This window comes from Melanerpes formicivorus, unplaced genomic scaffold (assembly GCF_026170545.1).
Source record: "Melanerpes formicivorus ecotype bairdi unplaced genomic scaffold, bMelFor1.0.p_v2 SCAF_17, whole genome shotgun sequence".
In the NCBI taxonomy this organism is placed as follows: domain Eukaryota; kingdom Metazoa; phylum Chordata; class Aves; order Piciformes; family Picidae; genus Melanerpes; species Melanerpes formicivorus.
The window spans coordinates 1,836,026-2,065,738 of record NW_027142369.1 but is presented as its reverse complement, the minus strand read 5'-3'; the positions used below and the strand labels follow the sequence as shown (position 1 = coordinate 2,065,738).

At 38.8% G+C, this 229,713-nt stretch overlaps 3 protein-coding genes and 1 long non-coding RNA gene across 6 annotated transcripts; 3 read left to right on the top strand and 1 right to left on the bottom strand.

Annotated features, from left to right (window-relative positions):
• Nucleotides 1–11,032: 11,032 nt before the first annotated feature.
• GTF2A1 (general transcription factor IIA subunit 1) lies at nt 11,033–35,079 on the top strand. Its single transcript, XM_068148712.1, has 9 exons — nt 11,033–11,340; nt 20,051–20,152; nt 21,123–21,327; nt 23,169–23,233; nt 24,502–24,577; nt 25,703–25,836; nt 26,692–27,009; nt 28,092–28,181; nt 30,536–35,079. The coding sequence occupies exons 1-9, from the start codon at nt 11,311–11,313 to the stop codon at nt 30,641–30,643; spliced, it is 1,128 nt and encodes a 375-aa protein (XP_068004813.1). The 5' UTR covers nt 11,033–11,310; the 3' UTR covers nt 30,644–35,079.
• Nucleotides 35,080–43,600: 8,521 nt separating this feature from the next.
• On the bottom strand, nt 43,601–94,465 carry TSHR (thyroid stimulating hormone receptor). Its single transcript, XM_068148708.1, has 10 exons — nt 94,296–94,465; nt 77,691–77,762; nt 72,390–72,464; nt 69,380–69,454; nt 68,117–68,191; nt 64,603–64,680; nt 63,429–63,497; nt 58,415–58,492; nt 46,756–46,944; nt 43,601–45,251 (listed from the first exon to the last, which is right to left on the bottom strand). The coding sequence occupies exons 1-10, from the start codon at nt 94,463–94,465 to the stop codon at nt 43,841–43,843; spliced, it is 2,292 nt and encodes a 763-aa protein (XP_068004809.1). The 3' UTR covers nt 43,601–43,840.
• LOC137446287 (uncharacterized) lies at nt 75,238–89,739 on the top strand. The gene is made up of 3 exons (XR_010988611.1): nt 75,238–75,371; nt 78,925–79,008; nt 89,562–89,739. It is a non-coding gene; the product is annotated as an uncharacterized lncRNA (long non-coding RNA).
• Nucleotides 94,466–98,314: 3,849 nt separating the features above from the next.
• On the top strand, nt 98,315–213,572 carry CEP128 (centrosomal protein 128). Of its 3 annotated transcripts, XM_068148715.1 has the most exons (24): nt 98,315–98,386; nt 100,072–100,232; nt 101,585–101,671; nt 103,994–104,117; nt 105,136–105,257; nt 106,875–106,966; nt 107,706–107,778; nt 112,825–112,941; nt 123,681–123,767; nt 125,556–125,630; nt 128,313–128,445; nt 131,295–131,455; nt 138,551–138,901; nt 141,793–142,443; nt 146,908–147,072; nt 149,573–149,749; nt 151,022–151,081; nt 153,410–153,602; nt 180,787–180,836; nt 188,024–188,047; nt 200,744–200,821; nt 203,664–203,777; nt 207,315–207,423; nt 211,595–213,572. In XM_068148715.1, the coding sequence occupies exons 2-24, from the start codon at nt 100,086–100,088 to the stop codon at nt 211,699–211,701; spliced, it is 3,297 nt and encodes a 1,098-aa protein (XP_068004816.1). In that variant the 5' UTR covers nt 98,315–98,386; nt 100,072–100,085; the 3' UTR covers nt 211,702–213,572. The 3 variants fall into 3 exon arrangements, with proteins under 3 accessions (XP_068004816.1, XP_068004817.1, XP_068004819.1); XM_068148716.1 differs by lacking the exons at nt 200,744–200,821; nt 203,664–203,777; nt 207,315–207,423; nt 211,595–213,572 and adding an exon at nt 190,843–191,301; XM_068148718.1 differs by lacking the exons at nt 180,787–180,836; nt 188,024–188,047; nt 207,315–207,423; nt 211,595–213,572 and having other exon boundaries at nt 203,664–203,725.
• The last annotated feature ends 16,141 nt before the right edge of the window (nt 213,573–229,713 follow it).

Here is a 229,713-nt window from a genome sequence, read left to right as displayed (position 1 = left end):
GTTACAGAAAAAGCTGGAAGTTTGAAACTAAAAGTTTCTTGGCAATAGTGCAAGTCCTTCAAGACAAGCCAAAATAACACCCTACAAGAGATGGTGGAGTAAGAGTGCCAGTGCAATGTGTACCCAAACAAAAGACATCAATAGACTGAGAGAGCAGAATTTGGAGAGAAAAAGCCACCACAGGTTTCTTTCAGTGATTCTAGTTGCCATGATTGCCCTTGTCATCTAATCCAGCTATGTTGTAAATTTATGAGTAGGGCAAAAGGCCAGCTGAGGTAAAACAAAAGAGAGAGAAGCAGCCCATTGTTTCAGCAGAGAAGTCTGAAACATTATGCTCAGAAAAACTCCTTTCCTTTTGGTCACTTATAAGCCCAACAGTAACTGCCCTATATAAAAAAGTAGTTGGAGTAGTATTATAAACAGCTATGAAAGGTGTCTTTCTCAACCCCACCTCCCTGTGATCAAATGGCTTAAATTGCACTGCATCAGTCAGTGGGCTGTTGTTTGTTTGTTTGTTTGTTTGTTTGTTTTCCCAAGCTGTTACAGATATCATTTGCCCAGGAGGAAGAAAAGTCCCTGGCAGTCAGGAAGTGACAGCTAGTGTGAGAGAAACAACCAGAGAAATGCAGGTGGCAAAGCAGGATATGGTAAAGATACAATTTCAACAGGGAAAAATGTGTGGTGATACCTCATGATGTCCTGAGACAAGACAGAAACTATGCAGAAAATGTGACTTGGGGGCTTCCAGTCTACAAACACTGTCCTTGGGCGGGGAGAAGAATATTATGAAAGATTGGAAGGTTTGTGAACAAACAGAATTGGATTTGAGGCTGAACATCATTGTCAAAACAAGCTCTCAAATTGCACAGAACCAGAGAACCTAAAAGAGAGTTTTTACCTGGACTACCAACCCACCAACTACCAACTGCATCAAGCTGGCTCAGTGAAATGCAAGTCTCAGTGATTTTCAGGACTATGAACCCCATGCTCATTTGTGACACTGAAAATCAGTCGGATCTCAAAGATAGAAGATCTGACTACTTCCACTGATGGCATGTTTAGCTCAGACAAAGGCTAAGAGACAGTGATGTTGACTGCTCTTTTCACCCACGTAGTCCTTACCTGGATGCACAGTCACACACAGAATCACTTTAAATATCTCCAACAGAAAATGCTGTAAGAGGATAACTTTTGACTACTGTCTAGTTAAAAACAAAAGCATATGTGTGTTGCACAGGCATGCATAGGCCTAGACAATTAAGCATTGTATGATGGAAAGAACAGTGACTTGACCCTTCTTTAGAAGACAGACACCCCCCCACAACTCCCAGGCACACCAGTGGGCTACGTCTGAGTCTATACTGAAGCCTGGCAAGAGTACTACTATATGCCCTTGAAATAAATCCCTTGCAGCATGGGGACAGTTTTTTCTTCCAGTCACCCACAAGAAAATCAGTTTCAATCTGCCCTGCAGTAATTTCTTACCTAATTTTTAGGTTTAAGAAAAAAAGATGTACTAGATGTACTAATTTTTAGCTCACATTAATAATTTAAGATTTACTGTGTATTAGGAACCTGCTTTTAGAGAAGCTACAACCAAGAGTTACTGCTCTCAATGAGCGTGCTACTGGACGATTTTAGAACAGAGAGGGAATTTTTGAAAACATACTTCTCTGACTTGTTTTCTGCTGGGGTTACTATACGGGCATAGGAGTTCTGCCTCCCTCTTGTGGCTATATCTTTTACTTCCGACTTGGAAAAGAAACATTCACAGGGCGGCTAGAGTCACGGTGCAGCCTCCACAAGTTTACTAGAAAAGCCCCGTTATGCTGGGAGTGCCCCCACATAAAAAAACCACCTTAGGGAGAGATTCTTTTTCACGTTCATGTGGGAACAACTGAACGTGACTGATAAAATCAGTGGTAAGTCATACTGGTTACATTTTGTAATCAATGTTGAATGCTAAAGTCAGCCAAATCTACAAGCTCCACCCCAGAGTTTCTAAGGTACAGTCCAGGTGATGTGATATATTTCAAGCAGTGCTGAAAAGTCTAGGGAATTGACTTTGGAGTCAACTGCTCTGATAGCATGAACCTACAAATAATCATGGCTCTATATTTCAGGGTATCACTTTGTCCTTTATTCATCTTCCATTTAAAAATCACATCGTCCTTTTCAAACATTAAGAAATTAAGCTATTTGAAGAGCTAACTGAAATAAAGGACTGTACCTCTCAGATGATACGGAGGCCAAGACAGCACTAAATTGCTGCCTTGGAATGACAGAGTCCCAGCTGGATGTACATTTAATGTCCTTCCATTGCTTCCCAAGCCCAGAAGAACATCTTCTCCCTTCAAGGTCCTTAGAAGACGTACATCATTTGCAGCATGATTTACCTTGAGTATCTCTGCCCTGTGCCCTTGCACTCTTCTTTCTTTAGCCATTTACATTGATATCAATATAGTCCATTGCCTGCAGCAATATTTTGAAAGACATGTGAATTGTGTCCTGAAAGCCATAGCTGCAAACTGGGCAGAAGTGACATAGAAATTTATACCACAGGTCTACAGTAACGGAAAGGGAATAAACTGCACAGCCGAAACACTCCTGCTGGTCTTCTTGTTTTGTTAGGTCTAAAATAAAGTGACCCCAGTTCTGCACCACTGTTACTTGGTTGTATCCTCCAGCTTCACCTCCACATCCTCCTTTGGCAGCAGGGCAAGGGATTTGCTTTGACCACTCATATGTTTATGTAACTATCTGGATGATGTGGATAAAGATATTATCACTTTGGCTTTGAAGGTACTCTCATCTGCTTCACCTTAAACGATACCCATCAGTACCTCCTTGGCAGCAGGCCAGTGAAAACATTCATGGAAGCTGAGCACAGCCTCACGCAGTCCCTGACAGGGGTTGGCTGCAGCAACAGCCAGAGCTACTTGGGAAAAATCATCTCTGGTGTTTACAGACCACATCTAATAAAGGTGGTGTTAAGCCCTCACCCTATAACCATTAATACTGCATCTGCATCTGTCCACACGGGTCAGACTGTGGATCAGTTCTTCCAGCACAAACACAGCTGTGTGAAAACTCTATAAACTGAAAGTGCTGTTTTCTGCTTGCCATATGCTCGCTCCAGACCGTAAAACAGGGTGAAATTGCAGGTACAGCAGGTGTGATGGGATTCCTCCCTAGAAATGTTTTCTTCCAACAGAGATGCAGATATGCTGACTACTAATCTGCCTGGAGTCAGCTTATGGGAGAACGGGAGGGCTGATGACCACAGGTAGTGGAAGATGACGCTTAAGACAGAAAAATAATCTCCACTAATGCAGCAAGGCAGGGAATAAGAATAAGCAGCTGAGGGAATATGCACAGGTGTGGCGGTTTCAGGCTATGCCTTTAAAATTTAGTTACAGATTTTGAGCAGAAAAGTAGAAAAATACAAATAAATCACTATTGAGCGTAAAAAGGAAAACTAAAGATAATTCTAATTCAGGTCATACTGCAAAATTAGGAAGATTTGTAGTGGAAGATGATACTTAAGACAGAAAAATAATCTTTCCCCTAAAGCAGCAAGGCAGGGCATAGGAATAAGCAGCTGAGGGAAAATGTGAGTTCTGGTGTGTAAGCACAGCTTCACATTTTTTAAAGTTTGCAGATGTCAAAATCTTGGGATGCCCAAGACTCCCAGGTTACACACATTTAGCATAAAGACTCAAGAAGGGAGAGCTCTGGAAACAGGTCACAGCTTAGAAATGGCAATAAATGCCTAGGATTCTATAACTCCATTATAGGATGAGTTGAGTTGGCTCATTCCTGCTGTTTTCTTTTCTCTCCAAGTCAGGGTCGCAAACTGTCCATCAGTCCTCACAGTAGCACAGCCTTGCCAGTTAGATAACTAGCCTCAGCATGGTAACTGTGCAGTAACTGCTCACAAGCCATAGGCTGGCCACAACTGAGTTCATGTTCACTGTTCCTCACTGGGAAGGCTGAACACAGCCAAAACTGAACTCAAGTTGTTTCCTGCAAATTCTACCCAATCCTGTGGGAAAAAAAAAACAAAAACAACAGCCCTGCCACTCATATGGGAAAACAAAACAAAACAAACCCACAACAAACAACCCCAAAATTCATCCTGTCTGCCTCATGCACTTCATGCTGAGTCCTAGAGAGGATGGATGATCACCTTTCAATAACTTATGAAGTGTAGGGCACATTCATGTTTTTCCCATGAAAGATGTAGCTTCTTTGACCTTAGAGCAGCACTAAAGCAGTGGTTCTCATCAAGTCAGAAGTCTGCAAGGTTTCCAAGGCCACTTGCTTGGATGCAGAACAGACATACTAAGGGAATCTGAAAAGGAGCAAACCTGCCTTGCACAAAAGCACTCTCAGTTTATGGACACATGAACGTGTATCCACAGGACAAACTGGTGGGTAAAATACACCACAGCACATTCCTTCTTGGTGGTGACTGCCTGTGTGCAGCCTCCCACCCTGGTAGCTGTGTGAGGGAAGCCAAGGCTGCACAAACAGGCACACATTCCCAACGGCATCACAGGCACACAAACCAGCACCATGCCAGAGCTACAGGCTGCCTATTTGTGTACTGGTGCACTTTATCCAAAGTCAACATGTGGAGCCCAAGGTATGAACGGCTAGCAAAAGTACACTATAGATCACTGCACAGCTTTCTCCATGAATATTTCACTCTCCAATGCCTGTATAAATCAGGAATAACTCTGCTGAAGTGAATTCAGTTTTACTGTGAACGTCTGCACATCATAGCCACTGGCTAGAATATATGGCAGTAATGAATGAAAACATTTATCAGCACACTAGGAAAAGCTCCAGATCCATAATGTAGGACATTGCATATAGAGAGAATCTAACTGGTATTTTAAGTACAGATTTTTTGTTACCTGACTTCTTTGTTGCTTCAGAGCCTGCAATATTATGGCTGTTGTCAGAACCTGATCACAGTTGAACACAGTTGATTCATAACAGTTGCAGTCCAGGCGATTCATGTTCCTATTTAAAAAACACTTAAGCAAGGGAGTACTGACCAAATGTGTAACTTGAAAGTATTCCTGTAGCTCACTTCCTTGAAGAGAAGCTCTAGCCTTCAGAATTTTAGCTTCAGATTTTTTTAAGCTATTTAAGAATCAGTATTCTGTATTCAAATTACGATTGACTCAGCCCGTAAAGACCTAAGCATCAGGCCAAAGGTGTACACATATGCAAAAAATAAAGGGTGGTCTTTACCCTAAGACCAGTAATCTTCCTCCTACAGGCACTATGGCTTGCCCACAGCAAGCAGGGTGTGCATTTTAGTAATTGCCAATTCTTCTTCAATAAAAGGAAGCCTGGAGACTTTTCTACATGACAAAGCATTTGGCAACAATGTTGTTTTGAAGCATTTCCTCTTCTGGTCACTTATTTCTACTCCTGTCAGCTCTTTCAATGGCATTAACACGTCTTTTGTGGGGCTGCCCTATGAACCAGATCAGAAAACTGATCCAGGTTAAAAATTATCCAGCACAGGGGAGACAAAAAAAAAATAAATAATAAAAAACCCAGGCAGCACAGCAAGGATCTGGCACAGCCTCAAAAGCAGAGCATGGTGCTACAAGGACACAGCGAACACACAGTGGTATGGGAAGAAAGCCTGAATGCCTGAAATCCTCATTATCGCTGAGTGCTTGGGGATCGTGGGAACATTGGGGGCAGTGTCTCAGTTAAGTTTTGTGTTTATGAACTAAGTGCAGTTTTGTCAACGAGGGAGGAGAAAAACTCTGATCCACCTATCTATGACAGCAGAAACCTCTGTGGAGGTGTAAATAAGGCTGCAGCACTGAGCAACAGCCTAGAAAAGAGTCTGTTGCCTCCTGCAGTTGTAACTGATTGTCCACTAGAAACAGCTGTAATAGACCATGATGCAGCTGTGTGAAGTGATTTTTTTTTAAGAGATGGGCTGAGAGAGACTAAGGGCAGTAAATTCCTGAAGTGGAGAAGGCACAAGTGTTCCTAGAAAAGGTATACTTTTGAAAAACCTGGCATGGAGTTTGTGTATAAAAGGGATGGAGCTGTGGGTCTGCTAGAGGAGAAATAGTGTTGTGGAAGCCTTAGAAGAAAGTCTTTTGAGGGGTGTACAGGCCTCTGAGTTTTGTGGTGAGGTTCCTTCATTTTGAAGGCCCCAGTGGTCTTTTGCAGATACATGCGGACAGAAGGGGCTGCAGTAACAAAACTAGAGTAGCTGACCATCTGCTCATGTGGTCTTCTATGAAGATGCAGTTTATATATCTTACTTGGAGGAGGGAAGATAGTTTTAATTTTGGTAGCTATGTGGCTTAAATGTGTAACTATGCACTTAGTTTTATTGTCCTGTTTAGACATGCCCTGATGAGAAAGGTGTATATATAAGTTGTTTGAAACAACTCTACGTACTCTAACAGTAAATAGTCTATATTAAAGGAAAAGTCTTTGCACTTTCTATCTTGAGTGAGCAAAGCAAGCATGAGACTGTAGAAGTCTAATCATGAAATAAAAGCTTAATGTGCAGCAAGCCTCTCTGAAGGCCTTGTCTAATCTGGCACTTCAGACTGAGAATTTGCTGGAATATTAATGTCTGTCCCCTGAACAGGTACTAGAGACAAACTTTATTGCTCTAGGATGTCAAGGTTTGTTTCTCTGTGGGCTGTAAGGAGGGCAGTTGAATTGTGCATGTTAGACCCTTAAAGCAGGTGTTAGTGTGCTTTGGTAAAGTGTATTGCTGTGCTTCAGATTGTAGATGAGAGAGCAAATCCACCTAGAAAAACAGAAATGCCTTGGAATAAGGACCATGCAAGTTATTTCATTCTATTTCTACCTTGCTTAAAATTTCTTTTGGGGATATTTGCTGCTGAAGGCAAGAGGAGTATGTTTTATGGACTTCTGTTTCCAGCTACTAGATCATGGTGAGCAAGCTCTTAGCAGGAAATGATAGCTGTTAGCCATTGGAATGTGCTGCTCAGGGAGGTGGTGGAGTCACCATCCCTGGAGGTGTTCAAGAGGGGATTGGATTGGATGTGGCACTTGGTGCCATGGTTTAGTCATGAGGTCTGTGGTGACAGGTTGGACTTGATGATCTTTGAGGTCTCTTCCAACCTTAGTGATACTGTGAAAATCTCTTCCATGTGCACCTCTCTCTCTAAATACATACAATACCTTTTATTTAGAGAATGTTTCTACAATACCTGACAATTGTCTGAAGTGAATATCATATAAGCTTCATTATATGTCAGCGTCTCTGACTCCTGAGGGCTGGCTGCATCCAGAAAGCTTTAGTATGATGTGTCTGTTGTTAATTTCTGCCTCTGTCCAAACTTTGGGATTGCAGCTTGGGCCACTTACTATTTTTATTTATTATTTTTTTTTAAGCTCTGTAGGGATATTTGGGGGAAAAAAATCAAACCCACATTATCTCAAATATTATTTGAGGTATTTAATCTTTGGTACAGTGAGCAGAAGCAGTGAGAGTGAGTGAAATTCACAATATGTAAGCTAACTTCAAGCAGCTTTTTCCTCTGTTAACACTTTCCAGATTGACTTGGGTCTGTGTACGTTTCTGTTTCATCCTTTTAACACACACTGTTGCAATTCAAAGTTAAATGTGTATCTCCCCATTCTTCTAGAAAACTGTCCTGTTAGAGATTGGGTTAGAAAATTTACTTTCTTGACTTGACAGTAATACTATGTTGCCACAGCATTCTGAGAAGTGTTCAGTGGTTTAGCTTGCTTTTAAGGGAAGAGTGTAATACACTGGGTGAAAACTGTGTGCTGTCTTTATGTTCACAGTGGGAGACTTTGCCAGCACAACTACAATAGCAGATTGGTACTGTGGACAAGACTCATGATGACAAATCTGAAAGGTGTGCCAAAGGTAATCCTAATTCTCTTATCTATGTTAGCTCCTGTAATGCAGTTACAACCTATTTTGGTTTTCCTTGCTTATCCACCACCTTGTCAGGAGGTGGTGGGGTGAGGAGTGGTCGGTGGGACCCAGTTGACAGGATCACACTTAACAAGGTTTTCTCTTGTTTCAAGGACTAAGAAATTATAAACCACTGTGTCAGCAACACCTCATACTGTTACCATTTTCACATTTTCTAAACACCCTCTGTTTAAAAAAAAAAAAAAGGGGAGGGGGGGAAGGGGGGGAAAAACCCACACTAAAACCCACCAAAACACAGAAACATATAAAACCTGAAGATAACAACTTAAATCTGTTTTAACACAGCACCAAGATTTTTGTAGTTCTTGTTTTCAGCTGAACTGCAAGCCAGTTGCTTTCACCGGCAGTCATAGGTACTTAGCACCTTTGAGTTTCTAGATTCAGGTGTGTTCCATCTCTCCCCTCATTAGCAAATACTTGTACATCACCCTTTGCAGAATATTTTCTTGAAAGATGTGCTATGAAGAACAATGCATTAATACTTGCCAAGAGCTTTAGAACTGAAATGCAATCTACCCAAAAATCATACAGAAAAAAATTTATTTCTTCCTTCCCCCCCCCCCCCCCCCCCCCAACGCCATACTCACAAGTGCAAAAGTCTCTCTCTCTAAAAGATGCATTTTTCTGATGGACCACAAAGGATTTGAACTAAAAGCATCACCACATCCTGGAACTTTTATATTAACTTAGAAAGCAGCAGTAATTCACTTGCTCTGCTGAGGAGAACAGTTAACGCTGTTATGCAGCTTATGTCTGCTGATGTTATCCAGATTATCAGTGTTGTTACTGCCCTAAACATAAATATGGACATTATTCCAGTCTAATAAAATCCAAAATGAAGTAGAATCACATCAACACAGCAAGTAGCTGTGATGCTGGGCAAAACCAAAGTGAACAGACTTCAGCAAGTGGCTAACTCACTTGCTCTCCTCAAGCAGCAGCTGAATTAGATGGGTCATTAGTCTGATTCAATGGGGCATTTCTCATCAGGGTTTGATCTTGCACACAACAATATTCCTTAGAGATACTCAGGGTGTTTGCAGTGCTGCACTGCAACTTGATACTGATGCCTCAGGGCTATGCACACAGGTCTTACCTTTTGGGAAGACAGTCTGCTGAACTACAGAAAAGAGAATGACATCAGACTGAGCCATTACTCCTATCAGCCCCACCTTTGGTTGTGTTTTTTCGTGGTGTGGTGGTGGGGTTTTTTTTTTTTTGGGTTGTGGGTTTTTTTTTCCCCTTTATTTTTTTCGTGGTTTTTTTGTTTGTTGGTTTTGTTTGATTTGTTTTGGTTGGTTGAGTGGGTTTTGCTTTAATTATTCAGCAAGCCACTCTCTCTGGAAAACAGCAAGGTGGTTTCCAGGGAAGGAAACTGTAGCTATCCAGTTCAGCCGTTTCACTTCGTAGTGAAGTATAAGCTCTCTACAAGGGGTTGCTACTTCTTATCGGAGGCACTGGAAGTCAATCAGTCCCCAGAGCTTATTCATCAGACCATGAATGATTCCAGCTTCTGAGCAGGCAGTCTTTAGTTCCATTGGCCAAGATACACATGTGGAAAATTCCCCTGAAAAGGTGCAGTTTAACAGTTGAGAACAGTGAAACTTTGTAATTGATGCTATTTTTCATCTGGGGTTCCAGTAGTATGCTCAGTGGCTTCATCAGATGGCCCACTGTAAACCAGTTATGTCCCTATGCAAAAACTGCACTCCAGAAATGTGTTCATTACTGAAAAAATTAAGTACTTAAGAGGAATGGGGTGGGAAGGTCTTCTGCACCCACTAAGGAACCTTTTCCCACCAAACTTACTAGTCAGGAGTTCCTGGGCTTTTCACTTGGCCTAGTTAAAAGGCAGAACATCAGGATATGGTAACATAACAAACATACTCTGCACTACAGTATTTTTTGGTAGAGATTTATCCTGGTATGCCTTGTATATGCCGAGTCAAAATTCAATGTTATTTTTCACTGATGCTTGAGTAGGACTTACATAGGCGACTTACCGACAGAGATCCAAGGGATGAGCAGTTTCTTAGTTATGCTAAGTGAAGGTGGAGTGGTTAATTTTGATGAAAAATACTCGTGGTTGAGATTTTCCTGTATTATGTACCTCTCCAAGTTTGCCATAAGAAAGGATAAAGATTGGAAGGCAATAAAGCAGGGAAAACTTAAATTAAGCCAGGTGGCATGACTCTTAACAACTTTTTGCACAGCTGGGAGATCCTATCACCAAAAATAGTGAGGAACTTCTACAAGCTGCAATTTCACATATTGCTGAGTATCTGTATGCCATAGCGAGACCCTGATGTAAGACAGCAGTATTTATTAGATTTTGCTGCCTCCATCTCTTTTCCTGATCAGCTTTGGACTCAGTTACCACTCTAGGTGGTAGCACAGAGCCCACACTTGTTCTGGGGCCTGTGGTTTACAGCAGCGACCCTTTGGCCCATGAGGCCTTTGTTAAACCACCCATAAGGGAAGGTACCAGTGTTCACTGGGTTTGGCAGGGCCCAAGAGACCCCCTTCTTGTAGACCACGAAGAACCATTTCTGCCGCCTGAAGCTCATGGGAGTTTTCGATTGGCATGGAATAAACAGCTCCCAGAGGCTGAGTTGAGGCGCGCTAACGTCTGCCGAGCTTGGCGCTGATCGTGACCAGCAACACGGCGGTGTGGTCCCAGCTGCCTCCACAGTATCGGCTACTGCGGCCGCCAGCGATCGCGCGTTCCATTCTCGTCCAGCTGCCCGATCCCGCCCAACACGGGCTTGGGGACAGCCTGGCGCCGGCGGGCCTAGGAGGCCCCCCACATCTATCTCCCTCGCAGATACCCGCCTCGAGGGCGCCGTGACGTCAGGCGCCGCCGTCCAGGGATATGCAGAAACTTCCGCCTCGATAGGCCGGGTTGTGTGGGATTCAGTCGCCCGACCTTGCGCAGCTACTTCCGCCTCAGTAGATGTCATGGCGGTGGGGCGGGTGCTTCACGTGACAGCATCCGGCCTGGTGAGGTCTCGCGCGCAACTCTCGCGGTGCCTCGCAGCTCCCCCCCGCCCGTGTCCCCCTCTCGCCCTGGCCGCTCGCGCAGCTGCTCGGCTCTTGCTATATAAAGGGGCGAAGCGGGCAGAGCGGGCGGCTGGCGGCGGCGGCTGCAGCCCCAGGGCCGGCGAACGAGGCCGGGCCAGGCCGCGGGGCTGCCCGTGAGCCGGGGCGGGACGCGCGGGCTCTGGGGGGACGCAGCCGGGCAGGTTTATTGTTTTAGGGGCGACTTCCCCCCCCTCTCTTCCCCCCCGTGGTTGGGGGCGTCCCGGGGGGCTCGGGACATGGCGAGCTCGACTAACACAAACCCCGTGGTAAGGACCGGGTCGGGGGGCGAGGGGGGCCCCGGGGGCAGCGCGGGCGGAGGGGGCCGGCGGGGCCCGCCGCCCCCTCCCCCGCACTCCCTTTCCCTCCCGCCGCCCGCCTTGAGCGGTCCCGGCCCCCTCCCCCTGGCGGGAAGGAGAGGCGCGGGGCGCAGGGCAGCCTCACCCCCACGGCGGGGAGCCAACTTGCGGCGCCCGGCGCCGACCGCCTCGGCGGCGGGAAGAGAGCGGAGCCGGGGGCGGCGGGGGAGCGGGGCGGTGGGAGAGGGGGCGCGGGGCGGCGGCCAGAGGAGCTCCGCGGGGTGGCTGGGGCCGCGCCGCCGCCGGCGGGCTAGGTGTCCGGTGGGAAGGGGAGGGCTGGCGGGGAGGGGGTGCTGCCGCCCGGGGAAGGGGCGAGAGCCGGAGCGAGCTCAGGGGGAGTGCGGGCACTGCCGCCTGCCCCGCCGCCGTCCCGGGGCGAGGGGAAGCAGCGCCCGAGTTTTGGTTTTGTGGTGTCGGTGGTGGCGAAGCCCGGCCGGGCTCCGGTGAAGCCATTTTACGTTGCTTTATAAGAAGGAGACGATGGTTGAAAAGCACTTATCCCTGCCCAGCCACATCGGCTACGCCAGGCGAAAGCCCTCAACTTCTCTCCGGATAGCAAGGCAGTGTTTATTTTAAAAACAAAGGGAGAAAACGAAAAGAAAAAAAAAAAAAAGAACTCAAACCCCCACAAAAAAAAAAGAGAAAAAAGACAAACCATCCCTTTACCCCCGTTCCCTTCTCGTGCTTTCTGCACCTTGGCGGGTGGCTCGCTGCTGCAGTTGTACTCACAGAGGTTTGCAACAAGCAGTCACACAAACCTGCGCAGCCATCGAGCCCCCCCCGGCCGCCGATCTCCTCTCAGCTCCTTTCCCCCTTACGCGCCCCCCGGCCGCGACCCCCACCCCGAAGCGCTGGAGGAGACAAACCCGGCGTCCCGGCGGCGGGCTCGGCCCCCTTGTTTGTGGCTCTGAGATCCATCATGGCTTCCCTCTGCCTTTCTGCCTCCCTGCTCCTTGTGTTCCTCCTCCCTGTGGCTGCCCTGTTTATATAGAGCTATTGCCGCTCTCTAATATAGACTCTGCTAGGATGGGAAGGTGCTTTCCAGCCCCACGTCACCGCCTCTCCATTTAAACACCACATCAGCCTTTAAATAGGGAGCGAGCCGCGGAGCGCGGGCTGGGAGGTGCATGCGTCCGCGGCGGAGGCTGGGAGACCGTCGGCTTTTCTTTCGGATCCTGACCGCGCTTTCGTCCGGTTCCTTTTTTGTTTGGTTCCCTTTCCGTCCGCGCTGTTTGTCCCCGCCGCCACCGGCCTGCGGAGCGGTGGTGCTTTCTGCCGGTGGGGGTGTCTCCTAGCCGATGCAATTGGATTTTCCCTTGCACTTACGCATTGCACAAATAGTTTTTATCCTCTTCTGCATTTCAAACGGTTTCATTTTTTTTTTCTCTCTCTTTTGTGCCTAGCTGCAGCTAGCGCACAGTTTCGTGCATTTGTAAGCTCTTTGATGTAGCTTTCCTGCTGGATAGGGAAAATAAGAGTTTAAACGGTTCTTACTCAGTACATCAATCAAGGAGTGATGTGGTGCTTACTTTATGGCACTTTGCCATGATTTGACTACAGATGTTGCCCTAGAAGTAATGTTAAAGTTTTATCTATGGGTCATGGGCCACAGGTAGTATTCAGTGATTTTTTTTTGTGTGTTTCTGGTGACTGAAGTGTAAAATTATTTTACTGCAGTAAAAGGTAGAGGCAGAACAAAGGTTTTAGACTTCTCACTAATATTTGGTGGAATTATAATATTTTGCATTCTACAGAGCACTACAGGAAAAAAATGCGAAACATCCCAGTTTTCCTTTCCAAATCTGGAATTTTACAGATTTGTCTGTAAGTGAAGGTTATGCAAAGTAACATGGCTTTGATATTTTGTCAGGTTTTGTATTAGAAATAGAAAATTCTAGGAAAGTCATCATCCATTACATGCTGGGCAGTCACTCCATAATGTGTGCCTGTGGGATGTGTGTGATCAGAATCTGTTAGTTCTCTGGTTGTAAACTTGTGGCTTTATTTTCTGATTGCAAGAGTAGGATCTGTTCCTGTATAGTAAATTAGAGGCTTTGCCTAATTTTTTTTTTTTTTAACCAAGTTAGTACCAAATAGCAAAATACATATATAAATCTGTAGAGTACTTGTAGATATCTTTTATTCAACAGTTTACTAACCCTTACTTTCTCTCGATTGTATTTCTGTACTGGCCTAACTTCTGTAAAGTTCTCTTGGAAGGTGTCTGGGTTTGAATATTACATTTGGAACAACAAAAGCCATCTTAAAATGAGCTTGCTTTAAGGAAGTATACTGTAGGCTTACTTTTGGTTAAGTAGTAAAACCTTGCAATAATACATGGTCAGCTTTGTCAAATTCACGTCTCACTCAACAGCAAGGATTGTGATGCTTACCCTAGGGTTACTCAACATGAACAGGAACATTTTGAAATACTGCAACCAGATGATAACTTTAGACTTTGAGCCTAATATGTACAACAGCATCGTGTCAGCATGTGTTCAAATTTGAATTGCTAGAAATCTGTTCTTCCTAATAAAGGAAAAATGAAAGATGTTAACAGTTATATGCAGCATAAGATTTTGTAGGTGACAAAGGTAATCTATTGCAAAAGTCCACCAAATTATTAAAAAAGGGCAGGTTCAAATGCATACAATGTACATTATGTGTGTTACTTCTTTTTATGCACATCTTTGATGTAACTGTGACTGAAACTAGTTACCTTTACTCTAGCTGTCATATAGCCAGCTGTCATACAGCCAGCTTCCAGCTGTAACTCCACAGATAGGAGACAGCTTAGTGACATTTTGGGGATGTGGTGGCGAGAGAAGATTTAGTTCTCCCTCCCCCACAAAGAAGGAAAACCACAGCTAGCTCAGTCAGAGAAGCAAAGGATATGCTATATTTACAAGCAGGATGAAATGCAAATCTATGTATGCACAATATATACAGTATTTACAATATATACAGAAATAAACAGCAAAGAAAGTAATACAGAACAAAACTCCCTCCTCTGGACAGAGGAGGGTTCCCCCACTGTACCCCCCTTCTCCCCCTACCTCCCTTTTTTCCCAAAAAGGGCTATATATAGAGAAAAGGTAATTAATAAGGATGAAATTTTGTTTGGCTTCAAAAGCGCATGCAGGGATTAGTTTTCTTATCTCAAGGTCAGCTCCGGCTAGTTGCTCAGAAGCAAACAGGCTGGAAAGGCAGAGCAGACTGGAACAGAGACAAATTCCAACTGAACTAAAACTTAAAGTTGCATTCTACCAATAGAGTTTAGACCTATCTTTGTTTTCAAAATATTCAGCCAGAGTGTTCCAGCAACTGTCCCTTTCTTAAAGGCACAACCTAAAACGGTCACAGGATGACTGCAGAAGCAACAGAGAGATGCAGTGTTTGTACCCTTGAAACTGAAGGAATGTAGGAATTGTAAGCCCTCAAAGGCGTGGGGCATTTCTTAAAATAGCATCCTGGTTGCTTCTCAGATTTAGAGTTTGTACACATGTGTAGCAGTTGAGTTTCTTTACAAGATGTACAGAGAAAGTGAAATTATAAATGTTTCCTTATGTTCCCACAGGGGAAGTACTAGATTCCAAATCTTCTCTGTGTTTGTGGTTGTATCTAATAAACCAGGAATTTTAATTGTTGTCTTTATAGTAAGTGTTTGGAATAGTGTTTATTGAAGAGTGATTTGAGTGTTTTGCTCTTAAAAGCATTAAAGTTTACAGCAATGTACTCCTTATGAGTGAGGCACTTTAATATAAACCAGATGAAAGCACGGTTATTTTAACAGCAATCTTTAAAATTGCCATTTTGTTCTCATTGCTTTCTTTGAATGCAGAAATTTATTGGAAAGTTTAACTCACCTGCTGTCCTATCTTTAGATCTGGTCAGTAATAGTATTCTCATGTTTATTTTTTTGAGTAAATGGTGTATGAAAATAACTTTGTCATTCAATTCTAGCCTTAGATGGTTTGTATGAGCAGCATGAGCATCATATAAATAATGCTTAAAGCCAACACTGAGTGTATATCTAAAACAATAACAGCATGTTTCCTATTAAAGACCAAGGCTTAAGGCTGTTTTGTAATTTTACTGGATTTGTCTTAGTTGAGGTAGGGAAAGAGCATTCTGTGATATTCTTAGAAATTCCGCTGTGGAAGGCTCTTCAGGGTGTTGCTGCCTGCTCTGTGGAAGGCATTGCATCCACTTGGGCTGAATGTGCAGTATCATTGTACATAAGAGAATATTTTCAACTGGACAGGATTTTTTCTAACTGTAGGTAAGATCAGACATGCTGTTGCATTGTAAATGTGCAGACACTTTGTTCTTTCTAATCCTACAGCCATGAATGTGTCATGCATTAAGATAGTATGTGATTAGAACAGTGTCCAAAATTTGTGGGCTATCTTTTTACATCTGGCTTATGCAGAGAGATGTATACACCTACAGAGTGCTTGTGGGTTTGTTAAGCTGCATTGCTCTAGGCTGTGGTGCTGTTGTCTTAGAGGGGGCTTCCTGCTTACTTCTGCCATTGGCAGCTGTGCAGAAGGACAGTATGTCAAATGTCAGCGTGAGTATCTATGCTTTTAACTTGCCTTTCTGTTTTCTTGATGAATCAAAAATCAGATCCTGGTGAAAATTAATTTGTTTTTTCCCCTTGCTGCACAGAGGAAAAAAGGAAACATTCCCAAGCAGACTCTTCAGCTGTAGAGCCAGTTGCATCTAAATGTTGGGTTTTTTTCCCTAGGGCTTTATAGACTGAAGAGGCTTTGTGAATAGACCTTACAAAAATGTTTGACTGTGGAGACAGGATACAGCAACTACTGAGGGACAGTATTAGGGACAGTTTGTGTAAAATCTGCTTTATTAGAAAAATGGGCCTAATAGATGATCTAAGAGGGGGATTTAAGGCAAAACCCTCATGTTTCTATCCTGGAGGAATTTTGATTGTAACTTTAGACGTACAGGTAGTTCTCTTGACTACGTAAAATGACTGACACGCTTGGTGTTAAGCACCTTTATTTGCAGAATGTGGTTTTGGCTTTCAGAAACATGCTTCTAAATACAGGAAGAAACAATACACATTATGTGCTAGTTGTATTGTATAAGCTTTATACAATTTGCTTAATTATAGAAATAATAGGACTTAATGGTATTAAGTAGAACATCTTTTACCATCTGCTGTGAATTGTATCTAAGTGGAAAAATAATCCTATTACTGATGCTTGGTATTTCTTAGTCATTATGAGGATTTAAAATTAGTGCTCAAGAGTAGTCTGGCTTTCAAAGTCTGTTTCAAATGTTTCTATAACCACAATTAATATTTGGATACATGAGCATGCAGTGTTGTTTTCAAAGAGCAAACCTGCAAGTTGGTTTGGATGTAGGTGCTGTAAATGTAGTTTTCAAGGATGGCAAATGTATCTCGCTACATGAGGCCAGAAATTATGTTTTTTTTGAGAGTCAAGTAACAAAAGGATTAATTCTGACATTTCAGCTACTTTATTTGCAGCAGCATGTTTTAAATGTGAAAAGTAAAATGTAAAAATGCACCCAAAATACCCAGGGGTGCTGATAGCATGTCATGTATCATAGTATCAGTCAGGGTTGGAAGGGACCACAAGGATCATCTAGTTCCAACCCCCCTGCCATGGGCAGGGACACCCCACACTACATCAGCCTGGCCAGAGCCTCATCCAGCCTGGTCGTAAACACCTCCAGGGATGGGACCTCGACCACCTCCCTGGACAACCCATTCCAGGGCTTCACCACTCTCATGGTGAAGCACTTCCTCCTCACCTCCAGCCTGAATCTCTCCACCTCCAGCTTCATTCCATTATTTTTTGCCATAATATTGACACGTAGTAGTCAATAACACAGAATGGTTTGCTGGGCATTGTTGGCACTTCTTTGCTTTTATTTTCTTCTTATTTCTTTCCCTTTTTGTTGTTTGGGGGTTTCTGTAAGAAAAATTGCTTGAGTATGCCCCAGTGTGAAGTTTGTTTTGAACACTGAGGACAATGTACTAAGCAATCATCAAACTGCTTAGTTGTTAGTCCCAGGCTTCCAAGTAGATTTTGTAATATCAATTAATTTCTTTAGTTTTTTTGTTTTGTTGGTGGTGATGTTTAGGTTTTTGGTGGGGTTTTTTGGTCATTGCTACACGGCTTTTATTTGTTTTGATTTGGGGTTCTGTTTGTTTGGGTTTTGTTGTTTGGGGTTTGGGTTTCTTTTACATTTAAAAGCAAAGATACTCAATTTCCTTTTGTGGTTGGTTTTTGAACTTCTGCTCTAGTAAATCATGTGCTGCTGTTCCCCCTTTGTTATTCCCTAGCATAACAATTCTGTAATGTGTGCAATATAATCTTTAGCATATCTGTAACAGATTTAACATTAAGCAACTGCTTATGCATATAATAAATGCACGTGCAGTATATTTATATAGTTCCACCATTCCTGCACTGACTGTGTGTGCTTGATCCAGGTTTTCTGTGTGTGTATTGAAGACACAGCCCTCCTGGTGTGCCAAAAACACACTGCATGAGTCCAGAACAATTATTTTGTAGATATACAACATATCTGATGTGTGTGGCATTTAGGATTTACTGCCTAAGGGTTTACAGGATGGGGTAGAGGAAGATGTCAGCTTACAGAAAGTTTAGAAATGGTCTACCTCCATCCCAAGGAACAGACCTGGTCACTGAAGTATTCAGGCTTCACAGTCTACATCCTGATCAGTCCTAATTTGGAGCTCATCGTGCTACCTTGCAATTAGATAGCACAGATAATTAAATCCAACCAAAATAGTATTGAGGTTCACATGTATGTGGAGAGGTCCAAGCTTTACTGTTTAAAAGGTTCAGCAGTACAATTACCCTGCCATCCTATGAATTGAATCTTGTGCTTTGACTAAGCTAAGTATTTACATTATCTTTTTAAAATTGTACCTGCATTTTAAAATTCACAAAATGGTTGACATTGAAAGGATCTTCTGAAGGTTGTTTTGCAACTCACCTGCACGAGCAGGGCCACCCAGAGCCAGTTGCCCAGGACTGTGTCCCGATGGCTTTTGATGGAGACACACAACTTTTTCCAACCTGAAGTCAATTGACAGTTTAGGCATTAAAGCAATATAATAGAATAACAGTGGGTTTGTAGTATTTCCCCCTCAAAATTTTCTAATGTAAAACCAGAAGCACTAATTGAAGGCAGATGTCTGTCTAGCCTAATATCCTGTCTCCAGTAGTTTCTGTAAACATGTGTAAGGAAGAACAGGGATTCGCAGGAACGCTTACAGTGAATTTTTTGGCCCTCATAATTTTTCAGCTTGAGATCATTCTGAACCATATTTGATGCTTGTTAATCTAGCACAAAGTAACAGGCTTCTTTTCTACTTCCAGACTTTTAACTTTCTTTGACATGAACATTGGTTTCCAAGCCACTTTCCATTATTTACCTGAAGTCCTGGCTGACTGGGGAGGTCCCAATGGACTAGAGGGTAGCAAATATAACACCTACCTACACGAAAGGAAGAAAGGAAGGATCCAGTAAACTGTAGACCTGTCAGTCAGACCTCAGTACCAAGGAAGGTCATGAAGCAGGTCATCTCAAGAGCTATTACACGACACATGGAGAACAGCCAGGGGATCAGGCCCAGTCAGCATGGGTTTATGAAGGGCAGGTCCTGCCTGACCAACCTGATCTCCTTCTGTCACGAGGTGACTGGACTATTGGATGAGGGAAAGGCTGTGGATTTTGTCTACCTAGACTTTTGAAAAGCCTTTGATGCGGTTTCTCACAGAATTCTTCTGGACAAACTGTCTGCTTGTGGCTTGGGTGAGCACACGCTCTGCTGGATAAAGCACTGGCCAGGGAAGCAGGCCCAAAGAGTGGTAGTTGGTGGAGTTAAATCCAGCTGGTGGCCAGTCACAAGTGGTGTTCCTTAGGGCTCAGTGTTGGGACCACTTCTTTGATAACCTTGATGAAGACATAGAGTGTGTCATCAGAAAGTTCACAGATTACACCAAGTTAGGTGGTAGTGCATGAGGGTAGGGAGGCTCTACAGAGGAACTTTGGTAGATTGGATCAATGGGCCTGTGTTAACAGGTTGAGCTTCAACAAGGCCAACCTGATCTCTTTCTATGATCAGGTGACCCACCTGGTGGATGTGGGCAAGGCTGTGGATGTAGTCTACTGGGACTTCAGCAAGGCCTTTGATACCCTCCCCCATAGCAAACTTCTGACCAAGCTGTCAGCTCGTGGCTTGGACAGCAGCACTCTGCACTGGGTTAGGAACTGGCTGGAGGGCCGAGCCCAGAGTGGTGGTGAATGGTGCCACATCCAGCCAGCAGCCAGTCACTATCTCGCCAAGCCGCTCTCCATCATTTTTCAACAGTCCTGTCTCACTCCTCATGGCTTGAAAATTCTTGTACCATAGTTAGGTCACAAAAGATAGCAAACACTCCCCTTTCCACCTCATTTGAGCTGTCTTTGCTGGTTTATACCTCCCTGGATGTTTTAGTCACTTGGAAATACGCAGTGTGTTCTGTAATGCACTTTTCAGAGGTTTTTTTTGGGAGGAACTATTAGGTTAAAATGTTAATTTTTTTTTTTACAGCCTAAGTTGTACAGGTCTGTAATTGAAGATGTCATCAATGATGTCAGAGAAGTTTTTCTGGATGAAGGAGTGGATGAACAAGTTCTTCTGGAACTCAAAACAGTAAGTTGCGACTGAAAAGTTTTGGGTTTAGTAGACCAATACAGCAGCTGGGTTTTTTGATCTGCTTACTGTTGTACACAGGAAAAAATGCTGAATTTTTAGTTAGCCAAGCATTGTATTAATCTGTGTTTCTGTAGACCCATATAATGTCAACTGCATTTGCTGTATGGAGAGATCTGCTCACGTTCTTTACTTTCTCTAATCTGGCATGTCAATCTTGACATAAACTAAGAGCAGGTGTCCAAATTCATAGTGTTATTTTGGTCACTGAAACTGTCTTTAAAAACAAGACAGTTATTTTAGAAGCAGATAGTTCTTAAGGCTTTTTCTGCAAAAAAATAAAATGCTTTCTCTGCCTCATTTTTGTCTCTCTGAAGAAAAGAAGTTCCATCATCAGATGAATTGTCAGATTTTTGCGTGTATCATGTGTGGTTTGCAGAGGGATTGATTTTTGCACCAATGCAAAGTTGCACTGTGTGCATTGCCTTTTTCTTGAAGTCCTTGAATTCAGAACTGCTTTACATACAGTGGGTTTGAACTGTTACCAAGATTCCAAAAGAAAGATGGGTTGTCGACCTGAGCTGTAATGGGTCTCCTGTGGCTTTATTCAAAATCTTCTGGAACAAAAGAAGCCCTTCAAAAGGAAGGAGGAAAGGCAGGGAAAACCAAAATAAACAAACAAATAAAAAGAAAAAACAACCTGAAAGAAAGCAGGAAAAGTGGGTGCCTGCTTATCTCAACTCATGCATAAGGACTTCCTCAGAAACCAGGACATTTCACACTCTCAGTATTTTTTAAGTGTTGTTAAAGGGGTGTTCAGTCTGTGTTTTCCTAAGGTTTTTTTGGGTGAAGTACACCATACAAGATAATCGGTGAAAACAAATTCAATTTTGGAGTACTGTCTTTATATTGTTACAAATCTTACTGAGTAAAATTTATACACAGATTTCTTTTTCCTTTTCCAAACTAGCTGTGGGAGAACAAGCTGATGCAGTCCAAGGCTGTAGATGGTTTCCATTCAGAAGAGCAGCAGCTTTTGTTGCAGGTGCAACAGCAGCAGCAGCAGCAACAGCAGCAGCATCATCACCACCACCATCACACACAACCTCAGCCGCAGCAGACTGTGCAGCAACAGTCTCAGCCACAACAGGTCCTTATCCCAGCATCTCAGCAAGGTGAGACATGCTGTCTAATATCTCTGTCAAAAGAACCCAAGTGAGACCAAGTCTTTAGCGTGTTCTAGATCTAGAGTAGGATGTTTATCTGAGGGATATCTTTGTGTCTATGTTAAACTGTGTCCGTACTTGCCTGTATTTAATGGGTCAAGAGAGCTGTTTTGATGGAAAGTGCCACGGTATTGTGTTAGTTGCCTTCTTCAGAAGATTTTGGAGCAACTGAATTCTTCCCAGGTCTTCTACTCTGTAACTTATGTTTCAGAATGGATGACCTTTTCAGATTTTGTTAAAAATTCATGGCTCTGTAATTTCAAGCCAATATGCAGTCACGAGGTAGTAATGTCACTAGGAGCAAATGAAAAAACCAAACCTGTTCTTTAGCATATGTGGATTCTAGGATATGAAAAATACTTCTATAACTATATACAGGAGATGTTTTTTTATGTTACAGTAACTTTCAAGCAAAAAGCATAATGGCTGGGTACTTTTGTGGTCTTCAAAGATGGCACATTCTGTAGTTGTAGATGTCCAAAGTATATTTTGGCTGTCTATAACAGTATTGTTTCTTGTAATTATTGCCTTGTGTATTCTCCATTAATAATTTAAAGGAAGCATTTTCACCAGTTACAATTTTATTTGAAAACTAAGATAAATACTGCTGGACTTTCTTGCATGTACGCCATGTAAACAAATCTGCCACCTGTTAAATGCTCAAGTTGAGTTTTCGGTGTGCTGTTAAGATTATGGCATGTTTATCTCTGGTAGTCAGCCACAGAGCAGTCTTTTAATCTGATTTTTCTGGATCAGAACCTATGTTGTCATAGGCACAAAAGATAGCTGTGAGTTGATTATTTATTTTTTTTCCCCCCCTTCACTTTCCACAAGAAAACCCCAAAACACTCCCCAAAATCCAACTGCCATATATTCAAAACAAAAGAAATAGTATGATAAGAATCTGTTGGTTGTTTTGTTTTGCTGTTTGTTTTTTCTTATATTACTTGGTATTTTGGCTGAACATAAATCAACTTCAACCATTGTGATAAAATTCAGTTTGAGATTATGACCCCTAAATACAAGCAGCTTCAAGTGATCTGGGTGTCTCAGCTTAAGTGACTGTCAGCAGAGCCTGAAAAGTCTACTCACCAAAGGCTGTAGTGACTTCTTTGCTGAACAGCTATAACACTGCTGACTGGGTTTCCCTCTGCCAATATGAGTTCCATGTCTTCCCTTTTGTGTCTTACAGTAGAATAATATCCTGTGTATAGTAATACACTAAAACTGATGTATTGTTGCTCCTTTTAGCACAGCAAAACTATTGTTTTGTTCAAGTGGTTGATCATACTTCATCTACTCATGCTGCTGTGCTAGAAAGTGAAGATCTAACATGCTAACGGTTATACTAACTAGACTGAACTCAAGCCAACTGCTTCATCCTGTTAACATACTCTTCATCTTGCAAGAATCTTTGCCTAAGTCTGCCTTGAGTTAACCACTGTCACTTGATATCCGAGAATTTGGATACAGAACACCAAATGTGTCAACATTTTATTAATACCTTTACTTTCAGAAAGGTATTAAAAATCTTGCTTTACCTGGGGTCAGAATAAGTAACTGAAGCCCTTGAAATAAGATATGTAAAGCGAAAAATGCCACACTGCCTCTCAGAGCTGCTGTTGTATGTTGTTTTGAGAGTAGAACTTAATAAGAATAAAGACTGCTCAGTAGCTTGCTAAAAAGCTCAGTTGATGTTTAGGTGATGCTTTTTCTAAGTTATTCTGTCCTGTATGCTATTTTGAGCAGACTGCATGGTTTTCATGAAATGGTATTTTTTTTGTTTCTAGCACCTCAGCAGCAGGTTATTGTGCCAGATTCCAAGCTGATACCGCACATGAATGCATCAGGCATGGTAAGAAAAGCAGAAGTTTATACGTGCATCACTGTCATTGTGGAGGTTGCTTTGATTAAATAGTAAACACAGTTCTAGTGTTAATCATCAGATGCTTAAAAGTAGTTGAGGGGACACTGGTAAAGCTGTCTGCCGTCTTTGAGTTGTGGTGCTGTGTTGACGATCTATGAACAGAAATTCAGGACTTCAGTTTTGATAACAAATGCAGGACTTACCTTGATCCTCTCCATTAAATGTGTTTAACCCAAACTTTTTAAGCAGAAAGAGTACTGCTGGTATGAAGCCGCATGTTGATGTGCTCATCATATACCATCACAACACTATTAACTGATGCAAACATGCTGTATTTGCTAAATGGAGGGACAAACATTAACTACTCTGAAACTTGAATGTACAAGAAGAGACATTATTTAGCAATTAATGCTGATCTGTTCTGGTCACATTAATGTGATTCACTATTTTTGTAATGGCATTTAAAACTGAGTTTGGTCATTTAGCCTTTTCTTGCTGTTTTTATCCCAAGAGATTACTTTTGGATAGCTTAGTTTGCTTTTAAATGCACTGGCTTGCTTAAAAAAGGCAAAAAAAAAAGCTTGCCAAGCGCTGAGAACAACAGCTAATACAAATTAAATACGTGCATTAAATCCAGAATTTGTTACATTCTTACCACTTCTATGGTAGGAAGCACATGAAACAAATTTCATGATCAGTCAAAGCTCCAGCAGCTTGCTTAACCTTTGCTTCTGACTTTACTATAGAAAAGAACCTGAACTTCATTACTCAAATAGCAAGATTTACCCAAAGGCCAAGGGCACATTGACATCTACCTTTTTCTTACAGTTCAATGCAGTTTGTTACTTCCCAAGTCCAGCAGTTGAACTTCTTGCCGAGTTAGACCTTGTTGATAAGTATTGCAAAACTGAGTATGCCAATGCTTATCAAGCTCTGCTAGTGTCAAACATGTAGACGGATTGTATGGAATCATAGAATCATTCAGGTTGGAAAAGACCCCTGGGATCAAGTCCAACCATTGACCCTGCTCTACAAAATTCACCCCTGTACCAAATCCCCAAGCACCACCTCTAAATGATCTTTAAACACATTCAATTTTTATATGCAGTTGATTAATACCTGCATTTCCAGTAGCTGCAGAAACGTGTGTGCAAACATTGTAAATGGCAATGAAAAGTTACATATTTTCAGGCAGTATGTTCTGAGATGAAACCCTGTCAATAATGTCTGGTTAAAAAGTTTTTCTTGTATCTCAGAGTGCTGCAGCCACTGCAGCTACGTTGGCTCTCCCTGCTGGAGTTACTCCTGTTCAGCAGATACTTACAAATTCAGGTAAGTGTCTTAGCATTGAGATCGAACAGTGGTGTGGAGAGTGCCTGGGGGGCAGAAATTCTGGAGTTTGGTTTCTGCATTGTTAAAAAGCAGAACTTCAGAATTCTGCCTTACGAGGTAGGGCAATCTCTTCACTAGTCTTAACAAACCTTGTGGTTCTGACCTAACAATGGTGTCACAGGTTAGATTTCTTGCAAGTTTTTCTAACTTTCTAGAGAGGTACATGAAGCAAGAAGATAGATGTTTTTCTTGCCTATTTCTGAACTCAGTAATGTGTGTTCTGAGCACAGATAATAAACTGGTAATAAAAGAGCAAGATCACTTCATCTGTGACTTCAGAATGAGAAGGATGTTAAGGTTTCTCCTACCTGCTGAGCACATGCAGTGGAATTTTTAATTTTGCTGGCAGTGTTGATTTTATTTTAGATTTGTCATTTTCAAATACTGCCATGCTGTGTGTGAGAGTATAATTAAATCTCACTTTTATGACCAGCATACCTGACGCTTGGTGTACTTTTGTATTATGTTGATGTTATAAGCTTGATTCTAGGTCTGTGCCACCTGGAGAGTAAAAGAAGATCTGAGAACACTCACTTTCTAGAATCAGTTGCTGGGTTTGCCAGATTAACTCATCTGGTCTGTTCTGAATCACCTGGGACTTAACTTTCCCATTTTAGACATTTGAATGTTTAGTGGATATAGAACTGAAATAAAATTTAAATCTGTAGCTGTTAGAAAAAATCTTTCCAACATCAAATACCTTATTTTGGTATATGTTCATTTGTCTTTCTGTCTGTAAAAATCTATCTGTTGAAACATAATATATGTTCATAACTAGGAGCTAATGTTTAAAATACTGCCACGTTAAAGGATTGGACTTTGGCTTGCATACGTAAATTTGGTTTTGGGTTGTGTGCCTCACAACTGTATCTAGATGGTAAACATCCCTGTTATTTTTTTCTGATGCAGCTGCTCTAGCATGGTGTCTTTTTGGTGGTAAAAGTGAAGCATAAAGACCCTTCTTCAATAGTCAGTGGTGTTCTTCCAGGAAAAACGTTTCTAAACTAAGGTAATTTGAAAAGTGAATTTCTACGTTTGGCTAACTTGATATTTATTTTATTACAGGCCAGATCCTCCAAGTAGTTAGAACTGCAAATGGCGCTCAGTATATCATTCAGCCGCAGCAGCCAGTTGTTCTACAGCAGCAGGTCATACCACAAATGCAGCCTGGTGGAGTACAAGCACCTGTTATACAGCAGGTAAAGAAAAAGTTGTGAAAACAAACAAAAGTCTTGAAAACAAACAAACAAAAGCCAACAACATAGTAATTTCTGAAGAGATTTATAATTTTTTGAGCCAATTGGAAAAGAACACAGAGGAAAAAGTACTTAAGAAGTGTGGGGTTTTAAGACTGAAAATGTTAACATGTTTTAAATGTAATTTTTATTCTTTCCAAATTCTGACTGACTGCAGTTAAAGATTTCTTCCATGTGTCCCCTGATGACATTTTTGTGCATAATCCTAGCGTTTGTGCTTTTAACAGTGTCTTTATTGGTTAAAATGTTTCTATGTGACATAGCATATAGAAGAAAATACCTAAACCAAACACACCTACCCTCCTTAGTTACTTTAGTAGTGAATGCAGTTTAACAAGGGGTTTTGTTCAGCTGCAGGATCAACTGTGTGTCCAGACTCTGTTGGCATTGAATGTAGCATTTCATCATAGTTCTGCAGTTTAAAACTCTCTACAAATGGTTACTCATGCTTAAAGTTAAGTGTTTTATAGAGAAGGCTTAAGAGTAATCTTTTTACTTGAATTTAAACATTCCTCTGCTGTGCTTGAAACTCAGATGTGGCAATAGTGCTAGCACTTTGGAACGGAAAGAGTAGTTTTTCTTAGATTCAGCAATGCAAAATGCAGAAAATAAACATTGAGGAGTGAGAGAAGGTGTTTTATTGAAGATTAAATTGTGTAGCTGGTATTGGTGGAATGTTTGTAACTCTTGCTTCTCTAATTAGTGCAAGTCAGATTGATATGTTTTAATTGTTTTCTGTAAGTGATGTGGTAGCTTATTATGTTAGCAGCCACAGTACTTGCAATGGTATTCCAATAGGTTTTGGCTCCTATCCCTGGAGGGATTTCCCAGCAGACAGGAGTGATTATTCAGCCTCAGCAGATCCTGTTTACAGGAAATAAAACACAAGTCATACCTACAACAGTGGCTGCCCCTACACCAGCACAAGCACAGATTCCTGCAGCTGGTCAGCAGCAACCACAACAGCAGGCACAACCACAAGCACCCCTTGTTCTCCAAGTTGATGGAGCAGGAGATACATCATCTGAAGAAGAGGAAGATGAGGAGGAAGACTATGATGATGATGAAGAGGAAGACAAAGAAAAAGATGGGGGCGAAGATGGCCAAGTCGAAGAGGTAAAATGAACATCATTTCAGACAACTGAAGCATGTTATGTTGTTTTTTTCCCCACAATATTTGAAAGAAAATTAATATGCTTCAATAACGCTATATTCTGATAATTTTGAGACTAAAAATTGTGCTTCAGGTTCCTTGTTTCCTATATTGAACTTACGGAAATTGTGTTTTAGTAAAGCATCTTGAAATGCAGCTGTGGAAAGTGGGGGACACAGCAAAAATGATTAGTTGTCATGAATGCCCCTTTAAAAATGTCAGCAATAATATCAATGATATTATGGAGAGGCCAGTCATGAACCTACGAAACCTTCATAAGCAAAGAGAAATAGTGAACTTGACTTGGGACTGAGTGCATACCAAAGCAAGGAAGATTGGCAAAAAGGACAGCATTTGTTCAGTTCACTGAGGCAATCTACAAAAAACTGCAGAAAAGTTGTTTTGTATTTACTCTATTCAGGATTGGTTTAGCTTCTAAGATACTTATTTATATGAAATTAAAAAAAGAAAAGGAGCAAAAAAAAAGTGCTGGAACAGTGTGTTAGCCAAGAGAGTTAAAAAAAGGTAATTTTTAAGGGTCTGGAGAAGTTATTTTTTTTATATGTCTATGCAAGATCATCTTTACAGCATCTGTTTCCCCTCCTGTTAAAACCTTGATGTATAAAAACTGTTTCTGTTTGTGGTACATCAAACATGAATCAACATGAATAGCACATAGGGTGTGACTAACATCACCTTTCTGATGCTTAGATGCTTTAGAAAATTGAAAATCTGTATAACAATAGGTTTTTTTATAAATATAGATTGCACCAAAGGAAGCTCTTTACCATGAGGGTAGCGGAACACTGGAGCAGGTTGCCCAGGGAGGTAGCTGGGGCCTCATCCTTGGAGATATTCGAGGTCAGGCTCAACAGGTCCCTGAGCAACCTGATCTAATGGAGGATGTCCCTGCTCACTGCAGGGGAGTTAGACTAGATGACCTCTGGAGGTCCCTCCCAACCCAAATCATTCTGTGATTAAAGAAGCAGGAATGGTTGCAGTGAGCTTACAGAACAGTGTAACTTTTTGTGTGTTTTTCTTTCAGGAACCTCTTAACAGTGAAGACGATGTGAGTGATGAGGAAGGACAAGAACTGTTCGATACAGAAAATGTTGTTGTGTGCCAGTATGATAAGGTAATTGCTACAGAACAAAATCTAATGATTGTTCTTGCCTAGTCATAATTTTTAAATGTGATCTTTGTGATTGTTAAGTCCAGGTAGGGCTGTAAAGATTATCATGTGAATCGTAACACAGGAATTAGCTACCGTTTGCTTATAGAAAAGGTTTCTGTGACACATTTGTACTAAACTTGGATGTGAGTAAAACTCTTTCTCTTCATCATGTCTTTTTGTGACCTTTACTGAAAGGTCAGTCCTCTGGGCTCAGGATAAGTGAACTATTGTGAGTAAGTCCATATGGTTGGTGTGGCCATGACTGGAAGAAGTAATCATTATAATTTAGGCTTGTGGAAAGTGTCCTTTATCACTGAAAAATACCTCTGCTTGATGATAAAGAAGTTATTAGAGGGAGGAGAAGAGCTCTCCATAACACAGGTGAACCCTCAATTACTAAGTGGTGTAGCAAGGTTCTGCAATAGTTCATGCATAGTTTTTACCCCACAGAACATAGAGCTGATGTACTCATGGAAAAGTCTTAGAACACTGGAATCTCATTCCTGACTTGTAATTGTTAACTGAAACCTAAAACAGCCTCAGTGCTGCACGTTGATGTTTACTCAGCTGGTGCAGGATAACGAAGTCTTCCAGCACTAAACTATTTCTTGTCTGTGCATCTTCTCTGATGTGCTTCACCACAGTTGTCAACCTGCTTCCTGTAGTCAGGTAGTATTTTTTGGGAATGGGCATGAAATATTTTCTGAAGAGAGTATGAGTGAAAGTTGGTTTATGCTTAGTCTTATTCTGTGTCAACAAGAAAATGCCCATTATAACCTGAAAGTCCATTATGCTATAGGCTCTTGTAATATGGACCACCTAGGGAGCAAGAATAGAATGAATATTGTCTTTTTATTTATTTTCTTGTCATAGTATTTCTTGGGTTGTTGCAAATACCTGAACTGTTCTTCCATCTGAATCTTACACGTTTCTTTTAAACAAAGCCTTGAAAGGGCTGGTATTTTAACTGGGAAGACTGGCCTCACACCATCGCCCCCCAATACTGGAGAGGTTACTTTTGATTGCTTGACACTTTACAGTGAGAGTTGGAGTGTAAATCACATACAGTGACTAAGCATTGAGGAAAATTTGTAGAGTGTTAAGAATAGTATATACATTCTATATCAACCTTTGTACATTCTATATCAACATTTGGTACCATAGTTTTTTTAAGACTGAAAAATCTTCTAAATAGTCTGTTTGCCTTTTAACCAAAGTTTAACTTACAGAAACCTGGAGGCAAACTGCAGTATTAGAAGTAGAAAGTTGCTTGCTCTATATCTATGTTTACATGCAGAATGGAGTTTAGACAAGAGGTACAACTAACAAAACTTAATGATTGACCCTTTCAGGGATGGTTTAAAATGGTAGTCTTCCTGTTAACAGAGGTTGAAATGGGGATTTCTGTCTTTCAAGTGGAATCACAGAATCATCGAAACATTCAGGTTGGAAAAGACCCTCAGGATCACCAGGCCCAACCCAGAAGCCTACTTGTCAAGGTTCACCCCTAAACCATATCCCCAAGCATCACATCCAAACAACCTCTGAACACATCCAGGGTTGGTGACTCAACCACCTCCCTATGCAGTCCATTCCCATGCCTGACCACTCTTTCTGTGAAAAACTTTTTCCTAATGTACAATCTAAGTCTACCCAGTCACAGCTTAAGGCCATTCCCTCTTGTTCTGTCACTTACTACTTGTGAGAACAGATCAGCACTTGCTTGCTTTGTGGCTGGCGTAATCAAAGATGTTTTAATCAAATTACGTCTGATACATTTAATCAGATAGAGTAGAATAGAATTGAATTAACCAGGTTGGAAAAGACCTTTGAGATCATCACGTCTGACTTACCATCCAACACTATCTAATCAACTAAACCACAGCACCAAGTGCCCCATCCAGTCTCTTGCTAAACACCTCCAGTGATGGTGACTCCACCACCTCCCTGGGCAGCACATTCCAATGGCCAATCACTCTGGGAAGAACTTCTTCCTAACATTTCTTCTTCTTTTCTAACAACCTCTGAAAATGTGCTGTGCACTTTGGATTTTAGAATATTGCTGTGCTTGCATGATTTTGTGATAGTTGCTGTTCCTCCTTTAAAAGATGAAAATAGAAAGTACTGCTATATACATCATTTGGTTTTCATAACTAAATGCAGAATTGATTATCAAGATATTTATAATAATCTGGTAATGTATGTCTAATAGTTATTTTGGTTTTTTTCCTTGCCCTTACAATTTACTTATGCATTGCTACACATTTCTGTTGCAGAGTAATATTAGTTCAACTTTTTTTCCCCTCTGTTTTTAGATTCATAGAAGTAAAAACAAATGGAAATTTCATCTCAAAGATGGCATCATGAATCTTAACGGAAGAGATTATGTATTTTCCAAAGCCATTGGGGATGCTGAATGGTGAAGTTTTAAAAGACAAAACAAAAAAAAACTCCCTGTACAAGGAAAAAAAATAAAATCAAAAGCAGGAAAGGTTGAGACTTGGATGTATACTCCAATCAAAATGTGTATCTGCACATCAGAAATAAACAGTAAACAAACGTATTGGAACAAAGATAAAATGTGGCAACAAGACACTACTTCAGATGAGCAAGCCATGGACTGTAGCAGCTATAGCATTGTCTGGGAGCTGGTTTTGTGTGTTAGGAATACCTTAATTATCAATTAAACATACAGGTACCTACAGCTGGTATTTAGCATGTAAGGCTTTGTTCCCCCTCTCCCCTTCTTCCCTTAAGATTTAAAAAAAAAAGAACTTCTTCCACTGATTGAAGGAACTCTTCCCTTTGATAGATTATTAATCTGAAAATGCTTATTGTGTGTACAAATCTTTGCTTTGAACACTTCCTTTTGGTAGTGAGGATGGTCAGAATGTTACTTAAACTGCGTGCAGGCTTTGTACAGAAGGGTCAGAATTAAGGTGTTAAAATTTTAAATAACTTGTATAAGGAAAATATTTTTAATTCTCATTATGTTCTTTAATTATTATATCTCTTTGTTGTTTTCAGTTCAGTTGCCCATAAACAGGTTTGTTGTTCCTAGCAGTTACAAAATGGTAAAATGATCATTTATATTTCCCAGTTATTTTAATTTCATGTAAGTGATGGATACTTTTTATTTAGGGCTGTGTTTTTTAAAATTCTAAGCACCTGTAGCTCCCTCCCATACAAGTCAGACTGCTTACCTTGTTAATTATATTCTTGCTGTTTGGTGGTAGCTCCGCATCACTGAACTGAACTGATTAATACAGTTTCTATTGATGTTTTGTTTAAATTTAAAAACACAAAAAAGGCTTTGGAGACATTTTTGACTCAAATGTGTGTGGGTAATGATAGAATGGATGCATTCCTTCTCTGGCTTACTACGTATGTAGTCCAGACAGCAACAAATAATTCAACAGACCACAAGAATGACTACATTTTACTATAGAAAATGACTGAAGACTCTAACATTCTGAGTGCAACTCTTAATCAAAGATCTGCTTTACTAAAAAATGTAACCATTTAACTTACTTGCAGCAGTTAACATCTCTAAAGTTTCCAAGTGGCACGTAAATTCCAGAAGAGAGCTGCACAGCTTTGAGATCACAAATTTTGTTAGCGTATCTTGAGACTGTCTTGATAACAGCAAATCGTGCAGTTGGATGCACTAAACCTTGGGCAGTCACTTTTTCACTTGCCTTTTCCAGAGGGTATTTTTGTGGTGGATTTTTGTTTGGGGTTTTTAATTTTTTTGTGAAAAGCAATGGGGTTGGAAACAGTTACTTTTGAATGAGGAGAAGGAATGGACATGATACTGCAGAAACTGAGGAAGGAATGTTCATGTGGCTCACCATTTCAAAAAAATTGCTGTCTTTCATTGGGTGCTTGGAAATATGTGATGAAGATAATTTTAACTAAATTGGGAAGGACTGTCAGAAGCAGACATCTGAACCATCACTTCTGACCTTTTTTTTGTTTTGTTTTGTTTTGCTTTAGAATTAAACATTATTTAACATCACAAGTATATTTTATCAGTGTATAACGACTGTTCTGACTTTTTGTTCTCTGATTTTACTTGCCTCCAAGTGCGTTCTCAGTAGTGCATAGAAAACTCAGAACACATTGTAAAGAGGGCTTTTTTTCTGTGATTTTTCCATACCTGTGCTCCTTGATACAGACTAAAACTGCCTGCAGGCTGTGTCTCGAGCCATATGCTTGTTAGTAACTCATCTACATGTATAAGCTTTATAAAAAAAGTTAATTGATGTGTCTTTCTTAAGTAATGGAATCATCATTTAGAGTGCATTTTTGACTTGGGGCTTCAAACCAATTGGTGTTTGCTTTCCTCTGAACAAAGCAGATGTTTTACTTCAAATTTTTTACCACTGTTGACACGTTTATGTACAATTGCAATGAAATCAGTAATGTACCAACTAGTTCCTTCCCTCATCTTTTCCATATCGGTTACCAATCAATCTTAAGAAGTGGACTTCAGAAAAGTTCTCGTGACACTGCACAGCCAAAACCAATAAAAGGGAGGGGGGAAGTCCCTTTAGCTGTTGATTCCTGTTTATACTCCTGGAACCCAGATTACTTTTACAACACTTTTTCATACATCTTAGTGATTTATGTTTTTCTTTTCTTTCACCCTCATACATATACTAGAAATGCATAGCCTTTTTATTTATTTTGAAGAGATAGCAGAACTTACAAGGTAACTTAAGCTTAGCCTATTCTGAAGGATGTTAGATGCTTTCTGAACGTGCACAGTCTCTTGCAAGCTAATTGTATGGTATGCTTTTCAGGTAAGAAGTTTTGTCTTCAAGTATAAACACCTATGAAGTTTTCAGAAAGCCAGTCAAATATGAACACACCAAACTGTGCTCTTATTGCTACATCAAGTGTTCCTTTTTTTAAATCAAAAAGCATGTTTTAATTTCATTTTATTGTAGCAGCTTGCTGTAAGAATGTAGTTTGCTTAATTTTATTATTGTACTTGAATTTTTAATCATGGTTTTAACAATGTAACTGAACAGACCATTTCATGCGGTTCCAAAGAAACCATTCCTTTCAGAGGGCAAGGGATTCCCATATTCATAGTTCATACATTAATTTTTTTATTCCCCTTGGAAGCAGGTTTATTTTTTGCTTGAGGGTAGTTTGTTTTGGATTGGTTTTTTTTCCCCATTTAATTAGTTCAGTATTATGGAAACAAATGATTTCAAGAGGGCTTATGTTAAAATTTGCACAGATATCGGAGCACCTTTTTGTGATGGAAAAAATGGGGAAAGATAACTTCTTCATTATAACCACAAAGGCTGAGGGAAACTTGTAGAGCAACTGGGCAAAATTAGGAGTCCTGTGCCTTTTCAGTTTGCAGCATACATGTTTTGCCAGGATGATAATACTTTTTTTTTTGTTTAATATTATTATTTTTTATTCCTGAGAGAGTAATTTTCCTGCAATGCTTCGATCAGAAAAGCAACTTTTTGTGTCTAATTCTGTTGATTTTTAGTGTGTGCAATCATTTTAAAACCTCTTAAGTCGAAAACAAATTGAAATATGTTTTCTGTTAGGGAGATAGAGAATTTAGTCAAATGAGGAACTTTATATTGGGCTATTTAAATAAGACACGTTTTTATTCCCCCTCAGTTGCTGGTTAGCAACAGATTTCTTTGAGACTTCATACTCCTTGTTTTACTGCATTGTATTCACAAGTTGCATTTGAACATCATTCAGTTTCCTAAACATGATTTCAAGTGATAATTGTGGTCCGAGGTTGTTTCCAAGAGTATGATGCATGATTCTGAAGCACAGTTTCTAGAAAAGAGCAAAGGACATGTGTCATGTAACAGATCTTTTTAATAAATGTTATCTCTATTTCTCCTGCACAATTAGGAGTGTTAAAGTTAATTTTATTGAGTCTGTGAAAGTGATTCTACCACTTGACAGTTAGCAGTAATTATGTCACCACTTAACACTACCAGAGTAGAATTTCTTGATTCCGGTGAAGGAGAAACCTTGTTATCTAAAGTTCATTTTGATCCAATCTCTTCAGTTTGTAAAAGCTTCTTTAAAAGGAGCAATAAATTCTCCCCCAAATTTATCCCAAAGAAAAGCAATAAGATGTCCAGGAAGTGAACAATGGTTTTAGGATAATGCACACTGGATTGATACCATGCTGTCTTGCACAGCATCGTGGGTTTTACTGTGTGCCACCCCATCCACGTGCCCCCAGCTGAAACTCAAGTTCCTTTCAGGAGTTGAGATTCATGACTAGAGGAGATGAACTAACCTGCGTATTGTCATGTATTGGTGTCTGGCATTTGAAGTCTTGTTTTCCCATTGCTGTGATTGGTTGGGAAATGTGTAAAAACCAGTCTGTTGGTTTCCCTGTTGTCTACTTTTTCTTCAAGCAGTTCATAGAGTGTACCTCTTAATTATTATTTGGTGGATTAGACATGGTGGAACAAAAGGAGCTTTGTTTTTCTACCAGGAAAAATTACTTTGAGTTAGCTATATGTACAGCCATCCAACGAGACATATTCCAGAGTGCATAGGGTACCAATAGATTACGGAGTGGGGGAATATCCTTTTTTGCTGTTCTGAGCTACTATTGTCAACTGCTGTTGTACATATACTGTTATGTGTAAGGGGGTAAATATATTTATTATGTTTGTAAAATTCATTCTGTACAATTGCAGATCAAGGTTGCTCCTCTGTGATATACAGGATATTATGTTTCAAAGGCCATGCTTGGAATACGATTAGAGAACTTAGTATTTTGATGTACTAAGACCTATTTTAAGTTTAATATTTTGCCTTTGCAAAAACTTTAATTAAAGATGTTATTTAAAAATGTTTGCCATTTCATTTACTACCTTGCATGCACGTTGGTTTAATATATGAGGCTTAATAACTCCTGGTAATGATACCAGTGAAGATTGTGAATTTGTTTTCATCACACACAGGTAACTTCACTGTTGCCTTGTTCAGTTTGGATTGCAGACTTTCCTCTTCACGTCACACAAAACAATTCACATTTTAATCTGAAGGCCAGACTTCCATACTGATTTAAGATTTTTTTTTTCCTAATGGTAGCTTGAAGCATAGGTCTTGAAATAAGATTGGAGACTGTGATGTGCTGTCTGGATGTTAGTCCTGCAAATGGAAATCCAATAGAATATCAAGAAGTAAAATACAGAGTTCTTGGATGATAGCTGGCTGATCATAAAGGTTTCATTTTCACCAGTGAAATTGATTTGACAGAATTGCTTCCTGGTGTAAGCAGGTGATGTCTTTCTAGTTCCTGGCTAAAAGCAGTATCTTGGGATATGTTTCATTTTCAAATCTAAATTTTGAACTTGAGATTCTAGACAAAGTTAGAAAGAACATAAGCTATAGGCTATACTCCATATATGGAGGGGGTTTTATTTTGGAATGTGGTGGTTTTGAAGTAATCTTATAGGGGTGTAGCAAACAGATCTTAAGGAGTGATGTGGTTTCTCCCTATTACGTTTCTTGTCCTCCAGCAAGGGTCAAGACTTGGTCAAGTCTGAAAAAAGGCAGTTCTGATTTAGAGGGGTAATGGAGTCTCCTCTGGAGATACTCGTGACCCACCTGGTTGCCTTCCAGTGAAACCTGCTCTAGGCAAACCTGCTTTAGTAAGTGGGTTGGACTAGTTGATCTCTAGAGATCCTTTCCAACCCCTATCATTCTGGGATTTAGTGCCTTTCCTATAAAACTTGCCTTACTTGCCATCTTGAAAAGGATTTGGAGATAATTCTTCATAAATAACTATCAGAAACTAAAATGTTTTACCAAAACAGATCATTGCATTTTGAACTTGTAGTAACAAAAAAAAAAACCCAGCTTACAAAAATTACCTGTTTCTCTGGCCAAAATATTTTCAAAAGGACCCTTCAAAGAGGAGGAAAAAGTAGAACACTGACAAATTAGTAACAAATCAAACCAACCAAAAGGAGCGAGCTGAATTTCATCCCTCTAAGGAAAGAATAGAACATTAAAATTGTGGAAGCTAATTCTGGTCTCCTAGCTGTGCATGTATTTCAAGGACAGTATTTTGGCAAAATCAACTTTACTTAAAAACCTGCTATTTTTCTATCAGTTTGATTTCTGTTGGGCTTCATTATTTCAATAAGGATCTTGGAATCTCTGTCAGCTTTGGAGATGATGTTTTTTGGTTTGGGTTTGGTGGTGTTTCCTTTTCTAACCCAGACTTCTGTTTTTAAAATGCTCTGTTAAAGACTTGCTGCTTGTTTTCAGACCGGATTCTATCACTGGTGGGCTTTCTTCAAACTATTTATTTTCATTGCTTTATGGGATTATGCCAAAACTAATCATTCGTCATTGGAACGGGTTGCCCAGGGAGGTGGTTGAGTCATTGACCCTGGAGGCGTTCAAGGGGAGATTGGACGTGGCACTTGGTGCCATGGTCTAGTCATGGGGTCTGTGTTGATAGGTTGGACTCAATGATCCTCGAGGTCCTTTCCAACCTAAGTGATACTGTAATCCTTTCAGGTATGTGTGTGTGTGTGTATGTATATGTAATGACATCTACAGTACAGTAAAATGAACTGCAGATGAACTACTTTTGACCTTCAGCTTTGTGCATATATAATGTTACAAAAATCATTTTCATGACTGATTTTTCTTTAGAGAGAGAACTTCCCAATTTACTTTTCTGCATAGTGTAAATGTTCGTGTCTTTGCACGAGCTGCAAGAGGGTCATCTGAAATCATAATACGCAGAGTGAATAAATAATTGAAAACAACACTTTGCATTGCAAATGATACTGAGTTAACCGTTTGCTTCCGTAAGTCAAAATCCCCTCTCTGAAGATGGATATTGGTGGATTATTATTTTAGAATAATATAGTGATAACTGTTTTTAAAAACACATAGCTAGGTGTATTTGGTTTACGCTTTCTGGTTTTTGTTTTCATTTTTAGTTCAGTTTTGTAAGTGGAAACAGTGCTGAAGTGGTAAACATCAAGTGCTTAATTCAGATGTTTCAATAACATCCAAAACAAAGACTGTAACTAAAATTTTAAAATCATTAAAAAAATACTAATGTTGTAACACAAAAAACATGTTACATGTGGACATGTGATTCAGTCAAGGTAGAAATGTTTTTCTGTTGCTAGAGGTACCAAATGAATCAGAACTGCACTGCAGACAAGCCCTCTAGATGTCTGGAACAGATGATGCGTTTGAGTCTCGACAGAGTTAGGATGCTGCTTTACACGTGACAGAACTGGAAGGATGGAATGCCAAGGTAAAGAAAAACCCCAGGTACTTGGTGGTGGAGCAAATTATTTGAACTAGCACTATAAGGAAAACAGTTGTTTTTCTGACAGACCACCTGGCTAAATTTTTCCAGGGGCTTTTTCCCATTTTCCTAGGAATCCTGCAGCAAGGTCCCTGCAGACGGGGTTCCACCAATGTCCAAGGATTTCATAAAGAGCTTTTTGCTCAGAGGAACAACTGGCTGACTATAGGAGGGCTGTCTGGATTCAACAGGTATTGTGTTCTGGGAAGTACAGCATTTCTAAAAAGGACATAGCACAGAAAATGATGAAAAATGTGGAAATTCTGCTTGTGGACTTTGTTCTGTCCCAAGCTGCTTTTGTTTTTTCCTTACCCAGAAATGAATTACAGGATACAGAATTAACCAGGTCGGAAAAGACCGTCAAGATAATCAAGTCCAACCTATCACCCAACACCATCTAATCAACTAAACCATGCCACTAAGTGCATCATCCAGTATGATTTTAAACACTTCCAGTGATGGTTGTAGGATGGAAGCTCTTTCCTTCTGAGCTTCCCTTGTTCAAGTTTTCAACAGTGTTAGTGCTGGGGATAATATTTCTGACATAGTGTGAACTGAATTTGTCCGATTGCCATAAGTAGCTTTAATCTTAAAATCTTAAAGCAGCCTGTAGAAAAATTCTGTGTAGAGAGTTGACAAATGGCTCAATATGTGCAATGATAGCAATGCTAAAAATGGATTAGGAAAAGATCAAGTATGCTCACGTCATCGACATTTCTGCATACATCACTTAAGTCGGTTTTGGGAAAGGGCAGAGGGAAAGTAGAGCAGTTCTTTAGCAGATAAAGTTGCTGTTAATGTTTATTTGGACTATCTGTTGGATTGTGTTTTCTGTCCTAAATTATAGTCATCTCCTTAAACAGCTTTGTAATTTCTCCCTGAGTCTGCTGTGTATATGTTGCCATGTAACTCAAATAATTTTAGATAGCATGTGGGAAATGTGAAGTACTTCATCAAACAGAGCTTGGGGTGTCTTTGGGTGCCTTTCTAGTAGAGAAAGGAGGCATGAGGAGAATCTGGAAAGAGGAAAATGAGGGTACATGGACGATAAGAACAACATTTAGAAAGTAGCCAGCCTGTTTTAAAGATACGGAGTGCTAACATGCTTGGTAGCTAAAAGAGAAGCGTGTGTAAGGAATTCAAAAAGCAGCTTTTAAATGTATTTATTTTCCCCCTGGACTTGTTGTGGGTAGGTGCATCTGTCAGGGTGTCAGCTGCCCCTCCTAATTGTTTTTTTACCAAAATCTGCTTCTTGCTGCTTTATAAAGACATAGTATTGTTGGGTTTAATGTGAAATCAGTAGCTGGTTAAAACAGAACTGATCTGTTGTTTCCACGGATTCCTCTAGGCAGCAGCAGTAATCCACGTTGCGTTTGGACACTTCGGTCGCTAAGGTCAAACTGAAACCAGTGCTGTCCATGCAGCTCAAACGCAGCCTTCATGCTGCTTGGTATTTCAGTGCTGTTGTGTGTATGCCAGTCAGCGACAAGCTGTGGAGAAGACAGACATTCAGACAGTACTTCAGAATTTGCAGTGAGTTTTTTTTTGTTAAAGCTCATGTTACTGTTTGGATTTGATGTGTTGCAGCTTTACCTTCGCAAAAGACAGGGAGTGCTGTCATTTTTCTTTACTTTTCAAAGAAAAGCTGCTGTCATCTCAGATGAAGCTACTCATCTCTAAGACAGGCAGCCTTGATTTGATAGTCAAGCTGGCTCTCAGTAATTGCAACAGGGAGGCTCATCCTGGCAGCAAGATAGGTCTGAGATGTATGCAAGTAACCATCCAGCACTTCAATCACTTTGTAATGACTGTTTAGTGAGCTCTTAGATGTGCTGTGAAATTGATACTCACAACAGGCTTCATTCCTTGAAAGAAAGAGGAGTCTCATCATCATGACTACATAGTGAGTAGCTGAGAACTTGTCCTCTAATTGTCTAATTAAGTAATTGACAAATCTTGGTGAGCTTCAACTGAACTGTGCAGATGTGCGACAGTAGGGGTATCATTTCAGATGACTGCACATGCAAGGCTTGGCATTGCATATAATCAGGATAGCACAGAAAGTTCCTACCCCAAAAGCGGTGTAAGGTTCAAGTTGATTTATATTAATCCTGCATAAATTAAGATCTTGGAAGGACTAAATTCAGGATGACACCAATGGGGTCAGAGTGCTGTGCCACAGCTAAATGAGACTTGTCCATGTTTTGGAATAGTTACCTAGTATTTTCAGGGAAATGACCTCATAGAGCCTCCGTTTCTTCCCTTTCACATCATGGTTTCTAGTTGCAGAAAAATGTCTGGTCAGGTGGAAGTGGGTAAATGAATCAAAAGTATTTCAGCTTTATGCAGATGCATTATAGAACCTGTGTGAATTCTAAGTTGATGATGCTGTCAGAATCTCTTGCTGTGCATCACTAAGACCTTTTAATCATTTTCTGTTCCAGGGCATGATTGATGGCCCTTCAACACCTTGTTCCTTAGCCCAGAGAGCCTACATCAAAGTGTAGTATAACGTTACATGTTTTCAGATTCTAACCAATGAGGAGAGGAATGCATAATGAAAGGCATGATATCCAACTAATTTTGTGCCTCACCCTGTCCAATTTTAACTGCAACCTAGAAACCATTTGATTACTGAGTGGCTTTAAATGAGGATGCCTAACATGTTAGAAAAGCAGCTGTTACACATCAGCCTGCCTGAACAGCCTGGAAAGCAGGGCTTAATTGATTCCAACCCATAAGCATAGGACGTCCGCTCAAATCAAGCTTCACTTGTTGAGGAGCTTTTTTTTGGTACAGATTTCCCAAAGACTATACTATGAGCATTAATATTTAAGTTGTCTGGCAAGAGAGGAAACATAAGTGCATTTTGTTTATGTTAATAAACCAAAATGCTCTGACAGTGCTTTTTTTGTGAAGCATGCAATCCTTAGTCACTGTGGCTGTCACACCCACGGTAGGTTTAGAAAGAACAAAACATTTTGTTCCATTGCTGTGTGTTACTACTCAAGTATTCTAGGGAATATACATACTGAATGCCAGAAAAAATACTTCTTGCTGGGAGAGATTTAAAAGATCAAATATTGTGTAAGAGCTATGTGCAAACCCAAAAATGGCTGAAAGGTTTGATCAGAGCAGAAATGTGAGAGATGATCTACGGGATACAGTTACAAGAAAACGCTTGGTAAATTTGAAGTCTGTTGCCTGAAATTTTCCAATAGCTTTAAAAATGCTTTTTTATCAAGTTAAGCACGAGAAGGAATATGCACGACATAAACCAGAAATACCAAACTTTATTCATAAAGGCAATATCACAGAAGCCTTTGAATAGACAAAAAAATTCAATAATGTGTCAATCTGTCCTCTATTACTAACAGCCAACAGCTGTATCAATTAAAAAGCATACTGCAATCAGTCCAACATACCACATCTTTCCAAGGTCCTACTACTTCCCATAGCACACATACTGTGGTTTGTTTAAAGGTAAAAAGAGGTTTGAAAAGAGTGATCCATGTTACTTTTAGAAGTACCTTTAAAATAAATGTTGATTTAGTCTTTCCTCTCTAAAAAAGAACATGACTCAAGTTTGGATATTCTTTTCTGCTGGTACACTAGTATCTATGAAGTCTGTAGCATAATGTATAGTTTGTCCATTAGACCTTGATTGTCTTAGCTGCTCAACATCTTAATTGCTTATGAAATACTAAATAAAAGCACTCAGAAACTTTTTCTCCCATTATTAATCCAGTATCAGAAGAGTGACAGAGCCTGGAGGAGTGGGTTGCATCTCAGCATGACACCTATTGCATGGAACTCTCAGACACGGCCAGGGCGTTCCAAGTGTAGCTGTTGCAAGAGCAGGAACCTTTGCTGATCTGCACACTGAAGAAGCTACCTTTATGTTTCTGATTAACAATGGGTGAGTCCAGATCACAGAAGAAGTTGTTATAAATTATTATTTGTATCTTTTTCATTGGCTTTCTTTTCCAAGTTTGCTGAGAAGCAACCAAAAATGAAAGCATACCCCTTCCCCAAAATCGGCTGCTAAATTAATCTATAATTCAATATTGGATGTTTTTTTATGTGATTTACAGTGACAGAATCTGTTTTTGTTTTTCTGAGAGTGTCTGACAGGGTTGGTGCATCTAGGCCTTTGTTTTGGCTCCCTGAAGCAGACTTTGTTTATAATTGGGAGTATGGAATCAAACTGAGTTTGAATTGAAGTATGTGCATGGCAGTTGTAGTTATGCAATTTCCAGCTGTAGCAGCTAGCACTTTGAAGAGCTCTACCATTGCCTTTTTTTTTTTTTTTCCTTTTCTTTTTTGACACTATTAACACACATTATAAAAAAATCTAGCTATTGTCTGTTCAATGTACTTACAGTTCCTCAAAGGCTATAAAAACCGTACAGGTATTACAAAATGGACTTTAAACTACCTACCCGAAGGCAAAGCTTCAACCAATATTCTCATGGTAAGCCTTTTAAATAGATGTGTGAAATGATCAGTGGCAATCTTAGTAGCAGTCTGACAGAGCTAGTCTCTACAGTTGGCTGAGAACAGGTCTGCTACTGCTTCACTAACCAGACACTTAGGCCGTACAAACTGGTGTGCAGAGCAGATCCTACCTTGTGTCCTGATGTCTGCAGGAGATGTAGAGAGCTAGGCCCTGGTTCATTTGTTTGTCTGTCCCCATCTAGCAGCAGGTGTACTAGAATGCTTTAGTGCTTCTCTGAAGTAAAAGAAAGAGTTTTTCCTTGAGTCTAAGCTTGAATTTCCTTAAGCACAGTGCAGAGAATATGTATTTAAGCTACAGAAAGGCTGTGGCCAACCAGAACTTAACTGTGTGGTTTATGTAGTTGTACTGCAGACATTACATAAGTCAGAAAACAGATCTCACTACAAGGCGGAGAGGCATTCTTAAAGCATATTGGATGAACTAATGGTTAGCATTTTGTTTGGTAACTGAAGTGCATGAAGTAACCTAAAGGCACGATCTGCTCCCTTTGTCTAAGTGTACATCTAAGGCACCTTACCAGCAACTGCTGGAAGGCAAGCCCTATCCCTGTAAGAGAGGGCCAAGTGAGAATAACAGTGGTAGTGAGAAAGCAGTAGGTGTTCAACATAATAAATGTGCTCAAATTAAACAGTACTGGAGCCAGGTAAGAATGGATAATTAGGAGAAAATTTAGTACAATCATAAGTTTCAGCCATCAAAAATCCAAACATCACTAATTTGACTGGCTAGACTGGCCTTGAAAACAAATCCAAACTAAACTATCTCCTAAGTAAGTTTAGCAAAGAGGGAGAGAATGTTAGTAAGGGAATTTTTGCAGGACACATGCCCTAGCGTTTCTCGCCTGTTATGAACAGCCATGGGATCAATACTATTTAACTTTTACCACAATACAGACAATATGAAGAGGCTTTTCCCCTACCCCCCACCTAACTAAACCAAGAACTGCAAACAGAAGTCTCCCTTTGTTTTAGCTTAGGATGGCAGAAACAGAAGGAATCTCTTCCATTTTAGGCCCTGGTGGAAGTTTTAGAGATTTGCTGTTAGAAAAGCAATTGAACCTCTCGATACATAGGCAGCTGGCATTTGAAAACTTCAACCTATAATGATTTTTTTAAGATCTAATTTTAATTATAAAACTTTATGTCCTCTTTGTGGTCATACCCCCATGTTTTGTGTTTGGCCTCCTGCTTCCTTAAGTTTTTTAGATGAGGGTATATTTTATATTTAATGAAGCTGGAGGTGGGGAGATTCAGGCTGGATGTGAGGAGGAGGTTCTTCACCATGAGAGTGGTGAGACCCTGGAATGGGTTGTCCAGGGAGGTGGTCGAGGCCCCATCCCTGGAGGTGTTTAAGAGCAGGCTGGATGAGGCTCTGGCCAGCCTGATCTAGTGTGGGGTGTCCCTGTCCATGGCAGGGGTGTTGGAACTAGATGATCCTTGTGGTCCCTTCCAACCCTGAATGATACTATGATATATATATATATATATATATATTAATTTTCTTGTTTAGATAGGGCATTCACATCTACTTCCATTATTATCATCACGACAGTAGCTTTTTGCCTGCACTGATAGGGGTGTGAGACAAAGGTTCAAATGAGTGGCAGGTCTAAAAGACGACCACTCTGAAGGTACTTTCAGAGATCACAAAGGATAAGCTAGGGAGAAATCATATTCTCCATATCCTGTCTCCTCACTTGATTCACTGTTTGTAGATCCACTTCTTGACCAGATGGTGTGTGTGACACTTTTATAACTCAGTTTGCTTGCGTTCTTCCACAAGTATTTGGTTCTGTGTTGCTGTAGCAGGAAGGTAATCGTTGGCTGGCTCTTGAATGCTTGTAAGAATCTGACCTATTCCGCGACTGATTCTCTGTCCATAAGAGCTGCTGCTGTTTTTAGCTGAGATTGTCTGACCTCTGTAGACTTGAGCCTGATGCTTACATATGCCAAACTTGCTTAGCAAGATAAACACATCTCTTCGGAAAGCTTTGGTGAAAATAGCATAAAGAAAGGGGTTTGCACAAGAATTGAGTGGGTAGAAGAGTACCAGCAAAATCTTGGAATTGGTGACAGTTATCAGTGGCTTGTTCATAATGGCAGATAAAGCATGGAAAGAAATAGGAGCCATGCACAGGAAGTCAGTGAAAATCAACACAGCCATCCGCTTAGCAATTTTGGTGTCTTTGTCCCCTGACTTATACTGAGGGTTCCGCACAGTGAGGTAGATTTTGATGTAGCAAGCACAAATGATGACAAAAGCAACAATGTTACATATTAAAACAAAGACAACATAGGCTTCAGCTACCAGTGTTTCAGTGTCCATAGGCAAGCAGATGCTGACTTTGCCATAGCTGCTGATGCCAACGAGTGGCAAAAGAGCAAGAAGGAAGCATGAAAGCCACCCTCCCAGCATGATCACCGAGGCATGCCGGAGGCGAATCTTTCGATCTGGGCGCATAGCGAAAGTGATGGCGTACCAGCGCTCCAGGGTGATCACAGTCAGAGTGTACACAGAAAGCTCACTAGCAAAGACAGTGAAAAAGCCAGCTGTGTTGCAACCAGGCCCGGTCTGCCACTCTATTGCGTGGTTATAGTACTCTGACCTGGTGTAGAGATCCACTGAAGCGATGAGGAGGAGGTACAGCCCCATGCAAAAATCAGCAAAGGCCAAGTTACACATCAGAAAGCGTGGCACAGTCAGTTTATAATGGCTGGTGAGAAGGATGAAAAGGACAAAAATGTTACCTAGGATGGCCAGCAGGTTCACAAACCACACCACAATCCTCAGAAATTGATACCCCATTATGTCCTCACAGGGATTAAACTCATCAGGCTCTGGAGTGCATATTACATCTTCATTGCCTCCACAGACAGAATAGTCATAATGACTGTCAAAGGTCTGGACGTCTTCCACTTGAGGGTTCTTGAGCTCTTGGCCAAACCCAAGATTTCCTTCTTCATGCTCTTCCAAAAAGAAGTAGTAATGGGAATTTTCTTGACTATCTGTGAACTTGTCATCTTTGTCATACCTAGTGTCAGTCTGGTCTGTGTATTCTTCTGCATAATCTTTGTAAAATGGACCTCTGAGAGCTCGGACTGATCTTCTCTTACGAAAGCTGTAACTGCCGCTCTCGTTGCATGTCAGGTACTCCAGGATTCTGAAAGAGTAGAGGAAGAAATCACCCCTGGCATTTGTAGTCTGCCTGGAGTACAGTGAATAACAAAAGGGAACCCTTCAGTTCACCATGAAGGAAAACACAGCTATGAAAATGTAATCAGGTAAATTTCTGTTAACAGAACTTGTAGTGAGCAATAAGCCTGAGTGTTTCTGGGCTTTTGTTTAAAAAAACCAACCACCACCACAACAACAAAAAATAACAACTATATTTTCCATGTCTCTGATGCTGTCAGCTATCCCCATTAGTAATTTGGCTTTTGGGGGCATCCATAATCCCTCTTCCTTCATGGGATCTACATTTGTAGTAGCTAATAAGAGTTTGACCTACTGCTTATATATTCTTAGATAATACACACAGTATTACTTTTTGGTTTTGCTCACAAATCAATTCCTCCCAGAACTTCCAGCATTTTAATTTCTGTGCTGTGTAGTTGCTGTAGGTGCTTTGCAGCTAACTAGCAGTGTAATGGTTGGGAATACTGAACATCATTGTGTGATTCACTTTTTGTAGCTGTAAACTGCTCATATTTTCACTAGGAAAAAAAAATATTGCAATTTGGCATAAATTTTATCACTGTGATGCACTGTCACATAGCTTGTGGTATTCCTCATTTCCAGGTGAGCAGAATTCAAAATGGCATGCAATTTGAGATTATATACAGTTCAGGCTGATAAGGAGGAGAAAGTTCTTCACAGAGAGAGTTGTTAGCCATTGGAATGGGCTGGCCACGGAGGTGGTGGAGTCACCATCCCTGGAGGTGTTCAAAAGGGGATTGGATGTGGCACTTAGTGCCATGGTCTAGTAGTCATGAGGTGTTGGGTGACAGGTTGGACTTGAGGATCTTTGAGGTCTTTTCCAACCTTATTGATTCTATGATTCTAATATACAATGCAGTCCGAGCACAAATTCTGCAATACTGAAGTCAGGGGCTGTCTTCCTAAGTCAGGCAATGGCCTGGATAAGAATTGTCTAAACATTATTAAATTTGGGAGAAATGAGCAATGGATTTGCATTCTGCAGTAAAATTCTGCGAATCACAGTAAGTCATCCTCCTTTCCTGCCCTGCCACCCTCTCCCCACCACAGGTGAGTAGGTGCATTGCACCAAGACATCTTTAAATCATTTGTTTTCTTTCCAAAAGCTCTCCACACATGTTCTGATGGGGGGCTGGAAATCCTGGCAAAACAGAATGTGAAATAATTTGCCTATAAAGCTATTACAGAATAATTCTAAGGTTGGTTTTTTTTTCAGTTAGAAAACAGGAGATGTGAGGCCATAACCCTGCTGTTGTAAAAGGCCCTGCAAATTGTTACATCAGAATTTCTGTCTTCTGTTAGTTGCAATTCTAATTTCCGTTTCAAAGAATACCTAGAGGGGAAAAAAAAAAGTCACAAAAGTACCAATAGATGTAATTTTACATGAATAAAAGAACATTGTCTTCACTTAAATACTTGAAAATTGATTTCAGGTTAGTGAAACTCACTCGCTGCTTTTCTTCCAGCTCTTGAAAGCACAGCAGTGACTTGGATATGATAGGTCAGCTCGCATTAGCTGAAGAAATATCTTTGCAGCTGGTAATTTCTTTAAAGTCCATGTATTTTTGGCCATTAATTCTTTAAGGCTTTCCAGTCCTTTGGCTGGAAGGTTAGCAATTGCTGTTCTGGAGACATCTCTGGGTAAAAGAACAAAAAGACAAGTGTCAAAATATTCAGTGACTGAATCAGAATTTCTTCAGATTCTCACAGTAGTTAGGGAATTTCATCCAATGCTGCAGCAAAAGTAAAATCCAGAGGAGGTGGGGATTTCATATCACAGAATGGTAGGTTGGAAGGGACCTTTGGAGATCTAGTACAAGATCCCTGGTAAAATAGGCTTGCCTAGATCAGGTTGCACGGAATGACATTCAGGAAGGTCTCCAGAGGAGACTCCACAGCCTCACTCCACAGTGCTCTATTGCACTCAAGAGTAAAGATGTTTTTCCTTAAGTTCAAGTGAAACCTCATGTCTTCTACTTTGCATCCATTTCCCCTTCTCCTATTACTGGGCAACATTGAAAGGAACTCAGCCCCATTCTCATGATCTCTATCCTTTAGGTATTTATATCCATTTATAAGATCCACAGGTCTCTCAGCCTCTCCTCATAAGAGAGATGCTCCAGGCCTCTAATCATCTTTGTGGCCCTCTGCTGAACTCTCTCCAGTGGTTCCCGGTGCCTCTTGAACTGGGTAACCCAGAACTGGATACAACACTCCAAATGCAAATGCAACCTCACCAGAGCAGAGTAGAGGAAGAGGAGAACCTCCCTCAACCTGCTGGACAAATTCTTCTTAATGCACTCCAGAACACCGTTGGCCTTCCTGGCCACAAGGGCACATTGCTGTCTTATGGTGAGCTTGTCCGTCAGGTCCTTTACCACAGAGCAGCTTATCACTTTGCTACAGTATGAATTCTTCCTGTGATTTTCTCTGTCTTTTAAATCTTGTCTTTGATTGTCTCATAGTGCACAATATGAATAAGAAATAGCAAGGCTTTTAAAGTTACAACTTTAAAGCCAACCAGGTGCAAACCCAAAGTTTAAAACATTCTTTCAAGAGGTCACATTTGCTACCCTAGAGCTATTTTGACCTCTTTAGACTCATAATTACTAAAACAACGTTCTTTATAAACTGAAATTAAAATCTTCTCCATCCTGAAACTCTCAGAAAATGTACTATTATGTTTGCTGCACCTCAGCAGGTACATTGCACAATTTGTGGGGCAGGTGGATTTCCTTTAGAACTAGCAGGTGAATGTCATCTGGTCCTGCTTGTGCTTTCCACTATTTGTTTTCTTTGTCCCAAAGTCTCCCCTACTGACACTTGAAGTCAAGATGTTTTCTCAGACTTGTACTCTGTAAAGAAGCAAACCTGTAAAAAAAAAATGGTCTAGTGTAGGAGCATTGTTGGAGCACTTTCAGCACAAACACCCTAATAATATATAATAAATAATTCCACTTTGTTCTATGCATTGTTTCCCTAGAGTATTGTTCTTATCCCTCCAAAAGGCTCACCTCCTCACTGGTGTCTTGCGCCTAAAAGAAGATTATTGCTAATTTCAGGATCGAAACAAATTGTTCTAAAACAATTGCTCTGCCTTTCTTTTTTTTTTAAATTTACTTATATTCCTTTTTAAATTGCATTAGAAATTGCCTCCTCTTTCTGTATGAGAGCTTTTCTACTTCTAATAGCTTTTTTTGCTGTGATACATATTTGAATATGTCACAACTAGTTGATGGCATCCACACCAACTTCTTGTTTTGTTTTTCTGGAGTCCTTTTTGGCTGTTACATGTTTCTACCAAGACCTGAATTGTCTCTTAGAAGAGTCTGAATACTGCCTGCTATCATTTTATCTTTTAAAGGATCACAGAATAGTTGAGCTTCTAAATCATCCAGTTTGACCTCCCTTCTCCATGTCACCTGGAGCCAGGTTGCCTAGAGCTGTGTCCTATTGACTTCTCAGCATCTCCAGTACTGGAAACTTATCAGTGTCTCCATAACTGGAGACTCCATAGCCTTACTAAGCAATGTGATTCAGCATTCAACCACCCTCCACAGTAAAGAAGTTTCCTCTTTTGCTGAAAGGGACTCTCCTGTGTTTCAGTTTGAGCCTTTTGCCCTGTGTCCTGTCTCTGGACACCACTGAGGAGACCCTGGCTCCATTTTCTTGATTCCCTGCCTGCCTTCCTTCAAGTATTTATACAAACTGATAAGATTCTCATTACTCTTCTCCAGACCAAACATTTCCAACTGTCTCAGGCCACCCTGCTACGACAAATGCTCCAGTCCCTTACTCAACTTAGCGGCCATCTCCTTTTTTCTTTTCATGAATTTCCTCAGTTTATAGAGCTCTTCCTCTGAAGCAAAACATCTTGGTAAACTAGATCTTACCAAGACAGGGCTGGCCTTTCAGCAACCCCCATGGGTCTCCACCAAGTCCTCATGCAGGTGGCAGCTACCTGCAGGAAGGGAATATGGTTAAAGACTGTATAAGGGGAGATGTAAGACTTTTTGAAAGGGAAATGACACCTCAGAAACTCTTGATAGTTCTTTGAAGATGTTCTGGCACAAGCATTTGGAGGAGGAGGATCCTGTTTGTACAATTAACTTGGATTTCTAAAAAGCCTCAGCAAAATCAGGTATCAATGGCTGCAGAAGTAAGTAACATGTAATGTGGCAAGAATGTCTCTTCTGGATTAATTGAAACAATGAAAGGGTGGGTGAAAAGCCTGGAAACAGGCTTTCACACTAGAGGAAGAATGGAAAATGAACTGGTATCTTAATATATACATCACTGCAGAAGTGGCCCATAGATACTAGGCAGTGCTGGTGCTGCTGAAATGTTCATAAACAATGTGGAAAGAGAATAAAGGCAGCTTCAGGAAAGCTTGTTTCTCCCATAAAATAATATAGGGTAGTGAAAGCTAGAGGTGATTGTCTAAATAAACAGAAGGATACTGCAATACCAAGTGTCTGAGCAGTAAAATAACTGACATAATTCAATGTTGACTATACATGGCTGATAATGGGGTTTAGTTTACCTAGGACTTTGGGAATATCATTGCAAATGTCAGCTCGGTGCTGGTTAGTAAAGTTAAAAGCAAATAGAATGCTAAGAACTTTCAGTAAATGCATTGAGAATAGAAAACCTTCACTTTGTAAATCTAATTTGACTGCATCTTAAATATTAGGTGCAGTTCCAGAAGCACCATATGCAGTTTACAGTAAGAGCACAGAAAGCTACAGCAGTGATGACTGAAAGTATCAGATTGCTTTTACTTAGGGTAATGAGGAGCCAGATAAGGGGTTTTCTATCGGGAAGAGCTAGGACTGGGAGCAGCAAAAGACAATAGATGTCATGCATATTGGAAAGAAAGTGATGTGGAATAATTATTCACTCTTGTGATATGAGTTTTTGGGCACCCGAGGATGTAAGGCAAGAAACTTAAAAATGGTGTAACTTTTTCACAACATTGCATCTTCAAGGGTGAAAGGCTGTGCAGGCCAAATAATAAGGTAACAAGAAGGACAGTATCTCTTTTTGGTTTAGTGTCATTCACATTTCCATCAGAACTGACTGGATCAGGAGGAGCATCTTGAGGGGCAAAGGCTTGTGCTTTGCAGAAAGGAGCCTCTCTGGGATCGGGTGGTTGCAGAGGAGGGAGCTGCAGCCCAGGGAGAATTGCAAACAGAAGGCAGAAATCGACTCAGGGCTCAGGTGGTGGAAACAATTTCCCAGTGAGCAGAGAGGAACCTCCAAAGTCTGTGGTTCTCAGTGTGTTATCAAGTGACGTTAAGAAGTCTGAAAGAAAGACCTGTTCAGTGAAAAGAATGGGCTTGGAAGAATTAGTTATAAGAGTGCATAGTTCTCATTTTCTCTTACCAAATCCTTTGAAGCCTTTGGTGCATGGGTATATGAGTGTGTATTTAAGCAATCAGGCATTGCAGCCTTGATTTTCAAAATTTATGTGTTTTTTTTAAAAAGGGAAGTTTGGGAGAAAATACAGACACAGATGTCTTGACATTTTAGCTGGTTTAGGATTAATCCTGTTGCTAACGATAGATGCTTGGTCACATCCCATATTAAGTACAATAGCTCAGAAGTTTGGAAGTTTCCCAGATCCCCAGTTTGGGAAGTCCCTAAACTACCGGTAAGGTGTCTGTTACCAAGAGGTCTTGTGACCTCTCCATACTGTTGCAAATGGAAAAGTTTCCTGGAATTCTGGTGATAATTTGTCTTCCAGTGGAAGATAACTTCTCAGTTATCCTACCTAGGCCCACATTTTGCTAGAGACAAAGACTGTGTCAACTGACCATAGGAAAGCCCGGGACTAACAGGGAGTTTTTTTACCTAACCACTCCAGTCTTGATGATTAACTGTTCAGATTCAGTTTATTTCAAGCAGATTAATAGCTGTCTTCAAACTAGAAAACAGAGGACTGAAAAGGTTTCAAATAATAACTGATCTTCAGAGCAGTGTGAATCCAAGTAGTGGATTCATGCATACAGAAAATACATTTTCCTGAAGGATTTTTGGTTCTATGTAATTATATGATCAGTCTTGATTTTGGGCTGCTCAGAAAAATGGGAACTGGATGCAGTTATGTCAGCCTCCTAAACATCTACTAATATGGATTTACACTGCACAGGAGAGTGTCTTTCTGCTACTACTGATCTATAGCTTAACGAAACACAGAAAATAGGCAAGAAATCAGATAGAATTTTCAAGAGGATCTGTCTCAAATCAAAGTGTCTATAAAAGATATTAGACAGGAAACTGATAAAATCAATGATAAGAAGGTCTGGATGGTTTTTCCAAAACATTTTGAAGCAACTCAAGGCGATGGTTGAATTAGTAAATGGGGTGTATAAGCTTCAAATTAATCCCTTGCAGGAAGGCAGGAGATGAGCCACCAAATAACATGATACACATGGAGGAAGTCAGTTTGTAAAGAGATTTTGTGAAAACAGGTTCTGGCTTTCAAAATTCTCTGGGTGTTTTGATTAAGATCTGCTCAGAGTCTACAAGACTTCCACAAGTTCTTTGACAAATGCCCACACAGGATGATATGGAAACCAGGTAGCCATACTATTTGCAGGAAACATCAAATATACAGGATTCTAGTAACTTGCTAGCAAAATTCACTGCTACCTAGATCCAGACCAGACTTTATTATGTAATTAGTCACTGTCTAGAGCTTGCTCAGGTACTGGATGTGGTCCCTCAGGACCTCAGCAACCAAAGTGCATTCAACCAATCTTAACATTGCAGCTTGTTAACTGTTTTGGGTTTTCCTCACGTATTTTCTTATAGATCTTCTGTGGCATTACTAGGCTGTTGTTTACCTTATGTGAAATTTACATGTTAGATTGAATGTTGCAGAGACAGCAGAGAGCTTCAGATGAACGTGGGAATAAAACACAGTTTGTGATTAAAGAGGTGTTGCTGTCTGAACCAGCTGTATATACTAGTATTAAACAGATATTTAGCTGCTCAGATTTTTTTGCTTTGGTTTTGTTTTGTTTTTTTCCCCTCAGGTTATAATTTTTTGGTCTAATTCTTTAAGTCAGAAGTTCAGAACTAGCTATATGGGATAGTAGCTTCTGTCAGTAATCTTTTTCACAGCTGGAAACATGAAATTGCAGTATGAAATCAAGTAACAAGAAGAATTTAAAAGACAGATAATTGAGAAGATGAGACTGAATGTATCATGGTACTGTTGGGAACTGAAACCTAATCATGTATAGATTTCTAAGTACTGCAATACTGCAACACTTTAAAAAGCATTAAATATATAACTTGTGGGCTTTAGAGTACATATATTATTTCTATCTACTGCAAGATTATCTAAATCTATGAAGTTGTAGTGTTTGGTTACCAGCATGTTGCTTGAAGACTTGCTTGCACCCAGTAACAGAACAGAACCTCCTAAGGTAAGACTCAGTCCTAAATTAGGAAATGATGTTTTGAAGAGCACTTCTGTTTCCTAGAGATAATTAGTCACATGTATTTTGTGTGATAATTGGTGATGTTTTGAATTTGGACTGTATGTTTTGCAAAAGCATATTATATAATGAGCCTGATTGTGGTTTTTGTTGAACTTGTGCTCTAGGTATCAGGTCTTGTTGGTGCATTCAGTACATTAGGTCAACTGAGTTGTTGAATCCTAGCCAAGGCTTCATTTTCAGGTGAAGAGCAGTGTATTGTCATTATGCTCTCTTCAGTGATTCAGAGGATGTGGCTATGGCTTGGATTGGTGCTGAAAACAGCATGGATAACAAAGGAATATTTTCATTGTTGCTCTTTCACAGAAAGAATAGTCAGGCATGAGAATGGGCTGCCCAGGGAGGTGATGGAGTCACCAGCCCTGGATGTGTTTAAAGGTAGTTTGGATGAGGTGCTTGGGGATATGGTTTGGGGTGAACCTTGTAGAGCAGGGTTATCAGTTGGGCATGGTGATCCTGAGGGTCTTTTCCAACCTGAATGTTTCTGTGTTTCTATGATCCTGTGTTGCTTACACAAAGTCAAGGCCTTTTCTGATTCTCACACCAGCCCACCAGCAAATAGGCTGGGTGTATGTAATAAGCTGGTAGTGGATACAGCTAGGACAGTTGACCCCAGCTGGCCAAAGGGATATTCCAGACCATACGTTTGTGAACAGAGAAGGACTTGTGGGTAATGTAATGGCTGGGGGCACAGAAATCATAAAATGATTGTGTTAATGATTGTTGGTGTGTGGTCACAGAACTGCCACCTTGGGCTTCCAGTAGGGAAACTTTGGCCTATTTTGGAGACCAGTCAACAGAGTCCCTTGGAAGGCAGTCCTGAAGGGCCAAGGAGTCCAGAAAGGCTGAACATCCTTCAAGAAGGAAGACTTAAATAAATCTGGATTCAGCTGATAACAAGTAAAGCTTCTACAAATATATTAGCAACAAAAAGATGACTAAGGGGAATCTTTAACCTTTTATTAGATGCAGGGGAAGCATAGTGGTCAAGGATGAAGAAAAGGCTGAGGTACTCAATAGCTTCTTTACATTTGTCTTTAGTAGTAAGACCAGTTGTTCACTGGATACCTAGCCTTCTGAGCTGGAAGATAGGGAGCAGAATTAAGCCCCCATAATCTAAGAGGAGATGACTAGCAACTCACTGCACCACTTAGACACATAAGTCTATAGAACTGGATGGCATACACCCAAGGGTACTGAGGGAGCTGGCAGAAGTGCTCACCAAGCCACTTTCAATTGTTTATCAGCAGTCCTGACTAACCAGAGTGGTCCCAGCTGACTGGAGACTGATAAAATGTGATGCCCATCTACAAGAAGGGCTGGAAGGAGGATCTGGGAAACTACAGGTCTGTCAGTCTGACCTTGGTGCCAGGAAGCTCATGAAGCAGATCATCCTGAGTGTCATTATGCAGCATGTCCAAGGCAACCAGTCTGCAATCAAGCCCAGTCTGCATGACAGTTCCCGAAATACAGGCACTGCTCAACAAACCTGATTTCCTTCTATGACAAAGTCACCTACTTAGTGGATGAGGGAAAGGCTGTGGATGTTGTTTACCTGGAAGTTAGTAAAGCATTTGAAACTGTCTTCCTCCTGGAGAAACTGACTGCTCATGGGCTAGATGTGTGGACACTGCACTGGGTAAAAAACTGGCGAATGGCCAGGCCCAAAGGATGGTGGTGAATGGAGTTAAATCCATTTTTCAGCCAGTCTCTGGTAGTGCTCCCAAGCACTCAGTATCTGGGCCAGTTCTCTTTGATACCTTCATCAGTAATCTAGATGAAGGGATTGAGGGCACACTCAGTAACTTTGCAGATGACGCTAAACTGGGAGGGAGTGTTGATCTGTTCGAGGGTAGAAAAGCTCTATAGGGGGTCCTGGACAGCCTGGATCAGTGGGCTGAGGCCAATTCTGTGAGGTACAACAACCCCATGTGATGCTACAGGCTTGGAGCTGAGTGGCTGGGAAGCTGCACAGCAGAGGAAAACCTGGGGGTGAACACAAGCCAGCAGTGTGCCCAGGCCAACAGCATCTTGGCTTCTATCAGGAATAGCATCACTAGCAGGACTAGGGAAGTGATTGGGCCCCTATACTTAGCACTTAAATACTGTGTTCAGTTTTGGGGCCTTCACAATAAGAGAGATATTGAAGTGCTGCAGCATGTCCAGGGAAGGGCAGTAAAGCTGGTGAAGGGTCTGGAGGACTGATCTTCTGAGGAGCAGCTGCAGAACTGTGGTTGTTTATTCTGGAGAAAAGGAAGCTGAGGGGAGATCTTACCACTCTCTACAACTCCCTGAAAGGTTATGGCAATGTGAGATTGGTCTCTTCTCTCTAGCAACAAATGATAGAGCAAGAGGGAATGGCCTCAAGTTGTACCAGGGGAGGTTTAGATTAGATATTAGAAGAAACTTCTTTACTGAAGTGTGAAGATGCTGGAATAGGATTCCCTAGGTGGTTGAATCCCCATCCTTGGAGGTGTTTAAAAGATATGTAGATGTGATGTTAAGGGACATGGTTTAGCACCAGACTTGGTAGTTACATAATGGTTGATGATCTTAGAGTTTTTTTCCAACCAAACCAATTCTATGATCCTCTATTACATCATGGTCACCAGTAAAACCTGGGTGGAATTTTGCCAGGGCTTTAACCAGTGAGGGACTGGCTGGCCATCAGTCAGTTGCTGGTGAGCAATCATTTTTGTTACATCACTTGTTTTTAATTTGGTTTGGTTTGGGATTTACACACACACATTTCCTCCCCCTCCCTCCATTGTGGTGGTGGTTTGTTTTTTTTTTTTTGTTTGGCTTTGGTTTTGTTTTGGTTTTATCTGTTTGGGATTTTTTGGTTGGTTGGTTTGGTGTTTTGCTTTTTGTTTTTTTGTTGCTTGTTGGTTGGTTGGTTTGGTTTGTCTGTTGGTGTTTTTTTCCCCCCTACTTTTTAAAAACAAATTGAACTGTCTTTATCTCAAGCCATGAGTTTTCTCACTGTTAGCTTTTTAGTTCTCTCTCCTATCCCACTGGGTGTCAGACTTAAACCACATCTTCCTGAAGTCTTTATCTTTGGGCTAGCAAAGCAAAGGATTGTGACGTGAGTACTCTGACTTTTTAATCACTGTTGATTAACTGTTGCTTACATGCCATTTTATACCTTCTGTCATTGAGAAGCTACAATACCACATCTCTATTTAATTATAAATATTACTAGGACTATTGTTAGTCATGAGGTATAACATTGAACTGGGAGATGAATAACTGGCTGCTTAACCTGCAAATGTAAAACACATCCTGAGTTTGAGGGTCAATGACATCTGGGCTAGCAGAAAAACTCTGGAAAAAATTTAAGTAATTTGAGAAACCTAACTTGAAAACAGAGTGAGAAAGAAGATCTTTAGTTACACATCTGTGTCCTAGGAATTCCTCACTTGCCCCTAAACCAAGAGGTTTGGTGTGGCTTATATACCTCAATGCTAGCCATTGCAGAGTGAACTTACCTGGCAACATTATTGTAGCATATGATTACTCCACAGCCCTTTGCAGCATGTAATAACTTCTTCACCTGTCTATTGCAACAACAGTACTGGTGCTTTAAATGCCCACAGTAATCCCAAGAATCAAATTCTGTGCTGCTGCAAGCTCTTACCTCCCTTAGGTTTAAAATCCTGAGTTTTGTCTTCTGCCATCCCTAGGAAGGAGGTTTTCAACCCATCATGCCACTTGCACACTCAGTGGAAAGATGTGCAGTGACTCCCAACATAATAGCAAAGTGTATCTTCATCTTGCTTTGAGACTGCATATTTATTGTGACAAAGTAGTATCAGATGGAAATAAGGTGTCCAGGCAAAGTTGCATCTTAAGGGCCAGGAACAAAATGAGAAAGGGCTTCTCTAGTGCCACGTGCAATGTTAAGAAAAAGGCTTCATTAGCCAAATACTAATCAAAAAGGCTTTCTCAGCACCAATACAGCCTCTCAGGCAGCTCTTTGACAATAACCAGTTCAGGAGTGGGTGGCGTGAGCCCTCCTGAAAGCAGAAGCAGTGGAAATGAAAATACTCCAATTAGCAGGGAGGAACAGGGGCACCAACCACCACAAGGGATCCCAGAACAGCCCCTTAGTGATCTTTTCCAAGTTTCCCTCCTGATCTCTTGCCTTCTACTTCTAGGACACCCTCTTTCACTGCCTAGATGGCCAGTTCTCTTTCTTCTGGTGGACTAGGGCCTTCTTTTTGCCCAGAGTGTTTGATTTCTAAGACATGGTCAGAAAATACTACCTTTTCACTGCTGTCTCAGGATCTGGCCACTCATGGTACAATTAAGGTCTGTCCCTCAGGTGATTTAGAGATAAGAAGGAAAAAAAAAACAAAGGCATATTAGTCCTTGACAGTATCTTGAGTGCCACAGTGCAGTATATTACTGCTTTTATGTATTCTTCTTATGCATGCTGTGCTTCTGTCTCCCCAGAGACTCTCCAGAACTGGTCTCAAACCCTCTTCCCAAGGACACTCCTAACAGCTCCAGGGGACATTGTGGTAGAGAGGTATGTGGAAGAACAATGTGGCCCTGAAAGGTGAGTCCTCAGCCAGATGTTCCTCTGCACCCCACAAGACAAAGTAATTTAGATGACCAAAGCAGAAGACAAGCTACTGTTCTCAGGCAGGACTTGCTATGCATCTGACTTGAGATACAGGTGAAGGACACAAGAGATTTGATGACCTTGCCATCACATATCTGTTGCAGCTTTGCACAGCAGGGACACAACTCTTCACTGCTTAAAGTGCTTGTGACCAATACAGATTCTACTGTAGGGTGCTGTGTTCCTAGTAGCCAGTCTGATTTTCTGGAGTTGGAAAGAACTGGGAGAAAAATTGTCTTCTGCACCTTTTTGTTGTTATACCAAGCTACCAGGATTTCTCCTGTGAACAACACACCATTATTCTGACGTAAATATGCTGTTTTCCAGGAAAGCAGAAAGTAAAACTGATTTGTACATGGAATGAGCACAGCGAGCACCATTGTTTTTGCAGTGGAGGAAGGGATCCTACTTTCAGAACTTGACTTCTCCCTGTGATCAGTCCTATGCACTACATTACATGCTGAATGATTTGACTAAGGGATTATGGTTCTCTTCGTTGTTCTTAAACTTCTTAAAGATTTTTGTTTCATTCTGTGTTATCATTTCTAATTTTAGAGAAGAGGTTTTTTTTTTTTTTAGGACTATAAAACCAGACTTGAAGCCAAATTAGATGAGAAAGAAGACAACACCAGAAGTAACTTTATTCTGTCTAAAATTATTTTTTGATCTCTGTTTCAATTTCCTTTACATGAATGCTTCTAGAGTCCTTAGTTTGCAGTAGAATTGTGCTACAATTGCACAGTCATAAGACAGACTGTAATACAGAATCTTCCAGAAGCAAAATTGGCAGGAAGAGAATTTATAAGATGTGTTTCTTAAATCAGTTCTCTAAAGCACAGCTTTTGTTGCCAATATTCTTTTTGCAAGCATTTAGTTACCATCCCTGCTGCTAAAAATCATGTCTGGAAAGATAGTGCATCCTAAAATAGTATTATTTTTAAAGCTTTCTCTACTTCATTTTCTCCTACTCACAGTAGAGTTGGTCCACTGTGCACTCCAAGAAATGCATCATCATTGATAACTTCCAGGAACTTGTTCTTGTGTAGATAGCTGCAGAAACAAACACAACAGAGTGATTTGGAAATAGTTATCCATAGGTTAAAGATCTTCAGTTTACCTTCCTAAACAGATTTACAGAAGGGCCATCCTGCCCCAGCAACGTATTGAAGCATAATAACAAGTTACTTAATTTTCTGTGTAGCCAAGAAAGACAGACATATTTGCCACTTCGAAAAGAAATTAAATTCCTCAACAAATGGCAATTAAAAAAAAAAAAAGCAGAATTAATTTTCCTTTCTTTTTATTTGTCATACACTTAAAGTCAGAGGCATGTACACTGTACCCTCAGGTAATTGTGAGTGAGTATGAGGTGAGGCTGATTTGTTTGCTTTGATTACAGTGAGGTGTAAGGAATTACATGATACTTACAGAAACACATCATAAACAAACATGAAAAGAATTCCCTCATCATTTTGAGTTAGATAATAGAAGTTTTAAATGCTTTAAAATGTCCATAGCCAAGTGGAGGCTCCCATATACGAGTTAATGGTTAAGAATGAAGTTTTGTTATATGAAGAGCAAGAGGAGGAGAGAGAAGGACAAATCTGAAGGAAAAAATAATACAAAACATGTTAAAAAAAAATAGAAGTCAATTCTAAAGTCATGAGCTAATAGACTTTTGGGGTTTTGTGGAAGGAGAACTAATTTGCTTCAGCAATTCCACAACTGCAGTGGTAGGAAGAGAAAGAATAAGTAAAAAAACCCTGCATGATCAGCAGACCAACAGGCATCCTATTGCCCAAGTGAAGCCAGGTGACATTGCTTAGAATCTGAATGAAATTATCTTAAAAAGAAGAATTTAATAAAATTTCACAGTGCAGTTGGCACAGAAATTATAAGATGCCCAGAGCAGGCCTGTTACAGGAATTAAATTGAAAAGAAAAATAAAATTAAATTGAAAGGAAAAAGAATTTGATACTACTGATGCAGGCAGAGAGGAGTGTTTGATGCTATAACCAGTACATACATTTAAAGACAGCTTGTGATGTATCTGGGAAGGCAGAAAAAAACAACAGAAAGATCATCACAACAGATTTCAGAGAGTCTCCACAAAGCTTCTGGGACCAGTGCCAATTGTGGCTGTTAGTGGCAAAGATGCAGTGGTCAAATCTTTGCTAATTGTAAGGTCTGTAAGAAAAACACAATTTAAGATTGCTGTGGAGATAATTGAACTGACTCAGAAGAGTGCAGAAGGCCACTATCTTTGTGCCAGAAGAGCCTTTCAAATTCATGTAGCTGAACTGGAGTTTAGTCATTAAAATGATACCGTAGGACCAGTTGTTTCTTGGTGTGGGAAAAAAAAAAATCAAGTAAATGTTCCATATCATGCAGTAGATATAAACTTATATTGATCACCACAGTGAGAAATGAATGTGCTTTGGCTGGGTTACACAACACACTTTTAGGGAGCCAAACCAGAGTAACACTTCCGGCATGTTACTCATTGGATGTTACCCATGTCTAGGGCCTAATTTCCTACAGAGGAAAACAGCTTACTTGATCTTCTTAGCTATTGTTTGAAATAAGCTTTCATTCTTTAGAAAGACAAAGCATTCCAGTATCACCTGGCATTTGTATTTTCCGGGAACTGACAGTTTAGTCACTTCTGTTGTGAGCTTTGTGAGCTTTAGTTCCTCGTGATTTTGTCTGCAACTCTAATACAAGAATTAAAAACAGAACAAGAGCTATGAATTTCCAAGATTTCAACATCTAGGTTGTGGTTTTGAAGGACACAGAAACCTGCCTGACCTGGTAAAACCTGTTTGCTTTAGTAGCTAGGCATTATTATACAGCCAGGTAATTGCTTGTCCAGTTTTGAAGTTTCCCCCTGATATCTGGACACCATAGTGAGTGATAAAGCTGAAATACAATAGTTTACATATGTGATAAAAACCTTCAAACTTACAAATAGAAACAGCCAGCTGGGGACTTTCTGGAAGTCCATAACCATGTATTACCAAGGAGGGACTGAAGTGTTAGCTGCCAGGTTTCACTTACGTGAGTCCAAACCATCAGAATGTGCAATTTCCTGGTGCTAATTGATTTTAGTTGGTTAAGCCTTTTTGATAGGTAACTCTTTAAATTGAAAGAATAAGACTTTGGTAAACACTGATTTGACAAAGAAACTTTATGTATAGCGAGTATAGATCCTTCTGACAATGCTTTTGAATCTGTTGTGACTGACAGCTAAATGGTATAGAATGTAATTTAAATACACTGCAGAAAAGAAAATCACAACAGTGGTACCCATGTGTCTAAGCAAAGGTTGGAAGCCTTAGAAGTCAGATGGATGAAGTAGAATACCTGTCCTCAGTGGAGATGCTAGACTAATAGTAGCTTTGGAAAGTTGGTGGAGGGCAATGAGATACACATGACCCTTTGACCTCCTTGAATTACATAGGTCTTTTAATATAGCAAGAGAGGTGGAAAGGCACGCTTCATGGTAGACAGTTGCCTCTCAGATCTCAGAAATGTCTTGGGATTTATAGATGGGACATGGAATCTTTGAATGATTTGTCAAAGATGAGTTACTGGTTTTGACTGTTTTCCCTTTTTACTTGTGTTTCTCTTTGAGGTTGTGGTGGGTTAACGCTCTGCTTTGTTTTTTGTTCCCAGAATGGGTGTTAACCCACCACAGAGGTCATAATTCAAAACCCATTCCAATTTATTTTCCTCCCTCTTTTTCCCTTAATTTGATTTTGCTCCTAGCTTTGTCAAGTCCAAAGGACCTTAGATCAGATCCAGAGGAAAACAGGTACTTTACTGTACAATGGCAGATAAAAAGGAGTTCAAATTAGAAATGTCAGAATACAGAAAATAAAATATTTACCTTTTGCATTAACTTAATGCTGCTTCTAGAAACAACAAATCCAAGGTTGCATTTAATTAGCAAAATTATACCTTATCTTGGCGTATGGTAACCAAACTACTTTGGAAAATTAGTTTAGACATTTCAGTGCAGTTTATCAAACAGATAAAGGCTTTACTGCTGATGCACAGCTCCCTAGTTTGCCTTGTAAATCTGGAGCAGTGCTTTGCTCCACGTAAATCTCATGTGGTTTAATTAGGAGAAAACTGTTTGTTATAATAAACCATTATTACTGCTGGTAGATAAAGCTCTGAAGGTAAGCCTTGTTTTAGTTCTGTTGTTGTTTTGTGTTGTGTTGTGTTTTTAATTTGCTTAACTTGTGCATCATAGCTGGTCTCTAGAAAGATTCATGTAGAATTATAGAATCAGAGAATATCTCAGGTTGGCTAACTATTCTGTGCTTGATACATCCCAAGACATGGGTGGTCATTTTCACTGCAGGGGCACACTGTTGACTCATATTCAATTTGCTATCAAAGCAAACTCCGGATCTCTTTCCAACAGGCTGCTCTCCAGCCTCCTGTCCCCCAGTTTGTATGTATAAGCAGGATTATCCTGTCCCAGGTAGAGAATCCAACCCTTGCACTTCATAAATTTCATATGGTTGGTGAATTTTCTGCTCTTGAGTCTGTCAGGATCTCTTTTTAAGACCTTCTACTCTCAAGACCTTGAAGAATACAGAAATACCTTTAAAGAATACTAATAGCAGACTTCCTAAATGTAAGGAAGCAGTATCTGCAGAAACAAGTATGTGTTTTCTGCTTCTCTGCTTCCACCCAGTTCAATAAAGCAGATGTGTAAGACTCCAGGTATTCTAAAACTACATTTTCACTAGATTATTTAATAATAGGGAAAATTCCAGAGGACAGAAAGCAATAGCACTTGTACTATGAGGAAGCAAACCCGAAACTTCCTACAAAATCCATCTACAATCTCTGTTTCATCAAGTTGTAAGAAACAGAAGAGTCAACACAGTTTATATATCGACTGACTGAGGCTTGAAGTATTCTGTATAAGGTATAGAGGGATTTGATCAGGACACTGGATTAATTTTGCCATATTTTACATCTTGCAAATGCTATGGACACTAGAACAAACACTGTGCAACCATGAAAAAACTTCCTTTCTCATATAAAAGTTCAAAGTAACTGAACTAATGTGAGTAAAATAAGACCTATCCTAGATCTTTAGTTTAACTCAGACTTTTCAAAATTTAATAAGCCTACCTAGTTGTTAAGGGGGAAAAAGGCAGTTTGGAAAGATTAAGACCATGTGAAGAATGCCCTTATAGAATTCTTAGAGAATTTAAGCCAAATTTAAAGTAAATAACTGAAAATAATCATATTCTCATGATTCTGTGATTAATTTGAGAGTTCGGGATGGAGAAATCTCTTTAGTCATGAGATTGCCAGCCTGACCCTTAAGTCAAGCCTTTGAGGACCAGAATAATCTCTGACAATGGGAATGGAGCCTCTGGAATTGAGATTTCTTCTGTGTTAATGATTGAAGCAGATGTTTTTAGCATGGTGCAATAAGGATATTTTCTAAGTATTTGTTTTCCAGAAAGTATAGTAAGAAGGTGAAGGGAAAGCTGAAATGGTTGCTTCATGCTTTTGAGGTGCCTGTCTCTGAGAATTGCTTCTAACATCTTACACCACTATCTTTTTTTTGCAGACAAAATTTCTCTCAAAGGGCTGCTGCCATTATTAGTGACACACTTACTAAAACAGTCTTGTAAGTAAACCAGCATCATTATTTTCTAAATTGCTTTAGAAATCGTGCCAACCAAAAGATTGTTGTAGCTTTACACCAGAACAAAATTCACACCAGAATTACCTGCCCTTATTTTATTTCTGAGCTATAAATACACATAGCAAATGAAACCACACTGCAAAAGACATTAAGGGCTGATATTTATACAGCTGTCTGAAATTAATATCCTTTCTTTGGTCCTTAAAAATAATTACAGTAAAATATGTATTTGAGAGCCTCCAACAAGTGCAGAATTAATTTTGTTTTATCTTTTTGTCTGAAAGAGGAGAACGATCTGCTACTTACATAGCATCCAGATTTGTCCCATTAAAAGCATGGCTTTGGATGCTGGTAAAACCATTATTGTAGAGTTTGCTGCAAAGAAACAAAATAACAATAGTAATTAAATATTAGTTTGGTTTGGTTTTGTTTTGTGGGGTTTGCTTTGGGGTTTGGTTTTTTTTGATACTTGAATACCTAATATTTATAATTTGTCTTGGCAACACTATGCTTATGAATGGGGAATAGGTTAATTCTAATTTCTGGAAGAACCAGCAATTGTAGTACAAGATCAGACAAATGCCCAGCAGCATTTTTGAGTGCAGCAGAATCAAGAATACCACATGTTGCAGGTTTGCCATCTTTTACTTCTTTTTACAGCAAAAATAGGACTGTACTAAAACACTTAACTATAACAACAAGGGAACAAAAGACTGATTAAGGGAGGGTGAAGAATCTAATACCTAGGCAAATGAGTGTGAGTTTACTATCAGGGCTGTCTGAATTTTTAGAATTAGATTATTTTTTCCACCTAGAGCAAAAGCTGGAGTTTAAAAAATTTCCTTAGAATTTATTCTCTTGCATTCTAGTGCTCTTTCCTCTAAACCAGGTTGTAACTCTTCATGGTCAGTTTCTGTATTGTAGTGCTCTTTCCCCTAAACCAGGCTATAACTCTTCACAGTCATTTTCACTTCCCTCAGCCCTTTCTTGTGATTCACACTGAGCATAATTGTATAAGCAAACTTTATTTAGCAATTTTCCTGCAACAATGAATCTCCTGATATTTGCCACCTATTAGTTCGCAATGTATTTGCCACATAGGTTGCAAAACATTTAGATACACTTCTAGCCATGATGTAGTTTTACAGAACTCTGCAAATGTTTCCCTTTGATTTTCTCCAGTATAACCATTCACTGGCTTAGGATCATACAAAGGCAAAAGCAAAACAAACCAACCAAACAAAAGCCCACCAAAACCCAAACATTGGTCAAGCCAGTTTAAAAAAAAAACCAGCAGGCTTAATTCAAATCACATTTCAAGTACAGAATTAATGTGAATTACACTATGGATACTAGCTATGGTGTTTTTCTGTTATAAACTACTAGACAGTAGGATAAGGATTTTAGTGTTTTGGGGTTTGTTTTTGTTTTAAACATGTTATCCTGTGTTTGAAAGGGTTAATTGCCAGGAAGAACTTACAGAGTTAGAGATTCATTACAAAGCCCACGGAAAGCGTTTGCAGGCACTGAAGTCATGAAAGGATTATCTGCAATTTCACTGAAAAAAAGGAGACAAAGTAGCACAATCAAATATCTGCCCAAAAGAGCTTCTCCTGAACAGTTTTATTATTAATTGTTCTCTGCCTTGATAATAAATAAAAGGGTTAAACAACTTGTTGAGTTAAAGCTAAGGGTGGAAGGTGCATGTCGAGTGATTAAGAGCTGAGCATTTTCCAGCATCCAGGAAGTGACCTTGTGAAGTAGATGAGTTCTTACAGCCCTGGAAAGGTGTGCCATCCTGTATGATGATGGTAGTGGTTAACAGCATATAAGAGGTCCCTTGTCTCATAAGCCAGAGAATTAGGAAAGTAGTGCTGCAATGTCAAATGAGCAAGGCCAAGTGACTTTAGAGCCGAGATCCTCCTCTCTAGCTAAACTCAGATTAGGCAACAGGTGGTACATTATTCAGGATAAGGCATTTCACTTCACAGAACTGCATCCAGCACAGGTGAAAAAAACTTATTGTATGATCTAACCTAATGATTCCTCTCAATTCTTGCCCAGGAGTGTTTCATTACCTGTCATTTCTTAAATACTTCCTTAGTCCTACTCTTCAGTCTTAATGAATACTGTGAATCTTCAGACCGGAAAATTTATAGAGAGATTTACTGTGATTAAACTGGAGGAGAAGAAAAGGCTGGTCTAAACAAAGGCCAAATTATCTGATTGTCTTTTGCGTTTTTCCTGAATCATATTAGAGCCTAGAAACCAAAATATTATGCATTTTTTTCTTTTCTTCAGTTTGTGAACCGGAAGTGGTCTAGTAGGGACAGACCACAATGTCTATGAGCCAAGTCCTAACAATTGCCCATGTGACAATTTGCTGTGGTATATATCTACTAACACTGAACTATACTGCAAGCATTTTCATTCCAAGTAGTTTTCACCAACAGGTGGGTTCCACCACGAGTTATTTTGGTTTAGTATTTTTCAGATTCGTTCACTTTTCTAAACAAATGGTTGATTTGTTAGTTGCTTACTCTCAGAGGCCAATAGTGATAACAATGGATATTTTTTTTCCCCAGCTATATATTGTTAATCCTTTAGAAAGTTATTCTTCAAGAGCACTTTTTTGTTGTTGATCAAAGAAACAGACTATCTTTCATTGACTAACAATGTTCAGAAGTGCCTCCCTTGAAAGTGCAGCTCTACTTTCTAAATTCTTCAGCATATGAAACCCGTATTTATTTTCTGTTAGTGACCTTTATAACAAAATTTGGAGGAAGAAGTAAAATAAGTTGCTGTCTGCCACTTTGAAAGTCACTGAGTTGGTTGTAAGCAAATACACAGATGGTTGTATAAACTGCTTCTGTTTTATCTAGCCTATTCAATTCTTGTTTCTCTCTACTTAGTAATGTAGCATTTAATTTATAAAGTAGTCAAGTTTAATTTAAGCTAAAACCCTTGAGATCTTTGAAGAAGTCCCTAATAACTCTTAAGATGTAGGTGTATCCTGCTTAGAGCTCTGGCTGACGCAGATTTCAATCTTGGAGACTTACAGCCAAGGCAAACATAGCAGCTCCAGGTTATGGAACATAAATTAGCACAAGGCTTACCTGTAGCCTCAGTAGATCCTTGGGAGGAAAGAACTCATTGCTTACTACAGGTCTAGACTGTTTAGCAAAACAAACGGCATTTCTTCAGTACTCTGAGGTTTGCCTTGCCAATAGCAGACGATTAATGCAGTGACTACCTACTATTTTTGACTAAGAATGCCCCTTAGCATTAAAACTATGCCTGGGATTGACCATCACTCATGCCTTTGCAAGTCATTTTCTAGTATAAACCTTCTCATTTTTAATAGCTTTTTATGTAGTCCACCCAGCAGCCAAGCCTCTTCCAGCTGAACACTGCATACAGGAACACTGAACACTGAATACAGGATTGTTAACGCTTCTCTGTGATTAAGCAGTGGCTGAGATACTTTTGCCTTGTGTCAGCCTGCAAATGTGTCTCAGTGACTTTTCCTCCATATCTTGATTACAATGCAGAATCCTAACTTAAATTGCAGCTTAAGAGACAAAGATGGATGTCATCTTTACTTTCTGAATACCAAGAAACACCTGCATTTTATGCAGCAGAACACTTTGTTTCTGCAATACCTTTAAGGGTAATAGTGGGAGATGCACCACTACCACCATACAGCCACTGCCATTTGACTTCCCATTCTCTCCAAGAAATGGTTCTGAAAGTTTTTTCAAGGCATCAGAATACAAAATAAAATAAAATACAAAATAGGAGGGAAAGGAGTGTCTCAGTTAAAGTCAGATATAGAAAAGGAAGAAAGTCTTAATGCTACGTAAAAGTGCCTTATGTGAACAAAACCAGCTAAATGAATAGGCCTTGCTAGTGGGAAATCCTTTTCTAGCTGAGGACTTTAGTTAATGAGAGATTGCTCCACCTGGGAAGTCTAGCTTAGTAGTAGGGAGTTGTCAGCCCTGGTGCTGTAGTCCTTCAGTAGTACTTCATCTTTTTACTTGAAATGGGACTCTATTGGTAAGACTGGGTAAGGGTATGAGACAAAGTCTGTGTTCATAGAAGCTTATTCTGTCAATCTAAAAGAGCATGCATCTCATTCAAGTACTATTAAAAAAGGGTGACTGACAGAAAGGAGATATATGATCTTCTTTCTGAAAGACACACTGTGCCAGCCTGCGCTGACCTCCCTACTAGAGTTGTTGTGAAACCAAGGTGCTCCCGGTCTGGCGACTTAAGAGCTCAGCTGCTCAGCTTTGGCAATTTTATTTTCAAGCTTCCCCCTCCCCCCCATTTTTTTAATTAAAACATTAATTGTACAAAGCAACATATTTTGAGTAAAGTAAGCCTTCATCAGAATCTTCCTAAAAAATGTGAGCTCAACACTGAACTTTCAAAGGTGCCATATAAAAACTTAGTGCTCTTAAGGTTATCCAGTTGTTCTGCTCTTGAGTCTTCTGTCAGGGTGGAGTCAAGAGAAAGACAGCAAATAGTCAATGGAGATTATAATTCAACAATATAGGAGCTCAGTGAAGAGCAGTATCAGAAAATGTGCAACAGGAGCTCACCACTCAAGCACAGATTTGTTACAGGAATGTTGACAGGATGACTTCATGTTAGCAGGCTCAATGTCAGATCAGGTCCTACTGTGTGTCCCACTGTTCTGACATCTGACTAATTTGATCCATGATGCAAACAAAATAAAAGCAAAAGGTCTGTAGAAATTATGTATTACATACTTTGGACAATTCAAGAGAAATGTATTTGTGTGTCCATGTCTTTCATGCAGGTCAAATGTATAGTGCTAGGTGATCTGGCATTTTCCAGATTTCATACTAATGATCCTTGAAATACAGCTTGAAGAAAACTGTGTTGCCTGACTTATTTGATATTCTCCAAAGCAGGTTTTTCTTGGGATCTGAGGATGGCAATATTCTAACTAGCTGTGAGATACTTACAGTAAAAAGTTCACATCAGATGAGTGGATTTTGGTGAGGTCTGGAAATGTTTTGAGTCCAGTATTAGAAATACCACTGAAAGAGAGAAGAAATGAAAAGAATGACATGCACTGGGTCACTGAACAACAACAAACTTTGTATTTAAAGCTTTCAACTGTGCAGGATGGTTATTTCATCCTCTCTATTGTCAATCAATTAATTTATAATCAACTATCCAAAATACAAGCAGGCAATAACAATTTTTTAAAATCAAAATAGCATATTAATGATAAATCATACAATCTGAAAAATAGGAAGACAGAACAGACAATCAGACAATCAGATCTGCAGAGGGAAGTGAGGTGGATAGGGGAAAAAAAACCACCTGTGGATTCACTCGTGAGATTAAGCTGCTTTGGAAAATAGTAGGGACCCCCAAATCCTCTGTCTTGAGGCTGAGCTGTTCAAATAGCCCTAGAAAGGGAAGCTATCTTCAAATGTAAGTACAGTTAATTGCCCTTATTTCTGAACTATAGAGTGCAAATAAATTGAATAATTATAGTTCTCTGTTTTTAAAACTGTTCTGAAATGAAATAGTTTTGACTGGTTTCTCTTTATACCTTTCAGAGCGCTAGGAAAAATCTTCCCTTCTCACTGCTACTCCTTCTCCCAAACACACACAGAGCCTTTTCTGGTGTCTTCCAAACAAAATCAGGGAACTTATTCTCTTTCTCAGCTCTGTATACTGTTATAATTTTAGAATGTCATAATTGGTTATCTTATGCTGTTCTTTAGAAACTTCGTGGGATCACAGAGAAATTCTTCTGGATTTCTTTCTGCCATAGCCGTCATATGAAATCAGGTGTCTGTAGATGGGCTTGTCACCCATGGCTAACAGGTATGCTTTAAAATCCTCTACAAAATATAAAAGCTGTGTGTATTTTTGTTGTGTCCTGTCTTCCTACTGTTCTGTACACAAATAGAATCAGGCAGCACTTATCATAAGAACAAAGCTCAACATGGAATTTTGCCAAGGAAATATTAATACATTCAAGAAGGGTGGCAAAATTACTGATGAATTTGTGGACATGTTTCCCTTTCTTGCAAAAGTAGTCAAAGTTCCAATCCCCTAACCTTGTTGGCTTTTGGTCATTAAAATAAAGCAACAAGGGAAAACGTTTCAATCTGTTCCCAAAAGAAATACAAAGAGACAAAACTGCTATAATCTGAGGAGTCACCTCTAGGGGTTTAAGTGTTAACTTGTTACAAGTGCTAAATACTTACAGGTATTTCAAAAGTGGAAGGTTCTTAAAGGCCTCAGGATCTATGTAATCCAAGTTTCTAAGATTCCGAATTTCACTGTAAAAAGGGGAAGAACATTACCACATTAATAATTAATATGTAAATATTTATCATAACAGAAATCAGGAGTGCTAGAATGAAATTTCAGGAACATAATTCCTGCAATGATGTTTTGTACGGGCCAGCACTAACTCAAGACTACTGTGCACTCTGAGCAGTCTTACAGTGATGATCTGCATAGATGCTGTCCTGGAGATTAGCTACTTTAAGTGAGGAGGGAAGAAGCATCTGAAATTTTATTATGGATCTTTTATCTGAATGTTCCTAAAATCAAAAGTAACAGCCTGTGGTAATGGCTATTTCTTTGAATGTGGTGAGAATTCTGTGTCCACAAAGTTGAGTGAAAAGAAGTTGTTCAGCAAAATTTCTAGTACTGATATATAATTACCCTACTAACTTACAACCATCTATTTAGCTTAGCATTTTATATCCTCTTTTTTTTTTTTTTCTTTTCATGGTTACTTCCTTCATGTCTTTTTGGTTTTATTTTGTTGGATTTCTGTGGTAGTTTTTTGGTGTGTATTTGGTTTTGGTTTTTTTTTCATATTTCTGTTACAGAACTCATCAATGGTTCAAAAACATGGCTCGGGTCACTTAAATTAACTCCACTCTGAGACTTGAAATGGACAAACCATTTACTATATAGCCATGTCCAGCTGTATAGGTAGAGAATAGTGTATCTTTTTTTGCATTAAACTGATGCAAAATACAACACAGCCTTCATTCCTCACATTTTCTGTACACATTTACATCTTTAAATATTTCTACCCAGATGACAGCTTGATTGTTAAATTTCACTTCTGGCATTCAGAAGTTCTGACATGTTTAAAATCATCCTTCCCCCCCATAGCTGAGACATTATTCTGCTTTCTTAGACTTACTTTGCCTATAGCACCCATGGTTTCTCTCACATGTATGTATATTTCCATGTTTTGTTCTCCCCTTAGGGCCAGATTATGCATGCTATTTCACCTGAATGCAACTGCTAAGCCTTTGCACCACTATCACCAGAAAAGTGTCTTGGACTCCTGATAATCAATCCACTACCTCCAGACTGCAGCTTTTAACAACATTTTTCTGCACAGCACTTGTCCCAGCACCCTAAAATTCAGTGCAGATGTATAGTAGGCCTAAATGTCTGCAGTCTCCCAACTGAGTGGCTTCTTAGATTTTTTTGATCAAATCACCTCTTCTGTGGCACTGTATCCCAAGACCTAGCTCCACAAGATGTCTAAGAAGTGCAGCCCTGGCCTGTAAACTGGTAGAGCTGCTTAGGCCCTTAGCTCCAACTCACTGCAGCTCACTTCAGAGCTGGAGAGCAGTCCCTCATGAGCTATCCACATATGAAGGCAAATCATTTGAACCATAACCTTTGGCCCCGTTCCCAAATGCAGATAAAGCTTTTCATGTGGTTGTGTAAGAGGAGAGAGCTTTTGGAGTGAGGAGAAAGAAGTAGGGAGAGATTAGAGGAAAATGAGCAGAGACACAGAGAAATGGGAAAGAAAGTGAATATTAATTACAAGCAAAATGACATCTGGCCCATTAAAATGCAGCAGGTGATCAGTATCCTTAGTTTCCAGAAGTTGCTTGGCACTTGACAGGCATAGGTTCATAAAAATATGACTTATGCTTAAAGAGACCTGAGGCCTGGAAGGAACAGCAACTCAGGACAGAAACACATGAACTGAGTAAGTACCAAGAAAATGGAACACTGAAGATCAAAGCTGAAGCACACTAACAGACTTGGCAGACAAGGATGATGGTAAGCACAGGATGTCTACTCACATGACACTTGTCTCAAGCTAAACCAGTTAGTTCCTCCCTCCCACAAACACTAGATTTTCTCCTAAGAAGTTCATATGTTTAAAAGCAAATGTTTTTAAAATTAACCTGTGTGGATAATTTTAAATTAGGGTAAAAGATTATTTACATAAAACTGCACTGTATGAAAAGTCCATGAAAAACAACCTGTGAAAATAAAACTCTCTGAAAAGACTTATTTTCAAATCTGTTTGGGTAACATCAACCTCCCTTAAAATAGCCTATGATAGCCTTTGCCCAATATTATTTTAGCAATAATACTTGGAAAATACTATGCAAATGGAGAACATTAGACAAATGCATAGGACAAGTTATACATTTATCCTTGAGTAATCTTGTTCTTTGCAAACTAAGTCAAATCCAACAATGATAAGAGTTGACAAGTCAGAGGAGTTGTTGAAGCCATTCAGAAAAAGGTCTAATTTATAAGTCACTTTCTTCTACAGCTCTGTGCAACTGCCTAATTTGTCAGGTGCCTATATATTCTCTAATTCACAGTCTCAAGCTGCACCAGGGGAGGCTTGGGCTGGATGTTCGGAAGAAGTTCTTCATAGAAAGAGTGATTGGCCATTGGAATGGATGGCCCAGGGAGGTGGTGGAGTCACCATCTCTGGGAGTGTTTAAAAAGAGACTGGATGAAGGACTTAGTGCCATGGTTTAGTTGATTAGATGGTGTTGGGTAATAGGTTGGACTTGATGATCTCAAAGGTCTTTTCCAACCCGGTTAATTCTGTTAATTCTGTGAATTTCTGTAATTAAATATTACATGTGCCTTATTTCCAAACAGATTTTAAAAACCTGGTAAGCACTTCTGAGTGGTAGAGGTAGCCCTTTGTGGGCTGGGGCTTGGGGTTTGCCTATAGCTTGTAGTGATAGGATGAGAGGGAACAGCTTTAAGATTGAGGAGTGTGGATTTAGACTGGATATTAGGAAAAAAATCATTACAGTGAGGGTAGACCCTGCAATAGGTTGTTCCTGGAGGAAGGAAATAAGAAAGGGATTATTTAGCCACAAAAGAAACAAGAATGACAACTTAAATATCAACATGTATGTTATATTCACACCTTGGCAAATTTCTCATTGTACTAATTCATTCAGTTGCAGTACTTACATATGAGTGACTTTATTTAAACTGCTGAAGGAATGGGCCTCCAGACGCTGAAGTGTTTCGTCTATGGAGATGTAGCTAAACACCAGCAAACAGAAAAAGAAACAAGACTCAGAGCTTTGCAAGCCATGGCTAGTGCCCATCATGTCACTTCCATTTTCCTCTCATACTTTTCTCACTGAACTGCCAAAACACTGGCAAACACACAGACACTGTGTGAGGGAGGAACTTTTAAGAGGGTTTTGACTGCTACCTTAGATGTACACTATACTACAGAGTACAGTTAAACAACAACAAAAAAACCCACAACAGAGCTATTAAGCAGCAAAATGAAACATCTACATTTCACATCTCAGAATCGTATTTCTTTCCTTTTCCTCACTTAAGATCCCCTTGGAATTCCCTAAGGAGATATACCCTTCAGATAAATTGGACTATTTATCTACATTAAACAATTAGGAAGGAAAGAAATAAAGAAGGTCCTTGAACCATCATTACAACATCTGTTGCAGATCATCAGGGAAAAGGAGGTGCTCTAACATGAATTTATCTAGCCATAGAGTGAATGTTGTAAAGGATTTATAAACATAGCCCAGAAGCAATACCACATAGCAAGCTTAAGAAATGCTTATTTACACCCATTTTAGACTGAGATGCATTTGTACAGCCAGTGATCTACTGAACAAGATGAGAAAATAGCTCTGTAGAGTCTCTTCACTATTATTAGTGAAATGATAATACTAGAACTACCGTTAAAGGCTTTGAGGTGTCAGCAAAGTTGCAATACAACTAACTTGTGCAGAGCAATTGAACTGCTACTATTTTGGGTTAAAATATCTGAGTCTGTCTGGTGGGGGTTGGTCTCTTCTCCCAGGCAGCCAGCACCAGAACAAGAGGACACAGTCTCAAGCTCCACCAGGGGAGCTTTAGGTTGGATGTTAGGAAGAAGTTCTTCATAGAAAGAGTGCTTGGCCATTGGAATGGGCTGCCCAGGGAGGTGGTGGAGTTACCATCACTGGAGGTGTTTAGGAAGAGACTGGCGCTTGGTGCCATGGTTTAGTTGATTAGATAGTGCTGGATGATAGGTTGGACTCAATGATCTCAAAGGTCTTTTCCAACCTGGTTAATTCTATTATATACTATTCAAAATAGTTCTTGGTTTTAAATTTTATTAATGCTGAATATAATTTTTCAGAAGTATTCCTGTATTTTATTTACATTTCAATCATACTTTATAGAATATTTTGAATCTGTAGATAGTTAAAAATAATTTTAATGGTTTGTATACCGTTTATATTAAGTATTATGATGATAATATTATGATAGTGCTATTAAAATATAAGTACTATATTTTTATTATCTTGATCAAAGTTACTAACACATACCCTGGGCAACTTGATTACTATTTAAAATGCACAAAATTCAAGTGACATCAATTTTAGATGTGAAAATCAAAAATAAAATGTAATAATAAAGGGACTACATAATATGTCTTTCTTCTTTTTTAATCAGTAGACCTGCAAAGACCTAGATCATTCTTAACTTAAAAATATCCAATAAGTAATTTACATACATTTGAATTAGGTTGTATTCCTTAAAACAGATTTTTAACATTATTCCTATTTTTTTCCTCTGACAGTATTAAGAGTCATAGTAATAAATAGCAGATTAAAATAAGATTGTTTAACCAAGGAGAGCTTTGCAATACAACCAATTATGAACCAGATTATTTTTTTGGTGGAAATTTTAAAGAACAAAATCCTTATTTCTTTTAATGGATGCTTAAGCACATTTAAAATGTTTTAAGAAGTTGGAAAGAATATTTTGTGGTCAGTCTAATAACCAGCAAATGACTAATGCCACTAACTGGTCCAAGGAATTTATATCCTCTCCAGACTGAAGCCAAAAACATTACCTGAATGAACTTTAACTCATCTAACATGAGATTTACTTTTTATTGGCCACTTTGGAGATGTAGTCTACAGTGTTTGAAAAGGTACCAGAAAAGTAAATAGTAGAGATTGCATGAACAATAGATTTTCTTTCTACAGTAGTATTGCTTTTACAAAGTTATTTGTCTCTACCTTTGACTTCAAAAATACTGAATGTTCAACCTGCCCTAAATGGGTAGGAAATCAGGTAAAAGCCTTTTACAAAGATTTAATGTATTTACAGCTTTAAGTATGTAAACCAGAAATTTCTCTTGCATCTGAATACCTTTCAAAACATTTATTTTTGTTCCCCAGTGCACTGATGCATTTCTGACAGGAATTAGCTTTACACTTGAGCATTTCACTATAATGCCTTTTGTTTCATTCCTGTGGCAAAGCAGCAAAAACAATCTCTACTTCTGGCTATCAAGAGCACATAGACATTCATTCATTTAAGATAAACAGGAGCTTTAGAATTTTTGTTTAAACAAGGTTCATAAAGAGGACAACTACATTTTCTGTTCAGTACATAGGGACAAGAAGTTTGTTTGTGTAAATTATATAGTAGAAACCATAGAACAAAATGAAGTGCTATATTTGGAACAATAAACACAGTCTCTATCACACTTCAGAACATTTTCTAGATGAGTTTACAAAGCAAGGAATGGTAATTTCCATTGCTGATGGAAATCATGTGCTAGGAGAGGCAAATGAGACATGTAGCAGATTAGAGGCCAAGATACACAAACAAGAGCTGTAGTTAAAATTCACTACTGGTTCCTTAAAATTTGCATCAAGAAAGCAAAGATTTCATTATTTGTAGTAGTAGTAAAGCTATAAGCCAGGAGGGCATTGATACTATTCATATTTAAACCTCTCTCTATTCTTCGTAGGTGTGGTGGTTTGAGCCGTAACTGGAATTTAAGAGCTCAGATGGGGGCCAGGCTGAGAATCCTTCCCCTGCTCCCCCCTCCTCTTTCCCAATGGAGAGGAAAAGAAAGGAATGGAGCAAATCCACCAATAAATAATTTGGATTCAGCTTGGAAGTAGAGAGGTAAAGAATTTTCTTTAAACAGTATGTATTATGTATGTATGTGTACATATATTTATGTGTGTGTAACAATAACAGGCAAGATTCACAAGGGTAAGGAACAAGGATGAATGGGGAAAACAAAAAAGAAATATGAAATACAAAACCAGCCCTTTGTAAAGGCATGGGGTGCAGCAGGGAGGACCACGTGGCAGAGAAGCAGGGGAACCAGCAGCAGTCCTCATCCAGGCAAAGCCAGGGCCCAAAGAGAGCTAATGGCTGCAGTATCCTCCTTTTTATAGCTTTGCTGGGCAGGGAGGGGGAGTGGACCAGACTAATTCAGTTTCCCAGGGGGAAAACACCCTCCAGGGAGGGCAAAAGCTCTCACAAGCCCTCCTGCCCTGCTTCCAGGATAGGTATAGCCCATCGTAATAGGCTTTTTTAAAAATTAGAGAGAGAAATGTGATAATCCAGAAAGTATTGTACAACAGGAGAGTGCAATGCTGCCACATCATGATTTTAGGTAGGTTACTGCCATATTCAATTCTATCCAGGCTATTTTCCTACACGTGTGGAGCAGAGGGAAGTTAAAGCTCCATATTTAGCTACTCAACTGGAGAAAGATACTGACAGTTGTCTTCTCAGGTACTACATAAACATGGGGAGACACTAGGTGGCAAAGTGCCAGCCTATGAGGGTGCTAAGTGGTCTACAGACAGATAGTGTGAATACCCCTTGGCCTTTAAGCCTCTGTAAGTTTTTTGGAGGCTAAACATCTTTAGAGAAAGGTTCAATGAGTTCTTCAAATAAACACCTGTGCTTTTACAAATTCATATATACTACAATTTGAGGGTTCTAAAACCTGAAAAGCATCTAGGCAACAGATTGTGTCACTGAAAGCTGAAGAAGAGTTAACAACCTTCTACATTTAATGAACTGCTTTGAACGTTTATCAGGTTTACATATGATACTGTATATCATATGAGGGATGCCTCCCCCAAATATACCCCCCAATACACCATCTATCTGATTAAACGGAGATTGTAAATGAGGCTACAGATATTCAAGAACCATTACTTATTTAGAAAGTCATTACTTCAATGCATCTGGATGAAACCATAAAATGAGGCAGACCTCCATATTTCCCCAAAGATTTGTTTCATGATTTTTTAAATAGTAGTCCATCTCAGCCATTCAGCCAAAGCTCAGATGGAGTTGAGACCTGCAAAGAATGCCAAAGGCAACAAGAAGAACTCCTATTGCTGCATTAGTAATAAAAGGCTAAACAAGAAAAATGTGGGACTCTTCTGGAATGAGATGGTTTATTTAGTTAAAAATGGACACAGATAAAGCTGAGAACCAGACTGCATAAAGCCTTGAGCAGTGTGGCTGGACCTTAAAGTAGGCCAAGCTTTAAGCAGGTGGTGGACTGGAGGTTTCCTGAGGTCCCCTTCTAAATTTCATGACTCTCCGATTCTAGGGAGTGAACTGGGAGATGGCAAAAGAATAGAATAGAATAGAATAGAATAGACCAGACCAGACCGGAAAAGACCTTCAAGATCATTGCATCCAACCTATTATCCAACACTACCTAATCAACTAAACCATGCAACCAAGCATCCTATCAAGTCTGCTCATAAACACCTCCAATGATGGTGACTCCACCACCTCCCCAGGCAGCACATTCCAACAGGCAGTCATTAGAGAAAAAAAAGTGGGGCAACTTAATTTCAAAACTGCTAACGTCAAGGAGCAGTGCAGTGCAAGGGTAGCTTGCTACTTCCAATGGGACAAACACTGACATGAGGCACCTAGGTAGAGGACAGCTGTGCATCTGTATCCATGTGTTAACATACAAAGGAAGTGACACATCAGAAATCTCTCTCACATCACACAAACACTAATGTTTTGGTGAAAGTCTATCCCTAGCCTAGAAATGCCACAGGATCTCCAATGAAATGAGTTTGAAATCATACTAGGAACTGGAAAAAACCATAATCCAGCCAGGACCAACAATAGAATATGTTCATTTGTTATGGTTGAAACCATTTCTCATGTTTTGCAAACTGCATAAGAAAAAAAAGGAAAAAGGTTTTATAGCCTTACATATCATCTCTACTTCAATCAAGGTATGATACTGTCTAAAAATGCCTTCCTGAGTCAGCTAAAATTATAAACCTGCAGTTCTAAAATGTAAGTTGTGAGGTAGCAAAGGTGCAAAAATATTTTAATTTCTGAAGATTTTTTTACACAACGACAGAATTTTGGAGAAGAAAAGTGATTATTTTTTTTTTTTTTTTTCCACAAAAGAGCTAGAAGAATAATATCAGAAACAGAACTTACATACTAGAGATGTTGGGGAGATTGGAAAAAGCATCACTTGGAATTGTTCTTAGATGAGTCTCCATAAACCTCCTACAGAAATAAAAGTTTGGCAGTTAATCTCCTTTTGTGAATACAACTTAAGTTTAGAAAGTCCAATACAATTCCAGTTCTGCTCCAATATTTCTATTTCATTCCCTTCTGACAATGTTTCCATATTTGCCTCATTTCTATTCCAGTTTCCTTATGTGATTTGCTTTACTTGGTGTGCTAAAATACAACATTCTGAATTGTCTCTCCTAGCAACTCTGAAGGAATTTAAAACTTTGCAGAAAAGAAAACAAACCATTGCTTTGGTCCCTGTTTGACAAGTGTGAGTCTGTGGATAATTAATGACTGGGGACCACCAGGCAGCAGCGGTGTGTAGAAGGCTGTAGGATAGACTGTAATTCCTTGGAGTGGAAAGAAGACATGCTGAGAAAATTCTGAACCAGAACAGTCTATGATGGATGAAAAATGAAAGTAATTTAAACAGACTAACTTTATTGTAGCCCTGTCTGACTGCATATAAAGATTACAAGCTCACCAACTGTGTTAATGTGCTCCTCAGGCAATGGGTGGAAGTTGAGGCATTGGAAGGTTCATGTTAACATGAGGAAAAATTTTTTCACTGAGAGTGATGGAACACTGGAATAGGCTTCCCGGGGGGGGTGTGGAGCCTCCCTCTCTGGAGATATTAAAAACCTGCCTGGATGCATTCCTGTGTGATCTGTTATAGGTGATCCTGCTCTGGCAGGGGGGTTGGACTAGATGATTTTTGAGGTCACTTCCAATCCCTAACATTCTGTGATTCTGTGATAAATGCCCCAAGAAACTGTTTTGGGGGTGTCTTGTGCTATTCTTGTTACACCACCCCACCAGCTAGCAGGCTGTGAGTGTACAAGGAGTTGAAACGAGACACAGCCAGGGCCACCTGACCACAACTGACCAAAGGGATGTTCCAGACCTTATGTCATGCTTAGTATATAAAATGGGGGAATGAGGAAGTGGGGGATGTTCAGACTGATGAAATTTGACTTCCCAAGTAACCATTACACATATTGGAGCACTCCTTTCTTAGAGATGGCTGAACACCTGCTTGTTGATGGTAACTGAATTATTCCTTGTTTTGCTTTGCTTGCCTGTGTGGCTTTTATTTTACTTATCAAACTGTCTTTATCTCAGCCTATGAGTTTTCTCATTTTTACTCTTCCAGGTCTCTCTCATCCTAATGCATGGGGGCCTGAGTGAGTAGCTGTGTGGTGCATAGCTGCCAGTTGAGGTCAAATGACGGCACAAGGTAAAAATAAGATAAATAATTTCACAGAAATATTACACTAATAAATCAAGATTAGAATAATAGGAGGAAAGCTTTTCTTTTATATATAAAGCACTACCAACTCTTTATACAGATTATAGTTCTTGACTCTCCAGGTAACAACCCTCTTTTGACATTAAGCAAGCCATAGCTGCATCTCAGAAGCTTCTGCTTACTTATGTTTGTCTATTTTATTCCTATAACTATCTTGAATGAAAGCAAAAAAAAACCCCAGAGGAATATGTAAAAGAGGCATACAGAGAGGTATACATCCACTTCCATCACACCTACTCATCTGATAAATAGCACTGACAGTATACGGTTTGCAGCCAAAACACTATTAGAGTGAGAGTTTATAGATGTAGATGTAATCTAAAGACAAAATATTTCTATTGTTCTGTGGCTTCCTTGGTAAATCACTTGAAAGCTTTCTTTCTCATTGCTAATGAATCCTGATGCACTGCTGGCATCCTTAAAGTAGCTAGAAGGAATATGTAATTTATGATCGAATACTTAACATTAAAAAGCACTGATCTTTGAAAAATACTTTTACAGCTACATTTAGCCTCTCAAGAGTTTGTGGTGTGTTGTGAGGTTCTTTGGGGTTGATCTGTTTCCCAGGCATGAGACTATTCATCAAGAAAGGATACCAGCAGAAAGGCATTCTTCCTGACAGTCATCTGTGAGAAATTGGCAGGAGGGAGCACTTTGAACAACACTGACCATGACTACTTCTCCCCTTCATTCTCTGGTACCTTATACCAAGCACCAATCAAGCTAAACAGCCATGTTTATCACCTGAGTTCACCAAGTAGAAAAAAAATAGTGCAGACCAGAGTGGTAAATGAAGACAAACATTTAGCTGTAGAGTAAGAGATGGGAGCAACTGCATGAGGACTCTGATGGTAGATTTAACTGGGACAGTCAAACCTTGTTTCTCTGCTAGATATTGGCAGAAATGGCTGGATAGTTTGGGTGTTCACTTAGCTTTCCCTCACATACAGCCAAGCATATTAATATGAAATTAGATCAACAGTGACTTACATTGGTAGACTGGCCAGGGACCTGGGTGATGAAAAAATGAAACACATTCCTTCCAGCCTTTTCTGAGATGGGTCAGTACCCTAGGAAATGGCAAAAATACTGGATTCTGAAGTGACTGGGCAGATTCATTGAATAAAAACATATCTGGGCACACAAAACAAAAATTCTCAGGTTCAGAAAGTGCATGAACTACAAACAGTTACTGGGAGAGTATTCCAGGACAGTGTCACAGCATTTTTGTCTTATTCATATACTTTTCATGGGGCATACTTTACTGGTCACAGCTGCAGGCAGGAGACTGAGAGTTTTGGCATGATCCTTCACAGGCACTCCTCTGTACTGACATTTGCAAGCAACTGGGCACATAAGCCTTGCAAGGTTCAGTGCCAAAGAACATTATCCCCACACATTCTTAATCAATCCTATGAAATGTACAGGTGCTAGGTGTTAAATATTTCAAAACAAACACACTGTAATGATTACTTGTAAGAGTCTTCCTTGTATTTCCTTTTTGGCTTTTGACCATCTTAGCAGCAGCAGCCTTGAACAGTTTTGACACCAAGTCAAATAGAGTGATCCTTTTATTTGCTGTGTTCCTTCCCCTCCTCTAATTTCATCTATACTTTCTTTTCATTAAGGCTCATATCATATAGAAATATTATTTCATATGATCTGTAAATGTTATGTCTTGGCAAAATATAACATAACTGCATGTTAGGAAGAAGTTCTTCACCATGAGGGTGATGAGACACTGGAACAGGTTGGCCAGGGAGGTGGTAGAAGCCCCATCCCTGGAGGTTTTAAAGGCCAGGCTGGTTGTGGCTCTGAGCAACCTTACCTAGTGTGAGGTGTCCCTGCCCATGGCAGGGGGGTTGGAACTAGATGATCCTTGAGGTCCCTCCCAACCCTAACAATTCTATGATTCTGTGATTCAGTGAGATAGCACAAACTATAGTGATCAGGCCCAGGGCTCAGTCAAACATACTGACCAGCCCCATTTCACAAGTAGCTGGACCCCTTTTATGGTTCTTTCTGTTTATTCCTCCTACGTTCTCCATGATTCCATTCCCTGCGCAATGTATTAACACCAATCTCCCGTCCCAATACCCAGGATCCCCACATCTGCATCCTTATCAGTTGTAAAGTGCAGATTGGTGCTTCTTTGAAGCCATGCCTGCAATTCATGATAGCCCACTAGTTAGCATGACTGGCCAGGCTTCTTTCTTGTCATTAGTCATTCTTCTTGTTATTATTTCTCTGTGCTGTCTGTATCTCTGTATGTTTTGCTTATCGCCTCCCTTTGAGAAGGTCCTTGATCAGGTCTTCTCAGGGAAGCAGACATCCTCTTTCCACATACCCCGACAGGTAACTCTGACAGGTATCCTGACAGACTGCTTTGCCTAATATAACAACACTGAATGTTTTCTTAATGCTTCTAAACTTCACAAGCTTGAATTCCTCAACAAAAATCAACCCCTGTTTTTTTTTTTAACCAATGAACCCCTTCCACGAGTAAATACGTGTTGTACTGTAAAATTGCCTAACTACAAATATTAAACTGTTCACTTACAGTATTTATTCCAATGCCTAACAGATTAATTCGACATTCATGCTACATTAGATTTCCTAAATCTCCTCTGGGAAGAAAGATGTATGAAGTATGTAGCACTTAAAGTCCCATTTGTTAAATACACTAGATTTTGCCCAGAGTCTCATACTTTTACACTTGATTATTACAGTGCACAAGAGCCTACTGAACAACATTGTCACATGCAAGTTTAGAAAACTATCCTCTTTTAAATTATTGACACATTAACTTATAATTTTTTCACTATGACTAAACCAAACTATCCAAATCTTAACACTATTGTGTTTTTAAAATATTATTATTATTATGAAATAAATGCACCATAGTCTTTCAGTGGTGCAAAATGAGCTATAAAAGGCATAGAGAAATGCACGTGGAGCTTTCCAGAAGATGATTACCACCTAGTGTCTAATGCCAGTATTACCAACGTGGTAGGAGAGGGAAAGATTCACATAGCAAAGTGACCCTAAGAGTAGCAAACCACTTCTGAATTTACTAGATGAACTACATAGCTACTTTCCTGTAATTAACTGTTAGTCCAAAAGAATAACATAAAATACATGTCAAAACTGGCTCAGCCCTGAGAAATTAAAGAAATACTAGAGCCTTTCAAAATAAAAATGTGCAGGTCAGCATTTGGGACAATTCTGTACTGAAAGTAAGCTCTTGGCACTAGCATATCCTTTTCCTATGTACTGAGGTGCACATGGACAATGTCAAACTGACAGGCAAGAATTCAGGTTGGCTACTTGCCGATACATAGCAAGAAAACACCAATCCATACTTGGGAGCTTATTCTTGCTCAATTTGTGATCACCCACTGCATCTTGCTGGATTCTGAGGAGACACTGGCTTCCATTTAGCAGCAAAACATAGGCTGCTAACATTATTTAACAGATTTCAGAAAGCATGCCATTTAAATGTTCTTTTGTAGATGCTAAGAAGAGTTTCACTGAAATGAGAATACTGCACATTGTCACAAAAGACAATGATGATATGGCATTAGAAAATAATTATCTCTTCCTTGTATGTGGAGATTACTAATGTAGATCAATCTGATAGCAAAAACTGTTTTACACTATTTCAGGACAGCATTTTTACGTTGCTTGACAGACTGATTCTTTAAGTGTTACAGTCCACTGAATCTTGAATTGCTACTGCAGTCAGTTTTCATTACATTGTTTTCTTTTGACATTGAATTTCCAACTCACTACACTTCAGAAGCACGCAACCACCTTCCCCTGAATTGAGAAACTACTACTACTATAACTGTAAAAGAAAAAGTTTAAATATCACAAAATATTACTGTAACTACTAGGCAATTGTTTACAGAGTAAACAAAGAGCTGATAATGTGTTTTCTGTTGGTATCAGCTAAGAAAGCAGCTCACAAATCTGACTCATACAGAATGTTAATGTAGATATATTAAATAAGAAAATATATTTTCCCTAACATGGTTTTACAGAACCTCAAAATAGCCTTTAAAAGGTGATTATTTTTTGTAAAACTGGAACATTTCAGGTAGTGGGTTAAAAACAAAATAAAATAAAATGTCTTCCTTCATCACCAGCTGAATAATTTCACAAGTAGCATAGACGGACTACCAAATTCTGGTATGTGAAGGGGTGGATAGCATGCAGTACAATCCCAGTGCCTCAAAACCTTCAAACATGCTTTTGTATCCTGCTGGGCTTAGCCATTACACATCCTCAGGCTCACAGGAAACACGTTTAAAAGCCCCCAAAAAGCCTAGCAAGTGAAGCTACTAGTAAGTATCTGTTAAAAGGTAGCCAAAATTTTAGAGAGATGATCATCTTGTTTTATTCAATAATTAAAAATGGTCCCATCTGGAAAAAAAAAAAAACAAAACAAGAAGCCCATTTTATGTGAACACCTTCTGTGTAAGGCTTTGTAATAGAGACAGTGCTCTAATACCTTACCCAAGTCAATCCAGTGTTTTGCAAAACCCAGTGCTACTGACTCAAGTAGAAGCAATGATAGCACTATGATAAGTAAATTCATTACAATTTAAACCTCAACATAGATAATGAGCTGCTGACACATTCTAAAATAAGACTAATTCTCTCGGGCTCTCAAGAAAATAAATGTGATCTGCCTGGATCTAAAGAAAACATTACAGAGTCATTTCACTGAAGTATTTGAAACTTGTTTTGCGATAAAAAGTATGAAGTATACAATAATTATCTTCAGCATGTCCCTATTTAATGAAAAAACCAACATTTTAAATGTCAGTCTTGCAGAAGAAAGTTTGAGCTGTTTTGTCTCACAGATAAGGAGAGAATTAAATATAGGGATTGAAGAACCAGCAAAGGTAACTGAACCGAAACTTGACACTAGAATCTAGTATGTTACCCATATCACTCGGTGAAGAGACAATACAATATAACTCTTCAGGCTACCTTTCAGCCACAGGTAGTAAGATAAATCACAAATAAACTGTCTTTTCTCTCTCCTCATGCCTCTTACTCCTCTGTTGTCTTTGTTTTATACCTTTGACTGGATTCCTAGATTTCTCTGTTTAATGTCTTTAGCATTGCAATATTCTGTTTTTTTTTGTAGAAATAGTGCAGATTTCTCTTCTGGCTTTGCCTTTTAGCCCTGTCATCTAAAAGACAGTCCCATTGGTGAAAAAAATATCTCATGGCTTTCCCCTCTCTTCCCCCCTCCTTTTTTCTTCTTCTGACAATTACTCGTAGAAATAATAATTTCCTAAAATCACGGACATACTTTCAGTATGATCAGTTCTAAAAGTCTTCCCAGTCTCAGCTCACATCTAAATGGTCTTTAAGGATCACAATGATTTATTCTGGTTAGCTCTTCATGGCAGATCTACCTGTCAGTATGCGGTCCTTCTGATGGCTACCCTTCCAAATGGCTCCTACTGCACTGCAGGAGAACGTACTCCACATAGGACAGAGAAGAGCTGTGTTTCTGAAACATTAAGCTAAAAGTATATAAATGGCAGAAAGAAAGTCCAAATGTGACTGTGAAATTTCAGAAAACAGCAGTCAGAAGAGGTTTACTTGTTAAAGGGAGAGGGAGTAAGAACAGGCTGTAATTACTGGCTACTGTTGTTCCTAATCAGAGCACTTCTAAGTGCCTGTAATTGCTGCCGGCTGCTCAGCAGAGGTCAGGAAGGCAAACTGAATGCTAGGAATTACTAAGATAGAAACACAGTAAAAATTAAAGAAATTTTTTCTGCCCCTGGTCATACCTGTAACATGTGAAATGGGATGCTCAAAGGTACAGAATGACTTGCATACAAAAAATAACTACATAGCAGCCACCAGTGTGTATTTCCACAGATCATCTTTCTGGCCTTAATAGAAGATGTGCATGATGTTTGCCTTTTTTCAGACATCATCAAGATTCCTCTAATCACCATGACCTTCAAAGATGAGAGAGTGGCCTCATAATGACACTGACCGGCTTCCTCATCACTTTTTTAGGTGCATCCCTTCTGGTCCCATAGATTTCTTAATAAGTAGCATACTTCAGTACTTTATCTTCTACTACAGGTGACATTCCGCTTCCTCAAGCTGTGCTTCTAGGTTAAGAGACCTAGGAGGAGATGAAAAAGCATGTGCAAAGAAGCAATGAAAGCATTGATGCCTTTTCCATGTCTTTTGTCCCTAGGTTACTTGCCCTCCTGAGCAGGGGGCTCTCAGTTGTCTTGGTTTCCCTTTTGCTGATCATGCATTCACAGAAGTCCTTCTTGTTGCCCTTCACATCCCTTGCTAGTCTCAGCTCCAGCAGAACTTTGACTCTCCTAGTTCAGTCTCTCTATGTAGAACTACTAATACCCTGTGCCCTGGATATCTGCTTTTGGTCAGTGTTCAGGACAGGACCTTTGGTGACATGGAGATTTCTTTACAACCCAATACAATAATTGTTAAGTTGTCATGCACCAGGACATTCCAAAGAGTTAGTACATACACTTATCCCCTGGAACTAATGAAGTAAAGCTGCTTTCAACTCGGACCCATTAGTCATAAAGGAAATGCCCACCAAAATATTTTAAAGGACTTCTTGTTTAGAAATGCAGTTTTTTCCTTACTTATTTCATTAGAGAGTTTCCACAAATAGTAATGTAAACTAGGACTATATGAAACAGAATTTTCCAGCAGAACCTCTCTTGAGTGGTGAAATTCTTCTCCCTTCTTCCCCAAGGACTGATCAGGTTGGGAAAAGAGGAAGTCTTGTCACAACAGGAGACTAAACAAAGGTTTAAAAAATTGAAAGTCTAGATCTTAGCACAGGTATTAGAAAATTAATTGTGTTTCTTCTTGGTGGGTAAATTCAGTGACAAAGAAAACAATTATTTAAAGACTTCTTAAATTATATCCATTACAGTGTTCTGTCGTATCTTAACATAACTGCATGCATTCAGCTGATGCTGAGACAGTCTTGATGGCAGTTTTGAAATTTGTGTAGCCCAGAATAAAAGGCATGCTCCTGATATAATTCCAAATGTGAGTATCTATACTAATTGCAAACTCATCATTCTGTTAGGGAGAAAAACCCTTAACCCTTCCCACCAAAATGATGTCTTCTTTTTCTACCTAGCCTTTCTTTCTTTCCTTTTGCATACGTTTAGAGCATTTTTGCAACTTTTTTTTCCCCATTCATTTTCTTGATTTATGCATGAGCCAGACATATGGATTAAAAAGCTGTTGAAGTACAGAGACCATTCTCCCAGACTGTGAAAATGTTTCAGTAGGCCTGATTTGCACTACAGGCCACTTGAGCCATATCCATTTAAATAAATGATTGTATTTTCATTTGGGATTAAGGCTTGAATTTGATTGGAACCTGACTAACTGAGCAGCGATCATAGAACTGCAAGTTTAGTTAGTAATTTTCTTTACACTTCAAATGTACATTTCCTGCTGTTGCATTTGAAAAGATAACAACGGGGTTTGTGAGATGAAGAAAGCTTGAGATCATATATGAAAGAAAGGAAACAAGCTTTAAAAAAATTCAGATGCCTTTATAAGCAGGCAGAGATACTTTAAAATCCCAAAAGATCTCTTGAAACCACGTTTATTGGCTTTGTACTTATGACAAACACTAAAAGCAGATGAAGAAATACAAAGAAATGTTCATCACAATACTGTTAAGACTCACCAAATTACTTTTAGAAAGAATACTACACATGAAATTACTTTAAAACTGCTTTAGATTATACTGAAACCATTCACAAACAGTAATTGTGGTTTCATGTTTGCTGAGATTAAATGGTTTTAATTCATAAATTACAATAGTGGCAGAGCTGTACCTTAGGAAAAAAACCCTACAACCTTATTCCAGAGATGTGCATATATTATACATATAAACATACACCTCTCTGCCTTACCAATGTCCATTCTTGTTTACAGCACTCTTCAGTCCTACATTACTTTTGGAGACAAAAGCCATTTATGTCCTATCCTTGTACAAAGCCCACAGTTATAGGGGTTTGGTCCACAACAGATGGTGATATAGACAATGAATGAAATATGAATAATCATAGAATGACTTGGGTTGGAAGGGACCTCTAAAGGTCATCTAGTCCAACCTGCCTTGCAGTAAGCAGGGACATCCTCAATAGCAGAAAGTACTGGGAAAGGAATAGCATAGCACAGCATAGCATAGAATTAACCAGGATGGAAGAGACCTTTGAGATCATCAAGTCCAGCCTATCATCCAACATTATCTAATCAACTAAACCAAGGCACCAAGCACCCCATCAAGTCTCTTCCTAAACACCTCCAGTGATGGTGACTCCACCACCTCCCTGGGCAGCCCATTCCAATGGCAAATCACTCTTTCAGTGAAGAACTTATAATATACTGTTCTCACTTTACAAATTTAGGGTTTGTCTGTACCTTGAATGGTTTGTAGGGCACAGGTATTGTCACTTGCAGCAGAATATTTACCTTGAAATGGAAGAAAATCAAAGAAAGCAATAAGGATGATTAAAGGTAGGGAATGGTTTCACAGACGGTACTAAGTAGCCTGGGACCCTTCACCTCTGGCTGAGGAATGGATGAATAGAAACACAACAGAGGTCTACACAGCAGGAAGTGCAGAGAGAACATGGGATAGACTGTTTACTCCTTCTCTAAAATCAGGGACAAAATGTCATATATATAAGAAACTAGAGGAAGACAGGTTCAGGAAGTAAGAAGAAAAAATAAAAGGTCAAAAAACCAGCACACAAACCCACCAAACCCAAAAGGGAAGTTACTTCACTCAAGAGGAAGTAGACCTGTGAAATTCCTTGTCAGAAGATGTTGTGTATACAAGAAACTGATATAAGGTCTAGGCAAAAATGGATGTGCAACTGCAAGAGAGATCCACTGAGAATTAAAAATGATGGGGGAAAAAACATATTAATGAACAGGCTCAGGAAATTCTAAACCAAATTCTAAACCAAAACTAATTATGAACAAAATTCTAAACCAAATTCTAATCAAAACAAATTCTAAACCAAAACTAAAACCAAGCAAGCAAACAAACAAAACCACCAAGGGTGAACATTCTTCAAGAAGGAAGACTTAACAGTGCAGAAACAGGCCAGCCCCATGTGTCAAAAGATGAGTTGGCATGGAAGAAAGCTGGCCTGGATGAATACAGAGATTGGGATGCAACTCAGAGAAAAATTGAGAATTTATGGTCTTTGTAAGAAGGGACAGGCCATTCAGGAGGACTACAGAGTTATTGTGATGCTAGGCAGGAAGAAAATTAGAAGGGCCAACACCCAACTGGAAATAAATCTGGCTTCAGTTTTTAAAGACCAGTTGTTTGCTAGATAACCAGCCCTCCGAGCTGGAAGAGAGATATGGGGAGCAGAATGAAGTCCCATAGTCCAAGAGGAGATGGTTAGCAAATGGCTGCACCACTTAGACATACACGAGTCTGGATGGCATACAACCAAGGGTACTGAGGGAGCTGGCAAAAGTGCTCACCAAGCCACTTTCAATTGTTTATCAGCAGTCCTGGCTAATTGGCAAGGTCCTAGCTGACTGGAACTGGCAAGTGTCACACCCATCTACAAGCTTGGGGAAGAATGGCTGGAAAGCTGTTTGGGAGAAAGGGACCTGGTAGTGTTGATTGACAGATAGCTGAATACAAGCCAGCAGTGGGCACTTTTCTTATGTGCGGTTTAGAAGATCAAAATTGCAAACCCGAGCTTCTTGGAGTCAATGCAGAGAGTGGCAATTCACTCCCGAGTAGAAATCCAAAGTGCATAAATTCGCTACTTATATACCCTTACCTACTTTGCACCACACAGCAGTAGCCACAAACACAGACAAAAAGCAAGGATGACTGAGCATTTGAAGAAATTGTTTACAATATCATTATTTTTAGTATTAGTTTTAAACCAGTATATGATCTTTCCATACCCCCACCCTAACTAACCATACTTGTTGGGAGGTTTTATGGCTTTTGTCATCCCTAATATACATTAAATGTTCCCATGGGCCCTCTTGGCCTTACAATCTATGCCTCTCAAACCTATGAAGAAGGGAAAACAAATCAAGCAGCTAGCATTTAATTATAACATATTTTACCATGTGACTGTTCACAAACAGCGAGTTATAGAGTTAAATCATTGTTAGAAAGCAAACATTCTTTTAGCTGCAATTAAAAGACACTAGATTAGAAGACACTCACAATCCAAATATTTTTTTGCAATGTAATTAAGATGACGTCTTACTGAAATCTTATGAGGCCAGCTTCTAAAGATGTGAGCGAGAAGCTGCATTATAAACCTTTATGAAGCAAAAGCAGTAAACTGCAGGTTTTAGTCTCTCTGCAAATTATCTGTGTAATTCCTGCTCACTCTAAGGGCAATTAGACCCACTGAAAAAGAACAGTAAGATTTCTGTCTTTTCAGTTGCCAGTAGTAGCTGGTGGCAGGCTGTTGAAGAGATACTGTAGGATATTGAAATGGTATGTCTTGATGGCAGCTCACTTATCAAGATGACAGCATACCTACAGGCAGCTTACTGCGACACCTAGACTAAAAGAAACTAAAGACAGCCTAAACAAGGAGCAGCCTACGCCAAGAGTGCTTGCTGCAACAGTTCCAGGTAAAAGCCCTTTGATATGTTCTCTGTATTCTGAAAACTGAGATTTTGTTACCAACTTTTTTTTCTCCTTGCTTATACCTGTAGTCAATCAATAAGCCAGCTTTCTCTTCAGTGTCTAACAGCTAATTTATCTCAAGTCTTTCCTAAGGTCATTGCTGACTTTTTATGAAAATGTGAGTTAAAAAATCAGTGTCTTCACATATTTCTGACTCTTTCAAAGAACTAGCACATATATTTGCGAGGCAAGCTTCCCCTTTATGAAAACCAGATTGACTTCTTCCTATTTTTCAGTTTTCCAAGGAAGATGGACCTACTAGGATTTAGTTCCCAATGTATTCCTTAAAGCACTTTAAAAAAAAAAAAAAAAGAATTATGCTGCACTTGTGACCTTCCATTCCTCTGTCACTGTGGCTGAGTTAAATGGCAAGTTACATACTACAGTAGGTAATGAAGCAATGTTAGATTTTAATGTCTTTGGAACTCTTACATAAGTATTTTCTGGCTCAGGAAATTTAATTCTATTCAATTTTTCAGTTTGTTTCAAATGAGCTCCAGTTTGATAGAAGTTCTTCAGACTTACCTTCTTTTGTGTTTTAAAGAACACACTGAGTTTTTATGATATTACAAGTTTATCTTCAAGATATTTTTATAGTGTATTACTTAAATTTTTCCCCTTTGGCCATGACTTCTGTTTTCTGAGGGATGCTGGAATAGCTTCCTTCAGTTGTTTGTTTAGCCATGTCACTGTTTTTCCTCCTCTTTTAGACTCTTGGTACTTCATCATTATAATAGGGATAATAATTATGTGCTTATGTTTCAAGGTTATTTATGAAGATGTATTTATGAGGTTCTATATTTAATTCTGAAGTAATGAAGTCCATAAAATTACTTGAAGTCAAAATATCTCTGAATTTCAGACAATTCCTAATTTTAAGATTTTGGGGAAACTATTTTAAATCAGCTTAATTAATTTTCAATATAAAGTAGAGACATGTCTTGCAGATTTACTTGCAGCTTCTGTGAACTCAGAATGCTCTAAACTACTCCTTAGGCATATAAAAAATGTGGTGTTCCCCAGGGGTCAGTACTGGGTCCAGTCTTTTTTCAATATATTCCTCACTGACCAGGATGAAGAGGAGTAGCCTCGTGCATCAGTACAGATTAGGCATTAACCTATGGAAAAGCAGCACTGCAGAGAATTACTTGGGAGTCCTGGTGGACAAATTCACCATGAGCCAGTAGTGTGGTCTTGTGGACAATAAGGCAAATAGTATCTTGGGATATATTAAGAAAAACATGGCCAGCAAGTCATAGAAATTTTATTTCCCCTCTCCTCCACCCTAGTGAGGCCTCATCTGGAATATTCTGTCCAGTTCTGGCTCCTCCTTTCAAGAGGGACAAGGCACTAAAGAAGAGAGTACAGAGCAGGGTTAGACTAATCATACAATGACAATGAGGAGAGTGGAGCATCTCTCTTATGAGGAGAGGCTGAGAGACCTGGGGCTCTTTAGCCTGGAGAAGAAAATACTGAGAGGAATTCTACAAATATCTAAAGGACTGGTGTCAAGAGGATGGGGACAGACTCTTTTGAGTGGTGCCCAGCAACAGGGCAAGGGTCAATATGCACAAACTGGAATATAGGAAGTTTTATCTGAACATAAGGAAAAATGTCTTTACTATGAGGGTGACAGAGCACTGGACCATGCTGCCCAGAGAGGTTGTGGAGTCTCTTCCTCTGGAGATAACATAAATCAGTCTGAATGTGGTTCTGGGCAACCTGCTCTGTGATCAAGGTGATGAAATTATTTATGCTTAATTTCATATTTTTTAATACTGTATATCAATACCACTTCAAACTGCATTCCTTCCATACTAACATACATATGAATATATAATTCTTAACTTCAGGAAACAAGACAACATTTGCCTATAACACACAAAACCTTTTTCTTTGTTTGTTTTGTTTATTCCATAGAAAAAGAAAAAAAAATAACTTGTGCTGAAACAAAACTAAAAAAAGGATCTCCAGGAAAAATATCTGTGCATTCAAGTATTCTGGATAAGCAGGTGCACTAACACACTTTTGTGGCTGAAATTCATGACACTTTTCCACTAAATGAGTACGGAAGCAAAACTTTTTTGCAACTTCTTATAAACATGGCTTGTTTAAAAAAGGCCTACACCACTCTCCTAAAGCAGGGTAGAGAAATGAGAACAGTGTAGAGAAATGAGAACAGTCCCATCTGAGTAATAAAAATGAAAGTTTAATTAAGAGTTTCAAAACCCTGCGCACTGAAAAGAGCTCACCATCTCCTAAAGCTGGCAAAGTGTTTCCAGATTTACCAGTCTCTTAGCTTTACAAAGCCTGCAAAACTGAATAGCCATGTGAGAAAATTTTTAAAATCAGCAATCCTGAGGTTCAGGTGTAAGGAGCAAGAGGCAGAGTGGCAAAGTTTTTGGATTTGGGGAAAATTGAAGTGCATTTCAACATATCATGTGCAGATATGCACAGCTATGTACTTCAATGAAGTGTTCCTTTATTCTTAATGATATTAACAGACAGTATGAAATCAAAAGTTACTAAAACTATTTTGGAATCTTTTGTCTTGAATTCAGTACTGTGACCATTTGCAAGGCAGAAGGATGCAAAACATGAGAGAAGCAGGGGCGCACACCTCACAATCTCCCAGGAAACCTCTTTGTGTTATTTTATTCTCCATGTGCAAGTCAGCTTGAAGCATATGAAAGCTTTCTGTATGAAAGACAGCTTCAAGTAACTCTTATGACTCTCATTTCACATATAGAGGGAAAGAAGATTAAGTCACTTGCCAAGAGCAAAGAATTAAACACAGTCCACCAGACTTCAAGGAAAATATATGCACCTTATCCAGGCAGAAAACTGCAAAACTAAAGTGAAAAAACTCTTTTTTTTCCCCCCTTTGGTGAGAAAAGCTGTTGAGAAGTTTGCAGTGGTCACCTCAGTTGGTACACCCAAGATAAACAAAAATATTTATTAATTGGTTTTGTTAACTATTTTCAGGGGGGGTTTTGGTCTTTTCAAAACAGTGACTTATGATCTTTGAGCTCCCATTGTAACAGGTCTTAATGCACTAGAACTCCATCAGCCGAAGTGCTTTATTGATGAAGCTGTATGTAGAGAGGTACTCCTCGACTGTCATACTACCATTTTTCAAGGCAAGTATACAATTCCATTGTGTGATCTCACTATTTCTATTAACTATTTTAAGTACCTGTACAAAGGCAGATTTCTCCTATAAACTGAAACGGCTTTATTTTCTACCTTATCATGGTAGATTTCAAAGAACGTGCTACATGTTACATAAAGTAACATTACTGCAATTTCAAACTAAATAAACTGTATACACAAGAGTGCAACAGCCAAAACATGTAATTTAAAATCTTATCTATGGAAATACTGCAGTCATGCATAAGTAATGGAAAAAAACATCAATATGTTTTTTTCTCCATCATTTTAGGTGAGTGATCAATTTGCTAAGCCTTTACTTCAGGTGTTAAAAAAATCTTGAGAAGTTCATTCAAATAACTTCATGACTCATGTTTTCAAATAAAGTTTGAAGAATCATTATCAAGACATACATCAATCAACCTCCTACCATTTTATCTTGCAGTTAAATCAACTGAGTTGAAATGTGTTTATTTTATCAGAAAGTATCTACTTACAAGTTAACTTTCCTTTGGAGACTAGAAACATTTTGTGTTTTATGGAAAAAAGTAAAAGCCAGGAGTGATTGAGCTGCTTGTAGCAGTTTCAGTTTCCCTAGAGTATTTATCTGATTTATCTCCAGGGGGCTGACAGATATGACATAAGACCCTCTTCTGGACTAGTAGCAGGAATGCAGAGAAATTATTCTATTGAGCCTGTAATGGTACTAAACACTTAAATTTAGGTGCTTGAATTGCTTTATCACTTTGGCAAGATTCAAATTTGCTGTTCTGTCCCATACTCCACATTGTGTTTATCTGAAGTACTTCGTCTCTTAGACGGTTTATTGGGATTCTCAGTTCCCATGGATTCTTTTTTGTCGGGCTTTGGCAAAGAAGCTGAAAGTGCACAGAAGCTTTCATGGAACTGCTTGTAAGGTGGCACGTCCAATTTCTATTATTTTTTTAAATGACAAAGCTGTGTTTGATCTCTGCTCCCTTCCTCTCACTCCCTAGGCACATACCACACAGAATTCAGCCTTCCACCTACTTTGTCCACAAACAGCCCAGTGACTTTCTCTTATACTACCCAGAACTTTTAAGGCACAACGGATAATCATCTCTTCGTATCTCTATAAACCTTTCTACAATGTTTGAGAGTCGCTTTTCCTCCGTCTCCCTGACCCACACAGAGCCCGCACATTGCCGCTCTCGCTCTGCTGTACTGCCCAGATAAAACACAGCACTCCCCTCTCCTTACAATTTCCCTCCTTCATCTCACAGGGCATTAGCTCAGAGCATCTCCTGCTTGCAAAATGAATGCTCACAGCCGGCTAGTGAGTCCCTGTACTCACAGGGTCTGGGTGTCCTCCGGAAGGCTGGGAATGAAGTGAATGCCTCGGCAAGTGATTTTGTAGTCATCCCAGTCGGAACACTCGCAGAAGGCTGAAGGGCACCTCTCTGTGCCCTGACTGCATAGCACCAGCACCAGCAGCAGATGTAAGGCTACCGAGAGGCACAGCATCTTGTTACCTCTCCCGCTCTGCCCCTCGCTTCTCCTAGAAGAAGGATGGAGACCCGAGCTGAAGGGGCAGGCGACGCTGCCCTGCCGGGAGAAGTTGCTCGGGAAAGGCGGCACCTTGGCTGAACAACACCGCCTCCTTCTTAAGCGGGGCCAGAAGAGGTGTCAGCGAGGTCTCCTTCTCTTTCGGGCGGGGTCCGTCTCCTCGCCCCGGTCCCGCTCCCACCCACCCGTCGGGCCATACCTCCCTGCCGCCCCCCGCCCCATACGGACTGTGCCCCTTCTGTTCCTCGGCACTCCTCCCCCGGGGGACCCCTGGCCCGTCCCCCCGACAGCCACCGTGCCCTGGTACTCACCGAGAGGGGCAATGAGGCAGCGCCGAGCCCAGACCTCGCCACCCGACCAGCACCGGGGCCACCTGCCGAGAGGGACCGGGATTGCGGGAACGCGATGTCCTTGCCCAGCCCAGCCGAGCCGCGGCGGGCGAGAGCCTTTGGGTACGGAGTTGGACTCCGGCTCCGGTGCGGGCAGCGGGACGAGCCCGACGAGCCCTTCCTTGTCAAAGGCGGCGGCGCGACTAGTTATGCCGAAGATTGCTTCTAGCATCTCTGCAGAAGTGAGAAAGGAGGGAGCTGTCTAAGTGTAATACTAACTCACCTGTAAAAGCAGTGAAGTTAAAACAGCTCTTTACACCGACAAAAAGTTCACTAACTACAAAACAGTTATATATTAAATGTAAAACAGTTAAAAAATACTGAAAATTCCAAACTGTGATTTTGAAAATCATGTAAGGCAGCTAAATGAAGTGTAGATTTTCCACATTATCAGAGAAGAAAAAAAAACTTTCACCAAAGGAAAAAAGGGAGAAAAAAAATCTAACCTTGAGTGGAACGAGGTGGAACTATTACCACTTGAAGTAGCAACCTACTCTGGTCACTGTTAGCTGACAGAGGTTCACAGTGGGCATGGCACAGACGTTCCCACACTGAAGCTTAATAAATCTGGTTAATACTTATTTAATTGAGTTTCTAAAAACAAACATTTAAAAGTAGTGAGAGAAAAAAAAAATACTTTATTAATTCAGGGAAGCAGTAAACAGAGTTCTTTAATACTTTGCCTTAATATTTTTAATTTTTTTTTTTTTTAACTAAATGCATATGTTTTCTGCTGCATATAGATTTTGTGCCTGTGTTGCTACACAAGAAAAATGTCAACAAAAATATTTGTAACCTTAGGAGAAGGAAGCTTGAAAAAGTAATCTACTTACAATAAAAAAAAACCAGACCATGATTTTTCTTGGACCAAAAGTTCCCCTCCAGTCAAATCAGAGTTGTCCAAAAGTTATGAGTACAGATATTATTTTGAAATAACCCTTTAAAAGTAATTTAAGTCAGTTCATTAGTATGTGTTTCCTAAATAGAATTAATGCCCTTAAAATATCTTTTTAAGGTGATGAAGTAATACTGTGCTTATGAAGAAATACAATACAAATCCTGGTCTTGCAGACATATGTTAGTGCTTAGATCTTGTGCAAGTGAGGAATTCTATTAGATGTGTTTATCCTGTTTAGGATATTGTTAGAGTTATCACAGTGAGGGAATGAGCTGACAGCACCTACCATAGAGTGCCACAGACAACCTCATAGTACATTGCATGGAATTCCCTTGGGAATGCTGGATGTCCTGTGATCCACTCAGTCATGTCCTTCTGGCACACTGCTCATAACTCACCATGCAGCCCTAAAAGCCACCACCCACCACCACTTCTTGGTGTCCATACCAATCTGATTAAAAATGAAGCCACAGGCAGATCACTGTTACAAAATTGAGACAGCACTACATCTGCCTAAAGGGATTTCCCAGGATATCAAAATTTTTTGCTGGTTTTCTAGTTATTACTGCCAAAGTATCCAGCTTATCCTGGGAACACTGTATGCTATATTAGCAATGGGACATTAAAATCTCAGTTTCTTTTGGTTTTGGCAAAGAAATACTTTAGTTAACACAGAGGCATGCCATAGACATTTAGCAAAACAAATATGTCACCAAAGGAATCTTTGTCTTTTAGACCAAGTCTCTTAGATATCATCATTCTATTCTACACCTGATTTCCAGGGAGTGTGTACAAGCCATAGTTCTTTCATGCAGGAAGTAACATTGCCTGATTTGAAAATGTCAGCTACAAGAGGTCACAAATCAAAAATACGTCTGGGCTGATACTGAAGTAGTGAATATTCTGAGATGATTTCAAAGTAAATAAGAACTGCTTAATATGTGGTTTCTGGGCTTAAACCTGAATGAGAGAAGCAAGGGACTCCTATTATTCAAGATATGACAACACTGAAGGAAACAGGACAGAACATGCAACTTCAACCTGGGAAGAGCTCCAGGTGAACTGCATCCTAGGCTTCAAGACGTGGCTTGCATGATCTAAGCTAGAAACATAAGCTGTAAAAGTTGAGGGAACAAAAGGACTGCTGCTAACGACATGGTGTTTCCATGGGCACTGGCTTCACTCTGAAAAGATATGCTTTAAGCAAGATGTTATTTACACTGTAGTTTCTAGAATTTATGAATTTGCTGTCTAGAAGTCTGCAATCACACCCAGTTATTTCACTCTGTCAGGACTCTTCCCTGGCCAAGCTACCCACCCCTGCACCACACAACCACTACGACAGCTCTGGGGCTCCAGATCTTTGGTAACAAATAATTTATCCCACAGTGCTTCTGCTTCTTGTGTTGTACATACAGCTATTCATAAAAGAACTAATATTCTGAGCCCAGTAAATGATGAAGCTTTAAGCCGTAAGTTGTAGAAAGTACCCAGGTTTACACACTCTCTATAAATAGCATTTCCTGATGTCACTGTTGAATACAGTGTGCTGGGTCAAAAGGACCAGCAAGGCATTTTTTAATGTTCCTGTCCAGACGTCGTGACTGCCTACTGCCTGGGCTGTTGGTGGATGCTGCTGATGTGGGGACCCTGGCCCACTCCTGAAGTACATTGTAATTATATGGCATGGAAGCATGCCTGCTGCGTTAGAAACCTGTGGACGAGTAAATGAAATGGTTCTGTGACAGACAGTATGGATTGCCATCCCTTCTTTATTAACTGTGCTCAAAGGTCAATGGTCACTTGCTGGAGTGGATCCTGGTGGCAGTACAGAGATGCCTGTATTAAAAAAAGGTGACCTGTTGTGTTTACCTTGGGCTTTAGTGCACACCTGCAGGTGATTTCCTGACAAATACCCCAGTGATTTTAGGACTATTCCAAGTTCTGACTAAGTTTCAGAGGCCCAGGCAATGCTTCTTGTGATTGGTCACAGCACTCTTTATTGCTTTTCAAGGCCAGTCAGTGCAGAAATCTGTGATACCTGGTTGTTTTTATTGCACATAAGGGTAACAGATACAACACTTGTGAACAGGGAAATGCTTTGCCTGGCTTAAAGAAGCAAGTTAAGAGAAAGCAATGGAGATGTTCCACTCGTAAAAAAACGACTCTGTGAAATAGCACACACTCCTGTACCCAGAGGATCGTAAGTGGAATATACACACCCACTTTGCCAGGGCAACAGCTTTTGTTTCTGCTCTTCACGTGAGCAGTAATGTTTGTAAACACCACTGTGTATTTTGTAAAGGTTTACCTTCTAACAACTTTCATAAACACTACTCCTCCCCGCGCAACCCACGCCCACCGCCCGCGGCCTCCAAAACACCAACGGCTTCCCCGCAGGGTGGGGCTTACTCTTCCGCTACCGCTGCGGCGGGCGCCTGGGAGTTGGAGTCCGACTCCTTTCCCGTCCCACGGCGGGCCGCTGCTTGTGGACTGTCGGTCCCACAGAGCCTTGCGGGGGGGCCTGGCGTCCGGAAGGCGGCTCTGGCAGCCGGCGACAGGGCGGCTAGTTCAAGTTGCCATAGCGGCGAGGTGAGGAGGTGTGCGGGGCTGCTGGGCGTGCCCGGGGAAGGGGTCGACTTCGCTTCGGAGAGGTGGGGCGTTCTCCCTCAGATGCTGGGCGGTGAGGGTTTATGGTGGGGGAAAGGCAAGACCCGAGGGCTGCGACCAGTGCCGTGCGGAAGGGGGCTCCGGCTGCTGCTCGGGGTTGGCTGGGCGCAGAGCGCCCGGGTCAGACGGGCGCTGAAGTGAGCGGTGCCGGCGATGAGGCGGCCGAGAGGTGCGATGGCGGCGGCGGGGTTACTGACGAGCCACTGGGAGCCGGGGCAGCCCATGGGCCTGGCGGGGGCCCGGCCGTCGGCGTGCCTAGCGCCGTTCTTGCCTTGCAGTCCCCGGGACAAAAGAGCCAGGAGGCTCTCAGAGTTTGTGAAGGTCGATATGGGAAGAAGATTTGCCGAAGGCGTTAGCAGGTCTTATATCAACAGCGTGAAGAAACCGTTTTCTGTATTGTGATGCTGAAAAATGCATGTTGACAATAAACTATTCTACTGGTGCCTGCAAGCGTGACATTAAAATAGCACCATGCTGCATCACTTTGCTGGCTTTTTGAACATTTGTGACTTAGAAACACTGAAGAAAGGGTCATGCTCAGCCTTAACTGCGTGGCTTCGAACATGCCTTTATCACTAAGTTAGTTACCTAGTGATAGGTTAGTCTGCGTGCAGCTAAACAAATAGAACACTGAAGTTATCAGGTTGTGTATGCTGAGTCCCTTTTTTGGGTACTTGAACTGGAGAACTTGGTGTTGAAACTGCTGTGCTTCATGTTTGCTTTACCCTGTGCGTGTCTTAACAAGAGTGTTCTCAGTGAAATTGAAATGCCCTGTTTTCTACAAGGAAGGAAAATAATTGAGTATGGGTGTTTTTACTCAGTGCAAGAAAGGTTGCAGTCTGGGTAGACTGAAAACCAATGAAAGACAGTTTTCTCACTCTAAAGAGGTTGTATGATCATGTGCTGAAATCAGTCAAGGTTTTTGTAAAAGGTGATAATAGGCTATTTTTGTTTCAATAAATAACTGTGCATACAGAATGTTCTGTGCAAACTTCTACTTTATATTTTTTACAATCTAAAGTGGAACTTCTGCACTTCCTTTCAAAATCCGGATGTTGCTGTATAAGTAACAAAACTTCTTCAACTTAAAAGTACTTACAGTTCCTCATACATTGCTCATGATAACAAAGAAGAATGTTGCTTTTTTCTTCAGACAAAAAAGAAAATGCTTGACACAGTAGGATAGTATGTTTACCTTGGTTACTAGCCTTTCTGTAGTGCTTTGGACAGCTGAAATTAAAACCATCAGTATTTTCTGCTGTAAATCTTCATTTTCCTTTTGTTTTCTGCAGTGTCCTAACTTTTCAGTAGTTGAGACACTTTTTTGAGCCATATTTTCAACAGATAAGTCAACTGCTGTTTGTTGTTACTTTGTACCAATGTCTCATTCCTGACATCACAAGTTTGCATACTTTGCTGACTAGAGGTACATGCAGGACCTTATTTGGAAGCCCACTCTTAAAAGAGTTTGAAAAGTTTTAAAGAATTCAATTCCCATTCTGTAGTCTGAGTCTGTGAAGTTGATTTGAGGATAGTGTGCAAGTCTGAGACTATTCAGTTGCTATGAGGACTTAACATTCATTGCTTTTTCTGGTCTCCCTGCCTAGGTTCCAAGATACTAATGGCAGATACATCCAGTGATTCAGACAACTACCTTAGGGGTCGAATAGAAAGGCGACCACCTTTGAGAGCATCCCGCAACAGAACTCGGAACTATGGTGCTGAAGAAGTTACAGAGAAGATCCAAACCTTAGCAAGCACTTTACAGGTTGTTTACACAATATGGTTTTAAAGTGTTTGTGGTCTGCATTTCTGTAACTAGGGTAAAAATGTTAATCTTTGAAGTTGTGGAAAATACTCTGCTGGTGGGAAATGCAGCTTTCTGTGCAAACCAAGATTTTGGAAAGTTGATGATATTACCTCTGAGCTACAAATTATGTGGTGTGTTAGCTTTTATGTAGCCATTATTTCAGACTGTTCCAGAATGTTGTTAGAAGCAATGGTGTTTCTATGAACTATTTGTAAAATGAAGTATTTATAAAATTAGCAAACTTTAGAAGGCCAGATAAACTTTTTCAGGCTCTCAGAAGAGGCATTAAGTTTTGTAGCAGAATGTTCCCGCCCCGTCTTTGTTGTCTTGTGTAAAATTTCCCAATTGCACATATAGTAAATAATATGTAGTCAGTCAATTCCCTCATGAGAGAGCTTGCTACAAATCACATATTTTTGAGATGTGGAACAGCACAGTGAGAAGCAGTATTTGTAAACGTGTAAGAGATCCAGGAGAAAATGTTCATCTAATTCCTACTTTTTTTAGTAGAGCAGGGAAGGAATTGTCTGAATCTGTTTTGCAAGTGGTAGGAGCTTTTTAACTGTCTTGACACCTTTTATTGCATGAGAAGTCATTCCCATTCTTGTGGGTGGGCTTATGTGTTATCACTTGTGTTTGGTGTCAATATTAGTTTTTGTTCTATTTATTATGTGAAAAGAGAAAAATCTCTATAGAATGCTGAATTTAAATTTCAATACTTCTTAGCTGGGCAGTAGTTGCCAAGCAAGAAAAGAGACAAGTTAATAAGAAGGTAATGTGTGTTTTTAAAAGGAAGTTCTATTTCTAACTAACTAGCTGCTTTTCTGAAATCCTGATTTTTAAGCTAATTGCTTTTAGCAGACTGCTTTTCATCAGATCTACCATCTGATCCAGCTCTTCAGCAGAGACCATACCTAATATAAAAATGTATTTCGCATTTAACTTAATTCCATTTTACAGACAGGTAATGTTAAGGTCTTCAGATTAAAAAAGTTTTTCTCTGGAACTGCTGAAACCAAGCTTTTTATTTGAAGCTGAGGCCTTACTGTTGTAGTGTAAATGAAAGCATGTTTCTGTGCTTTGTTTTGGTTTGGTTTTGGTGTTTTGTTTTGGTTTTTTAAATCTTCCCTATAGCTGTGCTGCACATCTTCAGATTCTGTTTACTTAAATAGGATTTTGATTGCTTAGACCCTTTAAAAACCAATTTGTGTTATCAGTTTACTCTTATAAACCAAGAACTATAAAGACAACAGTAATGTTTGATTAGAGGAGATTTTTGTTTTAACTTCTTCCTCAAACTTTCTTTTAAGGATACCAACAGAAATCTAAGACATGTTGACCACTTACTGGGACAATACAGAGAACACAACAAGGAACAAACTGAAGAAATAGCAACTGTGAGCAACTTTCAGTTCATCTGTTTAAATCTTTTTCTGCTAATAGCATTTGTAGCTGAAAACTCGCTAGTAATAGAGTGTGTCAAGAGTTAAGTAGATAGAAACTTTCCATATTTGTGCAATCTAAATCAAACTACAGTAGTATGTTAAGGGGAAGTTTGGGCTCGAGGTGAGGAGAAAGTTCTTCACCGAGAGAGTCATTAGTCATTGGAATGGGCTGCCCGGAGAGGTGGTGGAGTCACCGTCCCTCGAGGTATTCAAGAGGAGATTGGATGTGGCACTTGGTGCCATGGTCTAGTCATGGGTCTGCGGTGACAGGTTGGACTCGATGATCCTCAAGGTTTCTTCCAACCTTGGCGATACTGTGATGCTGTGATAATGAACATCTGGCAAGTTTTGTAGCTTCGTTACTTTTCTGTTTTTTAAGACCAAAAACGTTGCGTTATGATGCTGTGCAAAGTGCAAGGTGCTTAGCTGAAAGAAACAGTATAACCTAATGCACCTTTTGCATGAATAAATGATGAATAACTACAGCAGGGACTGAAGTTGTGATCATACAGCAGGGACTGAAATTGTGATCATACTGGCATAGGGTTTTTTCTGCTATTCTATAAACAACTCTGAGTCTGTTGAACTATATACTCCAAATTACAAGGCTGAAATTCTTACAAATGTCAAACTTTTGAAAGTTTGGAAACAGCAGAGATTTTGTTTCAGTGTGGTTTTCTTTTGTTTGTTTGTTTCTTAATGGCACTGATGTTTATCCCTTTAAATTAATTTTTCAAAAGAAGTAAGAAATAGGAAAGGACCAAAATGTAAAGGTCCTGGTTTGATGGGGTTTAAATAGCTTGTAGATGAGCTGCCAAGGAATGGAATTGAAATTGTTGACTATTTAGGTAATTCTAATCAAAATTGGTTTTAATATCTGTGTTCTACTCTCAGTAGCTTTCCTTCACCTTTTTAAGGTGTTTTTTAGGAGAACGCAAACATAACGATGTGGATAATGTAAACTGTAAATCAAAATTTTTGATCAACTTTTTTGGCCATTATTCCTTTCTGATAAAAGAGACTGAAGCATAAGATTGTTAATTCTGGACACTGTCACAGCTCCTTTTTAGAAAAATTAAAATAATTTTAAAACCTAGCTGTTTGGATTGATGTAGAAAGGATGAAAATGAGTGCTGTAAATTAAAACATGTAAGCTGAGCACCTGTAACTTCAGTCAGAGATTTTAATTGCCCTATTGAAGATGCAAGATAAGTCTTTGACAGAGTCAAGTTAGATTTGAAAATTGAGTTACTGCTGTTCCTTCTTTGATCCTCGGGCATTTTCATGATTTTATATATTAAGGTTTTGCTTTTAGAATACTGAGTGCTCTTTTGTTACATACATGAATTGTTGTAAATTTTTCCCCTGAGCGAACGCGCTCTTTTAAAGAAAGCATGAAAACCTGCAGATTTTTGTTTGACAGTTTCTTGGTGATAACAAAGTTCTTGAAATAATATCATATAATGAAAGCATAATACTTAAAAAACCCAAACAAACAACTGAACAAACATTGTAAGATTCAGAAAAGATTGAAAGTAGTGTTTTATGCTTTCTGAAAACAGTGCCGCCCAGAGAGAGATGCAACACAGTGTGTGTAATTCTGCACCGATAAAGCAGCAATTTAACCATTGTGTACGAGCTTCTCTTAGGGAGAGTAAAGTGAACCTTTAGAAATTGATGTTTTATGGGTAGTGAAAAGAGGTGTGACAAAAGCAAGTGGGTAAGAACCAAAGTTAGTGAATGCAATCTTAGAAAAATGGTACGTGGGTTTGAAAAATGAATATAGTTAGTTCTGAACTCTTATGTGGGGAATGGCTACCTTTTTCTGGCAGTCTAACTGCTACAAGTAGAGCTCGATGCAGAGCTGCTTACTGAAATTGGTAGCTGTGTGTCAAACTGATTCCAGGTAGAGCTGCTAGAAAAATTCCAATTAATTTTTTTTCTTTAAAAGTTATTCTCTGGATTTTTCAGTGCTGTTTTTGAGCATTGCTGGCAAATAGCCCTTTTTATCCCCAGCTTGTAGTAGACATACTTTTGAGTTTTCCTGCACTGCTGTTTTGAGAAACTTGATATTTGAAGCTGCCAATATTGGAAACATGTTTTGCTACAGTTATGGGAATACGACATAAGAGATGTGGCACAAAAGCTGTTATTAATTATTTGCTATACTTGGCTTAAAAATAGTTTTGATTCTCTTAATGACTTTCTGAAAAAATAATGTTTTATATGCATGGGGTTTTCTTAATCAACCTGTGCTCATGTCTCCCACTGCAGTTAAAAGAAACACTGGAACAATCTATAGGTCAGTTAAGGAGCCAGCGATTAACTCGAAACTCGGGAATGAGAAGTGCTTCTCTCTCAAGCTTATATCCTAGCGATCTGGATGGAGAAGTATCAGGTAAAATATTTAAGGTGCTTGATTATGATTAAATTATGTCCTATAGCTTGGTGCCATGGTTTAAATCATGAGGTCTGTGGTGACGGGTTGGGCTTGATGATCTTTGAGATCTCTTCCAACCTTGGTGATTCTGTGATAATAGTTTTGTGGAAAGGGGAAATTAGGAATGAAAATATGTAAAGATAGTGGCATGAAAAGTCATCAATGATTACTTAAAAAAAATTAACTTTAGAAATTAGAGAGACCTACATTAAGTTTTGCAGTTATTTATGTAACAGAAAGCTACAAGAATTTACCACAAGTCTTTTATGCGTTTATCCTGAGGGATCGAAATGAAACACTGATTCTTTCAGTAGAGAAAACTCCTTGTCCATTGCATGAGTTGTAGGTACATAAAAGCTAAAGCTAATTCCAAAAGATATTGAAGCTTCTGAATCTTGCTTCACAGCAAAAATTAATTTTAACATTTTAAATGCATAAGACTATGGATGTGGGGATGAAATTATGTAAGCCTCTGAAAAGGGAAAACTGAGCCAATATATGACCTACAAAAAAGAAACTTTTTTTATTGTACATCTCTGAAAATTTATTATGTTTTTAGGAAAAAAGTCTATGAATTCCTCCCAGAAGTGTCATTTAATGTATTTTTAGTAGAATGCTCTAAAATTTTGTTTTTCTAGCATAAAAGCTGTGAAGTACTGTAATTTGAAGCTATAATAGATCCAGGTGGGATAGAAGCTGGCACTTGGGCAAATAAAATTTGAGGAAAAACCTGCCTGTTGCTTGGAGGAACAAAGTAAACCTCTTTCTTACTTACTATATATGCGTATTCCAGAAATGTTTACACTGAATAACCCTGAGAACTACTTCAGTAATTGTTTTGTCTGTGGTGTGACCTGTAGGGATATTGGCAAGATGAAACACAGTGGGTTTTTTTGTGAGGCAAAATGAAGATTTTTCCCATACAAAGTTTTTTTTCTTCCTACTTATTTTTCTTTTTATCTCTAATCTCATACAGGGAACCGCCACTTCCTGCCTACTTCTCCTCTCAGGGATTATGGAGACTCACAGGGCAATAAACATCGAAGGTCTAGATCTGCAAGTGTTCGGTTTGTCAGTGAGGGAGATAATTTGGACCAGGTACAGAGTGCTAATGGGAGTTGCTTCTCCAAAGAAGCAGTTTGTGATCACTAGACTCTTCACTCTTACGTCAGATGAGGTTATTTTGATGATGCGTCTAAGAAAATTTGGGCTATGAAGTGTGCGTTCAGTGTTATGTGCTGTTCTTCACTAGGCAGTCACCTGTTTTACCTGTCTGTCGTGAAGTTTCATGCCCTGAATAAAGAGGCATGATGGTAGGGGTGTCAAAAAGAATGTATGAAAATAATCTCTGTACTTTTTAGGTCATATATGAGGAAGAAAAATGAATTCTGAATATGTGATTGTCATTCAGCTGCATAGCCATTGTGGCTATAAAGGGAATTTCTCTGCTTTAGGTCATGCTACAGCATCTTAGTGCTTTTCCAGTTTACTTGAGTGTAGCCTGGATTGATTTTGAGGCTGCTAGTTCTCCATATTAATTCTATGACCTCTGAATGGGGTAATTTGACAGGCAGATGATGTTAGGAGGAAAGGATGTGTATGGCACTGCTGATTTTTATATGTCTCAACTTACATCTATTTGCAGAGTCTTTAGGAGAAAAAAAAGGATAAGATTATAGGCTCCCTGTCCTACAGATTGAGGGGAAAATTCAGTACCTGTTTTTTGCTCTTTCAGAGTGGCTAGATCTGCTTGAGTGAATCCCTCTGTGCAGACTAACTTGTTCAGGAGAAATGTATTCTGACTAATATTAGAGCTTCTGATTGTAAAGTGTTCATGTTGATTTTATTAAATAATCAATCTCAACTTCCAAATAATTAATTTTAAATTCAACCACAATACATTCTCTCAGTTGACTTTTTGGGAAGTCTGAGTGCTACAGACTTCCACACTCCTTCTATTTAGCCCTGTTTCATTGTCCTTTCAGGCACTGGAGCAGACTGCCCACAGAGGTGGCTGAATCTCCATCCCTGAACGTGTTTAAAAGCCAAGTAGATCTGGTGCTTGGGGACATGGTGTAGTGACAGACTTGGTGGAGTGGGCAAAATGGCTGGGCTTGATGATCTTGGAGGTCCTTTCCAGCCTGGATGATTCTATGATTCTCTCAAAGTCCCTTGAGTCAAGTTGAAATGTCAGCTTAGTTGCTCTAGGGGAGGCAGTAGTGCCTGTGTCTGAATCATACAGTGCACTGGGTTGGAAGGGACCTCCAGAGGTCATCTAGTCCAACGCCTGTGCAGTAATCAGGGACATCCCCAAATAGATAAGGTTGTTCAGAGCCCCATCGAGCCTGACCTTGAATGTCTCCATGCATGTGGCATCCACCACTTTCCTGGGCAGCCTGTTCCAGTTCCTGACAACCCTTTCTGTGAATATTTTTTTCCTAATGTCCTAACTAGATCTACCCCTCTCTGGTTTAAAACCATTGCCCCTTGTGGGCAGTGCTACATGCCTTTGTAAGTAGTCCCTCCCCAGCTTTCTTGCAGGCACACTTCACGTTCTGGAAGGCCACTATTAGGTCTCCCTAGAGCCTTCTTTTCTCCAGGCTGAATAATCCCAGCTCTCTCAGCCTTTGTAAGTTATTTTTGTCTACTTAGTTTTAAAAACCTGTGTTTGTATATGTATATGGATTTTCTCAATCTGTGTACTTTAACTTACAGCTGCATTCTTTACATCAGTCTCTTCGAGATCTCAGTAGTGAACAAGTTCGCCTAGGAGATGACATCAGTCGGGAGCTTTCAAGAAGAAATCGGTATAAACAGATGATAACTCTGTGTGAAGACTAGTATGGAAAATAATTGTTATGCTTTAATTTTTAAACTCCTTTGCCTTTTTTATATATTAAAAAAAATATAATTCTGGGGAGAGTAGGGGATTGCACAACATGTAGCTATGAAAACAGTGTTATGAACTGCTTGCTCCATGTCCTCTTGTGTATAAATGTAAATAACACTGAGCAATTCACATTTGTGCAGTACATATGGCTTTTCTTCCTGGTTTTTAATGTGTAGATAAAATAACAAGGGCTTGGGAGTTCTTATTATAACATCTTTGCTCTTTGTGTTTTTGGGGTATTGGAGCCTCTTGAGGGCAAGCTTTTATACAGACCATAATGTTCTTTTAAAATACGTACTTGGCTCAACATACGGTGCTTTGTCTAACAGCAATAGCAATAATTAGTCTGCTAATTCTTAGTAGGAACTAGTACTGTTCAAAAGGACTGTGTAGACATGTTCATAATTTTGTACTTGTTGACCTGGTACCTAGCCTTTCAAACTGGATGCGATACTATCTTCACTTGAAAATGGAAATGCTTTTTATCATGAGTTTTCCATTTGAGGCTGGTCTCTAATAATGGTAGGATTTTAGAGGCTATAGGGCAAGCAGAATTAGCATAAAAATTCAGGAGATTGTTGCTGCTTTAAGTATCAACTGTGATAATTTTCTTTTTGAACTGTAGAAGATTGTTTTACCTATATTTTTCCATGAAGGACTGATGCTGAATTAAGAAAGACTCTAGAAGAACTGTCTGAAAAACTCACTGAATCCCAAAGACAAGAAATGGTGAGTGTGGCTAACACAAAAAGATGATTTATGTTAGTAATTTAAGCATGATGTGAGTTTCCAGTTTAATGTGACTGTTTACATCAGTACTGCATATCAGTATGCATATCTGAACATGATCTTATTTAGGCTACTGTAAATTGTTTTAATTAAATCAGCAACATAAGTTTTATGTTTCATAAATAGACACTTGTAAAATAATTTTCAACAAGTAAAAATATATCTATCTAGTGAATTTTTCTGTTTCAAAATATAATAATACTGTTTCTTCTTTGTCCTGCTCTGTCCTTTTCAATCCTTTATCATCTGTGCAGCATAATGGGAGGAGTCTCTTTGGGCTGCACTCTTCTCTGACCTCTTTGTGACAAGTGAAACAAAAGGAGGCAGAACAGATATGATGTTTTCTTTTGCCTTTCCTATGCTGAAAGAAGACTAAGTTCATCCTGTGTCACTTAAATTTGAAAGAGATCTGCTGTTGAGAGGGAAGTAAGTGTATTGCTTTAGGAACAGAAGTTGAAAGTCCTGTAGGCACTTCTGGATGCTTAAGACCTGAATTATGCTTAATGTAGGTATCAATAGGGTATCAGCAGCAATGCTGACTCTTCAGAGCAAGTATGTGTCCTTATTTTCCCATAGGTTATTCATCATGGATTGGTACTAAATGCTCTGTCAAGTGCTTTAGTGGTGTGTTTGTCACTGATAACAATATTGTTGTCACAGACCACCGCTGGCACCAGTTGGCTTAATGATTATACTTGTGTGAGTTGTTGACTCTAGATGTGAAATGGGTCTCACATGCAGTTAATGTGGGGATGATTCCTCAGAGAACCAGGATTATTGTCAGATAAGGAACTGTCCAGAAGATGTGACTCAGGGATTTTTGGCATGGCACAGATGACTCGTAAAAGTGTTTATCCCACATTTAGGAATGACATCGAGACACATGAACGTGTCCAGGGAAGGGCAGCAAGGCTGGTGAGAGGCCTTGAGCACAAGCCCTGTAAGGAGAGGCTGAGGGAGCAGGGATTGTTTAGCCTGGAGAAGAGGAGGCTCAGGGGTGACCTCATTGCTCTCTACAACTACCTGAAAGGTGGTTGTAGCCAGGAAGGGGTTGGTCTCTTCTCTCTAGCAACCAGCACCAGAACAAGGGGACACAGTCTCAAGCTGCTCCAGGGGAAGTTTAGGCTGGAGGTGAGGAGAAAGCTCTTCACGGAGAGGGTCATTAGTCATTGGAATGTGTTGCCCAGGGAGGTGGTGGAGTCACTATCCCTGGAGGTGTTCAAGAGGGGATTGGACGTGGCACTTGGTGCCATGGTCTAGTCATGAGGTCTGTGGTGACAGGTTGGACTTGATGATCTTTGAGGTCTCTTCCAACATTGGTGATCCTGTGGTCACTTGTCATGAGACAAAAAAAAAAAAACCTGTTGAAGATGTTTGAAGATTTTTGTGATTTTAATAGTTTTTTTTTTTTTTTTCTTCTGAGTCTGCATAGGTGATAAAATAGCTCACAGCAGGAAAGGCAACAAAAATTTCTAGAAATAGATTTCAGTCATCAGGGCTTGTATGTCAGAAGTAACAGTGGAAAGCTGAAGGACAGGAGAGGAGTTCAAGGAACAGGAGGCTGGTTTTTTGCCGCCATCTTGACCAGGGAGGCTGTTGACAGCTTCCAACACAGAAATACATTGGAAGGCTGATTCAGCTGTGGAGGGACCTGTGTGGAGAATTTGGCTATTCTGTAGCATAAATGACAAAGGATTTGCTAAATGTGGTGATGAGCAACCTGATTTGTCATGGTATGATGATGATAATTTTTTTCAGAATGGTAGAAGGTAATTTTACTGCATTCCAGGAGGACTTATTCCTAAGCACTCTTAGGCCATGAATGTAACATAGAAACTTTTGGAGAGAATGCAGAGGAAGCCAGAGGTGATGGTGCTTGGTTCTTTTGTGGTGCTGTAAGGTGCAACATAATAAAGCTGAACTGCGTGCTCTCTGTCTTCTTTTCCCAGTCTCATTCCTTATCACTTGAATGTTTTTGGGCTTGTGTCACTCTACAAAAACTTCTGTTTTATCCTTGTTACCTAAATCCTTGTACAAAAACTTTCATGTTTTCCCTGTATTATACTTCCTTACCACAATGCCCCTCCAAAGTCCCATGAAACTTTTTCATCATTCTGACTTCACAGCTTGCTTTATTTTCTTATAATTCCAACCTATTAGTTGTTTTAGATTGCTAAATATTCTAATACTTAATTTCAGACTAAATTCATGTACAGCCAAAACAAAGGAGTAAAGGCTGAGTTCTCCCTGTTTCCCTAAATGAGATATTTATGAGATCACCTGTGTCTAGGATCTTACTTTCTTAAATCTCCTCACAAATATGAATATATTTGACATCTTTGTACTGTTGAAAGTTTGAGTCTGTTGGCCAAATTCAGCTGAGTTTTGGGGAGGCTAAGGAATGAGAAGCACAAATGAAATGTCATAATCTCCTAACTAATTATCTTTATGAAGCAGCATAAGAGTAGTGTTTATGAGGCTGCCTTTATTTAATCCTCTTTTTCAGGATTAATAATAATGTAATGTTTCATAGTAAACACTTTGCCTGTGTTTCCTTCTGAAGATAGATATTCTTTTATCCTAAACCAACTAGGTAATAGTCATTCTGTATGCCAAGCTCTACTGTACCCCCTTGTCCCCCCCCCAAAAAATCAACAAAAATTTGATGGGGGAAAAAGTGATTTCAATCTATTTGCTCACAGTCTAAGGCTTGTTCTTTGTTTACTGTGCCTTTTGTTATTTCATATGATTTGGAATAGTTTGTGAGGTTGAAAATTTGTTATTTATGAAATGACTGATTACATGCATCAACAAAGACATCAAGAGTGATGATGAATCCTTTGTAAATGCATCACTATTTCTCAGGGATATGAAGGAGAAGATGGGAAACTACTGACAGTGTGCCAAGGAAGTTGATTCTTATTTAATACCTTTTTTGATGCTGATGTGCGTCAACAACTTAGGCTGGGTGTTAGTGACCAGCAATGGGAATGTGAAGTTTCAGCTTACAGTATGAGGGAGGAAGGCATGCATGTAAAATGTTTTGAAATAATCTGGTACATATCAGCTAAGAAACTTAGCTGTCTGAAGTGTTCTTAAAATCACTAACAAATGACAGTGTCATTCTTTGTTCCTGCTACATAGTATCATTGTTTCTGTTATCTGGAGTTGTTAGAAATAGCATTAAGTAGCAGTTGCCAAAACAAATACAAATGTTGTGATGCAGTCCTGAATTTTTATACATAACTTTCTAGTAATTAGCTATTCTGGATTGTAACTGCAGAGCTTTCATAAATCACATGAAGGAGTGTGGTTTGACACAGTATGCTTTTTGAGGGTCTCCTGATGGTTTTAGAGAAATAGAAAATTCCAGATTGTAAGCTGACTATTGATCTGGCTGTGCAAACTGATGCATTCTGTTATAAAGAAAAAGATCGTTTCATTCTTTAAACCTGATATACTTGTGAAGCCTTATATGTCCTTATTTATGTTTTTGTTGCTATACTGCTGTTGCTCATATTAAAGTTTCTGTCTGTGCATATGCCTAGTGCTGGTAGAAGTGTACTTAAGGGTGAAAGTACAGATGAGAACTTGTTCCACTCCACTTGTTCCCCTCCACTTTTAACAGTACAGATAGTTTGCTGCCCACGAGAGGGTGCTGTCTGCTAGCAGCTTGAAATGCAAAAATAAAAGCAGCTTTGGCATTGTAGTTTAATGCTGAATTATTGTGTCTATAATCCAAATTGCTTTGAAAGATAACTAGCGTTATTTGGATTAGTTTGTACATGGATTCACAAAATATTGAGAAAGTCTTAAAGTACTGTAATTATTTAGTGCTATTACAGTCATTCTCATCTACTTAGCTCTCGTGAAGTTTTCCAGATTTCAGAGTATGAACGAGGCATGCCTTGGTCTGGTTTACAGACTGGAAAAATTGAAGGAAATGACTATATATTTGCTATAGGTGTGGCTCAGGTGGTAGCACATAAACCTTTCAATGGGAAGGTTGTGAGTTCTAGCCTGCAGTGAGCAGGAGTATTCACACTGGGCAGCAGGGTCCTCCCTCCCTAGTCATGAGGTCTGTGGTGACAGGTTGGACTCGATGATCCTCGAGGTCTCTTCCAACCTGAGTGATACTGATACTGAAAAGACTCTGGAGAGATTAATTTGGCCTGTGGCAGAGAAGCTAAGATTTTTGTATTGCAGCTTCAGCTTAGGCTACACCAAGCTTGATAAGGAGATATTTAGCATTTGAGTAGAATGACCACTTTAGGTATATCTATGTTTTTCTCTAAAGCAGGATATTGCTAGCACATTAGCAGGTCAGGTACCCACTTGAGTACTTCTGGAATACTCATTGCTGTAGATCCAGTTATTTTCTATACCATTCTAAATCTTATTTAATAAAATAAAAGTTGTGCCCCTTGCTACAAGAAGGACATTGAGTTGCTGGAGTGTTTGCCGAGAAGGGCAGCAAAGCTGCTGAAGGGTCCAGAGAACAAGACTTTTGAGGAGCAGCTGAGGGAACTGTGGTTGCTCAATCTGGAGAAGAATAGGCTGAGGGGAGGAGACCTGAGAAGTTGCAATAAGGGGTAGGTGTTGACCTCTTCTGCCTAGTAACAAGTGATAGAATGAGATGAAATGGCCTCAAGTTGCACCAGGGGAGGTTTAGATCAGATATTACAAAAACTTCTTTATGGGAGGAGTGGTCAGACATTGGAATAGGTTGCTGAGGGAGGCGGTGGAGTCCCCATCCTTAGACATATTCAAAAAATGTGTAGACATAGCACTTTGCAATGTGGTTTAATGGCCATGGTGGTGTTACTTTGACAGCTGGATCTCTGATGGTCTTAGAGGTCTTTTCCAACTGAAACAATTCTGTGATTCTTTCTGCCCCATACTCTATTTACCTTTTTGCGTCATGGTTATCTCAATATGTGGTAAAAGACGCACTGATTTCCTGCAAGGTGTTCCTTCTTTTTGAAGGTATCAGAACGGGTAGAGAGAAGATTAAAGGAAATAGAACAAGAGATGCGTGCCGAAAGACAGCTTGTAGAAAGGCGCCAGGACCAGCTGGGACATATGTCTCTTCAGTTACAAGAGGTAAGCAAAGAAAAACTTCTTTATTCTAGATTAAGTTAGGCATGTGCTGCATTTGTGAGCCTGTACTTGTCAAACTGGTAAAAGTGCTTATACCTTTGGCACATTCTTTTAACTATCACTCCAGAATATCTTGTTTTGGTGACCAGTTGACAACTGCAGTTCTTGTGATACTGTCTTGTCTGTGTTTAGACCTTTCTGCTAATGGGCACAAATGTTCTTTAAAAGAACCCACTCCCTTTGCCCTCCCTCAGACTTCAAACAAACAAAAGCAAGTCATTAGCTAGCTTGTCTTAATTAAAACACTTCTTTCCTGAAATGTAAACTTTGCTTGCAGTGAGCAGTTTGTTATGAATTTATTTCAACAAGCAATCAAATGTAGTGAAGTGCCCACACATCTTTTCATTGCTTTGCTAACAGTTTCATTCAACAGTGCCTGACAAAGTATCAAATATTGTTAAGGAGAGAAATACAGATGTAAATTAAAATTGGAGACAGCTAGTAGCTTTTTTTTATGGTTGTTTTAGGAAATGTATGAAAAATGCTCCTTTTGTTTCTGATTTTACCTGTTATTTAGAAAACCTATGTCTTAACATAATGTAGCTTCCTATTTCACTTCCTTTAAGATAAGGTTTGTAATGTTACCTCTAATGTCATCTAACTATACAATAGAATACTACAGTTGAGTACAAGTGTGCTGTTCTTTGTTTTTTCACTTTTAATGTTAAAGCAGTTGTTTTATGCTTTGCAGTGATATTGAGGATCCTTAATTTAGATTAATTAAGGCTAAAGACTCTTCAGAGAGTTCATAGTTGAGAAGATAAGATGCTCTTTTGATATAGACAAAAAGTAGTGTTGATCAAAAAGCTTGTAATGCTTCTGGTGGTATTTCAGAAAGAGTTACTGTTTCATTTTTCCCCCTATTGATGTTGTGGTAGGTGAAAAGAGCTAGAGTGTTTTATTGAAGTTTTGATTACTCTTTTATATACCTGTGTCCATTGCTCGATTCTTCGGTTGTGCCTTCAGTATGGTAAAGGAATGTTTAATCAAATAATTTGGTGCCATTGGATGGTGTTATCTGTGGATGAGAAGAACAGTTTTTCATTCTTTTGAAAGGATAGTGACTTACAGCTGTAAAGATACATTGACACAGCCATGGTTTCCTTAGAAGGAAAACCTGAATTCAGTTGAATGAAGTCAAACGCATTTTGAAGACTTTCATGTGATTGGCAAGGGGATCATGAGCCCTCAAGCTGGACACCTTTTTTCCTAGTAATTCATCTTTTGAAGTTAGCACAAAATGAATATGAAATACTAAGTACATCCCCAACGTTCCATTCTCCTAAGCCCCCCAGCTGTTGACGTTTCAATCCTTTCTCCTGCAACTTCAATTCTGTTCCATCTATATTTTTGTAGATTATTTTTCTTGATTAGCCACTTTTTCTTTCTTTTTTTTTTTTTTTTTTTTTTTTTTTTTTTTTTTTTTTTTTTGGTGTCACTACTGCTCAAAACTTTGAAATATTGTCCTTGTTCTTGGCTAACAGGAAAGCTCAACCCCTATTGGTCTGCTTAGTAAACTTTTACTGTTAGGAATGTTCCCAAGCTGAAATTCAGAGCCAGTGCTGACTGGAACAGGCTTATTCCACATGCTATACATTCATAGCTGCTTCTACTTTGAGGAGAATCACATTTCTTATGATTATCTTAACTCTCAAGCAAGGGCTCATATCTCCAAATCATCCTTCTGGGTAGCTTATCTCAGTCATGACTTGTCACTGTGTTTCAAAATTCTAATAAGACATAGATTACCACTCTTGCAATTAATTAAGGATTTGTCAGGAGCTTCTAACCTTTAACATGTGAAATAGAACCTGGTGGTGCCAGATGAAGACTACAGAAGGAAGCTTCTTTTAATAGACATTAGGCAATTTTTCTTTGACAGATCACAGAAGAATATGGAGACATTATCACCCTTGAAACACTGATTTTCATTAAAATGCCAGTAGCAACAAACAGTACAATCTCATCCTAGTACTTCTCTCACAGCTATCTTAATAGCTTTGAGAATATCTTTGTGATGGAATTTCAGCTTCCTACGTACCAGTAGTGTTTAAACTCCAATATGGCTGAGGGCCTTAGATCTCAGACCCTTATTCCAAGCTTCATTCCAACTGTCCCATTTTCCTTTCCCACTGAATTTTCATGTCAGTTTGTCCTTCTCTAGGTATGAAATGGTGTGATTTCTGGGTGGTGTTTGTAGTTCTCAGGAATAGTTCAGCAATTCTTGACCAATTCCTGAGCTGCTTTGGCTCTCACATTAGCAAATTGGACCACCTTGTACTCTGTTTTGAGAAAACATTTGTTTTTGAGAGCACAAATTATCTGCATCCTGTACACACTGACTCTCTGTGTACTGTTCTCTTTAGAGGCTGCTGTGTGGAAAAACTCTGAAGAAAATTACCTTATGGAATATGAATTATAGAAGAAACAGGAATATGAGGATATCTAACGAGGCAAAAAGTTTAGAATGGATCTAATCTCACATTAAAAACAAACAGGAAAAAATGCCAACACAAAACAGTTTGAGAATTGGGTACAGCAGATTGGAGTTTTTGAGCTTAATTTTTCAAGATTTGTTTTCCAATTTTTTTGTGTATGGTGTTACAGATGGATAGATTCAGTATGACAAACACAGTAGAATAGAAAATGGAGTGGCTGATTCTGGAGGTTATCTCCAGGCACTTGGAAGAGAAGGTTATCAAGAGTAGTCAGCATGGATTTACCAAGAGGAAACCGTGCTTGACTAATCTGATAGCCTTCTATCATAACTGAATGGGTAGATGGAAGGAGACCAGTGGATGTGGTCTTCCTTGACCTTAGCAAGGTTTTTGACACTGTCTCACATAACATCTTTGTGAGTAAACTCAAGAGGTGTGGGGTAGAAGAGCAGACAGTGAGATGGATTAGGTACTGGTTACAGCCTAGAGTCCAAAGAGTAGTGATCAATGGTGCCAAGTCCAGCTGGAGACTTGTAACTAGTGGAGTCCCCCAGGGGATCGGTGCTGGGTCCAGTCCTGTTCGGCATCTTTATCAATGATATTGATGAGGTGACAAAGTGTCTTCTCAGCCAGTTTGCTGACCATATGAGACTGGGAGGCTTGGCTGATACACCTGAAGGCTGTGCAGCCATTCAGTTAGACTTGGACAGACTGGGGAGCTGGGCAGAGGAACCTAATGAGGTTCAACAAGGATAAGTGCAGAGTCTTGCACTTGGGAAGGAATAATAAACTGCACCAGTACAGGTTAGGAGGTGATCTGCTAGAGAGCAGCCCTGTGGAGAAGGACCTGGGAGTCCTCATGGATAACAAGTTAACCTTGTGCCCTTGTGGCCAAGAAGGCCAGTGGTATCCTGGGGTGCATTAAGAAGAGTGTGTCTAGCAAATTGAGGAAGGTTCTTCTCCCCCTCTCTCTGCCCTAGTGAAGCCCCACCTAGAATATTGCATCTAGTTCTGGGCTTCCCACTTCAAGTGGGACAGGGCTCTACTTGAGAGAGTCCAACAGAGGGCTACAAGGATGATTAAGGGACTGAAGCATGTGCCTTATGTGGAAAGGCTGAGACACCTGGGGCTTTTTAGTCTGGAGAGGAGAAGACTGAGAGGGAATCTAATAAATGCATATAAATATGAGAGCTGAGTGTCAAGAAGGAAGGGACAGCCTCTTCTCACTTGTGCCCTGTGATAGGACAAGGGGCAACTACAGTACAGGAAGTTCCACCTCAACATGAGGAAGAACTTCACTGTAAGGGTCATGGAGCAATGGAACAGGCTCCCCAGATTGCTTGTGGAGTCTCCTTCTCTGGAGACTTTCAAGACCTGTCTGGATGTGTTCCTGTGTGACATATGCTAGATTCTATGGCTCTGCTCTGGCAGGGGGGTTGGACTTAATCTCCAGAGGTCTCTTCCAACCCCTGACATCCTGTGATCTTGTGACAAATAATGTAATATATGGTTATGAAATATTTAAAATTTATGAACCTGAATAGTTAAAAAAGGTCAATTTCAACCTTTTGGTTGATTTTTCAGTGTGAGGAGTAGTAGTAGTAGACTCGTTCATTACTTGCCTCAATATAATTCTATTTTGCTAGGGTACTTCTTATCTTTCTGTGCTATAAGTAAAATTGCCTGTCTTTAAAGATCTCAGAGCAAAGTTGTTTAAAAAAAAAAATCAATATTTTTACACCATTTTTTATGATTTCTTTTTTCTTATCTCCTGTATTTTAAGCAAGCAGTTTCAGCAAAGCCTACAACATAATTTTTTTTTTGTTAGTATTTACTTTTTAGGAGAGTGCAGTGCCCACAACTGACCACTACTTGTCAGTATTTTACTGTCTTAAGAGCACATTCTTTCTAAATCTCAATTATTAATAATTTTTGTTTCAGGGTCTAACTGAACCTAGTAATACATTTGTTTGAATCATTCTCTTGTCTGTCTTGTCTTTCTATCAGTCATGTGCATGATGTGCAGACTTCTTATTTGGATTGCACTATTACTATACATTATTAACCAAGATAATGTACACTGCATTAAGAAGGCCTGACATATAAAAGTTTGCATCTTTAACATCTAAATTTACATTACTATTTTGAATCTCTGGTCTGCATGTGCTCTGTGTGTGTGGATAAAACTTATTTTCTCTACTTTTTAATGCATCTTCTAATCTGTATTGGTGTGTTTAAAGAGCAATTACTACAAATTAGAAAATGGCAATTATCAAACAAATTTGTGCAACTCATACATCTGCTTCACTTTCTTTTGTATTCCTGATAAGTGGCTTTTGAAGAGGAAGGTCAGCATATTTGTTTCTAGTGCTACTGATATATATATAGGTTGCTTTGACAAACTACATGTCTAAACTAAATCTAGTTTGACGAGGATCACCAGAGGGCTGGAGCACCTCTCCTGTGAGGACAGACTGAAGGAGTTGGGGCTGTTCAGTCTGCAGAAGAGAAGGCTCTGAGGTGACCTTATTGTGGCCTTCCAGTATCTGAAGGGGGCCTACAAGGAGGCTGGGGAAGGACTTCTTAGGATCTCCGGTAGTGATAGGACTAGGGGGAATGGAATGAGGCTGGAGGTGGGGAGATTCAGGCTAAATGTGAGGAAGAAGTTCTTCAACGTGAGAGTGGTGAAACCCTGGAATGGGTTGTCCAGGGAGGTGGTTGAGGCCCCATCCCTGGAGGTGTTTAAGACCAGGCTGGATGAGGCTCTGGCCAGCCTGATCTAGTGTGGGGTGTCCCTGCCCATGACAGGGGTGTTGGAACTGGATGATCTTTCTGGTCCCTTCCAACCCTGACTGATTCTATGATATTTTTTTTTTTTTTCAGTGCTTTATTTTCAACATTAAGACACCATCACCTTGTACCTTTGCATTTATGCATCCATTTTTCTAAAACAAAATCAAGTAAAGTTCTTAAAAATGGGCTTTAAACAGTTCTAATATGTGTTGGATGCCCTGGATTGCTTTATTAATTCCTGTGCTTGGCTGCCTAGATTTTGGTGAAATGAGTCTGAGTGTTTGTGCTTTGCATGCTTCAGGTGAGCAGAATCATTTGCTTAGATCATTTTGAACTTGGTTACTTTTTGGTAAGGCAAAGATTGTAGTCATGTGTTAAGCTAATAACTTGGATAACTAGGAAATTATGTTTTCTTTGTGCAACTGGATACTTAGAGGGCCAATGGCATCCTGGCCTGCATCAGGAACAGTGTGGCCAGCAGGAGCAGGGAGGTCATTCTGCCCCTGTACACTGCACTGGTTAGGCCACACCTCGAGTACTGTGTCCAGTTCTGGGCCCCTCAGTTTAGGAAGGATGTTAACTTGCTGGAACGAGTCCAGAGAAGGGCAACAAAGTTGGTGAGGGGTTTGGAACACAAGCCCTGTGAGGAAAGACTGAGGGAGTTGGGATTGCTCAGCCTGGAGAAGAGGAGACTCAGGGGTGACCTTATCATTCTCTACAACTACCTGAAGGGAGGTTGTAGACAGGCGGATGATGGTCTCTTCTCCCAGGCAGTCAGTACCAGAACAAGAGGACACAGTCTCAGGCTGCACCAGGGGAGGTTCAGGTTGGATGTTAGGAAGAAGTTCTATACAGAAAGAGTGATTGCCCATTGGAATGGGCTTCCCAAGGAGGTGGTGGAGTCACCGTCATTGGAGGTGTTCGGGAGGAGACTTGATGGGGTGCTTGGTGCCATGGGTTAGTTGTTTAGGTGGGTTGGATTGGTTGATGGGTTGGACATGATGATCTTGAAGGTCTCTTCCAACCTGGTTTATTCTATTCTAAATAAAGGTTTATTCTAAATAAAGGTTTATACTTAGATTCTGTTTTCTTCCCATTGCACATACTGTGAAGTGCAGGAGGCTGGGGGACTTTCAACAGAGTGGGGTAGACTGATGGCCAAAAGCATTATTGAAAAATCTCATTTTGCACGTCTTTATCTCTGATCTTTTTAGACAAATACAGACTTGATCTGTGCTCTGAGCCATTTGGATGTTTTAATGCACAGTTGATGCTTGCTCCTTGGCTCCGTGCTATGCCACCTGTGGCTAATGGTTTCTGTTTTGATGGTGGTTTGAATCATACTCTGTCCTGAAACATAAGCACGTCTCATACATATCTGCCACTGAAATATCCAGACAGTCTGTGTTTGAATGCCTGGCTGTTATGTTTAGGTAGCATACTCAGACCTGTGCTAACTGCTAATGTAGCTAGTTAGAAAGAATTTTTGTTCAGATTAGAATCATAGAATGGTAGGGGTTGGAAGGGACCTCTGGAGATTGTCCAGTCCAAACTCTTTGCCAAAGCAGGATCACCTAGGTCAGGTATCCAGATGGGTTTTGAAAGTCTGTAGAGGAGACTCCACAACCTCTCTGGGCAGCCTGTTCCAGTGCTCTGTAACCCTCAGAGTAAAGAAATTTTTCCTCATGCTGAGGTGGAACTTCCTGTGTTTGTATCCATTGCCCCTTGTGCTGTCACAGGGAACCACTGAAAAGAGACTGGCCCCTTCTTGACACCCACCCCTCATATTTTTGTAAACATTAGTAAGATCTTTTCTCAGTCTTCTCCTGACTAGGATGTGGTACATTTTTCTTTATTTTAAACTCTAGCATGAAGCTGGTCTGCTTGTGTATTTCTTCTAGTATGAATATAATTCAGTGATCAGTCTCACATTGAAAGAGCAAATTTCAGTTTGTGGTCAGTGCATTACTTTCAAATAATCTGGTTTTATTTAAAACCCAAAAGCAAACAAACCCCAAACCCTAAGAAAAGTTAATAGGCTTGAATTGCAGTAAAAGTCATGATTTGCCATTGGAAGATTTTCATAAATTGGAAAGATTGAGAACTGTTGTTACAGAGGCCTCTGCATAGTTTTCCCCTTATATAAGAAAAAAAAAATCTGCCTAGCAGAGAACTTCTATCTGAATTTTTGGATTTTAATATACTGGATGTGGATGAGATGTGTTGAGCTGGACTCCTCCATGCCTGCCCCCTTCAAGGCCTCATCAACCTCCTTGTCTGCCTCCTCCTGGCCATTCTGGATGTTAATACTTTCAAGAGGAAGCTCTTGATGGGAGAATCCTAATGTCTGTAGGTCTGTTTCCATCCTTTCGTGCTACAGCATTGCCAGGCAGAGCTCTCCAGGGCAGCTGCTTTAGAGCCATTTAGGAGGAGCATGTGTGGGAACCATTGTCTGCAGCATCCCTAGGTCCCATTTTTGACATTTGACTTCCTCAGTGCTTTCTTTGGAGACAGCAAATTAAATCAAAGAACTTTATCTGGATCTTTTTATGTTTGGGTTTGTTGAACCCATCAATCCAGCCTGTCCAGGTCCCTCTGAAGAGCCTTCCTACCCTGCAGCAGATCAACAATCTCACTTAACCTGGTGTCACCTTCAAACTTAATGGGAGTGCTCTCAATCTCCTTGTTGAGATCATTGATAAAGATATTAAGTATGACTGGCTGTAGCGCTGAGCCTTGGGGAGTACCACTTGTAACTGTCTGCAAAGTGGATTTAATTCCATTCGCTGCCACTCTGTGGGCCTGGCCATCCAGCCAGTGTTTGATCCATCTGAGTGTATACCCATCCAGGCTTGGGACAGACATTTTTTTCATGAGAATGCTGTGAGGAGCAGTGTCCAAGTTTTTAGTGAAGTCCAGATAAACCACATCCACAAATATACATTTATATTATGAGTGATAGCAAGAGCTTATAATTTGAAGGTATTGCTAAATATCATTTGGTGCTCCTGATTAGTTTAAACAGAATAATAATTTCTGTGGCAGCTTCTGGGAATTAGGATGTACCACTTATGCAGAAAGTTCCTTTTTGCCTTCAGTAGGGAAATCTTTGAAAATTTTCCTAGCATTTTTAATTCCAGTCTACCTTTAACATTTTCCTTATGATGCTGATATCTCTAGCAGAATCTACACATGAAAGCATACATTTTTGGTGCAAAAATATACATTTAGTGCTAAAAATGAGGTTGGCATACAGTTGACTGTATATAATAGAGCTTCTAATTTTGCTAGTAAAAATTAGAAGCATGATTTCAATTAATACTCATCCTATTATCCCTAGTAGACTGTTCTGAACTGGTATTTCTAGTCCTTAAAAAAACCCCACAACCAAGCAAACCATTTGTGCAACAATGACATTAATTGAACTGATAATGGTCTTTGATTATATTTCTTTCTTTGTTCATGCAGCTTTTTTTGGAGCTGTCCTTAGAGCCTTTTGGAGTAAAATGGGAGTGTGTCAGATCTATATGTAGTGTTGACTGGAATGATAAATTTGAATCTGTTCTGAGTGCTTAGAGAAGCATCTTAAAGTCTTAGAGTATCTGATTATGAATCAGTGTCTCGGTCTGGAGAGGGAAAGAGACTCAATTCTTTTTGAATATTCCTGTGATGTGAAATTAGAGGCACAAACAAGGCCAAAACATCACCAGCTAGACTATTTATTACATAAATAAAGTGGACATTAGAAGGGGAGAGGGAGAAAATAGAGAGGGAGCGAGAGAAGAGGAAAGAAATTATATTACCACACCCCCCCCCAGACAGTTTGAGTCTGTGGAGGAAAGGTGCTGCAGGAGATGCTGAGTTTGTAGACAAACGGCGCTGAGGCTTTGGCTGGAGAAGAGATGTGGTCCTCTGGGCAGCCTCTTCAGTTCCATGAGTTGCAGCAGGCGGAACTTAGGACACAGAGAAAGGGTTCAGTCTGCTTCTTCCAGGCTCCACGGCCTCTTTTGTCTGGAGCAGCATTGTCCTGGGCTTTTCCTTCTCAGTGGCATGGTCCTTCTCCTGTGTTTTCCTTCATCTCCGTTTTTCTCCTGCGCTTTTCTTCCTTTAATCATCCAGTCTGGGAGACACAATCCCCCACATTTTTCTTCTTCAAACCAGTAGTTACTCAAGTCTTTTATACAGTTTTTAGTCCTTAGGTATGTGTCCAAGTATTGTCCCTCAGGAATTCAGGGGCCAGGAAATCATCTTTAGGTCTTGCCCTGAAGGCTTGGGTCCTTGGTCCATTGTTGTAGACCAGCTGCAGTCCAGTGTTATCATGATGCAATCGCAAGGTGATTTGCATCCATGATTGGTAGACAGGATTCCTACATGATCTTTGCACCTTCCTTCCAGTGGCTCTGCTCAACACATATCAGCTATTGTCTGGGCAAGCAGCAAGTGATTTTATCTTTATTGAGTCACACCAGGAGAGCCAACTTTTAGTCTCTCACAATCAGTAAGACTAAAAGCATAATTCTTGATGTGGCATCATATTTTCAATGGAATAGTTGTAAGAAATATGTTCTACAATCTCAGATTTTAGTATAAACTGTTGAAGCAAGAGAGTTAGACCAAACTATACTGAAACCCTTATGTTTCCTGTACTAAAGATGTAAGACTGTGGTAAGTATATAAATCCACTTATTTTCTTCACAAAGCTACATTTAAAAGCAAAACTTCAAAGTTGAATGCCTGGCTTCACTGAGGTTGATAAATATCTTGCCTTCTGTTTTCATACAATGAAATTCTTCACCATGAGAATGGCGAAACACTGGAACAGGTTACTCTGAGAAGTTGTGGAGGCTCCAACCCTGTAAATGTTCAAAGCCAGGTTGGATGGGGCCTTGAGCAACCTGCCCTAGTAGGTGGTGTCCTTCCCCATTGCAGGGGCATTGGAACTAGATGATCTCAAAGCAATGCACATCCGTGTCAGTAACAATTCTGTGCTAATACTGTGATTCTAAACATCTGCCCAGATTCTGATAAAAATAACTTTCCCTTTTTTGGATTCCTACACAACCTTATGCTGGTGTTTTCCTTACTGCAGTGTATTGTATTTCATATCACGGATATTTTACATTAGAGATTATATTGTTTTTCAACTGATATATTAACATCTTGTCTCTGGAGCCTGTTAGACCTTCTTTTCAAAGTGTTTGGGGTCAATCTTGAGTGCCTGGAGTTGTATACATTGGAAGGGTGTTAGTGCTAGTTTTGACTTTGTTCTTGGCCCTGTTCTTTGTTCCTTTCATAACAACGCACGTTCGCTGCACATGGAAATATTAAGCATAGACAGAAAGCATTTGTCTAGATCTTCTTTATTAAATACACCATCTGATTCTTTCATTTGCAGATAAGACTCCTGTAATTTTTACAATGACGTTCACAATTTTTTTCCCCCCTCTAAAGGCTTTAAGGAAGCAAGATGCTAAAGCAGGTGAAACAGAAGAACTCATGAAAAATAAACTTGTGAAATATCAAAGTGAAAAGAACCAAGTAAGACTAAATTATCTCCTTTCTCGTTTGGTGTTAAATAAGTGTGTAATGTCATATGATACAGTGTATGCTTCCTTTTTCAGAGATAGAAGCAGGGTAAAACTTTCTTTAAGACAAGAGTGGGTTGTATTTTCTTTTATTATTTTTTTTTTTCATCAGAGGTCATGTAAAGGAAAGACAAAAGTTCTGCATAGATATGTTCAAAGCTCTTTACTTCTGACAACTCTTCCATCCTGCTAGGTGGGCAGGTTTGCAAATTGAGAATTATCCTTGATTTCTTTCTCTGATTTGTCTCTGAATTTATTCATAGTTTACTGTTGCTTATGTGCAGTAGCTCAAAGATGCAGCTTTTCTTCATCCCTGCAACTAATGCATGCTAGCTATTTTACACTGTGGTTATTATTAGTTACTCTTAGGAACTATTAGTTGCCATAATGCTTTCTTCCTGTTCATAGAAAAGTTTTCATATATTTCTGTTCTGAGAGGATGCTAAAGCCATGTTAGATTTTTTTCTAGATTTTTTCCTGTTACGTTGTTTAGCATTTTTGTCAGTACTTTCAAAGTTGCTTTATGCTAAACCATTTAGTGTTTTATGTTACTTTTCCCTCTCCAGTCCATTAACGCTCATCCTGTTTACTTTGCCCACTTGCCAGCATCTCAACATCCTCTTTGAGATAGCTATCTCTACAATAACAATTTCTGCTGTTAAAACCTGTATTTATTTCCATGAGGATCAGTGATCTTTGAACTATTTATGGTCGACATCATAAAATACTACTTACCATTTGTTTGTTTTTTTTTTTTCTTCTTTTTAAATGATCATCGGTTTGACTATTTCTGATTAAACATTTTTTGATTCCCTTAATGTTATATATCTAGGAAAAAATGTAGTCGTATGGAATGCTGGGCATTTCAGTTTTCAGTTGTCTTGTTCCCTGAGCAATTCTAATATGTTTTCTTGCACAACATGGAAAAACTCAGAGAATTTAGCTATTACTGGTTCTACCAATGTTTGTCCTCTCTAACAAGTTTAGGAATAAACTGTGTAGCAAAGGTGATTTCAGGTGTTCAGTCATTGTTAATTTTATTTTGATTTTGAAATAGTATCAAATCCAGGAACAATGTTTTTGATGCTTTAAAGAAGAGTTTTCCTTCTTGTAACTTACTAAAAATTTGGTTTTGTGCTGTTTTGTCTTGGATAATAAATACCACTTCGCATCTTCCCTGAAAAAGTTGTAGACAGGTGGATGTTGGTCTCTTCTCCCAGGCAGCCAGTACCAGAACAAGAGGACACAGTCTCAGGCTGCACCAGGGGAGGTTTAGGTTGGATGTTAGGAAGAAGCTCTATACAGAGAGAGTGATTGCCCTTTGGAATGGGCTGCCTGGGGAGGTGGTGGAGTCACCCTCATTGGAGGTGTTCAGGAGGAGACTTGATGGGGTGCTTGGTGCCATGGTTTAGTTGTTTAGGTGGGTTGGATTGGTTGATGGGTTGGACACGATGATCTTGATGGTCTCTTCCAACCTGGCTGTTTATTATTATTATATAGAGTATTCTACAAAAATTGTAGAATGTAAGTTAAATTCTTATTTAATTAAATATGGCAGGGATTTAATACAAATCAGTTTGCTTAAAAATTTTGGACAAATAAGAATATTGTGAATATTATACCTCCTTTTCAATAGATACTTTTATCTATTAAGTTGTGCCAGAATTACATGGTTAAAATATACTTTTGTACCATGATGCATACGTTGCTTTTCTTTCTTCATCGTCTTCTGTAATGAAAGCTTGAGAAGGAATTGGAGCAGTCCCAGAAAAAGCTGAATGAGTCTGAAAGCAGTAGAGAAGCTCTTTTGCATCAGGTAACTGCTTTGGTGTGATGAAAATCCTGAAGTTTTCATATCAGGTCTTTTTGCTTAATCTTCCTATCTAATAGCCTGATAATATTGTTTTCTAAGGGGAAAATGAGATACAGAATGACAAGTTTGAGTCTGAAATATGTGAACTGATCTGTCTTCATACTTTCCAAAATTTCATGTATTTAAAAGTATCATAACTATTACCACTACTTTAATTATATATGAACATAAAGTACATAAACACGTTACTTTTAAGTACCCTTTATAGTATGCTTTAGAACAACTTCTAGATTAGTAATTATATAGTGACCTTGAGGTGTTCTATTGTGTAACAATAATATATAAAAAACAAATATCTGAAAAACTTTAAGCAATACTTAAATCTACAAGCTGCAGCATCTTGCATCAGAGCTTTTGAAATGTGTCTTTTCTCAGAAATATTTCTAATCTGTCTTTCAGAGGAGCTGGGGAAAAAAAGACTGAAATATATATTTTTATATATATATATATATATATATATATATATATATATATATATATATATATATATATATATATATATATATATATATATATATATATAACTAAATGCCTAATAGCAGCTTTCCGGTACCTGAAGGGGGCCTTCAAGGAATGCTGGGGAGGGACTCTTTACCAAGGCCTCTAGAGATAGGATGAGGTACAATGGTTTTAAATTAAAGAGGAGTAGATTTAGTTTGGAGGAACAAATTCTTTACTGTGAGGGTGGTGGAACACTGGAACAGGTTGCCCAGGGAGGTAATTGAGGCACCATCCCTGGAGATATTCATGGTCAGGCTTGACAAGGTTCTGGGCAATGTGATAGTCAGGGACATCCCTGCTTACTACAGGGGCCTCGGACTAGATGATCTGTGAGAGTCCCTACCAACCCACACCATTCTATGATTCTATACAGGGATGGAGCAGTGGGCATACTTACCTGTTAGCATTTTTTTGTGTGTGTGTATTTGCCAGAAGTTTGAGTAAGTTGTGTTAGTGTTTTGAATCTAACATTGTGCATGAAATAAAGTGCTATACAACACAGAGGTAATGAGTTAGAGCTATTTTCCTTCAATTAGTGAGTGTCATAGTTTCTTTATTGTGCAAAAGTCATCATTGAGTACCAGACTGTACATGATTCTGTACATGCCTTCGACACTGTCCCACACGACATCCTGGTCTCCAAACTGGTGACACATGGGTTTGATGGGTGGACCACTAGATGGATAAGGAACTGGCTTGATGGCCACACCCAAAGAGTGGCTGTCAATGGCTCCATGTCCCAGTGGAGGCCAGTGACAAGCGGAGTCCCTCAGGGATCAGTCCTGGGACCTGTCTTATTCAACATCTTTGTGGGGGACATGGACAGTGGCATTGAGTGCACCCTCAGCAAGTTTGCTGATGACACCAAGCTGTGTGGTGCAGCAGACATTCTGGAGGGAAGGGAGGCCATCCAGAGGGACCTTGACAGGCTGGAGAGGTGGGCACAAGCCAACCTCATGAAGTTCAAGAAGAGCAAGTGCAGGGTCCTGCATCTGGGTCGAGGCAATCCCAGGCACAAATCCAGGCTGGGCAGTGACTGGCTGGAAAGTAGCCCTGAGGAGAGAGACTTGGGGGTGCTGGTGGACAAAAAGCTCAACATGAGCTCTCAATGTGCACTTGCAGCCCGCAAAGCCAATCAGATCCTGGGCTGCATCAGGAGAAGTGTGGCCAGCAGGTCGAGGGAGGTGATCTTCCCCCTCTACTCAGCTCTGGTGAGACCCCACCTGGAGTACTGTGTCCAGTTCTGGAGCCCCTATTGCAAGAGGGATATGGAAGTGCTGGAACGTGTCCAGAGAAGGGCCACAAGGATGATCAGAGGGCTGGAGCACCTCTCCTATGAGGACAGACTGAAGGAGTTGGGGCTGTTCAGTCTGCAGAAGAGAAGGCTCTGAGGTGACCTAATTGTGGCCTTCCAGTATCTGAAGGGGGCCTACAGGAAGGCTGGGGAGGGACTTCTTAGGATCTCCGGTAGTGGTAGGACTAGGGGGAATGGAATGAAGCTGGAGGTGGGGAGATTCAGGCTGGATGTGAGGAGGAGAGTGGTGAAACCCTGGAATGGGTTGTCCAGGGAGGTGGTCGAGGCCCCGTCCCTGGGGGTGTTTAAGAGCAGGCTGGATGAGGCTCTGGCCAGCCTGATCTAGTGTGGGGTCCCCCTGCCCATGACAGGGGTGTTGGAACTGGATGATCCTTGTGGTCCCTTCCAACCCTGATTGATACTATGATAGGAAAAATGTAAAAAAACCCCTTATGTTTCTTAAGTACATTGCACTTTTAATGAGCAGCATTTAAATAAAATATATTGGTTATTATATTTATATAGATATTTTCACACTATATAAAGACAGTTTCAACATATAAAATGGTAGCATTTTGTTTCATCCAGAGAAATTAAAGCTTATCTGCAGTCAACATAACAAACTAAAATGTTTCCTTTAGTTTTTGAATAATTACTTTATGGCCTATAATTAGGAAGTAATTTATCTTCTTGTTTACCATCTGCAGCGTTCTTGAGATTTATTTATAAATATTTCTTGTGTATAGTCTTTATTGTTGAATAAAAGATTGCTATTTACTCTTGCATTCTGTTTCTCATTAAGCATTTGATACTTGTACGTGCATTTTCAGATTGAAGATCTTCGTTCCCAACTTTTGAGAGTAGAAGAAGACCGTGCAGAGTTGCAACATCAAATTTCACATGTTGCTGCACGCCGCCATAGCTACCAGGATGTACAAGATGATGACAGGAGAATTAGAACAGGTAAAATTGTGATTTTATTTCTTTTTTTCCACTAGAGGCCTGCAAATTAGTTATTTAGCCTGGATGTTAACTCTGTCTTTGAGTTTGTCTAATTCTTCTACTATTTCAACTAAACCAGCCATTTAACTCCCTTGCTTTAAGTTCGTAAGTTCTGACACCTGAATTATAACTAATAAATACCAACGCAAGTTAAATTTTAGGACAAAATATCCACATTTGCATGGTGAAAACAAATTAATATTGTTGGAGACAATTTCAGTGAAATGGATAGTGGGTTTGAGAAGAAAAACATTTGCACTATTATTTTAAAATAACTTTTCTGAAAGAAATTTTACGTTTCAGTCTTTTTGCAGTTTAAATTTAATATTTAATATTTAAATTTGCAGTTTAAATGGCTCCATGTCCCAGTGGAGGCCAGTGACAAGCGGAGTCCCTCAGGGATCAGTCCTGGGACCTGTCTTATTCAACATCTTTGTGGGGGACATGGACAGTGGCATTGAGTGCACCCTCCGCAAGTTTGCTGATGACACCAAGCTGTGTGGTGCAGCAGACACGCTGGAGGGAAGGGAGGCCATCCAGAGGGACCTTGACAGGCTGGAGAGGTGGGCACAGGCCAACCTCATGAAGTTCAATAAGAGCAAGTGCAGGGTCCTGCATCTGGGTCGAGGCAATCCCAGGCACAAATACAGGCTGGACAGTGACTGGCTGGAAAGTAGCCCTGAAGAGAGAGACTTGGGGGTGCTGGTGGACAAAAAGCTCAACATGAGCTCTCAGTGTGCACTTGCAGCCCGCAAAGCCAATCAGATACTGGGCTGCATCAGGAGAAGTGTGGCTAGCAGGTCGAGGGAGGTGATCCTCCCCCTCTACTCAGCCCTGGTGAGACCCCACCTGGAGTACTGTGTCCAGTTCTGGAGCCCTTATTACAAGAGGGATGTGGAGGTGCTGGAACGTGTCCAGAGAAGGGCCACAAGGATGATCAGAGGGCTGGAGCACCTCTCCTATGAGGACAGACTGAAGGAGTTGGGGCTGTTCAGTCTGCAGAAGAGAAGGCTCCCAGGTGACCTAATTGTCACCTTCCAGTATCTGAAAGGGGCCTACAGGAAGGCTGGGGAAGGACTTCTCAGGATCTCAGGTAGTGATAGGACTAGGGGGAATGGAATGAAGCTGGAGGTGGGGAGATTCAGGCTGGATGTTAGGAGGAGGTTCTTCACCATGAGAGTGGTGAAACCCTGGAATGGGTTGTCCAGGGAGGTGGTCGAGGCCCCATCCCTGGGGGTGTTTAAGAGCAGGCTGGACGAGGCTCTGTCCAGCCTGATCTAGTGTGGGGTGTCCCTGCCCATGGCAGGGGGGTTGGAACTAGATGATCCTCGTGGTCCCTTCCAACCCTGAATGAAACTATGAAACTATGAAATTCTGCCATCTCAAAGATTGTAGCCAAAGTTAATAAAGCGGCTGATTTTCTGGTAGATTTTCAAAGGGGTCATAATGTGTTCCAGAGAGTTTAAGAAAACTTTCTACTATCACAAATCACAGAACATTCAGGTTGGAAAAGGCCCTTGTGATCACCAAGTCCAACCCATAACCCTACTCTACAAGGTTCACCCCTAAACCATATCCCCAAGTACAACATCCAAACACCTCCAGGATGGTGCAGTTAGCCCTTCTGTGTGCATTATGTTAGAATTTTAGAGATAGAAGAGTAATATTTAGAATAAAAATATTTGAAACAACTTCAAGATGTAATGGCATAAAAAAATTGCTATTTTATCCAGGCCTTTGCATTTTTAGTTAGGTCTCTTCTGTATTTAAACTTTTGAAACATAATCAGAAATGCAGTGGAGAAAGTCTTTGTCTTTCTCCTTGTTAACACTGAAATGTGTGCCTCAAGATAATAGCAGAATAGTGACTCCAAGTTCAGTGTCTCTGAGTGTTGAATTAGTTTGGTTAATGATTTATTTTTATATTTTTTTGTACTTCAGCTATTGAATTATCTGGCTTATTACAATAGAACTCTGACTACCTGTTTTGCAAATTGCCTACAGAGCACTGGAAAACGGCTTTGTTTTGTACATGTCTTAGCTTCAAAAATACACAAAATATCATTTAACAGTGTTTTATTTTTTCCCAGTCATATTAATGTATCTGTTTAAAAGTGTATTTAAACGATATTCCTTTGATTTTAATGAAAGCTGTTTATTTTTCCATTTCTTTTATAATTATAAAGCAGAACTGTTGTGAAAATATGAAGGGAAAAAAAAACCTAGTGGTGATATTATCTATTCAGTTGTCATTCTTGTTATTGTGTTATTGCTGTTTCTTCAAAGATACATGGGAAGAATACAAATGAAGATTTTCATTGCCTCTAGAAGTTGTTTATGACTAAAGACTTTTGAAATTTTGCTTGGGAAATTTACAGCTTACTCTAAAGAACTTCTGTTGTAGTTGTAGGATTCAGACATAAACCTTACAGATAGTATGGCTTCCAAATCAGGACGTATTACTCTGGTCTTATAAAATCTAGACCTTGACATTTGAGGCTGAGTTCTAGTAACACCAGAATTTCCCCAACATTTCTTCTGTCCTATAATATTTTATTGGGTTTTGTTGTTCAGCTGTTTGGTTTTTTGAGGTGGGAGAAAAGGGGGAATAAGAAGAGAAAACCCCTATAAAATGACTGCTGAAACACAAATACTGTCACCTTCAGTAAAAGGTATAGTCATTTTTCATTGAGAGTTTTAGAATAGTCACAAGTAGAGAATAAAAGTGCTGAAAGAGAAATGAGAAAAAAGTAATTTACCATAAGTCTCTGTTTTTACTGGACCTGTTCTGTTCTCACTATTTTTTTTTAGTAGCTGAAAGATATGAGAGAGAGAAGCAAGAACTGGAGAAGCATATTTTGGAGCTTAAAGCAAAACTTAGTCATAATGCTGTAATGTCAGAAGTAGAAGAATTAAAGAGATGTATAGAGCAAAAGGACAGGGAGAAAGCACAACTCATTATGCATATACAGGTAAGTTGTATTTGTTTATATTTTTTCATAATTTCACATAACTTTAAGATAGATGATATGGCAGAGTAAAATTTTCCTTTTTGATTCTCTCTTCCATTGTGCTTCAGAAATAAAGTTTAAACAAGCTGGGATACCTTGTTCTATGAGAAAGTAGAGTAATAAAAGCAGATCATAACTGCTCTTTCTTTGCAATTAGGTGCAATATCATAATGATTATAAAATAGGTATTACTATTCTTATTTATGGTAAGTACATACTATTTGAAGTGTTCCTCTTGGAAAGTAAGAACAGCAGTCTCTGACACTGGAGTTGTAGTTAGAAGACTTTTGCCTCGAACATGAAATGAGATATAAGGAGGAAGTAGCCTTTTTAAGATAGGAGATTTCTGTATTTTTGGATCTTGTCTAGTTTTTCATTGGTAAGGGGATCCCTGAACAGTAACTATTTTCTGTTATCTTTCATGACTGTCAAGTGGAATGAGGACATTTTCAAATTCCTGTGTGGGATTTCAGTAGTCAAGTACCTAATATTTGTTGAATTGTACTGGGGTAATCCAAGGCATTTGTATTTTTTGTATTTATTTTTCTAATTAATATTTCTTTGTAGTGATCTTGTATCACTTTAGAAATGCAAAAGCAGATTTTTTAAATTTTTTAAATTTTTTTTGTTTTTTCATATCAATTTACAGGACTATGCTCTTCAGTTTGCTTTCTTCCCTTATCAAATTCTGTACTGATCTAAATCAAACTAAGAGAACAAATTACTTTTGGAAAGAATTGAAGTCTCAAAATAAGTTCCTTCATGCTTTATGAAAGCTTATCATTGAACAGGTTTAAAAGACCTAGAGTTCAATAAGAGCAAGTGCAGGGTCCTGCATCTGGGTCGAGGCAATCCCAGGCACAAATCCAGGCTGGGCAGTGACTGGCTGGAAAGCAGCCCTGAGGAGAGAGACTTGGGGGTGCTGGTGGACAAAAAGCTCAACATGAGCTCTCAATGTGCACTTGCAGCCTGCAAAGCCAATCAGATCCTGGGCTGCATCAGGAGAAGTGTGGCTAGCAGGTCGAGGGAGGTGATCCTCCCCCTCTACTCAGCCCTGGTGAGACCCCACCTGGAGTACTGTGTCCAGTTCTGGAGCCCCTATTACAAGAGGGGTGTGGAGGTGCTGGAACGTGTCCAGAGAAGGGCCACAAGGATGATCAGAGGGCTGGAGCACCTCTCCTATGAGGACAGACTGAAGGAGTTGGGGCTGTTCAGTCTGCAGAAGAGAAGGCTCCGAGGTGACCTACTTGTGGCCTTCCAGTATCTGAAGGGGGCCTACAGGAAGGCTGGGGAAGGGCTTCTCAGGATCTCAGGTAGTGATAGGACTAGGGGGAATGGAATGAAGCTGGAGGTGGGGAGATTCAGGCTGGATGTGAGGAGGAGGTTCTTCACCATGAGAGTGGTGAAACCCTGGAATGGGTTGTCCAGGGAGGTGGTCGAGGCCCCGTCCCTGGAGGTGTTTAAGACCAGGCTGGATGAGGCTCTGGCCAGCCTGATGTAGTGTGGGGTGTCCCTGGCCATGGCAGGGGGGTTGGAACTAGATGATCCTTGTGGTCTCTTCCAACCCTGAATGATACTATGCTACTATGATAAGTAAGCAGAACTGATTTCCTGATGCCCCTCAGAATCTGTGTTCTAGCTGAACAATACAGCTCCAGACTAAGTTGTTGTTTTTTTTTTCTCTGTGGGAGTCTGAGAAATTCTAATCACTTTGATGGCAGGAGTTAAAGGGATAAAAATGCATATAAACCCGACTTTTAAAAACTTTTTCATGTAGAACATGCTTTTTGAGGATCAGAATGATCTTCTAATACTAATTTCCTCCTCTGAAAATACTGATGGAAGAGTGCTCAGCTGGGGGTCATTGTCATTGATCTGTGGTAGATACCTTTGATTTCCCCGATTACCTCAACAGAAAATACTTTGTACGTCTTATCTGCTTCCCACTGCCATTTTCCTACAGAGGCTGTAACAGGAAAATAGCTGGTGTATTTTTCTTTTAATGGGACATCAAGGAATGCAAGGATGTGAATTTCTAAACTTTTATACTAACAATGCATTTTGTCAAGCTTGCTCTAACAGCTGCTTGTATCAGATAGTCTGATTCCTGGTTGGAATTGACCAGTCGTGTTTAACTTGAGTGTAAATTGTCTTTGGTTAGTAGGGAGGATGTAACTGCATTTGCCTCTGGTGTACATGTGATATTAGAAATTTCTTTTGATTTATTTAAATGTCATTGTTTTCATCAATTTGAGTTGTGTATATTTAGCCACTGACAGTTGCCATAAATACACAATATGATGTCAAATGGAGAGGATGAAAAAGATTATAATCACATTCTTAAACTCATGTGTAGAATTTATTTCCATCTTAAATTAACTACTAAATTTCATAGAGAAAATTTTGGTTTCAGATGCTGTAGCTTACCTGAGGATGCTTCTATAAGATCTTGCAAATCTATACATCTGTCTTAATGGTATTTTTCTGCATGGAACAGTATAGAAATGCAGCTGTTATTGCTGACTATTAGGGCTAAGAAATAAACCAAGTACACAAATTATAAAGATGCAATACCCTAGTTTTTCCATAGACATTTTTAGTCTATTATGTTTGGGAAATTATTTGATTTACTAATCATTTCTTATTCTAATTAGTCAAAGTAGTCTTTAAGTATTGTCCAGTAGAATGTAGCAGCAGGCAGTTTGTTTAAAGTATTTCAAATTTTTTGAGGGCAAATTAGTGATTTGTTTCTTTAAGGTAAGAATTTTTTTGTAATGTAAGTTTTTCATTCTTGTGAAAAGTGATGAATATGTTATTGTCATAAAAAATTAATTTCATGGATTTTTCATCCGCTAAAGATGAAACTGTTAGCCAGTTATTTTAATCATATAAGCCAATGAATATATCTGAAAATCAGTAAGTAGCAATTTTCTAAATGTAAAGAAATATTCCTTTCAAATACAAGAAATGTTATCCTTTACAGGCAAACCCATATTGCCAGGTCAGTGGAGTTCAAATGCTGAAATAATGCTACAGATACATTTAAAATGGACAGATACTGTTCACTTTGAAAAGTAGATTCTCTATCTAAGATCTCTGAGTAGATTTTCTGTCTAAATCATATATCAGCCTGGGGCCGGGGGAAAAAGGGTTTAGCTGTATCTTACACTTACATAAAACATTGCCTGTCAGAAGAAGTTCAAGGTTGGTAAAATATGGAGAAGGCATCAGTTTAAGAAACTGATTTTGAACAGTGTAACTTTTACTGAATGAATAGACTTACTGACTGAATGTATGCATCTTTCATTATTCAATTCACAGAATTTATGCTTGAATGAAAAATTCAAACCTTCTGCATTAATAGTTCGTGATGGTTAAGTAAAATGTGATTGGCAAAACAGGCAGATCAGATTGTGATGAATAAATTAATATTTGAGTTTTACATTCAGGAGAAATAATTTGGTCCATGATTTGGATGGCATTGTTGAAAACAGTATCAATAACGAGCAGTGTATTTACATAGCAATAGGATCTGGTGACTGTGTTCCTGAGATACAGGGCAGAGAAAAGGAGGGAGAAAAATACCTATAAATTCACTTTAAGTGACTAATGTAATTAGTGTGGTGTGGTAAAATGTGGCTTCCTGTATTCTTTTCAGTTTTGAAAATATGCTAAAATTAAAAAATGTGAAGCTATATGTCTAGATTAGTTATCAGTCATTTTTAATTGTAAAGATTGTTTAGGAAGAAATAAGACCCTTAATGGGAAGGTCGTGAGTTCAAGCCTGCAGTGGACAGTAGTGTCCTCCCTACTCTAGTCATGAGGTCTGTGGTGACAGGTTGGACTCGATGATCTTTGAGGTCTCTTCCAACCCTAGTGAGACTGAATACTAAATTTAAAGCTTAAGGTTATAAGATCATCATTATGTTATTAGAATAAACTTTATTAGAATAAACCAAACCAGGTTGGAAGAGACCTTCAAGATCATCGTGTCCAACCCATCAACCAATCCAACCCACCCAAACAGCTAACCCATGGCACCAAGCACCCCATCAAGTCTCCTTCTGAACACCCTCAACGACGGCGACTCCACCACCTCCCCAGGCAACCCATTCCAATGGGCAATCACTCTTTCTGTATAGAACTTCTTCCTAACATCCAACCTGAACCTCCCCTGGTGCAGCCTGAGACTGTGTCCTCTTGTTCTGGTACTGAACTGTTATGAAACTGCAAGGTCATACTTTCACAGTGCACCACTGCCAAGTATGATGTCCTTCCAATGACAAGAGTAATTTGCACAATTATTTCTTACTGTCAAAACAATCTAAATTCTCATAACATCAAAATTAGGCATTAAAAATACGTAGTAGTGTAACTTACATAATGGAGACTTATCTGTTGTATCTGCTACTATCTGCTCAGAGTGCAGTTCCACCAAATGGACATTTCAGACCCCTATTATAATATAAAAACAAAGTTGGTTGCCCCATTGTTTCTCTGTCCTCTTGCTTCACAAGGAATGCTGCATGAAATGTTGATATGCTGTACTACAGTTTTCCAGCTGACTTCAACTGTTTTGGGTCGGTGCTTGCTTAACTTTGTGGAGCAAAGTGCAAACTATTAGCAAAGATTATCTTATTTTCACAAATAGTGAAAGTAAAGCATATAAATGTGAATTTAAACTGGTACATTCATGTCATAATTAATTTTTCCTCCTCATGCAAGTAGCTTGTGTGGATAAGTTAGTTGTGCTTCAAGGTAAACTTCTAAAACAAATGTTTCCTTTTTTTTATTTTACTGTAAAAGAATACATTGTCAATTACGATTTGCTTCTACACAGTGTAATGAATGTTTACATTTGATTGAACATTGCTTTCTGTGTTTAAGTTTAAACTCATATTTCATGAAGAAGTCTGTGGGAACTGTAGTTACATTAATGAAGTGTTTTCTCTGCAGGAATTATACATGCAGAGTTGAACGTGACATCAGTTTAGGCTGACATCTCTATCGTGTCTTCAGAAAGACATGAAATGGGAAGGGATATTAACATGTGATCACAGGACTGAGAGAAATTGTAACCCAGTTTAGAAAATCTGTGGAAAGATAAAATGTGGTATATGACTGTATTTTATTGGGCAGTTTTAGCTTCTGCTACATTCATAATTTAAATTCATACCTTTAAAGAAGTACTATAATCTCTGTTTTCTTTTGAAATTTCATTTGAAATTTTGATTAAAATTTTGCTTGTGAGGTTTTTGGTTTTGGGTTTTTTTTTATTGTCTTTTATGAATCAAGGCATTTAACAAGGTTAGGCCTGGCTGTTTTGCCTGATAAGCTTGAAAATCTGTGGCTAAATGACAGTGGAGCAGAACATATGTAGAGTTTTTCTCATATAAAGAACTGTAAAGCTAGAAAGACTTTCCCGTGTTAATTTTGCCACCTTTGTACAATTTACCCTCAACTATTCTGTAATGCGTTTACCTGTTGTTTTAGTATCTATATCTCAGTTGTGTCTAGAGCAGGGATATTCATCCTACAGGTGAGTAACTAACATCCAGCATATAATCCTGCTGTTTTGCACCATAGGTACAAGTATCAAGCTGGACTGATGGTTCCTGTCTTGGCGTCGGTCTTATATCCATATTTTCTGGCAGTTCCATGATCTGTTGCATGCAAGAGCACACATTCAGTCTTCTTACCCGGACAGCAAATCTTATCCTGAATAGACTGGTACCATTTATTGCTTCCCAGGGCATAACAGCCTGGTTTGGAGGGGATAAGAAAAAACAAAACCCAACAACCAACAAACCCAGAAAGATGAACAACTGCTACAAGAATAACAACAGCAACAAAACCAAAGAAAAGCTCCAAACCAACCCAAACACCCGAAATCCCACACCTGACAAGCCCAAAACAAACCCAAGCCACCCTCACCCCAAACCATCTGGAAGGACTTTTGTCTAAATAATCATTTTATGTACATCTGTAAAGTTGCTTATTCTTTCCTAGGCAAAGTATATTTCCGATGTCCCTTCGGAATCATTCTGTATATTTCAGACTGCATTGCCAATTTGTTTCAGTTGTTCTGAAATGTAATCTTCTCAAGTATTTCCATTCCTTAAAGCCTGATAATATCTTGGAGACTACAGAGCAGGCCTATTAAATTTGTCTGTCATTGATGAAGATACTGAATGTATGAAAGCAGGCTTGAAATACGGAATACTAATGTGAAATTATGTGACTATCTTAATAAAATTCAGGTTTTCTAATGAAGCTTCTGTGACTGATTTCTAAGTATGCCCTTGCACAAGGTATATAGAGAATGTTTCCTGATTTTGAGACTGTCCTATGAAATATAATCAGATGCAAGATAGGCAGAGCTTGTTACTTTTATATGTGTGGTTTCAATTTCATTCAGTGTTGAAAGGCCAGCTAATGTTGGCTGTAACACTCATGCTACATTTTCAAGCATTTTGCCCTTTGTTCTAGAAGCATCTACCAAACTGCTGTATTCTGTGTTCATCAGTGCTTTCTAAAACACCCTTATTTGCCCTGTTGCTTCCATAAAAGCAACCAGCAGAAAACTGGGTAACAGCAAACATATATAGTATAGATTACATTTGTTGTGGTAGATTACATTTGGTGATTCTACTCTTTCCTTGTCAATTTTCTTTTTCCTCTCATCTGTTTATATTAATCTTCTTACATCTTACTCTTTGCTTTATTCCTTATTTCTAGTGTAGTATGTAGCATATGAAGATCATGATCAATGATTCATTCTCAAACTTAAAATATAAAAAATAATAAGACCAAACAGAAAAGGAACAAATGCAGAAAGTAAAATATGTGCTGGCATAAATATGTATATCCAGAGTTGAACTTCTTTACCGTTGCAGAGGGGGAGATTCTCAGAGCTAACAGGGCTTTCTCTGGTAGTCAAAGAGAACTTTTATGCTACACACAATTTTGATAGAAGTGTGATTTAACATCACTGTTGTTTGATAAGGTTTTCTATGTCTTTCTTGCTAGAGTTTTCATATTTTGCTTTGATTCCAGGTGTTAACATCTGACCTGGAAAACAAGGAGAAGCAGCAGCAAAAAATGCTGGACCAACTAAAGGAAATACAGAGTTGCTACAAGGCTTGTGAGGATGGACGTAGGCAAACTGAGCTCCAGTCTGCTGAGTTAGCTCAACAGGTTGAAGAGAGTACCAAGGAAGCAGAAAGATGCCTCACTGAATTGAAGCATTCAGAAGCACTCAGGCTGGAGACGGAGAGAAAAAGAGAAGATTTGAAAGTGAAAGCGCAGGAAACCATCCGCCAGTGGAAGCTGAAATGTAAGAAACTGGATCATGAGGTAGAAAAACAAAATGAAACTATCAAACAACTGATGGACAAGAACAGCCAGGTAATGTTGCCTGGAATGCTTTTGTTTTAGAAATGAAGATAAGGAGTTTCTTTATGCAAACTTCTTTATGCAAACCTCTTTCTGCTTCAAGTTCTGGACCAAATATTCTGGTGAACTACAAAACAGCTAAAAGGTGACCATATTTTTTAGCTCTTGTGGAGTTCCACATTCTCTTCTTATTCTATATTTCTTCTCTCCTCTCAAAGCTTTCTTCTTGTAAGGAAAAAAGTTTCTATATGAATGCCACTTTTAACTTATCTTTTCAGCTAACAGCTTATTTTCAATTAATTTTCAAGGAAATAATGTGATAGGGCTTTTTGTGAAAAAATTCAAATTATGTTAAGTAACAACCTGTGTTCGAGTTACACCTGAACAATAACAACCTCATAGGTAAGCTAAGGAAGTGTGGCTAGATGAATGGACAGTGAGGTGGATTGAGAACTGACTGAATGATAGAGTTCAGAGGGCTGTGATCAACAGTGCGGTGTCTAGATGGAGGCTTGTGGTATTCCCCAGGGGTCAGTACTTCATCAATGACCTGGATGAAGGGATGGAGTATACTCTCAGCAAGTTTGATGATACAAAACCAGGAGGCGTGGCTGACACTCCAGAAATCTGTGCTGCCATTCAGCAAGGCCTGGATAGACAGGAGAGTTGGGCAGAGGGGAACCTTGTGAAATTCAAAAAGGGCGTTTGAGAGAAAACTTCGTAAAAATAAATGGCTCTCTGTTGGCTTTGCTTTCTGTCATAGGACTTCAAAGAGTTGATACAATCGAATTTTGAAATTTGCCATTCACAGCTTGCAATTTTATGAGCTATTCCAAATATTTGCAGACATGGGTGGGCTGCAGAAAGACTGTTTAATTGTTTGGGAGTTATTAGGATAATTTAAAGTCTGGCCTATGTGCTCATCCTTGATATTGGTTGACAGTGGAATTTCTAAAATCCTGTGTTTTCTGAAATGTATTTTCTGCTAAGTATGGAATGTAGAAAGCATAGGTATGTATTTTTTTTCCCCCTAAAGAAACCCTGCTGATAATTACCCTACATCCTTGATTTATTATTTTTGTGTTTTGGTTTGCATTTCTTATTTTTCATGTAATTGCAAATTGTTTTATTATTTTTAAACTGCACACACTGTTAACAATTACTGCCTTTTTGGTTATTTCAAGCAATTTTGTTGTATCTGAGAAGTGTGTACTACGAGTGCAATTAGTGGAGATAGGCAGCAAAATTCAGTATAAAATGCATCTTTGCCTGTTTAAAGAATACAGTTGTGTGATACATTGAGAAAACCTCGAGTTGTCCCTCTTTATCATTCCTTTTTTGGCCTGTAGAAATTGTGTGAGACTTGCGATAGATGTGTTGTAAATTCCTTCTTAACTGAATTTCTTAACACTCTGTTTAAATTATAACTTGAGATAAGTAAGAATTGGGAATGGCATGTGTAATGTGAGTTTAATGAAGTGTAGCATTTATTAACACACATGTATAGAATGGAATAAACCAGATTGGAAGAGACCTTCAAGATCATCGCATCCAACCTATCAACTAATCCAACCCACCTAATCAACTAAACCATGGCACCAAGCACCCTATCAGGTCTCCTCCTGAACACCTCCAATGATGGTGACTCCACCACCTCCCCGGGCAGCACATTCCAATGGGCAATCACTCTCTGTGTAGAACTTCCTAACATCCAGCCTAAACCTCCCCTGGTGCAGCTTGAGACTGTGTCCTCTTGTTCTGGTGCTGGCTGCCTGGGAGAAGAGACCATCTCCCTTAAGGTAGTTGTAGAGAGCAATAAGGTCACCCCTGAGTCTTCTCTTCTCCAGGCTAAGCACCCCCAGCTCCCTCAGCCTCTCCTCATAGGGCTTGTGTTCCAAACCCCTCACGAACTTCATTGCCCTTCTCTGGACTCGTTCCAGCAAGTCAACATCCTTCCTAAACTGAGGGGCCCAGAACTGGACACAGTACTCAAGGTGTGGCCTAACCAGTGCAGGGTACAGGGGAAGAATGACCTCCCTGCTCCTGCTGGCCACACTGTTCTTGATGCAGGCCAGGATGCCATTGGCCCTCTTGGCTGCCTGGGCACACTGCAGGCTCATGTTCAGCCTACCATTGACCAGTACCCCTAGGTCCCTCTCTGCTTAGCTGCTCTCCAGCCAAAGAGGGACCTGAGGGTACTGGTCAATGGTACTTGCAGTGCAAATTTTTCTTGTCATTTAGCACATTTTTCTAGGATTTTTTTTTTTAAACATCAATATTGGGGAAAAAAAGAAAAAGCCAACTCAACTCTTCTGCTCCTTAAGAAAACAGTGGCGTTTTTACTAAATGTGGATGATTTTTACTTTGAAGATGAAGTCTACATTACTTGCCTGTGATGCATGGGTGAACCAGGGCTCTAACTGCTATTCATTCATCTGGTGTGTACAGCTGCAAAAAGAATTTAGGTTGATATATTTCATCTGTAATATTATAAAAAATAAGAAAAGCAAGTCAACTTATTAATTGGATTTATAGGTAAGGGGTGTGTGTGTGTGTGACCATTAGTCCTCTCTGTTTTCAGCTGCCTTACTATGTTGTCTCTTTTCCTCCATCTGGCTATTTGGAGGAACCAGCAAATAAACCCAATTACAGTCTGCAAAGAGCGTGAAAAAAGCAAAGGATTAGGAGGCTAAGTCATTTAAGGGCAAGTATACATTTGAGATCTGAGATCACAGATATTTAAAGAAGCTCTGAATAGATTCGAACTGAGTTCATAACAAGCAAAATTGTCTTATCACAGAACACAGTGTGCTCATTGACATTCCTAGTGCCTAAGGACATGCTTCCAACAATTTTCTTCAATTAATTTAATTTGCACTGGTTTTCATTTTCTTCTTTTCTAGGCTCTCAAAGAAAAGGATGACCTCAGAAGTCAACTTCTTTCTGCTATACACCAGATAGAAAACCTTCGGAAAGAGCTGAATGATGTACTTACAAAGAGAACCCAGCAGGAAGAACTCCTTCGCTGCAAAGAGGTAAAACTGGATGAAATGAAGTCTCGCCAGGCATCTCTTGAAGAAGAGATCAAAGAAGTTCAAGGGACAGTAAACAAATTGGAGAATGAGTTGAAAAAGCAAGTCTTTCTACAAAATCAGTTGCAAACTGAAAAGGAACACTTGGAGACAGAACTTGCAACTAGTAACTTGGTTCATAAAAAGGACCAAGAAAGACTCTTAGAAATGCAAGCAGATGTAAAAAACTTAAGCTCTGTACGTGTGGAACTAACAAACAGAATAGCAGAAGAGGAGAAAGTCAAAAAAGAATTGCATAAGAGTCTCTCAGATCTCCAGAAACAGCAGGAATCCAAGCATGAAGAGATGACTACAGCTAACAGGCAGCTAAAGATGGAAAGAGAAGTTCACCAACAGGAGTTGGCAGATCTTAGATCAGAGTTACAAAATACCAAGATCAGACATGAACAGAATGTTGAAGAGCTCATGAAACTCCTTAAACAAGAAAAGGATGATGCAGAGGCTCAGATTAGTATGCTAAAGGTACTTATTCTGAAGAATTCCTATGTCAAACTTTTTTTTCCCATCCCTATCGGGTGGTGAAGGTAATAAAGCATTAAAACATTTAATGCACATTTTATTGCAGGTCATCATAAAATATTAAAGTTAAGGGTAAAATAATGTAACAATAACAGTTTTAAGGTCAAAAGATGTTCTTAATTGAAAAGTAGTGAGTTAGGTATGTCTGTGATTAGAAGACAGAAAGATTTGTGAAGCTGTAATGTTTTAATATGATTTAATCCCCTCTTCAGCTGTGATTTTTATGGTTATTGTCATGGCCCTGTTAAAGAATTAAATAGGCAGTATTTCAGGGATCATGCATTTTTGTAAATGTTTACATTACATGATGGGGAAATCTGGAAATACTTTCAGAATGTGAATAGTGATCATGTATAACACTTGCTACAGTTAATTTTGATATCTCTTTCACAGTTTATTAGAATTTCTAATTGCTGTACAATTTCTCAGAGAAGTGATGACTTTCATATAGTAAATGATGAAATATGGCATTTTGTTCCTGAAGAAATAAGCTAATGTCTTTGCATAGTTTGCTTCTGATTCAAGGCTATTGGAAAGAAAAGAATTTTAGTTGCTTTAAGCGGTCTGAATAAAACTGAAATGTGAAGTTGGTGGTCTAAACTGCAGTTTACTGTCAACACTAGTATAAGCTATGCATTGCATATTTGTTGAAGCAATTTTGATTACATGATTAAATAGAATCATAGAATCAATAAGGTTGGAAAAGATCTCAAAGGTCATCAAGTCCAACCTGTCACCCAAGACCTCATGACTACTAAACCATGGCTTCAATGACATGTCCAATCCCTTTTTGAACATCTCCAGGGATGGTGACTCCACCACCTCCCTGGGCATCCCATTCTGATGGTTAACAACTCTCTCTGTGAAGAACTTTCTCCTCACCTCGAGCCTAAACTTCCCCTAGCAGAGTTGGAGACTGTGTCCTCTTGTTCTGGTGCTGATTGCCTGGGAGAAGAGACCAACCCCCACCTGGCTACAACCTCCCTTCAGACAGATGCCTAAGTGTCATTTGTATGCCCCAATAATAATAGTAATTTGTATATTCATATTAACAGAAGCAGTAGTTTTCCAAATAGGTTATAAATTACCAGCCTGTTTCGCGTGCACTTCTGAAGCACTCTAAATATGCTTCCCACCTCTGGCCCACCAAATGAAAAATTTGCTCATGTTGAAATTCTACCAATTAAAAAAGCTATAAAATCTGTAATCAAAGTTATTCATGATTTGCTTCATCATAAATAACATAAACACATTTATTTCCTTTCTTTTCTCACAAAGACGCAACTAGGTGAAAATGTGTATTTTCCATGTTTTTTTTGCAGTTATGAATTAACATTTACTTAGAAAAGCCTGGCTAGATTTTTTTAATATCATAGAATTGTTAAGGATGGAAGGGACTTCAAGGATCATTTAGTTCCAACCCTGACTGACAGTAATTCCTAAACACTTGGTGATGCAGAAAGCATATAATGAAGATATCGTGAAAAAGTTGCTGATGAAATCATCATTAAAATAAAACCATTTTGACAGCAGTGCTTAACATTAAGCTTAGACTTAATTTATGATGAGTCTAGCATTATTTAAAGGAGCTGTCCAAATATATCTGTTTTTCTTTGACATTGAAAATAAAACTACATTTAGTATCAAGTGAAGAGAAGGAAAGTGTATTCTGGATGGTAGTAATCACAACATGAGCTGATTGTGACTGTGTTCTTCTACAGAAAGATCAATCTTAGAGTAGGGGCCTTCATACTGGTATTGCTTATTATACCTAAATGGAATATTTTAAAAATTCACTTCCCTCTTTCATTTATGACTTTCCCAGAATACTTAATTTACATACCTGGGTTTTCTTACAGTTTTCTTTGAAACAGAGCATAGGACTTGGGAGATTAATTATGTAAGGTATTTGGTTAGGGAGCTTCCTTTGGAAATACTCAAAATGAAAATGTGTAACATTTAAGTGCAGCAGAATAGATAATCACATCCATCTGTAGGAAGATCTGGTGAGAACATGTCATTGTGCAGGTGATTGGGCTACTTTTTGTCTGAACTCATCATTCCATTGCAATTGGGTTTCACTTTTATGGACATACTTTTTTTCCAAATTAAGGTAAACTTAGCATGCATTGTATAAAATTGTATTTAAATATTGTGGATTTAGGGAAATTTGACAGAAAGGGTGGGGCTTTGCCTATTATCCTTTTTCTTCAGACTGGTAAGGTTTTTTCTTCACAATAGCCAATTGTCTTTCACTGTTACAACAATAATCTTGACCTAGTTTATGCCTCAGCTTCATCCAACCATTGTGACTTCTTTTGGGAAAGAATTTACATAACCCCATCCAAAGGTTGTTAAAGTCTTAAAAATAAAGGTCAGATGGGAGAGACTTGAGGATTAAAGGGAAATTTAACAGATTTATTAATACCTAAACTCTTAAACTTAATTAGGAGGAATTCTGAGTTACTTTCAGGAAATCAAGTGTGTCCTGTGTTTGTAGTACCAACTGCTGCAGAGGTTGCAAAAAGAAGTGACCTAATCCTTACCTTACCGTTCTTTCCTCACTTGCCTCATCCGTATGATACTTTCTGCTTCACTCTTGTTTGGCTTTCTGTAGTGCTGCACTGGGTTGAAAAGTTGAGGTAGTTAAGGATTTCTTTGAATAGTTGGGGACGTGCCATAGGAATATTGTATATTGTAAGAGAACTGAAGAACGTAGAATTTTGTATGAGATGTTTGCGTTGAGAAAGATCTTATTGTCGCAGTATTGAGATTCTGGTGCTTCAGATTTTATTTCTATTTCTACTAGAACTTCCTGAAGGATTCATAAAAAATGTCTCTATAATGTCTTCCCACCCCCCCAATTATTTAAAGTAATAGATAACAAAGCATAAGAATGAAAGTGGTTTGCATAGTGGTTCCAAATCTACTGTGTTTTCAGAAGCTCTGAATCTGTCCCCTGATTTTACTGTGTGCTCTCATTTGCATTAAAAACATACTTGTTCTCTGAAAATAATGAAATACATTGACCTCATGCCTGACAGCACTTTCAGGTATCAATCTTAAATATGTGATTGCATAGATATGTATTTATACATATAAAATTGTGCATGTGTCTATGTATATGTTTGTGTATATATATATATCTTTCTACATTTCTTTTTACATTGTTTTCCTATATGTACACCAAGTAGGTGAAGTTCTCTTTTTCCCCTGAAGATTATCAGATGTGGGAAATGGGTTCAATACACATCAATTATAGCCAAATTTGCTTGGTCCATACTGAAAATTAATAAAAATTAACTTTCTTCGTTGTGTCTCAGAGGTAACATAAGTGAGGAATTAGGTTCTTGGATTGGCTCCATCTGCACAGACATTATAATTCAATTAACTGTAGTAGTAATTGGAAAGTTGTTTTTATAAGCATATTCACAGAAGATGCTTTAGGCATTGCAGGCTTTTCTCTGTGTCCGTAAGTCTTTGTGGACTTAGGACACCAAAATTCTTTCTCGGAATTGTCCTTCAGAGGAGCTTTTGTACTCTGTTAGCTCTGGTGTTGAAATTAACTCGTAAAACTTCTCTTCTTCCCCGTAAAAGTTATATTTATAGTGTAGTTCGGAGAATAGAGTTTTTGCTTTTCCTCAGGAAGGAATTAACTTTGTAGGTTGATTTTTGTCTGTAACTGCATCCACAATTCATTGAATATGAAGCTGATTTTAAGTCGTATGTGTGTCCTTTTTGTTTTGGCTTGGGTTTTGTTTTTTGATTGGGTGTTGTTTTATTTGTTTGGATGGATTTTGGGTTTTGTTTTGTTTGATTTATTTTTTTCTAAATGTTCTAGAGAATTTCTAATATCTGTCCATTTCAGTTGCTTATCTTTCCCACCTGAAAGCAATATACTTTAAGTCACCTGTTTAGGGCTCTCAAGGTCCAGAAATGTTTTCTTCATTTTTCTCTGCAGTGTTCCCATGAATCCCATTAAACCCACACAATTCTAGAAATTAAAAATATCAAATCTTTCTTGCAGATACACTTCCTTGCAGATATACATTTAGTATTTGGCCTTGAAATGAAGTGATAGTTCTAGATTTTCTGATTCCAAATTATTTCAGTAATGGAAAAGTTGCATAAATGCTGCTCTTCCTAGGATGATGTAAGCTGATGTGTGTAGCAGATTTGAAATGCAGACTTCTATTTACTGTTTTAGAAACACTTATACTTCTACATCACTGTAATACATGTTTTGCATGATCAAATAAGTGATGGCACTTAATATAACTTAAATGTAAAACTTAAGTGGAATTGTATTTCCATAGTAGTGTTCCATGAACCCAAAGCTCCACACTCTGGGAATGTTTAAGGTAACTATATGGTGACTTTGAAATTGTTGTTTTCCATTACCATCAGGTTGAACTCATAGAAGAGAAGAACAAAGTCAAGGCTCAAGGTAGACAACTGGAGAAGATAAAAATTGAGTGTGATAAACTGACAGAAGAATTAACCCAACATGAAGAAGAAAACATGAAACTCAGACGGAAGTGTGAGTTTGCAAAGCAAGAGCTTGAGAAAAAGGTAACATAGTTGTAACAATGATTGTTTAGTCTCTCTGCTCACAAATACCTAAAGTAAATGATGAATTACAGAAATAGATTATAAACTTAAAAAAAGCCCCAAACATTAAAGAATATACACAGACATACTGCAGTACACAGTTTCTATATAAATCAAAGAAGGCAGAAATTCTTTGGCTGAGTCATGAGCTGTATCCTTCCAAAGATTTGGTAATGCTATTTAGAAGAAACAGAAGTCCTGTTGCCTGCTCTGTTTCTAGTACAGGTGACTAACAAATGTTTAACCAAACATTTCTAGTTTTCTTCATACTTTCTTAAAGTTGCAGTGAACAATTTAGATCTAATTTGAAGTAAATAAGTAACAAGCACAGCAGTAGACATTGTAACTAACTCAAATTATTTTCTACTTGACTATTTAAAGCAAGGGTAGTTTTTGAAGGCATTCACATCCAGTTCTTGTACTGGCATATTCCTAGAGAGTTGTCAGCTGTTCTTTGCAAAGATCTAGGGATAGATATAGAGTTGCTGATGAATTTTCTTGTGTAACTTCTCTTTCTGCTTTCCTGAGTTGTACCTTTTTCCTGTGATTGGTTCCCCAGCATTGTTTGTCATGTCTTTCTTACCATGAAGGTATTTTACATTGTACTGGCTTTATGTTTTTATTTTCTCTTCCTGCACCACTGTGGTAGATATGCTTTCTCCAAATGAAAATTGAAAATGTGGTGTTTTTTTTCTAGATTGGGATTTTAGCATTATGATATCTGTTATTAAGGAAATGTATTTTTAGGAGTGTACATAATCCTCTGAAGTCAGTTGTAAACCAGCTTCAACCTTGCTTAATAATGCAAACATACAGCTCTTAGATAATCTTTTATCTCTAAACTGAAAAACAGGGAAGCCTTTAAGCACAGTCCTGTGATCTCAGCTTTTGAAGGCAAATGCAGAGGGAGAGTTCCACTTGATTGTGTCGATTGTTAACCTAATTGAATATTTACTATTGTGGTTTTATTATGGATGTTAAGATGGAGGAAATGATGGTATTGCCTCTTTAGAAATCTGATGCTAGCTGTCATATGTTGCATTGCAGAAGCCTAGTGTGTTCAAGAATTACCTCTTTTCATGTTCAACACTTTTTATACTTGTAGTATAGTTCTGTCCTTAGAGCAAATGCCAAGTCAAAGAAGCACAAGCACTATAGATAGCTTGGAATTTAGTTTCTTTTTTAAATGTGTCATTAGTGATATAATTTCTCTTGTAGGCTTTAAATGTATAATGTTTAGGAGTATTGTCACACTGAGAAACAAAGCAGATTAAAAAAAAAAAACAAAGGAAAATATATTGAGTTATATATTCTCTTTCAGACATGGTCTTTGGGAGTGAACTTTGACTTATGATGGACTGTATTCAGTGATTAATCATAGAATGGTTTGAATTGGAAAGGACCTTTAAAGGTCATCCAGTCCAATGTCGCTGCAATGAGCAGGAATATCTTTTAACTGGATCATGTTGCTCAGTGTTGTGTCTAATCTAACCCTGAATGTTTCCAGTGATGGAGCTTCTACTACCTCTCTGGGCAACCTGTGCCAGTGTTTTACTACTCTCATTGTAAAAAGTGCCCTACTTGTCAAGTTTAAACCTACTCTCCTTTACTTTAAAACCGTTATGCCTTTTCCTATCACAACAGGCCCTGGTAAAAAGATTGTCTTTATCTTTCTTAAGTTCTTCCTGGAGCCTTTCTTTGTCCAGGCTGAACAACTCCAACTCACTCACCCTGTGCTCGTGGGAGAGGTGTTCCATCCCTCTGATCCTTGTGGCCTTCCTCTGGACTTGTTCCTACAGGTCCATGCCTGTCTTGTGCTGAGGGCTCCAGAGTTGAACACAGTACTCCAAGCTGGGTCTCATTAGAGTGGAGTAGATAGGGAGAATCCTGCCTACTTGGCCATGCTTCTTTTGATGCAGTTAACAATACAGTTGGCTTTCTGGGCTGTGAGTGTGTGCTGCTGGCTCACATCCAGCTTTTCATCCCCCAGTACCCCTAAGTCTTTCTCTGCAGGCTTGCTCTCAATTTCTTCATTCCCCAGTTGAGATAGCATACAACACTGACACTGGAAGCATATATAATGCAATCTTACTACCTTCAGAATAACTGGTCTAGATCAGAACTGATATTTCATTTCCTGTATGGGTAGTGCAGAAATATTAGAACCTGTGCACATTAAAAATTCTTCTGATTCCTTGAGTTTGAAATTGCTGCTGTCCAATTCAGGTATTTTTGTGTTAAATAAATCAGCTATGGCTTTTTCACATTTGAAACACATTTGGCAGGAAAATAAGGAGCATCAAGAGAAACTTGCATATGAGTAGAAAGTGTTATTTGGCATGGGAAGGAACTGAACTCAGGGCATGAGTATAGTGTGATAAGATTGGAAGATATATTGCTAATGATGTAGATTATTAACTCAATGCTTTTTCTTTGTTTTCTTTTTCCTCTTTCACTGCAGGATAAACAAATCAGCAATGAAGAAGATCATTTGAGGAGGATGGATGAGGCCAGACTGAGGTTTAAGGATCAGCTGCATCACTTAGAAATGGAGCAGGAATCCATTCTTTCCATGATAGGGAGTGAAATTGATGCTGCTTGTGAAATTTTTTCTCGGGACTCCGTGGAGAAATTCAAAGTAATTCTAGGTTTTAAGTATGCTGTGTATCTGGTTATTTTCTTTATGAGTATTTGTAGTGGTATTTGTATACATTATTGTCACCTATCACTTAGCTGGTGTAGATAATTTATGCCCAACAGGATTATGGATGTTTATTAAACTGGTACAGATGTATGTTAATGGGCGTTAGAACTGGATACTATGAATATCTGCTCATGTGTTAATCATTACTGCATTTTTTTGGTGAGAAATAGTTTTCCCTTCTTTTTTTTTTTCCACATGTATGAAAGAACTTTACATCAGCCACAATTTTAAGGTGGTTTTTCCTAGGCTACCTCCTTAGTGGTGGGAAATCCCCAAGTAAGACCTAAAAGGCTATTAAATTTGGGAAAAAGTGAAAGAAAGATGTTATTAAAAGTTAATTTGGATGTTTTGCTTTGTTAAGTAGATGAGTAAATGCTGGAAGTGGAAAGACTTCATAACCTTGTTCTGTGAAGCTGGTCCTTGTATGCAGAAAACTCAGACTCAGAGTTTCAAGAAAATTTTAACTTGCTGTGACTTTTTGTTGGTTGGTTGGTTGGGTTTTTTTGTTCTCCCACATCCCTTGTCTTCCATTAGCTTTTCTTTTTCCTGAGCATTCACATTTCTTATGCCTATCAAATATTCAAAGCAAGTGAGTTGTGTTTCCCATTAAAAAACTAAGACAATCTTTGTGAAACACAATTTAAAGATTTTGGGGGGTGGTTGTCTTTTACTTCTTGAAGATGTTTGTCATGTTGGACCTATCAATATATCTGTCACTGCACTGTTAGCCTTCTTAACAGTTCAGTGACTTACAACAGCTCTACTTCTGATTTATGGGCAGCCACTGTTCTGCAGAATGAAGAGGAAAAATGAGTTGAATGACTTTGAAGCTGGCTTTCTCTTACAAAAGTAATATTTAAATAGTCTGATTGTATTATTTCTGAAACAGGACATGCAGTATCAAGCTGAAAATATGTACCTTGATTCAGATATGTTCTGCCTATGCTCAAAATGCATCGGATTCAGAATGCAACTTACTATCGTTGCAACATAAGCTGTGCCTTTAAACAAAATTTGTGAGTTTGCGTAATTTGCTTCTAAGCAAATTTATGGTTAAATAGTTCTATTAAACCACTTGCAAATATGTTTTCCAAGTTAGCAAAGAGTATTTATTTGATAAATTTCCAGTAAGGAGGAAAGACTTTCTCCTCTCTGTGCCTCATTCTGACTTTGATACCTATTTATTTCTCTTCTACTATTCATTAGGCAATATCATTTTCACCTATGGTGCTGAATGATCCTCATCGCTGGATAGCAGAAACCAAGGTAATAATCAAACCTCCTGGAATATTAATGAATAAGTTAATACCAAACATTTATAGTTAGAATAGAATAGAATAAACCAGGTTGGATGAGACCTTCAAGATCATTGCGTCCAACCTATTATCCAACCCACCTAATCAACTAAACCAAGAACCCTATCAAGTCTCCTCTTGCACACCTCCAATGATGGTGACTCCGTTCAAGAGAATGTGTGTTTGAAAAGGAGAAAAGGGAAACATAGAAAACCATTCCTTTGGCAACAATTCTGATATTCCCAGACTTTTATTTCAACTGATGGCATGGTTTTCTAAATTTTGCTATCAGCAAGAAGCTGTATCTATAGCAAAATAAATAGCAATCCTGTCTTTATAAAAGATACATTGAGGTAGCTGCAGTGATAGTCTTTAGCTATGGTCCAGTTATTCTCAGACAAGAGAAATGTGAGAATGTAGTCAGTAGGTTAAGTTTCTCTTACAAGGTTATAACAAGGCAGGAACTTACTTTAAATAAAGCTGTTATAGATTAAGCCTAAAGGCTGTTAAATTGGATTCTTTGAATTATTTTCCTTTCCCCTTCATTTGAAGCTTTTGAATCCTATAATGTGGGTGCATACATAGAATCATAGAGTGGTCAACCCCTTCTTCCGTGGGAAGGGACATCTTTAGCACAATTATTCAGAGAGATGACCCTTAGAATCTTTGCCTTTCATTTCGCACTTTTCCTTCAGCTCTTGCAACTTGCACACAGGCACTGTTCTTAGCCAAGAGCTTTTAAAAAGGTGTAACTTTCTACACTTTGTCATGATCTACTTTGATTTGGAGAAGACATGGTTTTGTGATTGATTGTTTGTTTGGTTTGGTTTGGTTTTTACCTTCATGTAGAAAGGTCAAAGCCACAGCAGAAGTGACTTAAGGAAAAATTGCAACTGTTTGCATGATGTGTGGTTTGTGTAAGACTTGTTAAAAAAGGAAAGGCTGCTGTTATGGATAAGACCATTAGAATCAAACAAGAAATGTTATGTAGGAATTATGTCTTCATTTTAAAAAGTGACACTACTAGGTTATTAAAAATACCTTTCACTTGCATTATTTGCATACATTTCTCACTTAAGTTTCTTTAGTTACTAGAGAGGAGTCCAGAATGAATGACTACTTAAAATCCTTCTTCTTTTTCTTTGTTTTTGAATAGGTGGTGTGAAAGTATTCTCTTCCACCACTTCTAGGTTTATTATATTAACCTTGACCTGCCATACCTATGAGATCCTTTTTTATTTTTTCATCAGGAACCTTAAATATTAACTTTTGTTGACCAGAATGGTCAAATGCTTTAACTTCTATCAACATAGACTAGAAAGTGAAAGGTATTCTGAAAGGAAGGGTGTCTCTTGGTGTTTAGATACAGACTAATTCAATGAGAATTTCCAAATCTACCCTAGCAAATTCAGGCTCCTTATTAGTATTATAGTATCATTCAGGGTTGGAAGGGACCACAAGGATCATCTAGTTCCAACCCCCCTGCCATGGGCAGGGACACCCCACACTAGATCAGGCTAGACAGAGCCTCATCCAGCCTGGTCTTAAACACCCCCAGGGACGGGGCCTCGACCACCTCCCTGGACAACACATTCCAGGGTTTCACCACTCTCATGGTGAAGAACCTCCTCCTCACATCTAGCCTGAATCTCCCCACCTCCAGCTTCATTCCATTCCCCCTAGTCCTGTCACTACCTGAGATCCTAAGAAGTCCTTCCCCAGCCTTCCTGTAGGCCCCTTTCAGATACTGGAAGGCCACAATTAGGTCACCTCGGAGCCTTCTCTTCTGCAGACTGAACAGCCCCAACTCCTTCACTCTGTCCTCATAGGAGAGGTGCTCCAGCCCTCTGATCATCCTTGTGGCCCTTCTCTGGACACGCTCCAGCACCTCCACATCCCTCTTGTAATAGGGGCTCCAGAACTGGGCACAGTACTCCAGGTGGGGATTAAAAAAAAGAAAAAAATAACAACACAAACCAAAACCAAAACATAAGCAAACGAACAAAAAACAACCAACCAAAAAAACCCCAACAAACCACCAAAAATACCCTCCCTTAAAAAAAATCTATATATTACTTCTTCACATGCAGTTATCAGTGTAAATCTATATGTCTTTTGAGACTCTTTGAAGGTCAACCTATATTCTCTTAGTATATCCCAGTTTATTATTTGTTGTTCAGTAGTAGGTACAAATGAGTAATCTGTGACTCTAAAGGTAATTTAATCACATTTATGTCCTATTATTTGCATTAGAATTCTTTACTTTTTGTTGTTGTCACCCCCTTTTTTTAAAATGTAGACTAAACTTCAGTGGCTGTGTGAGGAGGTGAAGGAGAGAGAAAATAAGGAAAAAAGCCTGCGATGTAAGTTACTGCAGAGCCGCGAACAGCTCAAGCACTTTACACAGATGAAGGAGGCTGAACATCAGTCTCTCTCTAAACAGATAAAAAAGCAAGAAAAACTTTTGGAAGAAGTTCACAGAGAAAAAAGAGGTATGTGGCTGGTTCCTCTTTTGTTAATAAAAGGTAGAAAGAATTTTAACATTCTACTACCTAATTCCTGTGGTACTTTCAGATGTGTTTTATCAAATAGTTATTACAAATTCTGATGTGGAAAGGTACTGTTGATAAGTAAGTAAAAAAAGGAAATTCTTTGTTTTTCCTTGCTGACAAAAATGCAAATGAAGTCAACTGCTTTTCACCCCAGTCCAATGGCTGAATAATACATGAGGATGCAATACATAATGGATATAGAAGTTATTTTTCAACTGTACCATCAGACATTCCATAACTTGGGGAAAGAGGAATTATACAGGTGTCTGAGGTATCACTGGCAACGCTTCTTTTATCTGTTAAACAAAAAACCCCAAGCAATGAGTCCCCAAGGAGCCCACAGCAATCCCAAGTACTGTGCAGTTACTCTCTTTTGCATAAATTTTATGTACAAAGAACTTTGGCACATTTTTCTTCTCATCCCTTCTATTGCATTGCAAAATAAAGTAAAACAAGCTTAGGTTGTACTTGAAATTAATGACATCATATATGGAACACCATGTAACCATAGTTTTCTCGATCTCTTGGCACGTAATTCTTTCTCTGGAGTGCTGAACGCCAGGCTTGGTGCTAGCATTCATTCTATTTGTGCTTGTCATGAAGGGAAAATACTAATCAGATTTTCCCAAGCAGTGTCAGTGTTCTGGTAAGGATGGACACTGCACCCAGCCAACAGCTGTTTTTCATCTCAACTCAGGTACTTGTAGACATTTTATAGTTTCTTGAAGATTGACTTTGAGCAGAGTGCTTTCAAGAGCAGAGAAATATGCTTTCATCATGACCTTATTATTCTGGAGTATTCTGTCTCAGGCAGACAGGAAGATCTCAGCCTTCCATTATTCTGCTTTTCGTCTGTGTACAAGCTCACTTATGCTGTGTTACTTGTAAGCTTAATTGAACAAGTTATTTCAATGAAGACTGTTTTTGTAGTAAAACCAGTACCACATCTTTCTATTTTTGTCCTTAAAAACTGATATTGTTTTTGCTGACAGAAACTGCCTTTAATTTCCCAGAGGGTATTTTTATTAAGTGCTTGGAAAATTACTTAGAAATTGGGTACTGGATACTGACCAATATTTGATGGATCTGCGCAAAAGCACAATTAAGTTATCAGTGCCCATCTTTGACACAACATGGAGATATGATTTTAATGGATGAACACTTTGGTGGATGAAGAATGGGCCGAGTGATTGCATCCAGAGATTAGTGGTCAATGACTCAGTATCCAGATGGTGTCTCTCAGGGGTCTGCTTAACATCTTCATTGATGACGTGGGTAGTGGGATTTAGTGCACTCTGAGCAAATTTGCCAATGACATCAATCTGAGTGATGTGGTTAATATACCTGAGGGACAAGATGCCATCCAGAGGGGTCCAGACAAGCTCAAGAAGTGGGCTCATTTTAACTTCATGAGGTTCAACCAGGCCAGATGCAAGGTTCTAGGTTGGGGCAACCCCTGGTATCAGTATCAATTCGAGGATTAAGGGATTGAGAAGAGTCCTGGAAGGAGAAGGACTTGGGGGTACTGAGTATGAAAAGATGGATGTGAGTCAGCACCATGCACTTGCAGCCCAGAAAGCCAATTGTGCTGTGGGCTGCATCAAAAGAAACATGACCAGCAGTTCACACACGTAGAGATGACTGTTAGAATGAACTTTCTGGGAATGGAGATGAGGCTGACTAGCCTGTAGTTTTCTGGGTCCTAGACCTTGCCCTTTTTGAAGATTGGAGTGACATTGTTTTTCCTTCAGTCTTCACACACCTCTCCTGTTCTCCATGACCTTTCAAAAATGATGGAGTGTGGTTTAGCAGTAATCTTAGCTGGCTTCCTCAGTAGTAGTGGATGCATCCCATAGGGGCCCATGGATTTGTGAGTGTCCATCTTGTCCAGGTGATCTCTAACCCACTCCTCCTTGACTGTAGGAGTGTCTTTCCTCCAGACTTTCTGTCTTACCTCCAGGGACTGGGATTCGTGAGGACCAGTCTTAGCAGTAAAGACTGAAACAAAGAAGGGATTCTGGCCTTTATTCAGAACACAATAGTGATAATGATATATCTGGTTGTATTTTGTCAGAGTGAGCAAGTATTCTCTTTAATAATTTTGTTAGTAGTCATTTTGTATGTAAATTGATACATACTCAGATTAGATGAGGGTCAACTTTCAAGGACATGTGGTTATAGCTCCTAGTAGCTGACTGAAGCATTATTGATAATGTTTTTGAAATACTGTAACAAAAATAGTAGCAAAATAACATAGCAGTAACAAATAAAAACATACTTTAAAATATTTTATTGAACAGAGCAGATCATTTGCTTTACAAGAATAGTAAGATCCTGTCAAGATTTTCTTCTTCCACTCATAAAGAACTATGAAAGAGAACATGCTTTGATCTTTCAAGCTTGAATTTTTTTATTGTTATTCTTCAATTGTTTAAAATGATAGTGCCAAGACCCTGCTTTAATACTAATAGTGTAGCTAGTGTTCCTATATTTAAATAATTATCTGCTGACAGGATCTCCCTGAGGCCTTATTTGCCTTTGAAAAAAATAATAATTCAATACATAGGACATAAATCATGTACCTCATCTGGTTTTGTGGAAAAATCCACAGCCTGCATTTAAATTTCAAACTTCAGCCAAAGCTGTGGGAAATCAACTTAGGTTGGAAAGGACCTCGAGGATCATCGAGTCCAACCTATCAACACAGACCCCATGACTAGACCATGGCACCAAGTGCCACGTCCAATCTCCTCTTGAACGCCTCCAGGGATGGTGACTCAACCACCTCCCTGGGCAACCCGTTCCAATGACGAATGACTCGCTTGGTGAAGAACTTCCTCCTCACCTTGAGTCTAAACCTCCCCTGGCACAGCTTGAGACTGTGTCCCCTTGTTCTGGTGCTGGTTGCCTGGGAGAAGACACCAACCCCTTCCCAGCCACAACCACCCCTCAGGTAGTTGTAGAGGGCAATGAGGTCACCCCTGAGCCTCCTCTTCTCCAGGCTAAACAATCCCAGCTCCCTCAGCCTCTCCTCATAGGGCTTGTGTTCAAGGCCTCTCACCAGCCTTGTTGCCCTTCTCTGGGCATCTCTGTTTCGATGTCCTTCTTAAACTGAGGGGCCCAGAACTGGACACAGTACTCAAGGTGCAGCCTAACCAAAGCAGAGTACAGGGGCACAATGGCTTCCCTGCTCCTGCTGGCCACACTGTTCCTAATGCAGGCCAGGATGCCATTGGCCCTCTTAGCCACCTGGGCACACTGCTGGCTCATATTCAGGTAGCTGTTGATCAGCACCGCCAGGTCTCTCTCTGTTTGGGAGCTCTCCAGCCACTCTGACCCCAGCCTGTAGCTCTGCATGGGATTGCCGTAGCCAAAGTGCAGCACTCGGCACTTGGACTCAATGTCTTTCTTATATTGTGGTGCCTAAAACTGAACACAGCACTCGTGTGGCCTCACCAGTGTTGAGCACAGGGGAACAATCACTTCCCTACTCCTGTTGGTCATGCTATTTCTGATACAAGCCAGGACACCATTGGCTTTCTTGGCCACCTGGGCACACTACTGGCTCATAGTCAGCTGCCTGTTGATTAGAATCCTCAAGTCCCTTTCTTCCAGACAACTTCCCAGCTACGCTTCTCCAAATTTGTAGCATGGCATAAGGCTTTATGACCCAAGTGCAGGACCCGACACTTGGCCTTGTTGAAGCACATGCCATTGACCTTAGCTCATTGATCCATCTGTCTTAAGTCTCTCTGTAGAGCCTCCCTGGCCTCAAGCAGATCAACATGCCCACCTAATATGGCGTCATCTGCAAATGTACTAATGGTATATGCTAACTGCTCATGAAGATGACTGATAAACATCTTAACTAGAACAGATACTTATACTGAGCCCTGAGGAACACCCCTGGATTTAACTCCATTGACCACCACTCTTTGGGCCTGGCTATCCAGCCAGTGTTCTATCCAGCATAGCATATGCTCATCCAAGACATATGTCCATCTTTCTTTTTTTTTTCTTTGAGAATTCCATAGGAAACAGTGTCAAAGTCTTTACTGCAGGAAGTCTGGAGTGTTCATAGGTATCAAGCACCTTATTAGCTCTTTACCTTTTTCTAATGAGATGTGATATGAAACCTGGTCATGTAACTTATTGGGAGTTTGACTTTGGGGGGATTTTTTTTCTTTTTTTTTTTTTTTTTTTCTTTGGCTACTGCCATGAAAATAGTGTTGGAGGCAGGAAGTAGATCACAGAATCACAGAGGTTGGAAGGGACCTCCAGAACCTGATTTCAGCCCATACTTCCATTTACAAAGCCAATTAATTCGTACACAGTTAAGAATAGTCTTCATATGTGCAAATTTATTATTTACTTCATTGTATTCTAATTTTATTAGATATGAGAGTCAGAGATTTTGTCGGTACAGATCATGCACCAGTATATTTATTTAGCTTTAGCTGATTTGGTGTTAACAGGCCTTCCAGAAGTAGGTCCTGTACTTAAAAGTATTCAAGATGTTAGAAGGAACATGTATTGAATTAATAATTAGACACAGGGAAATACAATTGTGGTGGTGAGAGAAGGCCCAGCTTTCCCTCCCCCACAAAGAAGGAAAAACAAAACCACAGCCGGCCCAGTCAGAGAAGCAAAGGATTATACAGTATTTACAATATATATACAGAAATACACAGCAAAGAAAAAGACAGGAGCAAAACTCCCTCCTCCTCCAGACAGAGATGGGTTCCCCCCCCTGTACCCCCCTCTCTCCCCCTACCTCCCTTTTTTCCCAAAAAGGATTAGAGAGAGAAAAGGCAGTTATTAAGGAAGAGAATTCTTATTAGGCCTCCAAGCACATGCAGGATTAGTGCTTATCTGGTATTCACGGTCAAAACTCCGGCTAGTTGCTCAGAAGCAGGCAGGCTGGAAAGGGAGAACAGAGAGGAACTGAGAATGAGACTCAAACTGAACTAAAACTTAAAGTTGCATTCTATCAGTCGACCAATGAAATTCGTTTAGAATATCATGTTTTCATTTTAATACCAAAACATTCAGCCAGAGGGTTCCAGCACTGTCCCTTTCTTAAAGGCACAGCCTCAAACGGTCACAACAGAGATTTACTACAGGTAATCTGAGCTCAACTTCCTGGCATTTGATAACATAGATATTTCCAAATAACTGATACATGTATGACCAGACACAGTATGGATGTCATCTATGTAGCATTCAACATGGGAATATGTAGGAAATTGCTAGTGTAAGCATGATGATTAAATACAAGAAATATAAATTAGACTAGGGAACGTACTCCTCTGACAAAGGGGTAATTACTGAAATGGATAGTTAGTACTATTTCGTAGATGTTGGTCTACAAACTTGCCTTTTTTTATGAGTTAACCTTTTCTGAAGAACAAGGATATGATAACAAATCTTGGAGCCTCAGAAAACTTGTTGGCTTTGTTGTTACACAGAAGATGTGCAATAACATTGGGATCATTTGATTTCATTGACCTACTGCTAGGGAAGGAAATTTTATGTATGATTTACTTCTACCACTTTTGTATACCAAATTAGATTTGAAGCTTGAATAACAAATGAATAATCACTTTCACAAATGCTGAACAAATCTTTAAGATCTTTTTACCAATGCACTGAGAGGTAGGCACAGGTTGACTTGGTATTCAATACCACTTTATTCTGCTACTGAATTGAATGGCTGCAAATGTGGCAGTGTATGCAAGAATAATGAATTTACAGTCTACCTCTGAAGTTAATTGGTTTGTTTCACAGTTGTGTCAAGATGTTCTTTTTAACTTGAAAACTTTGACCTTCCTTACAATAAATCTTCCTTCTACTAACTTACCAAAAAAAAAAGAGAATTGATACCATGCATCTCTGTTAATGTGAATTCTGAGTACTATTATTTATGAAGTGGTAATATTGGAATGTTTATAAATGAGTTTTCTAATTAAAATACAAAAACAGTTGCAAGACAAGATATGACTATTTATATTTCTTGAATAAGTACTTTTACATACTGAGTCAAAAACTCAGGTTTAATTATGATGCAGCTAGTAGAATATAAAAAGCTACTTTCCTAAAGGAAAAAAAGTCCACAAAACATAGCTAATAGCATTAAAAAAAAAAAAGTCATTAAGCTGAAAGAAGACAACAATGTATCAAAATAATAGAAAATTGAAATTAGGAGGATGGAATGGTGATTAGCTTTCATTACTTATCAAAAGTGGAAGAAGTACTTACAGAATGCTAAGACACTTGGTCATGAAATTATAGGCAAAACCCAGGTGCAGGGATAAAGGAAATGAAGGTAGAATGAATTTACTCTAATTGATAAAAAGGCCCTTCACTCTTTTATTTTTCTTATACTTGACAGTATTACTTAATAAATCAATTTGCAGTCCAATTTGGTGCAAACAGACAAAAATTATTTTACTGCATTTGAAATGATGCAGATTTTAGATGGAACAGAGTATCCATGGATATGGCTGACTCTCCCCACCAACATCAACCACTCGTCTGAAGTACTTAATGAATTCTTGAAGTAGTTTCAGACTGTAAGTTTGCAGCAATCATGTATTATAAGAAGAAGATGGAGAAATTGTATTCTCAAGATACCTACTTGTTTCTTTTTGCTTCAGCAGATCTGATACTATATCTTATAGTTTTGTTGTTGGTGTGGTTTTTTTTTTTTGTTGTTGTTGTTTTTGGGTTTGGTTGGGGTTTTTTTTGAGGGGGGGTGGAGAATAAAAATAGAGATTTATGGTGGACATACCAAAAGCGGGCAGGATGCTGCTTTATTGAAGAACACATTTCAGGATGTTTTGTGAGCTTAAATATACCTACTAAAACAGCTGTGTAGTTTCTGTCTTTTCCTTTTTTCTTCACCAAAGCATTTGTAAAAGTATAGGATATTGTACAGAAATTTGTAATGAGGGTCCAAAAGCCTACAAGTGTTAACATCACAGTCCTACCTGTGGCGATAACCCGGTTGTTTATGTGGTACAAATCTAACAAATACAAGTAAGTTAACAGAGGTTCGTGAAAGAGACTAGTGAGTGAAGGAAAATGCAGCATAAAGTTTTAGGCCTGTGCATGGATTAGCAGAAGTTTCAGAGCTCTCTGGTGATGTGTCAAGATGGGCTGTAGTATATAGTACAGTTAGAGTAGCCAATTACAAGAAAAAGTGACATTAAGTTGTTACAATCTTTGTTAATGCTTAAACCCTTTAAAAATATTACAAGTAAGGTAATTTTGTCTATTTAAGGTATTTATTAGGAGTATGTAATTTTAGATAGATAAAGGATAATAGAGGCTTTAATGTTTACCTTCTTTATAAAAGTACATATTTCTCTGTTGCATTAGTGATCACTTACACTCTTAAAATGAATACAGAGCTCAAACATTATAGATTCAGGAACATAGCTCTTCCAAGAAAATCTTTTTTGAATGTATTGAAATGTATGTAAGATAGACATGGAGTGGTATAGCAGTGAGGCATAAAGCATGCACAGTTCTTTTGTTGCAGGATAATACAGTACTACTTCAGAGAAGACATGGGTAGTCAACAAAGAAATGTTTAGCAAAATAAGACCTGATGTATTAGTCAAGGCCAAATCCATTAGACTACAGTGATGCAAGAAGAGCAAATGCATTGCTCTGGTATACAGACCTTACACTGATTTAACTCAGAGACACAATATTCTGCAAACACTGTTTTACATAAAGTCCCAGGTGATGCAAGCCATATACTGCACCACTTCTCAGTGTCTATACCTAATCACGCTTGAGGGAGCTAGTTCAGCCTGGAGAAGACTCCAAGGAGACCTAAGAGAAGCCTTCCAGTACCTGAAGGTGTCTACAAGAACACTAAACAGGGGCTGTTTACAAAGGCCTATAGTGACAGGATGAGGGGGCAATGGTTTTCAATTAGAGAAGAGTAGATTTAGGTTGGATGTTAGGAGGAAGTTCTTTACCATTCGGGTAGTGGACACTGGAGCAGGTTGCCCAGGGATGTAGTTGAGGCCCCATCCTTGAAGATACTCAAGGTCAGGCTCAACAGGGCTCTGGGCAGCCTGATGTAGTGAAGGATGTCCCTGCTCACTGAAGGTGGGAGTTGGACTAGATGCTCTTTGGAGGTCTCTTCCAAACCAAGCCATTCTATGATGTATTACATTTTAAGAATTGTTCTGATGTAGATTATACTGCTAAGTGAGGCTCAAGAAGGCAAGGCTTAAGAAGGTAATGATCCTAGACCTGAGCTGCGTTAGATTTTGGTAAGTGATCTCTGAAGCAAGACATCCATTTATTTTAATTTGGGGGGATCATTTTCTTTATGTTCAGCTGGGATTATTTGTCATTGAACTGCTGTGGAAGATGCAGATACAAAGAACCTATTATATTAAGGTAGAATTGCTTAAGACTTTCACAAAATCTTATCTTCCAGAACCTGTAGAAGTTCAAAATACAGAGTCAATGCAGTACAATTGAGAAATTCCTTGCTGCTTAAACTGAGAAGGAAAGTAGAAAATAGGGAAACAGTGAAAATAAAATATTGCAATTTTTTTAAATAATTAAGTACTATGTTTAATTTACTCCTGAAGTGCATACACTGTTTTGAATATTTACCCCTTAGTTCTATCCTTCCAGCTTTGTTTCCTTCTTTTCCTGTTTCTATTAATGTCAGCTCATAGTTTCATCATAAGGTGATGGTCCTTTCTGTGGCAGCAAGAAACATCACAAAATATTTTACAGTTATCTCTTCTTGAATAGTGAATGGGAACATCAAGTAGAGAAAATTCTTTTTAAGCATAAATGCGAAAGGTAGCTGAAGGATTCCAGAGAAACTCTCCGTAATACTTGTTTCTGATGATGAGCTTCACAATACATAAAGTTGGAATATGGTCACTATTCATAGAACTAATTTCTTCTTAATAGTGTTCTTGCCCTTTAAATGATGTTTGGGTTTTTTTAGTGTGATGGGGGAAGGAGGAGGGAGGACTTCTAAAATATTTTAGACTTTGCCAAAATGAACCTGCATTCAGAGTCTTAGAGGAATGGAGATAAGCCCAAATCATTTGGAAATCTTACCTTCTGGTTTTGATTTTTCTTTTTAATTGGAAAACTGGATGTGTCACCTTAACTAGCATTTTATGCAACTGTTTGTGTTTGCTGCTATCTTTTTGTGCACTCATAAAAACATGGCTGCCATTGTGAAAAAGAAAAGGTAAGAAATGGAATCAAACTATTGAAAGATGTGTTTTTAGGACTCTCTGATTTTATTTTTTTTTCTTTTCTTCTTAATCACATACTTTAAATGCTTATCTGAGACTTCTGTAGAGATTTATAATTTAGAAAGCCTGATGTGTCCTTCAAAAAGTAAATTGCTGGATTTGTAGTGCATACTAATAATAAGAGACTAAATTTGCTAGTTTTTCCTCATGATTTGCCTGCACATACTGGAAACTAAATCAAAATTATCATGAGTCATCCAGGGGATGGGGATTTAATACATAATAAATATATATTAAATAGACTCTCTTATTTAATATTTTCTTCCTCATTTGAATTGTGATATTTTTCTTTAAACCAAGCTGAAAAGCTGTTGTTCTAAGAACCAATGCATTTTGGATTCTTTGGTTTTTGTTTTTTTTATAATAGTTGAAATGATGGCATAGTAGTGTATATGTAAATCAGTTATACCTTAACAATGCTTTAATACTACATAATAAAGAGAATCTTGTAGGCATCTCTATAGCTTTGTCAGGGCTCCTTGACACATGGAAGGTATTGTGACACTTTCAGGTTGCATAATGTTTCCATACTAAATTGGTGTAACTGATGTACAACTATTAAAAACAAACAGTCAGACCAAAAAAGCCCTAACTTTCACTTGTGGTAGTTTCAAGGTTGTCTTGAATTATTTAGTATTTAGTGAGAAGTACATAGCAAAAGCGTGCTGTTGGTCACCCAGTCTTCATGAGGTAGAAGTAGCTTTCCCAGAAAACTAATATCTGATAAGATGCCTGTTTAATTAAATAATGTGCTTTTTACTGGAAATGAAACTGAACTAAGGACTCTATGGTTCTCCTACTGGTTGCCACAGTCAAAGTCTTTTTAGTCTAAAGTACAGATGAATCATGTTAGAAATCTGAGCAGAAATGAAAAGAAACTTTCTAAGACTTTTCTAATATCACAGAACTCTTGAAATTCAAGTATTTGAAATCTTGATATTGCTATATTATTTATATACTATTTAAAAAATAGAGATAATATTCTTCTTGCCTAGGATTTGTGAGGCTGTATTAGAATATGCATTTCAGTGTAATACATTAACAGCCTTTATATTCTTTTAGCTGACATGCTGTTTGAAACTTTTTTTCCCTCTAAAGTGAGTGCTAATGATGCTGTGTATTTAGAGAACTTAAATTTAAAGTCTATTCCCCTGTCAAAACATTTTCACTTTGAACAGAGCTTTGGTTACCAGTAAAACCAGCTCTTAATGACCATATACAACAACATGATTTTAATTACTGAATGGCCATTACAAGTGAATTCTTGAAAAAAGAGCAAGCAGCTGGTATTTTTGCCAGATAAACATTAAATTAACGGATTAACTCATCTGTTATCCTGGTTTTCTTTCTAGTGGTTTAAATATGATAAATTGATAGTTTCTAATCAATTTAATGAACATGTTACTCTGATTAGCATCTTCAAGGTAACAGCTGGGTGGATCTGAAATTCAGCTTTTGTTTCCTTTACTCTTTTGCCTGAGTCTCTTGGTTTTGATTTTACAAAGTGGGAACTGTGATTGGTACTTTTAAATGCTTTACAGATTTTGTAATTATAAATATTTTAATGGATTTTTACCTTTTGAGTCAAGCAAGGTACACAGATTAACTGTATAATTCATGTAGTGTCAGTGATTACAATAATAAGGTACAAAGGTTTTTTTTCCAAATAAAAAAATATATCACTAGTTTTTGAAAAATCTGCTTGTAATAATGAGTACTTAGATTTAAGTCTTCTTTATTGTGGGCACAGTATTTTTCTTGTCCAGATAGATTATATCTTTAGGATAAGATCATAACTGTTTTGGGCATGATTTGCTTACTTTTGCCTATTTTATGAAGGATGCCAGCTTCAGGTTTTTAAGCACTGTTATCAAACATTGGTGCTTTAAAAGTTTTCTTCTTTCTGGGTAGACACAATACCTAAGTCGTAGAAAATGTGTGTGTTCCTGGTTGTATAAGAAAAACCAACCCCAAGCCCCAGTCCCATTACTTTGTGTTAAGAATTACTGTGGTAATTACTGTGGAGGTTGAGGTTTAATATGTTTCTCTTGTCTACATCTTGAGGCAGGACACTGTCAAGGAGGCAGTGCCACGGACAGTCACTCATACAGTTTGCAAATAACACAAAAGGTGAATTTTGGCTCATTTCTTAGGGAAAGCACAGTGGGTTTATTTTTAATTTTTAATTCTGCAGATTACCAGACAGAAAAGAAACTCTGGTCCTTTTGTTGACAAAAAAGACCCTCTGAAATAAATATGCTGGCAGTGAAAGTTTAATGGTGCAGAAAAGTGAAATTATACTCAATGAATGGGAAAAAGATTATAGAATCCACAAAAAATAGTATAAAGTTTTGGGTAAGAGGCTTGAAACAGTTCCTGTAAAGCAAACCCAACTTTTCATTTTGTTTTTTTTCTTGTTTTCTAAAAAATGTTTAGAACCATATTTTCTCAGTGGAAAATATTAGAGATAGGGCTTAAACCTTTACTTTTAGGCTCAGGAGTTTTATTTACTGTCATTGCGTTTTGTCTTATGCAACATGAAAAACAAAAAGGAAGGTAAATTTAGCCATTATTTAAGATTCCTAAAGCATATAAAGATCTTACATGTATAATATTAATTTTTAAGACTGGGCATCCATTCTGAGACTAGATTTCTGCATGAATAGATCAATGAGAATTTTAAACTATGACCCTTGCAGGTCAAATCCACTGAAGAATGTTTACTCTTTGCTTGGTAACTCTATTCCTGACACCACTGAGAATTCATTCGTTACATAGAAGATGATGTCCTAGCTGTTAGAAGCAATTTCTTGATTTCTGTTTGTCAGTATACTTCATATATCATAAAAATTATTTTGAACACCTCATCAGCTTTGCAGACTTCAGTTCTTTCCTAGCACTTTAAGGCTATAGGTATGTAACTATGCTGTACATAGGTACAATTATTAGGTGTGAAGGTTATACAACGTGTTCTTCATTTACAGTGGTATGTTGTGGGATTCTAATTTTGCTATTTCTTTACAAAATGTTGACTATCTCTACCTGTAGAAATTGTATAGTGTTGGGAGAACTGGCTAAGAAATTCTATAATAAACTTAACTCCTGTCCACCTTGTAATAAGATTTACAATGTGTGTGTGAAAACAATTTATGTTTATTATACGGCTCATACTGGGTATTACTTTTGCTGTGTAATCGCCATTCTGAGACTAATACCCTCTTCCCTTTTTACTCAGTGAAAGCAGCAGTGTAAGTCTGATTTTGTTCTGTTTAGCCTCTAGGAATTAGATTGATCAGAAATAAAATATCAAGTGTCAGCTCAAAATGACATATACTCCCCTACACAAGAGAATTACAAAGCTCTGGTGTTGCTATTCAGTTTGGGGGGCAAGGGGGGAAATCAGTTTGTTTATATCACTTATGCATGTGAAGGAATGCTTAAATTAAATGTTTAATGTTACGTCCCTCAATATTATTTTCTCATTTAAAGTATAGGAGACTTTAGTTTTTCCTCAAATCTATGTATTAAATGTTTTTCTCTGAAAATTTTGGTAGAATTGTTGTACTGTAGCTTTTTTGCACATGGCTGTATGGAGAGAATAAGAAGTGTGCCATGGTATCAGAATTTTCATAATAGGGTGTAAGATACCAAGCAAAAGTGTTTGGCAGCTGCGGTGGTAAGTCTCATTTGTATATCATCAGTTGCCATGGGACAGTACAACAGAATTGTCCCACCAAGGAAAAATCTCAACCTAACTACAGTTGAGAGAATTAGGAATAAGAGCTACTATTATGGCTTTCTTCAGCTTCTTGTTTCTTGCGTCTTCCTTTAAAGCACATGTCAGGAGATGGGATATTATATAACAGCTAGTTGTCTTCTATAGTGGCTTGTAATAGAAGAAAGAAAAGGAAAGAAGGAACTTCTGCAAATGTAGGGAAGTTCTCTGTTTTGCAGTGAGATGCACTGACCTCTGTGTGTCTGCATGGTTGGTTGAAGTATATGTTTTAGTATAGTATAGTATGTGAAGTATGTTTTAGAAGGTATTTGGGTCTTACTGTTACATATGGCCATCTAGTAGAAGCTTTCTTATAGAATTTATCAAGGACTGAATCCCACAGAGATATAACATTTTTGTGTGCTTTACTCTTCTGACAGTTTATTAAAATACCCAAGCTTCTAAAAGATCCCTTTTTTTCAGAGACTGGTAGGGAAACTCAATTTTAGGACCAATATCTCTCAGCTTCCTATCTCATCTGCTGCCCTTTGCTGCGAACATTGCAAATGGATTCTTCAGCTCCAATTTTCAGACAACCCAATTAGGAAACACACTTGTAAACTCCAAAGAAGTACTCACATAACAAAGTGGTCCTAAGCTATAAAAGCTTTCTGGTTTGCAGGTAAGGACCTCTTTACCTCCTTCAGTTAGCCCAGCTATTTGAAATTATTTGTACTAACTGCTTTAAAAAACTCAATATCCTTAATCTTTGACCCTTGCTTAGCTTTTAGGTCCAAGATGGGTTCTGTGTATTTTCACATTAAAATATGCAGCTGCCATTCAGATATAGCTAAAAGGAAATTTGCTGATATGCATAAATATGGTTGAGATGATAAACATAAAAAAAAGAAAAGCCTAAGATATTAAGACAGAGAACTCGCTGAATAAAGTGACATTCAATTTCCTGTATTGCCATTTATATATGCCATACCATAATTTTTATGTAGCTGCAATGCCCATAAACATATCAACATAATTTTCTCAAACAAGAAATGACAAATTATCTTTTCAAGCTTGCACTTGGTGGATGAAAACAAATTAAGTTTCAATTTCTTTCTGTGTACTCCTGGGAGATTTTATTCATCATCGGAAAGGAAATGTTTCTCTATTCAGGAGAGAATTGTAACAATTATGTATCATACACAATGACAAAACAGAATGTTCAACTCTATTTTCTGTTTAAAATGTCAGCTATTCTGAAGACCTCACTTTGAGGACATTTCTTATTAGGTTTTGTTTTATATGACATGGATTTGTTGGTTGCTGTTTGGTTTTTTTTCTTTAATAGAGTTGGGTTTCTAATCAAAACTATGGGAGAAAAAGCTTTTGGCCAGTTAGCTTGGGTAGACTTGTGCCACAGAGATGTGCTTACAGCTCCCACATACAAATACATTATAATAATGAGTTTGTGGGTCAGACTGCAGCTTCCCATTGAGTGGAGCCACTTAATGTTGGTGCAGACAAAAGGCTAAAATGTCTCTTCTGTTTCACACCCACTGTACTGCTTGCTCCTTCTCATGTTTCATGTCTGCTCCTGATTGGACCCTTCTGTAAACATATTTACTCACTATTGGCCACGTAGGACTACCTGTGATTTTTGCCACTATACTCTGTTCTCATGCTAATCAACTAAGTTGACCCTTATGGAGGTCCAAGGTCCATGCTTTTAAGCAAATTCAATCTATGATGTGATCTGACAACATCTGGTGGGGCTAGAATAGCACCATTTGATCTGGGGCTGTACTAGCTTCTGTGGGATGTGAAGTAATTGCACAGTCATTAGTACTTTAGCTTAGTTAAAGCTAGCTCCTTTAAGTAAAGAACTCATTGAAAGAAGCTAGTGCAGAGCCACAATGAGGAAAGACCAAGGGAGCTGGGTCTCTTTAGCTTAGAGAAGAGACTTGAGGGGTGACCTCATTAATATTTATAAATATATGAAGGGTGAGTGTTGGAAGGATGGAGCCAGGCTTTTCTCAGTGATGCCTGATTCTAAGACAAGGGACAATGGGTGCAAGTTGGAGCGTAGGAGGTTCCACATTAAAAATTTCTATAGGTATATTACTGGTAAAAAGAAGACTAGAGAAGGTGTGGCTCCCCTCAGAAAGGAAACAGGTGAGCTGGTGATGAGTGACAAGAACACTGAGGTTCTCAATGATTTCTTTACCTCAGTCTTCACTGGCAAGGGCTCCAGCCATACTCCCAGAATAATGAAAAATAATGGCAGGGACTGGAAGAAGGGGCTGCCCATGGTGAGTGAAGATCAGGTTCATGACCATCTAAAGAACCTGAAAATGTTCAAGTCCATGGGACTCAATGGGATATACCCATAGGTGCTGAGGGAACTTGCAGATGAGGTTGCTAGGCTGCTCTCCATCATACTCCAAAAATCTTGGCAGTCTGGGGAAGTCCCCACTGACATAACTCCCATTTTCAAGAAGGGAAATAGGGATGACCCAGGGAACTATAGGCCAGTCAGTCCCACCTCTGTGCCCCATAAGATCACGGAGCAGATCCTCCTGGAGGCACTGCTGAGGCAAAAGAATAATGAAGAGGTGACTGGGCACATTCAGTGTGGCTTCACCAAGGGCAAATCCTGCCTGACAAACCTGGGGGCCTTCTATGACAAGGTCACAACATTAATAGATGAAGGCTGAGAAATTGTTGTCACTTAGCTGGACCTGAGCAAAGCCTTTGACACTGTCCTGCACCACATCCTGGTCTCCAAGCTGGTGCAGTATGGGTTTGATGGATGGACCATTCAATGGATAAAGACCTGGCTTGATGGCTGCACCCAAAGGGTGGCTGTCAATGGCTCTGTGTCCAAGTGGAGGCCAGTGATGAGTGGAGTCCCTCAGGCATCAGCCCTGGGACCAGTCTTGTTTAACATCTTTGTTGGTGACATGGACAGTGGCACTGAGTGCACCCTCAGCAAGTTTGCTGATGACACCAAGCTGTGTGGTGCAGCAGACACGCTGGAGGGAAGGGAGGCCATCCAGAGGGACCTTGACAGGCTGGAGAGGTGGGCCCATGACAACCTCATGAAGTTCAACAAGCTCCTGCATCTGGGTTGGGGCAATCCTAAGCACCAATATAGGCTGGGCAGTGATTGGCTTGAGAGCAGCCCTGTAGAAAAGGACCTGGGGGTGCTGGTGGATGAGAAACTCAACATGAGCCACCAGTGTGCACTTGCAGCCCAGAAACCTAATCACATCCTGGGCTGCATCAAGAGAAGCATAGCCATCAGGTTGAGGGAGGTGATTCTCTCCTTCTATTCTGCTCTGGTGAGACCCCACCTGGAGTACTGTGTCCAGTTCTGGAGCCCCTATTACAAGAAGGATCTGGACTTGATGGAATGTGTACAGAGAAGGGCCGGGAGGATGATCAGAAGGCTGGAGCTCCTCTCCTCTGAGGACAGACTGAGGGAGTTGGGGCTATACAGTCTGGAGAAGAGAAGGCTCCGAGGAGACCTTATTGTGGCCTTCCAGTATCTGAAGGGGCCCTACAAGAAAGCTGGGGAGGGACTTTTTAGGTTGTCAGGTGGCAATAGGATTAGGGGTAATGGAACAAAGCTTGAAATGAGTACATTCAGATTGGATGTTAGAACAAAGTTCTTCACCATGAGGGTGGTGAGACATTGGAACAGGTTGGCCAGGGAGGTGGTAGAAGCCCCATCCCTGGAGGTTTTTAAGGCTAGGCTAGATGTGCCTCTGAGCAACCTGATCTAGTGTGAGGTATCCCTGCCCATGGCAGGGGGATTGGAACTAGATGATTCTTGAGGTCCCTTCTAGCCCAAACAATTCTGTAATTCTGTGATTAACGTAAGGCAAAACATTTTCACTGTGAGGGTGGCAGAGCACTGGAAAAGGCTGCCCAGAGAGGCTGTAGAAGCTCCTTCACTGAAGACATTCAAAACCCAGCTGGATGCATTTTTGTGTGACCTGCTCTTAGATGGTCATGCTCCAGCAAGGGAACCAGTCTAGATGATCTTTCAAGGTCCCTTCCAACCCCTAACATTCTGTGATTTTGTGATTTACTGTACTATATTAGACTGTTATGTAAATGTTTGCTGGCTTCTCTGACTCTTGTAAAATTTGAAGGTTTTATTCACTACGATTGTAGTTTAGGTTATCTAAATAAAAAACTAAAAAAAAAACCTGTTCTCAAGATTTGTTTCTACCAGGAACATTTTTTATCTGCATTCTGGCACTAATTGGCAATGTTACTGCTGCATGAGTAATCAACACGAGTGATTTGCAGGTCAACAGCAGGTTTCTGAATGGAAAGGCAAATACTTAACATGCATTTATTCATATTACCTGGTCTGGACCTTTGTGTGGTGTATGTTAGGTTATATTTGCCCTATCAGAGATGACAGAATTCTGTACAAACTGTGATTTTAAGAAGAGTGGCTACACCTACTCAAAGAGAAGCTTGAAATCATTGTGATTGATGCACTTCCCCATAGTACCAAACCCAAGTATAAGATACGGACTTTCTTTGAAGTGCTGCAGTTTGTCTTGACTGATATTTTTCATGTAGAGCACATTCTGCTTCTTACATGCTTTCAAATTCACAGTCATGCAATCTTGTAAAAGAAAAGCAGTTTCTTAGACTATCTTAAAGATGCTATTTTTGTTTCTAATAACTATTTACTAATTAGATTTATTGTATCTTCAGCTAGCACACTTATGAAACAATGAAAATAAGTTTTTTAAACCTTTGCAGGCATAGAAATAGTGAGTGAGATCAAATTGAAAGCAAATGTGTGCTGACCCAAAAAAGCATTATGTTTTTAAAAGGCCACAAAGCCCAGAAGGACAAACAACTGCTGATTATTACTACTGCAAGTTACTGTTTTCTGTCATATCCAGTAAACCAGGTAGACCAGTGGTCAAAGGGCACTCTTCCAGCACAAATGTTCTGTTCAGCCTTTTGTTCAATTATTTGAGCCAATTACTTTGTGCATTTCATCCCCTTACTGCAATTTATTGAGTAGATGGTTGCAAAAAGCCAGTGAAGCAGGTTGTTTCCTACAGGAAGGCTGGAGAGAGACTTTTCATGTGTGTATCTAGCAATAGGACAGGAGGAAATGGTTTCAAGCTGAGGGAGAGCAGGTTTAGACTGCATCTTAGGAAGAAGTTCTTCAGTGCAAGGGTGGTGAGATGCTGGAATAGGTTGCCCAGGGAGGCTGTGGGTGCCTCTTCCCTGGGGGTGTTCAAGGCCAGGTTGGATGAGACCTTGAGCAGCTGAGTCTACTTGAGAGGTATCCCTGCCCATGGTGAGGGGGGTTGGAGTAGGCCATAGTGTTTTTTCTTTCTGAGTAAAGGTTTCAGATAAGAGAAACTATGGTGGAGTCATCCTGCAGCAGATGACTCATATTAAAGTCTGTATTGCAAGGACCCCCTCTCACACAGGAGATTTAATACTTCCTGCTGAGGAAAAGTGGCTGCTTCAGATCAGGACAGGCTGACTGATTAAGGAGGCTGCCAAAAACCAAAATACAGGTAGTCTGACTTTTCCCTAGAGAGAGTTAAATACGTGTAGAGTTGAGCAAATAACATTTTGCAAACAGATTTTCTGTAGCTCTACAGTTCATCAACTTCCCAGTGCTTCTGTGAGTTAATAGCTATATGCTGCTGACCCAGCAGTGTTGGGTTTTATGTACCATCTCAGTAGATTCTAGAGGAGACCTTTAATTCTGCTCTGGCCAGAATTCAGCTTGCTATTCGGATGCTTCTTCAGAGAACAAAAAAATACCTGGGACACCACCTCTGAATTTGTGACAGTGGCAGCTGTTAAGAGAAGACGTTTGTAGCTCTGGATGACCAGCCCCCATAAAGGTTGGCATCGACATACAGACAATTCCTCTTTGGAATGTTTGGCACTCTGTATAATGATCAACAGGCATACTGAAGTTCTGTGCTGTTACTACCTTTTGCATTCATAACAATAACTTTTGTGTGGATTTCAGTGTGCTTTAACCATCATACCATGGCTGTGAAAGTAGGGAAATATTTTTTTTTTTAGATGCTTTTAAAGGAAGCACAGAAAATTCCCCAGGGAGATAAGAACACAAGTGACAGGGCCTGGAATAGAACTAATAAGTCTTATGTAAACATTAAAAAACAAATTCTCCCTCTTTTGATAAATGTCTTTTTTAAAAAAATGCATAGGCAGCATATTGGAACCTATAAATGTTTGTGTGGTAATCTTGTAGTATAGGTTTCTGCATGTATTTAATCTCATATTCAGACAAACTATTTCAGCACAAGCATTATGTGGGCTGTAGAAAGGGTTATAGCCACGCAGCATTGTATTTTGTATTCGTAAATATACATATGTCTGGTCTTGTCCTTTTGAATTCAGTGTAAGGCAAGCACTGTGATAGGTCAGGTAATGTTAGGTTCACAGGGGTTATAGAACTGATGAGAAGACTTAGCATAGCTTCTTGATGGGGTGTTTGGTGCCATGATTTAGTTGATTAGATGGTGCTGGATGATGGGTTGGATACGATGATCTTGAAGGTCTCTTCCAACCTGGTCTGGTCCTATTCTATTCTATTCTATTCTATTCTATTCTATTCTATTCTATTCTATTCTATTCTAGTGATAGTGAAAAGTTGGAAGATATTTTTCTAGTTGAAATGTGGGAAATAATTCACTTCTGCATGTCTGCATCAAATACAAATTGAAGTGAAAAGGAAATATTAAAGAGAACTAGTAAGACAAAACATAGGAATTATTGAAGGAGGTAAATTAGAAGCAACATTTATATACATAATGTCTTACAGTCCAGACATCATGGTTAAAACAAAAGGAAGCTTTTTATGTTTATGCAGTACATGCTTCAATTGTAGAAATTCATTGTTGCAACATGTTCTGGCATCCAAAACAATAGATTCAACAAAGAAAGAGTCAAGTTCATGGAGGTCAGATACATTATGTATTGTTCAGATGCAGTTTGTAAGAGTTTTCTCAGATGCCCATTGTTGGAAGTTGTAATTGGAATAAACAACATAACCTTTTTCTTTTTATCCTCCTGTCTTAATATCCACTTGTGCTTACTGTTCAAAGCATGAGGTAGGCTACGTGATTTTAGACATCACTGATTCCTTAAAGTCATGAGTATGGCTTGATGAGAAAATTATCTGAGAATCTTAAGTTGCACCTGCCTTGTCTGTCCCCCCCCCCAAATTGTTGCATTTCCCTTCTATATATTATCTGTTTCTTTTTCCAAAAGCAATTAGCATCTTTGCATATAAGGAGGTACAGACTAGACCAGCACTGGAGATGTGAACATTTAAAAGTTGATTTAAAAGTTGTGCTGCTAAACCTCAGGGAACAGAAGGAAAACACAGTATGTTGTTTTCTGCATAGTAATAAGTATCTTAGGGAATCTGAACAGTGTTTCCTTCTTTCTCAGCTTCAGGTGCCTTTTTTTCTGTTATCTGTTATGATCATGGGTGCTGCTTCAGGTGAATTCAAACAAATGCCCCACTATAGTTTTAAGAATATGCTTTGAAGGTCCCCAGCAAAAATAAAACTGTATACCTAAAAAGTATCAAAAGAGTGAATTAAGTCATGTGAAGTATATTCTTTCGGAATCTCAGTGATGTTACTGAAGACTACAGTAGCTAATAAATGGGTAGAATTTATTAAGGCAAAGGCTATGGCAAAAAGGAACCCCTCTGAGTTTGGAGGTCTTTTTACAGATGGGTGAGAACTTGATTTGGATACAGGTAAACAGCTGTTTTAGTCTTGGCAGTGATAAGCACTGCATCGAGTGGTGGCAACTGAATTGTAATCTTTAAATATAGTGGACTATGCTCAGTGTTCATAAAACAGTTTGCTAATGGACTAGAAAACTATAATAATTATTAAAAACCACTTGAGTCTGTGTCTAGCAGAAATTACAAATTAAAAAAATGCAGTGACCACTGAATTTGACTGTGGAACTTATTAAATGAAACCAAGTAGATGAAAGTCTGTTCCTCAGTGTGCAAGCTTGGGGGCTAATGATGTATCTTCAATTATACTTAATTAGTTTAGTCACCAATTCTACTTGTGAATTGTCCTGAAATTGACCAATCATTACTGGCTATGTGCATGAAATTATTTAATGACTAGCTAGCGTAAACATGCATGAGCCAGTTAGCTGCTGTTGAAATCGGTGGTTTCCATCTGACTTCTCTCTAGTTAAGGGGAAACATAGCTGGGTTTGCATCAGAGATTTGTGCCCTCTTTTCCCATCTGTCATTAGTGTTTCAGACCTATAAATCATTATTTGTGCTTTTCTTCTGGAACAAATTACAACAATTTTTGCTACCTTACTGGTTGATTCTCAAATCTGCCAGGAAGCATGGCAGAAAAGAAGACGGTGGGACAAGGGGCATTGAGTACAAACTACAACAAAGGAGGTTTCACTTTACATTATGGAAAAACTACTTTGATGGTGACAGAGCCTCTGGACCAGGCTGCCCAGAGAAGTTGTGGAGCCTTCTTCTCTGGAGGCGTTCAAAACCCACCTGGACACACTCCTGTGCAATTTGATCTAGGTGAAGCTGCATTAGCAGAGGAGTTGGATTAGATGATCTCCAGCGATCCCTTCCAACTCCTACCATTCTATGTTTCTATTAAAAAAAAATAACCACAAAGAAACAATAACACCAAACAAAACCAGCTTATCTTCATTAAACCTGTGAATGCAGTGGGGATGAAACTAGCAGAGTAGAAATATTCTGTATCTTGGAGATACTGTATTTTGCATTCAAGCCAAACAGTATCACATTTGACTCCAGAGAATTTTATTTCTTTTTAAAAAATCTTGATTAGGATTCTGAAATGCTCATAATTTATGGACCTTGTTCTACAGTAGCAAAAATTAAGGTTTTTAAGAAATACCTGTTTCTCTAGAACTCTTTTAATATATCTTGTTTATGTGGATATTTCCTTAATGGCTTACATGCATGACAAATACTGTTTCAATTAGACTACTTTGAAGCAAGTCCCAGTACTGTTTTATATCTCATTTGCTTTTGTGCCAGGGTGGGTTTTCTGGCCTGACTGTACAAAGTCCAGCCTCATAGAAATGTCTTTTAGTACTGAGTGTTTCTGGACCATGACTGTTGTCACGGTGAGGCCGTTCTCCAGAATCATGCTAACAGAGGTACAGTGTGAAATTGCATTGCTGTGTCTCTACTAGCCATGAATATATCTGTTCTGAAACAGTTTGCTTAAGCTGGTTCAGTTAGAAACTGCTTAATCCCCTCTTCCTCCAAATAGGACTTTCCTGTCAGCTTCGTTGTATGAAGGGAAAAACCTTTTGTTATAATGTGATTAAACTTTGCTGTGTAGACATGTGCAAGATACGGAATTTCTAGCTGAGAGGAGCTAGTTTATTCAGCTGCTTGAAAATTCCTTCAGACTTGATGGAAACTTGCTTGGCTGCCTTGTGTATCTACAGGAATGCTGCAGTATCCGTTCAGCAACTTTGTGGGAAACATATCCAAATGGTGATTGAAAGCCATGGGTTGCATATTTGAAGTGAGAATGATAGGAGAGACTGGAAATAAATACACTGCAATTTTTGATCAAAACAGATGTAAGGGTGTAAGGGTAAAATATGTCTAATGAAGTGATTTCTTAAGAGTTTGACTTATGTTTGTGTAATGTAAAACCTAAATTTATAGGGTCATAAACTTTGAGACAGCAAAAGTAGTTTTACTAATATGTGACTGAAAGCCCTAACTTGTGTTTTGGAGGAGAACCGTTCTTAGCTTGATGATGCAAAAATATGTTGACGCTTTTCTCCAAATGGCCATTCTTTTAGTGACCTGGATTTTTTTGTTTGAATGCCACATAGTAACAGTATTTTGTGTGTGATACGACTTGCTGTATGTTTTCCTATGTGACCTGCAGTTGCTTCAGAGGGTTGAGAACCTTGAGTCAGGTCTGCTGGCACCTTGCACCTTGGATAGTTTGCCACATATTAGCTGTGTATGCAGAACTGAAAAGAAGTTCAAATGTCAAATTCAGAGGAATCTGAATGACATTTTAGGATTTTTGGCTGTATCACTGTATCTGTGGATGTAGGAACTGATTTTTGTGTACAGCCCTGTACCTGTGTGTTTCCCTTTGCTAAAACAAGTTGTGAATTAACAGGTACCAAATGTAAATTCTTAGTGGTGAACATACAAACCTAGTATTGGTCCAGTTTGCTAACTTTTCTCTGGTACTTAAATCTTCACAAAGAATGTGAAGCAGAATGTGGTCTATCACCGCCTTCGGTTTCTTTAAGTAGGAGATCATGCAGCATTAAAAAATCTAGTACCCACTTAACAATGAATGAAGGCTGTTCAGTTTTTGCTGAAATAAATCTTTGATATTTAATTCAAATTCTTATGAGGTTTCTTATTCCAAGTAATATAAAGTCAATGTCCTATTTCACAGCTTTGTTACTACCATCACCAGAACTGCATTTTAACATTCTAGAGTTACTTATTGGCACATTAGTGGCTCAGCTGGGATATGTAAGAAAGAACAGCTCTATTTTACTCATTCCACTCAATAAATACCTGCTCCTAAATCTTTTTCTGATACTTCTTACAAGCAGTGAAAATTTAAGCTGAGAGATGGGTATGAAAAAAAGATGTCTGAATAACTGCATACTTTATTTTCCTCACTTACCTGACTGTTACGATGTAATGTAAAATCTTCATCTCCAGGTGGTCATTTGCAGTGTTTTGCAGCATACTATGTTGTTTCAGTGTCAGGTAACCTGCAAAATGTAATGAGTCTTGTGGAATATTTTAAATTATAACCTAAATATTTCCTGGAAGGTTGATCAGATAAGGCTACACTGCTGTGGTATAACTGCAGGGACACTTAATTGGTGTTCATTGACACATAAATAAATGCGGTAGAAAGTTTAGGTGATTTGAAGTTCAACCACTCTAAATAAATTATCTTTGCAAAACTACCTAAAAGTATAATCCCTAGTTCTGGAGACAGTTTCTTAGATTTAGTGTTGATTTTTAGGGGTATTAAACAACTGAAACATGATTGATTTTCTTTTTTTACTTTTTTAATTGATTTTTTTTAAATAGTTTTGGCTTACAGGAATATATTGATGAATATATATATATATATTTTTAAAGTGATTTTTCATGTTGTCTTTTCCCCATGTATTATTCATCATTTGGGAAGAACTGTAATGCATTCGGTTGCCTTTGTAATGCTTTTTCACTAATGCCCATTCTTCTAGGCAATCTATAAACTGCTTTGTTCTGTGTCCCGTGAGAATAATGATATGTTGCTTTGAAAGAAGCAAGAACTCAGTGGCTACATTAGGCCTTGAAAGAAGATCATAGCAGGGTTATTCACAAATGTAGAAAGTCAAGCCACTGTGCAGCTTCACAGAATCACAGAAACATTCTGGTTGGAATGACCCTTGGGATCACCAATATCCAATATCATAACTTCCTTTTGGAAGGAACATTTTGATTAAACAAATGCAGAGACTGATCACAGGATGAACAAAAGGAACCTCCAGTAGGGCTAGTGACCGTCTTTGCAGTATTACAGACACAGCGCATTCTCCATCTTAAATTTATTGTAACATTATTTTCTGGCACTAAGTGTGTAAAGCATGTTTTGCGCAAGAACTTAAATATGGGAAGTGTTTTCCTAATAACAAAACAAATCATCAGCACTGTCTAGATAAACTAAACTAATTATACTCTGTTATTATGATTTGCAGTGTTCAAAAGAACAGTACAATGTGCTGTATTTTTATGAGACTCTTTATATAGCTGTTTAATATCTATTGCTTTCATTTTCTTGGGTTTGCTTTAGCTTTGAAGAAAACATGCTATTTTAGATGGAGTACTAAGTGGGGCCATCACTTTCAATGGAGAACATGGTTCTTAAATACATTGTCATAAAGGACAACCCTGCAAAGTAGGTATATGTTGTCAGTTATAAAACACCACTTCAATACCAACCCGCCTATCTGGGGACAGAGTTTTCTGAAGCATCCTGCAGAACAGCCAATTTGGGCAGTGTTACAGTTAAGTAAATGGATTCTAGCTATCTGTAATTTCAGATGCAGAACTTTCTTTTTAGAGACTGCCAGCAGAAATTATCTCAATTTACCTTATGCTTATAAAAGGCCTTTGAAAAGAACCTTGTAATAATAATCACGCCTGTACAACAGAATCTCAAAATATTGCATCAGAATTGAGGTAAACCAATGTGCAGTATAAGAATCTCTTTTTAGTCAGATGGAACATAGAGAGAAATCTGTCATTTCCCATCCCTTTCTCATAGACCTGTTCCTTCCTCATAATTTTTTTATTGAAAGCTAGTGTTACAATACTATTTTTTACCAACTCAGTTACAACACTGGAATATACCCAAGGAAAACATACAGGGCAGCCACTTCCCAAAGTCACATACTTGCAGTAACTAATGTTAATGGCAGCACATTTAGCTACAGTAATTTATATGGCAGTTAATTCACTGTACTAGAAAGCATACCAAAGAATAATCCAGAAATACTTGAATATGCCAATAGAAAGTAAAGAAACAATCTTTTTTATTAGTTTTAAGAAAGGATTTGAAAAAAAAACCTTCATGGAAACTAGGAATTAAAAACAGCCAGGCGATTTTTCTGCGTGTGAAAGATACAAGTGAAATTTTGTATACATTAATGTTACTTTTAAAGGACTAGTGCCTGAAAATAAATCTCAAATAAGCTGTGTGCAGTTAGAAATAAAAAATTAGTTGTGAAAAAAGAGGCAGTGGATTAGGGCACTCACATGAGGCTTCATAACAGGAGAAAGAACAGTGAATGCGTAGAGAAATAAAGGAAAGTTTTGACTTTGTGTCAGTAGAATATTTTAGGTGGTTTTTATTGTAAATAATTTAAGCTAATCTTTGAAGTATGCAGTTATCAGTACCCTTTATTTCTTAAGGGTATACTTCTTAAGGAAGTATATATACTTCTTAAGGAAGTATACACAAGTACTTTTAGTTAGCTATTCTGTGCTTGCATGCTGAGGGAGTTAGCAATCAGAACTGAGTCCTATGAGATTGTCAAGGCAATTTTCTAATCTCATAACTCCTAATTGCAAGCAAACAAGGACATATCTTGATTCAGAGTTGGTCTCTGGCTTAGTTAAAGCAGTGCTTTTGTCATGCAAAACTCATGAGGGAACTTTTGATAGTTAAACGGTTATGAGCTTGCAGCATGTGTATTTGTTTTTCCATCTTTCCCTGAGGTTGTGAATTTAGAGTTTCCCAGAATTCTAAATATGATGCACTTGATCAAAACCACACTTTTGAGCATAAATATGTCTAAATTAAATAAAATATAAAAGCAACTCGTGGCACATCCCACAAAATTTAAATAAATTAACTTCTATTGTAATGTTACATATGGGCATGTATATGACAATGCGTAGAGTGAATACAAGATACTAGGAGTTTATGGTGTAAAGACTGTAAAAAGACTTTTCTGATATGTTTGTTACAGTGAACCGGCTATTTTGATTATCAGAATTGTTCTATTTTAGTGTGACCTGGTAATTATTTTGATAACGGTCAAAATTGACTTCACTCATTTCCTCAGGGGTTGCTACTTGGTTGTTAAAAAGGTAACCTGGAGTCATATGCAGTGGCATGGCTTTGATCTGCTTCTGTTTTAATCAGTTTTCAGAATTAATGTGGTTTTTTTTCCCCATTGCATTTAAAAAATACACCAAAGGGCTGATTTAAGCACAGACAAGTTTTCCTATGAATTTGAATGCTTTCCCCCTTTCCCCCCACAGCAAGACTGTCATGGCTGTTTTTCCGTGTCCATAACAGCCTGTGTTTGGAAGCAATCATACCACTCACACATTTAATCAATTAGTTTAATCAACTGAAAAGGAATGTTGTGAAATCTGTAAAGCTAAAAACTCGCTGATTGTTTTATACAATAGTTTTCCTGTCAGCCACAAGACAGGAAGTTGAATTTACAAGTTCTGGTTTTCATTTTGCAGAGCTGCTAGAGAAGACCCTCAGAAGAGAGGAAGAAATAATTGCTCTCCAGGTATACATTCTATGTAATTAACTAGCTACACTTTTTGTCACCCTTCAAACTACTAAATTGTTTTACAACATTATGATTATTTGTGCTCCCTTGTATCTTAAATGCAGCTTTTGGAAATATGTAAGCAACCAAATACAAACCTGATAGCTAGTAATCCTTAGTGCTGAGTTTCTGCCCACCAATTTAATTGAATATTGGGGAAGAGTAAAGTAACAGCATTCTTATATGAGTCTATAAATCTAGTCCATCAGTGAAAAAAAAATGGTGCTTTTATATCGCACTCTATACAGAAGTTGCTCTGTTATATTATACTGCTGACTTCACTGAAACTGTACGTGAGTAGAGGCAGTGCAAATCCTCATTCAGAAATGAAAAAATACTTTATATTCTACTTCAGCAGTTGGATTATGTTTTCTGAACTGTGTTGCTTTCTTCTGTATCTGCCTATAAAAATGAGAGGTTTTAAGTAAGATTTTAAATCTCTGAAATATTAAATGTCCCTAATCACCTTCCCGAGGAAGAAAGGAGATGAGTCAACGTATGCTAGGATTTGATACAACGTAGTAAATTCTCATTGTATGGCCTCTAGCAGCAAAGCTGCCTGTGCTAAGCACTTTAGTTTTGTGCTCAGAAAGTAAGTTTTACCCTAGGCTCAGCTTTGGAATAGTATTTAAGCATTACAGTCAAAGAAAACATATTCCTTTGAAAGGAAAATGGCTAGGAAAGCAAAATCAAGCTGGTGTGTCTAAATTGTGCGGCTCAGGAGTTAGGGAGAGAAGTGTATGCATTCTTCAGAAAAGAGAAGGAAAAGAAGAAAATTTTAACAACAAATTACAGCAAACAGTACCCAGCATGAATAATAATAGTAAAAAGCTTAGGTATGTTATAAGGAATGTATCAATAAAGCACTGTTTTAGAAGTGTGCTGGAAGCAGAATGTTAATGAGAGAATTAATGAAGATAAGGCTGTTAAGGAAAATGAAATTCTATATTGACTTGAGTTTTGACCATAGGAGTTTGTTTGGAGATAAACCTACAAGGCATTTTGAAGGCTAAAGGTATCAGAGTTATTCTAGAAACAGTTTGATCCAGTAAGAAGTGAAGTTGCAAGACCCAAAAGTTACACAACACACCAACCCAGCTGTTTCCTGTTCAAACAAAAATTTTGGCCTAGCTTTCTGGCAGCTCAAGTTCAACAAAGCCAAGAGCTTGTCTGCGCAAGCAGTTTACACAGGTGCATATCTAGTTACATCAATGTAAAAAGATCTCCTTTCATGTGAAGCAATTCTGCGTCTGCTTTCATGTGAAGCTCTATGGTTGACAAATTGTTCTAATTATGTTACTTCTGGTTGAATAAGGATTAACTTTATACTGCAGAAAGTTGCATCATAATAGTGTCTCGTGTGTGTATGTGTCCTTGATGGTATTTCTGATGGTCTGTCAAGTTGCTGATCAAATTGCTTTATACCCTTCCCTAACTGGTAGTTCTGGTCAAGTGTGTGACTTGTGCTGCTCTGACTGCACAATATTCTTGTATTCAAATGCTTGTCAGTGTTTTCTACTCCTTCAGATGCCTATGCTTCTACAGTCATGTATTCAACAAAAACATCTATTATTTTTCTAGATAATATGTTGATCATAGCCAGCGTGATTCAAATTTTTCTCTGCCTGGGATCCTCTGGTCAAGTGATACAGTATTCAAAACTTGCTGTGGCTGAATATGTATGGCTTTATGTGCAAGCAGTCATAAAAGCTAATTCGTGTTATCATGTTTGAATCTCCCAAAGCTGTTGTATCTCCATTTATAAAGCATAGGGAGTAAGAAGAAAGTGAGATTTTCTTCAAACATGGCATTTCCCTGAGCTTTAGTTGATGCTTGTATCCTTTTGTTAGGCAGGTGACCATAGAATCACAAAATTGTCAGAGTTGGAAGGGACCTCAAGGATCATCTAATTCCAAACCCCCTGCCATGGGCAGGGACACCCCACACTGAAGCAGGTTGCTCAGAGCCACATCCAGCCTGGCCTTAAAAACCTCCAGGGATGGGGCTTCTACCACCTCCCTGGCCAACCTGTTCCAGTGTCTCACCACCTCATGGTGAAGAACTTCTTCCTAATATCCAATCTCCATCTACCCACTTCTAATTTTTTCCCATTCCCCCTAGTCCTATCATAACCTGGTGCCCTAAAAAGTCCCTCCCCATCTTTCTTATAGTTTCATAGTTTCATAGTTTCATTCAGGGTTGGAAGGGACCACAAGGATCATCTAGTTCCAACCCCCCTGCCATGGGCAGGGACACCCCACACTAGATCAGGCTGCCCAGAGCCTCATCCAGCCTGCTCTTAAACACCCCCAGGGACGGGGCCTCGACCACCCCCCTGGACAACCCATTCCAGGGTTTCACCACTCTCATGGTGAAGAACCTCCTCCTCACATCCAGCCTGAATCTCCCCACCTCCAGCTTCATTCCATTCCCCCTAGTCCTATCACTACCTGAGATCCTGAGAAGTCCTTCCCCAGCCTTCCTGTAGGCCCCCTTCAGATACTGGAAGGCCACAATAAGGTCTCCTCAGAGCCTTCTCTTCTCCAGACTGAATAGCCCTAACTCTCCCAGTCTGTCCTCATAGGAGAGGTGCTCCAGCCTTCTAATCATCCTCATGGCCCTTCTCCGGACACGCTCCATCATGTCCAGATCCTTCCTGTAGTGGGGGCTCCAGAACTGGACACAGTGGTGCAGAACATATATTTCTTACGAGCCTCAGTTCAGCAAAGCATGCATATAGCTGGTTAATGTATGGGTGCTTTCCTTGAAGAAGATTGCTAGAAGATAATTGTTAAATGAAGGACCACTACCAAATTAAAGTTCTCTTTACCCCTGAAATCTACAGTCCTTGGGTAGGATTCACCTGGCATTTGCTCCTGCTCAGTTCTTGGTAGACAATAGGTCATATTGCTTGTTGTTATATGTTGTCTACAGTTCTTGGAGGCCTCTCTGGAGAGGTATCTTACACAGAGAATGTATAGTAAGTTGATCTGTGATGCATTTTGTTTGCAGTTTAAATAGGTCATAAATGTATGTGCAAGAAACAAGGTGGACAGAAAAAGTGTATGTTTTGAGTATGGACAAACAGTTGGAAGCAGGAAGGTTATCATGCCTCTAAGAGTTATTTCTTACTTGAGCTGTGAATGCTGACTGTAGTCTTAAAACAAAACTAGGGACATGAGGAAATCTGTCAGAAATCAATGTATTGCCATGGGCAAATTATGACTAGGAATATCATCAGGTTCTTTGCCATGCCTCAGCATCAAGTAAAAAGGCTATTCCCAAGAGCTAAGGATCTTTGGTTTTTTAAGGTTTTAGTTTGCTCACATTTTTTTAGGGGAGACAAAGAGCACCTTTTGTTAAAAATAATTTGGATTATGTACAGTTATTGCTTCTACAATGCCATCTGCTGAAAATGACAAAGGACAGAAAGGAAAAAAGCAGGTTTATGAGAATTCATCCTGGAAATATTGGACCACCAATTTTCTTGCATTCCTTTAGTCGGGGCCTATGTTGGACTGCAACTAACATGACAAAGACCACTTCCTTAAGACAGTTGGAATCTTTGTAGCTACATCTTTCTTCATAAACATGACTCATATATTATGTGTCATGATAAAAACTGTATGCAATATATGGGATTCTTTGATACAGAGTTTTTTGGGAGATAGAAGGATGATGCTTTGTATGACATTGCTGTATTCTTGGACTTCCATTTTGAACTTGTTGCATACCTCTGACTAGAGTTTGTGTTATACATGAAGTTGTATTTATGTGAGCATTTTGGTAGTTATAAATGAGGGTTTATATGCTCTAGATAATATATTTTTTCTCATGAAGCATGTCACAGAATCACAGAATGTTAAGTGTTGGAAGGGACTACTAGAGATCATTGAGTCCAACCTCTTGCCAAAGCAGGCTGCACAGGAATGCATCCAGGCAGGTTTTGAAAGCCTCCATAGAAGGAGACTTCACAACCTCTCTGGGCAGCCTGTTCCAGTGCTCTGTCACCCTCACCATAAAGAAGTGTCTCTTTATGTTGAGGTGGAATCTTCTGTGTTCTATCTTGTACCCGTTGTTCCTTGTCCTATCACTGGGCACCACTGAAAATGGACTGTCACCTTCATCTTGACTCCCACCCCTCAGATATTTATAGACATTGATAAGAGCTCCTCTCAGCCTTCTCAAGACTAAAAAAACCCAGGTCTCTCTGTCTGTCTTCATAGGAGAGGTGTTCAAGTCCTGCAGTCATTCTTGTAGCTCTCCATTGGATGCTCTCCAGCAGGTCCCTGTCTCTCTTGAATTGGGGATCCCAAAACTTAGACACAGTATTCCAGATATGGTCTCACAAAGGCAGAGTAGAGGGGGAGGAGAACCTCCATAAACCTGCTGCTCTGTTGTTACATGTGCCTCACGCTCATCTAGTACAATATTTAGTTTGCCAGAAGTCTACATCACTTTCTACATTATCTCTGATAGTCACTCCAAGAATATAGGCTTGCATCTTTTCTTACTTCACTGGAAGACAAAAAGGCTCTGATTATATGGTCTTCACCTTCCTTTTTTTCTGAATATACTGAATATACTATGCAGGATAATTGCAGTATTCAACTGTAGAAGAAATTAACTGAAGAAATTTATATCTGAATTGCTCTTAATTATCATCACAAATTTGTTTGGGTTTTGTTGCAGAACCTGTAAATAAATATTAGTATTTGTAGCAGTCACTGCAATTTTCTGAAGGAACAGTCATCTGAAAAGAAGTATTTCTGAGTTTTTCACATAATGTTTTTTACCATGTTTGTTCTAACATGCTGAAACTTTCAGTCTGTATCTTAGACTTGCTTCCAAGAAAGAATAAGGACCTTAGCACTTAATACACTGCTATTTCTAAGAAAAAGTTTTAGTGAAATTCTGTAAGCTTTTTCTTAGGCAATGTTGTAGTTGGAATCTCCAACTACAATGCATTGTAATGGCCACTGAGCAAATGTTTCTTAACAGACAAGTCAGCTTTCCAGAACCTCATATTATTCTATTTTTGCTGTTAAGAAACTAAAAAGTGAAATAAATCCATAGGAAATCTGAGAAATTTATCTTGAGTATTTTGATTTAGCTCTTAGGGGTAAGGTCATCCTCCATTTTGTTTAAAAATAAATAAATAGAATTTAAAAGTTTATAATTTTGTCTTTTTTTAATCTGTCACTTGGAAAGAGTCCTGTATCTGCAAGTGAGAAGTGCTCTTTTTTATTTTCCCTCTCTCCATACATTTGGTTTGTTATTTGTCATTGGTTTATGTACAGGGAGTTTCAAACCACTGTGTTATGCAGTTACAACATCAGCTAGTTCAGTGGCATCCACTGCTGGCAAAATGTTAGCACTTCTTTAAAAACAGTTATATTTTGATTCTGTATTAGATTTCCATCAAACTTGTTTATGTGTGCATTCCTGTTTTCCCTTCAGATATTTCCATGCACTTACTTTCCTGAGCAGTCTTGCTTGGTTCTTTGTACCTCTTCAAAGCCAATTAGTGTTTTCCAGATGTTTTTTTGGTTCTTTTTCTGTTCCAGCCTCACTTGCCCTGGTTGTTTTTCCTGAAGTATATTGTCTCAATTTCTGCCTGTGGTTTAGAATTTTAATCAAGGGTGCAGCTACTGTAAGCAAGTGGTAAAAACGAATATAACTTACACGTTGAGTGAACTGCAAGCATTTCACTAGGGTGAACTGTGTCTTTCTTCAAAAGATTATAAGAATGAAAGTTCTTCAGTAATCCAAGAGACACTGGTTTCACACAAATAGGTAAATACACAATATGTAAATCACAGAATCACGAAGGTTGGAAGAAACCTCAAACATCATCCTGTCCAACCTGTCACCACAGACCTCATGGCTAAACCATGGCACCAAGTGCCACGTCCAATCCCCTCTTGAACACCGCCAGGGATGGTGACTCCACCACCTCCCTGGGCAGCCCATTCCAATGGCTAACGACTCTCTCGGTGAAGAGAGAAATAGCTCCAGAATAGTCTTTGTAACTGATTGCCACTTAGTCTTAGACAAAAGAAAAATATTTCTGTATTCTTGCAAATGGCAGAAACTGTTTCTGACTCCCAAATTCTTCAGCTGGTCTCGGAAATTTTTGTTGTACCAGTGACTTCCAAACTCATGAAGTTAGTTCAGATCTGTCTGGTTTTAGATATTGCAGAAATAAATCCAGATTATTATAATAAGTTTTACCTGTTAGGGAAGGATACAACAGGAAAAAGTATAAGAATTCTTAGCCTGATGTGCCTAGGAAAAAAAAATTATTAAAAGTCTTCTGTACTTTCAAAAATGTAATATTTGACCAAGGCAAGAGTTCCTGTAATGTCTTAATGGTGAGGAACTTGAAATAGGGGCTCGTGTAAACACCTGAATGCCTGTTACTTCAGATTACTTAAAAGTATCAGGACAGTGCCAGAGTACTTAATTTTACTAGCTTATATTTTTCTTACAGATACTTTGAAATGGAAACAATGTTAAAATACATACAGTAAATTTATAAATTCTGGGTTCCCTATATTTTGTGCTGGATTAAAGCTGACACAAGTTTATTTTATCTGCAATTCATGTTTGTCTGACATTAGACACTGACTAACGTCATCTCGTTATTCATAAGACATTCTTCAGAGCTATTTCTGGATACCGGAATAATTATATGGAATTTACTTTTTAGTTTTCTAAGGAAGTGCCTAAATGAAAACTAAACCAGATGCTAACATGAAATTAACTCCAAAAACATGCTAGATTTACAGTCACAGATGATCAAAGAGGGAAAACAAACTGTGGGACACATAAGAGTAAATTCAACAGTTTTGAAAATCTAATGATACAAATCGGGAAAAAAAATGCATCATAGAGCATTTTTTCCCCCAAATGATTCACCTTGTTTCTGGGGAGTTTCTTTGGAACAAATTGCTGTGTGAGATAGTATGGTAAGTGGGTCAGAGGCCCAGTTAAGTATAGGAGCTCCTATTCAGTGAAATTGTAAACAAAATGCCATACATATGAAGAGCAAAACACCAAAATGAATCCTTTTCATCATTTGTTCAACTTATGTTACATTTATATTCCTTATTTTCTAATGGCATCTTGTACTTTATTTTTAGGAACGTATTATGGCCTTGGAAGTGGTAAGTTTCTTAAATTAATTTCCAAGCCAATCACAATTACATTGCTGATAGTTTTCTAAATTATTAACACTACTATTTTCAAATATATAACAAATCATATTTAATTCTACAATTTTTTTATCTCTCATTTTAATTTTAGGAGACGATGTGGTAATTTTACGCTTCACCTTTCTGTGTAGGTTTTTACTCCAGGATTTGAGCAGCAGTTGTATGAAATGCAGTGTAATGTTGCAGTTTTTCTGTACAGTTGAGTCCTCATTCCATCCCTGGGAAAAGAAATGCTGTAGATTTGAACCACACAAAGGATATTATTTTTCTGCTCATGATGCTTCTAATGGCTGAGGTCCATGTGATGGATCTGATCATTTCAGTGACTGTGTGTGCTTTTTACATATTTATGCCAGGAAATGCAGTTAGAATCGGTTCATCTGCCTGCATCAACACTTCAACTAAAAGCATGAAGGGACACCGTTTTAATGATTAATTAATATAATTTGTAAGATGCTATGTTGGAAGGACAAAAGCATTCCTGCATGTACGTGCCATGAATGCAGCAGGATTATCCAAAAGTCCCAAGCTTATAAATCTATTAGGTGGAATATCTGGGATGGGTCTTGGCGTGCCCTAGCATTTCTGAACCATGCTTCTTTCCAGTCAGATGTCACACAGCAATATATGTTAGACTTGTAGTTTATTTTCATTGGACATGCAAAAAATTTCATGTGAAGAAACCTCTACTGAAACAGTATCAAGACTGCAAATATAAACTTTTAAAATTTTCTTCTCTCTCTTCTTTTTTTTTTTTTTTTCCTGGAGCCTTTTACTCTTTATGCTTTTAATCTCCTCTACTTCAAGAAGGAAGACTTGTAAGTTATTGTTCAAATAGAAGAGGCAAAGGATTATAATAATCAGTAAAATACAAACTTCTTTCTTAATGCAAGTTGGGAGGCAACACCTGAATGCAAATTTGTGATGTTAAAACCTAAAGTTTGAAACTGGTTTCTACTTTTATTATTGCTGACATTGGAAGATGTGCAATGTTAAGCCCTGAAACTGCGGGCGAGAAAAGTATGGTTATCGCTAAGGCTGTCGAATGCTCCCAGGGCACTCATTTTACTTTTGCTTCTGCTGTGATACCAAGCAAATAACTTAGACTGAATTTTTTCACAGACTGTTAATTACTTTGTGTTCCTCATTTTCTGGATATCTGACTTTGAGAGTTTTGAGGTCTGCATTTTAGAAATGCAAAGTTTTAGTAACAGCTGAATTTAGTGGAGCTCTAGCTATGTACATTGCTAAGTATACTCAAATTCATATGTTAGCTGATATTGAGTATTTTAAGAAGTGTTTTTAACCTCTTTATCTCTGTTTGGGTTCTGAGGCTCATTGCTGATCTTAAGGAAGAAAAAAAAGACACATGGTTTCATAGTCTGTGACAGGATGAGCTATGATAGAAAAGCCCTTGAGCAAAGGAATGAATAAGTTTTGCTGTTTAAGAGATCATGAAGAATCCTTACATTTATAGAGTGTATGTCTGCATAGCTATATGCCTACATAGCATTTACAATGAGTACATAATTGTTATGGGACTCATATATTTGTATGATTTTCTTACTGTTTGTTTTTTGAGTGCTCATAGTGTGACATTAAAAAAGTACAATCAATCACACATTTTGTGATTTGATTCAGGTTATAGGGAATGGAAATGGAATAGAGACATAAGGTATTAAATTCAAATTCAAACAGAATCCTTAGAGAAAAAAATTGTTTCAGTTGTGTACAAAAAGCATTTTCTTGGGAGAAATTTCACAGAGAGGTGGCAGGTCATGAGATTCATGAAATGCAAGATAAAAAAAGAGTCAACAAAGGGAAAAGCCAGAACACCCACATATACAACCTATACAAAATGCACTGGAAGGCATCAACTTTCCAGAGCTGTTTTCAAACTCTGAGGCCATGGGATGGCTAGATTAGGAATCTCATCTGCATTTTCTGCCACAGCATCGCCTTTTCTGCCTAATACCAGGAAGATATTGCTCTGCACAGGAATAGGTGAAGTTTAGTCTTGAGGTGAGACAAACAAGCGTGAAGCCTCTTGCACCCACTTCTTAAAATGTTTCTACCTTTTAAGCAACAGACATGTACCTCTAACTGTAAATGCATTTAAAAAATCTTTAGATTAAAATTTTAACCTAAACAAACTGTTTTACACAATGACCTGAAAACTCTGTATGTGTACATATCTTGAGAGGTATATTTGGCAGCCCATTCTCCCATTCCTGACAGTCTGTTCATTCCTGCCTCCTGCACTTTTCAGTAAAACTGTTGTAGTAGCCATGTGAAGAACTAGGCAATTGAGGCAAGAGGAAAACAAAAAACAAAAACAAAAAGAAAAGGAAGGGAAAGTAATGTGACAGGAGTGTGGCAGATTTGTTTCAGAGCTCTAGGTGAATAAACCTTCCAGGTCCAGCTTGATTTAACTCAGTGAGTTTTGTGAGTTGCAACAAACAGATGATGCCCTGTCCCTTGCATTAGCACTGAGCCCTGTCAACCTCTTCTGTCAGCAGTCTGAGCTGGAAACTCCACCTCATACCCACAACTCATCCTATCTGCTGTACCAAACAGCTTCTTAGATCTCTTTCCTTAGCCAACTCACTAGGTCCCCAAGGAAAGTGTTACTAACATCACACATCAGCGCATGACACTTGATCTCGTCACTCCTGTAAGGAACCTGAGAACAAATAGTACCCATCACAAAAGTCTTTTTTATTTTTTTGTCTCTTTTTTTCAATCAGATCAATTCTACAGTATGATACACAGATAGGTATACTGCTTCTTGCTGCAGCAGAGTGCAAAGGACAGGAACAGAGTTGGGAAGTTAAGGAGGGACAGAGATACTTCAACAGACTCGCTAGTGAATACAAAAGGAGCTGAAATAACCCTTCAGCGTGTGAGAAGTGCCAAGGGAGTAACAAGTACAGGCAAAGTGAGATTTTGAGTATCTAGACATTATGGTCTTTGTTTGGTTCTTTTTTTGTTTTGGTTTGAGGGTTTTTGTTTGTTTTTTAATACTGTTTAATAAAGTGAATTTAATTATGACACAGCTGTTAGCAAGTAATTTTCCTGATTACTTAACTAATCAATTTAGTAGTGTGATGTTTTTCCAGAGTTTATCTCTAACTAAGGTGATTTATTCTTGAGTGTAGATTGCTTTGTGCACACAGCATTTGGCTCTATATTATTTATAGGTGGATGTATACAGGTTTCTTGGGTAAAGTCTATAATCATTCTCTGATGTAGCTGCGTTGGGAATCTAATTTTCTCATACAGAAGTCAAAGTGTATTTTGTAGCTGCATGCTGCTATTATGCTGTGCGTCTGACTTTAGTGAGTTTCTGTAAACTACATCATGTTCTTTGTGAGCATAAGTTGCAGGTCAGATTCCTCTGCCTTTGTAGCACTAGTCTGGGAAATTCAGTTTGAAATCAACCAAGTCCTGAAACTATTCCACTGAATGTATGCATTTTGTATCCTTTGGTCAGTAAGACAGCTTACTGCTTGTAGCAGAGAACCTAATCAGACTTTTCTGGACATGATTCAACTATTTGTTTCAATGTTATAAACTTAGGTTTTAAGTATTCTGCAAAATTGTTATTTAATATGGCTTTCTTTTTCAGTATGAACATTTATGCATTTTGTTGTAACTCTTATTTTACATTCATAGAAGTAAGGTTTTGAATACCAGTAAAACAAATTTCTGTCTGCATACACTCAACAATGTAGAAGCTATTGGATTCTTCTACTGTAGTAGCAGGCTCAAATTTGCATCAGTTTTCTGATTTATCACCCATTATAAAAGAAAAATTGGAAGAGTGACAATGCCCAATGCTTTATACAGGGAGATTATGTGACTGCCAGATACTATCCATATTAGGGTGCACTCTTTGTGTCTCTCGATGTGCAAATCTCAATAAGCAAATCTTGCTGTTAGTTCTTGTGACTATTTTATGCTTGTTTATGAATGTTTAGGAAATCTTGAATCTGAGGGTTAATACTTTTTTCTCCCCTTCTCTAGTGTCTTGCCAAAACTACCATTACATCAAAGGCCTTCTAGTCTTCCCAGAATACAGCCATTCTTTGATCTTATAAAAATGACCGGGAGAGGAGTCTGAGATCCTCTGTCCTGCCTGCCTCGCCCTTTCCTTTCTTTTCATTGACGAGCCAGTGTGTCCCTTCCCGTTGCTAGGGGTGGAGAACTTTCCCAAGCTTCCTTGAGCCCTTCCTCTGTGCACTCCCACTAAGTAACTTATGCTGCCTGATGGTGCTTGCCAGACACCTGTTACTTTTCTCCTGAGGCTCACCTTCCTCCTCCCTTCTTTCTTGATGTCATTTTCTCCCCCTACATATCTATAGCTCTTGTTGAATATGCTGCTACTTCTCCATCCTCTTCCCCCTACTCTTTGGTACTCTACTTGTTCTAGTGTTTTTGTATTACAGCTACAGCTGTAGCTACAGCTACAGTTTTCTGCTGTTATATTGATATTTTTTGCTGTAAAATATTTTATATTACTGCTAGAGTGTGATTTTTTTTTTTTTTTATCAATTGCTTTTCTCTCCAATTCATTCATACTTCTCACTTTCTGTCTAAACGTGAGAGAGTGGGAACCAAAATGCTGAAATAAATTGATTTGTATGATTCTGCAGAGGTTTTCCAATTTATGGATTTCATTTAAGGCTGGGTACTTGCACAAAGTTCAGAAATGAAACATACATAGATAGATTTGTTTCTAATGTCACCACTCTAATCCCCCTTCCCTCAAAAACTGATATATAGCATTATTTTAAAGTTATTCTATGTTAAAAATGTTCTTCACTGTATTGTGAAAAATAATTACTAAATTAATGTAAGCAATAGAATAAGATATTGTTCGAAAAATAAATATTCTTGCATTGAGGCTTTAAATACTATAGTTGCAGGTAAGTATAATCAAAAATATCTTATTGCATATTTATTAAAGAATGAAATAGTGGACAAAGGATTTATTGCTAAATTGACTGTAAGAGGCAAGTTACAAAATGCAAGCAACTCTATAAACTTCATTAAACTACTCTTTGTTTGGCAGTACATATTTACTCACTGACAGCTAATCATGGTGCATAGCTAACAGCATGATCTCATAGCTTCATTGCTTCTCCAGTGGTGATATTGGTAATATACATGACAGAATCACAAGATGGCTGAGTTTGGAAGGGGCTTCTGGAGATCATCAGGTCTGATCCCCTTACTCAGGAAGCTGGTTGCCTAGGACCATGTCCAGATGGTTTTTGAATATTTCCAAAGTTGGAGATTTTCCACAACCTCCCCAGGCCAACTTGTGGCAGTGCTTGGAACTTCAGACAGAACATCCTGTGCTTCAGCTTATGCATTGCCTCTTGTCACTGTGCACCGCTGAAATGAGTCCAGCTTCCTCTTCTTTGCACTCTCCCTGCCGATATTTGTACAGCTTAATGAGATCTCCCTGAATCTTCTCTTCTCCAGGCTAAACAATCCCATCTTTCTCAGCCTTTTCTCATGTTAGTTGACCTTTGCTGGATTGTTTTCAGTATGTTTCTGTGGTATTGGGGAACTCAGAGCTGGACCGAGCAATTCAGATATGTCTCGCCAGGGCTGACAAGAGGAGAAGGATCACCTCCCTTGACCTGCTGGCAACACTCCCCTTAATGCAAGCCTTGCATTCTCTAAGTAGAAAGATATTGCAAAGATGGGTTCCATATTGCAAGTATTGAACATTTTTGCCAGCTTTTAATAACGCAAAATCCTCTCCTTTTTCCAATAGAGAAAGTAAAAATCTCAGGATAAATCTTTATTACAGAAGACTGTAATTCTTTAGGTCAGTTATTTCTCTTAGTTTAACTACAAGTAGAAAGGTACAGTGACTTTTATTTTTTTTTAACATGGTATCAATATGTCTATAAATATAATTTTAAAGAGAGATCCTATGTGTTCTGTCCACAGGATTCTCTTTAGAAATGTTGGCCATTCCTCTGTGGAATGTGTATCTTTGAGTTCCATCGCAGACTATAGGATGCTTATAATTTTTTAAGTAATGCACGTTTTATGTATCATAAAACAAGTTAAATTTTGTTTGACAGTGAACTGCTGGCTAAAATGTTACAAATGTGCTGCTAGGTCCTTCATTTTAGATTTAAGTGCTTTAAGTTTCATCAACCTTACGAACACAGACATCAGTTACCTCTAGTCATTAACATGGAGACATCTATATGCCAAATTCCTAATTTATTTTCCTACCCTGAAACTGATTTGCTGTGAATCCTTGGTTAAATCGCTTCCCTTTATTTCACTTTTTCTCAACTGTAAAACTGAGTGATATTCCTTCTTTCCCATAAAGGCTGTGCTAACTGAATTTTTGTAATGTTTTCTGGAAGGCTTGATGAAATACTGTTAGCATAGAAAACATTAACATAATTTACACGTAAAGATTTTTAGCTTGCAAAGCTCCAGAAAGTTGAGGATAGCATCTTTGAATGAATGACAAGGAAGCACTTAAGAATGTGTGCCCACTAACATTGCTTTATATTACACACTCTGCTTCTTCTATTTCTTTTCATTTCCAGTAAGTTTATCTGGATGACTTTGATCAAAGTCTTAGTGAATAAAAAGGAAACTATTCTCAAAAACTAGTCCTGCAGACCCCCAATAGTATTCAGAGCACTAACTGATGATTCACAGAGAGCTGGCTTGCCAAAAGACCACACTGCCTCCTCCACATTTCCAGCTGCTAGTATGCATCAAACAGCTAAAAATTCATGAAATACTTTCCTAATATTTTTTTCTTGTAAACAATTCCTGTAGTTACCACAGAGATGTTATAGGCTTATGAATGGGAGATGGTCCATGTCATTGCAAACAGGAAAGAAAGCATCCATGAAGCTCTTCTAATTAAAATGTGGTTTGCCCTGTGCCAAAACATCTGGAGTCTAAATTAAAAGTTCAGTTAGTTTGACTTTTGCAATGCATTGTTAACAAAGTTTTGTTGTTTTTTGTTAGTATGAGTTCAGTTTTTGTTTTTAAAAAAGTCTGCTAGTTAAAATGTTGATGAAACAATGTAGTCTAGGGGGAAAAAAAGAGCCAGTTGTATTTGCATGTTGTGTAAATTCATAGAATCATAGAATGGCTTAGGTTGAAAGTGACCTCAGAGATCATCTACTCCAACCTCCCTGTCATGGGCAGGGACACTTCTCAACTAAACTCAGCTGCTCATGGTCTCATCCAGCCTGGCCTTGAATACCCACTGGGAGGAGGCATCCATAGCCTCTCTGGGCAACCTATTTCAGAGTCTCACAACCCTTGTATTGAAGAACTTCTTCCTAAGATCCAGTCTAAACCTACTCTCCCTCAGCTTGAAACCATTCTCCTTTATCTTATTGCTACACATGCTTGTGAAAAGTCCTTTTCCAGCCTTCCTGTAGGACCCCTTCAGGTGTGGAAGGCAGCTATAAGGTTCTCCTGGAGTGAGTCTTCTCTAGGATGAGCCACCCCAGCTCCCTCAGCCTATTCTTACAGCAGAGGTGTTCTAGCCTTTGGATCATCTTTGTGCATTCCTCCAGACTTGCTCCAACTTCTCTGTGTCCTTCTTGCGATGGGGACACCAGAACTGGACACAGTTCATAAATATATATGTGTTGCCTATCTTGATGCGCTGAAATAATGAAAGCAATGGTATACATGCAATGTAAAATACAAAATACCTTTTTTGTTTTTCTTAACGTTCTCTCTATACATATGATGTACTATATCACAGAATGTCCTAGCTATCACAGAATTTGCCTGTCATGTGAAAGTCAGCAGGGAACCTCATGCCTTTTAAGTAGAACCATACTCTAAAAGAAGAGTGTAAGTTGTGTTAGTCTAGCACTGGAGATAGAAGCTGACAATGAGTGGGTTTACAGATGTTAACAGTGAGAGCAAAGGATACCTTTATATATGCTGTCTGCATTCAGTTCTTGCTATTTAAGTATTCAACATGATAAAGCCTTTTAAAAATAAGTCATTGTAGGTCACCTTTAACATTACATCTTTCATCTGAATTGTAACTGCCTGCTGACATGCATTGCAGACAGTTAAAATTACAGTCCCTTTTAATCTTTTTATGGATGTTCTTTGGGGGATTAGCTAACTGCTATTTAAGTCAGCTCTAATTTTCAGAAATATTTGTGCAATACAGATAGCCATTTGGTTTTACCTACCTCTGAAAAGAAAGGGGCGGTCTACTTGAAAGTCAGTCAAGTTTGGTCTCTGGTTTATGTTTTCAATATATCAACCATAAAGGCAAACTGTAGGCGGACTGTATACAAACCTACTTTGATTTACACGCATTTAGCATTGCAGCCTTGAGACTAGGAATAAAATGTGAATCTGATTTTGATTTAGAGCTGTCCCTTGAGACAGTGGGAAACTATCACAAAGAACACATCGGTATAGGAGGATTAACTGTTCACATGCAATTTAAACATCAAATGTTTGTATGAAGTCACGGAAAGCAAGTAATCTGGTTTATCATTCTCAGTGAAAACAGAACACACCTTTTCAATGTAAATAATCTTCATTTTAAATGCAGAAATGTTGATAACATTTACTGTATGGAAGAGGCTGCTATTAATTAGAAGGCCATTAATACTGCTTCAAATGAGGACGATTGGTGTTTTTCCCTCTTATCGGTACCATCGGTGTACTGTATCAGTACCTTCTGTTTCCTGTTGAGCAATGAGTAGACAGATGTGATTACTGTCTTTAGGATTATTTGTATGCATTATGGCATACAGCTTTCCCAGATTTCTAGGAAAAAAGTTAACAGTACTTAATTACCCTCTAGGTCAGATGCTTCTGACATCTTTTTTTTGCATTTTATCCGTGCAGCTAAATCCACCTCTTCTAATAGACTAGAGTGTAGTCATTAATGATACAAGTATGGCATTTGATCTTCACTGAGGATGTTGCTGTACATTTCATTAAATTACCACGCTGATTCTGCAAGCCAGTTAAGAGCTCTTTCACCACCTTTCCCTTCCACTCTTCAACATATTCTTCTGTTGCCACCACCTTTATTGAATTTCTCCTACCAAACTTAGCTGTTTTTCTTGTTCTGTTTGCACACCACTGCTGTTCTTTTAATTGGTTTTATGAAAAAGATATGAATTTCTGTCCCTGAAAATGTTACTGTGTGAGTTACCCTGTTCAAATAACCAAACTACTCAGAAAGCTGAGAATTTTAAAACATAGTAGGAGCCCTTCTGATTAAAATGAAAAAATACTTAGGGAAGAGTGTATGAACAGGACTAATGTATATTTTATTTCCCATACATTCATTCTGATTCCAGCAATTCAAAGCTCAGAAGACTTCCAGACACTGATGTAGTTTTTACAAATGTGGGACCCTCCCATGGTCTTTCTCATTCATGAACTTTCCCAGTTTTCTGCTTAAACCCATACAGTATTTTCTCTTTTTATGTGACTTCTGATGTTATGCAAATTGGTTAATTCTTCCCTCAAGCATCCTCCAGGAAGACTCCTGTTTTTTCCCTGTTTCTGTCCTGAAATAGAGGTCCACAGCTGCACTCAGTAGTCAAGATGTAAGCACACTATGGATTCATACTTGGAAACAATTTTCTCTGACTTTTTTTCCCTTTCCTGATTATATCCAGTGTACTTGGGGAAAAAAAAAACCCACCTGCTATAAACTGAATATACTTCAAAACATACTAAGGAAACACTGCATCAAATGTTTCCTGTGTCCCTACAAACTTTATTTCAACTTTGGGTGACATCTCAAACGTGTATTTTTCTGCAGTTTATAAGTAAAATATGTTAGGAGAATGTGTCAGGTAATATGTTCTGTAAAGTTAAAATATTTATGGTTTAATTTGGTGTTGGACTGTCATAGATGAATATGTTTGACAGTTTTGATTTATCAGCAATTCAAGATTTATTAGCAAAATGAAATAAATCAAAGACTGATTTTAGCAGCACTTAGAACAAGTGATTTAGTAAAACAGTGACTTCATTACAAGTTCAAGGATGACAAGAATCACACTAAGTTACTACCAGGTATTTCCAACGCGATGATGTGTACATGCATAAACAAAAAACATACAGACACAATGGCAAGTGAAATATGGAGACACCCACAGCCATAAAAGTGAATACCTATAGTCAAATACTTAAATAGGCAGAGAGGTAGATAAAAGAGGCTGGCCTGTAACCAAAACTTTCTCCTTTGAGTTTAGAGTAAATATTCACAATGTTTCAGCGTTTCTCTGTAGGCAGGAGTTGGTCTTGCTCAGGTCTGGTGTTGACTTCACCATCAGACAGCCCTGAGAGATGTCCCACTGTGATCCAGGAGAGCTCCAAGAGGCTCATTTGGGACTGCTGTTTATAAGAGCAATTGATTTTTGTTGAGTAATTTTCTATTTTGATCTAGCTTGATTACTTGCAACATTCTGCTTTGTGCAGTGGTCTGTCTGTTGCATGAGGTATGCATCCTTACTGTCTCCAGAGAGCAGGGGAGGCAGGAGAGAGGTACCTTATGGGGGGGTTGCCTTAATGCCTTGGTACACTGCTTTTTACAATTGCTGTGTGGCCCAGGATGGGGAGTTGCAGCCCATGAGTGGAGTGGGATGGTAGTACCACATGGGCTGTGAAGAGAGATTGAGGCGCGTTAGAATTTTGCAGTTGCTTCCCATGAGGAAGGATTTTATTTCTTTAAGGGAGTTTTTAGTTTTTAAAGTAAAAAAAACTTTATGGGTATGTGTGCAAGAGATTTGTGTGATACTATGACAACTGTTAAAATCAGCAGTCAGTATTTTGTCTCACATATAGTTAAGTTTGGATTGCTTAAGATCTGTTCTCTCTCATAGATTTCCCAACCTTAGAAATGCACATGTGGACCAGTACCAGGGGGTACTCTGGGTAGAAGCAGCAAACATTGCATCTCATCATAAATTAATGGAATGGAAAATCAGTGCTTTGATGAACATAAGGCCGTTGTAAATGAAGCATGAAATATGAATGAATACTGCTTCACTGTGGTAAAAGTGAAATGGTTGATTCTTACAGGAGGGAAACATTAGAGATTGATGTGTACCTCTAGGCAGTTTTACTTTCGGGTGGAGAGGCATAATAGCATTTGAAAATAAAAGGTATTTTATAGCTATAAAAACATTTCTACACTATAATCTGTGAAAAACACTTTAAACTCACTGTATAGGCCTCTTGCCTGATTGCATCCTGAATATATGAAGAAGAATCCATTTTACATACTCATTATTAATATATAAGTGCAAAGTCTGTAATTAGTTTATGGTAAAGAACCAGATATGTTACAGGAAAAATAACTTTTTTTTTTTGCCTTATAAAACCTTCTTAGGTGAATTTTGCAAGTAAGAAACACTTGATGCAGATCAAGTTACATGGTAAAATACAAGGCTTCTTATGAATATAATACAATAAATTTTACATTTGGTTAGCTAGCTAGCTGATGGCTAGCTGAGTGTGAATCTAACTTTCTTTCCCATGTAGCAGATGAGAAAGAAGAAAGCACTGTTTTCTTTCTTCATTCTGACTGAGTTTTGCAAAAGTGATGGCCCTACTTTATTCACTGGAAGTCAGCACAAGTGTGCACCTTTCTGCCCTCCCAGCCTTTTTCCAACATTAAGGACTTTTTTGTACAGTGTGTCCTCAGGGTTGACCATTTCAGGAAATGACTTACCTATCTTTCAGATATAACTTCATATATTTAGTCTTGTATATTTTGTGTACATTTTGTACAAATCTAATGCAATTGAAGTGTTAGTATAAAAAGAAAGGAAAAAAATACTCATTTTGGTTTGAGTTCATGCCTAAATTATCTCCTCCTTATTTTCCCTGTCTCTGTTTTCTTGTTCTCTCTAAATGACTAAATAATTTTTCTACTCTGTTTCACCTTTGACAGTTCTTCCTGTACTTCTTGAAATTTGTCATTCCTTGCCGGTCAATCCTTTTATCCCATTTTATAGGCTTCTTATTCTTCCCATTGTTCTAGAAACAATACATCCAATTCTCTCAAAGTCTCACAAATTTCCTTCCCCTTACCTAGAAGGGCAGCCTTTGAGAAGCTCCAGAGGTGTCTGGCTTGTGGGGCATGGCTACTGTTTACACATGTTCAAGCAACTTCACCTGTTCATCTTGCCTTAAACTAGATTTTTTTGTGCCTTGGGTGTAGATATGGCATCTTGTGTCCGGCCCAAACTCTCCCTAGGGGGTAATTAATCTTTCAGCAGTACATTCCATATGTCTACACCATGTATATGATATTTGATTGTTCTATATTTAACTAAGTGCTAACTGCTGTATTTGTATTTGCAAAAAAAAAGTGTATACTTTTCTGCTCAATAAACTGGTGGCTATTCATGGGGATTCAACTCTCCTTGATACAATGGTTAGTTTACCTTCCATAAGGAAACTGTTGTGTGCTTTATTTTGTACTTTTTCCTTAGCAGGCTGTTCACTCTTCACCTGTTTAATTTACAGGAACATATGTACCTATAAACGTGTTTCCATAGATGTATTAGGCTTTTAATGTTTGAAATGGCTGAAAGACGTGCTTACATTTTTATGTTTACCTTGTGTTCTCTTCTTTAGAGTACTCGAATAGCTTTAGACCATCTGGAGTCTGTTCCTGAGAAACTGAACCTGTTAGAAGATTTCAGAGATATTGGAGTGAGAAAGATTTTATGCTCTTTCAGTAGTTCTAAAATATTTTGGTTGATAAATGTTGTGTTCCTGTGTGTGCAGAGATTGGTTAATAAGATGTCTAAAATTATATATGTACATATTATATAGACAAAAACATAGAAATACACTTTCTTGTTTGTACAGATTTTTTTTTTGAGGTGACAAGTTTAGTCTTAATTAGTAACGCTGCTTAGGTGCCATAGAGTAGGCAAAATACTGAGAACTGGGCATAATTGATCAAGTCCTAATTGCTGTTTCAGATTTGTGCTGAGTATTTAGTTCTGCTATTACCTGTTAAAATATGAACACTTTGTAATGAAATAAATTTACTGTGTCCAGTTCTGGGCCCCTCAGTTTAGGAAGGATGTTGACTTGCTGGAACGTGTCCAGAGAAGGGCAACGAAGTTGGTGAGGGGTTTGGAACACAAGCCCTATGAGGAGAGGCTGAGGGAGCTGGGGTTGCTTAGCCTGGAGAAGAGGAGGCTCAGGGGAGACCTTATTGCTCTCTACAACTACCTGAAGGGAGGTTGTAGACAGGCGGATGTTGGTCTCTTCTCCCAGGCAGCCAGTACCAGAACAAGAGGACATAGTCTCAGGCTGTGCCAGGGGAGGTTTAGGCTAGATGTTAGGAAGAATTTCTACACAGAGAGAGTGATTGCCCATTGGAATGGGCTGCCTGGGGCGGTGGTGGAGTCACCATCATTGGAGGAGACTTGATGGGGTGCTTGGTGCCATGGGTTAGTTGTTTAGGTGTGTTGGATTGGTTGATGGGTTGGATGTGATGATCTTGAGGATCTCTTCCAACCTGGTCTATTCTATTCTATTCTATTCTATTCTATTCTATTCTATTCTATTCTAAATTATGCCAGTTATTTCAATATTTAAAGTAATGAATTAATGTAGGTAAGCTTTACAGCTTTTTGGTATGTTTGTTTTGTCTCAATGCCAACAACTGTCACTTATTTTCCCACTATCACAATCAAATCCAAGTGTTTGTTTGGAAAGAGTCTGGAGAAGAGAAGGCTCTGAGGTGACCTAATTGTGGCCTTCCAGTATCTGAAGGGGGCCTACAGGAAGGCTGGGGAGGGACTTCTCAGGATATCAGGTAGTGATAGGACTAGGGAGAATGGAATGAAGCTGGAGGTGGGGAGATTCAGGCTGGATGTGAGGAGGAAGTTCTTCACTGTGGGAGTGGTGAAACCCTGGAATGGGTTGTCCAGGGAGGTGGTTGAGGCCCTGTCCCTAGAGGTGTTTATGACCAGTCTGGATGAGGCTCTGGCCAGCCTGGTCTGGTGTGGGGTGTCCCTGCCTGTGGCAGGTGCGTTATAGCTGCATGATCCTTGTGGTCCCTTCCAACCCTGACCCTATGATATTGACCTGACACCACAGTGGTGATGTATTGTCAAGAGTGATAATCATTACATTAGATCTTCAGTGGCTAAACCATTGCGTTATTATTATTTTCCACATATGAAGCTGATGCTTTACTAAAAAAGGATTTGGAACCTCATTGCACAATATGAATTTTAAATCATATTAAATCACAGGTCAACAAACTCAGAATGATTAGCATTTTATTTGCTGTATAGAATATATGAGGCAGTCATAAACATTGCAAAACATACTTGTTTGGAACATTGTTTATTCCAAGTGTTATTGCATGAGGTCATGTGTTAATAATCGCTGTCATCATCCACAGAGTTAGGAACACAAATGCTGATTGAAATGTTTGGATTTTAAAAATAGAAATATTGTTGAGATAACATCATTTTAATTTCACATTCCAGGCAACCCCAGATACAGTTTCCCATCTGTTTCTGGAGTTTTGCACTGCTAAAGGGCAAATTCTGCTCTCAGCTAGGCAAAGCAGACATTTGAATGCGGGTTTCTCCTCGCTCTTGCACTCTCTTGATTAACTTTACTGTGGAAATGATAGAATCATTTTGGTTGGAAAAGACCTCTAAGATCATCAAATCCAACCACTGACACACTGCCACTTCTGGTTTGCTGTAGTGATCCCTTGGCCAGCATTCATTCATGAGATGGATTCTTTGGTATAATTTGAGCACTATCCCACTCCCTGATGCTTAGTTTTTTAAAAACTGTTGTGTTAATGAGTCTCTACAAACAGCAGGCTGCTGCTTAATAAATAATCTATTACTCAAGAGAGCTAATGAGCTTTATGAATTATCTGTAAGAATGATGTCAGGTTGGTGTTTCAGTAATTCTTTTATTTTAAAATAATACATTTTTGTATAATACCATGTCTTACTCTCAAGTGGTATGCATGAATGAAGTATTTCAAAGCTATTCATTGCTTTTCACTTCTAGCAAGTTTTTCTCTTAGTGTTGTCACAGGAAGGGTGACGGAATAATGCCTCAGAAGTTGTCTGGTAGTTGCATTCATTCAAGTGAATCATTAGTTCTGTGAGAAACTTTATATTTTCTTATTTGAAAGTACTGTTTAGTACATATCCTTGGAAGATTTTCTTCAAGTTCTTTGTTCTAATTAATTTTTTACAATTACAGAATGTCTTTGTTAGAAGACATGATACCACTGAATTTTGGACAGAGTTACAACAAGTCATTCACCAGTTAAGAATGAGGCTGTTCACATTATAAACTATTCTCAGTTTAACATTATTTTTCATGAGAAAACATTATGCTTTCGTAAGGCTCCTGTATTTCAGCTACTGAAAGGTAGTAATTAATTCATTCTTGCTGTATTGAAAATCCTTGGTAGTAGCTCTGTTTATAATAGCCAGCCAACATTTATTAATTACTTTTAACCTTACAATGTGATTTAGGTCTTTCAATGCATTTCTAGGAGTCCCGTTGCCGAAGGGAGATGATTGAGAAGAGGTATATAAAGTATAAAGAGATAGTGAGTTCTCTACAGAAACAGCTGGAAGATTCAAAACATAGAGTCCAGCAATTCAAGGTATGTGCATGTACTTCACTTTTGTTTCCCAATTACTTTCAGTCATCAGTGTAAACTTTAGTCTGTACAAACACAGACTAAAATCACATGTGAACGTTTCTGGTTTATGTAGCTGCCATAAGTTGATGTAGAATCTGGTGACAGGAGTGTTGTCTTTGCTGTGGAGTTACATGAGTACTTTCGAAAAATCTTTGAATTTTCACAGAAAAGTGTATCTTACTACTTTGAAGTGTTTACCTTCTTTGTCAAATTGCTGTCTGCAGCAGTTTTTTTGATCTGTGTGTTCAATTTTCCCTTGTCCTTTCATGCAAAAAATAAATACAGAAACCTGTTTCCTGCATTAAAAGGACGATTAATTTGTAGAATGTATATAGTGATTTTTCATTAGCTCATCTATGTTTTCATTACAAAAGGTACTGAATGATATCTGTTTCACATGTAAACAAAATCCAAGGAAATGGAATGGAAGTGATTTGCTAAAGGTCACTCAGTGGGCTGTTAGCAGGGCTAAACATAATCTCCTAACTCCCTGTGATATAAATCCAGTGCACTTGTTTAGAAACAAGTTCACCTTTCCAACTGTTTACACTTTCTTTTTTTCTCTGCATATTAGATCATTTATTCTCATATCACTTCTCACTGCATGTCATTGTGGCAGTAGCCTACTTTGGCAGAACTGAAATTCTCAGGGTTGAAATAAGTGATCAGAACTGAAGAACTATGGTAGTGTTTCTGCTGCTTACCACACTCAAATCAAGATTCTTTGGCTGTGAGTCTTACCAGTGTCTATAGGCGGTTGAGCTCAAAATCTAAGATCACATACCTTGTATCAAAAAACTTTAAGCTGTTTCTGTTTCTCACCTTTTCCATAGCAGTCTTCCCTCTGTAAAGTGAGCAATGAGTAGTAAGGGGTAAAATAAGTGCAGAGTATTTTTTCTTAGTTGCTGTAAGAAGGTGGTATTAAGCCATTTGAAAAAGCCATCTTCCTCTTTTATAAGAAGGAACTCAATGAAAGAAACAGGGTAGATTCGCTTTAAGTCTGTTACTGATGATGATCTTCAGTTTCTGGAATTTTTCTTGTCTTCACACAAGAGTTACTAACTCAGTAAGCCCTGAAATTTGGGAAACATTGGGAAATCTAAGTGGAATGCAATCAGCTGACAGTAGAATATAATATTGCACTAAGCTGACTGAGCTCACAGAGCTTGCATGATTTGAACGTTATATTCGCAATCCAGTATAAAGCTGATCCCAAAACAATATTTCCTCTTTCTTTAGACAACAGGGAGCATTTAATGGCTTCCATTTAGTCAGACCTAATTGGGTTTTTGAGTGATATACAGTACTCTCCGCTGCCATGGCTGTTAGAAATAGAACAGAATGTTCAAGAACAAGTAACAGAGGGTACTAATCTGATTTCAGTGATCAGGCTAGCTTAGTCTAAAAAAAACCTTTTTAGTGCTTACCTTTCTTACCCTCCCTTGGAAGTAACTCAAATGTGGTTATTTTTTATTGTGTGTGTGTGTTTTGCTTTGGAGTTTTTTGTTTGTTGTTTTGTTATTTTACTAATTGTCTTTTGGGAGCCTCTGAACTTGATTCATGGAAAAATGTAGGCTTGCAGACATCAAAGTTCATTCTTTCTGCCACTTTTGATTCATGCTCAATACACAACATAGCACTTCTGCTGTGCAAACTGGGCTGGGATTTGGTACATTTTAAGAAAATACTTATCTTAAAAAAAAAAAAAGGGGAATTGTAAAGTCTTTGCTTTGTCTATTTTAGAGAAAATTTTACTTGAGGAGTTAATAATTCTCCGCTGTTATGATCTTTCTAGCCTTTCTTTTAATATACTTCTTTCAGCTTATTTGCCAACATTAATCTCAGACAGGCATTATCTAATGCCCTGTCCTCCTTTCATTTTAAGGAGCAAAAATGGAACAAAAGTTGCATGTTCCCCTAAAAGCAGTTATTGTTCCTCTTTTCTTATGATATCATTGTTCCAAATCAATTTTCCCACTTCTCTGTACTCTTGTTAGATGTCTGTAAAGTACCTGTTGCTCAGAAGGCCAGGAAAATCATAATTGCTCTTTGTATGTGTTAAAAAGTAAGGTTTGGATGGTGTTGCATGATGGGTCTCTTCCAACCTGGTCTGGTCTATTCTATTCTATTCTATTCTATTCTATTCTATTCTATTCTATTCTATTCTATTCTATTCTATTCTATTCTATTCTATTCTATTTTCCAGTAATAAAGGAGGCAGTTTCTCTGCCACAAACAACTGGCCACCTAGCCAGACACAGTAAATAGATGTAATTGTAAATGAAGCACATAAAATCAGGCACGTTATATAAATTAAGATTTCTGTACAGAGAAAGCCATTTGGCACTGCAGATGCTGGTAGAAGCACTTTGCTTATTTATAATCTGTTTTCTGAAATAGGATTTTTGGAAACAATGAAAAGACAAAAACATTTTTTCATTCTTTAAAAGTTGTTATTGTGTTATGTATGCTTTAGGTATTAAGTCTCTCATTAGCACATAAGGGGATTAATAAGTATAATTCCCATTTGTCTTAATAGGAGTAAATCTCTCTTCAGGGGTGGGACAAAGGCTTATTGTATCTCTAAATTAGTGCCGACTTTGGTTTTGTTTCTTTTTTTTTTAGTTTTCAAATCTTACTATCAGCATGAATGATAAATTGTAAGATGTTTTAACAAAATTCCCTGAGGCTGTTTATGATAAGAATTCAGTAGCAAAATTGAGTGGTTTATGAACTGATGCGTTTGTGCATTATTCTATCTTCTTGTATCAACAAACTGAATAATTTGAATACCGAGTCAAGCTCTTAATCTTATTTTGAAAGGTATTGCAACAGGGGACTACTTGCTGCAGTGCTAATGCCCTTTTGAAATAGATTTTTCTTTTTTTTTTTCCTAAGCTTATAGACTAAATGACTTCACTCACTTAAAAAGCTATGCTGTATGGATCTAGCCATAAATAGTAAAAATGCACTTCAGATTTTATTTAGTGGTTTGACAGAAAAATGGAAAAGTGACTTTATGTATTTTACTATGAGAAATCAATGAAGTTTCAGTTTCCTCAGTGGCAAGGAAAACAGATGTAATTTTTATTGCTACTTACTTATGGAACTTTTGTGAGTTAATATGGGATATTCATTGATGAGGAATTTATTCTTCATTGACTTCATTGCTCTGCTTTTTCCTAATCTGTGGATGTGATAGCAGCAGGAAAGAGCAGTTTTGCAACTTAATGTGACAAAAACTTGCAGTGCTTCCTATACTTTTCTCAAGGCAAAGCATTTTCTTCAGAGATTTTTGTAGTGATGAAATGAATGTGAAATTCATAAGCAAATTAATTTGTTCCTAACTGCAATACTGAGAATTCAAACCGGTGTTTTCCAGCATATGTGAAATCATAGCATGTACCCATATAGATGTCTGCTACTGTATGGCTTTTGTTAAAGTTTACAGCTGCTTGATATTTACAAATAAAGCTTATTTTCATTTGGCTGTCATAGGATGTGAAAATGGATACCGAAATTTCTGGTATAGAAGCGACTACTCCCTATTCTAGTTGGAGAACTCAAAACAGCTTTATGTCCAGCTCATTGCTCTCAGATTCTGGTTGTAAGTATTGTTTTACAGAAAAAAATGCTACAATTTCCCTGTTTCAAAGCTGATTAACTTGAGAGAGTAATACACTCAACTTTTCAACCAGAAAATGCTAGAACCATCTTAACAGTCATCCTGTATTTTAGCTCTGTACGCTAAATGGATGCCTTTGTCTAGGAAGTACTTCGTTGCATCCCACTGATAGATGTGGGATTTGTTTTCACTGGGATAGACAGCATACTCTCTTAATCATCCAACTCTACACCAGTAGAAAGGGCTGCACTTGAATTCTGAGTCTCTGCACAATGAATCATACTTGTGTAAACTTTGTAGCTTTTCAGGGACCAGAAAGACATCCTCAGCCAAGGATTTCTGTTTTGAACCAGTTATTCTGGTGCTTCTGTATTAGTTTAACTTTGAAAATTGAATTCACTAAGTCTGCTTATATTTCAGTAGTGGTTTTTTTTGTTATTTTTCTTCCTTATCTCCTAGTGCATATGCAGCCTCTGGTCATGAAAGGTCACAAGACCTCTGATACAGCTAGGAACTTCTCAGTAAAACATAGGACACATCGAATCTTTAGTACAAGTACACCTTTGCATCAGTGGCTAAAAAAAGGTTTTAAGGGTTGTGGGGTTTTAACATATCAGCACATGGATAGCTGAATACTTCTCTTCAGAAGCATATCACCTTCCAATTCTTTTCAACATAGCCAGTTTATGTATTGGGAACCTATTTGGTAAGTCACATTCTGTATAATGGAAAGCCCTATTTCAGGCTTCATTGCACTTTCAAACCTTTGCGTCTTAGAATGAGTGCTGCAATACATTACTGCTCAACAGTAAGTCCTGAGCTAATCTGATGAGGTTAAAGATAATTGGTTTCTTTTCCTTTCAGAGTCTGTGGGTTGCAGAGCACACTGAATAACAATAGTGGGAACAAACCATAAGAGCAAATGCCTCCACCTCATCTGTACTTCAGGAACAGTTTCCCCTGACTCAAAGCTGCTTTCCCTTTTTTCCTAACCTCATCTCTGTCAAAGTCTTGCAAGTCAAAGTACAGCTCAGCCTGATTGGGGTATAGAAAAGAAACAGCCTGTGCTTTGCAGACATGTTGAGCTAGATGACCTCTGGCAGTCCCTTCCACTCTGAACAACTCTGTCATTCCAGTTCCTGAGATTTAAAGATGCAGCATGAATGTTCCTAAAATATTACAATATCTTCACTTAACCTGAATGGATCTTGCTAGGACTTTATTAGTTTAGTACTTTTAAAACAATGTTAGGCACGTGCCAGAGAAATAAGGTCCATGTGATGTGAGCATCAGTCTGATGAGCCTATTCTGGGTATTTATTATCTGATTCAGCTGAGATTTTCAAACACTAAGCATTCTGGAGGTAAAATAAGTGTAGAATGAAAAACAGTAGTGATGCAGTGATAATTGTTATGAAATATTTGCAAAGTCTTCAACATTTGAGGAAGCTTCTTTCAGAACCTTGTCCAGGAATGACTTTTTCTCTTGCTTAAATCTTTAGGAAGGTGTTTTCCACATCACAAATTAAGCCGATTTTCATACTTAATATTTTCCAAATCCCAAAATGGTGCTGAGAGTGTTTTTTTAGTTTTATTCTTTTGCCCACATGGTAAAGAACTATTTTTAAAATAATTTCTTTTTGAAGCAAAACAGTGAAAGTGTTTCACTTTTTCCTATGAGTTTTTAAGGGAAAACTGGGTACAAAAGTATTTAGAGTTTTACTTTTTTACCTGTGTTCTATAAAAATCCATTAGTGAGGTTTTATGAGGCTAAATCAGAGATGCAGGTATAAAATATTTTTCTGCCCTTGATTTTATTTGACTCTGATAGAAGGAAGGTGGTGTTCTTAATTACTGACTTTGCTGATTCTGCTGCAGTGGTATTGACATAAAGGACCTTTTCTTGTAATTGTCAGTGCAATTTTTGCACCCAAACCTCCTGTAGCTTTTAATACATCTACCTATAAATGTCATGACTTGTTTTCTGTGATTTGTCTCCTCACTTTTTCAGAAACAGAAGTATGGAGTTCTTTTTATTTACTGTTTGGAGCAGTTTGCAAGCCTTTGTGATTTAATATTTCCTCACTTCATCTTTCTTAAGTTCATGAAGTCTTAAAGATTATAAAGTCAATAAATAGTACTAGAAGCTCCTTTCTTAGCGTGGGTCTCTTATGACTGGCAGAGAACATTAAGGAGGAGAGCAGACATGTTTGATATAATTTAATTTGTCTGTGAGGGGGATCATTTAAGTTTGAAATTGATTGAAGAAAGAGGTACAAAAAATATGAAAAGATAAATTAGGGAACAGCAATCTGCTTCCATATATATGTTTAGCAAAAAAATTGCCAATGCAGTTGGCAGCTAAAAGGAAAAGTGATTAACATTAACATTCTGTTTTATCTCTTCCTCATGTTCCTGGTGTAATTTCCACAATTGTAACAGCTTTTCCATTACAAACTATGTTAAAGATGCTCTGGGAATGAGCTTTTATTTCCATAACCATTGCTCTGGGAATGAGCTTTTATTTCTATAACCATTGCTTGGGAATGAGCTTTTATCTCTATAACCATTTTCTTAGAAAAGAAATATCTGAACTAAGAAAATAATTTTTACAAGGAAGCATTCATTAGACATGATTTGATGCCTGTATTACTATCAGACCACACCTGTGGGTCTAAAAAGTCACTATTACTTGCTCAACAAATTGTTTTTCATGATGACTATATTTTTCTTAAAATTTTATGGCAAAGGTCCTCAGAGTTACACATACTTTGCATTGGCTTTCTGAGTCAGGTCCTGCCTTTCTCTTTGTAAATTTCATGACTTCAGTATTTTATCCTGGATAGTCATAGAGCTTTCAAGCTTTCTGTTGCTGTTTGGAATTTATGTTCCAGGGCATCATAAGCTGTGACTTTATTGGGAAGAAAATAGCCACCAGTTTTCCCAGTTTCTATAGCTGGGATCACAGTCTTTTCTGACCCTTTGGCTCTGGTGAGACACAACACTCTTGTGTCAGTGTGATATACAGTAGGAATGATATCATGGTTGAGTAAAACCAGTTGTCCTGACTGCTGGTCATATTGTCATAATACTTAACTTCTGCAATGTGTGTTGCTGTTTTTAACTCTGTGTGTACTTTTCCATAAGTTCTTAAAACTATTTGTGTTGATGTTTACAAATATGTAACTTAATTAAAAAATCAAGACTTTATAATCTCATGATACTGCAAGACAGCATTATATATGCACCTTGCTGTGAGAGTGTGTGCACAGCATGTCATCCCATGAATCACAGAATCATAGAATGGTTTGTGTTGGAAGGGACCTCCAGCAGGCCCACTGCAGTGTGCAAGGACATCCTCCGTTAGATCAGATTGCCCAGAGCCCTGTTGAGCCTCACCTTGAATATCTCCAAGAATAGGGCTTCAACTGCCTCCCTGGACAACTTGTTCCAGTGTTCCACTACCCTCATGATAAAGAACTTCCTCCTAAAATCCAACCTAAACCTACTCTTCTCTAATTTACAACCATAGCCCCTCGTCTTATCACTACAAGCCTTTGTAAACAGTCTCTTTCCAGCCTTCTTGTAGGCTCTGTTCAGGTACTAGAAGGCCACTATTAGGTCTTTGTGGAGTCTTCTTTTGTCCAGGCTGAAGAACCCAGTTCCTTCAGCCTGTCCTCTTAGGAGAGGTGTTCCAGCCCCTTGGTCATTTTTGTGGCCCTCCTCTGGACCCTCTCCATCAAGTCCATGTCCTTCTTGTGTCTGTGTCACTTGTTGATTTTACGCCATGCTATTGGAATATTTCTTCAGGATTTTTTCTGAGTGGTTTGTTTTGTCTTGTTTAAACACAAGATTTGGAAAATTAAATGGGAAATAAATGTTGGTAGATTTTATTTTTTTTTTAAATGCAGTTTACATTTTTTTTCTGTATAAGAAAAGTCTTCACCATGCCTGAATTATATAGTATTAAAAATTATTTACGTAAAATAATCAGTTTCTCAATTCTTAGCATTATGAATATTGAATATATATTAATACTGTATTACTTGCTGTGTACATTATATTTATATATCAATATAAACATATCTTTATGTATGTTTTGTGTCAGCAAAATGAAGATGTTTAATTAATTATCTTATCTGACTTATTTCTAGCACTTGTGAGAAGAATGGTTCCTTTTGATAAAAGTACCGCTAAGGAAGATTCCATTGCTGTTGCTGTCAGTGAAATGAAAACGCAAACAGAAAGAGGGAATGAGTAGAATATTTTACAACAGACCAGTTTTCATTATAGTAAATTCAATTCCAGTCTTTTTCAGTCTTGAACAGTAGGGATTCCATCCACGAGTGGAGTGGTGCACCCTTAAGGATTCACCTAGTGCCAATCAGTGAAAGAGCAGCAAGAGTGAGTCTAATGAACTCTTTTGATCATTAATGTAACTTCTGCACCAAAGTTTTTCCTGGGATTATGCTGTTCTCTTGTATTTGTTTCTGCAGTCCTCCTGAACTTAATTTATTGTATTCCTGAAATACTATGAAATGAAAGACCTGTAATGTTAATCTTTGCTTTGGGCTTATTTATCTCTGTACAGGAATTGTTCTCAGGTTTGTTTTTTTATAACATTTAACACCTTGATTAACAACAACAACATTCAGAAATTGCCTTCATACTAATATTTGTTACGAGAGTCATTATCCAGTGTTGTGCAGACACGTTTGTAATTTCAGGGTCTTTAGTTGAAACAATCATTTGGGAAAGAATTTATAAATATTAAACAAAACCAAATTTCCTCAAAAGCAGTGGAAATTCAAGTCATAATTTCAGGTTTGGATATATCTGTTATGAGCTGTTTAGAATTATTTTTCTGACCAGAACAATATTCTCGGATGAGCTCTGGCAAGACATTTTACAGCACCTGAATTTCGCCCATCTGAGAAAGCACGTTGTAATGTGAAAATTTTAATAGCAGAGTTTAATGATAATTTATTTATTCTCTCTTTGAAGAGACATGCCTTATTGATTTTAAAATGTTTTGGAAATACAATGTTGCACAGTTGTGTAAGTTCAGATATCTCTATTCTAAACAAATTGGTCACAGTTTCTGTGTTACTCTCATCTCAAACAGCACATCACAGCAGAATTTTCTACTGTCAAAAGAAATGGAAGTAGTCCTGATGGTTCTGGTTTTGTTACCTACTCTAGTGATTCTAGCTGAATAGCTACTGAGGTGCCCTAAAATATTTGCCAAATCTGTCAGAGTACTGTAATAACATGAACTCCATTGAAACCGTCATGTTTTGTCCTCTTCTTTTGGTGTTTCAGAGGAGTGGGCTTGCTAAGCATGTCTTTTTTTGGCACTGTAGGTGTCTCAGATATGATTTGCAGGTCACTATGTGCCACTGGAAAACAAGACCTTGTTTTAAAACAAGAAAATTTCTGAAGAAATCCTCTGCAGTTCTAGTGGGTTCTCTGGATACTACATTTATATGACAACCCCCTTTGTACTCAGCCTGTTTCAAACAGAACTTCTTGCGGAAAAAATCAAAATCAGACAAAGGAATAAGAAAAAAAAAGATTTAATTTTCATTTGTATTTTCCATACACTTAAATTACTTTAATTTCTTTCTTTCTTTCTTTCTTTTTTTAATATAACTTGGTTACAAAAGTTTTCTTTACCTTTTGTATGTGTATAATGCAACACATTGCAGTGCTGGCACTGGTTTGTTTTTTCTTTTTTGTGAGCTTCTGGCACATCTACTCGTTCAGAAAGTCAAGAAAGCAAAACAGGCACATCTGTCTCTTCTGATTTCAACAGCAATGACAGGACCAAGAGAAAAACAGCGTAAACAGGACAAATAGGAACCTGTCTGTGTTAGTCATGATCTTACAAAAAGAGTGTGGATGTCATGAAGCAGTGTTTAGCCCAAGCCACAGTTACCATAAATTAAACTTACTTCGAGTGTATCCAATATTTGTAATTTACTTTTTTAACGACGTCTGAGCACAGCTGGAAATACAGTGCATAAAATATTTTAGCTGCTATATCTGGTGGAGAGACATTAAAAACTGCAGACTTTATGGTACCTGAAATTATGGCTAACAATATGGAAAGGTCATTTTTAAAATGTATTATAAAACAGTAAATCATCCCCTCAAAACATGTTGTAAATGAGATCTGCATGGATTGCTGATGGATAGTTGTATACTCAACCCAGTTTGCTGAAGTTGAAATAATATTTGAGTTATAGTTCCTGTTATTGAACAAATAGGGCTTTAACGGTCCCAACTGAGAAGTAATACACAGAAAAATAAAGTCCTCTCTTTTTCCTAAGGAATTTGTAAAAATCTGGATATTGATCACACTTACCATTTTAGGTTATTTATACAATTTTTAGGTCACTAGTAACTCAGAAATCTGAAGTATGTTTCCTTAAAACAGCATCACTGCTGCTTTACAGCGTTAGACAAGTAAGCAATCTGAACTTTCTCATTGTTTCATCAAGTATCGAATCTGCATTGTCCAAAGCAGGACAGAAAGGACTACCAGATGAGTATTTTTGGCTTAAAGACTTTAAATATGCTCAGTGTTTAGTATATTTGTCATTGCCCTTTTGACTGGGTTTTCAGCCGAGTTTTGCATCCTTTTAAAATTTTTTTGGAAAGGGCTGGGGGAACAGAAGGGAAGAAGTCAAACCACAAAAAAAGAGGAATTTGTAATGAGTAGACATATTGACTCCAAAGCCAGGAAATTCTTTCTTAAATGTATTCTCTTGGCATGGCAGTCCAGATAGCATGTAATATTTGTCTCTCTTCCACCTTTGATAGAGTTTCATATTACAAAGTGAATTTTGTTCCCTTTTTACTGAAAGCTAAAGTTCCATTCATGACATTATGTGAAAATGTCCCTTTGTGGTTTAGGAAATAATATTTTTTCCATATTGGCCTGAAATAATATTCCTCTGACCAGTCTCTGTTTTTAAAGTAGAAAACCAGATAATTTTAAAATAAAATATTTTGTATGTTTCAGATCTTCACAACTGCTGTCGCTTCTGCTAATCAGATCTTTTTTAATACTTCAACCTTTCAATGACCTCTTCCTCGATCCTTGCTCAAAACAGTAGTTTTCAATAATGAAAAACTGATATGACACTGTAAAATACTGGTTTGTGGGGGTTTGTTTTGGTTTTTCTGTTCAGCATTTAGTAAATCAGGCAAGTTTACATATAGGTTTTAAGTACATACAGATTTTGCAAACTACTATCAGGCATTTATTTTTCTTAATGCTGTCCTGAAATACGGTGGTTCAATATTGTGCTTTCGAATTCAGTAGCCCTTTATTTCAGCACTTGAATAACCTTTACATTTTACGCCCCAAAGTTCTTTATTGTTTTACAGCAGACTTAATAGTACTTCTCTGTACTTACTTTTGAGATTATATTTGCTAGATGTTGAAAATAATTTGGTTTTATCATGTAATTTTGTCATCCTAGGAAGAAACATCAAAATAAAAATATAACTTAGGCTAGGATTAAAAAAAAATAAATATCACTTTTCAGTGTAAACCAAACCCATTTTCCTATATTTGCTTCTCAAATTTATGATGGAAGCCAGTCTTCAGTGATAGTGAAGGTACTCGTTGGATATTCAATCCTCAACCCCATATTTACTACCTATCCCACCAGAGTAAATAAAGAGGATGCATGAAAATTTCTTTGAACAAGGAAAACTGTATTCTAAAATCCACTTTTGAGCTATGAAATGTACGTATCAGTTCATCTCTGGCTTACAGGACGTAGTCTCTGCACTCTGCAGATGGATTTTGCATGAGTGAAAATGCCAATATTACCTTGGATGTAAGCAAGTAGATATTTTTCTGTAACACTGATACCACTTTTATGGCTAAAAATGAATAGTGTCAAAACTGGGCATGTTCTCATGTCTACAACACTCAGAAGAATTTATTCACAAATTTATGTGAAACTGCTTGTTACAAAGTTTACCATGACTGTTAAATTCTCCATGTTTCACGTGTGTTAGTAATGCATTCCTCTAAGACCTGTCTTCACACAAGTAGCTGATACCAAAGTTACTGTGAGCTGCAGGCCAGTATCTCAGGATGCAGCCTTGTCAAAAATGGATGTGCAGAAAGACATCACACAAATTCCTGTGGTTTTGATCCAATTGTAGAATTTAGAAGCAGATGTAGAGGAAAACAAGTAGTAGAAGGAATGGAAAGCAGCTCATGATTAAATTAAAATTTCATAATACTTTTGTTCTTGGTGCCTTAAATTAAAAACTGCTTTAGAGTTAGTATTTCCAACTAATTAAAAGTGGTCCCTAAATAAGATTCCATCTTGGATATTTTTTTTGCTTAGGTTTGTTTTTTTTTTACATACAAAACTATTTTCTACTCTAGCACAGCTCATCTCAACTCTTTCTTGTAAGCATGTGTAGGCTGTTGTGAATATGAATTGTTTTGCTTTTCTGTGTAAACAACTAAATTAGGTTTTAAATCCAAAGAATGCTTTAGTGCTTTATACAGAAGTACAGCAGAGCAGAATCTGATAACATCAGTCTTTCAAAAATCTATAAAGTAATGCCTCTGGGAATGTTGACAACTATAATGAATGACATTTCTGTGTGTAAAATACAGCCACGTCCAGCATTTGTCATTTGTGCTAATAGCAATGGCTCTCATGTTTCTGAAGCTGAAGTGGCACATCTGCCATTTCTCATGCCGTAAGAACAAGGCTCTGTTTTCTCTTACCTTAACAGTGGCAAAATCTGGAATGTCATGAGCCTTGAGAAAGCATACAGTGATTATATTTTTTTCACATTTCTAATAATTTTATGTAGGTGCCTGCTGGGTGCTATTCAGAACTAAGTATTTTTGGAACCTGATTGCTAAGATGTTCTCCATAAAGTGTTACATTTAAATAGAAGAACTGCATAAAGCTATGTCTTTTAGGGTAATTCTGCTATCTTAGGGACTTACTAAGTGTTTTGCTTGAATAAGTACAGTAATTGCTCTTGAGTTTGTCTGTTATTTTCATCTGTCTTCAGACCAGAGTTGTTTTGATCTTGGACTGCTTTTCTCATCTGCCATCTACAGTGCACTAATATGTCAGAAAACAAACCATCATTTCTTCACTTACCTCAATAAATTTGGTAGTTGACATGCCCAGGGAATGTCATGAATTTCAAAGGTAGTTTCTTATAATCTCTTTTCTTACGAATTCTGTTATTTCTTTACTAAAGTAAAACCTACTTGGTAAACCTACTAACATAAGGTCAGAGCAATTCTATGCTGCCTAATTTTAAAGATTTTCCCACAGACAAAAGTAAATGTGTCTTACTTGGTTTGTCTAGATTTTCTAAGTGCTACTATTCATTCTACTACCAGTTTCTGGAAGAAAATAATAAAGGATTGACTTTGCTGCACTAACCCTGAAACATTACCAATTCCAAGAGGAAAAAGAAGCTGTAACTAATTTAGGAGACCTGTCTAACTTAGTCTAGAACCTAAACCCCCTCATATTACAAAGTATATTTCTTCAATATCAATATCAAATTGCCCTTGATAGAAGGAGTTGCTGGTATCTAATATATTCCTGAGAAACAATACCAACATTTGCTAAAGATGATCAGACAATGTCATTCTGCGAAAGTGGATTTCTGTGTCACTCACAAGGTTAAACAAGCATTGAACTGAGAAGCCAGCCCAATTTATATGCTGGCATTAGACTCTTCAGAGAAACTACTAGTGACCCAGTTTTGTTCTTAGTGTGGAAGATGATGAAGATGAACTGTTTTTTATTGCTGGCCAGAAGAACAGTTTGCCACTGTAGCATAAACTATTTTGTGTATGGAGCTCAATGCGTTCACTGTTTTTTGATGAGATTTCACTGCTGGGTACAGCACTGACAACACAATTTCATCCAAACAGCTGCAAATATATAGGTGACAGAATTACATGTTTTGACTAAAAATGTTAGTAAGTCCATCACAAATCATGAAGTTTTTTGTTTTGTCTTCACTGGACTGGTTTCCAGTGCAGTCATAAAGATAGAAAATGCAGAAACCTTAGTATGAGCTAGATCAAAGATGTGGCTCACTAGCCAAATGATGTGAATCTGTTGGCATGTTGTGCATTGATTGATGAGGGAATCTGTCTAAACTTCTTCAACAAGAAGACTAATCAACAAGGTTTAAAAATGTGGGAGAAATTATTCAGATTTAGTAGATAAAAAATTTTCTGTGAAAATGGAGAAATCAAGTATCGAAATCAAGAAATGCCTCATTTTTCCCAGAGTGTAATTTATTAAACTTCACCAGAGTGACAGTCTTTTAAAGACTATCTTTGAAGCCCCTGAATATATTAATCAACAGACATCAATGGCACTTGATGTAATCTTTTATTGTGAAAGACTTGCACACTTTGATTTAGACTTAATTATGTCCCATGCTTTGCAAAATTCTGACATGTACACTGTGCACTGAAGCTCACGCTTGTGATAGGTCTCTTGGTGATAGCTGATGTGCTGTGTATGGAGTGCTGGGTGATGCAGTTGGATTTTAACAAATAGACCAAGTGTTCAAATTTCAGCCTTGGCATTAGATTACCAAAAGACAGTGACAAATATATAAACATCTAGAATGCAGGTACAAGTGAACATTCGGTGTGTTACAGTGTTTTTGAAGGTGAGTCAGTTTTGCAGCTGAAATTTCTAAATGATTAATTTTATTTTTCTTCTTTCCCTGGATAATGAGAGAAAAAAAATATAAGTTACTTCGGAGTGCTGGAACATGTTTTGTCATTTTGTGCCGCCAGTTTCTATTTAATTTGGCAATAACTAAAAGCAGCTAGTTCTGATACCTCATTACAAGCATTTCTGATTAAGTTAGTTGCTGGATGAGTGATTTGCCTCCAGATCTTTTGTTTTCATTGAATTTCAATAAAATGCAGTGGTTTTTACATTTAGTATTCTAAAATGGAAACAAAATTAATCTTGTGATCTAGTGTTTAGTTTGGGAAATTCTAAACCTTAAGAGTGACCAGGTTTCTGTCCCAAGTATACACGGGACACGGGACAAATTATATCACATGTCCTAGTTGATACCAGCACTGCAATATGCTATAAAGTGACCTTAAAAATGCAGAATTTCAGTGAATTACTTGGATGCAGGATGTCTCTATACTTGTTTCAAGTCAGAAAGGTTGGTTTAGCACTGCTAAACTTTTATATGCCAACTAATGTAATAGGGATATGCATGAAATTCCTCAACATGCAATTTTTCATAACAAAGTCCTTGAAAGACTTTTGCCAGTAGCTAAGCAAGGAGTCCAGCTCCTGACTTCTCCCTAAACACTGCAGTATAAGATCAACATTCAGCAGGGTATTGGGGAGATCTGTGGGGAAAACAAAATTGTATCTGTTGTTTCTTTGTAAAATTTTCATCCTAGTTATCCTTTCTTATGAGTTTCATTCTGTGTGTCTGTGTAAACATACTGCTACCCTACATTTATGTCAAATGCACCAGAGAAGGTAGCATGTTGAAGCTGACATTACTGTAGTAACCAAAACTGTGCAGCTTCCTTCAAACTTGGTTTCTAAAATGTAGAGATGGGATCAGACTTTTAATAACTATGTGGACATCCCATGCACTCCTGTTCACATAACTGCATATCTGTCTTATGGGCATAGACATGAGTAAACATGTTCAAGTGTGTAATGGGTTCAAAAAGCAAAATTAATTATCTGTACTTGGAAATCCTGACAACACTAAAGCTAGCAGAAACCCTGTCTCTCATATCATAGAATCATAGAATGGTCTAGGCCAGAGGGACCTCCAAAGCTCATCTAGTCTGACCTCCCAGCATTTACAATTTCTTGCTGAGTTAGAAAAGAGATGGGAGAAATATTTTCCCTATCTACTTCTTCACGGCATTTTGAAGGTCTGAAAGCCTACAATATGTGTTGGTTTGGAGAGCAACAAATACTGACTGAAAAATCTGTGATCTTGCAAAAATAATTTCATAGCAAAGTGCAAACATTTGGAATAATTTGGCACTATCTTATTTTTCTACTTCAGATTTTTTTTTCCCAGAATTTGAGAAATGGGATTTTAAGTTAATTTAGGCTCTTGTATAAATTTTCATTTTGCAAGATTACAACAAATTCAGTTCTCTAATGAAAGCTGATGTACTTCTAAATGCATCGTGGTCTCTTCTCACGGGTAATTAGCAATAGAACAAGATGGAATGGTCTCAAACTGCAACAGGGTAGGTTTAGACGGGACTTCAGGGAAAAAAAAAAAATCACAGGAAGAGTGGTCAGACATTGGAATGGGCTGCCCAGGGAGGTGGTTGAGACACCATCCCTGGATGTGTTTAAACATTGCTTAGGTGTGGTGCTGGGGAATATGGTGTAGGGGTGAACTTTGTAAAGTAGGACCAGTTGTTGGACCTGATGACCCCAGGGGTCTTTTCCAACCTGAATGATTCTATGAGTCTATGTATAAAGCATAAGAACCAAGCAGAGTACTAAGTGCTGAGATCACAGGATCACAACATGTTAAGGGTTGGAAAGGACCTCTGGAGAACTTCAAGTCCAACTCACATGCCAGAGCAGGACCATATAATCTAGTGAAGGTCTCACAGAAATGCATGCAGATGGTTCTTGAAAGTCTCTAGAGAAGGAGACTCCACAGCTTCTCTGGGGAGCCTGTTTGAGTGCTCTGTGACCCTTGCAGTAAATTTCTTCCTCATGTTGAAGGGATCATGTTGAGAGAGAAAGTACAAAGTAGAAGAAAGCTGTTGTGCTATGACTGTGTTGCTGCAAATGGATAACTTGACACAGAATCTGCTGTTATTTTTAAGTTTGGTTAAGACTCTACCTGGAAAGCTTGTATGTCAATTTAATGTCAACATTTGTACCTCCTTTATGCAATGAGATTATGAAATGTTAGCCAATAAAGTGTAACATGAAAAGTTGACATTTTTGGAAGCTAATAAAATAAATTATTTTTTGAAGCAATGCATAGCATCTGTATTTATTTGCCTAACACTGCCAAACTTTTGTAAAGCCCTGTTTTATGTAATTGATCTTTTTGTTGTTGTCTGTGAGAAACAGAGATGCGATACAGATTTATGTTGTCTGATTTTGCCTTTCCACTCGTCTGAAAGAAAACAGCATGTTCTCACATTTGTTTCTTAGTTGTGTTTTTTTTCCCTGCCCTGAAATTTGGTTTAAAACTAGGATGCTAGTTTTGCAGTGAGAATTGGTAGTTTTCTTCAAATGTGTGTGTTTATAATGTTATTTAAGTAAAATATTTGTGTACCACTATGGCCCCCAAAACATAAATCTGGCAACATAGTGTCACAATACGGCTGGATCTTCACGTTGGCTGCAAATCACTGTGTGTTTCTAGAGGTGTCTTTGAATGGAACAAAATGGTTGTGCCTATTGCCTTTTACAGAGTGTGAACAAGATTTGTTCAGCTGAACTTACTTTTGGACAGAATGCATACTTTTATCTAAATGAACGTGCTCTTGTAGTCAACAGAGTACCTGGACTCTGTGCCATCATTATTCTCCCCTCAAATTAAACACCCAGGGGTTGATAAAATGAATAGCAGCAAACTGCTCTGTTGACTGCATCTCCATTTAGTAAAAAAGGAACCCAGTCTGCTACCTTACATACGTATATTGTCTGCATTACAGGCACAAGTCAGGCAGCATTCACCAAGTCCACCTAGAGGGTGGAGGCTATAGACATGTTTTTCATCTGGATTCCTGGGTAAGTTCTTTATTACCTTAAATGAAAGACACCACTGGAGTCACAGGGACAGGATGCAGTTAAGCATGCAAAGAGATTGAGCCATCAGAGTATTTAATGGTGCACCCTCAGGAAGTTTGCTGACAATACGAGTTTTGTGGTGTGGCTGACATGCTGGAGGGAAGGGAAGCCATCCAGAGGGACCTTGACAGGCCGGAGAGGTGGGCCCATGACAACCTCATGAGGATCAGCAAGACCAAGTGCAGGGTCCTGCATCTGGGTAAGGGCAATTCCAGGCACCAATATAGGCTGGGCAGCAACCACCTTGAGAGCAGCCCTGAAGAAAAGGACCTGGGGGTGTTGGTGGATAAGAAGCTCAACATGAGCCTCCAGTGTACGCTTGCAGCCCAGAAAGCCAATCACATCCTGGGCTGCATCAATAGAAGCATAGCCATCAGGTCGAGGGAGGTGATTCTTCTCTGCACTGTTCTTGTGAGACCCCACCTGGAGTACTCTATCCAGTTCTGGAATCCCTATTACAAGAAAGGTATGTGTATGCTGGAACATGTCCAGAGAAGGGCTATGAGGATGATCAGAGGGCTGGAGCTCCTCCCCTATGAGGACAGGCTGAGAGAGTTGGTGTTGTTCAATTTGGAGAAGAGAAGGCTCCGAGGAGACCTTATTGTGGCCTTCCAGTATCTAAAGGGGGCCTACAAGAAAGCTGGGGAGGAACTTTTCAGGATATCAGGTAATGATAGGACTGGGGGAAATAGATCCAAGCTAGAGGAGGGCAGATTTAAATTATGCATTAGGAAGATGTTCTTCCCCATGAGGGTGGTGAGACACAGGAACAGGTTGCCCAGGGACGTGATGGAAACCCCATCCCTGAATGTTTTTAAGGCCAGGCTGGATGTGGCTCTGGGCAATCTGATCTACTGTGAGGTGTCCCTGCCCATGGCAGGGGGTTTGGAACTAGATAATCCTTGAGGTCCCTTCCAACCCTGACAATTCTGTGGAAAGCCAATATTCCTGGAAAGTGCCACAGAGCTACATTTCTATGGAAGCATTTAATGGAAAAGCAAAGCCTTGCATTATATTTCAAAATACAAAGCAAAACAAAACATGTGTTGCATCGTTACATATAAAGAAGTTTCCTTTTTCTGGTTTCTCACAAGATGGCCAAAGTACAGTTTCTTTATATTGTAAGAAATCACTCATTGAAAGCCTGTAATTATTTTCTTAATTCAGTTCTCCTCAATTACCTATTCCCTTTTGGGGGTTGAGGGGTTTTGTGTGTCTTTTACATAGTTTTGTCATCTGCAGGTTTTTTATGGCAAACAGATTTTGCCTTTCTCAGACCCTTTTTTTTTTTTTTTTCATGGACCTTGGTGTCCACAGAGTTGTTTCTCTCACACATTCTAACACCTCTCTTCTGGCTTCTGTTGTTGCATACCATTTCTTTTCCCCTTTCTTAAATATGTTACCACTGAGGCGCTACCGCTGTCGCTGATGGACTTGGCCTTGTCCAGTTGCAGATCCAGCTTGGAGTCAGCAGGTGTTTGCTCTGTCAATCATGAGGGAAACTTCTGACAGCTTCTCACATAAGCCATCCCTTGCCATGCAAGCCAAATATGCATCAGCATGTTGGTTCTAATTTCACCTGTAAAACTAAGGTCAGTAAGGCTGAAAAAGCAGCTGATACTTGACAGCATCCTGTAGCTACGTCCACATAAATCATAGAAGTTTTCATGCACACAAGCAGTTCATGAATAGGAAAGCGCACGTAATCCCTCTGGTATGACAGCTTCTTGACAATGCAGGGAAAGTTACATAGTCCAGCTCATTCAGGATCTTTCTGGTTAGCTTGGTTGACGGGTTGGACGTGATGATCTTGAAGGTCTCTTCCAACCTGGTTTATTCCATTCCATTCCATTCCATTCCATTCCATTCCATTCCATTCCATTCCATTCCATTCCATTCCATTCCATTCCATTCTTGAAGGAAACCTTTTTTTGATCAGTTTCAGCTCTTCCACACATTCCATCACTGCCACTGTGAAGTATCTTGATGCTATGGCTACAGCTGGCACTGAATGGCAGTAACCCCTGATTTAGCCATTTTCAATCATACCCTTATTGGCAAGATGAGAGGTCAGGGCAAACTGCCCAAGGTTCAAATACTCTGTTAGGAAAAGTACCTGAATGCAAAGCAAGGCAATAACTTCACAATGCTCTTTTGGGAACATAAACCTTGAGAGCAGTGATGAGAGCATAAAAAACCTGCCAAAGCTCATCTAGTCTAGAATCCTGTCTCTGGATATCCAGCAACAGTACTTAAGAGTATTATTGTGTTTGTTTTTTAAGGGCATTTTCCTAGTATGTAACAATTTTTGTTTTATGGAGTTCCTGAACCTATGGTGGTAATCTTGTATTTAATAATAATCTCCAGGTTTCTCTTGGCTTGCATGAATTTGCACTGACACTTTTTGAACCTATATAACCTTCTAGCATCCGTAAGATTCTTCAGCAAAAAATTCTGCTACTCAACCATGTGCTGTGGATATAGTCACCCTTTTGAGTATACCTCCTGCAAGTTTCCAATTCAATTGACCTAATTCTTACTACAGTAAAAGAGAAGTTGTCGTCTGAAAAATCTTTCTTTCATCATAAAATGCCTTTTTTTGTCTGACATGAATGTAAAATTTAAAACATTTAAGTACTTTCTTTTCTGTTCTGTGGCTTCCTGATACTGCTACAGGTGCTTCAGCTGCAAGGATCCCATCTGGATAGGATTTTTTCCCATAGAATTGTAGCATTGTCTTGGTTGGAAGAGACCTCTACGGTCATTGAATCCAACCATCATCCTAGCGCCACCATGGTCATTAAACCATGTCCCGAAGTGTTGTGCGTACATGTTTTTTGATCACCTCCAGGGATGCTGAATCCACCACCTCCCTGGGCAGCCTATTCCAATGCCTGACTGGAAAGATTGATTTATTGGAGTTGTTGGTTACTGCAGAGAGGTTGGACCCTTCTGGCCTTTTTTCTGTGCCACTTGGAAGACAACGTGTGAACTGGAGATCGCATGAACTCTGATGGAGGATCTCTCCATTAGATATATCCTAGTCTCAAGGCAATACCTTTCTTTTCTGAGCAACCGGAGCTGTTCTCCTGAAGAGATAAGATTGACTAATAAAAGAAAGAAGTCTAACTTGTGTAGATTCATCAAGGGAATGAACAGAGAGAAGAGACCCGGGGCCTGGCAAAACTGCTTTCTTCAAAGTGAAGTTTCTGAATAAAGGTGGGGAAGAACAATGTTCCCTCAAGTAGCTGAGACTAACCAGGTATGTAACTGCATCTGTCTTTTTATCCAAGAGTAAGAGAGTGCTGTTACAAATTGGATTGTTTTATACTTTAATTCAAAACCCATATAATCTTTAATACTGGTCTCAACAGAATGCTTTAACATGGAAGGAATTACCCTTTTGTGAGATCCTGCAATATGCAGGCAACCTACCATACGTCACAATTTGGTTCAATCATACACTAAATTTAATCTGCAGAATACCAGCTGCTGTTGCACACAAATGAGTTCTTAAGTCGGCCCTCATCTCTGCCTTTCTGGGAGTGTTTTCCTTGTCTGATCTTGAAGAGTCCAAGTGTTTTTCAAATGTATTAATTCTGGAGGAAATCTGTTGTTTTGTGGAATAGAGATGTGTTTTTCCTTAACAATTCCTATGACTGCTATCTTGGCCTACTGCTAGCAGTGTCTATGCTGCAGGCAGTTGGGGTATTGCAGGGAGGAGCTGTTCTTCACTAAAGTCAGTGATGACAGCAGTGTCCTCCATGGTGCCAGAAGGACTGATGTGGCTGATTCAAGAAGGGTTGTTCTTCCATCTGTTTCAGACCAAAACAATGTCCCAGCAGGATGCTGGAAGCTATACAGGGGATGAGATGTAAAAGCCTCCTTTTCAATGCTCCATTACTCTGTTTAGTGTTTGCTTGTCCTCTCTATTGTGCGTTTGGTGAAGTTTTAATTACTTGTTATATTTTTTATGCTACATGCCAAATACTGTGGATGTGATGAAGATGGTTGATAAAACAATCAGTGTTATGCACAAGAATAATTTTATGAAAATTGGCTGCTCACATAAAGAGTAACATCAGTGAGCTGTTACTTCTGTGCTGTTTTAGTGTTCATACTGTTTCTGTAGCTTATCTCTCTTAACTACAGGCAAGTCTGTAATTAAATATTGTTTCTCATGATAGGTAAGGATTGATTTCTACTTTTCATTTTTGTCTTAATTTCCAGGTATAAAGTGCCTTGGACAATGTAAATCTGCAAGCTTGTGATTAAACCAGAAAGAATCCCAGTCCCAGCTGTTGCTTTTAACTGCAAGACTGCGCTAATCTGCACAAGGTATTTATAGGTGGAATTCTTTATCTGCACTAAAAATGACATTAAATAGTCCAACAACTTGCCTTTGTTATTAGGCTAAGCAGAAAGAAAGAGTGTGGTGGCACCTTTTTCATCAGAAAATGTAAGATAGTACTGTCCAGTTTTGGATTTTTTTAAGAGAACTGTCAAGAGGTTTGAATTACCTCTGTAGATTTTGCATTGCTAATTTTAAGTCCATATAAGTGAGCAATTGGGGAGCACAGTCATTGCAAGCACAGTGGAGAATTAGATATTAGTTAGGGGAATTGGGAGTAAATCAACACAAGAAGACCTTGAAAGAAAGTGCTCAAGTCACAGAAGGAAAAAAATACTTCAAAAGACAGAAGTCTGTGACTGGTTACAGCTGTTAGGAAACATCAATCCTGCTTTAATTTTAATTATATAAAATAACATGCTAGCCAAGTTGATCATACCAGGACCTACCTTGTATCTAATGTTTCACATAATTTGCTTCCTGCCCTGGCTGGGAGCGCCTGTGCATGGCTGTCATGTGAACTGTAGCTCCCCAAGGCTCTGAGATTATTCTGGTTATGTGCTGGAACATGCTGTTCCTCTTGCTTTAAACCTGATTAATGAATCAGAAGTTGAGTTAATATAGTACTACAGGTACTAGCATAGAATTAGTGGCTGTAAAAACTTTCTCAGATCCTATTGACTGATTCTTTCCATTATCTTCAAAGAAATGTGAGAAGAGCTGTAGGTTAAATTTCAATATAACTTTGCTTTCATTAAGGTTTGAAATCCCAGGTGCTAATGAGAGCTATGAATATCATGTGTTAGAGCAGGTACATTAAGCTGCAAACACATGCAAAATTGTTTCTAAGTTTTGTTTATCCTCCAGCTAGGAAAATCTTCTCTCCCCACTTAACAGCAAAAAAAGAACCACCGAGTCTGCCCCACTAAGAGCGAACACCCTCCTTTGTGGTGCCTGGCATGATGGAAACCTGGTGTCTTGCTACCCTGGAGGGAGTTCAGAGCAGAATCCGCAGTACAGCCTGGGAACAGGAAGGGGATCTGGGGAGGCAGCATTCCCCTGCTGCAATGCCAAAGCACCACAGAACCCTACTGTGTTTGCTGTGCCCCCAGCACAAAGAGAAAGTTTTGTTTCATGTGTTCTGACTTCACAGTTCGCCTTCTAAGCTGGTGAAACTGTGCATCTCACAAGGATGATGCAAGAAAAACTTAAACCAGTGCTTAAATGCTGCCTTTTGCATAGAAGCAACACGTAAGGTAAAATCAATGATCAAGGATGAAACATTGCTCCAAGAGCACCAAAACTGTGCCATTGGTATAAATTACCAAGAAATTCATCTGCCTCCTCTTGGTAAAACTGTCCAGGCCTAAATTTACCCTACAGTGATGGATAGAAGGACAAGGAAGTACCAAACTATTTCCTCTGGAAATCAAATATGCTTTTCTAACCCTTTCTTCCCTTGATGCTCCTTGTTAATAACAGGAAAAGGCAATGGATTGTAAAGTTAATTGTGATACAAACTGGTAAACTGGCTGTATGTATTTTAATGGGTCAGGTTCTATTTTGAAATTTCAAGAATAATGCTGTGGGTTTGAGTGTCAGGTTATTCACAGCACAGTATTAATATGTTCTGAATCTTGGGTTCGTCATACAGATTTAGTACATCTCCTGGGCGGAAATCACACTAACTAAACAAACCCAAATAATCCCAGGGGTTTATGTAGGACGCTGTCTCAGCTTCAGATATTTTGAACTTTTGAGGGTTCATTTCCTTTAGTGCTTGTCTCCAAAGGTCTGCAGTTCAAAGGGGGAAAAATAGCTGAGCATTTGTGCTTAAGTAACACCACGTACTGTTTATTCTATTAGTGATGGTGATCCAGGCTCTTGTATCATTCTTTATATCAGACTTTGACACTTGGATGTCTATTGTTGGATTGGCTGTTAGTTACAAAAGGCTATTGCTTGAAATGCTGGAATGGAGCCTGGACCTCTTGGACATTTTAAGTAACTGGTTTATTTGTCTTTCCAAAGCAATTTATCTTAAGAGGCCAACACAATCAAATTACATGGGATTCTAAATACATTCCACTGCCCAGTCTGACATCTTAATTAGAACTTTTAAAAAATAATTATTACCTTTCAGCTCCCAACATTTCACAAACCTTTCTTAAAAATTGGCCAGTGGATATCACTAACAGCCACACAAAGTTTGGTGTTTTGTTGTTTCTTTTTTTTGTTTTTAAGTTGATCAGACTTTCCACTGGCACATGGCCTGGCAAAAAACCAGCTCCAAGACAGAATACAATTTCTGCTGGTTCAAAAACACAAAAGCAGAGAATCTCTACATGTTCCAGTTATGATCTTTATCTTGCATAAGACTTTTTTGATTCACCTTTGTCTAAAATAGTGCCTTATAAAAACATTTCTTTCCCACTAGAGTGTAACCTAATGGGGTTACACAACGTTGGGAGTAAATTAAAATGCCGTGATGATTGCATACTGCTTCCAACTGAACTTTCTTTCTCAAGGGACTGTATATGTGGAGCTGTTGCTGTTATCACACTGACTTTTCCAGTATTGACATATAAATTGCCTCATGTGCCTCAAAGTGGATTGTCATCTGTGAAGGAGCAAGGATAAATGTTCCATGCTTCTCAAAACCAGAAGGCTTTGGAGTGTGTGAAAGACAAAGAGCATCAGAGCTAAGGGATGAGGACTTAACAAGATGCAAATAAGCATTACTACCAACATTATTTTTTCTGTGGGTTTTTAAAGTGAAGGAAGTTTTAGACACTTTAAGCACCTTCTCAGATGCACAGCCAACTGATTTACACTGATCTTTAAAAATAAAAACCTCAGCATTTCAGTGTAAATGTCATAATTGCAAATGAATCTTTTTGTATTTTTTCCCAGATGTGCTTGTTTGAGAGTCTAGATGCTGAGCTTGAAAGAGGGGCATTTTCCTCAGGTAGCTTCCAGCTATGTTCATGACTGCTTTCATTCTAGGTGACCAAAATGAACCTGGTCTGGCATGAAATCCTGAAAAGCACACAGCTGAGATGTAGGAGTTTTAGAACTAGCTGCTTTGATCTTCAGATCCTCTTGTATTGTTTGCTAATGTACACAAAGCCGTTGTGACTTTGGAAAGCTTCAGCTGCTCTGTTTGTGAGCAGTTCTCCATTTAAAGTACTTGGCAATATCTGCCTTTTTATTGAATATTGCTTTCACCTTCACAGATATGTGATACTGCAAACTATCTGCATGAAGTTTGATGCTGTGTGTGTGGAGACTATAATACAAATCAGTTTCTGTATTCCTTATCTGCTTGTTGCAATTCTGTGCTCATACTTCTTTTATTGCTTTCATATTCAGTTTCCATTATCACAGCTAGAGTTATGCCCAGTATTTTCCATTAAAGTTTCAAATTATTTTACAGCATAAGACAGTATCATTTGGATCTTATGACAGATCAAATAATACACAGAAGGTCAGTACCACATATTTGTGGGATTTCTGCCTTGTAGTTTAGTTGGCCCTAAAAAAATAGGGCTAAAAAGCAGCTTTTCTAGCATAGCTGTCACTGGTTTTGGCTGGAATGTATTCTCATCCTGTCTTATTCAATAGTCTGTCTCATTTGCTTTTCTCTCTCTGTACAGAGAGACTAAAGGACTTCTGCCAAAACCAAGGGAATCTGCCATCCTTAAACCATTACTTGTACAATGTGAGCAAAAACTGATAATAGTGAGGGTGGATGGATTGATGGATGGAAGTCCAGCAAACAGCATAAAGCTATCAAACACTGAGGAATATGTATAGGAACCTGTATGAACTTTGAGGTCTCTTCCAGCCTTGGTGATTCTGTGATTCTATGAAATGGAACAGAAGGAATGGGAAGAGTCAGAGACTTGTGAACAACAGAACTGTTGGGGAGATGACAGCAAAAGACTGGTTGAGGAGACTGAAATCAGAATTCATCAAATGCAGAGTGACAAAATGATGATGAATGAGGTAAGACAGACAATGTGGAAGGGCAGGGTTGCCACTGCAGAAGTTCACCTTGGTC

What these genes read in the sequence shown, in the direction of transcription:
- GTF2A1 (XM_068148712.1), top strand. Translation starts at nt 11,311, where the DNA reads ATGGCGAGCTCGACTAACACAAACCCCGTG. An exon ending in CGACTAACACAAACCCCGTG is followed by an intron (nt 11,341 to 20,050) that starts GTAAGGACCGGG and finishes TTTTTTTTACAG; the next exon opens with CCTAAGTTGTACAGGTCTGT. An exon ending in ACATGAATGCATCAGGCATG is followed by an intron (nt 23,234 to 24,501) that starts GTAAGAAAAGCA and finishes CTTGTATCTCAG; the next exon opens with AGTGCTGCAGCCACTGCAGC.
- TSHR (XM_068148708.1), bottom strand. Translation starts at nt 94,465, where the DNA reads ATGCTGTGCCTCTCGGTAGCCTTACATCTGCTGCTGGTGCTGGTGCTA. An exon ending in CCGGAGGACACCCAGACCCT is followed by an intron (nt 77,763 to 94,295) that starts GTGAGTACAGGG and finishes TTATTTCTGTAG; the next exon opens with GAGGTTTATGGAGACTCATC. An exon ending in TTAAATAAAGTCACTCATAT is followed by an intron (nt 69,455 to 72,389) that starts GTAAGTACTGCA and finishes CCCTTTTTACAG; the next exon opens with TGAAATTCGGAATCTTAGAA.
- CEP128 (XM_068148715.1), top strand. Translation starts at nt 100,086, where the DNA reads ATGGCAGATACATCCAGTGATTCAGACAACTACCTTAGGGGTCGAATA. An exon ending in CCTTAGCAAGCACTTTACAG is followed by an intron (nt 100,233 to 101,584) that starts GTTGTTTACACA and finishes CTTTCTTTTAAG; the next exon opens with GATACCAACAGAAATCTAAG. An exon ending in GAGCTTTCAAGAAGAAATCG is followed by an intron (nt 106,967 to 107,705) that starts GTATAAACAGAT and finishes TTTTCCATGAAG; the next exon opens with GACTGATGCTGAATTAAGAA.